The sequence below is a fragment of the Mesoplodon densirostris genome, chromosome 2 (genome assembly GCF_025265405.1).
Source record: "Mesoplodon densirostris isolate mMesDen1 chromosome 2, mMesDen1 primary haplotype, whole genome shotgun sequence".
NCBI classification, from domain to species: Eukaryota; Metazoa; Chordata; class Mammalia; order Artiodactyla; family Ziphiidae; genus Mesoplodon; species Mesoplodon densirostris.
The window spans coordinates 171,135,934-171,424,291 of record NC_082662.1 but is presented as its reverse complement, the minus strand read 5'-3'; the positions used below and the strand labels follow the sequence as shown (position 1 = coordinate 171,424,291).

The following is a 288,358-nucleotide window of genomic DNA, read 5'->3' as shown; positions in this document are numbered from 1 at the left end:
ATAACACAGTCTGAACTTCAGACTCACCCCCATCCCTGTCTTTTATCAAAGGGTGTCTGCAAAAGCAGCTACCTGGTATCTTGCTTCCCAGTTGGATTCTTGTTGAACTGCAGAAACCTCATAGGCTTACCAGTACGAGAGACCAATTTAAATTTATACCTTGAGTCGAGACTTCTCCTTCAACTGGTTATATATACATTCACATTTAGAGGTGTTTGCTATGTGCCTGCACTGTGGAGATATGAAGTTGAACAAGGCTTGGTCCCTGATGGACCAGGAATGCTGTTTATAGTCCATGTACACGTTTGATGCCTGTGCACGAGGGGTTAAGCATTTCTGCACATCCTGGACAGCTCTTCATTGTTTTGTAGCCTTTTCTCTCTGAAAGCAAAGTCCATTTCCCTGAATATCAGGAGCGGGCCATCTGCTGTACCCGAGTAACAAATGAGAGGTATTTCCACTTTAGCCCCTATTTTCTGTTACATGTAAGCATTGTGAGACTCCAGGCCTGAAATGTGTTTGGTGATGGGGAGTCTTAAAAAATAGAAGCTGGACGGTTTGACATAAAACCTATCCTTCCCATTTACCACCAAACACAAGCTTTCCCCTCCTTTCCAATTCTCTGTGTTTCTTTTTAGACAGTGGCCATTAAAGCCAGATGTGGCCTCTTCAAACTCCCAAGGTGGCACAGGCTCAGACTTGGGAGAGTTGTAAATGCTTTTGGCATTTGAAGGAGCAGGCTTTCCCAGCAAATACAGATATTCAAACTAGCACAGTTGGATTTTATATTGTATTTGTGTCTGTCCTAATTGGAATTCCTGGGATGTGATTTTCAAGTTAATGGGCAGTGACTTGGCTTGCACTCTGTAGAATGGGGCCATAGGCCATGGGTGACACTCTCAGCAGGAGCTCTTTATGATAAAACATTGCTATAGGTTTCTGACTGCTCTCACTTCCAGTTCCTCCCTGCTCTAATCTCTTGCACACATCTTGGCCAGTTGGTTTTCCTAGGCATAGCTCTGATCAAATTACTGTCCTTCTCATATAACTTCCATGACTCCCCATTACTTACAGTATCAAATATACAACTATCCCTTTAATTCAACATTTTAAAATATGGTTTAACTCTACCTTCCAGCTTCTCTCATTAATTTTATATCTATATATGTTCTCTTATGCTGGTGAGACCTTATTGACTTTATTTATTAAACACTTATTATATTAAATGTGAGGTACAGTGTTAGACCCTGGGGTTCAGACATAAATACAGTAAGATTTTTTTTTTGAAAGGAAAGCGTTTTTTTTTTTTAATTAAAAAAATTTTTTTGGCTACACCGTGTGGCTTTTGGGATCTTAGTTCCCCGACCAGGGATTGAACCCCAGCCCCCAGCAGTGAAAGCGCCAAGTCCTAACTACTGGACCACCAGAGAATTCAATACAATAAGATTTTTATCATAAAGCAACTTACAGTTTAGTGGTGGAACTAGGCATCTGAGCAAAAACTGGTGGTAAAATGTGTCAGATAATAAAAGGGAAGAGTGCCCTTAGTTACTGCTGGGCAAATGTTGTGGTAAGTAAAACCCCCATCTCTGCTGGTTTATTGGCCATGGGTATTCATCTCAGTTCCCTCCATCTGTTCTGGTTCCGCCACGTCATGTATCATCACCCCGCCCTGGAGACCCAGCACCCTTCTCCCTGACTCCGGGGGCCCTGCCATGGTTCAGGCTCTTGCCATGTCCCCCAAGACTCCTGTTATCATCTCCCAGGTCGTCTCCCTGCACCCAAGCAACTGCCAGAGTGGTCTTTGCAAACCCCCCATCTGATCATGTTACTCCTCCGGGGGAGAATCTTCCATGGCTCTCTCTTGGTCACAAGGTGAATCTAAAGCTGTGCATGTGAGGTGCCCAAGGGATGAGGCAGGTGCTCAGGCTCTGGGCGCCTCTGGGAGCCTTTGGGCTTCCCTCACCCAGGAGTCTCAGTGCTGGAGTCCTGGCAGTGCCTAAGCCTGGCCTTCCCAGGGCAGCATCCGGGCCTGAGGAGCATCCTGAGGCCTCGTTGCATGCTCAGCGCTTCAGTGGACTGTGCCAGTATCTCCCGGGGCCAATCCAGGAAGCCGTGGCCACCCTCCCTAGGGGCAGGAGACCTGAGAAGGCAGTGGTGTCTGCAGTTTGGAACTCCATTGGCTTTCTGCTGTTTGCCCACCCCCTTCCTCCTGCCTTGCTTGAACTTGATCACTGAACCCTGCATTCCTCCCTCTTGACTAATACATGGATGAAGTGTCTGGATGCTCCACGGGGAATTTCTCCGTGGGGGCTCTGCTTCTGGGAAGGGGGAGCAGAGACAGGCGAGGCTGGAGGGCTACGTGGGAGCCAGGTGCTGCCTGCCCCGGACTGTGGATTCCCTCCTCCACTGGTGGGGTGGCATCAAGTTTTCAGTGGGGGCCCAACATGGTCAGATTTGTGCTTTAGAACTATTGCAGTCCCAGCCTGGAGCCACCGAGGCCAGTCAGGAGGCTAAGAATTGAGGCAATTGAGACGGCAAGGACCAGAACCTATAGTGTCCTGGCCAATCCCTTGCCCTTGGTGCTGTGGGAATCAGGTAGGCAGGAAAGAGGAACGCGTAAGAGGTGATGGGTTCCAGGATCAACACTGAGAGATGTTTCCTGTGGCTCCAAAGGGGATTCTGGAGCCCGTGATCTCTGTACTGGCTCTGCTCAGACTAGACCTCCCCTGGCAGTGGAGGCCTGAGGCTGAGGGCTTACCCTGTTCCTGCCACACCCAGTCTGCCGAGAGAAGGGGAAATGGGAAAGGAGGTGAGCTGCCTCATTCCACCCTAAGCCCAGCGCTTAAAAAAGCCTGGCTGGACACGTAAAATAAAAGCCAGAGGATGTGGTTTGGGTTGTCCCTGAAAAAGATCTCTATATATGTGTGGAAGGATATTTTCAGATGAGGCTTAATGTGAAGAAAGGGAGGCTGACCTCTCTGTAAGGGCTGTTCCTTCAAGGTGCAGTGCATTAGATTCTATCAGGAAGAGAACGGGAGCGGCCGGTGCTGTAGCCCGTTCATCTTTATCAGGGATACCATCACAGCTGGGGTGAGGCCAGAGGGCTGCTTGTCAAGTTTCTAAATCTCTAGACTCAGTGCAGTGTGCAACTCACAGTGTGATGTTAGACAAGACACTTCATTTTCCCCCGACTCTCTTTAACCATCTGTAAAATACTCCTCCATCTTTTAGGAGGTGACAGGAGGTGCAATTAATTTGTGTTTGTGAAGTGCTCAGAGGTCCCCAGATGAAAGCTGCTGTGTAAATAGCTGAATTTTTTCCACCAGGATTGAACCTGTGGTTTCAGTCAAGCTCAGATGTGATTGCTAAGTGGTTAGACTGGTTTTCATGATTTCATATTCTGATCCTTGGAGGACTTTTATTCCCTTCCAGTTTCTTTCCTTCTTCTTTAAAAATATTATCTAGGAGACCTAGAGTCTGTCATACAGAGTGAAGTAAGTCAGAAAGAGAAAGACAAATACCGTATGCTAACACATATATATGGAATTTAAGAAAAAAAAATGTCATGAAGAACCTAGGGGTAAAACAGGAATAAAGACACAGACCTACTTGAGAATGGACTTGAGGATATGGGGAGGGGGAAGGGTAAGCTGTGACAAAGCGAGAGAGAGGCATGGACATATATACACTACCAAACGTAAGGTAGATAGATAGTGGGAAGCAGCCGCATAGCACAGGGAGATCAGCTCAGTGCTTTGTGACCGCCTGGAGGGGTGGGATAGGGAGGGTGGGAGGGAGGGAGACGCAAGAGGGAAGGGATATGGGAACAGATGTATATGTATAACTGATTCACTTTGTTATAAAGCAGAAACTAAAAAAATATATATATATATTATCTAGGAAAATTCTTTAAAAATATGGAGCCACACGGATATCATGAACAGCCACGTACCCACTAACCAAATGAACAATTATTGACATTTTTTATAATTAGCAATTTTTATTAGCATTTAAAACTATTTTTATCTAACAACACACCATGAGTTATTTGTGAGTTTTAAACCTTGATTGTTTTTAAAAGAAGAGAAATAAAACATTTGTATATTTCCCATCTCACTCATTGACCTTCCTCTAACTCCCGAGGTGACCCTGTCATGGATATGCACCCTCATGGATATGCGAGTGTGTGCCTGTGTGCACCAGCGTTGGTGGCTGTAGTCCCCCCCACCCCTTGTGTGACAGAATGAAGCCATAGAGGATGTGAGTGCAGAGCATGGAGTTTGGAGTTAGGCAGCCAGGGATTGAGACCTGCCTCTTCCACTTCTGGCCTGTGTCCTTTGGCCTTTTTGAGCCTCAGTTTCCCCATCTGTAACCTGGGCAATGATTAGTTCACAGCATTGTTAACATGGGGGATAATGGTAAATGGCTGGCAATAAATGGTGACTAATATTATTTAGCCATTTATGTTTTTATCTTTTTTTTTTCCTAGATGGAAAACCTTTGAGAGCAGGACCCTTGCCCCTAGTCTGTATTAAATACCCTTTGTATTATTTACAGTGCCTCCTAGCTCAGTGTAGAACCTTATTAATTTCTTGAAGAGATGATTCTTCAAGGCACACAGGGGCTGGCACGACAGTAATTGTGTTCTTGGGACACCCAGGTGACACTGGGGCTGCCTAGCTGAGGACATTCACCAGGTTCTGCTGTGGTCTCAAATCACACAGCAGTTCACTATAGTGGTGAGGGATGGAGATGCAGAGCTACCCCACTGCACTCGATTTTCTTAACAGTCATGGATTTTAAGTCGTTGATGTTTCAGATGCGTTTTTCCAAGACTGTGCCCTCATTCTACTGTTAAATGCTCATTTTGCAGTGACTTTTCCTGCCCACCATAGTTGGGATGTCTGTTTCTGGCAGAACATGGGATACACAAGACACAGGACAGAGGAAACACAGGACACAGGACACAGGGAACACAGGACACAGACACAGGCAGGAAGGGGACAGCAGGGGGCACCAAACCTGCACAGTTCTGCTGGGAGATGGAGCCTGGTTGAGCGACAGGGGCTCCAGCTCACGTTCTTATTAGTCTGTTTGCTTGTCTTCTCTTTCCCGGGATTTGGTCATTTCTTTCTATAATAGATTCCACAGCAGAACAGCAGAGAATGTTCTTTGTTAAAAGAACAAACAAACCACCCCTTCCCCTTTTCTGGAAAAAGAAGCAAAGAGCTGCCCAGCGATATTAGGAATTCCCAGGAGGGTCCTGTGAGGGTCTTGGGCTCAGCGATCAGGGGCCCTGCCTCCAAGCTACAGAAGCTGTCACCACAAAGAGCCATGTCATTCATCATCCTTTGATTTGCATTTTTTTCATCTTAAATCGAGAGCCAGGGTTCTTTGGGTCCAAGTGCTATGAACTGAATGTTTGTGTCCTCAAAATTTGTACGCTGAACTGCAACCCCCAATATGATGGTATTATTGGGGCCTTTGGGAGGTGATTAGGTCATGAGGGTGGAGCCCTCATGAATGGAATTAGTGCCCTTATAAAAGAGGCTCCAGCCCTTTCCACCATGTGAGGACTCAGCCAGAAGAACCTGGAAGCCCTCACCAATTACTGGATCTGCTGGCACCTTGGTTTTGGAGGTCTCAGCCTCTAGAACTGTAAGAAATAAATGTTTGTTGTTTAAGCCACTCAGTCTGTGGTATTTTTCTTATAGCAGCCTGAAAGGACTAAGACATGGGTAAAACCTGAGCTGAACTATACATGTCTAAGTCCTATTATTTGCTATAAAAGCTTTACAGTATTTGAGTTTATCTGTATGAGATAAGGATAGTCAGAGTTTCAGACCTGGGCACTGGATAGAGGTTATCTAGTCCAGTGTTTCCTAATCTACAGTCATTTCCATCCCACCTCTCCAATTTTTGACGTATGAATCTGCACTCCAGCTAAATTATTTGCTTAGTATTCTAACACCCACTCATAGAAAACGTACATGAATTGATTTTAAAAGAAAACCATGACCATAAATAGAAAGTTAATATTCCTCAAATACATGTTAAGATAAAGAATTAACGTTAAAATAATAGCACCCAGTACATGGCCTTTATTCTGCATGCGTGGAATTGGTGTGAATTGCCGCAAATCTCTGTGAGTTGCAGAGCTGAATTTAGCTGGGTCTGTTTCCTCTTTGGCACATAGCCATGGCGGAAACAGTCTGGTTAAACCGGTAGGTCTTATGCTTCGGGATGGTCTTTGACAAAGTTGTGAACATGGCAGTGCCGAGCTTCCCTTCTTAACAATTTTCCTTCTGTTGCTGAGTATGAAAGCCAAAGAAGTCCTCGGGAAGTACAGGGGGGTTTGGATGGGGATCTAGGCTAGCTCTGGGTTGTATCTTTTAGAGCAACGGCTTCCAAGACGTTTTGAATGCCCACTGTTGGCAGTGAAACGTGTTGAGTATGCACTCCCAGCAGATGTATACTCATTTACTTGTAATTTTATACATGTATTACAGTACCAATACATTATGCATAAAAATTCAGAAAAGACATATTAAAGATAATGTAAACAGTATTTTGAAATGCTTTGTTAATTGCAACAGTTTCTCTACAGTCATTCGCTAATATCTCGGACACCATTTACGCTTAAGATTGGGTTCATTACCAACAGTAAATGTAAAGCTACATTTCAGATCATCTTCTGGGTAACTTAAAAACTTTCTGGCTGACATGTGAGATCTGATTATACTGTCGTTGTTTTCCCTTGTAATGTGGCTGACTAACAATGCGTCAGGGCTGCCTTTTTCTTGGCGTTCGTTTTTCTCGGTCTTGCATTGTTACTTCAATCCATGTTTTCTTTTTAGAAAAACAATGTAAGCCTTTTGCCCCTTTTTGCAATGGTTAGTTTAGTTAAAAATTGGATCCGCTTTGTAAGTCCACTGACCTAGGCTCATCTGGAGTAGGTCATGTGGTGCTGAAAGAGAACCTAGAAACGAAGCTGCCACTGTCAGCCAATGTCCACACGTCCCCAAGATCCCTAGAGACCCTCAGTGGTGTGTGATCATCACCGAGGAGTGGACTGAGGGAAGGTGTGAAAGTCGTTGCTTATAGTGAATATTAATGAATCTTAGTTTTGTATTTAATTATATAGAAATAAGTATATGGAAAAGTTAATATTTTCTTCCTTCACCCTCTGGATCATCTTTTGCAACCTACAAAATCTAGAGATCACAAGTGAACCTATATAATCCAGGCGCTTTGGCTTAACACATGAAACCCTTCACAGTGTAGCCTCAGTTTATATTCACCTACAAACCCTACCATTTGGCCCCATCTGTGGTTTTTACACGAGAAGGTGAACTTTGAGGGTGGGCGTGGCATCCTATTCATCCTTGTATTTTCAGAGCCCAGCTCAAGGCCACAGACCACAGACGGCAAATTCTTAGATCTCAAAGCAAAAGTGCTGCTGTGAAGAGTCATGGGCTGCTGGCCTTTTGGGCTGGGCCTGCGTGAACCCTCTGCATCTCCCCAGACAGTGCGGCCTGGCCCTCCCGGGAGAGGTCTCCACAGACTTCTCCAGGTGCCTGGGCCCTGGCGCTGGCCTGCACGGCAGGAGCTGATGGGCCGTTTGGCGCCTGTGGACAGAACAGCGCTGAACAGATGGGGCAGCCTACAAACTCGGCAGCACATTTCCTTACCCTCTGCCATCCTGGCATCGTCCCCACTAGATGATCTGTCCCCAGGCAGCGCTAGGGTGACACCCTCTCTCCTTCGAGGCCTTCCTGGGCCCCCTAGGGGTGTTTTAGGAGACAGAGGTAGAAAGCCCGATGGCCCCACCCACTCCTCCCAGCCCGGCTTCTATTTTAGGGCCTGGGAAGTGAGGCGCTACTTTTAGAGTGGGGTGGGGCAGATTTCACCTGGATCCTGGAGATGGGGCGTCCCATGTACTGTGGTGGGCAAAGATGAGTGTTCTGGCTATGGGATATATTTGGGTTTTGTGTGTTCATCTCAGTCTCTTGTGTTCCCTGCTCCCCTGCCCCGATCCTCTCAGCGCTCCTGATCTGATGGAGGCTGATGGGCTGAGGGTGACCCCTGTGCACCCTGAAGACCTGGGTTCCTGGGGTGCTGAACAGACCTCAGAGGGAGGCTTGTTCTCAGGGCATTAGCCTGTGAAGTGTGCAGAAATGACAGGCCGGGAACATATTTATCTGAGTTGTCTTGTAAACCAAGATGCATAAACTCACACTACACACAGTGTTTTTGTCAGGCTGGGGCGGGGCTTGTCTCAGCCTCACAGGGTTGAAGTACCTCCGTGGATGGGCATTTGGTACCTCAGCATCTAGGGCATTTCTCTCTGAGGAGAAATGTGTTCTTGTTTTTCTTTCTCGGAGCATATCTGAGGAGAGTTACTGGGATGTCGTTACTGGCAATCCAGTGAAAATGTTATGACTCTGCTGGGCCCTAGGGATGATGGGTCCATTTAGAAGGGGCTAAGGAATCTGGACCACACCTGGGGCCATCCTCTAGGAAGTCAGCAGGATGATGATTCCCTGTTGTAATTTGTAGACTGGAGAGGGTGTCCATTTGTAATGTTTGGAGGCCTGAGGTTTGGCCATGAATCCACAAACCCTCCGGGGAGGCTGTAATAGCGGAGCCGGCCGTCACCAAAGGGCCCCACAGACTCTAGTGCTTCAGGAATCTCATACGTTTGTACTTTATGATGTTCTACAGCTTTTTAAGTGCTTTTGGATGCATTATTACTGCAATAAACATTTATTGAGTGCAAAACACTGGGGATGCAAGAAGACTTGGTACCTGCCCTCAGAGCTGTTCTTTTTCACTCAGTCACTGCAATAACTGTGACACAGGCAGGGTAGAAGGACTGGCCTCATTTTACCATGAGGAAATGGAGGTTTGGAGACACAAAGCAGCCTGCGCAGGGTCAGAAGCCAGCCTTTGGGTTCCAAATTCAGTCCTCTCTAGGCTTTCCACGTTGATGTCTCTTGAGATCCAGATGTGGCAGATCTGGGTCTAACCGCTCCATGTTACCAAATATGACATGTGTGTGACCTTGGTAAGTTATTTTAACCCTTTCAGCCTCAGTTCCATCATTTATTTACCTATTTATTTATTTATTTTGGCTGCATCAGGTCTTAGTTGTGACACGCGGGGTCTTCGTTGAGGCATGAGGGGTCTTTCGTTATGGTGCCAGCTCTTCATCATGGCATGCGGGCTTTGGCCCGCAGACTTCTCTCTAGTTGTGGTGTGTGCATTTTCTTTCTCTAGTTGTGGTGCGCGGGCACCAGGGCGTGTGGACTCTGTAGTTTGTGGCACACGAGCTCAGTAGTTGTGGCATGCAGGCTTAGTTGCCCCGCGGCATGGGGGATCTTATTTCCCTGACCAGGGATCGAACCCGTGTCCCCTGCATTGGAAGGTGGATTCTTTACCACTGGACGATCAGGGAGGTCTCAGTTCCATCATTTATAAAAGGAGTTAATAATAATAATACCTACCCCCTTGGGTTGCTTTGCAGATGAGATAAGGTTTGTAACCCTTTAACTTAACATTTGAATACCGTAAGCACTTAATAAATGGCAGTTATTACTATGATTATTATTGTACGACTTGCTGACTCCGGATGTGGAGATACCAGAGATGAGCCCAGGAGACTTTACAGCTGTAATGCATATATTGAATACTATACCATTAAACAAGTTTCCAATGTTCAACACCCACTTCAGTGAAACCCTTCAAAACTTGTAGGATGTGCCCATTTACTAAAGCGGATGACTTACTTTGTTGACTGCGGTTTATGTGAGGAAGGCAAAGCAGTCTTCTTATTAGTATTAGTGTTATTATTGATTATGACAATGATGATAACAGCTATACTACTACTAATTGGTGTTAATATGATTATTAAAGTTTCCCTAGGTGGGGCTTCCCTGGTGGTGCAGTGGTTGAGAGTCCGCCTACTGATGCAGGGGACACAGGTTCGTGCCCCGGTCCGGGAGGATCCCACATGCCGCGGAGCGGCTGGGCCCGTGAGCCATGGCCGCTGAGCCTGCGCGTCCGGAGCCTGTGCTCCACAACGGGAGAGGCCACAACAGTGAGAGGCCCGCGTACCGCAAAAAAAAAAAAAAAAAAAAAAAAAAAAGTTTCCCTAGGTATCACGCATACCTCCCAGGGCAGGAGAACACTGCAATTCATAAGGACCAGATTGGGTTTATCTAATGTTTTATTCAGGGTCTTTGACTCTGAATTTATATCACCCATGGGGCATCTTTATTCTCTGATAGGAAGAGAGCCTCTCTTTACTCCTGTCCTGCAAAAAAAAATCCTCTGACGCAGACGACAAACCCTAGGAAGGTAAGGTTAACAACAAAAGAATTGAGGAGCCCTAGTGCAGGATTTAGGATGGGGAAACAGGTCCTTAATAACCAAGGATTCTCGCTAAGAAGAAAAGTTATCAAATGAACACCCCAAAGACAAGTATTCTTCATTGGGTGTACTCAGTTTGAGGCAGGTACAGAAAGAAGAAGATCAGGATGTAAATATTAAAGCTGTACATTAAAGAGAGCCAAAGATTGTTAGGAGACCCATTAGCACCTTTGTATGGGGGCTGGCCAAGTAGGGGACTGATACCCTGCCTGGGAAAGAGCAGGACATCAGTTACCTGCTTGGCCAGGGGGTCTGGGAGGGGCTAGCTCTTCTTGCAGCCCACACAGTTCACTCCCATCGAATTGTCTCGCTCTTTTTCTTTGGCACTCTAGCCATGGGCCCTCGCTGCAGGAACCGTGATTTCAAACAACATAATCCATGGGCTGATCCCGGCTGGCAAATTCTATTTTTGTAAAGGTACATAACACAAAATAGAAAGAGGAATATGCTGGGTTACATGCAGAATCAAAAAAAAAATTGAGCCTCTTATTGTACTTTATGTCCTCCTCTTCATTCCTTCCCCAATTTTCCTTCTTTCAGACTCTAGGTGTTTAGTTTGGTTGCATTTGAGTATAAGTTTTCTCAGTGGGGTAGAGAATGTGGGACTTGGGGTGTATACAGATAGGCCAGGACTTCTGTTTCTTTCCCTGGTTTTGTGCTGCCTTGATTTTAAGGCTTAGATCAGGGTTAAGTTCGAAGTACATTTAATCTGTAAAGCATCTCCTCCAGACTAAGGGGTTCAAGTTTTTCCAGAACCATTTAATTTCAGCCATAATTTTTGTCCACATAAACCATCCATTGCTGAATTGTTCTTGTGTCTTGGTCTTGCCAATGCAAGGGCCTATTTTTGGGGTGTGAAGCAATTGTTTGCTTCTGCTGTGCTAGTTCATTGCAAGGAATGTGAACTACAGTTTTGTTTGTTTGTTTAGTTTTAATTCTGTGTTGGTTTCACACTAACCTGAGAAGGTCAACAGAGAGAAGGCATCACTTGCTTGTCACTCTAGTTCCAAGAATAGTGGGTCTCAACCCTGGCTGCACATTAGAATCCTCTGGTTGTCCATTTTATTGGCATAGAGTTGCTTGTAGTAATCTCTCATGATCCTCTGTATTTCTGCAGTGTCAGTTGTTACTTCTCCTCTTTCATTTCTAATTTTATTGATTTGAGTCTTCTCCCTTTTTTTCTTGAAGAGTCTGGCCAATGTTTTATCACGTTTGTATATCTTCTCAAAGAACCAGCTTTTAGTTTCATTGATCTTTGCTATGGTTTCCTTCATTTCTTTTTCATTTATTTCTGATCTGATCTTTATGATTTCTTTCCTTTTGTGAACTTCGGGTTTTTTTGGTTCTTCTTTCTCTAATTGCTTTAGGTGTAAGGTTAAGTTGTTTATTTGAGAAGTTTCTTGTTTCTTGAGGTAGGATTATATTGCTATAAACTTCCCTCTTAGAACTGCTTTTGCTTCATCCCATAGATTTTGGGTCATCGTGTTTTTATTGTCTTTTGTTTCTATGTATTTTTTGATTTCCTCTTTGATTTCTTCAGTGATCTCTTGGTTATTTAGTCGTGTATTGTTTAGCCTCCATGTGTTTGTATTTTTTACAGATTTTTTTCCTGTAATTGGTATGTAGTCTCATAGCATTGTGGTCAGAAAAGATACTTGATACAATATCAATTTTCTTAAATGTACCAAGGCTTGATTTGTGATCCAAGATATGATCTATCCTGGAGAATGTTCCATGAGCACTTGAGAAGAAAGTGTATTCTGTTGTTTTTGTCCTATAAATATCAATTAAGTCCATCTTGTTTAATGTATCATTTAAAGCTTGTGTGTCCTTATTTATTTTCATTTTGGATGATCTGTCCATTGGTGAAAGTGTGGTGTTAAAGTCCCCTACTATAATTGTGTTACTGTCGATTTCCCCTTTTATGGCTCTAAGCATTTGCCTTATGTATTGAGGTGCTCCTATGTTGCATGCAAAAATATTTACAATTGTTATATCTTCTTCTTGGATTGATCCCTCAATCATTATGTAGTGTCCTCCTTTGTCTCTTGTAATAGTCTTTATTTTAAAGTCCATTTTGTCTGATATGAGAATTGCTACTCCAGCTTTCTTTTGATTTCCATTTGCATGGAATATCTTTTTCCATCCCTTCAGTTTCAGTGTGTATGTGTCCCCAAGTCTGAAGTGGGTCTCTTGTAGACAGCATATATATGGGTCTCGTTTTTGTATCCATTCAGCCAGTCTATATCTTTTGGTGGGAGCATTTAATCCATTTACATTTAAGGTAATTATCTATATGTATGTTCCTATTACCATTTTCTTAATTGTTTTGGGTTTGTTATTGTAGGTCTTTTCCTTCTCTTGTGTTTCCTGCCGAGAGGAGTTCCTTTAGCATTTGCTGTAAAGCTGGTTTGGTGGTGCTGAACTCTCTCAGCTTTTACTTGTCTGTAAAGGTTTTAATTTCTCCATCGAATCTGAATGAGATCCTTGCTGGGTAGAGTAATCTTGGTTGTAGGTTTCTCCCTTTCATCACTTTAAATATGTCCTGCCACTCCCTTCTGGCTTGTAGAGTTTCTGCTGAAAGATCAGCTGTTAACCTTATGGGGATTCCCTTGTATGTTATTTGTTGCTTTTCTCTTGCTGCTTTTAATATTTTTCCTTTGTGTTTAATTTTTGATAGTTTGATTAATATGTGTCTTGATGTGTTTCTCCTTGGATTTACCCTGTGTGGTACTCTCTGTACTTCCTGGACTTGATTGACTATTTCCTTTCCCATATTAGGGAAGTTTTCAACTAAAATCTCTTCAAATATTTTCTCAGTCCCTTTCTTTTTCTCTTCTTCTTCTGGGACCCCTATAATTCAAATGTTGGTGCATTTAATGTTGTCCCAGATGTCTCTGAGACTGTCCTCAATTCTTTTCATTCCTTTTTCTTTATTCTGCTCTGCAGTAGTTATTTCCACTATTTCTTCTTCCAGGTCACTTATCCGTTCTTCTGCCTCAGTTATTCTGCTATTGATTCCTTCTAGAGAATTTTTAATTTCATTTGTTTTGTTGTTCATCATTGTTTGTTTGCTATTTTGTTCTTCTATGTCCTTGTTGATTGCTTGTTGTATTTTGTCCAATCTATTTCCAAGATTTTGGATCAACTTTACTATCAGTACTCTGAATTCTTTTTCAGGGAGAATGCCTATTTCCTCTTCATTTGTTTGGTCTGGTGGGTTTTTACCTTGCTCCTTCATCTACTGTGTGCTTCTCTGTCTTCTCATTTTGCTTAGCTTACTGTGTTTGGGGTCTCCTTTTTGCAGGCTGCTGGTTCGTAGTTACCGTTGTTTTTGGTGTCTGCCCCCAGTAGCTAAGTTTGGTTCCGTGGGTTGTGTAGGCTTCCTGGTGGAGGGGACTGATGTCTGTGTTCTGGTGGATGAGGCTGGATCTTGTCTTTCTGTTGGGCAGGAACGCATCTGGTGGTGTGTTTTGGGGTGTCTGTGACCTTATTATGATTTTAGGCAGCCTCTGTGCTAATGGGTGGGTCGTGTTCCTGTCTTGCTAGTTGTTTGGCATAGTGTGTACAGCCCTGTAGCTTGCTGGTCGTTGTGTGGAGCTGTGTCTTAGCGCTGAGATGGAGATCTCTGGGAGAGCTTTTGCTGTTTGATATTATGTGGAGCCAGGAGGTCTCTGGTAGACCAATGTCCTGAACTTGGCTCTCACACCTCAGAGGCACAGGCCTGACACCTGGCCAGAGCACAGAGACCCTGTCAGCCACATGGCTCAAAAGAAAAGGGAGAAGAAGGAAAGAAAGGAAGAAAGAGAGAGAGAGAGAGAGAGAGAAGGAGGGAGGGAGGGAGGAAGGAAGGAAGAAAGGAAGAAAAGAAAGAAAGAAAGGGATGGAGGGAGGAAGAAAGGAAGAAAGAAAGAAAGGAAGGAAGGTAGAAAGAATAAAATAAAGTTATTAAAATAAACAATAAAAAAGTTAAAAATTAAAAATAAAAGGGAAAAAAAAGAAAGAAGAGAAGCAGCAAACCAAAAAACAAATCCACCAATGATAAAAAGTGCTAAAAACTATACAAAAATAACCCCCCCAAAACCCCACAACGGACAGACAGAACCCTAGGACAAATGGTAAAAGCAAATCTATACAGACAAAATCACACAAAGAAGCATACACATACACACTGACAAAGAGAGAAAAAGGAAAAAGAAATCTATCTATCTATCTATCTATCTATCTATCTATATATATATATATAAAAGAGGAATAGAGCAAGCAAATCAATAAACAAATCTACCAATGATAATAAACTCTAAATACTAAACTAAGATAAACATAAAACCAGAAACAAATTAGATGCAGAAAGCAAACCCCAAGTCTACAGTTGCTCCCAAAGTCCACCTCCTCAATTTGGGATGATTCGTTGTCTATTCATGTATTCCACAGATGCAGCGTACATCAAGTTGGCTGTGGAGATTTAATCCGCGGCTCCTGAGGCTGCTGGGAGAGATTTCCCTTTCTCTTCTTTGTTTGCACAGCTCCCGGGGTTCAGCTTTGGATTTGGCCCTGCCTCTGCGTGTAGGTCGCCTGAGGGCGTCTATTCTTCGCTCAGACAGGACGGGGTTAAAGGAGCAGCTGATTAGGGGACTCTGGCTCACTCAGGCCGAGGGCAGGGAGGGGTACGGATGCGGGGTGAGCCTGCGGCAGCAGAGGCCGCCGTGACGTTGCACCAGCCTGAGGCGCGCCGTGCGTTCTCCCGGGGAAGCTGTCCCTGGATCCCGGGACCCTGGCAGTGGCGGGCTGCACAGGCTCCCAGGAGGGGAGGCGTGGATAGTGACCTGTGCTCGCACACAGGCTTCTTGGTGGCGGCAGCAGCAGCCTTAGCGTCTCATGCCCGTCTCTGGGGTCTGCGCTGATAGCCGCGGCTCACGCCCATCTCTGGAGTTTGTTTAGGCAGTGCTCTTAATCCCCTCTCCTTGCGCACCCCCAGAACAATGGTCTCCTGCCTCTTAGGCAGGTCCAGACCTTTTCCCGGACTCCCTCCCGGCCAGCTGTGGCACACTAGCTCCCTTCAGGCTGTGTTCACGCAGCCAACCCCAGTCGTCTCCCTGGGTTCTGACCTCCGAAACCCAAGCCTCAGCTCCCAGCCCCCACTCGCCCTGGCGGGTGAGCAGACAAGCCTCTCGGGCTGGTGAGTGCCGGTCGACACTGATCCTCTGTGCGGGAATCTCTCCGCTTTGCCCTCCGCACCCCTGTTGCTGCGCTCTCCTCCGTGGCTCTGAAGCTTCCCCCCTGCCAACCCCCGTCTCCGCCAGTGAAGGGGCTTCCTAGTGTGTGGAAACCTTTCCTCCTTCACGGCTCCCTCGCAGAGGTGCAGGTCCCGTCCCTATTCTTTTGTTTCCGTTTTTTCTTTTTTCTTTTGCCCTATCCAGGTACGTGGGGAGTTTCTTGCCTTTGGGGAAGTCTGAGGTCTTCTGCCAGCGTTCTGTAGGTGTTCTGTAGGAGTTGTTCCACATGTAGTTGTATTTCTGATGTATTTGTGGGGAGGAAGGCGATCTCCATGTCTTACTCCTCTGCCATCTTGAAGGTCTCTCTCCTGCTTTTTCTATTAAGAATGACTGTATCTTTAAATGAACTTATTTACAAAACAGAAATAGACGCACAGACATAGAAAACAAACATACGGTTACTAAAGGGGAAAGGGGGGGGCAGGGATGGATTAGGATGGGATTATATACATATATATATAATAGATAACCAACAAGGACCTATTGTATATAGCACAGGGAACTATACTTAATATTTTGTAATAACCTATAAGGGAAAAGAATCTGAAAAAGAGTATATATATATATATAACTGAATCACTGTGCTGTACAGCTGAAACTAACACAACATTGTACATCAACTATACTTCAATTTAAAAAATTATGGCAAAAAAGAAGAATGTTTGCATCTTCTCATCCCACCAAATTTGAAGTCACAACTCCTCCCCAGCATCTGGCACCATGTAGACCAAAAGTAGGTGCTGAAAAAAGCTTGATGAGTCTGACTGCTCACTCCATGTTGGTGCCTGTGAGGTATGTGCCTGGGGGGAAATGAAGCCGAATCTGGCACAGACCTGCCCACTGGGGGCTTGGCTGACTTGGGGAAGTGTGGGGAGGGGACTCCAGCCTGCGGCCAATCCTAGGGCCAATGGACGTTGCCAACAGTGGCTTCTACTTACCACCCATCTGTTCAAGGAATCTTGTGAGCTCCTAAGATAATTTTTTGCTCCTGACAGAGAGAGAGAAAGTACTGTTTCTTACTGCAGGAGACTTGACTTCTTCATTTCACAAAAGCAGCAGCGAAATGGCTGTTGACTAAAATTGTGAACTTTGCCTGATGGTTGTTGGTAAGGCAGCAGGCCCTAAAACAGGGGCTGGTGCTGATAAATACTGAGTAAGATAGGGGCTGGTGCTGGTCCAAGAAGTGCTGATAGCAGGTTCTCTTTGATGAACACTTCGTTACCAGCAACTCCACTCTGTATTTATAGCACAATATGATTTCACAAAAGGTCTCTGATGGAATGTTATATGGATTTCAGGCAAAGTGATTTCTAAAAAGACTTTTAAAGTCATAGAAAATTAACCTTGATATAATGTTAAGCAATAAAAACAAGTTCAAATACATAAAGTTTGTATGTACAAAATTATATATATGTATGTACACACACATATATACATTTTCCTATATCTGCATCTACGTACTTAACACACACACAAATTAATAGGAAATGCCCAGTGTTAATAGTGGTTTCCCTTAGGTAATGGAATGATGTGATTTGGGTTTTCTTCTTTTGTATTTCCAAATGCTTTATAAGGATTGTGTATTATTTTTCTACATGAATATATATTTTATGATCAGAATATGAAGACACAATTGTTTTTAAAAATAGGGCGTGGTGGTGGGATGAATTGGGAGATTGGGATTGATATACATACACTAATATGTATAAAATAGATAGCTAATAAGAACCTGCTCTATAAAAAATTAAATAATAAAAAAAATAATGAGCTGAAGCCTATACATGATAATAATGTATTTGTTAATGTCACATGGGGGTTGTATCACAAACATCCCATATTTTAGAGATTGCCCAACTTGGTTACGGTCATCCAGGAAGCTAATGGTAGGACTGAGAATTAAGTGTGGGGAATTTTGAGGAACTTGGCCGTCTTCTGGCAAGCCCTTGCCCACGTGCCTAAAGAAGACAGACTGATGACATCTCTTATTGCACAGCGTGCGTGTCGTTTGGGGGGACAGGAGATGGAAGCTGCAGGGGAGTATCTTCCAGGGAAGTATCTCCCAGGCGGCTCTCAGTGCACCCACCTGAGATGGAACGCAGGATGGGTCTGATTTGTCACAGGCTTCATGAATATTGGTCACCAGCTTTTTGTCGTTCAGAGTGACTGTTCAGCTTTGTTCTTTCTTTGTGTTACACTGGGATCCAGTTGTTCATTGGCACAGAGAAGCCGAGTGTTTTCACTTTGATCCATCAATCTGTCCATCTGCTGGTGTTATTTATTTATCAGCATATTTGCAGGGAAGACTGCATGCAGAAGATGGTGTGGCAGAAGAAGTGGATTCAGGTATGGGCAGTGGGTAGGTGTGCAGATGTATTATTCCATCTTCTCAGGCCAGGGATTTTTGATGTGAGGTGGGAATGCTATTAAGTGGTCAGCATTAGCAAGAAGAAAGTATTGTCTTGGAGATGTGCCCCTCTGAATAATCAGAAGGACCCGGGTCTCCATCAGATTCACTCAGTGACTTATGCTGCCCCTCAAGGTGAAGCTCAGATGCTACTGGGGGGACAGTTGGTGGAGGAGGACAGAGGGCACTCTGGGGTCCGTGACGTAGAGGGACAGGGAGGGAAGATTATTTTCCAACGCCCATCGAGGAGTTCTCTGGGGGGATTCCATGGTGAAAATAAAGAATCCTTTTGATACTGTAGATATGCCTAACCTGCTAAAAGTGAGACTTCTTTCTGATAATGGACTCTGCCTTCATGCCTTACCAGGTGTGATGGGCAAAGTGAGGGGTTAGAGATCCTAAATTTCTGCATGAGGATCCACGGAGGGGAGTCAGCTTGGCCTCGCTGAGTGCCTGCTGTGTGCTGTCCTCAAATCATGCTGTGGAGATGAGGAAAACTGTTTCTCTTCTGGGGCAGTGGAGTCTGCACTTCTGTGAAGCCTGGGACTCAGGCGAAGCTCCTGCCAAACGCCTCGTCTGCAGTCCTCTAGAGCATAGAGTTTCCAGGACGAAGGCTGGATGGAGCTAGAGAATATGATGCAAAGTCTAGTTTACATAAATAATTATTTATATGTCATTGTATTTTGTTTTTGAAGTTTATATGTGCCTCTATTCTTGAGCGATCGTCCAGTTATTTTAAGGAAATGGCGTAAATTAAGTTGCATAAATCAAGTCTCAAATTGCATTTGGTTGTTGCAACATAATTATTCACAAGTTACTGTTATCAGTATTAAAAACCTTCGTAGGTTAGAGGTTTTAGAGTTTATGAAAGATTTGTATAAACTGTATCTCATTTAATACAGCAAGCCTATGAAGTAGGGATTTTTATCCGTGCTTTACAGATGAAGAGAGTGAGGCTCAGAGGGTGAGATGCATTCAAGACCATACAGCTAATAAGAATCAGAACTGGGATTTTTAACCCTTCATTTCTTACTGTAAGCACAGCATTCTTTCCATCTTTCCATTCTTCTCCTCCTTTACCTTTTGGGCTTAAAATGAACTCTCCCCTGGCTAACTGGATAAGGCAGGCTTTCTAGCATGGAATTGGTGGCTCAGAGCTTAGGGCATCTTTCTCTCTTCCTATCATGTTGATTTGCAGATATCAAGGAGAGATTCAGGATGGTGGGAGAATGAGAGCATATTGTACTTCAGTTGTAACCGCACTAGTTTCTCCATTAATTTACTAAATATTTACTCTATGCCAAGCACTGATCTAGGCTCTGGGGGATACAGTGGGGAATGAGGCAGATGTGGATCCTGCCCTCAGGCAGCCTAGAGCCTCACAGGGAAGACAAGTATTAAAGAAGCCATTATTCACCCTACTGAATGCTATCAAGAGGTGCACCATGCACCTTTCTACAATACGGGGTCTGAGACAGGAAGATCCAAACTTGGCGTATCTGGTAAGGCTTCCAAGAGAGAGTGATGTTCAAGCCAAGCGTAGAATTAGCTAAACAGAGTTCTAGGTCATGTGGAATGAGACACTTTTGAAGAATTGAAAGAACGTCAGTCCAGCTGGAATGAGTAAAGAGAAGGGTATAGACCAGTGAAAGTGACCTGGGACCAGGTTATGAAGGGAATGTAAAAACTCCTATCTTTATCCTAAAAGTGATGGGAAACAATTGAAGGATTTTTAGCAGGAGTGTGACATGATCAGATTTGAATTTTCAAAGTATCATTGTAGCTGTACTGTGTGTGACAAATATGTGTATGAGTTTTGGACTTGGAGAGTTTGAGGTGGCTATGTGACACCCAAATGACTGGTGGGCAGGTGGGCAGCCGGAGCTTAGGAGAAAGTCTAGGGTACAGAGGCAGATGAGAGAGGGTTTGGCATAAGTGAAACCGAGAGAGTGGATGAAGTCTACCTGGGGCAGAGGTAGAGAGAGAAGAGAAGGTATCCTTTATCCTACAAACATTTATTGACCATGATGTGCCTAGGAATATTCTAGTACTTAGGCTGAAGAATAAAAAAGACGAAGATCCCTGCTCTGTGGGCCTATATTTTAGTTTGGGAGGTAAAACTGAAATACTTCAGCCAAGAAGAAGAAGAACAAGAATAAGAATAACACCACTGCCCTAACACATTCCCCAAAACTACATAGCTTAAAAGAACAGAAATTTATTCTCTCACAGTTTTGAATGCTAGAAGTCCAGAGTCAAGGTATCAATGGTGCCATTCTCTTTCTGAAGGATCCAGGGGAGAATCTGTTCCATGACTTTCTCTTAGCATTTTTCGTTACCAGCAATCCTTGACATTCCTTGCTTTGTAGGTGTATCACTCCAGTCTCTGCCTTGTCATCACATGTGTTCTCCCTGTTTTGTCTGTCTCAGTGTCTCTTCTCCTCTTCTTATAAGGACACCAGTCATATTGGATTAGGGTCCACACTAATTCAGGATGACCTCCTCATTTTTTTGAAATTTTTGTTGAAGTATAGTTGATTTACAATGTTTCAGGTGTAGAGCAAGGTGATTCAGTTATAAATATAAATATATATATATTTATTCTTTTTTAGATTCTTTTCCATTATAGTTTGTTACAAGGTATTGAATATAGTTCCCCTTGCTATACAGTAGGTCCTTGTTGTTTATCTATTTTATATATAGTAGTGTGTATTTGTTAATTCCAAATTCCTAATTTATCCCTCTCCCCACCTTCCCCTTTGGTAACCATGTTTGTTTTCGAGAGTATGACCTCATCTTAACTCTATTCCACCTGCAAAGATCCTATTTCCTAATAAGGTCACATTTACAGGTACTGGGTACAGTTACCTTACAGGTATTGGTACAATTAGAACCTCAACGTATCTTTCTGGACAACACAGTTCAACCCATAACACCTGCTAAGCAAATAGTAGCTGACTAATTATTATTTGCTGAATAAGTAAATGAAATGAATGACATGTGATTGGATATAAGATGTGTACCTAGTTTCATGAGACTACTGTTGATCTGAAATGGAGGAGTTTGGACAATGCTTTATCAAGGGTGATGAAGCTTGTTGATTGAAATGCTGATTTGATTTTATAGGGCCAGGCAATGGAGAATTATAGCTTATAGTTTGAGATTTAAGAATTTTAGATTTTCAGTTTATCTAAAGATGTCACCATATTTTTGTCCCTTGATACTGTTAAAAATACCATTTGCCAACTTGGAACACCCAAGAAGCAAGTCTGTGGTCTCCAAACAGAGATTATTTTTCTCGAGTTAATGTCTTTGAAGGTGGCAGTAATGGACTCAGGAAAGCAAACATGGAAAAAGCTAGTGTTAAGACGAGCATCATTTTCTATAATCAAAGAGTCTAAACATAGCCTCTATGATTATATATCAACGCCATAGACAGCATCTTCCCCCTGAGCTTCCTCAAGTCTATCAGAAACATGATCCATTACATTTCTCACCTTTTCACAGCTTCATCAGAGGAGCTGTCATTTTGGCTCACCAGTAGGACTGAATCTGCAATGAAGAAATCTAGGCGGCTGGTTTCTTCTTAAATCCCCCATGCTGGGCCCTGTAGGCGGGCACAAGTGCTGTGCTGGCAGGTACTAATTGGCTATAGGCAGCGTGCTTTGCAGGTTCAGCCTCTTTAGAAATGCGAGACATTCATAGACACCTAGCAGCCTGTGCTTCTGAACCCCATCTGTTATAGGTTAAATTGTGTCCCCTAAAAAGAGACATTGAAATCCTAACTCCCAGGACCTCAGAATGGGACCTTATTTAGAAATAGGGTCTTTGCAGATGTAATCAAGTTAAAATGAGGCCGTTAGGGTGGGCCATAATTCAGTATGACTGGCATCCTTATAGAAGAGGGAAATTTGGACAGGGACTAAAAGAGAAGGCCACGTGAAGACAGAGACACACAGGGAGAAGGCCATGTGAAGACAGATGCAGAGACTAAAGGACTCCAGCTCAAGCCAAGGAAAGTCAGGGGTTATCAGTTCCAGAAGCTGGAAGAGGCAAGGAAGTATTCTCCCCTTCCTTTAGAGGAAGCATGGTCCTGCTGACACCTTGATTTCAGACTTCTAGCTTCCAGAACGGTGAGAGAATAAATTTCTATTGGTCTAAGCCACCTAGTTTGTATTCCTTTATTATGGCAACCCTAGGAAATGAATACATTATTTCTTTCACCAACGTTTATCTGTCTTAAGTTTCCTTTCTCTAGGTCCTTGTACCCTGTTGGGTTAATTATTACTAAGGTATTTTCAGTTGTTGATGGCATTGTGGGGTGTGTGGGGAGTTGCTGAGAACCGCATGCTCTGTAAAGGGACCTTGTCTGGCAGGTCACCCTCAAATGTGGTAATTGAGGAGAGTTTAATGAAGGGAAACACAGAGGTGGACAGGGGTAAGGGAACTAACAGGGATGGTGAGGGATGACTCCTACCAACTGGGGCTCGTAACAAAGGATGCCATTACCACCCCTTAGCCTGACAGAGGCAGGGGAGGGACAGTCACCAGAGCCAGGGACAGCAGTGCCTGTGGCCGTAGGAGGTGGCTGCCTAGCAGGATCTGCATGGCAGGGAGGGACCCAGGGGTATCAATTTTTGCTTGTCCTCTTCTCGCGTCCTCTGATATCTATTAGCTTCACCCAACCGGAAGCTGGCGGGCAAGAGAGCCTGGGGATGCAGCCTATAAATGTCGGTCTTCCTGGGCTACAAAGAAAGGTGAAGCAGGGTAGAGTGAGGTTTCCAGGAGGGGGTGGCGGTGGGGACTGTGCACTGACAATGCCAGATGGGGCAGGGAGCCAGCTGTCAGCAGCCGGCCCCTCCCCGGCTTCGATCCACTTGTCCAAGGATATGTCTGGTATGAAAGTCCCCCTTTCAAGCCTATTTGCCTTTTGGTGGCACCTATTTTTATGTGAGAAGTAGCTATCTCTGAATGCTAGGTTCTAATGCAGATTCTTTTAAAGCTCAAGGGTGATGGGGCAGAGATGGAGGGAGAGAAACCTAACAAAAATGGGACACATAATGGTGGATTGTTAGCTTGGAGGCAAGGATTGCCAGAAGGAAAATACTGACTAGGGATGAGGTTAGAAAGAAACAAATCATGTGCTAAGGGAAAGAAGGTGAGGTGGATTCCAGTTAATGGAGAGAACGAGCTAGAGAAAGATGTGGAAAGATGACCTGAATGCAATCCTGAGGGAAATCAGTGCAAGGGATTTCTGAGTGTGAGAAACGGAGAGAACAAAATAGTAAATTTCTTACCGGGTTGTGGTGAAAAGCAAGTGAGTCAATGGATGGAAAAGTCCTCTTTAGCTCTGAAGCACTGTATACATTTACAGTGTATAACAACAATCACTATAATAACCATCTAGTTGAGGGTACAGGGGGATGCCTGAACAAGTTCAGCTAACCTGATGGATTACATATGACTACTCATTGTCATTTTCACCTGTAATAAACAAAGGGGACTTCATTTCCTCAACTAAAGGTAGAGGACTTGGGTTATAAAGCAGGGCAGATCTAAGAACAGAAATCAGCCAATTGAGGTAGAAAAGTTTGCAACTTCAGCTTTTTCAAACTCCTAGATTTGTTCCCTGTTTAATTCATCCTACGAGAGTCTCACTGACTTGGTAGTTTTCAGTACCTAACTGACTGGCCAAGAGGAGATGCTTCTAATTATCTCATGAGCAGGTGTACAGAGGAGAGCCAGGGCCATACTTCCATTCCTAAGGAGAGACCTGTTTAATTTTTTTGGTGTGGCCATAGCAACAATAGGTAGCAATCTCAAAGAGCTTTCAACTGAGGGTATTTCAAATCCCATGCCTCCATCTTCCCCCTTCTTTAGCTCCCAAGAAGAACATTCTCTGGCTCTTTAACTGCATCTGGGATGATGCCTTCTCTGTGATTTTTCCTGGTTCCTTCTTTGCTTACTCTTTAAATGTAGCTTTCGTCAAAGTTTTATCTTCCCATCTTTTCTCTTCTTGCTCAGCTTCCCTTTCTGAGATGGTCTCACTTATATCCACTGCTGAATTTCTTACGGTGAATGCAAATTTCCAGTGGTCTTCTGGATATCTTCACATGCATTTCTCATCAGTAACTAAAAATGACCACATTTAATTTAACACCACACTTTCCGCCATACTGCTTCTCTTGCCATATTTACCTATCATGACTCTTGGGACTTCTACCCTTGTTGTCACTTGGGCAGACACCTCAGTCATCTTCCATTGCTTGTTCTTCCATTCTCTCTAGAATCCATTCTCTCTTGACACCCAAATAATCAATTGCCAAGTCCTGTCCTTTCTTCCCTTGAGCTTCCCTCCCAACCCAATATGCTGGTTCAGCTCTAATTTAAGTACTTACTAACCTTTCTCTGGATTATTTCAATCGCTTCTTGACATATCAAATTTCCAGCCCATTTTCTTCATTGTCACATGAGTCATCTTCCTGCAAACAGGGCAGATAGTTCTACCCCCTCAATATCTTCAGTGTCTCCTTCTTGCCCAAAGTATCTGGTTCAGTTCCTGGCTGTGGCTTTAAGGCCCTCCAGGATTGAGGCCCGACCTGTCTTTCCAGCTTCCTCACCCACTGTGCCTGTCTCTGCCCCTACACATGTCACACTGCACTCCTCACCCTTCCCTGAACTTGCCATGCAAACCTCTATGTTTTTACTTATACTGTCTGTGGACTCTTCCTGCTTCCATTCAAATCCAGGTCTCCCCATAGCTTTCCCTGAGCCCCCTAGTTGGAATTAATCATTCCTGACTTCATCTTTCCCCAGTATTTTGCTTACTTCTCTTCTATACTTCTTCTTTTTTTTTTTCCTTTAAATTTATTTATTTATTTATTTTTGGCTGAGTTGGGTCTTTGTCGCTGCACGCGGGCTTTCTCTAGTTGCCGCCATGGGGGTCTACTCTTTGTTGCAGTGTGCGGGCTTCTCATTGTGGTGGCTTCTCTTGTTGCGGAGCATGGGCTCTATGTGTGCAGGCTCAGTAGTTGTGGTGCACGGGCTTAGTTGCTCTGTGACATGTGGGAACTTCCCGGACCAGGGCTCGAACCTATGTCCCCTGCATTAGCAGGTGGATTCTTAACCACTGCGCCACCAGGGAAACCCCTATACTTTTTCTTTTCACATTGCTTTATATTATAGCTAGTTGCCTTCCCTCCAGATTTTATGCTTCTCAAGAGCAGCCACTGAATTTTATTCCATTCTGTATCCCTGTGACTCCATCCCACAGAGCTTCACACATAGTGGCCTCTCGATAAATGTTAGCAATTGAATGAATACTATTCAAATCCTACAATGTGGGTCATTGAGAGGCTGATTTTGAAGGCTGTATCATAGCTTCAGAATTCCTGATCTTTCTTCCCCCGAGCCAAAAGTTCAAAAGAAGATGGTTTAGTCACTGAAGAAGTAGCCTCTGGGAAGTCTGAAACGGAAACGCAGCTGTACTCCCATTTCATTTTGTTCCTGTGGTTTTTGTCTCACGGCCTTGACTTGAAATTTCAGTTGGAAACTTGAAATGCAATGAAAATAGTTTCTTCTGTGTCACCCAATAATAAGGCTATTGAAACCCTTCATTTTCACGTAAACATTTCTCTTGAAAATCAACTCCGCTACAAAGTGGGGCTAATTCAACTGCCACCCATGCGGATGTAGTTGTGAAGATGACTTTTTTTTTAATGGGACATTTTTAGACTCTCCAATATGTCAACAAGTTAAGAGTTTCATTCATTTAAAAAATGTAAATAAATGCAGCTGCATCTGGCTATACGGACAATAAAAGTGAGATAGTGATGGTGCTAAAGCAAGTGGGAAGATGCTCTGAATTGAGAGAGACACCCAGCTTTGAGGCTAATTTAAGGAGCATTAACGAATATATTTAGAAAACTCATGCAGCAAAACTCATACCTCCAGCTCATGTTCTTTTCACTCTGTGAGCTAGCGGAATTCACCATGACAGCTTAAGAACAACAAATAAAGAATGGGCTGCCTACCAAAACATCAAATGGTGAGAAAAGAAAGTCACGTTCACTAAACATGCATGTTGGAATTCTCCATTACTCTACTTAAAATAATTCTATAACTTCATATTTCCCATTAGAATCTTTTGTTGAGTTAAGCAGTGTTCAACTTTCAAAATCTAGATTTCCAGAAATCAACTTGAAATCTGTTTGTCTGAAGATATAATGCATTTTCTCCTAAAATGCCATTATAAATGCAACTAGGTACCCAGGCTGGCCCACTAAAGCCATTTAAGCTTAGAATATTGATGCCATATTGTATATTTGCAAGGAAAATTAGTAAAAAATGTTTACACTGCAATATTAGCATTTATGTAAGTAATTTAATCTCTCATCCTTGAAATTGATTAAGAAAGGCTTTCCTCTTTACTAAATGATAATGCCTGTGGAAAAATAGATTTCATTACAGGAGGATGAAAGTATAGATTGGTATTGTAGTGGGGAGTCTGAAGGGAAATTTGGGCTCTTTCCCAGGCTTTCTAATTTGATGCTATTGGTTCTTTTTTTTTTTTTTTTTTTTTTTTTTGCTCTTGGTTCTTGATGACATTACATTTCACTTCCAAATGTAGGGCCTTCCTTTTTCCTCATATGAATGTATCACTAGCACTACTTTAAACTTGTCATTCATGATGAGAGTCATTTTTCTTTGACTCACAGATGGAAGAAAAAGGGGACAAAAGGCAGGGACATTTTCCTGAGATAACTGAACAAAAAATTACATGAGAGGAAAGAAGGAGAAGAGGCTCTTAAAAAGAGTATGTGTGCATATGAAAAACAAATTTCCCATATCGGTAAATTGAGCTGAGTCAGCAAAAATGAAAGGTTTTTTTTTTTTTTTTTTTTCCCCCTTAAAGAAGAAAAGAGCTATTCATTAGATTTGATGGTTCCCTGCCATGGTATTACCTCCTGAAAGTCAGGGACAAGCACAGAAAGGACACAGCATGCCACTGGCTATTCTTTTTTATGGCGCGTTCATACATCGGTTGTTTGTAACTTTGAGATTTAGGGCTCTCTCTCACTAACAACTTTAGATTTTACAATTGTGACTTATTTCTCTTTCATTTTCCATAGAGTAAACTACTGTATTCTCTTTTTAAAAAATTGTATCTATCTCTCACTCTCCATAACCATTATCTCAGATCCAACCTGCTGCCACTGTTTAGATAATACTTTTATCAGACCTTTCTTCAGCCAAGAAGAATTCCGTGGCTTCCCATTTTCTTCACAAGTGGAAACTTTTCTGCCAGGTGTCCAGATTCTCCATAATAGGGCCTCCCCCTTCGTAGCCAAGTCCACGCCTCCTCCACTTCCCATCAGATCTTTCTGCTGTGATTTGGCCAGAATCTTTCCCGTTCTTTGAAAATGCCACAACCATTCCAGCTTCTATGCATCATCAGCTCATGTTTTCCTTCTTGTAATTCATACTTTTTCCTCCCCTGGCTATCTAAATTCCACCTACTTGTAGGAAACAATGTTTGGGGGATCTAATTCTACTTATAATAATTTTAGGCACATGAGACCTTAGCAATGATGTTTGAACTACATGACCCAGCCTTCCAAGTTACCCCTGATTGGACTAAGAGAGTATATCTGACCGCAGATGAAATGGTCAGATTCTCTCTCCCGGGAGTTTGGAAATGAAACTGAAAACCAGTATGAGTGTTTAGATCTGGAGCATGTAAACTTAGGAGCTGAGGGTCAACCACATCATCCTCTTTTGTGGAAGAGAAACCATGGAAACCTAATGGTAGAAAGAGAGAGTATGCAACACTTAGGGTTCTTGGTAGTAAACAACAGAAACCAACTCTAGTTAACTTAAGCAGAAAATATTTATTTCATGGATATTATGTAGCTCCTAGAATCAATGGGAAGGCTGGAGGGCCAGGTTTGGAAAATGGACAGGGATCAGGGGAGACTAGGCAGTCAGAGACAGCCAAGGTGACTGCACAGAGACCATCCGGTTGGAATGCCACCCTAGGCTCCATGTCCTGTCTTGTCTCTTACAGGACAATATAGCAGCTGCAATGATCTTTCTAAATTTTAACTCAGATTATGACACTCTCCTGCTGTTGTATAATGAAGGATATCTTTGATCTTTGTCCCAGGTTCCTGGCATGGAGCTTCTAAAAACCCTTAAAATTTCCCAAGTGATAGAAATGCTGTTATTCATGGTGGGTCTTGATCATTTATCCTAATGAATTGCCTCAGGTTGGGAGTCATTTGGACGGTGAAGCTCTGGACACCAAGGCTTAGATGAGCATCTCTGGTTGGTAAACACATCCAAGTGCTGGGAAGGTGACACATTCTGATTCCCTGGGGACGCTCCCAGACCACACTCTGTGTGTCTCTTCATTTGGCTGGTCCTGATTTGTGTGTTTTATAATAAAACTTCAAGTGTAAGTCTAGTGCTTTCCTGATTTCTGTCAGTTGTTCTAGTGAATTATTGAACCTGAGGGAGTCATAGAAGCCCCTGCATTTTTAGCCAGCTATTCAGAAGTGTGGGTGGCCTCGGGACCCTTGAACTTATGGCTGGCATCTGAAGTAATGCCAGTCTTCCTGGGGGCTATGGTGTCTCTGCTGACCCTGGGGGTTGGTGTCAGAATTGTATTGCTGTATTCTACCTGCTTAGCACTTCCACATGACTTTTACTAAAGCAGAATAACATAAATCTTCACTGTGGCCTTGCCAGCCTTGACCCCTGCTGCCTCTCCAGCCCCATCTCCTGCTACTTTCCTCCACATTCACTGCATTTCAGCCACAATGGTCTTTTTTCTGTCCCTCATACACCCCAAGCTGGCTCCATTTCAGGGCCTTGCACTTGCTGTTCCCTCTGCCTCGAATGCCTTTCCTCCAGATCTTTGCCTGGACTTCTCTGAGGGTGAAAGTGCTGTTGGTCTTGTTCACCTCTGTACCCAAGACCTAGAACAGTGACTTGACTGGTTGATTGATTATAGACTCATAGATCACAGAAGAGACCCGGTGAATCTGTTCATTGTGATTTTGCTACCTACAGGATCAAATCTGAGGTCTAATGTTGTAGCTAGATTGGCTCTGTGGCTATAAGACAAGAGGTTCTCTTTTGCTGTTACAGAAACTTTATGGTTCTCTAACCTTGACATTAGCTGAGATAGTAAAGCCCTGAGCTTGTCATTCTTTTTTTCTTCTGCGAACTCACCAGTGTGTTCAGAAGCAGCCAGCCCGTCCAGAGCCTTTACGTTCATCATTCCCACCCAAATGGTCAATTATAGCCACGGGTCTCCTCAAGCCTAGCCTCCTATAAGCACTTCATCCCAAGCAGCCAGTGGTGATATAATTTAAGTAACCGTTTGCCACTGTGTACCATGGAGACCAGTATTCCATTTCCCACTGGCGTTGAGGTAATCACTGCATTCAAGCCAAGTCAGCTCAGATAACCAATCCAGGTTCCTATCTTTGAGTCCGTTTCCTGGGGCTATTTTAGGGGCTGAGCGTGAGTTTAGCTGGGGAAGCAAAAACCACTCTTTGTTTTTTCAGTGGAGGGAATTTCACCTGGGAAACTGGTAACAAAGGCCTTGGAGCAGTGAAAGAGCACAAAGCGGGAGGCGGAGTTGCTCATTTGAGGAGGGCACTTCACCTCTAGGTCTGGGTGCACAAAGAGACCACGCTGTTACCCAAGCCCACGACTGCGTGCTGCTGCGGCTGCCGCTCTGGAACCGGCTGCCAGAGCAGCAACCCAAGAGCCCTCCCTCTCTCCTGCCGCTGCTGCCGCGGCTACCGCTACCGCTGTTGCTTCTGTCACTTGCCGTCACTGTTTCTGTTGCTCCTGCTGCCGCTGCCACCAGACCTTTCATCTACTTTCCAGTCTCCTCCCAGGGATTCCCACTGGCAGAAGCAGCTGGCAAGGGAGTCTGGAAAATGTAGCCTCAGGCTTCTGGCCCTGGAGGTGGAGAGGAAGTGGAACAGGGAAGCCTTAGCTGAGAGGCCACATCTTCCACATGGCACAAGCTCAAGGGTCACTCCCAGGCAAGCCTTCCTCGCCCACCCAGACCGGAGCAGACCAAGCTGTGCTCGCTTTCAAAACTTTCTGGACGTTAACCCTCATAGCATTTCCTATAGTTTGTTATTGTATATTATATTGCATATGTACATAGATGTGTATGTATATTTCATATTTGTATGTATTTATATCAGCTTCTGTTTTCCCTGATAGATGATTCTGGAAGGCAGGCCCTATGTAAGTTTTGCTCTCCAAGTGTCTGCAGCGCCTACATATAATAGACACTCATAAACGTTTATGGAATAAATGAAGAGCTCCAAACACCCACACTTTACTGCTCATACTTCATCATTCTCTCTCCTCTAGTCCTAATTCAGTTCCATCTATCATAATATTTCAAACCCCACAGTGAACTGTGAGACGATTAGTAAGGAAGTTTGCTGTTTAGAAGGGTTCTTATCACCTTTTTTTTTTTTTTTTTTTTTAAAAAAAGAACATTTCACAACAATGTGACATTCCAGAGCATTTCAGTCCCTCCAGACTCCCTGCCACTCAGGGTCAACTTTCAAGTCTGTGTGTCCTTCCACTTAGTCCAGCATCAGGCCTTGAAGATCTCAGGTGGCATTAAGTTTAGGGGCCAGGTTGGGAAACTAGGTGCTATCAGGGAGGGCATAACAGCAATAGATGTAAGAACAGACATCAGAAAGTCCCAGGCTGGGAGGAGAGGGGAACAGAGGAGGGTAAGGGCCCTGTGGCATTGGATGAAGGTGTGAAGCAGGGAGCAATTTCCCCTGAATCAGCTTGAATGATGGGCCTCTGTAAGGCTAATATTTGGCTTCTACAACATGCATTAGTCTGCTAAGGCTGCCATAACAAAGTACCATAGACTGAGTGGCTTAAACAATAGAAACTTATTTTCCTACAATTCTGGAGGCTGAAGTCCAAGACCAGGGTGCCAGCAGGGTTCGTTTCTTCTGAGGCCTCTCTTCTTGGCTTGCAGATGGCCCCCTTCTCACTGTGTCCCCACATGGTCACCCCTTGGTCCATGTGTGCATATATCTGTGTCCAGATTTCCTCTTCTTATAAGGATACCAGCCATACTGAGTTAGGGCTCACCCATATGACCTCTTTTTTTTTTTTTTTTTTTTTTTTTTTGCAGTACGCGGGCCTTTCACTGTTGTGGCCTCTCCCGTTGTGGAGCACAGGCTCCGGACGCGCAGGCTCAGCAGCCATGGCTCATGGGCCCATCCGCTCTGCGGCATGTGGGATCTTCCTGGACAGGGGCACGAACCCGTGTCCCCTGGATCGGCAGGCGGACTCTCAACCACTGCGCCACCAGGGAAGCCCCATATGACCTCTTTTTAACTTAATTACCTCTTTAAAGATCCTCACTCTAGATATAGTCACATTCTGAGGTACTAGAGGTTAGGATTTCAACACATGAATTTGGGGGGAACACAATTCAGCCTATGCCATCACACCACCAAGCTTTCCTAACTTCTTGCATATTTGGATATCTTTTTTATGGAAGTTTTTCTCAAACTGAAATCTCAATATATTCTTGTGCTTGGTATTCATTGAGTTTCTTGGATCTGTGGGGTTTATGAAGTTTTCAACAAATTTGGAAAACATTTTAAAAATACTTTTTCTGTCCCTCCCTCTCCTCTGTTTTTGGATTCTAGTTATTTGGCTGCTTGAAGTAGTACTACAGGTACTTCATGTTCATGAATCTTTTCTTCTGCAATTTCTAATTTACTGTAAATCCCATCCAGGGTATTTTTCTTCTTCCGGTTTTATTAAGATATAATTGCCATACAGTGCTTAAGTTTAAGGTGTCAACATAATGATATGATTTACATACATCATGAAGTGATTACCACAATAAGTTTAGTGAACATCCATCAACTCAAATAAAAACAAAATTAAAGAAATAGAAAAAAATTTTTTATTGTGATGAGGACTCCTAGGATTTACACTCTTAACAACTTTCATATATAATATACGACAGTGTTAATTATATTTATCATGTCGTATGTTAACTCCCTAGTACTTATTTATCTTATAACTGTAAGTGTGTCCCTTTTGACTGCGTTCACCTAATTCTTTCTCCCCCCAACCCCTACCTCTAGTAACCATAAATCTGATCACTTTTCCTATGAGTTTGTTTATTTGTTTGTTTTTAAAGTATAATTGACCTACAACACTATGTTAGTTCCTGTTACACAACATAGGGATTTGATATTTCTATATATTTCACAATAAGTCTGGTTATAATATGTCGCCATACAAAAATATTACATAGGGACTTCCCTGGTGGTGCAGTGGTTAAGAATCCACCTGCCAATGCAGGGGACAAGGGATCGATCCCTGGTCCGGGAAGATCCCACATGCCGCGGAGCAACTAAGCCTGTGCACCACAACTACTGAGCCCGTGAGCCACAACTACTGAGCCTGCCTGCCACAACTACTGAAGCCCGCATGCCTAGAGCCCGTGCTCCGCAACAAGAGAAGCCACTGCAATGAGAAGCCCACGTGCCGCGACGAAGAGTGGCCCCTGCTTGCCGCAACTAGAGAAAACCCGCGCACAGCAGTGAGGACCCAACCCAGCCATAAAAAAAAGAAAAAAAGAACCTGCTTATGCTTTAAAAAAAAAATTATATAGCTATTGACTGTATTCCCCACAATGTGTATTTCATACTCATGACTCATTTATTTTGTCATCTAGGGTATTTTTTTTTTTTTTTTTTTTTTTTGCGGTATGCGGGCCTCTCACTGTTGTGGCCTCCCCCGTTGCGGAGCACAGGCTCCGGACGCGCACGCTCCGGACGCGCAGGCTCAGCGGCCATGGCTCACGGGCCCAGCCGCTCCGCGGCATATGGGATCCTCCCAGACCGGGGCACGAACCCGTATCCCCTGCATCGGCAGGCGGACTCTCAACCACTTGCGCCACCAGGGAGGCCCTAGGGTATTTTTAATCTTAGACATTGTAATTTTCATTTATAGACATTCACTTATAATCTTTAATGTCTTCCATGTCTATATTTAACAAGCTTAAAATTCCCTTTAATTTTTTGATCATATAAAATACACTTATAGCAAGTGTTTTGATATCCATGTTCACTAATTCTATCATCTTTGTCATTTCTGGATCAGTTTCAGTTGATTTTTCTCCTTGTTATGGATTGTATTTTCCTGCTTCTTTGCATGCCTGGTAATTTTTTTCTTTTTACATCTTTATTGGAGTATAATTGCTTTACAATGGTGTGTTAGTTTCTGCTTTATAACAAAGTGAATCAGTTATACATATACATATGTTCCCATATCTCTTCCCTCTTGCATCTCCCTCCCTCCCACCCTCCCTATCCCACCCCTCCAGGCGGTCACAAAGCACCGAGCTGATCTCCCTGTGCTATGCGGCTGCTTCCCACTAGCTATCTACCTTACGTTTGGTAGTGTATATATGTCCATGCCTCTCTCTCGCTTTGTCACAGCTTACACTTCCCCCTCCCCATATCCTCCATGCCTGGTAATTTTTGATTGGATACCAGACGCTGAATTTTGCCTTGTTGGGTCCTGTATACTTCCGTGTTTCCTTTAAATGTTATTGAACTTTGTTTTGAGATGTGCTTTTAATATTTGTTAGGTGGGACCAGAGCAGCATTTAATCTAGGGATAATTCCCCCCTAGTACTGACACAAAACGCTTCTGTATACTGAGGCACTGTGAATCATGAGGGTTTTCACTCTGGCTGGTAAGAGCAGGAACTATTCCTGTCATTGTCTAGGGATTGTTCTTTCTAAGCCTTTTTTGTGATTCTTTTCCCAGTCTTAGTTTTTTCTCACACATGAGCTTATCAGTGCTCAGCTGAAGGTTGGAAGAGGACCCTCTGCAGGTCTCTTAAGCTCTCTTTTCTGTGCAGCTCTTTCATCTTCGGTACTTTGTCCTGTGGACACTAGCTACCTTGGCCTTCCTGTATGGCCATCTTTGTGTCCTCAACTCAGGGAGACCATGGGGCTCTGCCTGGTTTTCCCTTTCTCCTTTCTGAGCCACAGCCTGGATACTCTCTTAAGACAATAAGGTGGGCCAATGTAGGACTCACGTTTGTTTTCTGTCTCTCAGGGATCACTGTCCTTATTTGCCTGATGTCCAGTTTCTTGAAAACCATTTTATAAAATATATTTTGTCTGCTTTTTCTGGTTGGTTCAAGCAGAAAAAAATAAATAAATCTGGTCTCTTTTACTCCATCTTAGCTGGAACTGGAAGTTCAATTATCTCCAGTTACCTTTTTATCTTTAAGTAATATATTTAAACTTACATTCCTAGTCTGTCAACTCCAAAAATGAATCAGCATCTTAACTCTCCCAATGAAATGTGAAAACATTTGCACTCGCATAGCACCTCCCCTTTTTATCTCCTGTTTTTGGCACATTCTGAAATTTTTTCCCCCAATATGTTATCACCAAATGATTATTATTTTTAAATTGTGTAGCTCTTCTTCCAAGATTTATAATGATTTCATCGTGTTTTGTAACTGTATTTACCAGTTAAGATTCATTTCTATGTTTAACTGAATTTAGATCATCACTAGTTTTTTTTTAATACTTTGGCTTCTCCCTGCATAAGTTCATTAATTTTTTAAAAATTATTTATTTATGGCTATGTTGGGGCTTCGTTTCTTTGCGAGGGCTTTCTCTAGTTGTGGCAAGCAGGGACCACTCTTCATCGCGGTGCGCGGGCCTCTCACTATCGCGGCCTCTCTTGTTGCAGAGCACAAGCTCCAGACGCGCAGGCTCAGTAATTGTGGCTCACGGGCCCAGCTGCTCCGCAGCATGTGGGATCTTCCCAGACCAGGGCTCGAACCCATGTCCCCTGCATTGGCAGGCAGATTCTCAACCACTGCGCCACCAGGGAAGCCCATAAGTTCATTATTTTGACTGCGAAGCCACTGTCGAAGGCAGAGTACTTGGGCCATTTACCTTGGTGAATTTGCACTTGCTTATATTTTTAGCTTTTAGGCTAAGCACACCTAGAATATATCAGTCTCTCCAAGTGGACTCATATTGACCAATTTCATGAGAGATTCATAAGAAATCTAGTACGCTATTTTGTTCATTTATAGTGAAAAATTTAACTCCTTTCAAGACCAAGATACTTACATTCTCTGGTCAGTGTATTGTGTCTCAATAGGGAAGTTTACGCAGCAGGTCAAATTTTTTCCAAAGCTTCTAAGTTCTTGTGTAATCACAGCAAGATAGTTGTGGGTGTGAGTTGCGCTTTTAAAATATTTAAAGACATCAGGTTCAGAGCACCTATCTCCACTGTAAATTTGTCCCCATAGTGTGTACACAGGATCTGTGGGCCAAGGCATCTCCTTTCCTGGATATCTTGGGTGAGTGCCCACAGTTACCTCTGACTTTTGTTTAGTCTGTTTTCATTGCTAATTTGATGCCTTCCGTATTTATACCATTTTATCTGCTTCAACTTTGGATCTGTAACAATACCACAAGAATTTGCTTGTTTATACAGTGTTTGGTCCTAGCAATGCTTTATCTTTAAGATATTTTTTTGGTACATGTCAAATCTCATCCATTAAGAGCTGAGGGTTAGTTTTACTCTTTCAGTTTTGGAGGAACTTAGCAGTTGCCTCTCTGACAACGATCTCGTCTTTCTCAGAATGCCTGCCTGTTATTTGTTACTTGCTTCTGCCTTGTTCTGCTTGTTTCCTTTTGTAATAATGGTCTTATTGTTCCCAACTGTCCCTATCTTGAGAGATGTCCTATATGTATTTGAATTCTACTCAGTATTTAGCACAACATCTTATACAGAGAAGGTGTTCTATTGATACTTATCAATTGGAATAGAAAGATAGATTCCCTGATCTCCTCTGTTCTTTGTCATCTGAATGCCCAGATCTAGACTGATGCCCTTGTGTTCTTAGAAAAAGGGGATTTGGAAACCTATTTGAGTCCACTTAATATTACGAGGCATGGGCGACCGAAGCCACAGGGGAAGATAGACGTGAGCGAGTGGGAAGGAAAGGGAGCTAGTGGTTCAAGAAGGAAAATACACATGAAAATGCCAAGACATGTAAACTGAGCATAAACGTCCAAGTTTTCTGAGTAGACTAATTATGATGCCTGCTCAGAGTATATCTGAGTAGCATTACTTAGTTATTGCCCATCCTAAATGCAGCCTAGAACCCAATGATTACAGTTACAACTACAGTTTCTTGGTGGAGTGGAGTAACAGGCTTCTATTAGGGACTAATCAGTTCTGCCCACGTTCCTGTATGAAACAGCGTTCAGATGAAACTCAAAGGATTCCGATGCCAAAGAACAGTGAGATACTGCCCACTGTGTAGGCCAAAGAGACTGTAATCTCACCGACCGTCAGTGAGGTCTGGCCTCAGGAATGCTGGCAGAGGGGGATGTGGGAGCATGGACACGCATCCTCATTCATCCACATCAGCTCTGGCCCTTCCCCTTGTTCACCCCTTTTCAAGGCTCTGCCCAGGAGTAATCACCTCCTGACTTACCTCTTCCACTCCAGGTGTGCTGGGTCAGGTGTGCTTGTTACGCATTCCGACACTACCCTGTGCTTCCTGATATTGTAGCCCTAAAACCATGGAACCATAATTGCCCATTTACTGCTTTGTCCCTCTCAAGGGTGGGACTGTGTCTTATTCATCTCTGAATATAGTGCTGTTGGGCTGCACCCCACAGACCTGCAAGCCTTGTAATCGCCTAGCTGCAAGACCAAAGGAAGAGCCTAGAGACAGCAACAGAGACATCAGTGTTTTATTGGATAGGGAATCTTTAAATGTCTGAAGCAAGGTCCTGGAGCGACCGTGTATGCAGACAGCAGGCAGGACCTGGTAGCAGTCTTGGCTACTTGGGGGTGGGGGTGTGTGGTGGAGAAGGAGGCTACCAGTTATAGTGGGAACTGATGTTAGGTTGGCTCATCAGTTACTAGCAGAGGGGCACATCCCTCACTGTCCCTCGGGTTGATGACCTGGGCAGATGTTTTCCCCTTGATAAACTATTGTAGTGGAGCTGTTCTGATCTAAAGACTAGAACAATCACTAGCTGGGCTGGGGGGGCAAGCATGTGGGCAGTTACTGATTAAGCTTTATGATTAGGAGGGAAGGTCAATCATGTGAGTAGGGTGTAGGTGAAGCAGGGACTGGTCGGGCAGGGGATGTACAGAGACCAAGAGAACAGTCATCTTGAGTGGCCTGACCATACAAATGCTTAGCACCTAGTGACGTTGAATGAGTTGTTCAAGGTGTACCTGTAGGAAGACCATTAGGACTAGAGGAGGAGCGGGTGACTCTGAGACACCAGCTCACCCGCTGTTACAGGACAGACACATCCCTGATGCCAGAGATGCTGAGGCTTTTCCAGCCCACAAATATTACATGTCTGGAAGGCATCGGTAAGTGGAGTACAGATTGTCCTGGGATTTGTACCATCTTAGATACTCAGTTGGTCTTAGATACTCAGTTGGAGAGAGATGTGAAAAGTGTGCTTGCTTTATTGGGACTCTCACGAGCTTATTTGGCCCTTCTAGCCAGGGGGGGCCTCTAGCCAGTTGGCTTGTTTCCAGCCACCTTTGCCTGGTGATGCTTCTTAGCCTGTAAGATGCAGATTGGGTTTCTCCTCCCCTGGCAAGAATTCCTTGCTGTTCACTCCCACAGCCAAATATGGTTGGAAGACCTCCAGTGCAAGATGGCCACATTGTGAGTTAGTTCGAGGTTTGGGGGACCCACCACATTCACCAGCTTTTGCTCTCTTTAGATTGTGGGCGTCTCTCCAGGCTGTCAGTACCCTCTGCTCCCACGGTCCTCCCACCAGAACCCCTGCCAAAACTCTGCTCCCCTCTCAGAGGTAGCATTGCCGATGACTGGATGTGCATCCTTTTTGTTTTTTTTGTAGTACACGGGCCTCTCACTGTTGTGGCCTCTCCCGTTGCGGAGCACAGGCTCCGGACGCACAGGCTCAGCAGCCATGGCTCACGGGCCCAGCCACTCCGAGGCATGTGGGATCTTCCCAGACCGGGGCACAAACCCGTGTCCCCTGCATCGGCAGGCGGACTCTCAACCACTGCGCCACCAGGGAAGCCCTGGATGTGCATTCTTTCAGTCCTTTTCCTGTGCATTTACACATGTAACATACAAAAATGGGGTTTGGATTTCTTTTCTTTCTTCTTTTTACAAATGAGTTCATACTACAAATCCTTTGGTTCTAGGGTTTTTTTTCCCTTCCTCCATTTCTTCTTTCCTTCCTTCCATCTTTTTCTTCTTTTCTTCTTCCACTTCTTTCCCTCCCTCCCTCCCCTCCTGCCTTCCTTCCTTGCTTCCTCTCTCTCTCTCTTCCTTTCCCTCCTAATAAAATGGATGTTTATAAAGAATTATCTTGATCTTCTAAGGGTCTATAAAATACTTAATTTGCATTCAAATAATTGATACCTCTGTAGGAAGCATCCATTTGCCGCAGGTCAACTACGCAGTTTGTTGAGGATTAATTAATCATGTAGTTTTGCAAAATTTCTCTTTTTTCTCTCGTAAGCATAAATAATCCACTGCAAGGGGGTCAGAAAACCTTTTCAGAGACAACAGGGCAAAGGACTCCACTGTGAAAGTCCTGTTTGTGACCTGGATTTCTAGCTCTCTGCTCAATTCCTATCTGTCCCCTGACCCTGAACACCCACTAGTGTTCTGCGTGGAAACATGCCCTGACCTTATCTGGGAGAAACGTGGTTGAAGAAGTGTCTCTGCCTGCTTTTGTGCACATTCACCTTGGAACAACATGAAAATGATTAAACACTGGGATGGGGTTCTCATGGCAGATCCACATTTCTGTGAATAAATAACATTTAGTCAACATTTACTATATGCCAGGCACAGTTATAAGTGCTTTACACGTATTAACGCAGTTAATTCTCCCAATCTTTTAAAGTGGGTTCTATTAAAAATAAATAAATAAATAAATAAATAAAGTGGGTTCTATCATGCTCCTTGTTTTACAGATGGGGAAAATGAGGCTCAGAGAGATTGAGCCACTTCCCTCATGACACGCAGTGAAGTATGAAGCAAAGATTTGAACCAGAGCAGTCTGACTCCAGATCCTGTGCTCATAATCATGGAACGTGTTGCCTCCAAATGTAATTATGGTTTAACGAAGACTGACAACTTTTCAGTCATTGTGTGAAGAACTTGGATTCGGCGATGCCTTTAATGGTCCTTTGTGGATTCAAGACAACACTGGCCAAGGCTGTTTAAAGATCCTAGGAGCTCTTTCCTTTGGAGGCTCTATCCTATATCATTTAAAAAAAAATGCTACATGAAATGTAATTTTTTTTTGGCTGTAAATACTTGGAAGACCTTTAAGAAATAATTTTGCCTTTGAAGTAATCAGGCTATGAACAATTTACTTAATTCACAATTGGCTATGATTTCTCATTCATACTTGGAGTTCTTGTGAAGAAAGAAAGCCTAACCTATAGAACATTTTTAAGTGTAATGAAATTTTTATGAATATTAATTTAATAAATGAGGTTGACATATTACATTTTATAGGCATTTAATTAAATATTTATTGATTGTGGTCTTCCAGTGTTCTTTTCATAGTTTTGAGTGAGATGTGTGTGTGTGTGTGTGTGTGTGTGTGTGTGTGTGTGTGTGTATATATATATATATATAGTTTTTTGTTGTTTTGTTTTTTTTTACAGTCCTAAACCTTTCCCTTGCCCTTGAATGGACTTGTAGACCCAGCACTGTGGCTATGGGGGCCTAATGAACATTTTCATTCATTCGTGTTCCTGGCCATACTCCACGTCTGCTTGTTCCCTACAGCTGACCGTAAGTAGGCAGAATAACTGACCCCCAACTCCAGGTGGTTGGCTCTAAGGCCCCTCCTGCCCCAAATGCGTTACTCATTGGCCACTAGTGGTGTTTTACAGGGACTCAGCTGAGATTGATGAGTAAGAGTGGATGTACCTTACAGCAGGCACAGGATGTTGATGTTGTCACAAAGTGCTCCTTCATTCAATTCTTCCAGTTCGTTGCCTGCACTCATGGGGCATTCACTTTCTTTCCTGGAATCATGAAGGGAGAAACTGCCATTCCTATAGCTAGGTTTTTCTGTCTTTTTGTATCACTTGCTCTTAGCTTTGCAATGGTGCCTCTCTGCTTTACAATGTATTCTATCTGATAATCTGGAATAGCACAGTGGCTACGAACTGGCTTTGGGAATCAGACATCCTAATCATTATGGCCCACTTTGTAAATGGTCACAGGGGTGAGATGTTGGGGGGAGACTGTGAAAGGGGCTGAGGAAAGCCCAAGAACAACTTTTCTTACTTCACATTTTCATTTCAACCCAATGCTGCAATTTCTGAAAAATGGAAGTGTCATTTTCAGCTTTTAAAGTCAGTTAATTACACTGCTGTGAACTAGTAAAGTAATTAATAAATGTTAACATTTGCATGTCATTTTAATTAAGAAATAAATGTCTTTGAATGAACAAGTGCCTGCGAGCTTATCCATTAATTATCAGAGTACTGAAAGTACGCTTTGCAAGGTGGCCCCAAAAGTACCTTGGGAAAATGAGCCACATCAATCACTTTTTGCTTGAACGAGTCATGGTGTTGTCCTTCCTTGCAGTTCAAACTGCCAGCCAGGTGAACAGAGGGATCACTTGTCTGATAGGAGGAGAGGCAGAGTCACCTCGACTCTCTCTACATAGTTGGGGTGCTAGGCAGACGGTGTTCTATGCAGTTTTGCTTCCAAGGATGATTCTGTTAATAACAACTTCTGTTTTCTACTTCTTTTATTAAAAAAGGGTGGGGGGAACAATGCTTTGTCATTTCATGAAATTAACTTCTTTGTGATTGGTCTTCTATTTCTTATGCTTTTTTATGCTTCTTATGCTCTTAGGGTTTTCACACAGTCCCTGCCAGATAATCAGGTGTACGCTTTCAGGGCCAGGAGCTAGACCTATCTCTATTGCTCCTCTTTTGTAAAATTTTCTTATTTTTTACTATAAAGAAACATTTTTTAAAGCTATGAAATATAACACAATTAAGAAAAACGCATGAAAAATAATAATAAGGTTTAAAAAATTGTTATACAGCACATACTCAGGTCAAAAGTAGAGCATTGCTAGCATCTCAAAACCTCATGCATACCTCTTCCTATTACCCCCACCCCCAACCTCCCTGAAGGTAACCACCATCTTGACTTTATTTATTTATTATTATTATTTTTTACATCTGTATTGGAGTATAATTGCTTTACAATGGTGTGTCAGTTTCTGCGTTATAACAAAGTGAATCAGTTATACATATACATATGTTCCCATATCTCCTCCCTCTTGCGTCTCCCTCCCTCGCACCCTCCCTATCCCACCCATCCACGCGGTCACAAAGCACCGATCTCATCTCCCTGTGCTATGCAGCTGCTTTCCACTAGCTATCTATTTTACATTTGGTAGTGTATATATGTCCATGCCACTCTCTCGCTTTGTCACAGCTTGCCCATCCCCCTCCCCATATCCTCAAGTCCATTCTCTAGTAGGTCTGTGTCTTTATTCCCGTCTTACCATAGGTTCTTCATGACATTTTTTTTCTTAGATTCCATACATATGTGTTAGCATATGATATTTGTCTTTCTCTTTCTGACTTACTTCACTCTGTATCACAGACTCTGGATCCATCCACCTCACTACAAATAACTCAATTTCGTTTCCCTTTACGTCTGAGTAATATTTCATTGTATATATGTGCCATATCTTCTTTATCCATTCATCAGATGATGGACACTTAGGTTGTTTCCATGTCCTGGCTATTGTAAATAGAGCTGCAATGAACATTTTGGTACATGACTCTTTTTGAATTATGGTTTTCTCAGGGTATATGCCAAGTAGTGGGATTGCTGGGTCATATGGTAGTTCTATTTGTAGTTTTTTAAGGAACCTTCATACTGTTCTCCATAGTGGCTGTACCAATTCACATTCCCACCAGCAGTGCAAGAGTGTTCCCTTTTCTCCACACCCTCTCCAGCATTTATTGTTTCTAGATTTTTTGATGATGGCCATTCTGACCAGTGTGAGATGATATCTCATTGTAGTTTTGATTTGCATTTCTCTAATGATTGATAATGTTGAGCATTCTTCCATGTGTTTGTTGACAATCTGTATATCTTCTTTGGAGAAATGTCTATTTAGGTCTTCTGCCCATTTTTGGATTGGGTTGTTTGTTTTTTTGTTATTAGGCTGCATGAGCTGCTTGTAAATTTTGGAGATTAATCCTTTGTCAGTTGCGTCAGTTGCAAATATTTTCTCCCATTCTGATGGGTGTCTTTTGGTCTTGTTTATGGTTTCCTCTGCTGTGCAAAAGCTTTGAAGTTTCAATAGGTCCCATTTGTTTATTTTTGTTTTTATTTCCATTTCTCTAGAAGGTGGGTCAAAAAGGATCTTGCTGTGATTTATGTCATAGAGTGTTCTGCCTATGTTTTCCTCTAAGAGTTTGATAGTTTCTGGCCTTACATTTAGGCCTTCAATCCATTTTGAGCTTATTTTTGTGTATGGTGTTAGGGAGTGATCTAATCTCATACTTTTACATGCACCTATCCAGTTTTCCCAGTACCACTTATTGAAGAGGCTGTCCTTTCTCCACTGTACATTCCAGCCTCCTTTATGAAAGATAAGGTGACCATATGTGCGTGGGTTTATCTCTGGGCTTTCTCTCCTGTTCCATTGATCTATATTTCTGTTTTTGTGCCCGTACCATACTGTATTGATTACTGTGGCTTTGTAGTATAGCCTGAAGTCAGGGAGCCTGATTCCTCCAGCTCCGTTTTTCATTCTCAAGATTGCTTTAGCTATTCGGGGTCTTTTGTGTTTCCATACAAATTGTGAAATTTTTTGTTCTAGTTCTGTGAAAAATGCCAGTGGTAGTTTGATAGGGATTGCATTGAATCTGTAGATTGCTTTGGGTAGTAGAGTCATTTTCACAATGTTGATTCTTCCAATCCAAGAACATGGTATATCTCTCCATCTATTTGTATCATCTTTAATTTCTTTCATCAGTGTCTTATAATTTTCTGCATACAGGTCTTTTGTCTCCTTAGGTAGGTTTATTCCTAGATATTTTATTCTTTTTGTTGCAATGGTAAATGAGAGTGTTTTCTTGACTTCACTTTCAGATTTTTCATCATTAGTGTACAGGAATGCCAGAGATTTCTGTGCATTAATTTTGTATCCTGCTACTTTACCAAATTCATTGATTAGCTCTAGTAGTTTTCTGGTAGCATCTTTAGGATTCTCTATGTATAGTATCATGTCATCTGCAAACAGTGACAGCTTTACTTCTTCTTTTCCGATTTGGATTCCTTTTATTTCCTTTTCTTCTCTGATTGCTGTGGCTAAAACTTCCAAAACTATGTTGAATAAGAGTGGTGAGAGTGGGCAACCTTGTCTTGTTCCTGACCTTAGTGGAATTTCTTTCAGCTTTTAACCATTGAGGACGATGCTGGCTGTGGGTTTGTCATATATGGCCTTTATTATGTTGAGGAAAGTTCCCTCTATGCCTACTTTGTGGAGGGTTTTTATCATAAATGGGTGTTGAATTTTGTCAAAAGCTTTCTCTGCGTCTATTGAGATGATCATATGGTTTTTCTCCTTCAATTTGTTAATATGGTGTATCACATTGATTGATTTGCATATATTGAAGAATCCTTGCATTCCTGGAATAAACCCCACTTGATTATGGTGTATGAGCCTTTTAATGTGCTGTTGGATTCTGTTTGTTAGTATTTTGTTGAGGATTTTTGCATCTATGTTCATCAGTGATATTGACCTGTAGTTTTCTTTCTTTGTGACATCCTTGTCTGGTTTTGGTGTCAGGGTGATGGTGGCCTCGTAGAATGAGTTTGGGAGTGTTCCTCCCTCTGCTATATTTTGGAAGAGTTTGAGAAGGATAGGTGTTAGCTCTTCTCTAAATGTTTGATAGAATTCACCTGTGAAGCCATCTGGTCGTGGGCTTTTGTTTGTTGGAAGATTTTTTTTTTTTTTTTTTGTGGTACGCGGGCCTCTCACTGTTGTGGCCTCTCCCGTTGAGGAGCACAGGCTCCGGATGTGCAGGCTCAGTGGCCATGACTCACGGGCCTAGCTGCTCCGCAGCATGTGGGATCTTCCTGGACCGGGGCACGAACCCATGTCCCCTGCATCGGCAGGCGGACACTCAACCACTGCGCCACCAGGGAAGCCCCTGTTGGAAGATTTTTAATCACAGTTTCACTTTCAGTGCTTGTGATTGCTCTGTTCATATTTTCTATTTCTTTCTGATTCAGTCTTGGCAGGTTGTGCATTTCTAAGAATTTGTCCATTTCTTCCAGGTTGTCCATTTTATTGGCATAGAGTTGCTTGTAGTAATCTCTCATGATCTTTTGTATTTCTGCAGTGTCAGTTGTTACTTCTCCTTTTTCATTTGTAATTCTATTGATTTGAGTCTTCTCCCTTTTTTTCTTGATGAGTCTGGCTAATGGATTATCAATTTTGTTTATCTTCTCAAAGAACCAGCTTTTAGTTTTATTGATCTTTGCTATGGTTTCCTTCATTTCTTTTTCATTTATTTCTGATCTGATCTTTATGATTTCTTTCCTTCTGCTAACTTTGGGGGTTTTTTGCTCTTCTTTCTCTAATTGCTTTAGGTGCAAGTTTAGGTTGTTTATTCGAGATGTTTCTTGTTTCTTTAGGTGGGACTGTATTGCTATAAACTTCCCTCTTAGAACCTGCTTTTGCTGCATCCACTAGGTTTTGGGTCGTCATGTCTCCATTGTCATTTGTTTCTAGGTATTTTTTGATTTCCTCTTTGATTTCTTCAGTGATTACTTCATTATTAAGTAGTGTATTGTTTAGCCTCCATGTGTTTGTATTTTTTACAGATTTTTCCCTGTAATTGATATCTAGTCTCATAGCATTGTGGTCGGAAAAGATATTTGATACAATTTCAAATTTCTTAAATTTACCAAGGCGTGATTTGTGACCCAAGATATGATCTATTCTGGAGAATGTTCCATGAGCACTTGAGAAAAATGTGTATTCTGTTGTTTTTGCATGGAATGTCCTATAAATATCAATTAAGTCCATTTTGTTTAATGTATCATTTAAAGCTTGTGTTTCCTTATTTATTTTCATTTTGGATGATCTGACCATTGGTGAAAGTGGGGTGTTATAGTCCCCTACTATGAATGTGTTACTTTCGATTTCCCCTTTTATGGCTGTTAGTATTTGCCTTATGTATTGAGGTGCTCCTATGTTGGGTGCATAAATATTTACAATTGTTATATCTTCTTCTTGGATCGATCCCTTGATCATTATGTAGTGTCCTTCTTTGTCTCTTCTAGTGGTCTTTATTTTAAAGTCTATTTTGTCTGGTATGAGAATTGCTACTCCAGCTTTCTTTTGGTTTCCATTTGCATGGAATATCTTTTTCCATCCCCTTACTTTCAGTCTGTATGTGTCTCTCCGTCTGAAGTGGGTCTCTTGTAGACAGCATATATATTGGTCTTGTTTTTGTATCCATTCAGCCAGTCTGTGTCTTTTGGTGGGAGCATTTAATCCATTTACATTTAAGGTAATTATCGATCTATATGTTCCTATTCCCATTTTCTTAATTGTTTTGTGTTTGTTATTGTAGGTCTTTTCGTTCTCTTGTGTTTCTTTTTTTTTTCTTTTTGCGGTATGCGGGCCTCTCACTGTTGTGGCCTCTCCCGTTGCGGAGCACAGGCTCCAGATGCGCAGGCCCGGCGGCCATGGCTCACGGGCCCAGCCGCTCCGCGGCACATGGGATCCTCCCAGACCGGGGCACGAACCCGTATCCCCTGCATCGGCAGGCGGACTCTTAACCACTGCGCCACCAGGGAGGCCCCTCTTGTGTTTCTTGCCTAGAGAAGTTCCTTTAGCATTTGTCATAAAGCTGGTTTGGTGGTGCTGAAATCTCTCAGCTTTTGCTTGTCTGTTAAAGTTTTAATTTTTCCACCAAATCTGAATGAGATCCTTGCTGGGTAGAGTAATCTTGGTTGTAGGTTTTTCTCCTTCATCACTTTAAATATGTCCTGCCAGTCCTTTCTGGCTTGCAGAGTTTCTGCTGAAAGATCAGCTGTTAACCTTATCGGATTTCCTTGTGTGTTATTTGTTGTTTTCCCTTGCTGCTTTTAATATGTTTTCTTTGTATTTAATTTTTGATATGTGTCTTGGCATGTTTCTCCTTGGATTTATCCTGTATGGAACTCTCTGTGCTTCCTGGACTTGATTAACTATTTCCTTTCCCATGTTAGGGAAGTTTTCAACTATAATCTCCTCAAATATTTTCTCAGTCCCTTTCTTTTTCTCTTCTTCTGGAACCCCTATAATTCAAATGTTGGTGCATTTAATGTTGTCCCAGAGGTCTCTGAGGCTGTCCTCAGTTCTTTTCATTCTTTTCTATTTATTCTGCTCTGCAGTAGTTATTTCCGCTATTTTATCTTCCAGGTCACTTAACGTTTTTCTACCTCAGTTATTCTGCTATGGATCCCATCTAGAGTATTTTTAATTTCATTTAGTGTGTTGTTTATCATCGCTTGTTTCATATTTAGTTCTTCTCGTTCCTTGTTAAATGTTTCTTGCATTTTCTCTATTCTATTTCCAAGATTTTGGATCATCTTTACTAACATTTTTCTGAATTCTTTTTCAGGTAGACTGCCTATTTCCTCTTCATTTGTTAGGTCTGGTGGGTTTTTATCTTGCTCCTTCATCTGCTGTGTGTTTGTCAGCGTTCTCATTTTGCTTATCTTACTGTATTTGGGGTCTCCTTTTTGCAGGCTGCAGGTCCGTAGTTCCCGTTGTTTTTGGTGTCTGTCCCCAGTGGCTAAAGTTGGTTCAGTGGGTTGTGTAGGCTTCCTGGTGGAGGGGACTTGTGCCTATGTTCTGGTGGATGAGGCTGGATCTTGTCTTTCTGGTGGGCAGGTCCACATCTGGTGGTGTGTTTTGGGGTGTCTGTGACCTTATTATGATTTTAGGCAGCCTCTCTGCTAATGGGTGGTATTGTGTTCCTGTCTTGCTAGTTGTTTGGCATAGGATGTCCAGCACTGTAGCTTGCTGGTTGTGAGTGAAGCTGGGTGCTGGTGTTGAGATGGAGATCTCTGGGAGATTTTCGCCATTTGATATTATGTGGAGTTGGGAGGTCTCTTGTGGACCCGTGTCCTGAAGTTGGCTCTCCCACCTCAGAGGCACCGCACTGACTCTTGGCTGCAGCACCAAGAGCCTTTCATCCACACGGCTCAGAATAAAAAGGAGAAAAGGTGAAAGAAAGAAAGAAAGAATGAAAGAAAGAAAGAAAAAAGAAAGAATGAAAGAGTATGATAAAATTAAGTTATTAAAATAAAAAATAATTATTAAGAAAAAAAATTTTTTAAGTAAAACAAACAAACAAACAAACAAAACAGACGGATAGAACCCTAGGACAAATGGTGGCAGCAAAGCTATACAGACAAAATCTCACACAGAAGCATACACATACACACTCACAAAAAGAGGAAAAGGGGAAAAAATCATAAATCTTGCTCTCAAAATCCACCTCCTCAATTTGGGATGATTCGTTGTCTATTCATGTATTCCACAGGTGCAGGGTACATCAAGTTGATAGTGGAGCTTTAATCCGCTGCTTCTTAGGCTGCTGGGAGAGATTTCCCTTTCTCTTCTTTGTTCGTACAGCTCCCGGGGCTCAGCTTTGGATTTGGCCCCGCCTCTGCGTGTAGGTTGCCGGAGGGTGTCTGTCCTTTGCTCAGACAGGACGGGGTTAAAGGAGCAGCTGACTCGGGGACTCTGGCTCACTCACGCCGGGGGGGAGGGAGGGGCACGGAGTGCGGGGCGAGCCTGCAGAGGCCGGCGTGACGTTGCACCAGCCTGAGGCGCGCCGTGCGTTCTCCTGGAGAAGCCGTCCCTGGATCCCCGGACCCTGGCAGTGGCGGGCTGCACAGGCTCCCCGGTAGGGGGGCATGGACAGTGACCTGCGCTCGCACACAGAATTCTTGGCGGCGGCGGCAGCAGCCCCAGCGTCCCACGCCCGTCTCTGGGGTCCGCGCTTTTAGCCGCAGCTCGCACCCATCTCTGGAGCTCCTTTAAGCAGCGCTCTTAATCCCCTCTCCTCGCGCGCCAGGAAACAAAGTGGGAAGAAAAAGTCTCTTGCCTCTTCGGCAGGTCCAGACTTTTCCCCGGACTCCCTCCTGGCCAGCCGTGGCGCACTAGCCCCTTCAGGCTGTGTTCACGCCGCCGACCCCAGTCCTCTCCCTGCGATCCTACCAAAGCCCGAGCCTCAGCTCCCAGCCCCGCCCACCCCGGCGGGCGAGCAGACAAAGCTCTCGGCCTGGTGAGTGCCGGTCGGCCCCAATCTTCTGTGCGGGAATCTCTCCGCTTTGCCCTCCACACCTCTGTTGCTGTGCTCTCCTCGGCTACTCTGAAGCTTTCCCCCCTCCACCACCGGCAGTCTCCACCCGCGAAGGGGCTTCCTAGTGTGTGGAAACCTTTCCTCCTTCACGGCTCCCTCCCACTGGTGCAGGTCCCGTCTCTATTCTTTTGTCTCTGTTTTTTCTTTTTTCTTCTGCCCTACCCTGGTACGTGGGGAGTTTCTTGCCTTTTGGGAAGTCTGAGGTCTTCTGCCAGCGTTTAGTAGGTGTTCTGTAGGAGCTGTTCCACATGTAGATGTATTTCTGGTGTATTTGTGGGGAGGAAGGTGATCTCCGCGTCTTACTCTTCCGCCATCTTCCCCCTCTCTCCCACCATCTTGACTTTGATGGTTATCATGTCGTTGCTTTTTTTTTTTCCAGTAGTTTTACCACATAAGTATGAATCCCTAAACACCAAATTTTAGTTTCACTTGTTTTTGAATTTGTATAATCCTAGAGTAGGTTTCACTCTGCACTGTATTTGTGAAATTCATCCACATTGTCAGGTGTAACTTTGATCTATTAATTTTCACTATGGTATGCCGTGGAATGAGTAGACCACAATTTATTTATCCATTTTACTCATGGTGGACATTTGCCTCATGATAATGATGCTGCCATGAACATTCTTGTACATGTCTTTTGGTGTGCATTTTATGCATATGTAATGCCACTTCTAGGCACTTCCAGACCTACAAGTGGAATTTTTGGGTCACAGGGTGAGCTTAGTAGTCTATATTGCAAACAGTTTTCCAAAGTGACTGAACCATTTTATACACCCTTCAGTAACACCTGGGAACTTCTGATGTTCCACATTCTCTCCAGCACTTGGCGTTATTAGTCTTTTTAGTTTTAAGCATTCAGGTGAGTGTTTAGTGATATCTCATTGTGGTTTTAATGTATATTCCCCTCATGATTAATGGTGTTAGGAACCTTTTCATAAGTTTATTGGCTATTGAGATATCCTCTTTTGTGTAACACCTGTTCAAGTCTTTGGCCATTTTTTTCTACTGGGTTCTGTGTTGCTTTTTAAAAATTTTAATTGACTTCAGTAGTTTTATTTATAGCCTGGTTATGAGCCCCTTATCAGTTACACGTGTTAAAGCTACCTTCTCCTGCTTTGGTTTGTCTTTTCATTCTCTTCTGCCTTCCAAAACAGAAGTTCTTAATTTTGATAAATAAAGGTTCTTAATTTTAATGTATTCAAATTAATCCTTCTTTTCCTATATACTTTGTAGGTTTCCTTTCTTGGTCATAAATGCATTATCTTTTTTTTTTTTTTTTTTTTGCTGTACGCGGGCCTCTCACTGCTGTGGCCTCTCCCGTTGCGGAGCACAGGCTCCAGACACACAGGCTCCGCGGCCATGGCTCGCGGGCCCAGCCGCTCCGCGGCATGTGGGATCTTCCGGGATTGGGGCACGAACCCTAGTCCCCTGCATCGGCAGGCGGACTCTCAACCACTGCGCCACCAGGGAAGCCCTAAATGCATTATCTTGTATTATTTTTTAAAAGCTTAAATTTTTTTTGTCTTTCACATTTTTGGTCTTTTTTTTTCATTCATATTTAGGTCTAAAATCCACCCAGAACTAATTTTTGTGAATGGTGTCAGAGGAACTTTCGATTTTTTTCCTTATGTATATCCAGCTGACCCAGTACCTTTATTGAGAAGACTCTCTTTCCCCCTCTGCTATTTATGCTGAGGTCACGCTTCTCTTGAGCTGACTTCTGTCAGTGACTGAGCACAGAGAGGGTACTAAAGCCTCATTTCTGTCCCATGTGGGGTTCCGCTAATGGGGAACCTTTGCTTGGAGGCTACCCATTGGTCAACTGAGATTTTCTCAGGGCTGCACTGTGGTCAGAGGTTCTTGCTACCCCGTCTTCCTTCCACCTCTCACAGGTGTCAGACCCGCACAGTGGTCCAAAGGCTCTCCCTCCTGCGCCGCTCCCTCCCTCTTTATCCTTCACATGCAACTCCCCACTGGCCCTCTCTCCAGTCTATATCTTGCATGTCTAATCCTGTTTTGGCATCTGTTTCTTGGAGGACCTGAAATGACACAGAGTGAGCAGATCCTAGAGTAAGAGGGAGTCATACTTTTGTGTCAAGATGACAAAAAGCTGGGCTGAGTTCAGGGCAAAAGAGAGCAGATGAAGAGACTGGGTTGAAGGAGATTCTGAAAAAAGAGTGAATGGAAACTGTGCCGACAATGTGGAGGGCAAGGGAGGGGGTGGAGCTGAAGATGACTAAGACTGAGACTAAAGCATTGTGTCACGGAGGTGGAGCTTATTTGAGGGAACCATCCATGACATTAGCTCCATGCTAATGAAGGGATTTTTTTGTGATGAAAAAATTAATAGCAATGTTAAATTACACTTGTATTGAGTTTAACTGTGTTTACTGAGTGCATTTGCACTTTATCTCATTTACTTACTCTTTAACAATAGGGGAGAAGAGGGAAACAAGTAAGGGAGGTCCTATTTGTCTCCCGTTTCCTGTGGTCTTTACTGTCAGTCCTCCTGATGCAGACTCTTTCTTCACTTCTTTTTCCAAGGGCTGAAGATTCAGTTGAAGAAATTGATCAGGTTAGGCCATTTCTAGTCCAGGTAAAAGGTCCAGGTAGTGTTAGCTCATGGCTAACATGTATGGTGGGAGAGATCTTAAGGCCATGTGGTGGTGGGAGATGGGGGTGGAGGGTCTGAGATATACATTGATTTGGCCGGGAGACCCCATATTTCATAATACTCAGGGATGGTGACTTCACACGGGAAGGTGAAATGTTGGTTTTTAGGGGTCATTGTCAAGAAGGGAAGAGAGACATGATGGAAAGTGGAAAGTGTCAATGAAAAGGAAAGACCATTATGAGTGGACTGGCAGAAGGACAATAATGTATTAAAACATTTAGAGAGGGTTGCACAGTGTGTGTGTGTGTGTGTGTGTGTGTGTGTGTGTGTGTGTTCTAGCCTCAGGTAGGATAATGAAAAAAAGGATTAGGTGGAGAGAAGAGAAGCATGAAAGACGTGTGGAATCAGAAAGATTCCAAAAAACTTTAAGATCCTTAAGACTGGCAGTCATTGGTGTAGGCTCAGTCAGCTACTCCATCTTAAGCAACTCCTGTGGCTGCTAGGCACTTACTGGTAGTACAGAGGCTGTCTCTGGGAAGAAAGCTAGACTTTGAGTTTCCTTTCCATTCTAGGATTGGACAGACAGGTATTTATTTAAAAGCGCCAGATGGTTCAAGGGAGTTTCTAACTTTATACTGTTGGGTACCAGGTTTCAATCTAAATTTGAGCTCTGGTTTTCTGCTTTCCTGTTGGCCCCGGATTGAGAATAGCCTCTCATTTACCAGCCATCTGGTCCCTCCAGGTCTCTCCTGCTGAGTGGTGTCTCCAAATATCTTCCCAGAGAGAGGACAGAATCTCCAACAAAATCTAGAAGGTAAATACTTGTGTTTTCCACAAGGGGATCCTGGGGAGGAATAGGTCCCCACGTTGAAAGGGTCTTTGTGACGTGAATCATGTTGCTGTTTGATTCGATAGGGTGGGCTCCTTTGAGCAGTCACGTGTTGTGGTGTGCCCTATGTGGGTTCGTCCATTTCTGTGCTTCTAGATCTTCGGTTTCCTGCAAGTTCCTTTTCCAAACCAGCAGGCTCTGGTGCTAATTATCCATCATATAGCATCAATAAACATTTTTTATAACTGCCTGCTACGTGCAAGGCACTGGTGGCAAAAAGTGGTAGAAGAAACAGTCACACGGGTGTTTGGAACATATCATTTGTTTTCTAAGATGACAAAAATAGAAAGCCATTTAGCTTTAACCATAACAATAATTATTTTTAGGAAAATAATCCATTATTATCTCCATCAGGACCATGTCTGGATAGAAGAGGTAAGGCTGTCACCAGGGCTTGTAGAGACCTTGAGACAAATTACACAATTAATTTTCTCTGCTTTCCATTCTCAACCCCTGGCCCTAACAACCCAGCATTTTTATCCTGGTGAGATCAGGTCAAAATGAATGTCAAGGGCTAATTGGAAGAGGATGAGAAGTCAAAAAATGGACCCATGGGACTGGAGGGGCTGAATAGAATTGAATGGAGGCGTTAGCACTTGGTTCGCTATGGGCAGTCTGGACTTCAGAGGCTGTGGGTGGAGGTGTGAGCCTCAGGCCCTTTCTTCTATGCAGCTACCTCACTGCACTCTGCCTGCTGCCCGGTCCACGCACCTGGGTGGCGCTGGCCTGCACTGTCTCACACCTCTGTCTGCCAGGAGGAGTAATTCTAGTTGAAACAAATGTATTGCAATACCTGGATGGATACAGCTCAATTGACTCCTGACAGGCCTCTGGCTAAGAGAGCCTGCAGCAGCTGCGGTACTAGAAGAGCTGGTGGGGAGTGGGGATGGGGGGCGGGATAGTTTAGGACGAAACATGTGATGGGCAGACATCGCCCCACTTCCTAGTCCTCTTCAGTCTCACCTTACAAATGCCCCTAAGGCTGTGCGTGAGCAGATTTCGAAATGAAAAAAGTCCAGTTTCTTCAATGCAGCAGAGGTTTTCTCAATACCAGCAGGCAGGCTGTCAAACTCTTACCCATTTCCCAACATAGGCTTTGAGTGCTTGGAGGCTTCTCTTGAAATACAGCAGGGGAGTTGCCAGGAGTCGTAGACCTGAGTGTGTGTATGGGAAGGTCCACACTGCAAATGTCTTTTTCTTGCAAAAATTTTAAACCAGTCTTGTAATTGTGGTTTCAGTGTGTATTGTCCAGCTGCATTCCCTGAGTCACTGTCATGTCCCAGCCAGACCTCCCGACCTGCATCTTACCTGCAGCCAAGTGTGTTATTGTTGCCAGAGTGCCGTGGAGGTGAGGTGTATGGATCATGCCATCTACTCTTAAGGGCTAAGGCTGTACATTTCCTGGGCTTGTCCAGTGGGCCTTACCCCAGCGAGAGCGTGAACCTAGCTCTCTCCTTCTTGTATTCTTTGCTCCAGCCCCTCTAATCTATTCAGTGAGCCGTCTGGATACTCTCTTTGCCTCCGAAGTCTCCACACCCACAGCCCCCCAGCTTGGGGCTTTCTCCCCTTTCTTCTCACCTGGCCCCCACCCCCACTGTGTCAGGCTAACTCGTGCTCCTGTTTAGAGCCCAAGGTTAGTGTTGATCCCTCTGGGAAGGCCAAGCCTGCAAGCCTGGGACCGTGTGCTCCCATGGTAGCCCCTGCTTCTCCTCTTACGCCGTTTATTACTCATTTCTTCTCTCTTTCTCCTGCTAAGCTGTGTTCTCCGCGAGGCCGGGACTGTGCTGATGTTTCCGAGCACAAAGCCTGGCATGCACTAGGCTCTCAGGGATGAAGCGAAGGGACGGACCCCGTCTTGGTTGTCATCTGCTTCCCTCTCCCAGCTGACGTCTGGCCGTTTCCCCTTCCTTTCTTCCTCTCGCTGGTTCACTCACGCCCTCTTCCAGACCACCGGTGAAAACACAGTCCTGGCCTGGCTTGGTTTTTTTGTTCCTCCTGATTTTCATTAACTTAGAAGTCCTATTGCTTGTCTCTATGTCATACCTGGATACCATTTGTCTGAAATCTGTTTGGATGAAATAATGAAACCTTGTTTATATTGTTTGTTTGTTTGTCTTTCCAAGCTGCTTCAAGGTTACAGAAGGAGAAAAGCAAAACTGTGGGGAGAAGACCAATGTCAGAGGCTTTATTACTAAAATGTTGCTATTACCTGCAGCTCTCTTTGGTTTGGGGCTTTTCTGCATGACAGATATTTCCAAAATGACTTAGGGATTTAAAACATGTGAGCCGCGGTATAACCCAAGAGCAGGCATGGAGCAAGCCTTTAGCTTTTCTCCTTTCCTGCCTGTTGTATACCGTGTAGTGATGTGGAGGACCAGGTGAGACCGTCTCACTGATGTGAGACAGTGTGCTGGCTTGCAGGCACCCATTGTGCCTGGATTTTCATTTATTCCACCATTGGGCTGTGGCTTCTCTCATAATGATTTCACAAAAGGACTATTTTCTAGTCAGAAAGGGATCTAAAGAGATGGGAGAAAGGATGAAACACTTTTAGATGTTTATTTTTAGTAAAGTTGGAATAAATAACTAGATTGTAAGATGGGGGAGCGGGAGTGGGAAGACTTGTTTGTTCCTGTCTTTGAATAGATCTGGAATCTGATCCTGTAGTCTTCTTCAATCTACGAACAAGTACTGGAGTTGGGAGAAAGCTGCTCTTTAGTTTTGTTCAAATTTGTTCTCAAATATTTACAGTGAAACAAGAATTAGAAGAATGGGCACCTAGCATATGCCAGCCACTGTGCTGTGTATTTTACTGAGTCATCATCTCATTTAATTGTTCTGCTTAAATACTGAGTAGCTTCAAAGAGTATTCATAAAATGCATGTTATGTGTAAAGAACTATAGTAGAGCGAACACCTGTGTTCAGCTTTACCTTTGAAATCCCCTGTGTGCTTCCCCTGGAAGCATCCTCCTCCTTCCTCAGATGTAGCCATTCTCCTTTTAACTTTTGCCAGTCTGGTAGGTGTGAAATGGTATCTCATTGTGGTTTTAATTTTGTTTTTCCCTGATTACGAATGAGGTCGAGCACATTTTCATTTTATTTCTTCTTCTGCAAAGAACTAGTTCAGATCTTTTGCCAACCCTTTTCTATTGGGATCTGTATCTTTTTATTATAGATTTTGTAGGAATTCTTTGCATATTTTAGGTACTACCTGCTATAGACTGAATGTTTGTGTCCCTTCAAAATTCAGATGTTGCAACCTAATTCCCAGTGTGATGGTGATTAGAGGTGGGGCCTTTGGGAGGGGATTAGGTCATGAGGGTGGAACCCTCATGAACGGGATTAAAAAGAGGTCAGAGAGAGAGCCCCTGTCCTTTACATCATGTGAGGATACAGGGAGACAATGGCTGGCTAGGACTAGGAAGTGGACTCCTACCAGACACTGAGTCTACAGGGACCTCAGTCTTGGACTTTTCAGCCTCAAGAACTGTGAGAAATAAATTTCTATTTTTTATAAGCCACCCAGTCTGTGATATTTTGTTACACAGCCTGAATGGACCAAGACACTACCTCAACTATGTGTTGCAACTAATACCTTCTCTTTTCATTTTCTTTACATTGTCTTTTGGTGAACAGGCATTCTTTTTTTTTTTTTTTTGCGGTACGCGGACCCCTCACTGTTGTGGCCTCTCCCGCTGCGGAGCACAGGCTCAGCAGCCATGGCTCACGGGACCAGCCGCTCCGTGGCATGTGGAATCTTCCCGGACTGGGACACGAACCCGTGTCCCTTGCATCGGCAGGCAGACTCTCAACCACTGCGCCACCAGGGAAGCCCTGGAATTGTCTTCTTAATTAGCTTTTCGGGTGGTTGCATTGCTAATATATAAGATTGCAACTGACTTTCATGTGTTGATTTTGTATTCTGTAACTTTGCTGAATTCGTTGATTAGCTCTAACAGTGTATGTGTGTGTGTGTGTGTGTGTGTAATTTTAGGGTTTTCTACAAATAAGATTATGTCATCTATGAACAGAGATCATTTACTTCTTCCTTTTCATCCAAACTGAAAAGGCCTCTTATTTCTTTTCTTAACTAATTTTTCTGGCCAGACCTTCCAGTATTATGTTTAATAAAAGTGGCAAAGCAGGCATCCTTGTCTTCTTCCTGGTGAAAGTCTTTCACCATTGAGTATGATGTTAGATATGGGTCTTTCATATATGGTCTTTGCCATATTGAGGATGTTCCCTTCTATTCCTATTTTATTGAGTGTTTTTCTTCGTATTATGAAAGCGTGTTGAATTTTGTCAAATGCTTTTTCTGCAATAATTGACATGATTATGTGTTTTTTCACCCCTTTATTCTGATAATGTGGTGTATTATGTTGATAGATTTTCTTACAGTGAACCATCCTGGCATTCTAGGAATAAATTGCTCTTGGTCATGGTGTTAGTATGTTTCTGAATTCAATTTGTCAGTATTTTGTTGAGGAATTTTGCATCAATATTCATAAAGGAGATTGGTGTATAGTTTTCTTTTCTTGTAGTGCCTTTGTCTGACTTTGGTATCAGGGTAATGCTGGCCTCATAGAATGAGTTAGGGAGTGTTCCCTTATTTTCAGTTTTTGGGAAATGTTTGAGAAGGATTGGGATTAGTTCTTCTTTAAATGTTTGGTAGAATTCACTGGTGAAATCATCAGGTCCAGTGCTTTCTTTTTTGGGAGATTTTTTTATTACTGATTCAATCTCCTTACTAGTTATAGGACTATTCAGGTTTTCTATTTCTTCATGGTTTAGTCTTAGTAGGCTTTGTGACTCTAGGAATTTGTCCATTTTATCTAAGTTATCCAATTTATTGGAGTACAGTTGCTCATGTTACTCTCTTATAATCCTTTTTATTTCTGTAGAATCACTAGTAATGTAACCCACTTTCACTTTAGATTTTGGCAATTTGAGTCTTTTTGCTTTTTCCTTAATCTAGGTAAATGCTTGTTGATTTCATTGATTTTTTCGAAGAAACAACTTTTGGTTTAGTTGACTTTCTCAATTGTTTTTCTATCTTTATTTATCTCCACTCAGTCTAACTTGCTAATTACAGAAGTAATTAGCTGCAAGGAAGAGAGTATGCAGGGGTTGGGGGCTTAAGGCACAAGCTGTAAGGTACAGCCTTGGAGAAAGACTGAAGATCTGCCTGATTGGGAGTAGAGGAAAGTTTGAGTGAAGCCCTTGCCTGGGCTATGAGGTCTAAGCTGGAAATTAAGTAGTGTGTTACTGTGAGTTCTTCATAGGGCTGGAAGCTGTTGACACCTGGCTTATTAATGAGCTAGAGCACATGTAAAGTCCTTTCCTAAGACAGAATAAGGAAAACTAGAATGAGATTAAATGGAACTATATAATATTTTAGCAAATTAACCTAGGATTAAGCATTCAACAGGGCATTTTATGTGAGAATGTAACACTCCAGATCAGAACTCATTCACGGGAGACTAATTTTGGGGAAATGTTTATGTTTTTTCATTTGTGCTGTATAAAAGAAGTGGTGTCCCAGTCAGGGGTAGGAAATGTGTGATTAAAAAAAAGATGAAGAAGTAGCTACAAGTGAGGGCTTGTTAAACAGGAAGGTAATTCATTTGTATGTATGTGCTTGTATTTACTTAAAAAAATTTTTTTGTAAGTGGTATTTGCCTTTTTAATATGTTCTAATTAGAAAGTATATAGTTCACTTTACACATTTTAATAGTCTATTTGTACATAAAAAGCACATAGACTAGGCCATATGCTAATTTAGCTCTCTAGATATCTATAGTTGGGAAAAGCCAGGCTGGTGGGTCCCTGTAGCCACAACAAAAGGAACCACTGCTTCAGGTCAAGTACCTACTGGAAAATAAGCAACCTCTCACCTATTGGCTTTGCAAGTCCAAATTTATTAAATGGTCCACTGTCACTGTAATATCTTATTTTTTATTAGACCAGTGATTCCTTAAAAACAGAACTATTTTAATATTGTTAAGGTATTTAAAAGAGTCACTGAGGCAAAATTATGAAGAATCTAAGTTTGTAAGAATGTGGAATAGCCTTTGGATTAGTTTCAAATCTTGCCTCTGTCACTTACTAACTGTGCCACTTTGAGTTTTATGTACCTTCACTGTTTTCCTTAGGGCATGTTTGGGTACAACAATTAGACACCTCCTCAAACTAGTGCATATAAAAGGGACTTTATTAAAAAGATACGATCTCACAGAATTCAAGGAATAAGTTAACAACTAGGCCCATTCTTAACACCATTTATGGGAAACAGGAGATTAGAGAGGTTAAGTTTCTTTTCTTTTTCTTTTTTTAAAATTTTTATTGGAGTATAGTTGATTTATAATGTTGTGTTAATTTCAGGTGTATAGCAAAGTGAATCAGTTATACATATACATATATCCACTCTTTTTAGATTCTTTTCCCATATAGGTCATTACAGAGTATTGTGTAGTGTTCCCTGTGCTCTACATCAAGTTCTTATTAGTTATCTATTTTATATATAGTAGTGTGTGTATGTCAGTCCTGATCTCCCAATTTATCCCCCTCCCATTCCCTGGTAACCATAAGTTTGTTTTCTACATCTGTGACTCTACTTCTGTTTTGTAAGTAAGTTCACTTGTATACTTTTTTTTAGATTCCACATATAAGTGATATCATAAGATATTTGTCTTTCTGTGTCTGAATATTTCACTAAGTATGACAATCTCTAGGTCCATTCATGTTGCTGCAATACTGGATATTTTTAAAATTAATTTTTATTGCAGTATAGTTGCTTTACAATGTTGTGTTAGTTTCTTGCTGTACAGCAAAGTGATTCAGTCCTACATATACATATATCTACCCTTTTTTAGATTTCCTTTCCATTTAGGTCACCACAGAGCACTGAGTAGAGTTCTCTGTGCTATACAGGGTTCTCATCAGTTATCTATTTTATACATAGTAGGGTATATTTGTCAGTCCCAATCTCCCAATTCATCCCACCCCCCCCCTTCCCCTATTGGTAACTATAAGTTTGTTCTTTACCTCTGTGATTCTATTTTTTCCTTGCAAATAAGTTCATCTCTACCATTTTTCTAGATTCTACATATAAGCGATATTATACAATATTTGTTTTTCTCTTTCTGACTTACTTCACTCTGTATGACAGTCTCTAGGTCCATCCACGTAGAGAAGTTAAGTTTCTTAACTACTAAAACCTGGGGGTGAGTAAACCCCTCGTGCACTGAGGACTGCCTAGGGATGAATCAATTATGTGTTTTGCACTTACATAGAGCTACTGTTTTTCCAATGTATGTAAATGCTACTCTGATTAAGGAAGTTCAAATGTATTTTAAAACATTTCACTACTGATAGTAGCTTTTATCCTGTTCTTTCTCAGTCAGTAGACATTAAATGTACACAGGGGTTATATAAAATTTCTTTTTACTTTAACAATAGTTTTTTAAAAAAAGTTATGCATGTACATAATTTAGGGTCAAATCATAAAAGTGAAAAGCTCAACAGGTGTTCTCCTTCCACTCCCACTTCCTCCTCCCATTTCCTGCTCTTCAGAAGTAAGTACTTAACAGTCCTTTGGTATTTACCTCCGTATTTCTAAACAACATGCTTTTATTGTTCTTTCTTGATTTTTGGTGTTAGGAATAATCTACTTATTTCCCACCAAGGAAGAGAGGAATTTAGTTTTCTTCACATACTACCCTCTCTTTCCATCACATATGTGGTTAAATCAATAGTCATTGTTTGCATCCTTATGACTTAAGTAAATGCTATTCACAACTGAGCCATGTAGTATACTATGATTACCTTTTCTTTGCTGTAAAACTTTCTGCCTTGTCTAGTTGATTAGCTTTCCTTGTACTTACCACTAATTCATTCTTCCAACTTGCTCCTAGTGTATAAATCTGCTCTGAATATATAACAACATTAGGTATTTTTATCAATTTCATCTTCTTGATAATTCCAGAGCCTCCTGACCTTCTCCAGACTGGGCTAGTTATGCTCTATGCTTACTGAACAGCCACCATCTTGAGGACTCTTTTCATCATCATCCCAGAAATTTCCTTTGTCTTTCTTTTGTGTTTGATGCTGTTTCCTGGATCCAGTGTCTTTCTCTTTCTTAGTTTACTCCTTGTTTTGGTGGAACATGTCCTCCAGTATGACTATCTCCCTGAGAAAGTATGCATGGTAAGTGTTTTGAGAGCTTAAATATCTAAAAATATCTTTATTCTACCACACACTTAAGTATAGTCTGACTGTGTAAAATTTTGGATTGGAAAACATTTCCCCTGCTTTTTTATCTTCTAGTTTCCAGGATTGCTGTTGAGAAATCCAGTGTCTTTTTGATTACCTATACTTTTGCTGAAATTCCCCTGCTCCCCATTTTTCCTTTCTCTGAAAGCTTGTAGAATTTTCTCTTATCCCCAGTGGTCTAAAATTTCACAATTAATGTTTTTATTTTCATCTGTTTTGCTGGGTACTCGGTAGGCCCTTTCAGCCTGGACTCTCATGTCCTTCTATCCTGGAAAATCTCAATTATTTCTGTGCTAATATCTTCTTTTCCAAGTAGAAAGTAAAGAACATCAGTTTGTTTGAAATACTTTTGTTGAGGTGTTGGACCTGCCGAACTGGTGCTCTTTTTATTTATTTATTTATTTATTCTCTTTTCCTGTCTTCCGTCTCTTTGACTCTATTTCTGAGAGATTTCTTCAATTTTAACTTCTCACCCTTCTACTGGGACTTTCATTTCTGTCATCATGTTTCCAGTTTCTAAGAACATAGTGCTTTTTTAAAATATATTTATTTTTTGGCTGTATTGGGTCTTTGTTGCTGCGAGCAGGCTTTCTCTAGTTGTGGCGAGTGGGGGCTACTCTTCGTTGTGGTGTGCGGGCTTCTCATTGCAGTGGCTTCTCTTGTTGTGGAGCACAGGCTCTAGGCACATGGGCTTCAGTAGTTGTGGCATGTGGGCTCAGTAGTTGTGGCGCACGGGCTTAGTTGCTCTGTGGCATGTGGGATCTTCCCAGACCAGGGATCGAACCCGTGTCCCCTGCATTGGCAGGTGGATTCTTAACCACTGAGCCAAGAGGCAAGTCCACATAGTTTTTTTTTTGAATTTCTTTTAAATTTTCTTTTCATAGACTCTGTTTCCTCCAAATTGCCTTCTTCTGCTTGTTTGTTTTGGTCTCTCTTTCATCTTAGAGATTTTTCTCAAATGTCCCAGTGATCCGAGGCCCTCTGTTTATGTACATGAGTGGAGCCTCCACAAAGCACATTGGAAACTCTGTGTCATTGGGAGGGGCTTGTCAAGTGTGGGCTTCACTAGGTTATCTGGCTGGAGCATTTCTTTGGGGAGTCTCTTAATGTCAGTATATTTAGGTCATTTTTAATTAGGATCAAATTCTACAGAGAAGGCTCCCCCAGTCTCCTTTTTAAGAGGTGAAGTCTGGCCAACAGTGTCTAGGAACTGAGTAGAAGTTAGCTTGAGCTGGGGGAGGTAGTGGTCTCTCAAAATCAGTCTGTAAACCTTCAACTTACGCCCTTCGTATTTTTAATTTGCTGTCTCTTCTCTCAGCTGTGCCTAGTGTCCTGCCCTTTTGACCCTCCTGGAGAGTAAGCCTCTCATCTTCAGCCAAGGCAGGGCTGAGGGAATGAGGAGGTGGGGGTCTAACTGTATCTTAAATAGACTTTCAGTCAAACCCCTTGTGTTTAGCTTCTCCATTCCCAGAGGTACATGGAGATGATTTAGGATTCAGCTTTCTTAGGTCTTCAACATCAGTCACCACTCATCCATCTGCTTTCCAGTTTCCAGTATTGTGCTGCTATCATCTTTATCCCATTATCTTTGTTCCAGGATATTAACCTTCCTACAAGTCCCCTTTCCATTGTTTGTGGGGATTTTGATGGAGCAGAACCTAATGAGTGTGTATAGTCTGCTGTCTTAACCAGAGTCCTAAAATTTCTTGAAATAAAAAAGGCATCATCATAGGGAAAAGGTTGGAAATCATTGCTCCAGCTCTTTCTACCCCTCTTTCTACTCCTTTCTACCCCTTGTTTAAAAACCTTTTACTTTTGTGTCCCACTGTCACAGGTCTCCACTATCTGCTAGTTAATCTGACAATATATTTTGACTAACTGACTGGTGCAAATAATAATCAGACATGTAAATTGCTCATTGCTCTTGAGACTATAATATGAGGAACCCAAAGCATGTTGATTACCTCCTAATGTGAAGATGGAAGAGAAGTAAATTGTACTTCTCTTTTGAAACAGTCTACTGTATATGGTTTGCATCATGGGAAAAAATAATTATCATTCTTATGAGCCCATTATGTTGTTATTGAATGGCTGGCTTTTTAAAGGTGACATGCATCATTTTTCTTTTCTTAAAAGATGATTTAAGGTCACATTTATCTCATCGGCTTTGCTAAGCCTCTTTAGGGATAAAATTTGAGTCATTCTAAGCCTGGGATTTGAGAGACGGACTGTTCATATCCAAATTATAATGAGATAAGGAGGACTCTGGGAAGCCTGGTAAGGAGGTAGCTGGAGCTGCATGTCCTGGATGCCTTTTCAGATCTCTGGATTCAGATAGGACATGCCAAGATGTGACATTAAACATTTATCCATACAGAGGATTGGTTCAAGATGGCTGAGTAGAAGGATGTGCATTCACTCCTGGTGAGAGCACCAAAGTCACAACTAACTGCTGAACAATCATTGACAGGAAGACACTGGAACTCACCAAAAATGTACCCCACATCCAAAGACAAAGGAGAAGACTCAATGAGATGGTAGGAGGGGCGCAATCACAATAAAATCAAATCCCATAACTGCTGGGTGGGTGACTCACAAACTGGAGAACAATGATACCACAGAAGTCCACCCACTGGAGTGAAGGTTCTGAGCACCATGTCAGGCTTCCCAACCTGGGGGTCCAGCAATGGGAGGAGGAATTCCCAGAGAATCAGACTTTGAAGGCTAGTGGGATTTGATTGCAAGACTTCAACAGGACTTGGGGAAACAGAGACTCCACTCTTGGAGGGCACACACAAAGTAGTGTGTGTATCAGGACCCAGGGGGAAGGAGCAGTGACCCCCATAGGAGACTGAACCAGACCTACCTGCTAGTGTTGGAGGGTCTCCTGCAGAGGCGGGAGTTGGCTGTGGCTCACTGCGGGGACAAGGACACTGGCAGCAGAAGTTTTGGGAAGTACTCCTTGGCATGAGCCCTGCTGGAGTCTGCCATTAACCCCACCAAAGAGCTGTAGCCTCCAGTGCTGGGTTGCCTCAGGCCAAACAACCAACAGGGAGGGAACTCAGCCCCACCCATCGGCAGACAAGAGGATTAAAGTTTTACTGAGCTCTGCCCACCAGAGCAACACCCAGCTGTACCCACCAACAGTCCCTCCCATCAGGAAGCTTGCACAAGCTTTTTAGGTAGCCTCATCCACCAGAGGACAGACAATAGAGGCAAGAAGAACTGCAACCCTGCAGCCTGTGGAACAAAAACCACATTCACAGAATGATACACAAAATGAAAAGGCAGAGGACTGTGTACCAGATGAAGGAACAGGACAAAACCCCAGAAAAACAACTAAATGAAGTGGAGATAGGCAACCTTCCAGAAAAAGAATTCAGAATAATGATAGTGAGGATGATCCAGGACCTCAGAAAAAGAATGGAGGCAAAGATCAAGAAGATGCAAGAAATGTTTAAAGACCTAGAAGAGTTAAAGAACCAGCAAATAGAGGTGAACAGTACAATAACTGAAATGAAAAATACACTAGAAGTAATCAATAGCAGAATAACTGAGGCAGAAGAAAGGATAAGTGACCTGGAAGACAGAATGGTGGAATTCACTGCTGCAGAACAGAATAAAGAAAAGAGAATGATAAGAAATGAAGACAACCTAAGAGACCTCTGGGACAACATTAAATGCACCAACATTCGAATTATAGGGGTCCCAGAAGGAGAAGAAAGAGAGAAAGGGCCCAAGAAAATATTTGAAGAGATTATAGTTGAAAACTTCCCTAACATGGGAAAGGAAATAGCCACCGAAGTCCAGGAAGCGCAGAGAGTCCCAGGCAGGATACACCCAAGGAGAAACACACCAAGACACATAGTAATCAAATTGACAAGAATTAAAGACAAAGAAAAATTATTAAAAACAACAAGGGAAAAATGACAAATAACATACAAAGGAACTCCCATAAGGTTAACAGCTGATTTCTCAGCAGAAACTCTACAAGCCAGAAGGGAGTGGCACAATATATTTAAAGTGATGAAAGGGAAGAACCTACAACCAAGATTACTCTACCCAGCAAGGATCTCATTCAGATTTGATGGAGAAATCAAAAGCTTTACAGACAAGCAAAAGCTAAGAGAATTCAGCACCACCAAACCAGCTCTACAACAAATGCTAAAGGAACTTCTGTAAGTGGGAAACACAAGAAAAGAAAAAGACCTACAAAAACAAACGCAAAACAATTGAGAATACGGTAATAGGATAATATTGATAATTACCTTAAATGTGAATGGATTAACTGCTGCAACCAAAAAACACAGGCTTGCTGAATGGGTACAAAAACAAGACCCATATGTATGCTGTCTACAAGAGACCCACTTCAGACCTAGGGACACATACAGACTGAAAGTGAGGGGATGGAAGAAGATATTCCATGCAAATGGAAGTCAAAAGAAAGCTGGAGTAGCAATACTCATAACAAATAAAATAGACTTTAAAATAAAGAATGTTACAAGAGAAAAGGAAGGAGACTACATAATGATCAAGGGATCAATCCAAGAAGAAGGTATAATAATTTAAAATATATATGCACCCAACATAGCAGCACCTTAATACATAAGAGAAATGCTAACAGCTATAAAAGAGGAAATTGACAGTAACACAAAAATAGTGGGGGAGATTAACACCTCACTCACACCAATGGACAGACCATCCAGACAGAAAATTAATTTGGAAACACAAGCTTTAAATGACACAATAGATCAGATAGATTTGATATTTATAGGACATTCCATCTGAAGACAGCAGATTACACTTTCTTCTCAAGTGCACACAGAACATTCTCCAGGATAGAGCACATCTTGGGTCACAAATCAAGCCTCGGTGAATTTAAGAAAATTGAAATCACATCAAGCATCTTTTCTGACCACAACACTATGAGATTAGAAATAAATTACAGGGAAAAAAAGTAAAAAACACAAACACATTGAGGCTAAACAGTGCGTTACTAAGTAACCAAGAGATCACTGAAGAAATCAAAGAGGAAATCAAAAAATACCTAGAAACAAATGTCAATGAAATTACGATGATCCAAAACCTATGGGATGCAGCAAAAGCAGTTCTAAGAGGGAAGTTTACAACAACACAAGCCTACCTCAAGAAACAAGAAAAATCTCAAATAAACAATCTAACCTTACACCTAAAGGAGCTAGAGAAAGAAGAACAAACAAAACCCAAAGTTAGCAGAAGGAAAGAAATCATAAAGATCAGAGCAGAAATAAATGAAACAGAAACAAAGAAAACAATAGCAAAAATCAATAAAACTAAAAGCTGGTTCTTTGAGAAGATAAACAATATTGATAAAACATTAGCCAGACTCTTCAAGAAAAAGAGGGAGAGGACTCAAATCAATAAAATTAGAAATGAAAAAGGAGAAGTTACAACAAACACCGCAATATACAAAGCATCCTAAGAGACAACTACAAGCAACCCTATGCCAATAAAATGGACAACCTGGAAGAAATGGACAAATTCTTAGGAAGGTATAACCTTCCAAGACTGAACCAGGAAGAAATAGAAAATATGAACAGACCAATTACAAGTAATGAAACTGAAACTGTGTTTAAAAATCTTCCAGCAAACAAAAGTCCAGGACCAGATGGCTTCACAGGTGAATTCTATCAAACATTTAGAGAAGAGCTAACACCCATCCTTCTCAAACTCTTCCAAAAAATTGCAGAGGAAGGAACACTCCCAATCTCATTCTCTGAGTCCACCATCACCCTGATACCAAAACCAGACAAAGATACTACAAAAAAAGAAAATTACAGACCAATATCACTGATGAATATAGATGCAAAAATCCTCAACAAAATACTAGCAAACAGAATCCAACAATACATTAAAAGGATCATACACCATGATCAAGCGGGATTTATCCCAGGGATGCAAGGATTTTTCAGTATACACAAATCAATCAATGTGATACACCATATTAACAAATTGAAGAATTAAAACCATATGATCACCTCAATAGATGCAGAAAACCTTTTGACAAAATTCAACACCCATTTATGATAAAACTCTCCAGATTGTGGGCATAGAGGGAACCTAACTCAACATAATAAAGGCCATATACGACAAACCCATGGCAAACATCATTCTCAATGGTGAAAAACTGAAAGCATTTCCTCTAAGATCAGGAACAATACAAGGATGTCCACTCTCGCCACTACTATTCAACATAGGTTTCTAAGTCCTACCCACAGCAATCACAGAAGAAATAGAAATAAAAGAAATACAAATTGGAAAAGCAGAAGTAAATCTGTCACTTTCTGCCGGTGACATGATACCATACATAGATAATCCTAAAGATGCCACCAGGAAACTACTAGAGCTAATCAATGAATTTGGTAAAGTTGCAGGATACAAAATTAATGCACAGAAATCTCTTGCATTCCTATACACTAACAACAAAAGATCAGAAAGAGAAATTAAGGAAACAATCCCATTCACCATTGCAACAAGAACAAAAAAATAACTAGGAATAAACCTACCTAAGGAGGTAAAAGACCAGTACTCAGGAAAATATAAGACACTGATGAAAGAAATTAAAGATGACACAAACAGATGAAGAGATATACCACGTTCTTGAACTGGAAGAATCAATATTGTGAAAATGACTATACTACCCAAAGCAATCTACAGATTCAGTGCAATCCCTGTCAAATTACCAATGGCAATTTTTACAGAACTAGAACAAAAAAAATCTTAAAATTTGTTGTGAGGCACAAAAGACCCCAAATAACCAAAGCATTCTTCAGGGAAAAAATCAGAGCTGGAGGAATCAGACTCCTTAACTTCAGACTATACTACAAAGCTACAGTAATCAAGACAATATGGTGCTGGCACAAAAACAGAAATATAGGTCAATGGAACAGGATAGATATCCCAGAGGTAAACCCACACACCTATGATCAACTAATCTATGACAAAGGTGGCAAGAATATACAATGGAGAAAAGACAGTCTCTTCAATAAGTGGTGCTGGGAAAACTGGACAGCTACATGTAAAAGAATGAAATTAGAACACTCCCTGACACCATATCAAAAATAAACTCAAAATGGATTAAGACCTAAATGTAAGATGGGACACTATAAAACTCTCAGAGGAAAAAATAGGAAGAACACTGTTTGACATAAATCACAGCAAGATCTTTTTTGACTCATCTCCTAGAGTAATGGAAATAAACACAAAAATAAACAAATGGGACCTAATGAAACTTAAAAGCTTTTGCACAGCAAAGGAAACTATAAACAAGATGAAAAGATAACCCTCAGAATGGGAGAAAATATTTGCAAACTAATCAACGGACAAAGGATTAATCTCCAAAATATACAAGCAGCTCATGCAGCTCAATATCAAAAAAACAAACAACCCAATCCAAAAATGGGCAGAAGACCTAAATAGACATTTCTCCAAAGAAGACATACAGGGTGGCCAAATGGCGCATGAAAAGCTGCTCAACATCACTAATTATTAGAGAAATGGAAATCAAAACTACAATGAGGTATCACCTCACACCAGTTAGAATGGGCATCATCAGAAAATCTACAAACAACAAATGCTGGAGAGGGTGTGGAGAAAAGGGAACCCTCTTGCACTGTTGGTGGGAATGTAAGTTGGTACAGCCACTATGGAGAACAGTGTGGAGGTTCCTTAAAAAACTAAAAATAGAACTACCATATGACCCAGCAGTCACACTACTAGGGATATACCCACAGAAAACCATATTTCAAAAAGACACATGCACCCCCATGTTCATTGCAGCACTGTTTACAATAGCCAGGTCATGGAAGCAACCTAAATGCCCTTCGACAGATGAATGGATAAAGAAGATGTGGTACATATATTCAATGGCATACTACTCAGCCATAAAAGGAACAAAACTGGGTCGTTTGCAGAGACAAGGATGGATGTAGAGAGTCATACAGATTTAAGTAAATCAGAAAGAGAAAAACAAATATCGTATATTAATGCACATATGTGGAATCTAGAAAAATGGTACAGATGAATAGGTTTGCATGGCAGAAATAGAGACAGAGATGTAGAGAACAAATGCTTGGACACCAAGGGGGGAAAGCAGGAGGGGGTGGGTGTGGTGGGATGAATTGGGAGATTGAGATTGACATATATACAGTAATATGTATAAAATAGATAACTAATAAGAACCTGCTGTATAAAAAAATAAAATAAAATTCAAAAAATGCAATAAAAAAACCATTTATCCATACAGATGATGGGGTGGGCATGCACAAAAAAAGGTTGAAGACTGTGGACAAAAATTGGGCAAAGCGGATGTGGGAGGATTGTGGGAGCTGGTTCTTCTCCAAATGATCTTTGCATTTTCATTTGTAAAGTTAACATCCTGTTTGGCTTTGATATGCTGAGGGCCTGGGGTTTTTTTTTACCCTCTGTCTGTGCCTCCTCCAGCTGTGACTGAGTTTATTTCTTTTACCTGCTATTTATAGTTGATAGATAGCCATAGATAGCCAGGTCTAAAATGTGTTAGTATATTAACATAAAGTTTTAGAGGTAAGTATTTTCTTATTATGATAGTGACAGATGTAGCTGGGCTTTTCTTTCATAGGTTTGGCTGTGATAAGTATGTTACATAAAGATAGAAAAAAACAAAACATATATAGTTTTTCTCCCTAATGTAGCTACTGACTAGTTTTAATCTAAAATAGTGGTGGTGGATATTGAAATATCTGGGGTGGTGGCCTATGTACAACATACCTGGATGAATCACCACAGAATTTTCTTCTTACATATATACATAATGAAATGGAAGAAACTTGATTCACCCGAATTCCTCTTGGAGAGAAGGAGTATGTGTTTAGAAGAAATATGTTGTGAAGCCTGTTGAAGTCAGGGTAGGGGACACCAAATGGCCTGCTCAGAAATCAGGAGGTATTCCAAATGCCTTCTAAGCGGGGTGAGTCTTGCTAACCAGAAGCTTTGTTTTTTCTGATTACTGAGATGGTCAGGTCTGCAAGCTTAGACATTAGGAGCAGTTCTTAACAATAGAAGGGATAAGAATTGGACTTTACTTTTCATTTATCTATTTATTATTTCAAACCTCTTTATTAAATCTTTCTCCCTTTGTCACTCAGCCATGTGACTTCAACTGATATATTGCTGGGGTACATGGCATGTGTCCGGGGTAACAGAAGCTTCAGAATAAGTATAGCACATCTGCCTGAGGGATTAGTGGTCTCCATAAATAGATTGTGGAGAATTCAAAACTCACATACATTTTAAATTTTTTAATATTTATTTATTTGGCTGTGCTGGGTCTTAGTTTCTGCTTGTGAGATCTTTGTTGTGGCACGCAGGATCTTTTTTTTTTTTTTTTTTTTTTTAGTTGCGGCATGCGGGATCTAATTCCCTGACCAGGGATTGAACCCCGGGCCCCCTGCATTGGGAGCACAGAGTCTTAACCACTGGACCACAAGGGAAGTCCCAAAACTCACATACATTTTAAAAACATTAAATTTTAAAGAAATTGCTCTGTGTCCCTTGAGTCTGTGCACCTAGACACACCCTGCTCCATCACATCATGTACTTACCTTCCCCAGGCCCACACAAAGTGCTATAAGAATTCAGAGGACAGAGAGAACATTTCTGGCAGTGGACAGAGTCCTGAGTGAGCACAGAAGGCTTCATGGAATCTGGACATGAGGTGAGTCTCAAAGGACTGGGAATATTTGTTAGGGAGCAATTGATGGATGTGTGTTGGGGTGGGTGTCCTCACGGGGGGACATGCAGATGAGGGGATGGCAGGAGTCCCAGCTCAAGGGTTGAAATGCCAGCCAGAGAGTAGACCTATTTGGCCAAACTGTGAGAGAGTGAGAAGTAAGATCAGAAATGCATATGGGATCAGTGGGTGGGAGCCAAGTGTCAATGGTCCTGTTCATTATTGGGAATTTCTGATGATTTTGGACATTATCAAAGAGATGCTCTAGGGAGGTTAACAGAGAGATGGTATGCAATGGTAGAGGCTGAGTTGAGAGGCCAGGTTGTTTGGTTAGTGATTCCTAATCAGAGATTCCTAATTCAGAATCTGCTGTGGAGCATTTCCAGCTATCTATGCAGGGTCACCCACCATTGGAGTTTCTGATTCAGGAGGTCTGGTGTGGAGCCTAAGAAAGCTGTATTTGTAAAAAGCTTTCCAATGAATTTTGTTGCATTCCCCAGTTTAAAAACCCTGAAATGGGAGGTGATTATATCGGGGAGGAAGAAATTTTCCTCTACCCTTCTAGGTTCTTCTGGCTACTCTAAGAATTAAATTGACATGACACATATTAACAGAAGAAAATCAAACAAAGTTTAATAACATGTATACATGGGAGAGACCCAGGAGAACTGAATAACTGCCAGAATGGCTGAAGCCCTCACCTTAAACACTGTCTTCAGCTAAAGACAAAAGAGGGTGTTGAGCGTGGGGAGAGTCAGTTATTGGAAAGTCAGTTACCAGGAAAAGCACAATAAACAAGGAGAGAATATTCTGCAGATTTAAGTCTTCTCTGCTGATAAGTTTCTAGAAATTTGGTCATTCTCCTCTTCCTGGTACAGTGGTGCGTGATACCCTTACAAATGGAGTTTTCCCTTGAAAATGGAAATATTTCTTACAAAAGAGTAATTCCTACTTGGTTTTCAGAGTTATTCCCAAGTCTGCTGTTTCTTAGAAAATAACCAGCTTAAAATAATATTCCAAAGAAACACATTTTGGGCTGGCAAATTCTGCTCCTCTACGTTTGCCATGCCCTACTGTTAAAAAAATTTTTATTGGAGTACAGTTGATTTACAAAGTTGTGTTAGTTTCAGGTGTACAGCAAAGTGAATCAGTTACACATATACATATAGCCACTCTTTTAGATTCTTTTCCCATATAGGGCATTACAGAGTATTGAGAAGAGTTCCCTGTGCTATACAGTAGGTCCCTACTAGTTACCTATTTTATGTATAGTAGTGAGTCTATGTCAACCCCAATCTCCCAGCAATACCCTACTTTTAATGTAATGGAACTTGGATATAGGGTGATAGCAATGGCAATGGAAAAAGGTTCAATTTGAAAGACTTAGTAAAAGAATAAGGAGGACGTGAACTGGTATTAGACCACTCCCTGCTCCAATGTATGTGATGTTCTGAGCCATACCCCACTATGAAATAAAATTCATAGTTTATGGCAAGACAAAACAATTTAAACATAAATATATTTTCTTTGCCCTTTGGCCTCCTCTCTCCCCTCCACTGTGCATTGTGTATCTGCATTATGCATCAACCAAACCTACCCATTGGCCCAAATACCTGCTCAACCATAAAGAGCAACATTCTCCTAGCACCAAGAAGACAATTCCTTAAAAGGTAACATTTCTTCTTGATCTTGTAGTGAACCATGGTGACCCATGACCCACTACTTGCTTTGTACATTTAGATCTGGATGGTGTAAACTGTCAATAATACGTCATTGAATACACAGCCCTCTGTCTCAAAAAACTTATATAACTGTGCTCTGACCTCTGACAGGCAGAAAAGTTCTCAGAGCTTTCTGAGAGGCTGTGCCCATGTTATAATCCTCAATGTCTTGAATAAAATTTTCCATTTCTTTTTTGTTGTTGTTGTTGGTACTTAGCTCATTTATTTTGTTTTTTGTTTTTGTTTGAATAGGTAATCACAACAATTTAGTAATAAAAGTACTATAATAATTATAAACAAACCTAACATTTACCAAGGTTTTTTAAAAAATTTTTATCAGAGTATAGTTGATTTACAATGTTGTGTTAGCTCCTGCTATACAGCAAAGTGAATCAGTTGTACATATACATATATCCACTCTTTTTTAGATTCTTTTCCCATATAGGTCATTACAGAGTATTGAGAAGAGTTCCCTGTGCTATACAGTAGGTCCTTATTAGTTATCTATTTTATATATAGTAGTGTATATATGTCTATCCCAATCTCCCAGTTTATCCCTGCCCCCACATTTCCCCCCTGGAAACCATAAGTTTGTTTTCAAATTTTCCATTTCTTTCTTAGATCAACTGATTAATTTTTTCATCGACATCACTATCTATGTATCTTTCAGATTAGAACACGCTAGTTTTCCCAAATCACTTGTGACTGCATTAGCCTCACTTATAACTCTTTCCTTGGAAATAATTCCACAGAATACATATTTCTTTGAGATCTTTGTGGGCAACTTTTTAAAAGGATGTTTTTGCACACTGATATTGCTTACATCATTCTTAATGTTTCAAAAGCATTTTATTATAATTTCCAGCTTCTTTTTTGTCCCATTCTCTCCTTTATTTATTTCCTTGTTGGTTATCTATTTTATTTTATTTTATATTTTTAAAACTTTTTAATATGGGAATTTTCAAATACATATACAAAATTAGAGAGAATGATGAACCCACATACCCATCACCCAAATTTAACAGTTATCAACATTTTGCCATTCATCTTCATCTGTCCCTCACCTCAATTCTTTCTCTCTCCTGGAATTTTTGTTGTTGTTGTTGTTGTTAGTTTCTGCTTTATAACTAATGAATCAGCTATACATATACATGTATCCCCATATCCCCTCCCTCTTGCATCTCCCTCCCATCCTCCCTATCCCACCCCTCTAGGTGGTCACAAAGCACAGAGCTGATCTCCCTGTGCTATGCAGCTGCTTCCCACTAGCTATCTATTTCACATTTGGTAGTGTATATATGTCCATGCCACTCTCTCACTTTGTCCCAGCTTACCCTTCCCCCTCCCGTGTCCTCAAGTCCATTCTCTTTGTCTGCATCTTTATTCCTGTCCTGCCCCTAGGTTCTTCAGAACCATTTTTTTTAAAATTCCATATATATGTGTTAGCACACAGTATTTGTTTTTCTGTTTCTGACTTACTTCACTCTGTATGACAGACTCTAGGTCCATTCACCTCACTACAAATAACTCAATTTCGTTTCTTTTTATGGCTGAGTAATATTCCATTGTATATATGTGCCACATCTTCTTTATCCATTCATCTGTCGATGGACACCCATTGTCTCCTTTAAAAGAGAGTTATAGGGCTTCCCTCGTGGCGCAGTGGTTGGGGGTCCACCTGCCGATGCAGGGGACACGGGTTCGTGCCCCGGTCCTGGAGGATCCCACATGCTGTGGAGCGGCTGGGCCCATGAGCCACGGCCGCTGAGCCTGTGCGTCCGGGGCCTGTGCTCCACAACGGGAGAGGCCACAGCAGTGAGAAGCCCGCGTACCGCAAAAAAAAAAAAAAAAAAAAAAGCAAGGAAAGTCCTCCTCCCTCCACACGCTACACCCCCAGTGGTGGGGGTAGGGGAGAAATGGGGCAGTTGATATTATGACTTGTAATAAAAAATATATATTGGGTCTTTGTCCACACTTTCTGGCTCACAGCTCCTCAAACCCTTGAAATTTCCTAAGCAATATGAGCGATGAGAACATCTTTTGTTATAATACATACATACATACATACATACATACATACATACATATATATATTTTTTTCCTCAGTTCCTAAAATAGCTTCAGAGACAGAAGGGTGGAATGAACGTCTTTTTATTCATTACAAGCTCCTTTAAACCACACCTGACTTTAGGTAATACGGTGACTTTTTTGGAAAGCCCCTGGTAACCTTGGGATGGGGGCTGGTTGCCAGGGAGCCAACCATGTGATCGGAGGGTTGGAACTTTTAGCCCCACCCCCTACCTCAGGGAGGGGAGAGGGGCTGGAGGTTGACTTTGATCATCAGTGGCCGATGATTTAATCAACCATGCCTATGAATGATGCCTCCACAAAAATCCAAAAGGACAAGGTACAGAGAGCTTCCAAGTTGGTGAACCAGAACACATCCGCATGCACCCCAAACTCCATGGAGACAGAAGCTCCTGTGTTTAGGATCCTTCCAGACCTCACCCTATGTATCTCTTCATCTGTTCTTTCGTATCCTTTAGTATCCTTTGTAGTAAACCAGTAATCTAGTAAGTCAACTAGCTTCCTGAGTTCTATGAGCCAATTAATTGAACCCAAGGAGAGGGTCATGGGAACTTCCGATTTATATAGCCTGTTGATCAGAAGCACAGATAACAACCTGGACTTGTGTTTCGCATCTGAAATAGGGAAGGCTTGTGGGACTGAACCTTTAACATGTGGGATCTGACACTATCTTCAGGTAGCTAGTGTGAGAATTGAGTTGAATTGTAGGTCACCCAACTAGTGTCTGCAGAAGGATTATATGTTTTTTTATTTTAATACTTACGTATGTATGTATATTTGTATGTATGTATTTGGCTGTGCTGGGTCTTAGCTGCAGCATGAGGGATCTTTGTTGCAGCGTGTGGGATCTTTAGTTGCGGCACGTGGGATCTAGTTCCCTGACCAGGGATCAAACCCAGGCCCCCTGCATTGGGAGCGTGGAGTCTTAACCACTGGACCACCAGGGAAGTCCCTCTGCAGAAGGATTAAACTCACACGATCATCTCAATAGCTGCAGAAAAATCATTTGACAATATCTGCATAACTGCTTGATTTGTGGAAATCCTCCCATCCTCCCCGTCCTTGGCCGTGCATTTGGTGATCAGAAGTAGCAGTGGTATTCAGAGGATAGTGTATAATGTAAATGAAAACAATAGGCAGAGAGAGAAGTTTACATGTGAATGATCCAGTTCTCCCATGTGGGATCAGGATCTGAACCTCAAACCTCTAAAGGGAATCTAGGAACAACCAGATGACCTAGGCACTATGGGAACTTTAGGGCAAATACTCTGCTTCCCCGGGAGACTGCAAACATCTTCGGAGCCCTGTATCTGATGACTGCTGTCCTTATAAGAAGAAGAGAGGACAGGGAGAGACACAGGGAGGAAGGCCATGTAAAGGTGGAAGCAGAGATTGGAGTTAGGCTGCCACAAGCCAAGGGACACCAAGATATACTAGAAACTGGAAGAGGCATGGAAGACTTCTGCAGGGACTTAGGAGGGCCATGGCCTTGCTCTCACACTTCTAGCTCCCAGAACTGTGAGGGAATACATTTCTGTTGTTCTAAGCTCCCCCAGTTGGTGGTACTTTGCTACGGCAGCCCTAGGAAATGAATACTGTGCACAGCAGCGGGGTAGTGCAGGCGTGTGGGCTTGTGCTCTGGCTGCCTGTGCCAAGGCGTGTGCCCTATGGGATTTGGCATTTACACGGGCCTGCGTGGGAATATAGACAGGCTGAAGGAGCCAGAAATAAGGAAGAGTCAGGGATTGGGACAAGGGAGGCTATGGAGGAGGGCCAGAGACCCAGGACGCCAGCCCTCGCGGGGAGCATAGCACCCCAGAACACCGAGAGGGATCAGCCACAGCAGTGGACACTGGGGTAGGAAATTGGTGTCCAGAGGAGACCAGAAACACCTCAGTAGAGGACAGGGGACAGCATGTGGGCTGGATGCCAACAGGATAGGAAGTTTCCCCCGCACCCTGGGGCCATCTTGAGAAGGAAGTGGGTGTGTGGCCAGAGTTCCTTTGGAAAGGGGAAGAGAGCTGATAGGGAATTTGAACTTGGAAAGTGAGTGAATCTTTACATGAAAGAAATGTTTCTAATCTAGAAGAGCCTTAGTTATTTTTTATTGGAAAATTTAAGATTTGTGTATGTGTGTTGTCATTGGGGATTGAGCACAAGGTAAGACTGTAAGAAATATTTAGAGAAAATGTTTCTGGTTTCTGCATACTTGAGTTTTATGTAAATGTCAACTTCAATCCCAATCCACCCCTAAACACATATTCTATTGTGTTTTTCTCCCAGGGTTTGTTTCCTCCACTGAACGGTGAACTCCTCCTAGGTAGAGATGATGTGATACATCTTTGGATGTCTGTGTCTCCAAGACCTAATGGTACAATTATGACACAAAGTATGTCCTCATTAAATATTTGTTGAATGAATGAAAAACTTCAAAATGATTAAGTAATATTTTCTTTTATTTTTCCTCAATATACTTTTGTCAAGTTTTAGTTTTTCATTATTTTTCCAGTTTTATGGAGATACAACTGATATATGACATTGTATTCGTTTTTTAAAAATTTTATTTACTTATTTGGCTGAGTTGGATCTTCATTGCTGCGTGCAGGCTTCTTCTAGTAGTGGTGAGAAGGGACTATTCATTGTGGCACATGGGCTTCTCATTGTTGTGGCTTCTTCTTGTGGAGCACGGGCTCTAGGTGTGTGGGCTTCAGTAGTTGTGGCACACGGGCTCAGTAGTTGTGGCTCGCAGGCTCTAGAGCACAGGCTCAGTAGTTGTGGCGCATGGACTTAGTTGTTCTGCGACATGTGGGATCTTCCCAGACCAGGACTCAAACCCGTGTCCCCTGCATTGGCAGGTGGATTCTTAGCCACTGCTCCACCAGGGAAGTCCCTGACATAATACAAAAAGTATTAGTTTTAGATGTGCACCATAATGATTTGCTATCTGTATATATTGTGAAATGATCACCACAATAAGTCTAGTTAACATCAATCAACCTCACAGTTACAAATTTTTTTTATTGTGATGAGAACTTTTCAGATCTATTCTCTTAGCAAATTTCATATATACAATACAGTACTGTTAACTACATATGATCACCATGCTGTACATTACGTCCCCAGACTGATTTGTCTTATAACTGTAAGTTTTAACCTCTTGACCACCTTCACCCATTTTTTTCAGGTTTTAATGAGTGTCCAGATTTTCTTAGAGCCCTTGCCTTGGAACTGCCCACTGCAAGAGTATGAAGTCTGAGGAGTAGGCTCAGGGTCCAGGCGGAGCCAGGAGGATGGCAGTGGCTCTAGGTATGATGTCTGAGTGTGAATTCCCATTTAGGATCTCTCTAAGCACAAGAGTCATGGCTCTGTGGCAGGGTATCCTACACCTGTGAATAAATCAGGGATGGAAGAGAGGAATTTTTCCAAAACAGCAAAGTTTCTGGTAAGAGCTTTGCTGCTACTTAAGAAATATTTAAAACTTCCACAAGTGTAAATTAATGCAGATGTAAATAACCATTCAGACAACCAGGAATTTGACAAGCAGAGGTGTCTGCCAACATGTCCTGAGTAATTAACTAGATGTTTGCACTTTCTTTATTTTGCTGGCAGCACTAGGCAACACTTACTTATTTCTTAGCTCTGACTTGATGCTGCTGATTCTAGGAGTTAAGAAAAGATATTGGATTTTATTGTCCAACTTCTCAGACTATGGAACCTACTGTGAAAGTAATGGCTGACCCTAGAAACTTCTGTTCTCGATTCTGAAGCTGGTTTAGCATTAAGGCTTGGGCCAAGCCACTAGCTTCTCCCTGACCCATTTTTTTTTTTTTTTGGAGCCATTTCACAGGGGATCATTCTGTCTATCAAGTTTCCAGATCTCTGTGGGAACTGATTAAAGAGGGTGAGCTCTGGTGATGAAAGTGGCTGAGTGAGCACAATCATTGCTGTTCAGAAAACTTGAAAATGCCGCAACTTCCTTTTCTAAGTTTGGATCTGCTTTTGCCTCACCTTTGCCTGGACATTAGAACAACTGAATAAGTCTCAGGGGCAGAAGCTCAGTGCGTTGCTATTCACAGGCTCTGCCACAGAAGGTCACTGAATTCCCAGCATCTCTGTGCTCATTTCTTGTCCAAGGGCACTTTGAAGGTATAACTGGTCATTGTTTAGTCTCCTCAGATGAGATGGACTATCTGGGGTTAAAGGAAAAATAAGTTACATCCTTTCTATGTGCAGGCAAAGCTGATTTTTGTCCTGTGAACTGCAGGCTGCAGCTTCTTTTTGAAGCTGACACTTGGAGGGTTTCTCCAAGGGCTGTTTTTTTGGATTTTTTTTTTTTTTTCCAACAGTTGGGCACTTATCTCTGATGGCTGCTCTGTAGCTTAAAGTGATATTTCTGCCCCAAACTCAAGTTTCAGGGATGAGAAAAGATTTTTAACCCAGAATACACACACAGCTGGCCAGCTCCAGGGAAGGACTCCTTGGTCAGAACGAGAGAGCTCCTTTGGGTGTTCTTTGAGTCTCTTCGGCCCTCACCTCCGTTCGTCAGTGTGGCACTGAGAGAGGAGAGTGAGGGCCCTGAGGGCGGGGCTGGGGCTTTCCAGCAACACCCAAATGGGGGCTTGGTGGGGACCAAGTGAGACTTTATTGTTTTGCTTGGAGTTTTGCGAATTACCAGTGTATCAGCATGTTTGCTTTTAAATGTGAGCACAGGGCTTCCCTGGTGGCGCAGTGGTTGGGAGTCCGCCTGCCGATGCAGGGGACGTGGGTTCGTGCCCCGGTCCGGGAAGATCCCACATGCCGCGGAGCGGCTGGACCCGTGAGCCATGGCCACTGAGCCTGCGCGTCCGGAGCCTGTGCTCCGCAACAGGAGAGGCCACAGCAGTGAGAGGCCCGCGTACTGCAAAAAAAAAAAAAAAAAGAAAAAAAGAAAAATGTAAAGCAGCCCGTTTTTACTCCCAGACGTATAGCTGCCAGGTTTCCTCAGTCTCTCTCCAGGAAGCCAGCATCCCTCCGCCTCCACCTTTGACGTACAGTGAGGGGGCTTTAGAGTCAGAGGTGGACATGGATCCTAGCAGACTCTGCTACTTACTGTGTGACCTTAGGCAAGGACCTGACCTCTCTGAGTCTCAGTTTTCTCATTGGTAAAATGGAGATGATAAATCTCCACAGTGCAGAGTGCGGGAATGAGAGGAGAGAGTGCATGGCAAGTGCTTGCCCAGGATCTGGCACCCAGTAAGCACCCAGCATTAGGATTCATTTCTTTTCTATTTATTTATTTATTTTTAATATCTTTATTGGAGTATAATTCCTTTACAATCGTATCATATTTTCTGCTGTATAACACACTGAATCAGCTATGGAAATACATATATCCCCATTTCTCCTCCCTCTAGCGTCTCCCTCCCACCCTCCCTATCCCACCCCTCTAGGTGGTCACAAAGCAACTAGCTGATCTCCCTGTGCTATGTGGCTGCTTCCCACTAGCTATCTATTTTACATTTGGTAGTGTATATATGTCCATGCCAATCTCTCACTTCGTCCCAGCTTACCCTTCCCCCTCCCCGTGTCCTCAAGTCCATTCTCTATGTCTGTGTCTTTATTCCTGTCCTGCCCCTAGGTTCTTCAGAACCTTTTTTTTTTTCAGATTCCATATATATGTGTTTTAGCATATGGTATTTGTTCTTCTCTTTCTGACTGACTTCACTCTGTATGACAGTCTCTAAGTCCATCCACCTCACGATAAATAACTCCATTTCGTTTCTTTTTATGGCTGAGTAATATTCCATTGTATATATGTGCCACATCTTCTTTTTTTTTTTTGCTTTATAACAAATTTAATCAGTTATACATATACATATGTTCCCATATCCCCTCCCTTTTGCGTCTCCCTCCCACCCTCCCTATCCCACCCCTCCAGGCAGTCACAAAGCACCGAGCTGATCTCCCTGTGCTATGTGGCTGCTTCCCACTAGCTATCTACCTTACGTTTGGTAGTGTATATATGTCCATGCCACTCTTTCACTTTGTCACAGTTTACCCTTCCCCCTCCCCATATCCTCAAGTCCATTCTCTAGTAGGTCTGTGTCTTTATTCCTGTCTTACCCCTATGTTCTTCATGACATTTTTTTTCTTAAATTCCATATATATGTGTCAGCATACAGTATTTGTCTTTCTCTTTCTGACTTACTTCACTCTGTATGACAGGCTCTAGGTCCATCCACCTCATTACAAATAGCTCAATTTAATTTCTTTTTATGGCTGAGTAATATTCCATTGTATATATGTGCCACATCTTCTTTATCCATTCATCCGATGATGGACACTTAGGTTGTTTCCATCTCCGGGCTATTGTAAATAGGGCTGCTATGAACATTTTGGTACATGTCTCTTTTTGAATTATGGTTTTCTCAGGGTATATGCCCAGTAGTGGGATTGCTGGGTCATATGGTAGTTCTATTTGTAGTTTTTTAAGGAACCTCCATACCGTTCTCCATAGTGGCTGTACCAATTCACATTCCCACCAGCAGTGCAAGAGTGTTCCCTTTTTTCCACACCCTCTCCAGCATTTATTGTTTCTAGATTTTTTGATGATGGCCATTCTGACCGGTGTGAGATGATATCTCATTGTAGTTTTGATTTGCATTTCTCTAATGAGTAGAGATGTTGAGCATTCTTTCATGTGTTTGTTGGCAGTCTGTATATCTTCTGTGGAGAAATGTCTATTTAGGTCTTCTGCCCATTTTTGGATTGGGTTGTTTGTTTTTTTGTTATTGAGCTGCATGAGCTGCTTATAAATTTTGGAGATTAATCCTTTGTCAGTTGCTTCATTTGCAAATATTTTCTCCCATTCTGAGGGTTGTCTTTTGGTCTTGTTTATGGTTTCCTCTGCTGTGCAAAAGCTTTTAAGTTTCATTAGGTCCCATTTGTTTATTTTTGTTTTTATTTCCATTTCTCTAAAAGGTGGGTCAAAAAGGATCTTGCTGTGACTTATGTCATAGAGTGTTCTGCCTATGTTTTCCTCTAAGAGTTTGACAGTTTCTGGCCTTACATTTAGGTCTTCAATCCATTTTGAGCTTATTTTTGTGTATGGTGTTAGGGAGTGATCTAATCTCATACTTTTACATGCACCTATCCAGTTTTCCCAGCACCACTTATTGAAGAGGCTGTCCTTTCTCCACTGTACATTCCAGCCTCCTTTATGGAAGATAAGGTGACCATATGTGCGTGGGTTTATCTCTGGGCTTTCTATCCCGTTCCATTGATCTATCTTTCTGTTTTTGTGCCTGTACCATACTGTATTGATTACTGTAGCTTTGTAGTATAGCCTGAAGTCAGGGAGCCTGATTCCTCCAGCTCCGTTTTTCATTCTCAAGATTGCTTTAGCTATTCGGGGTCTTTTGTGTTTCCATACAAATTGTGAAATTTTTTGTTCTAGTTCTGTGAAAAATGCCAGTGGTAGTTTGATAGGGATTGCATTGAATCTGTAGATTGCTTTGGGTAGTAGAGTCATTTTCACAATGTTGATTCTTCCAATCCAAGAACATGGTACATCTCTCCATCTATTTGTATCATCTTTAATTTCTTTCATCAGTGTCTTATAATTTTCTGCATACAGGTCTTTTGTCTCCTTAGGTAGGTTTATTCCTAGATATTTTATTCTTTTTGTTGCAATGGTAAATGAGAGTATTTTCTTGATTTCACTTTCAGATTTTTCATCATTAGTGTACAGGAATGCCAGAGATTTCTGTGCATTAATTTTGTATCCTGCAACTTTACCAAATTCATTGATTAGCTCTAGTAGTTTTCTGGTAACATCTTTAGGATTCTCTATGTATAGTATCATGTCATCTGCAAACAGTGACAGCTTTACTTCTTCTTTTCCGATTTGGATTCCTTTTTTTTCCTTTTCTTCTCTGATTGCTGTGGCTAAAACTTCCAAAACTATGTTGAATAAGAGTGGTGAGAGTGGGCAACCTTGTCTTGTTCCTGATCTTAGTGGAAATGCTTTCAGTTTTTCACCATTGAGGACGATGCTGGCTGTGGGTTTGTCATATATGGCCTTTATTATGTTGACGAAAGTTCCCTCTATGCCTACTTTGTGCAGGGCTTTTGTCATAAATGGGTGTTGAATTTTGTCGAAAGCTTTCTCTGCATCTATTGAGATGATCATATGGTTTTTCTCCTTCAATTTGTTAATATGGTGTATCACGTTGATTGATTTGCATATATTGAAGAATCCTTGCATTCCCGGAATAAACCCCACTTGATCATGGTGTATGATCCTTTTAATGTGCTGTTGGATTCTGTTTGCTAGTATTTTGTTGAGGATTTTTGCATCTATGTTCATCACTGATATTGGCCTGTAGCTTTCTTTCTTTGTGACATCCTTGTCTGGTTTTGGTATCAAGGTGATGGTGGCCTCGTAGAATGAGTTTGGGAGTGTTCCCCCCCCTGCTATATTTTGGAAGAGTTTCAGAAGGATAGGTGTTAGCTCTTCTCTAAATGCTTGATAGAATTCGCCTGTGAAGCCATCTGGTCCTGGGCTTTTGTTTGTTGGAAGATTTTTTATCACAGTTTCAATTTCAGTGCTTGTGATTGGTCTGTTCATATTTTCTATTTCTTCCTGATTCAGTCTTGGCAGGTTGTGCATTTCTAAGAATTTGTCCATTTCTTCCAGGTTGTCCATTTTATTGGCATAGAGTTGCTTGTAGTAATCTCTCATGATCTTTTGTATTTCTGCAGTGTCAGTTGTTACTTCTCCTTTTTCATTTCTAATTCTATTGATTTGAGTCTTCTCCCTTTTTTCTTGATGAGTCTGGCTAATGGTTTATCATTTTTGTTTATCTTCTCAAAGAACCAGCTTTTAGTTTTATTGATCTTTGCTATCATTTCCTTCATTTCTTTTTCATTTATTTCTGATCTGATTTTTATGATTTCTTTCCTTCTGCTAACTTTGGGATGTTTTTGTTCTTCTTTCTCTAATTGCTTTAGGTTCAAGGTTAGGTTGTTTATTTGAGATGTTTCCTGTTTCTTAAGGTGGGATTGTATTGCTATAAACTTCCCTCTTAGAACTGCTTTTGCTGCATCCCATAGGTTTTGGGTCGTCATGTCTCCATTGTCATTTGTTTCTAGGTATTTTTTAATTTCCTCTTTGATGTCTTCAGTGATCACTTCGTTATTAAGTAGTGTATTGTTTAGCCTCCATGTGTTTGTATTTTTTACAGCTCTTTTCCTGTAATTGATATCTAGTCTCATAGCATTGTGATCGGAAAAGATACTTGATACAATTTCAATTTTCTTAAATTTACCAAGGCTTGATTTGTGACCCAAGATATGATCTATCCTGGAGAACGTTCCATGAGCACTTGAGAAAAATGTGTATTCTGTTGTTTTTGGATGGAATGTCCTATAAATATCAATTAAGTCCATCGTGTTTAATGTATCATTTAAAGCTTGTGTTTCCTTATTTATTTTCATTTTGGATGATCTGTCCATTGGTGAAAGTGGGGTGTTAAAGTCCCCTACTATGATTGTGTTACTGTCGATTTCTCCTTTTATGGCTGTTAGTATTTGCCTTATGTATTGAGGTGCTCCTATGTTGGGTGCATAAATATTTACAATTGTTATATCTTCTTCTTGGATCGATCCCTTGATCATTATGTAGTGTCCTTTGTCTCTTCTAGTGGTCTTTATTTTAAAGTCTATTTTGTCTGATATGAGAATTGCTACTCCAGCTTTCTTTTGGTTTCCATTTGCATGGAATATCTTTTTCCATCCCCTTACTTTCAGTCTGTATGTGTCTCTAGGTCTGAAGTGGGTCTCTTGTAGACAGCATATATATGGGTTTTGTTTTTGTATCCATTCAGCAAGTCTGTGTCTTTTGGTGGGAGCATTTAGTCCATTTACATTTAAGGTAATTATCGATATGTATGTTCCTATTCCCATTTTCTTAATTGTTTTGGGTTCGTTATTTTAGGTATTTTCCTTCTGTTGTGTTTCTTGCCTAGAGAAGTTCCTTTAGCATTTGTTGTAAAGCTGGTTTGGTGGTGCTGAACTCTCTCAGCTTTTGCTTGTCTGTAAAGGTTTTAATTTCTCCATCAAATCTGAATGAGATCCTTGCTGGGTAGAGTAATCTTGGTTGCAGGTTTTTCTCCTTCATCACTGTAATTATGTCCTGCCACTCCCTTCTGGCTTGTAGAGTTTCGCTGAGAGATCAGCTGTTATCCTGATGGGGATTCCCTTGTGTGTTATTTGTTGTTTTTGCCTTGCTGCTTTTAATATGATTTCTTTGTGTTTAATTTTTGACAGTTTGATTAATATGTGTCTTGGCGTATTGTTCCTTGCATTTATTCTGTATGGGACTCTCTGTGCCTCCTGGACTTGATTAACTATTTCCTTTCCCATATTAGGGAAGTTTTCAACTATAATCTCTTCAAATATTTTCTCAGTCCCTTTCTTTTTCTCTTCTTCTTCTGGAACCCCTATAATTCGAATGTTGGTGCGTTTAATGTTGTCCCAGAGGTCTCTGAGACTGTCCTCTGTTCTTTTCATTCTTTTTTCTTTATTTTGCTCTGCAGCAGTTATTTCCACTATTTTATCTTCCACCTCACTTATCCGTTCTTCTGCCTCAGTTATTCTGCTATTGATCCCATCTAGAGTATTTTTTATTACATTTATTGTGTTTTTAATCGATGCTTGATTCATCTTTAGTTCTTCTAGGTCCTTGTTAACTGTTTCTTGCATTTTGTCTATTCTGTTTCCAAGATTTTGGATCTTGGAAATAGAATCTTGGATCATCTTTACCATCATTATTCTGAATTCTTTTTCAGGTAGACTGCCTATTACCTCTTCATTTGTTAGGTCTGGTAGGTTTTTATCTTGCTCCTTCTCCTGCTGTGTGTTTTTCTGTCTTCTCATTTTGCTTCCGTTACTGTGTTTGGGGTCTCCTTTTTGCAGGCTGCAGGTTCATAGTTCCCGTTGTTTTTGGTGTCTGTCCCCAGTGGCTAAGGTTGGTTTAGTGGGTTGTGTAGGCTTTCTGGTGGAGAGGACTAGTGCCTGTGTTCTGGTGGGTGAGACTGGATCTTGTCTTTCTGGTGGGCAGGTCCACGTCTGGTGGTGTGTTTTGGGGTGTCTGTGGACTTTTTATGATTTTAGGCCACCTCTCTGCTAATGGGTGGCGTTTTGTTCCTGTCTTGCTAGTTGTTTGGCATAGGGTGTCCAGTACTGTAGCTTGCTGGTCGTTGAGTGAAGCTGGGTGCTGGTGTTGAGATGGAGATCTCTGGAAGATTTTCGCCGTTTGATATTATGTGGAGCTGGGAGGTCTCTTGTGGACCAGTGTCCTGAAGTTGGCTCTCCCACCTCAGAGGCACAGCACTGACTCCTGGCTCCTCAATTTGGGATGATTTGTTGTCTATTCAGGTATTCCACAGATGCAGGGTACATCAAGTTGATTGTGGAGCTTTAATCCGCTGCTTCTGAGGCTGCTGGGAGAGGTTTCCCTTTCTCTTCTTTGTTCTCACAGCTCCTGGGTCTCAGCTTTGGATTTGGCCCCGCCTCTGCATGTAGGTCGCCGGAGGGCATCTGTTCTTCGCTCAGACAGGACAGGGTTAAAGGAGTAGCCTCTTCGGGGACTCTGGCTCACTCAGGCCGGGCGGGAGGGAGGGGCACGGAGTGCGGGGCGAGCCTGCAGTGGCAGAGTTCGGCGTGACGTTGCACCAGTCCGAGGCGTGCCATGCGTTCTCCCAGGGAAGCCGCCCCTGGATCCCGGGACCCCGGCAGTGGTGGGCTGCACAGGCTCCCGGAAGGGCGGTGTGGACAGTGACCTGTGCTCACACACAGGCTTCTTGGCGACGGCAGCAGCAGCCCCAGCGTCCCATGCCCGTCACTGGGCTCCGCGCTTTCAGCCGTGCCTCGCGCCCACCTGTGGAGCTCCTTTAAGCAGCGCTCTTAATCCCCTCTCCTCGCGCACCAGGAAACCAAGAGGGAAGAAAAAGTCTCTTGCCTCTTCGGCAGCTCCAGAGTTTTCCCGGACTCCCTCCTGGCTAGCTGTGGCACATTAGCCCCCTTCAGGCTGAGTTCTCGCCACCAGCCCCAGTCCTCTCCCTGCGCTCTGACCGAAGCCCGAGCCTCAGCTTCCAGCGCCGCCCGCCCCGGCGGGCAAGCAGACAAGCCTCTCGGGCTGGTGAGTGCCGCTCGGCACCGATCCTCTGTGCGGGAATCTCTCCGCTTTGCCCTACCCAGGTATGTGGGGAGTTTCTTGCCTTTTGTGAGGTCTGGGGTCTTCTGCCAGTGTTCAGTAGGTGTTCTGTAGGAGTTGTTCCACGTGTAGCTGTATTTCTGGTGTATCCGTCGCCACATCTTCTTAATCCATTCATCTGTCAATGGACACTTAGGTTGCTTCCATGTCCTGGCTATAGTAAATAGTGCTGCAATGAACATTGTGGTACATGAGTCTTCTTGAATTATGGTTTTCTCGGGGTATATGCCCAGTAGTGGGATTGCTGGGTCATATGGTAGTTCTATTTGTAGTTTTTTAAGGAACCTCCACACTGTTCTCCATAGTGGCTGTATCAACTTACATTCCCACCAACAGTACAAGAGGGTTCCCTTTTCTCCACACCCTCTCCAGCATTTATTGTCTGTAGATTTTTTGATGATGGCCATTCTGACGGGTGTGAAGTGATACCTCATTGCACTTTTGATTTGCATTTCTCTATTGATTAGTGATGTTGAGTATCCTTTCATGTGTTTGTTGGCAACCTGTACATCTTCTCTGGAGAAATGTCTGTTGAGGTCTTCTGCCCATTTTTGGATTGGGTTGTTTGCTTTTTAAAATTGAGCTGCATGAGCTGCTTGTAAATCTTGGAGATTAATCCTTTGTCAGTTGCTTCATTTGCAAATATTTTCTCCCATTCTGAGGGTTGTCTTTTTGTCTTGTTTATGGCTTCCTTTGCTGTGCAACAGCTTTTAAGTTTCATTAGGTCCCATGTGTTTATTTTTGTTTTTATTTCCATTTCTCTAGGAGGTGGGTCAAAAAGGATCTTGCTGTGATTTATGTCATAGAGTGTTCTGCCTATGTTTTCCTCTAAGGGTTTGATAGTGTCTGGCCTTACATTTAGGTCTCCAATCCATCTTGAGTTTATTTTTGTATATGGTGTTAGGGAGTGTTCTAATTTCATTCTTTTACATGTAGCTGTCCAGTTTTCCCAGCAGCACTTATTGAAGAGGTTGTCTTTTCTCCATTGTATATTCTTGCCTCCTTTATCAAAGATAAGGTGACCATATGTGCATGGGTTTATCTCTGGGTTTCTATCCTGTTCCAGTGATCTATATTTCTGTTTTTGTGCTAGTACCATACTCTCTTGATTACTGTAGCTTTGTAGTATAGTCTGAAGTCCAGGAGCCTGATTCCTCCAGCTCCGTTTTTCTTTCTCAAGGTTGCTTTGGCTATTTGGGGTCTTTTGTGTTTCCATACAAATTGTGAACTTTTTTGTTCTAGTTCTGTGAAAAGTGCCATAGGTAGTTAGACAGGGATTGCATTGAATCTGCAGATTGTTTTGGGTAGTACAGTCATTTTCACAATGTTGATTCTTCCAATCCAAGAACATGGTATATCTCTCCATCTGTTTGTATCATCTTTAATTTCTTTCATCAGTGTCTTATAGTTTTGTGCACACAGGTCTTTTGTCTCCTTAGGTAGGTTTATTTCTAGGTATTTTATTATTTTTGTTGCAAAGGTAAGTGTGAATGTTTCCTTAATTTCTCCTTCAGATTTTTCATCATTGGTGTATAGGAATGCAAGAGATTTTTGTGCATTAATTTTGTATTCTGCTACTTTACCAAATTCATTGATTAGCTCTAGTAGTTTTCTGGTAGCATCTTTAGGATCCTCTATGTATAGTATCATGTCATCTGCAAACAGTGACAGCTTTACTTCTTGTTTTCCGATTTGGACTCCTTTTATTTCTTTTCCTCCTCTGCTTACTGTAGCTAAAACTTCCAAAACTATGTTGAATAAGAGTGGTGAGAGTGGGCAACCTTGTCTTGTTCCTGATCTTAGTGGAAATGGTGTCAGTTTTTCATCTTTAAGAACGATGTTGGCTGTGGGTTTGTCATATATGGCATTTATTATGTTGAGGTAAGTTCCCTCTATGTACTTTCTGGAAGGTTTTAATCATAAATAGGTATTGAATTTTGTTGAAAGCTTCTTCTGCATCTATGGAGATGATCATATGGTTTTTATCCTTCAATTTGTTAATGTGGTGTATCACATTGATTGATTTGCATATATTAAAGAATCCTTGCATTCCTGGTATAAACCCCACTTGATCGTGGTGTATGATCCTTTTTTTTTTTTTTTTTTTTTTTGCGGTAAGGGGGCCTCTCACTGTTGTGGCCTCTCCCGTTGCGGAGCACAGGCTCCGGATGCGCAGGCTCAGCGGCCATGGCTCACGGGCCCAGCTGCTCCGCGGCATATGGGATCCTCCCGGACCGGGGCATGAACCTGTATCCCCTGCATCAGCAGGCGGACTCCCAACCACTGCGCCACCAGGGAGGCCCTGTATGATCCTTTTAATGTGCTGTTGGATTCTGTTTGCTAGTATTTTGTTGAGGATTTTTGCATCTATGTTCATTGGTTATATTGGCCTATAGTTTTATTTTTTTGTGGCATCTTTTTCTGGTTTTGGTATCAGGGTGATGGTGGCCTCGTTGAATGAGTTTGGGAGTGTTCCTCCCTCTGCTCTATTTTGGAAGTGTTTGAGAAGGATGGATGTTAGCTCTTCTCTAAATGTTTGATAGAATTTGCCTGTGAAGCCATCTGGTCCTGGGCTTTTGTTTGTTGGAAGATTTTTAATCACAGTTTCAATTTCCGTGCTTGTGATTGGTCTGTTCATATTTTCTATTTCTTCCTGGTTCAGTCTTGGAAGGTTTGCTTTTCTAAGAATTTGTCCATTTCTTCCAGATTGTCCATTTTATTGGCATAGAGTTGCTTGTAGTAAGCTCTCATGATCCTTTGTATTTCTGCAGTGTCAGTTGTTACTTCTCCTCTTTCATTTCTAATTTTATTGATTTGAGTCTTCTCCCTTTTTTTTGTGAAGAGTCTGGCTAATGTTTTATCAAGTTTGTATATCTTCTCAAAGAACCAGCTTTTAGTTTTATTGATCTTTGCTATCGTTTCCTTCATTTATTTCTGATCTGATCTTTATGATTTCTTTCCTTTTGTGAACTTCGGGTTTTTTTTTGGTTCTCCTTCTCTAATTGCTGTTGGTGTAAGGTTAGGTTGTTTATTTGAGATGTTTCTTGTTTCCTGAGGTAGGATTGTATTGCTATAAACTTCCCTCTTAGAACTGCTTTTGCTTCATCCCATAGATTTTGGGTCATCGTGTTTTTATTGTCTTTTGTTTCTATGTATTTTTTGATTTCCTCTTTGATTTCTTCAGTGATCTCTTGGTTATTTAGTGTATTGTTTAGCCTCCATGTGTTTGTATTTTTTACAGATTTTTTTCCTGTAATTGGTATGTAGTCTCATAGCATTGTGGTCAGAAAAGATATTGATACGATATCAATTTTCTTAAACTTACCAAGGCTTGATTTGTGTCCCAGGGTATGGTCTATCCTGGAGAATGTTCCATTAGCACTTGAGAAGAAAGTGTATTCTGTTGTTTTGGACAGAATGTCCTATAAATATCAATTAAGTCCATCTTGTTTAATGTATCATTTAAAGCTTGTGTTTCCTTATTTATTTTCATTTTGGATGATTTGTCCATAGGTTAAAGGGTGTGTTAAAGTCCTCTACTGTTATTGTGTTACTGTTGATTTCCCCTTTTAGGGCTGTTAGCATTTGCCTTATGTATTGAGGTGCTCCTATGTTGAGTTCATAAATATTTACAATTGTTATATCTTCTTCTTAGGTTGATCCTTTGATCGTTAGGTAGTGTCCTTCTTTGTCTCTTATAATAGTCTTTATTTTAAAGTCTATTTTGTCTGATATGAGAATTGCTACTCCAGGTTTCTTTTGATTTCCATTTGCATGGAATATCTTTTTCCATCCCTTCACTTTCAGTCTGTATGTGTCCCTAGATCTGAAGTGGGTCTCTCATAGACAGCATATATACAGGTCTTGTTTCTGTATCCATTCACCAGTCTATGTCTTTTGGTGGGAGCATTTAATCCACTTATATTTAAGGTAATTATCTATATGTATGTTCCTATTACCATTTTCTTAATTGTTTTGGGTTTGTTATTGTAGGTCTTTTCCTTCTCTTGTGTTTCCTGCCTAGAGAAGTTCCTTTAGCGTTTGTTGTAAAGCTGGTTTGGTGGTGCTGAATTCTCTTAGCTTTTACTTGTCTGTAAAGGTTTTAATTTCTCCGTCGATTCTGAATGAGATCCTTGCTGGGTTAAGTAATCTTGGTTATAGGTTTTTCCCTTTCATCACTTTCAATATGTCCTGCCACTCCCTTCCAGCTTATAGAGTTTCCACTGAAAGATCAGCTGTTGACCTTATGGGGATTCCCTTGTATGTTATTTGTTGCTTTCCTCTTGCTGCTTTTAATATTTTTCCTTTGTATTTAATTTTTGATAGTTTGATTAATATGTGTCTTGGCGTGTTTCTCCTTGGATTTATCCTGTATTGAACTCTCTGTGCTTCCTGGACCCGACTGACTATTTCCTTTCCCATATTAGGGAAGTTTTCAATTATAATCTCTTCAAATATTTTCTCAGTCTCTTTTTTTTTTCTCTTCTTCTTCTGGGACCCCTATAATTTGAATGTTGGTGTGTTTAATGTCCCCAGGGGTCTCTGAGACTATTCTCAATTCTTTTCATTCTTTTTTCTTTATTCTGTTCTGCAGTAGTTACTTCCACTATTTTATCTCCCAGGTTACTTGTCTGTTCTTCTTCCTCAGTTATTCTGCTACTGATTCCTTCTAGAGAAATTTTAATTTCATTTATTGTGTTGTTCATCATTGTTTGTTTTCCGTTTAGTTCTTCTAGGTCCTTTTGAACGTTTCTTGTATTCTATATCCAAGATTTTGGATCATCTTCACTATGATTACTCTGAATTCTTTTTCAGGTAGACTGCCTATTTCCTCTTCCTTTCTTTGATCTGGTGGGTTTTTACCTTCTCCTTCATCTGCTGTGTGTTTCTCTGTCTTCTCTTTTTGCTTAACTTACTGTGTTTGGTGTCTCCTTTTTGCAGAATGCAAGTTCATAGTTGCTGTTGTTTTTGGTGTCTGCCCCCAGTGGCTAAGGTTGGTTCAGTGGGCTGTGTAGGTTTCCTGGTGGAGGGTACTGGTGCCTGTGTTCTGGTGGATGAGGTTGGATCTTGTCTTTCTGGTGGGCAGGACCGCATCTGGTGGTGTGTTTTGTGGTGTCTGTGAACTTATTATGATTTTACGCAGCCTCTCTGCTAATGGGTGCAGCTGTGTTCCTGTCTTGCTTGTTGTTTGGCATAGTGTGTCCAGCACTGTTGCTCGCTTGTCGTTGAATGGAGCTGGGTCTTAGCGTTGAGATGGAGATCTCTGGGAGAGCTTTGGCCATTTGATATTACATGGGGCTGGGAGGTCTCTGGTGAACCAATGTCCTGAACTCAGCTCTCCCACCTCAGAGATTCAGGCCTCACACCCAGCCGGAGCACCAAGACTCTGTCAGTCACTCGTCTCAGAAGAAAAGGGAGAAAAACCAAGAAAGACAGAAAGAAAAAAATAATAAAGTTATTAGAATAGAAAATAAAAAATATTATTAAAAATAAAAATGTAATTAATAAAAAAGAAAGAGAAGAGCTAAAAAACAAATCCACCAATGATAATAAGTGCTAAAAACTGTACAAAAGAAAACAAAACAATAAAACGGACAGAACCCTAAGACAAATGGTAAAAGCAATGGTATACAGACAAAATCACACAAAGAAGCATACACAGAGACACTCACAAAAAGAGAAAAAGGAAAAAATATATATATATTAAAAGGAAGAGAGCAACCAAATTAATAAACAAATCTACCAATGATAATAAGCTCTAAATACTAAACTAAGATAAACATAAAACCAGAAACAAATTAGATGCAGAAAGCGAACCCCAAGTCTACAGTTGCTCCCAAAGTCCACTGCCTCAATTTGGGATGATTTGTTGTCTATTCAGGTATTCCACAGATGCAGCGTACATCAAGTTGACTGTGGAGATATAATCCGCTGCTCCTGAGGCTGCTGGGGGAGAGATTTCCCTTTCTCTTCTTTGTTCATACAGCTCCCGAGGTTCAGCTTTGGATTTGGCCCTGCCTCTGCGTGTAGGTCGCCTGAGGGCATCTATTCTTCGCTTAGACAAGACGGGGTTAAAGGAGCAGCTGATTAGGGGGCTCTGGCTCACTCAGGCCGGGGGAAGGGAGGGAGGGGTACTGAATGCAGGGTGAGTCTGCAGCGGCAGAGGCCAACATGATGTTGCAATAGCCTGAGGCACGCCGTGTGTCCTCCCGGGGAAGCTGTCCCTGGATCACAGGACCCTGGCAGTGGCGGGCTGCACAGGCTCCCAGGAGGGGAGGTGTGGATAGTGACCTGTGCTTGCACACAGGCTTCTTGGTGGCGGCAGCAGGAGCCTTAGCGTCTCATGCCCGTCTCTGGGGTCCGCGCTGATAGCCGCGGCTCGCGCCCGTCTCTGGAGCTCCTTTAAGCAGTGCTCTTAATCCCCTCTCCTCGCGCACCAGGAAACAAAGAGGGAAGAAAAAGTCTCTTGTCTCTTCGGCAGGTCCAGACTTTTTCCCGGACTCCCTCCCGGCTAGCCGTGGTGCACTAACCCCCTTCAGGCTGTGTTCATGTAGCCAACCCCAGTCCTCTCCCTGCGCTCCGACCGAAGCCCGAGCCTCAGCTCCCAGCCCCGCCCACCCCGGCGGGTGAGCAGACAAGCCTCCCGGGCTGGTGAGTGCTGGTCGGCACTGATCCTCTGTGTGGCAATCTCTCTGCTTTGCCCTCCGCACCCCTGTTGCTGCGCTCTTCTCTTTGGCGCTGAAGCTTCCCCCCCTCCCCACCCGCAGTCCGCCCGCGAAGGGACTTCCTAGTGTGTGGAAACTTTTACTTCTTCACAGCTCCCTCCCACTGGTGCAGGTCCCGTCCCTATCCTTTTGTCTCTGTTTTTTCTTTTTTCTTTTGCCCTACTCAGATATGTGGGGAGTTTCTTGCATTTTGGGAAGTCTGAGGTCTTCTGCCAGCGTTCAGTAGGTGTTCTGTAGGAGTTGTTCCACATGTAGATGTATTTTTGGTGTATTTGTGGGGAGGAGGGTGATCTCCATGTCTTACTCCTCCACCGTCTTGAAGGTCCCTTTCCAGGATTCTTAATAACCACTATTTATCCATACTTTCGCAGAACACATATACGGTTGCTGTTGTTAAACAGTGGGCCCATCGTGACCTCTGGTGCTCATTCAGATGACGCTTCAAGAACTTGTTTTGTCCAGATGTGACAGAACTTCCTTCATTCCAAATGCGTGTGTGTGTGTGTGCATGTATGTATACAGACACTCTGATCTTTATAATGATTTCAGATAATCTTTACAAAAACTGAGAAAATGGAATAATTGACGCACAGCTTTTTTGTTCCCAATGAAATTATTTTATTTAATTTATTTGTGTGTGTGTATTTTATGTTAGTTTTTTAAACTTTTTATTTAATATTGGAGTATAGCCGATTAACAATGTTGTGATAGTTTCAGATGCACAGCAAAGCGACTCAGCCATACATATACATGTATTCATTCTCCCCCAAACTTCCCTCCCATCCAGGCTGCCACATAACATTGAACAGAGTTTCCTGTGCTATACAGTAGGTCCTTGTTGGTTATCAATTTTATTTTATTTTTATTTTTAAAAAGTTTTGGCGTCATTGGGTCTTTGTTGCTGCACGTGGGGTTTCTCTAGTTGCAGTGAGCGGGGGCTACTCTTTGTTGCAGTGCGTGCTCTTCTCACTGTGGTGGCTTCTCTTGTTGCAGAGCATGGGCTCTAGGCATGCGGGCTTCAGTAGTTGCAGCACGTGGGCTCAGTAGTTGTGGCTCGTGGGCTCTAGGGCACGTGGGTTTCCATAGTTTTGGTGCACGGGCTTAGTTGCTCCACGGCATGTGGGAATCTTCCCAGACCAGGGATTGAACCTGTGTCCCCTGCTTTGGCAGGCGGATTCTTAACCACTGGTACCACCAGGGACGTCCCTATCCATTTTAAAATATGTAGTTTGTACATGTCAATCCCAAACTCCCTAACTATCCCTTCCCCCACCCTTTCCCCCTGCTAACCATAAGTTTGTTCTCTAAGTCTGTGGTGACTCACAGCTTTTTTTTTTTTTTTTTTTTTTTTTTTGCTGTATGCAGGCCTCTCAGTGTTGTGGCCTCTCCCGTTGTGGAGCACAGGCTCCGGACGTGCAGGCTCAGTGGCCATGGCTCACAGGCCCAGCCGCTCCGCGGCATGTGGGATCCTCCTGGACTGGGGCAAGAACCCGTGTCCCCTGCATCGGCAGGCAGACTCTCAACCACTGCGCCACCAGGGAAGCCCTATACTTCATTATTAATATTGCTTGTTCTTTGCAGGCTCAGAAGATTGAGTTGTATGATATTTAAATGGAACATGAATAAATGTATCCATGTTGGTTTTCTCTTTATTCTGTGAGTTTGTTTTTAATATTTTATTTATAAATTCTTAAGTTTATAAATATTGAAACACTGCCTTTACCACTTACACAAGCATTACAATGCACAAATACAACCAAAGTAACAACTATTTAGAATCAGTGGCAACCACATGATTTCAATATAGTGATAAACCAGGATGTCAATAGCACGGTGTGCTCTGTGATAAATAAGCATCCGAGAGGCCCGTTTATCAATGATCCTTGTGACATCCTATGACAACTGGCCCAAATGAATGAGTTTAATTTAGAATTTTTAATTATTTATTAATTTTCCTGTTTGCTCCAGCAACTGTAATACTACTTACCAATTGGAACAGAAATCTTTCAAGAGTATCACACTCATTGCAGTTATACCAGTGAGGGAATAGGAAGTTCAGGGCTGGTGGGGTGGCCCTGTTATGATGTCAATGGTATTTCCTCCCTCTGTCTTTTTGGCTTCTCCATTCTTAATGTGTTGATTTCCTTCTCATGATCACAAGATGGCTGGTGTGCCTCTAGGCATCAGGTTTACATTCCAGGTAAAAAGAAGTATATATCTCACAGGTTCAAGCTGTGTCACATGGCCACTCCTACCTTCACAGTGGCTAGGAAAAAAATCAAGGAATTGGCTTTTCAATGTCTACAGTAGCTGAAACAATGTAGGTTGGCAGGATATTATGATTTATAAGAAATATATCAATATATTTGGTCATTCAAATGTCCACCATCTTAGCTCACTGCTCCCAAAACCCCTGAAAAGTCCTGAGTGATAAGAGCAGTGGGAGCATCTTTTGTGATAATATTTGGTCCCTTGTCCTCAGTTCCTGAAATCACTTCAGAGCCAGAAAGGTGAAATGGTGTCTCGTTATTCATAACAAGCCCCTTTCCACCACAACTGGGTTTATGTTAATGGTGTGACTTCTGGAAGGCACATAAGGATGGGGGCTAGTTGTGCAGGGAATCAACCATGAATAGAGGGTTGGAACTTTTAGTCCCACTCTCTGATTTCTGGGAAGGGGAGAGGGGACAGAGGTTGACTCTGTTACCAATGATTTAATCCATCGTGCTTGTGTAATGAAGCCTCCACAACAGTCTAAGAGGACAAGATTTGGAGAGCTTCCATGTTGCTGAACCAGAACCCATTGCTGTAGGTGGTGCATCCCAAACTCCATGGGGACAGATGTTCCTGTGTTCAGGACCCTTTCAGATTTTGTCCTGTGTATCTCTTGATCTGGCTGTTCATTCGTATCCTTTAATATCCTTTGTAATAAACTGGTAATCTACTATGTAAACTAGATTGCTAAATACTGTGAACCACTCTAGCAAATTAATCAAACCCAAGGAAGGGGTCCTTGGAACCTCCAAATCAATAGCCAGCCAGCAGAAGCACAGGTAACAACCTGGTCTTGTGATTGGCATCTGAATTAGGGGACTGGCTTATGAGACTGAGCCCTTAACTTGTAGAATCTGAAACTATCTCCAGGTAGACAGTGTCAGAATTGAGTTGAATTGTAGGTCACCAGCTGGTTTCTGAGGGTTGCTTAGTGATGTGGGAAAATCCTCCACATTGGAATTGGGTGAAGAACACTTTAGTTGGTCACTCAACATCTATTTCTAATCACTTTATTCCTTGTCTTCCTACACTGTGTCATAGCCACTTTTTTTTTTTGAAAAAAATTTTTTTTCAATTTTTATTTTTTTAATGTTGGTTCATTGGTTTGTTTATTTATTTATTTTTGGCTGTGTTGGGTCTTCGTTTCTGTGCGAGGGCTTTCTCCAGTTGCGGGAAGTGGGGGCCACTCTTCATTGTGGTGCACGGGCCTCTCACTATCGTGGCCTGTCTTGTTGCGGAGCACAGGCTCCAGACGCGCAGGCTCCAGACTCGCAGGCTCAGTAGTTGTGGCTCACGGCCCTAGTTGCTCCGTGGCATGTGGGATCCTCCCAGACCAGGGCTCGAACCCGTGTCCCCTGCATCGGCAGGCAGATTCTCAACCACTGCGCCACCAGGGAAGCCCCATAGCCACTTTTTTTTTTTTTTTTTTTTTAAAGACACTGCCTTGTGAAAGAGTTATTAATTACCTCAGTAGTTAGACTGGGAACCTTGTGGATCCCTAACAATGCCCACAACATATGGGTACTAAACAACAGTTGTTGAATAAACAGTAACCACCTGGGGATCTTATTTTCTGAAATTCTACCACTGCAGTCACCTTTACTGAGATACCATTCTATAACCAATAAAACTAAATAAAGCATGGCCGGGGAAAGGGCAAGAAAAATAGAGGCTGTGATATGGATGGAGACTTGAAAGTCAGAGTGGTAGCGTAATGAACATTTCTTCTGATGTAGAGACTTCTGATGCTGGTAATGCTGGGCTAGATAATTCAGACCAATCCTCCGACTGAACACAATTTTAAAAGCTGGATGAAATATAAAAACAGCTTCTTTAAAGCACCAAAGACTCAACAAGGGAGTAAGAAATTACTGGGGTCAAGTTCTGACAGTGGTTGGGAATCTAGAGACATCAGCCTAGCACTTGGGGTCAATTTTGCCCTAGAGGCATTTGCTAATCTAGAAGAGGTGGCTGAGAGGGTGCTTTTAGTGCTTTGCAGGGTGGGAGCAAAAGTCAGAGTCCAAGGACCACCAAGACTTGGGACTTGAAAACCCACTCGCTTTGGCTTGGGATCCAAAAGGACTGTTGCATGTGAATAAGAGTGAACCAGAAAAAAACCAGCCCTTACACAGACCACAGTCAATGAGTAGCCCACGAATCTCAGTCCCTGAAATTGGACTGAGGTAATTCTAGAGTGTTCATTTCCCCTAGGCACTTGGTAAATGAAGTAGAAAATTTTCTTTGGAGAAAGATATCATCTCAGACCTCAAATTTCCACAAGAACTTTTAAAAACAATGTTTGACATACAATAAAAAAATTACTAGACAGATGAGGTGCTAGGACTCCGGAAGCAAGAACCAGCAGAAACAAATGACAACAGATTAGCCTTAAAGGGATTCCAAATATTGAATGGTCAGATTTCCCTTTGAGATTATCGTATCGTTTTGGTGTTACAAAAATTTATGCAGTATAATTACAACAATTAAAAGAAATAATTGATATCAAGTAAAAATCAAAAATAGAGCTAGAAAGAAATATACCAACCACTTTTGTGTTAGTGGCGTCTGAGGGTGGTAAATTATAGCGTTTGCTTCATCTTTTCCCATCTCTGATTTCCAAATTTTCCTTAATGAAACTTTATACTTGGTGAAAGATAAAGTGGCAAAAAATATAACACAGAGCAGGGCTGAAATCACAGGTGTGCAACCTCTACAGTTGCGGGGCGTGGGGCGGGGGAAATCCTGTACTCAGAAAGGGCCTCACCCCTGGTTTAAAACTGCCGAAAAAACAAAAAACAAAAAACAAACAAACAAAACCTCTGCCGGTTGCTATCTTGAAATTCTTAATATATATATCAATACATTTAAACAAGAAGCCCCACACTTTCATTTTGCGCTTGGCGGTGCAAAGTATGTAGACCCAGAGGCAATTACATGTTGACCCTTATGCAGATAAGGAAACCGAGATTTAAAGAGGTTTAGAAAGTTGCACTTAGAACGGAGTCTGCAAAAGCACATGCTCTTGACACTTTAGACCAACACCAATACACACAGAGTCACTGCTGCTGCCTTTCCGGCCCCCAATAGTCCGCAAAGTCTAGTTTCCTCATTCCCAAGGTCAGACGGCGGGGGAGGGTGGAGGCGGCGAGTGAAAGACGCTCATGGAGAATTTTTCAGGGATGCGTTGCAAACGCAGCCCGGAGCATTAAATCCACAGCTCGGGAAAACCCACCCGAACAACCCTGGGTTCCAAGAGCTTGTCCTGTGTCCAACCAACACGCTTACAGCTCCCTCGGCGCCACATTTCCCACTCCCGGGAAAGTGGCGAGATCCGGAGCGGCTCCTGCAGTCTTTAGGTACGAGGTACACACATACCCTTCCGCAGCTTCCCGCCTCCTCCAGACGCACGTGTTTAAAGAGTCCCTGCTCCTCCCCTCCCCGCCCCACCTCGGCGCAGCCGTCCTGCCCCGCCTACGCCGCTGGCTTCAAGTTTCCTCGGAGAGGCCGGCTGGCGCAACTGCAGCTGCGGCGGCGCCCGGGATCCTTCCTGCGCTTGGCCGCCCACCTTTCCCCAGCCCGGCCGCCTCAGTCTCCGCCCGCCGGGGAGGGCGTGCTCGGCGGAGCCGGAGCCGAGGGTGGGGCGCCGAGAGGGAGGAGATCCCCGGCTGCGCGTCTTCACTTCTCGCAGTGGCACAGGCGGCGGCAGCAGCAGGTGGAGCGAGCTTCCGCGGCGAGCAGCTCTTGGCCCGAGATCCACTCCAGCTGCCCGGGCGGGAGCAGGCCCGCTGGGCTGGAGCCCGTTGCCCGGCCCGGTCCAACCCCTCGTTTCCGGGGAACTTGTATTACCTAGGCCGGTGGGCCGGGGCCCGCAGCAGGGGCCGGGGCCGGGGCCGGGCGCGCCCAAGAGCGCAGGGCAGCCCTGGAAGCCGCGTCTGGGGCGCAGGACCAAGAGGACCTGGCTCTTCCCGGCTACCTGAAGACCTGTTCTCTGGGGACTTGGGAGCAGCTCGGGGTCCGCCCGGGCACCTCGCTGGACGCTCTCGGTTGGCTCCTGGCTGGCGCGGGAGAGTCCCGAGCGGCGCTCTCGGCTCTCCTGTGTGGCTTAGGCGCGGAAGGCAGGGGGCTCTTCCCTGGGATTCCGGGGCCACGGGAGCCGTTCACGCGGTCCTCCGTGGAGTCCTCGCAGCCCTCGCCGTGTTGTCTCGAGAAGCTCGCTGGTTGACGCGAATCTGCAGGAGTTCTCTACTGATTTGCTTTCTTCCTCGATTTGGGGACAGTTCCCGCCAACGACGCCCGACGCATCTATTTTCGCAAACAAGCTGGAGTCCCGGGTCTCCAGAGCCTGCGGGAATCCTGTCCCTGTTCGCGGACCCTCAAGGCTCTTTCCGCTTGGCGTACCTCCTCCCAGCCACTGGCCTTGAGGAGAGAGTGCAGACCTGACTCTTTTTTGCCCCCCGTTTGAGGGAGTGCGGTCCTTGAGGGGGACAACGGCTTCCTAGGCGCTGCTTTGTGTGTGGTGGGGTTGGAGTGCGGGCGGCCCCCGGCCGGCCATGGCCTTCACTTTCGCTGCTTTCTGCTACATGCTGTCGCTGGTGCTGTGCGCTGCGCTCATCTTTTTCGCCATCTGGCACGTGAGTAACCGGCAGCGGCTTCTAACTCTTGCCTTTCGCCCCCAAACGCGCCCCTGGCCACTTCCTTCCCCAGGTTCCCGAAGATGCCACCTCACTTTATCCACATTGCGAGTGTGGACGGATGGGAGGCCGACTGCGGCGCACCCGAGGTTAGACCCTCTGCCGCTCTGTTGTCCCGGGGCGGGAGACGGTTCGCGGCAATCCTGAGGCCGGGCGCGCCTTCGGTGCCCTGGCTGCTGGCTGTAGGCGGAGGGACCGCCGGTTTCCGGGGCAGAGCACCCTTGCCAGGGCCTGGCCTTGTGTCCCAGACCCCGGGGATTAGCGTCTACAGCCCCATCTACCCCCTTACTTCCCCGGCGGCCTCCTCTGACGCCCGCGGGAGGCGAAGGAGACGCGCCCCCGTCGGCCCGGCAATTAGTCAAGTAACTATAACAACTAAACATTTAAAATGTCAGCATCTGTGGTGGGTTGCATTGAGACATAATTGGAGACAAAGTGGAAACACGACGGGAGCGCCTTGTAAGAGGAAGTAGGGAGAGGCCGGCCCCGGAGAGCGGAGTGGACGGGAACCGGGTGATGGGGGTCGGCAAGGAAGGCGGCGGGCGGCGAGGACGAGAGAAAAGCGAGGAGGAGGCAAGGGAGACGGGGAAAGACGGGCGTGAATGAGGCTGCGCAGGTTGGTCACGTAGAGAGCGGCGGAGGAGGGCGAGTTTCCTCCTTTGCCTTCCTGGGGTCCGAGACAACCAAGGCCCGAAAGACTTTGCAGGTGGCACATCTCCGCTTGGCCAGGTGTGCAGCGTCTCCAGCGGGCACGAACTTGTGTGCTGCCTCTCCTGGGGTTCCACCAGGTTGAGGGCAGTCGTGGTGAGTCCTGGTTCTGCAGGGGTGGTGTGGGAATAGTGGACAGAGTGCTTCTGAAGAGAGGGAGAGAGGAGTGAGGAATGCTGATTCTCTCATCAAGACAGCACAACATTGGCCAAGTCAGTTGAACTCCCAGAACTGGGTCCTCTGAGGTTGTTGAAGCTCCCTGGCCTCAGCCTCAGAAATTTGGTGGGAAGAATGGTTAAGGTCACACGTTTTAGAAGGAGCAGCACCTCAGTGCATCTTCCTGCCCAGCAAGTCAGGCAGCAGGGAAGGATCCCAAGATGAATTCCTGGAGGCACGGTTCTGGTGAGCCTCGGAGAGCACACATGCAGTGGGCGATGACCCTGAGTGAAGACCGGAATAAAATTGCGTGGTGGGTGAGATGCCGGTGTTTTGTACAGATGGTTTCTAGAGTGAGAGGGTTTATCTTAAAACAGAACTAAGCAGCTAGAGCAGCTCCTGTTACAAGGCTCTCGGGCAGGGAGGAGGGGGAACCCCAGGAGGAGGAAGACTTCTAATTGTGTCACCTTAGGGAAGACATCTCAAAAGTGAGAAAGTTGACCTGGATGATCTCCAGGCCTCCCCTGATGTCTAAGATGGTGTAAGTCTGTGAATCAGTTGCCTTAGGAATCTGGGGGTGAGAGAGAAGGAATTCAGACATGGGAATTTTGGGACTGATCAAAAATCCTGCGAGTGAGAAGTGACGGGATTTTGCACCATCTCTTCCTCTGCACGGGAAGGCTGAGTCTGATCTACAGTGGAGAACTGAGCCTTGAAGTTGTTGACAGTTGTTAAGGGAAAACAAACCTTTACCTAACTTAGAATGAACAGGGGGTGCAGAACAGATCATGCCCACACAGTGCAGTGGACCTCTACTAATGTGTTTGAAAGGAGCTTTCTGTGCTTCTTTGGATTTGGTGAGGTGTTTGCAATGTAGAAGGCGAACTACCTCTCTTTTTCAGAAATACATTATTTGCTGTTTCTTTATGTTTTTGCCTTGGCCAGAGAGTGGCAGGTACCAGAGAGCTCCATCAGACTGTCAGGCTTGGAGTTCTCTGATTTAGCCCTTGAAGCCAAGCAGGTAACCAGAAAGAATACTTTTCTCTCACTCGGGAAGATAATAAATAATTCAAGAGCAGGTTAATTAAATGGGTGGTTTGTGCACCTGGTTGACAAACAGACATTTGACTCAAAATCAGGCATTGCTGTGATCCCATGTTGGCCTCTACTCTTCAGGTTTCCAACGCTTACCCCCTTGTCTAGGGGTAGCTGAGTGCAGTCAGATTCCAAGTCTGGGTCAGGTCCTGACCGCATCCCTGACCTGGCAAGATTCCAGTTTCTAATGATGAAAAGAATTTGTGCTCTTTGAATTCAAATTACGGTAACAACTCCTAAGTCTCAGCCCCTTTTCCTTTCCTAGTCTTTTCCTTCTCCCTCTGGCCACATCAAACATCCCAAAGCCCTACTGCGTTGCTTTGGTTGCTGAACATTGAAAGGGGAAATCTGAGACACATTGACACAATCTGTGTACGCATTGTATGTGTGGGTGTTGGTTATAGGCGGGTAATTATTTCAACCCAAATTTATGTTAGTCTGTGTTAGACTCTGTGTTTGCTTTCTTTTCAGCTTATATTCCTTGTATATTTCTCGATCTGACGAACCATATTGATTGCTTACGCTATATTGACATCCCAAATAGTGAATTGGGCACTTAACAGTATATAGCAGTTAAAAGACCCACCCCACTGCCATGTCTGGGTTGTAAGATAAGAGGTTAACACTTTTTCTTATTTAATGGTACACACCTACTTAGGGATAGTAAGAGTGGTTACTATTTATTGAATGTCTGTAGTAGGCCAGTCTTAGGCATTTACAGAGGACCCCTCAGATGTACCTCCAACTGTTTACCTGCCTCTTCTTCCCACTGGAGGTCTGGAAACAAAGATGGATGTGGCTGGCTGTAGCACAACATTTCTTTCCAGTCTTGTTTTTTCCTTTGAAAATTTATCTGCATTTGTTTTCAAATGAGAAGATTTCAAATTACCAATTTATTTTATATGAGCCACTGTCTTTGAGTACATTTGTCACCTTTGGAAGATGCAGAATAAAACCGAGGGTTTTGGTTTTTTGTTGTGTGTGTGTGTAGCTTTTCATACCATCAGGCACATGGCCCCTTACTGCCCAGGCAGCCTTTTCATCCTCACAACTGACATTTTACAGATGAAGAAACTGTATCAGAGAGGTTATGAAACTTTCCCAAGGTTGCACAGCTGGTATGTATTAGATCTGAGATTTTAGCTGAGACTCTTAGGCCAGTGTCCTTTTTTTTTTAACCCTAGTTACTGCCTTTGGATTGTTTAACTTTGATAATAGTGAATAATGTTTCTATCCAAAGGATTACCTTTCTCTGTATAAATGAAATACTTGGAGTTGGAATTTCTGATTGGAGTTGAAACAAGAAGAAGATGACACCAAACATACTATGTATCCTTTTTAAAAAGCGGAAATTCTATTTCATTTTTTAAAAAATTATTTTTCTGCTTATAAAATTCTACAGGTTCATTGCCCCAAATTTTGAAAGTATAGGGACATAATAAAGGAACAAAATCACTACTAATCTTATCATCCAGAAGAGATTTGGGTGTCTCTTTTTCCAAATATTGTGTATACGTGTATCTTAAAAAATTGCATACTGGATGTTTAGAAGAAAAAAAAAAGTGTTCTAAAGGATTTCAGATGTGAAGTGATGTCTGCTTCCAGCCAATATAAAATGAACAGTGTTTATTAGTAAGAGCCCTCTCAGCTCCAGCTTGGTTGAACCTGTTTGCAGACTGTCTCTTTTATATAAAGACAGATGAAACCATTCTTTAGAAAGATCAAAGATTCATACCAGTTATTTCAGGTTAAAAAAATTTTTTTTTTATATCTAGAGTCACTTTTTAAAACTCTGAGTTTTGACAACATACAAATAAAAGTAATTCCCAATAATATTTCATTGGATTCCCGGCAGCATTTGCTACTGGAGAGTTTTAACGGGGCCCTGACAGATGATAACCAGTAGTACGTACTGAGGGACAGTTTTGCTAGGTGAAATGTCTTTATGGTTGATCCTTTCAGCCAGTTCCAGCCTGTCAGAGATTCAGTCATAGGGAACTGAGTAAGCCTCTCAGTTTCTCAGATTATCCATCTGGAAACAAAAAATGGGTTTACATAAATGATAGGATGCCTGGGGTTGACGATAGCCTGTCCCTTGAGGCCCCTAGTTTGGCCTATTCACATGATGCTGAGCTCTTAGCCATGTCTTACCTGGTCTCCACTTTGTGTTCTGTCTGAGGCATCCCCATACCCTCCCCACCCCCCCACCCCCCGGTATCTCACTTTGACATGTGATGTTTGCACCTCCTGCCTTCCCGATTCCCCTCCTCTCGGGTGCCTCCACCTCATTCTCCACGGCCTCATAGCTAGCACGGGAGGATGCACCACGACAGCAGGGACCCTTTCTGCTCACCATGGTTTCTCCAGAGGCTGGAACTGCGCCTGCTATGTAGAAGGGGCTTGGTAAATCCTCATACAACTTAATGATGAGGCTGGCAAATATTCTTAATTTGGCATAGAAAGAGAGGCAAACAGGAGACATTCTTACATATGCTAAAATACAGCCAAACTATAAAACACTAAAAGAGATATCTAAACCAAGATTAAGCTTTTAGACTCATACAGCCCCCAGCATTTCTGTGCGAAGCGTCGGAGGCATTAAGCGACTTGGTTGGGACAGTCCCTGCTACAGGGCACAGGGATTGCAGACTGAGGGTGGGATCTCAGGATATCTCGTGGGACAATGTGCACATCAGTTTGGCGTTGGGGGGGCCTGTCACGGAGCGGCGTCTACCTACCCCTGCCGCCAATCTCCCACTGTTGACGTCTCGCAGCCCCAACTCCATAGGTAGATTCTGTTGCCTCCTGGAAATGTGCATTGTATTCCTCTTGGCAGAAGGAAAGACTTCTACCCTCTTGGATCTAAATCCTGCACCGTTTTTTCACTGTCTCGCTCACATCTCACCATCGTCAACCCTGCTCACTCCAGCCTCCCACAGACTCCCGAGACAGCTCACATGGCGCACTTGCTCTTGTGCACAGATGAACTTGCATGAGGACACACTTTCATATGTGTGTGCCTGGGCTCTCTACGTGCAGGAGAAGCAGGTGGAGGGCAGGGCCCTTACCTGTCCACGTTATGCATTTGCAGAACTTAGGAGGACACAGTGACCACGTGGGGAGCGTGTGGCTGGTGGTTCTCAGACTGGCCGTGAAAGGAGGAGTGAGCGTCCCATCTTCGGTAGCCTCGTTTGGCTTGGGAACTCAGAACTCACCCTTCAAAGAAAAGAGGGAGCCTGTGGCTCTGGGCTGTGGTGGATGGCTGTGGGAGCAGTGCCTGGGAACTGGCCCGGCTGGGTGGCTGTCCGGCTGGGCGCCGTGGGTGCTGGGTGCACTGGCAGCTGCTCCTTCCATCTGCTCTGAGACTTGACTCGGAAGGGAGCGTCAGCGCGGTACAGCCTCCGGGAGGCAGCGGCCAGGGTCAGGGCCGAGTGCCACTGTCAGAGACAACGGCTTCGCCCTCCGGGGCTGGCCACCACCACAGGCCTCGGCACTCCTGTCTGTGACGGGGCGCTGAGAACAGAACCTTCATCACCACCTGACTCCGAGGCCATTGTCATAAATGAACAAGTCCATTGCTCTAGCTAAAGGGTTTGTAAGGGCCTCAGTTACATACAGGCCTGGAGAGACAGAGGTTGTGCAGATGCTAATTCAGCGTGTGTTGAATTGGACTGGGTGTTCCTGTCCAGTCTCCATAAGTTAATTACTCTAGCCCAGGTCGAGACTCAGGCTGCCTGGTCAAGCGGTCTGTTTTCTCTAGTTCTATCCTATTGCTACCTTTTGCTCAACCTTCTCTGTGTTTCCCTGGTTACCTGAGAGAGAAAGGGATTTCACCTAGCCCTGCAGTTTCTACTTTGGGCTCTCTCTGGCTCCTCTAGTTTTTCAAATTGATTAAAAAAATTTTTTTTAATTGGGTAAAGTAGACATAACATAAAATTGACCATTTTAACTCAGTTTTAAGCGTATGGGTCAGTGGCATTAAGTACATTCACATCGTCATGCAGCCATCACTACCATCCACCTCCAGAACTTTCTCACCATCCTAAACTAAAACTCCATATCCATTAAACAATAACTTCTCATTCCCCCTTCCCCTGAGCCCCTGGCAACCACCTTTCTACCTTCCGTCTTTAGGAATTTGACTATTCTATGTACCTTATATAAGTGGATTTATACAGTATTTGTCCTTTACGTCTGGCTTATTTCACTTAGCATAACGTCTTCATTGTTCATCCATGTTGTAGCATGTGACAGCCATTCATACTTTTTAAGGTTGAAAATATTCTGCTGTATGTATGTACCACATTTTGTTTATCCATTCATCTGTTGGTTCCACCTTTTGACTGTTTTTGTGAATAGTGCTGCTGTGAACATGGGTGTGCAAATATCTCTTTGATACCCTGTTTTTCATCTTTTTTTGGTGTATATACCCACAAGTGGAAATGCAGGATCAAATAGTAATTCTGTGTTTAATTTTTTGTGGCTCCTCTGATTTTACAAGCAGGAACTCTCTTGGTCCCTGGTCTTTGCTGCACCAACTTTGCCCTTTCTTGACCCTCTGGCCCCTGTGCGTTGCTTCTCTCTGTGTTCCTCTAGGATGGACCAACAGCAGGGTCCCAAACATCCCGTGTTTATCTGCTTGCTTAAATATCTGGTCTGTTTTGCTACATCACTCTGGAATCCTCAGGTCTTTTAGGTGAATAAAATAGTTACAGAATCTTTCTTCAAGCCTTAGCATTGGGTCCTAGCTGTCAGAAGTTATAAATGCTCCTTAAACAGATTTTACTGGAGACGAATCTTGGGGTTTGCTATCATCCCTTGACCACAGTCATTTCTTCCAAGGGATTTCATCAGGAAGAGCTCGCAGTGTTTTCCAAGATTTTAGGCCTGAGAGTGTTTTGGGTATGTGAGAACTGAGAAATGCACCTGACATTGAGAACGAAGGGATCTTGTGCAAAAATTTGTTGTTGTTCATTTAAACCATTGCATTTCAGCTCTTGAATCAATGGGAGGCCCAAAGGCCCAGCACTTCATTGGGTGGCTGCCAGGGAGGTGGACCAGGCAACCTTACCTAGGCCTCAGAGGAGTCAAAGACTCAAGTTCGGGCTTCCCTGGTGGCGCAGTGGTTGAGAGTCCGCCTGCTGATGCAGGGGACACGGGTTCGTGCCCCGGTCCGGGAAGATCCTACATGCCACGGAGCGGCTAGGCCCGTGAGCCATGGCCACTGGACCTGCGCGTCCGGAGCCTGTGCTCCACAACGGGAGAGGCCACAACAGTGAGAGGCCCGCACATCGCAAAAAAAAAAAAAAAAAGACTCAAGTTCATTTCTGCCTCTAAGCTGGGGACTGCTGGGGCTTGGAAATGAAGCAGGTTTCAGCTCACTGGGAGACAGTTTGGAGGATGGCTTCATTTCCTAGTCTCTTTAAGCTGCCTTGGGTCACAAAAGTGGTTTTAAAAGACAAACCAGATTTGTAAAAATGTCATTCACACACACACATGCACACAATTAACACCACAACGAAAAATACGCCCCAGCAATGCAAATCCCACACTTTCCTGGCCATAAATTTTGGGAGGATGGAATTTGCTTTTCTCTGTCTCTCTGGGGTCAGGGTGGGTGTAGGAGGTGGGGCATCCCTGTGTGTCCATTTGCCGTCCACACGGTTGGGGTTGAATGCCTTAGTGGGGGCAGTTAACTGTGCACATGTACCCAACCAGTGTCTGGTTGTCACCACCCAGAGGCTCGGGGCCAAGGGCCCCCACCTGTGTCTGCATAGTCTGCCCTTGAGTGCAACCAACACCTGGGACTACTGGTGAGCTGAGGTTGTATTTCTGTGATGCCGTCTGGCCAGATGGAGCCATGACCTCTTGTCCTTTGCAGTGTCTGTAAAAACTGTAGGTATGTACTCAGGACATGTTTCCATGACACACTGATTACTTTTCTCTGGATGCCTTTCCTTTCTAGCGAGGAAGAAACTGCAGGCCAGGCCACTGTGAATCCAAGGTTCATCCCCCTCTCTCCGTTCCTCAGCTTTCCCATTCACGTTCTTTTCCGGTTTTGGCTTCCCATTTGTATTGTTTCCTTCCCTGGCCAGCGGCCTGCACCCAGAGCTCCGCTCCCGGGCTGCCCGGCAGGTGCTCCGGGCTGGCTGGCATCTGTGGTTGCTGGTGCGTCCCTGGCGTTAGGGATCCCAGGCCTTGACTGCTCCCTCTCCTCCCTTCCTTCTTCTCTTTTTCTACTGCTTCCTTTTTTTCCTTTTCCTCTGCATATATCTTAGCTCTGCCAGAGGCCACACAATATTACTTAGCCCAGCTGGAGGGCCTGAGCGCTGGGAAGTTAGCTGACACCACCTCCCTCCCCCAAGGCATCTAGAACTGTGGGCTGATATTTCCAGAACATTAGTTTTAGGTATATTTTCTGTTTTTGTGTTCACATGGTCCATTTTGATGATGGAATAAAGCTCTCCTGCTGAGGAAAAATGCAGGGGAGGAGAGCGGAGTCTTGGAGCTGACTTCCTTTTTTTTTTTTTTTCCTTATTGGCAACTGATTCATGAACCCTAAAAAAAGAGTTGATAGCAACATAGCCAGCTAGCGATAGCAGCCCAGATGGTCCCCTATATAATAGAGACATTTGTATCTTGGATAAAAAAGTATTTAAATGTGTTCTGTGAACCTTATTGAGAAAAGGAATTAGCAACAACTGCATTCAGGGGCTGTGGGTATGGAAATAGCCAAAGGATTCTAGTCCCCCTGAATGCAAAAATGAAGAAATGGGAACTGGGAGGTGTAAGGCTGAGATATGGGGGACTCCAGTGCGGGGAAGATGGGTTTTGCACACATGGTAGTGCTCTTGTCTGTTGGCCTGAGGTAACCCACCCTCGGGTGTGTCAGGGGAGAGGGGTCCAATCTGGTCGTGTGTGTGCGGAGATGGAGCTACGTGTCCGGTCTGTGTCCACCCAGGCATACTGCCAGCTGGGGAGGCTTCACAGCAGCTGTAGGCAGACCAGGGCCAAAGAGAACAAATCTGTGCCAACGGTCTCTAAATTTTACATTGAACAGATATACAGATGCTGCTTCGCTTCTTCCTTTCTCTGTTCACTGGGAGATGGTACAGGCCCAGTGAATCCCATGGGCCTGCCTGAAATCTTCATAGAACTTTTATTCTCATTGTCCTATATCCTAAGCGGGCCATTGAGTTGGGGCTTGGAGATTCTTTTTTTTTTTTTTTTTTTTTTTTTTTTTGCGGTATGTGGGCCTCTCACTGTTGTGGCCTCCCCCGTTGCGGAGCACAGGCTCCGGACGCGCAGGCTCCGGACGCGCAGGCTCAGCGGCCATGGCTCACGGGCCCAGCCGCTCCGCGGCATATGGGATCCTCCCAGACCGGGGCACGAACCCGTATCCCCTGCATCGGCAGGCGGACTCTCAACCACTTGCGCCACCAGGGAGGCCCAGGGGCTTGGAGATTCTTGAGAGGCGTTCTGAATTGCGGTGGCATCAAGCTTACGTTGGCCACTTTGGAGGATGGAGGGGGAGGTGATTAGTAACAGTCACTGAACTGGAGTGTGTGAGGGGCAGTGCGTGGGGAAAGCCGGCCTCTTAGAGCACGTGGAGTCACTGTCTGGAGTTGGGAGTAGGGACCAGATGCTGAGAGCGTAAAGCCACTTCATCATTACTGGACTGTGACTTATCCCGGGATAATTTTGCTTGGAGGTTCTGGAGAGTGATGAGGAAATTGAGCTGAGACCAACCAAGCATATGTGCTGACTGCAGAAAAATGACTGGAGAAAAATGTGTTTGGGCTTGACATCCTTTTCTCTTACTGGTTGGCAGTTTTAGAACCAAAAGGCCTGCCCTAGAAAGGGGCTGGCAGCTAATGAGGCCGATGTTGCTGCTGCTGCAGCAGCTCTCAGCAAGCTGCTCTGGGCTTTAGACAAGTCCCTGCATCTCCCTGGGCCTTTTGTTTTCGTGTATGTAAAATGAAGATGCTGAGCAAAGTGACCCCTAAGCTCCTGTCCAGCTCCAGAATTCTGTGGTTCTTGCATTGCCTGCTATCCGCCTCTCATCCAGTGCTTGCTACGTGCATCTTGTATTTCTCTTCCTTTTCTCTTGTCATAGTTTTTCTTTTCCAATGGCCTCCCTGGGCATTCGGTGTCAGATTTCTGTGTAGGGAATGTACTGATTAAGGTTCTTAGAAATCAGGGCAGGCCACCTTAATCAAAGAAGGAATTACGGAAATGGAATTGGAGTGCTCCTAGAAGGATGGAAAGCCTGGGAAACAAGACTTGCAGCAACAGGATAACCTTGATTTTGATCGCTGCCCACTCTGTCTTCTGTCCCTGATTCTCCTTCTAAGGATGGAGAGTCTTACGGGCTGAGCCTGGGTCAGTCCTCCCTGTGGGTAGAAGTAAGACAGGGAGCTCCAGGCCTCCCCGCTGGAAAGACAGGCCCCTGGGTTTACCCTCCCACCAGGACTGTGCTCAAAGGGAGAGAGGTAATTCTCCAGAGGAAATCAGACCGGTGTAGGAAGGGGCATGGATGTTAAGTGACCAAAAAAATGACAGATGTTCACTACTTGAGCTCTTCAGTTTAACTGTCACCTCCCCTGTAATCAGAGAAAACAGAATTTTCTCTAAAGCGAAGATTAACTTGTTACCACAGGCCCTGTGATGTGTTTTCCCAAGGGAGTTGCCAAAAAAGATCTTATTTATCTTCATCCTCAGCTTGATGAGGAGAAGCTGTGCTCTGGCCAGGAGGATGGACATTACTGGACTCCTGGTCCTGAGTGTGTTTCCCCCACTTGAGTGATGACTGCCCACTGCCCTTTGTAAAGTCTCCATCTTCTCATCCTTAAAACGTTCCATGGAGGCAAGGTGATGGAGCCTGCAGCTTTTACAGAGGCCACTTGGATGACAGCTTTGCAGGAATTTAGCAAAGTGCATGCTAACCTAGAAGGTGGAACAGCAGTTGTGTGAATGAAGAATAAGAAAAATGGTGTCTTGCCTGTTTGGTGTCCTCCAGGCTATTTAACCCCAAATTCTAGAGCATACATGGTAAAGTGAAACCTAGCTCTTCCTTTTCCTCTTGGAAAAGCAAACCCTTACCCTCCAATTCCCTCCTCTTTCTGAGAAAGTCCCCCACTGCCCCTCATCTAGACTGTGCTGAGCAGATCTGCTCCGTTTCCATTCCCTGCTTCATACAGAGCCTGGGGCAGGGGGCTCCCTCCCAAGCCCTGTCTGAACCACTTAATATGGCCCCCTTTGCATTCCTACCAGGAGTCACTCCTATAATTAGCAAAATTGGCAACTTCCACCACTGTACAGAGTAAGTTATTTTGCTTACTTTGACAACTAAGGCAGCATCAGTTGTCTCCCGAGGGGAGAGGTGATGTTATGGCTCAGAACTATGCCGTGTGCTGGCACCTCTGTTAAAATTAGCTCCTCTTGTCGTTCCGGGGTTGTCATGAAGGAACCAAAATGAAGTTTGGTGTGGCAGGATTATTAAAGCCAAGGGAGAAATGACTCCAGGACCAGCATGGTGTTTTCAAGAGGTCAGTCCCACTGAGCCACAGGGAGGCAGTCGAAGTGCCGGGCCTGAGACATTGACCTTGGAGAGAGAACTCCGGCAGCACCACCCAGAGAATTGGTTGCTGGAGCTGCTTCTTAGTCCGTGTAGTCCCTTAGTTTTTCAGCTTTTCCTTTCTTATATCAAAACACCAAGTGGAATATCTTTTTCAAGAAAAAAAAATCGATAAAACAAATGAAAACCCAAGCTAGTAGAGGGTCTGGGGTCCAGGCTCAGTCAGCTGTTAGGGAGCGTGGGTTGCTGTGCACTGGCCCACGGCACCCTGCACTCTACTACTTCTGGAAATGAGGCCGAGTTGGGTGGGTTAGCTTTACGGTTTGCTGATTTGTTTTCTTTTTATTGACTTACATTGCTGACAGAGGACAGAGTCATATAATCGTATAGTCCTGGAATCCCAACACGTAAGGCGACTTAAGATCGTCTGGTCTGTCTTCACGTCTGGAATGAGGTACTTGAACTCAGAGAGGCGAGGTCATGGCCAAGCCCAGAGCAAACCTCTAGGTTTCCAAATTCCCCTGCCAGTTGCTTCCTCCATTCCAGAGGGGTTTCATCAGGCAACTTGTCCGTGTTTTACAGCTACTGAAATAAAGAATAAAAATGTATCGCAACTTGTCCGTGTTTTACAGCTACTGAAATAAAGAATAAAAATGTATCTCCTTGACCGTCACAGCTGTGCAGACTAAATCTTCATACTTCCCCAACAACTCACTATCGGATTTTGTGACATTTGGTGGTTTTCTAGATGGAGCTAAAGAGAACAATGTTGATTGAATTAAGAAAAGAGGGACACGTAATATTCCGGCAAGCCCCATATTTAAGATATTGCATAGCTCTGAGGAAGATGTGCGTTAGAGGGTTGTTTTAAAATTTTCGTTTATTTAAAATGCTTTATCTTTGAGAGGTGCCTTCTCCCCTTGTGGACAGAGGTTTCCGTTTGCGAGGCCCAGACACGTGGGTAGTCCAGATTCAGGGTGCTGATTCAGAACGTGTGCAGCACCTGGTGCCCGTCCCCAAACCACGTGACATGTCAGTTCACCTCTCTTTGGGTTGCAGTGTCTTTAATCTTCAAACAAGTGGGTCTTTTCTTCTTCCTGGTGTCCTGACTTGGGGGTCACCTTCTTTCCTGCAGCGTTGGTGCAAGATGATTTGGTCACACATCTCCAGGGTCAGGTTTTGCACTGCCCCCGCCCCGCCCCATTTCCGGTTTAGTATAGTGACTCCAAGATAGAAACCCTGCTTTGGAGTGAGATGCGAAGAATGCTTCTCAGCCATGTCTGGGGAGAAGGTGCCAACCTGCTGGTGGACGAGGCAGGGTTAACCTGCGCCTTGGACCCGGGACCCGGGACCCGCGAGCGTTGGCCCCACTTCATGAGCTTTACGGTCACTCTGGGTGATGCTGAACCGCCTGGGAGACAGTGGGCAGTGTCTTCAGAGGATGCAGGTGAAGGTTGAAAGCCACAGGGAGATGCTGGAGGGACACAGGATGGTGATGGGGCTTCAGCCCAGCCCCTGCCTCCAGGCTGGACAGGGTCCGCCTTTCGTGGAACCTCTGCACTCTGCCCACCAGGGTGCTCGTCCCAGCGGTCAGGTGGATTCTCTTCGCCTGTTGTGGACCCTTCTTCCCTGTGTCACGTCAGGCCTGACGTTCTGAATCTGGGCTCTAGAACTCTCCTCCCGTTTGCCTTTCCTGACTTTACCAGCCTCATTCCACTGCTCTGGGCCTCACCTTCCTGCTCTGTGAAAGGAGGTGGCCGGGCTAGTGTCACCCCGAGATGTTATTTCTCAGAAGGGTAGGGGCCAGGACTCTGTATTTTCAGAAAGCTCCCAGGTGATTGGGACATGCAGGCAGTGTTAGGAAGCGGGGGCACTGGACCGGGGATCTCCCTGACGGTCCATGGCTCTTCTGAATCTTATTCATGAATGATTCCTTTCCAGGACACCACATTACATAAAGTTAATCACCTTGTCATTCCTTTACTCCCAGTTTGGTTCCACATGTGTACCTCTAGTGTGTGATCCTTTTATTTGCAGTTCTATTTTCTATTTATCCATACAGTATTTCCATTTTTTCCTCCTCCAGGAAGTTTCCTATGATTTGCTCCTTGCTCACTGGTTTCTCTTTTGACTCAGGGCTCCCGTACGCCCTCAAGGAGGTGTATCTATCTCACAACAGAGAGCAGTCCTTACTGTTTTGATGAGGAAGTGTGTTCTCTTGGTTGTTTGGTCTGTGAATTTTCGTTCCCCCCCTAACTAGGTGGACTCCTGACTGTTCTCCCTTCCCAGCAAGGAGCCTGGTTGTCAGTAATCAGAGGCCCAGTAAACACGATTGATCTTTGACCTCTGTCTTCTACGGCAGCGGTCCCTAACCATTTTGGCACCAGGGACCGGTTTCGTGGAAGACAGTTTTTCCACGGACGTGGGGGGTGGGGGTGGGGGAAGGGCACGGTGCAAGCGGTAATGCGAGCGCTGGGGAGCGCTGGGGAGCGGCAGATGAAGCTTCCTTCACCTGCCCGCCGCTCCCCTCCTGCTGTGAGGCCCGGTTCCTAACAGGCCCGTGGCCTGGGGGTTGGGGACCCCTGTTCTATGGGACATTGACGGCGCTGCTTCACTCTCTCCTTGAAGTGGACTTTCAAATACAAGAAGCCCCTTTATCTGATGCTTTTGTGCTTCAGATCTCGGTCAGGTCCACTTGTCCCCTCCTCCGCCAACACCGCCCCAGCTTCAGGCCCAGCTGGCTCGAGTAGGAGGGGGACAGGGGGGAAAAGGAGTGACATCGGCTGCCTGCCTTGTGGCCTGCAGTTTCCTTTGGCTGTCCGTCGTGTGCGGGAGTGCAGGCTGGAACACCTCTGCTTGGTGACAACGGTCTTTCTACCTCACAGCCTCAGCCCACCTCTCTGGGCCGTGGTTTTCCCATCTGTAAAGTGAGGGTGTGGGCATGGTGATAGCTGAAGCCCCTTTCTGTTCTCAAGAGAGGCCCCACTCGCTGCCCGGCACCCTTAACAACAGGTGCCTGCAGAAGCGGCTGATGAGAGCTGCTTAGAAAAGTCCTTTCTTTGCAGAGGCTGTTGGTATCAAGTCTGTCTGGGGAAGCCACGTGTGCGCTCTGGTGATTCAGACTCTCGGGGCCCTTTGTGTCTTTTGGTTCCTGAGATCATCTGAATAATTTATTTCCCCTCAGCATCCCCACGGCCTTTTCCAGCTCTTCTCTGCTCATTAGTATCTGTGCCCTGAGTGCGCAGGGCCCAGAGGGGCAAGGGAAGTGAGGATGAGTTGGTGGAGCGGGAGCAGCACTGGGCCCAGGGACAAGAGGTTCGGGTGATGAGGCAGGACTTCTGCCACCATCTGCTGAGATGCCCTGTGCGTCATCACTCGAGGGATGGTGAGTGGTCGTTAAGGGGCAGGGCTGTTAGGGGTGGGCCGAAGACCCCTGCTTGTCGCTTCCTAAGCAGCGGATCCAAAGGTGAAGGAAAAAGGAACACTCGACTGTGAAGAGGAGTTGGAGGTGACACGTTTCCCTTGAAATAGTTGACGTTCCACAACGATTACACTGAATTATTTTACTTCGCATTTGCTATATTTGCTTCCTTGAGCAGGCAAGTGCAATTCCCCAGGGCCTCCGAGGCTTCTCTTCAGTGCAATTGGGATACGAAGATGCTGCAATTAGAGTCTTGGAGGCGTGGTGTGGTGGTGACAGCTGCTGAGGGGAGCGGCCTGGGCTCAGCCTCCCCTGCAGACCCAGGCATCACCCCGGGCTGACTTGAAGGGCGGCACCTGCTGCGTGGAAGGCGGTTTAGCCCCACCTGCAGGGCAGGCCTGCAGCGCCTTCGGGAAGAAGACAGAGGGGGCGAGAAGGGTCCCTTGCCAGGGAATGCGCCTCCCTGCTCACCAGTCATTTCCCGGGGATGTGCCCAACATGACCATATATGACCCAGCCGGGAATCCCCCCTCCATCCATCCCCCGCTGGCCTCTCTGGAGTCCTGCTTTTATTCAGCGATGCTGTCCTTTCCCAGGCGCGCTGGAGACCATGAGAGAGCTCTTCCTTGCCTCTCCATCCCCCAACCCCGTGTGCGGAGAAGCAGGGCCTTGCGGTACCTTCCAGTCTTTGCTTCCCCTTGCAGCCACCAGCCCAGCCCAGGACCCCAGTTTCTCCGGCCCCGAAGGAAGCCAGGAACCACCAGCTCTGTGACTAATCAGTATCATGATTAATCAAAACTGAGAACATGGTTTCCACAGGCGTGACCTCTGCTCCTGCAGATTGAACTGGATTCCAGGGTCCGTCTCAGCAGTGGTGCGTTTCTCAAATGAAGGACAGCCAGCTCTCAGAGGCTGTGGGCCTCTTGCCACAACCACACTTCCTTTTTCCTCTGTCATGTTCTCTTTGTCGTGTTCTAGCATCTCTCTCACAGGATGGGGATATTGGCCTCTCCCCACCTCCAACAATTCCTGAAGCTGCCAGGCCCCCACTTCCCTTCTGCATCAATAGTTAATGGAAAATAAATGGGCTGTCATTTGTGAGACTCCTGGGGCAGTGGTTTTTGATTTGTCAAGAAAGTTGAAGAAGCGGTCGCATCTAAATCACTTGCACGTCACCTGAGATGAGGACCGTGAACCGTCCCGTCTTGTGTGCTCTCTTCCCCCTGCTCTCTCTCCTCCTCTGATGATGGTTAATGGATGAGAATGGAACACTGACTTGTCTTTGTAAAACTGGTGAAAGCTGTAGGTTCCGTTCCTCCTGCATCTTGCTGTAGTTTAGGGTATCCCCTACAGGTATGCTTAAACTTGAGTATGCGTGTGAATCACCGGAAAACTTTCACAAAGTTCAGATTAATTCCTGCCCTTGGGGATTCTGGCTTGGGTGGGAGGGCTGGTCATGCTCAGTTTGGGCATAGAGATTGGTTAGAGAATGATCTTTTACATGGATTGCTATTTTGTGCATGGATGGGCAGGATATTAGCTACGATGATAGCTAATATTGATTGAATACTTAGTCCACCAGGCACTGTCCTAACTGTAGTGACTCATTTAATCCTTACAGTGTTCTCTTATGCAGATCCTGTTGTTAGCTCTAGTTTGCAGAGGAGGAGATGGAAGCACAGAAAAAGTGCCGGTGGTCACACAGGTAGTACATGGCCAAGCCAGGAGTGATTCCAGGTGGTCCGAACCCAGAGTATGGCTCCTTTCCATGTGTTACCCCACCTCTTTGCTCTGCTGTAGCTTTTGAGTAACTGTTTCAAGCTCTCTGTGCTCTGTAGGTAGAGATTTTTTTTTTTTAAAGAGAATGATTGGTATTTCTGATTTCTCATAGTCCTGGAACTGCACGTACATGTGAGTAGCTCTGATGAAAGAAAACCCAAAGATGGTTGGGTCCTCCATCTCGAAATAGAAAGCCTGACCCCTACTCAGTACTCTGTAATGACCTATACGGGGAAAGAAAAAAGAGTAGATTTATGTATATGTATAACAGAGTCACTTTGCTGTGCACCTGAAACTAACACAACATTGTAAATCAACTGTACTCCAATAAAAACTAAAAGAAAAAGAAGGAAGCCTGACCCTATGAGGTTGAAGATAGGGGGTTAGGCAGAAGAAGAAGTTGGGACCTTGTTAACAGATGCTGCTGTGAGTCATAAACTCTCCTAAGAGAGTTCTTGGAAATGCATCTGGACATAAAAGTCAAGATGCAGCCCTTCTCCAAGACCCCCAAAGGGTCCCTATTTCTGCTTGTGTCAGCCGGCTACGACCTGGCAGCTTGGATACATCTGCAGGCCTTCTGTGGTCCTGGTGGCTCTAGGCAGGTGTTTGGAGAGTGTGCGTTTTGGTTTTAGCTCTTATATTCCTGTCCTCAAATGCATATAGTCATTCCACAATTATCAAATACCTACCAAGGATCCTGGGCCTCAGGAATAAGGGAGGAACAAAACACGGCCGGCCCTGAAGGAGATAGTCTACAGGAGAAAATGCACACGGTATGAGCAATTGCACTCTGGTGTGCTGGTTGCTGTCTCCACAGAGCATCTTATTTGCAGTACCTTTTGGATATTGGTTCCAGCCGCATCTACGTGGAGGCTCATTCACACTTAAGGAAACTGGAGAAGATGCAATAGATGTTAAATAGAACCACACTGGTCCTGCTTTGACCCCTGCAGGCCCGTCACCTTGATGGGAGTGACCGAGGCAGGACAGTGGGTCCAGGAGGCCGGACCAGGTGAGGCAGGAGGCCAGGCAGCCTCCTTGCTGTGGCCCCGATGTTCGGGGCACCTGGGGTGAGAATCCAGCCCAGGCGAGGCAGGTCCAGTGTCTCCAAAGCTGGGAGGTGGCTACTGGTGCAACCCTGCTGAATCTGGTGGGGCGTTTGAACTGGGGTAGAGGCTGAGTGACCTTGGGGGCCTCTTAGACTGGACATTCTCCATGAAGGCGGGGCCGAGTCTGCCTTGCTTTAACCATCACCCCAGCGCCTGCACGTACCAGGCACTCAACATGTGCTTGGTGACTGAATGTGTAGAAGAGACCGTAAGTATCTCTACTGGATAATTTCACATCCAAGGTGGTCGCTATGGAGCTAGATTACGGCATATCGGAGAGAGTGGGTTTGGACTAGATGGTGTCTGAGGGACCTTTCAGCTCTAACATGCTGCCTGGCATACAGCAGCATGCATTTGTTGAAACCAATTCTACAATTCTCTGGAGGAAAAAAGCATCCACATAACCCTTCCCCGTTTATCTTTGTTCTCATCCATCCTTCGTTAAGTTTCTCCTGGCTGCTGCAAGGGGACGACCGTCCTTCATCCCGCAGACACCTGACCGTTCCAAACAGCTCCGTCTTCAATTTGAGACCCAGTTTTTTTCTCTAATTCGCTGTAATGCTCATCCCCTGCCACTAGGGGGCTGAGGTCTTCCAGATGAGCCTCCAGTTCAAAGGTCCGGGAAACTGGACAGTAGACAAAGGCCAGTCCTGAAGACTCAGCAATAGATGCATAAGCGGCCAGGCGCCTGCACAGCTGAGCTGGGGGCGCAGGGGGATGGCGATGGCTCCTGTGCCAGCAGCCCCAGTGCATTGGTGGCTGAGGTCTCTGTGTGGCTAAGGGAGGCGGGACTGTGTTAGACCCTGTGTGGGCTGTGCCCACGGGGGCGACAGAGGCTGCCTCGCCGCTTTGAGCCTTGAGCAGTATGAAACTGCTCTCTTTCTCTGGCAGTGCGGGGCTTCTTTTATTTTAAAGGTTCAGAAATTCTCAGAAGGAATATTTCTTTCCTTTACGGAGGAAGGTTGTATGCTTGCTCTCTGTGCCTCCCTACCGTGTTTGAACCTTCTTGCTTTCTCGTCTCTTCCCCCCTCCCGCCCTACCCCGCCTCTCCTTTGCTGTTTTGGTTCCCCCCTCTCCTCCTCTCTCCTGCATTACTCTCTTGGGTTTTGCCTTCTTTGGTGTCTGGCCATTGCTGGGTGCTGCTCTGGGTACTCAAGCCCAGCTCTAGAAGGGAAATCCAAAAAGGAGTGACCAAGAGACTTGGCGTGGCCTCCCATCCCTGGCTCCGTGCCTGTTATGGAACTTGCCATGGAGGATGCAAAGCCAGCAATGCCGAGAATTTTCAACTTGCTCTGCAGTCAGGGCTGCGCAGCTCACCCAGGAACATGTGTGTGACACGGCCTCTGTGCTCCTGACGTGTCCGTTTCCAGAGCACGGAGGGTAGTGAGGTTTAGGCCCTGGTCCAATTTGGGATGTTGACACATGGAGTGGTCCTAGTCTGGAAGGCTCTGCTATGGCAGCATGTACAGCAACCATTATGGCCACCGAATGTTTACATCTATCTTAGCTTGAAAATCTAAGGAAAAGCAGATCCAAAAGCCAGCCATTTCCACCACGCCCCACCCCCCATGCCCACCCCCAAATGGAGGAGTTTATGTTGTAGCGTATATATCCTCTTTCCCCAGCCATCCCTTCCCTGAAAGAGTTAATAAGGACTGAAATGACCAACCGGCAGGAAGCAGCCGGGAGATGCGAGGAAAGGATGGACCATGTTTAATTCATGGATCAGATAATCTCTTGCCCCTGGCAATGTGCAGGATATTTTCAGCCCTGAGCTGGGCAGCCCTTTAGGGAAACGAGTTGTATTTAATTCTATTCATACTTATTAAGCACTCGGTTGTCAGTCACTTGTGTTTGGACTTACAAGAGACAAAGTGTAAGATAAAGGCCCAGTCCTCAGAGATCTTGGAGTCTAAGATAGTAAGTATAAGGTAAAGCCGCTGAGGTCTATGATGGAGGTTCAAAGTGAGGTCACCTCTGATTGGGGGCATCACGGAGAGGTGACATTTATATGGGCCTGAGCACTTTGGCAGATGGAGAGGAGGAGAAAGATGGAGGGATTAGTCCACGTGGTTGGGACGCATTTGGGGAGCTCTTATGTAGTCTGGCCTGGCGTGTCCATGGAGTATGAACTTCAAGGAGGGAATGTTGAGGTGAGACAGGAGTGCCTGGGCCCGGGGACCAGGAGCAGGCAGAAGCTGGCTAAGCATTTGCTGGCAGAGACTTGGTTCTATGTGGTCAAGGCTGTGGCAGGAAGTTCTCACCCAAGACTGAGGTGATGATAAGAACCAAAGCAGTGAGCTGGGTCAGAAACCCTAGGAGAAACTGAAGCTCAAAAACTTGGGAGACCCTGAAAGAAATGCACCATCAAGCCATCGACTGCGTATTACTGTGTGGAAGAAGCTAATCTGAAAAGGCCATGTACTGTGTGATTCCAACTCTATGACATTCTGGAAAAGACAAAACTACGGAGACATAAAAACATCGGTCGTTGCTAGGGGTTGAGGGAGGGATGAATAGGCAGGGCACAGAGGATTTTTAGGGCAGAGAAGCTCTGTGTGATACTGTAACGTGGATATACGCCATTATACATTTGTCCACACCCGTAGAATGTACACCACCAAGCGTGACCCTTAATGTCACTGTGGGCTTTGGGTGATTATGATGTGTCAGTGTAGGTTGTCAACTGCGACAAATGCACCACTCTGGTGGAGGATGTTGTTAATGGGGGAAGCTGTGCGTATGTAGGGATGGGGGTAGAGGGGGAAACCTCTGCGTTTTCCACTCAGTTTTGCCGTGAACCTAAAGCTGCTCTAACAGATCAAGTCTTAAACGACTTGGGAGAATATGTGTTAACCTCAATTCTGGAGAAGACAAAGGCTGGCATGGGGCTGAGACTCCGTGAGCCGAGAGTTTGTGGCTTGGTGGTAGAGTGGTCAACAAGAAAGCAGGTTGGATGCAAGTAGGGTGGTGGAGAGAAGAGGAGACGTCCTAGGAGGTGGTCAGATCATCAGCCGGTGGACCCAGATCAGTGTAATGAGCAGGTAGAGGGTCTGGGTGGGTTAGGCTGGCTTAAGTGACCAGTGGCAGGTGGATGAGAAAAGAGTGAAAAATAGATGGAGTCTCTGAGCCCCTCTTAGGGGTGCCACTTACAGAAGTGGGAGGAGCTTTTGGAGAGGTGCGTTGATGAGTTCTTTTCTGCGCTTGTTGTGTTGGAGGTTTTGGAGGACGCTGGGGTGGAAACTTCAGGTCTGGAGCTGGGGAGAGAGTGAAGCTGTCCAGCTAGGAGTTATCAGTCTAGCCATGGTAGTGGAACTTGTGGGACGGGATGAGTTCACCAAAGGAAAGAGCATGGAGAGAGAATGTTTTCCATTCTTTTACTCATTCATCTAATGTTTGTGTAGCACCAGGAACTGTAATAGGCGATCGTCATTATTCAGAGTCATCTAGGAGCTGAGAGCACTGTTTGGGCTTTGGGAGAAGTTTGCTTATTAAGGTGATGTTGGAGCCAGCGATTCAGGAATATCTGAATTTTTTGTCACTTCTACCTTGGGATGTTTCTGAATGAGATGTGGATATAAGGAACCATAAAGCACTCTGGGAAACGAGGATTCACTTCATCACGGCTCAGGCCAGTGCTCAGGACTCTCCCCAGTGCAGAGAGCTCCAGCAAAGCTGCATGGGGGCCCACGGCTCATATTTAATGCCGAACTGGGAATCTCTACCTCCTCTTAGCTCAAATCCAAATTTGATCACCAGCTAGCGACCACACCCACAGGGTGTGATGGAGAGCTAAGCTGACAGGGCATTTGGCTCAGGAGAGAGGAACGTCTTGTGAGGGCTTAGTGAGCTTTTCATGCACAGGGACCTTGCCCGCCAGTAAGCAGGGCCTTCTCAGGTTCTGCAGTCGGGCTGGCAATTGTTCCTTCCTCGGTGGGAGGAGCAAGGAGGTTCTCAGCCCTTCTACATGCATGGGCTCCAACCACTACTACAAAACGCTCTACAAAATGTCAGAGCAGGAAATAGCAGGCCCAGAACTGCGATTTGTCCTGAGTTGTGAATAACCCACTGTCCCTTGTTCCTTGAGTTTCTTCCTTTTGGAATCCCTGCCCTCTTCAGCCAACCTGTAAGTGGTGGGGCTTCCCTTAATTATTGTGCTCACAGATTGTGGTAGAAAGATGCCCCGAAGATGTCCACTCCCCATCCTTGGAAACTGTGACTGTGTTACCTCACGTAGCAAGAGGGACTTTGCAGATGTGATTAAATTAAGGAGGCCGAGGTGGGGGAATATCTGGGTGGACCCAGTGTAATCACAAAGGTCCTTTTAAGAGGGAGGCGGGAGGGTCAGAGCCAGAGAAAGAGATGTGATGATAGAAGCAGAGGTCAGAGGGATGCCATCGCTGGCTGAGGCCCACAGCCAGGGAATGCGGGTGGCTCTAGAAGCTGGGAGAGAGAAGGAAACAGATTTTCCCCTAGAGCCTGCAGGACTGTTGACGCTTGATTTTAGCCCCTTGTGACCCACTTTAGAATTCTGACCTGCAGGACTGTAAAATAATAAATATGTGTTGTTTTAAACCACTATGCTTGTGGTAATATGATACAGCAGCTATAGGAAACCAATACACCAGTATATACCTGATTTCCAATATATACCTACATATAGGTGCTCAATTTAATTTATTGGAGGAATAATTTAACTCTAAAGCCCAAGGTAGTGCCCTTGACAGTATCTTCCCGAATCCACTTGACTTCATTTGGGTAGGTAGAAACTTGGGGGAAACTGCCCAAGCCAGGAAATCCCCAGGGGCTGCTCCTTTGTTAATTGCAAAATGATCAGTTCTCTAATCCAGGCCACCCAAGGGAGCGGAGCGTCTGCTGCGCGGCCCTGCGAGGGCTGACTTGATCGCCTCGGCTCTGTCTGACCCTTCACTGCTTCCACACTCTCTCCATCGCAAATCCAAATCCAGGAGATTCCCCGTGAGTTCAGAGAGCCAGGTGGAGTGACAGCTGCATGTGGATGTTGTCCTTGACGAAATCTTAGAGGTCTTGGAATTGGCAGGAATTTAGAGTGAGCAAGGTGTGACAGAGAGTGGAGTCAGGTGGGCGTTTGTCTCAGGAGAGAGGAACAGTGTGTAAGGGCTTGTTGAACGCGTGTGCTTCCTACTCTCAAGGTGCTCATACAGGCCAGTGGCTGTTGTCTGTAATGATCTACAGAAGGGCTCTTGTGTCGGGGCGACAGCTGAAGCTCTGCTTTGCACACAACCTAAGTATCCTGGAAGAGGTGAATTCCCCAACACTGGGCCTGGGGCCGTGCTGGCCACACCCTCAACCAGCTTCTGAGGCCAAGGAGCCATTCTGGGCTGGTTTGGGGGGCTGGGGCTGGGGAGGGGCGATGGGGAGCTGGGAAGTGGGGGGAGCCTCCCCCGGAGGACTTTTTGGAGTGTGGAACAGGTACTCCTTGCTTAAGTAGCGCTTTTCAGTGCGATAGCTGCGTCTCAGGACCCAGACCAAGCAGGGAGGCTAATTGGACACATACTTCCAAGAAGTTGCAGAAACTAAGCAATTTGATTTTTAAAACTTGGAATTAGGCCTCTTGAGACCCACGTGTAAATTTGCACAAATAAGCGCCAGCGCCGTGTGGCCTGGCCCGGCTCCCTCGCTCTGGACAGCGCCCCTGACCCTGCTGCCCTGTGTGTAGCTCTGTTTTTGGCTCTGGGACTCTGGGCTGTCGTGTTGGCAAAATGTGGGCAGGGGTGGGCGGTTCCAGTGAAGGACTGTTCCAACAGCCACAGCAAGGAAAATTCATTCAGTGCATTGGTGTGCTGTTCCTAAACAGCTTTCTGTTCACGAGGTTTTAGAGGCCTTATAAACTCTCTGCTTGGAAGTAAGAAGTTAGGAGAACATTTGTCAGAACCCAACTCCTGAGATGGTGATGGAAGAGAAGCCTCCTTGGCTGTCTGGTGGAGCCGCCATTGCTGCTGCCAGAACTCAGTCAGGGCTCCCCCAAGCTTGGTTTAAGACCTGGGCTCCCTCCTCCCGCAAAGGTGAGGAGGTAGGTATGACCCGCCTGCCTGTGTTCAGTATAGACACTGGCCTGATGGGGTCTAGAGAGAGAGAAGAGGGTGGTATATATCTCTCTCTCTCTCACACACACACACACACACACACACACACACACACACACACACACACACACACACACACACACACACACACACACGTCAACACTGAGTCCAGTGCAGTGGGCAGCTGCCTCTCTGATGCGGTTTATTTGGTTGGAAGGAAGGACTTTGGAGTGACAATACAGTTAGAAAAGCAGGGGAATAAAAACAATTAACAGTAAAATAGCTTTGAAGAGTATTTTTCTGATTATATGAATCATTCATAGTTATTATAAAAATGCAAATAATACAGGAATGGTATAAGGCAACCACCTAGTGATAACCTCTGGTGACTATACTTTCATCTATCTTTTTATGGATAAGCATAGCATAATTTTACATAGATGAAATTACATGGAATTATGTCATAAATTCTATTTTTTTACCACCACTTTACTTATTTTTAATATTTATTTTTATTTATTTATTTATTTTTGGCTGTGTCGGGTCTTCATTGTGGCACACGGGCTCCTCTCTAGTTGTGGCACGCAGGTTTCTCTCTATTCGTGGTGCCCAGGCTCCAGTAGTTGTGGCGCGCGGGCTTAGTTGCTCCACGGCATGTGGGATCTTAGTTCCCCAACCAGGGATTGAACCCACATCCCCTGCATTAGAAGGCAGATACTCAACCACTGGACCACCAGGGAAGTCCCTTTACCACCCCTTTAAAAAGTTCTGTTTTTTGTTGCTGTTCTTGCTCAACTGTTCCCTCCACCTGTGGGCACTTGTCTTCCCCTCCCATATTCAAGGTCACCAGTGTTGGCAGCCTGGTGTACATCCTTCATATATTTCTTCATGGTCATGTAATCATATACAAGCACAAATACTCTTTAAGGGTGTGTCTTGGTCTTGGTTTTAAATTTTTCTGCACCTTGCCTGTCTCACTGAGTAACAGCTCAGTGAAGACCCTCTCAGTACACCAGTATAGATGCAGCTCAGGGCTGCATCAGAAGCCATGGATTGGATGCATCACTGCTTAGGCAGTAATTCTCTTATTGATGAGCATTTACTGTGTCTCCAGTTTTTTTTTTTGCCGTGTCAAACAGTGCTTGGACATCTAGTCTTACTTAGTGGTGCCTTTATTTCAATAAGCCAGAACCCCAGAAGCAAGACTTCTGGGTGAAAGGTGTGTATATTTTCCTTAACAAGAGGTGTTATCACATTGCCTTCCAAGGGCTGTGTCTGTTCACATTCTCACCAGTAGTGGTGGGGCTTTGTTTTTCTCTGCTTTCCCGATATCAACTGACTTATCGCAATTAAATTTCTTTTCCATCTGATAGGTATCAAGTAATATCTCGTTGTTACCTTCATTTGCATTCCTTCGCCTATCAGTGAGGTTGAGAAACTTCCATAACGTTATTGACCCGTTGGCTATTCCTGCAAAGAAGTACTGCGTGGAAGTGTGACCTGTAATTTCTGGGTTTTGGGGGGATGGAAGGTAATTGGCCTGTGACCTCACCCAGACTTTTCTTCCCTGTGTTCTGCCTAAAGCTAAAGGCTTGGTCAAAAGGGAGCAGGCAGATGGTGTCTGTGTTGAAGCAGATCAACAACGGGGAATGGGGTAACTTTAATGCCTGGACTGGGACTCCACATAGGGTGGCGGGAAATAATGCGGCCCCAGTCCCCGAGGGGATGCTGTGTGGTCTGTGCACAAGAGCCAACAGGTTTGATGAGTTTAGCAGCGGTAGGGAGGCTGCTGAAAGTCAGGTTGGCACGAGTGTCCATTCTAGGTAATCAGTCCTTTTGCAGTCAGCTGGACTCTAGCCAGTTGCTTGGTATAGGAGGAAAGGGGGTGGGGTAAGGGGAGCAGACTCAAGGCCCCTAGGAGAGGGGTAGACAAGGGCTAAGCAGTGCTGGGGCCCTGACAAGTACATTCCTTATTCAGCAAGCAAGTCCTATACTGGGCAGGGTGGCTGAGGAAGGATCCTGGTTGTACAAACCACATCCACATAGAAAGAGCATGAAAGACAGCAGAGATGCCCCACAGGGTTACCTCTGGACTTCCTTTAGAAACCAAACCCAGGGAAGCAAAACTAAGTCTAGGCTGCAGCAACTGGTGGGCCTGGGGCTGCTAATGTGCTTCCTGTTCCTGGTGAGGATGGCCCAGGTCATGGGCTTCTGTTCTGCACCCAGACCTATCCAGGCAGGTCTCAGCAGCTCTGGCTGTGCAGGAGTAGAGAGGGCAGAGGTACTGGAAATGAGGCAGAAGCAGGAGGCATCAGAAATGTCCTTCACTAATGGTGAGGGCCGACACAAGGAAAGGGAAACATTTTGTACCAACCCAGTTGAGTGGCCACGTTTTAACAGCTAAAATAAATTGTTGATTAGGTTACATTTTCCTTCTAAACCATTTTTTGGCTGATCATGTTTCAAACTGGGAAGACCTCATCATTCGTTTTTCACTTTATTTATTTGTTTTTGGCTGTGTTGGGTCTTCGTTTCTGTGCGAGGGCTTTCTCTAGTTGTGGCAAGCGGGGACCACTCTTCATCGTGGTGCGCGGGCCTCTCACTATCGCGGCCTCTCTTGTTGCGGAGCACAGGCTCCAGATGCGTAGGCTCAGTAGTTGTGGCTCACGGGCCTAGTTGCTCCGCGGCATGTGGGATCTTTCCAGACCAGGGCTCGAACCCGTGTCCCCTGCATTAGCAGGCAGATTCTCAACCACTGCACCACCAGGGAAGCCCCAAGACCTCATCATTAGAAGCGACCGTAGTTTATTACACATTGCATCTGCAGTTCATGTTTTTCTTCCTTAAGTTGTGGGTCTGCATTTCTCAGACCAGTATTTTACATGAGGAGCAATTGGGTTTCAGGAATTTCTACCTTTATATTGATCACTTGTACACACTTCTCTCAGGAAGGAATCTGTTAAAGAAAATATAAGACTGTCTTAGGCTTTCACTCTGTGGATGGTGAAGCTGTATGAACGCAACATAAACTCTGTTACTGTTGCTTTTTAACACTGTTGCAAGTCAGTGTAGACTCCAGAGGCCTCCTACTAGGTCAGCTATCTGTTTTGAACAAAGTAAGGCAGCTGTGTTCCAGCCCCTCTTCCTTTTTTAACCTAAGCTTAAAGATTAGAAGTTGCTTTTAGATAATTTAGGTGCATGTCTCTTTGCTATGGAGCTTGTCTTTTTTTCTTTTTTTTAAATAGGATTTTCTATATGCCGATCATACCGTTTTTTTTCTTTTTTAACTTTAGTCATAAGCTAAGAATGACTGCAATAAACACTTATTTTAGCCATTGTATGAAGCCTAGTTCTAAAACCAGCATCAGCAGATGTCCTGCAAAATTTAATTGGTTACATCCAATATCTCCATATAGCAGGTCACTTCCTTTAGTTACTTTGAGGCACACTTTGCATGTAACTCATCCTGAAGAATTCATTAGGAAGCTGTGTTGTTCAAAGCCAACTATTTCCAAGAAAGGAGGCTGCCAATCCATTCCGTATGTGTCCAGCCAACTGTGAAAAAGCACCTCTAAATTACCCCCTGCTCACTTGACTGAGGAAGTAGCATTTGTTTTTATTTTCTAGGACAGTCAATCAGTCGTATGTGATGGAAATAAAGATAAATACCAACCCCCCCCCCCCCAAAAAAAGCCAGCTGTTTCACAGGAGTGTTACTGAGATCAAACAAACAAACACACCCCTCTCTCTGCTGAGCAAATGGTAACTAGTAGTACTTGCTTTGAAATTTCTCCAGGCCAAAATGGTTCCATTCTGTGCACTATATAGAATGTTGAGGACTTGTTCAATCATCTATTCACATACTGGAATGTATCCAGAGTATTTACTTATTTGTTTGTTTTGGTACCAAATTACTTTATTTGAAGGAATGGTACTAAGGAAAGATCTTAAGTAGTTGTTTTGGTATTAGAGTATTTATTTGTTTAATTTTTCATTAGACCTGGCCTAACCTTCATGCCTCTGTTTGGCTCTGTATTGGTCAGGGTCCCAGTAGAAGACATATGACACATTCAGAGGAGGGTTTAATGAAAGAACTATTTACAGAGGAGGGGCTGGGATAAGAAACCAACAGGGATGGTGAAGCACCCAGGGTCTAGCAGAAGGGGAAGCTGTTACTCCCCTAGGTCTGGAGAGGCAAGAGGGCGGCAGTTACCAGAACTTCATGAGAGTTATGGGGTTGGGGCTGCCTCCTGATGGGCCTATGGCCTCAGGTGGAGGAGCAGAGACACTGCCAAGCCAAGGTCCAGCAGGAAGGGACCCGGGGGATAAGTACCCAGCTGGTGGCTCCTAGTGGCCTGACATAATGAGAAGCCAGAGGGCAAGGAAGGCCAGGTGGTACATTTCTCAGAGACTGAGCATAGGGTGGAGGAGGGTGGAACGGGATCTGGAGGGGCAGATGGAGACTTTTCAGCATAGCTCACCTTCAGGTGGAAGGAAAATGGACATCCAGGCAGGAGAGAGGAGGCTGGTTAGACTCCTCAATTTTCACAAATCATTGTCAGTGTCACTGGTGGCCATTGGAGCTCCATGTGGTAGGAGAAGCACAGATCACCCGCAGCTGAGGTCTCTGCTGGGAAACCCAACCTCTTTTTGCGTGTTCTCCAACTGTTCAGATGCCTTGTTGGGAGATAGATTAGTAGAAGACTATTTGCAGCACATTCAAAATCTGGATGCTATTGTCCTGCCTGCATAAAATGTTTTTCCTGAGTCACATTTTGTGTTGACTTCTCGGCCATCATTGAGGGTGGCGCCAATGAAAAGTCTAATACCTATTGCTGTGTTGCTTGTGTGTGTCCTCTACTGTGGTTAAAATAGTGCGGTAAATAATTTTCAGATGTGAGTGTTGGGGATAGTTTGTTTCCTCCGAGGAACCTTTTTCTTTCTGGACATTGAGAACTACATATCTGAGTTCTCTTCCTACTTTAGCTTCTGGGAAGCTTAGATCCAAATTTTCAAACCACCTAATTTGGCTTCCTTTGGGATCCTAGAGTGTGTGTGTGTGTGTGTGTGTGTGTGTGTATTTCCTTCTCTCAACTATGGGTAAATTCAGTTAATCACTTGGGGGTCTGGAGGAGAACGGTCTGGATGGAGGTTCTGAATCCTGGGACCTGCCTCATGACGGATGGACATGTGACTGCCCTCAGGGAACTGCCCTCCTGAATGCTTGAGTGCCCCAGGGCTCCATCTTTGGTGCGGAGATAATTTGTCCTTAAGCACAAACAAATCCACCTAGGAAGACAAGCGTGGGGTAGGAGAAGGACGTCTCCCACTTGGTCTGCAAGAAGCATTGGGTGGGTGGTGTGATCAACTAATGAAATATTTATACAGATATTTTGAGAAGTTTAAAATGTTTCATGCTTGTTCATGCACTCATTTAATTTATTGCAAACACTGGGCCAAGGATACAAAGATGGGCAAACTGGTTCATTCATCTTTTTAATAGATATTTATTGAGTAACTACTGTGTGCCTGGTCCTGATCCAAGAGCTGAGGATGCAGCCACATAAGGAAAAACTGAGGGTTTTTCCTTTCTGTTGTGTTTCCTTTACTGCTTCACTTCTGGTCACCAAGTGTGTGGAGGTTTTTTCCCCACACCAAGAAATCAGCTGGGTGTCCTATAATTTAACTCAACTCTAACACCGTCTGCATGGAGGTAGTGTCAAATCCCACAGTTGAAGGGCTCAGTCCCACAAGACGGCTGCCCATTTCAGATATCAACTGTAAGTGGTAGGTCCCCACTTTCCATGCAACTTCTGGCTACCAACGGGAGGTTCCCACGACCCCCTCCTCATTTTCGATTAATTTGCCTCAGCGGCTCACAGAACTCAGGGAAACACTTCTTACGTTTACCAGGTTATTAAAGGATATGATAAAGGATACAGATGAACAGCCAGCTGAAGAGATACATAAGGCAAGGTCTGGGAGGGTCCTGAGCACAGGCACTTCTGTCCTCATGGAGTTGGGGTGCATCACCCTCCCAGTGTGGATGTCTTCATGAACCTGTGAGCTCTCCAAACCCTATACTCTTGGGATCTTATGGAAGCTTCCTCTTATGGGCATCATCAATCATTTACTCATTTCCAGCCCCTCACCCCTCTCTGGAGAATGGGGAGCTGAAAGTTCCAAACTTCTAAGCATGACTTGGTCTTTCTGGTGACCAGCCCCCATCCAGGAGACCACCCAGAGTTGCCTCAATAGGATGAAAGATGTTCCTAGTCCCTTAGGAATTTGTAACAGTTTTAGAAACTCTGTGCCAAGAACAGGGGCAGAGAACAATATATTTATTTTCTATTATCTCACAGTAGTGATGAACAAAACTGTGTCTCCTCTCACAGAGCATTGCATCCTGAAATCCCACTCATAACCCAATGGGATCCTTTGCATATATTCTTTGCATATGTGGTATGTGCCAGGACTCACTTTTGAGATCAAAGCTGTGTTTCCAGTTAGGGCTTATAGATCTAAATTACTATGTTAAAGATGTTTGTATTTGCAAAGGGATTTATAGCTTTTTTCCCATTCTCCCGACACCATGGAATGGTATCTACAGGTAAGAGTTAAAGGCTTAGTGATAAACCTGAGGACTGTGTCTGTAGTTCCTGAGAAGGCTAATGTGCTGGGCTTTTATTGTCTGAAGGGTGCTGCAGGTGATGTGACGTGATAACACTCTCCAAGTCTCACACAGCACATTAGAGCTGGAGCAATGCTCAGGTAGGTCTCCACTGGCCCTGGCAATGCTGTCCTCCAGTTTTGATTTAACAGATCCAGGGCAGGGCCCGTGCCCCCTTGTGTTTTGACAACTTCCCTAAGAAAGCTGAAATGCTTACCATTCCTGTCCCATGTTCAGAAATGCTGATCTGCCCCCATGTGCTGATTTGGCACACAAGGAAACTGAGGCACAAGAGGGCAAAGAGATTGCCCAACATCACACAGTCAAGAGCAAAGCCAGGACCCAAACTCAAGTTCCTGACTCCCGTGCAGGAAAGTGCCCTTTCCGTGAGCCCAGGCTGTTTACCTTATATAAGCGTGCAGGTAGCGAGGGTAGGGAGGTGGGGTATTGACACACCCTTGCTGTGAAGTTATCCATCCCGCTTTCTCCCCTGCTCTGGAAGGAGTACCAGCAGGAGCATGACCTGGGCATTTTGGTTTCATTCTCACTTGATACTGTAGTTGCTGTTCTTCCATTGAAGTATTTCAAGTATTAAAGTTATAGTGCCTGGCTCTTAAGGCTTCTCAAAGCAGATGGTGCTCCTTTAAAAACCTTAATAAACAAATTGTTTAGGTATTCCCCTGGTGGTGGGAGAGTCTCTTGGCAGGAGATCATTCCAGCGGGCATTTGCTACCAGAAATGGCATAGCAGCCCATGTAGGTTTCCACAGAGAGTTATGGCTCAGCCTTCCTTCACCAAACTCATTCGTGGGCGTGTGTGGGTTTGGAGGAAATGACTCCCAGAAAATGGCTTTACAAGGAAGGAGTCTGCCCATTAGGTGCACCATGGAGGCTGAGTTGAGAGCATTTGATCCATTTTTTCTTAGTGATTGATTCCGCATTTGGATTTGAGGCCTTGAATGTAAAGCCTTACATTCTAGTCCTGGTACAAATCCTTCTAGATTGGGAAAAGAATTCGTTTTTTTTTTTTAATTGAAGTATAGTTGATTTAGAATGTTGTGTTAGTTTCAGGTGTATAGCAAAGTGATTCAGTTATATATCAATATATACATATATATGTGTGTGTGTATATATATATATATATATATTCTTTTTCAAATTCTTTTCCCTTATAGGTATTACAAAATATTGAGTATAGTTCCCCGTGCTATACAGTAGATTCTTGTTGGTTATCTATTTTATATATAGTGGTGTGTATATGTTAATCCCAATTTATCCCTTCCGCCTCCTTTCCCCTTTGGTAACCATAAGTTTGTTTTCTGCGTCTGTGGGTCTATTTCTGTTTTGTAAATAAGTTCATTTGTATCTTTTTTTTTTTTAAGATTCCACATATAAGCAATATCATATGGTATTTGTCTTTGACTTACTTCACTTAGTATGATAATCTCTAGGTCCATCCATATTGCTGCAAATGGCAATATTTCATTCCTTTTTTATGGCTGAGTCATATTCCATTGTATATATATACAGCACATCTTCTTTATCCATTCATCTGTCAATGGACATTTAGGTTGCTTCCATGTCTTAGCTATTGTAAATAGTGCTACAATGAACATTGGGGTGCATATATCTTTTCAAATTATGGTTTTCTCTGGATATGTGCCCAGGAGTGGGATTGCAGGATCATATGGTGGCTCTATTTTTAGCTGTTGTGTTTTTTTTTTGACAAAGTTTTTTGTTGTTGTTTTTTTTAAATTTTTGCTCGTGTTGGGTCTTCATTGTTGTGTGCGGGCTTCCTCTAGTTGCAGCGAGTGGGGGCTACTCTTTGTTGTGGTACGCGAGCTTCTCATTGCAGTGGCTTCTCTTGTTGCGGAGCACGGGCTCTAGACGTGTGGGCTTTAGTAGTTGTGGCACACGGGCTCAGTAGTTGTGGCGCACAGGCTCTAGAGCGCAGGCTCAGTAGTTGTGGTACACGGGCTTAGTTGCTCCGTGGCATGTGGGATCTCCCCGGACCAGGGCTCGAACCTGTGCCCCCTGCATTGGCAGGCAGATTCTTAACCACTGCACCACAAGGGAAGCCCTATTTTTAGTTAGTTTTTTTTTTTTTTGCTGCGGTACGCGGGCCTCTCACTGTTGTGGCCTCTCCCGTTGTGGAGCATAGGCTCCGGACGCGCAGGCTCAGTGGCTATGGCTCGTGGGCCTAGTCGCTCCACAGCATGTGGGATCTTCCTGGACCGGGGCACGAACCCGTGTCCCCTGCATCAGCAGGCGGACTCTCAACCACTGCGCCACCAGGGAAGCCCCTATTTTTAGTTTTTTAAGGAATCTCCATACTGTTCTCCATAGCGGGCTGTACCAATTTACATTAGACTGGGAAAGGAATTCAAAAGCCCCAAGGATGTTCCTCTCTGGGCTATTCTTGGGATATACAAATATTTGCATAGTCATTTTCATCTGACCTGCATATGATTTACATATGCCTACTGAGACAAGTCTCTTCCAGGCAGTTTGCAAGTGGAAATTTCATTCCTTCAACTTAGGGTTGCCCTTTCCTGACTCCTCTCATCTCCTGTCACTTCACATGTTCTTACTCCACTCCTGTCATTGAGTCCAAGGACCATGTCCTGTCTTCTGTCTGCAGCTCCAAGCCCAATGCCTCTCATAGTAGGTGCTCATTAAATAGTCAGTGACTGAAATAATTCTGATCCCTTGAGTTGACTCACCATAGCCAAGTCACTGGTGTTGGAGGACAGGAAAGGACTAACTAGGGTTCTATAATCTCATAAAGAAAACGGAAAATAACATAAGCTTCTATCTTTCTGTCTTAGGGGCAAGGAAGGACTTCTTAAAAAAAACTATTAAAAATGTAAAACATAAGAAATGGATTTCCACTCAATGAAGGATACCACAGTTAATTAACAGGTGACAGATGAGAAAAAGTATTCAAAATGTCTAAAACTGAAAGAGGATTCACATCTACAACATACCAGCAACAAGTGCAAATCAAAAAGAAAAATGGCAGCAACCACATAGAAAAATGGGCCAAGCAGCTAAGGCGGCAATTTACAGAAAAAGAAATCTAAAAGGCTCTCCATTATATGGAGAGAGGCTCTTTCTGGAGAAATGCAAGTTAAAACAACAGAAAGATCAAACCTTAAAACCTATTAGACTTCAAAAGCTGGAAAGCTGGATGCTGCCAAGTGTTGGCTGGGATGTGGGATGCAGAGCCCTCAGCACTGCTGGGGGAGTACAGCCACTTAGGAGGGTAGTAGGGGAGTAGTTAGTTCAATTTAGAAAAAAACATAAACCACATGGCCCAGCAATTCCACTCCTAGGTATAAATCCCCATAAAATTGCCAGATCAATCCTTAAGGGAACATGCACGGGGATTTTGGAGCATTATTTGATGTGCAAAGGTCAAATCAGTGTCTCTCACTGGGAGCATTGGTAGGCAAACCGTAGTGGCTACACCTATGGAGCCCTGTAGCTACGCTGCTGAGTGCAAAAGGTAAGAAAGAGAATGAAATACAGTTAGGTAAATTATTGATAAAAATATATGCACACATTGGACTTCCCTGGTGGCGCAGTGGTTAAGAACCTGCCTGCCAATTCAGGGGACGTGGGTTCAAGCCCTGGTCCGGGAAGATCCCACATGCCACGGAGCAAGCCCATGTGCCACAACTACTAAGCCTGCGCTCCAGAGCCCGTGAGCCACAACTACTGAGCCCACGAGCCACAACTACTGAGCTCGTGTGCCTAGAGCCTGTGCTCCACAACGAGAGAGAGAGAAGCCACCGCAATGAGAAGCTCGTGCACCACAACGAAGAGTAGCCCTCACTCACCGCAACTAGAGAAAGCCCACGTGCAGCAATGAAGACCCAATGCAGCCAAATAAATAAGTAAATAAATAAATAAATAAATAAATAAGTTTATTTAAAAAATATATGCACACAAACACGCACGTTTTGGAAGAATACAACAAAGAGAAAGATGCACATTAAACATAAACCAATAGTCACCTATGATGGAGGGAAAGGGCTAATGGGAGAAAAGGAAATGAATAGATGAGTAAATAAAGTAAGAGAGGGCCTTTCTCAGAGCCATGGTGATAATGTGTCATGAACCAAGGAGTACAGTTAAGTCACCCTCTGCTCCTGAGGATCTCAAACCAACAGAAGCAACTCACTGCCAACAACTTTAAAAAAACTTAAGTTCTGGCCCAGAGCTTGGAGTTCTGCCTCCCTTTATACACATTCCACCTTCAATTTGATTAAAGAGTTAACACTCACATTTGGAAAAATCAATGTCTTGCTTAATAGGCTGCTGCTCCCAGAGGCTGTTGCTTTTTCAGAGTTAACACAAGAGAATAAATAGAAGTTGGCGTTAAAAAAAAAATTGTTCTGTCACTTGTTAAAGTGGTAAGGAAGACTTTATTCAGGGCTATTGCAATAGGGGAGAGAGATTGGGCTTAATTCTGAATACAAGGACAACAGGGATTTGTAGCCAAGGAGCAGGGTGAAGGGGTTGGTGATGGAAGATCAGTAAGAGGTGATATCAAGGGTGGGGGGACTTTTACTACACTGACCTAATAGGATTCATGCTGAAGACAGCCCAGGATGATCAGATATCAAGAGTGGGAATTCTCTCCAAACCAACTTAGCAGGATTCTTGCTAAAACTAGACTCTGCAAGGATGGACATGGAGCCCAGGGCTGAAGCCTAGTTGAGAAGAGGGCTCAGAGGAGCCTGGGCAAGGAGAGAGCCTTGGTCCCTGGTAGAGCCCAGTGCCTGTCTGCCTTTCTTTTTGTAGTATCTGTAGTTCTTACCACAGTGCCTGGCAAATGGTAGGTCCTAGTAAGTATTTTTTAAGAATGACTAATGATGGCTCTTCCTGGGAGATTCTTTGGGGTGTGGGGACCTCACTGATGCATGTTCACACTCACCCTTGGGTGTGCACTCCCCCCAGAGCTTGGACCCGCTGGCTGTGGAGTGCTCCAGGCCTGGGGGCTGGAGGAGGCATTTGCTTGCCCCAAGGAGCAGAAGACGCTGGAACCATCAAGAGGAGCAATTCCAAGACCCCTGTGGGAGAAGCTGATGTCCAAGACCCCAAAGGGTTTCTGGAGGGTCCCCGAACCCTTCAAGCCAGACATTCCTCCTGAAATCTCACGTCTGAGAACCAAGGATGGCAGCGCAAACACAAACTTGGTAGGAGGAGGGGGGAACTGGGGCTGGTACTAGTTGCTTAGAACACTCTGTGGTTTGCGACTTGCTTCATGGGGTGGGCTGTGGTGCTGCGGGTGCTGGCTGAGCTGGGGGCTGGGAGAAGCAGACGGCTGGGACCTGATTGAGTGGGACCGGGAAGACCCCAGAATGCTGCCTGCTGCTGCCCTCCTCCTGTCAGCGAGTCCACCCTCGTCCAAGCTCGTACTGCTCACTGCAAGACAGGTCAATAAGTCGAGAGGCGAATTGTCGGGACAAGGAATAGTGACTTTATTTGGAAAGCCAGCCGACTGAGAAGATGGTGGACTAGTGTCCCAAAGAACCATCTTACCCACGTTAGAATTCAGGCTTCTTTTATACCAGAAGTTGTTGGTTGGTGCAGACTTCTTGGTGTCAGAATCCTTTGTTCTTGCAGCTGTCCCTATAGGTGTCTGTAGGTCGTGACGGTCCTGTAAACCTCCAAGACAAGTTAGGGCTTCCCTGGTGGCGCAGTGGTTGAGAGTCCGCCTGCCGATGCAGGGGACACGGGTTTGTGCCCCGGTCCGGGAAGATCCCACATGCCGCGGAGCGTCTGGGCCCGTGAGCCATGGCTGCTGAGCCTGCGCGTCCGGAGCCTGTGCTCCGCAATGGGAGAGACCACAACAGTGAGAGGCCCATGTACCGCAAAAAAAAAAAAGAAAAAAAGACAAATGTTATTCTCTGTTCTGCAACTTTTTATCTCTCTGTGAGTGGAAAAGTGTTATACCTTTAAAATTCAGAGCCTTGAGAATGAGCTCTCCTGTATATTTCAGGCTATAGGCAATATTCTTGCAGAAAAAGCAATAGAATACAAAGGTTAAAGTAGAAGAATCAGATCCAATATGGAGTTAGATTTGTTCTTCCCTATGACACTCCCACCCCTGCCTCACTGCATGTGTTCCTGAGAGGGGCTGCCTTGCTCACCACAAGTCAGCAGAAGGTGGAGGGCCTTCTCATCTCCTCCTGCCCTCTGGATTTCACCCTGACCGGGATGGCTGCTGGCTGGAGCTGGGGACTGCCCTGCTGAGTGTCGGCAGGAGAAAGTCGGCTGGGCCTGCCTGGTCTCCTGCTCTCTTGCTTCCCATCCCAGATGTGCCTGGCTCTGGGGGGTTCTTTGTTTTCTGTTAACTAGACGGGGACCAGGGAAGCAGTATCAGAACCACCTGTGTCTGCAAATTCTGGCACAGGCAATGGCAAATAAGCCGTGTCCTGTGTTCCCAAATTTGTACTCATCATTCGGGTCTGGGGGCTAGTCTGGGGGCAGCTGATGCCTCCTTTCCCAGCTCACCTGCTGATCCCAGCCTCCTTCCCAGCATCCCAGTGCTCAGTCTCCCACCCGTGACAGGATGGGCCCTAGCGCTTTCTCGCCCACGCGTGTCGTCAGAGCAGCTCTGCCCTTGGCTCCTACCTACATCCTCCTTCCCTAAAGTGCCTGGGTTCTCCTGGATCCAGACTGTGTGAAGCTAATGACTGGGCTCAAAATCAGGGAGGTGGGGCCCAAACATCTGTACGGTGGTAACAACTACAGCGATACAAGTAGTCATTACTATGTATTGTTGCTATGCACTAGGCATTGCGCCCAGTGCTTTATGGACATTATTTCGTTTGATCCTCACAGCCACAGTAGGAGGTAGGAACCCTTACTGTGTCCTCTTTGTATCTGAGGACGCTGAGGTTGGAGAGGTTAAACAGTTTGCCCGCAGTCACTCAGATAGATGAGGTGGAGTCTGGATTTGAACTGAGAGTTTCTGACTCACAGGCACATGCTAACCATTCTGCCATGTGGAGCCTTTTATATAATGGCCGTTCATTCCTCATCCGACACCGTCTTTATTTCTCCTGCTCTGACACTGTGGTCTCTGGCACCTCATTTCACATGGCAACCAGTTGACGTAGGGAGAGTTATTATTTCCATTTTGTGGATAAGGAAACCACAGCCTGGAAAAGTGACAAGACGAGCCCAAGGTTACACAGCTAGTCCCTGCAGGGTAAAGACCCCACCGAGCCCTCCTCCGGGTGCAGGGCTCTTCCCTCTACAGAGGAAGCACCTGTCGTGAGGCAGGGAGGCATGGAGCCAACGGTGGCTCCCCCTGTGACGGTGAGGGAAGGGGACATGGGGCCTGCGTGCGTGGTACCCATGAGTGTGGAGTCCGTGCTGCTTTCTTCTGGGGGGTTCAGGTGTGGCTTAGCAAACAGTTGCCTGTAGCAGTTTAGAATCCGTGGACAGAACCTTTAGGACTCTTCAGCTGCTCCAGCGTCAGACATAAAAGCGACACTAAACCTAAGCCACGTGTGTTACAGCCAATAAAGCTGTTCCCGTGCCCCGTCTCTCTCCCATCTGGTGGAGCTCCTGACTCTCAAAAACGGCCCCAAGGCTTGGGCAGTGGTTTGAAGGAATTGCTCTTGTTGGGACAAGACACGGAGAGGAAGTAAAAAACTGACTTCTTTCTAAATTAGAAGTCTATTCTTAGTGTGGCTTTAGGGAACTTAGAGGAAGGCTTGTAGTGAGTATAAAAGCCTGCTTCCCCGGGGAAGTATTTATTGTGGGTCGGAAACGCTCCTGTCTGTTTCTTTCACTAACTTTCACTAACTAACATTTTTTTGTGTGTGTGGTACGCGAGCCCCCCACTGCTGGGGCCCCTCCCACCGCGGAGCACAGGCTCCGGACTCGCAGGCCCAGCGGCCATGGCCCACGGGCCCAGCCGCCCCGCGGCACATGGGATCCTCCCGGACCGGGGCACGAACCCGCGTCCCCTGCATCGGCAGGCAGACCCCCAACCACTGCGCCACCAGGGAAGCCCCTATTTTTTTTTCTTTTGATATTGAGCTATATCAGCTCTTTGTATAATTTTGGTGGCACCAAAATCCATTTTTTCCTGATAACATCTTAGGTCACAGCAGCAACGGTTTCAGCTATTTTGAGAGTGGACTCTATACGTTTCCCAGGGTTGCCTTAACTAATTACCGCAAACTAGGTGACTTAATTGGAATTAATTCTCTCATATTCTGGAAGCTGGAAGTGTGAAGTCAAGGCAGGGCCCTACTCCCTCTGACGGCTCTAGGGGAGATCCTTCCCTGTGTCTTCCAGCTTCTGGTGGCCCCTGACAACTCTCAGTGCTCCTTGGTTTGTAGTTGCATCACTCCCCATTTCTGTGTGTCCTTTTCTGTGTCTTATAAGGATGCTGGATTTGGGGCCTCTAGTCTAGTATGATCTCATTTTAACTGATTGTGTCTGTAGAGACCCTATTTCCAAATAAGGCCACATTCTGAGGTTTTAGGTGACTTTGGTGGGGGGGGGACACTATTCAACTTATAACGTGGAGAAATCAAGAAGTTCTGCCCAGGTGGCCCTACTGCTAGGAGTCTGAATGCACAGCTGGGTGACAGAGCTGTCCCTGTTGATCGATGGATCGGGAGGCGGAAATTCTGGGGGGCTCAGGCCCCATGTGTCCTCTCGTTAGAAGACTTTGGACAGCTTTCCCCAGTGTCCCATTGCTCTCCGGGGTGGGTTAGCCCCAGATCATTCTCTGGCTTCCTGGGTCTGACTAGCCAGGATTCCTGGTCTTTTCTCATACTGCCTCTGACCACTGACTTTTCTTTTGGGTGAATTAGCGGCCTTGCAGAAAGGACCCAAAGACCGTCATCCCACCACCTATGGGATGTAACTCTGCGTGGACTATGGACAGTCAACAATATGCACTTAAAAGCTGCACTATTGCAAAACGGGTGTTTTATCCAGGTACTCGTACACTATTTTTTTGTACTGCTGGTCCTGTACCAGAACATTTTCTTTTATTGTTACTTGCTTTTTAAACTTTGTTTTAGCCACTTAAAGAAAATCTGCTTATGGCACAATTTGCCGCAAATCCATTCCAAGTTGTATATTTGTTTTCCAATTAAAAATTACAATTTACCCCCCCCAAAAAAGTGTCAGGTATGCACCTCCTCAGTGTGCATACCTGACACTGCTTTCACACACACTGACCTGTCTCATCATCGTCCCCCTTGGTCACACCCCTTTGTTGGATTGTGAGACCACAAGCAGCAAACGCACTCAGTTCTGTGAGTAACGTAGAGGCTGTATCACCAACAGAGCAGTTGGGCTGAGCGGGGTCTCAGCTCACAGGTCTGCTTCGCGGAGCCAGTTAGATGAGTCCCACACCAGGTGGGATTCTTGGGATTCTTGACCAGTCCTGCTCTTGGCCTCATCCCCTCCCAGTGTCTCTTTCTGTCACTGCGCTTCAGCTGCCGTGGCCTTTCGGCACCTCATCCCTGCCGACCTTGTTTCCCACTAGGGCCTCTGCAGGCCCTAGTAACTTCCTTCTGGAAATTTCCATGTCTGGCTCCTGGTCATTCAGCCTCTCACCTGAAACGGCACCTCCTCCAAGAAGCCTTCCTTGACCACCCTCCAATTCTAGGTCTTCATATCACCCTGTTGTATTATACTTTCTTCAGGCAGCCTATCATTTTAAGATATTTTTCTTGTTTATTTATTGATTCTGTCCCCTGCCCCTGTCTGTAAGCACAGGGACCTTATCGTCTGGCTCACCGCTGTATTCCAGAGCCAAGAACAGCACCAGGGACATGGTGGGTGCCTAGGAAAGAGTCTTTTGGGCATCTTTAATAACTCAGCACTTTCTTTTAACGATTTCAAGTCACAGAGAGACAACGCACTGTGCTACATGGAGCATCAGCTGATCAGGATCCAGAAACCCGGTTCCTGGTGTGGGCTGTTACTCGCCCACTGTGCCATGGCCTGTACTTCATTCAAATGCTCTGCCTGGGGCTTGGTTTCCCGAACTGTACACTAGGGGGACATCCAGTGCACGGAGTCCTTGTGCAGATGGAATGTTTCAGTGAGATAATGTGATACACATCCAAGATTGTGAGGCTTCAACCGGTGTAGATCTTTCAGAAACCAGGGGACACTGTGGAACGAACACAGGGGAGAGAATGTTCCAGACAAAAGAGGCTTCTCCGAATGCTAAACTCTGTGATGGGGCAGCCCTGGGGACTTATTAGCTAATGGAGGTTGAATTTTCTCTCATTTTTACTCTTCCAGGAAGGTTTTTTCATAGTAGAGCATAGTTATTTTTAGCAGAATAACTGTTTCAGACAAGCAAGGTGACTTTTAATCTCCTAATTATAAACGCTGTGGGCCTAAAGAAAGAAGCCTTCTTGAGATGCTTTGTAGAGGATTTCTGTAATTCCCTGCCTCTTGAAGTGGGTCCAGGCTGCTCCCCACCTCGGGATGAGGCCCGATGGGATGGAGGCTGTCTAGAGTTGGGGCTGACCCACACCCAGCTGACATTGCACAGGAGGGTCTCTAATTCCTGGTGAGGCCCCTCACAGGGCCTTCATTTAACCAGTGAATTTTTATTGAAGTATAGTTGGTTTACAATGTTGTGTTAGTTTCTGGTATACAGCAAGGTGATTCAGTTTTATATATATACCTTTTTAGATTCTCTTCCATTATAGATTATTACAAGATATTGAATATAGTTCCCTGTGCTAAACAGTAGGTCCTTGTTGTTTATCTATTTTATATATAGTAGTGCGTATCTGTTAATCCCAAGCTCCTAGTTTATCCTCCCCCCTTTCCCCTTTAGTAACCATAAATTTGTTTCTATGTCTGTGAGTCTATTTCAGTTTTGTATAAAAGCCCATTTGTATCATTCTTTTAGATTCCACATATAAGTGATGTCATATGATATTTGTCTTTCTCTGTCTGACTTACTTCACTTAGTATGATAATCTCTAGTTCCATCTATGTTGCTGCAAATGACATTATTTCATTCTTTTTTAAGGCTGAGTAATATTCCATTATATATATATATATATATATATATATACCACATCTTCTTTATCTATTCATCTGTCAATGGACAGTTAGGTTGCTTCTATGTCTTGGCTACTGTAAATAGTGGTGCCATGAACACTGGGGCCCATGCATCTTTTCAAATTTGAGTTTTCAACTTTTCCAGATATATGCATATGAGTGGGATTGCTGGATTGTATGGTAGCTCTATTTTTATTTTTTTATTTTTATTTTTTTGCGGTACACGGGCCTCTCACTGTTGTGGCCTCTCCCATTGTGGAGCACAGGCTCTGGACGCGCAGGCTCGGTGGCCATGGCTCATGGACCTAGCTGCTCCATGGCATGTGGGATCTTCCCGGACCGGGGCACGAACCCGTGTCCCCTGCATTGGCAGGCAGACTCTCAACCACTGCACCACCAGGGAAGCCCCTATTTTTATTTTTTTAAGGAAACTCCATACTGTTTTCCATAGTAGCTGCACCAGTTTACATTCCCACCAGCAGTGTAGGAGGGTCATCTTTTCTCCACACCCTCTCCAGCATTTATTATTTGTAGACTTTCTAATGATGGCCATTCTGACTGGTGTGAGGTAATACCTCATTTTAGTTTTGATTTGCATTTCTCTAGTATTAGTGATGTTGAGCATCTTTTCATGTGCTTATTTGCCATCTGTATGTCTTCTTTGGAGGAATGTCTATTTAGGTCTCCTGCCCAGTTTTTGATTTTTGTTTTTGATATTGAGCTATATCAGTTCTTTGTATAATTTGGAGATTAATCCCTTGTCAGTCATATCACTTGCAAATATTTCTCCCATTCTGTAGCTTGTCTTTTCGTTTGGTTTATGGTTTCCTTTGCTGTGAAAAAGCTTATAAGTTTGATTTGATTAAGTCTCTTTCTCTATCTCTCTTTTTTGTTTGTTTGTTTTTTTGCTTTTATTTCTTTTGCCTTAGGAGACTGACCTAAGAAAACATTGCTATGGTTTACATCAGAGAATGTTTGGCCTGTGTTCTCTTCTAGGAATTTTATGGTGTCATGTCTTATATTTAAGTCTTTAAGCCATTTTGAGTTTATTTTTGTGTGTGGTGTGAGACAGTGTTCTAACTTCATTGATTTACATGCCGCTGTCCAGCTTCCCCAGCACGACTTGCTGAAGAGACTGTCTTCTCTCCGTTGTATATCCTTGCCTCCTTTGTCAAAGATTAATTGACTGTAGGTGTGAGGACTTATTTCTGGGCTCTCTATTCTGTTCCATTGATACATATGTCTGTTTTTGTGCCAATACCATGCTGTTTTGATGACTGTAGCTTTGTAGTATTGTCTGAAGTTGGGAGGGTTATGCCTCCTGCTTCATTCTTTTTCCCCAGGATTGCTTTGGCAATTCTGGGTCTTTTGTGCTTCCATATAAATTTTAGGATTATTTGTTCTAGTTCTGTGAAAAATGTCATGGGTACTTTGATAGGGATCACATAAAATCTGTAGATTGCTTTGGGTAGTAAGGCCATTTTAACAATATTAAGTCTTCCAAAGGACAGTGAATTGTTGATTCATGATCCTGGGGCTGGGAGTGCTGGGGAGCAGCTGGAGGGTTTGGGTCAGGACTTTTGGGGATGAGTTAGCCCAAGACTAGTGGTGGCAGGGTCAGGGCTCAAGGTTCACAGAAACAGCTTCTCATCGAGTGTGTTTCTCTGCTTGGAGCTCCCTTCCTTTCAGGACTTCTCTGTGGACTCCCCAGCCCCTGGCTCTGCCTCTCTTGGAGCCTCCAGCTCTGTACACACCTAGGTCCTGGCATCTGACCTTCTCTCCCTCTTGAGCATCATCTCCTGCACAGCCCAGCCCCAGGCAAGGTCATAGACAACCTGATTAGCTGGAACCTCTGTTATGCAGCTTGTGGAAGAACTATTTCTCTTGCTTTGTTTCCACTGTTCGGCTGCTGCCTTTTCTAGCCTTTTCTGTGCTCACTCAAGCCTCCATCTCAAAAGTTTAGCAAGAAAACCAAGAGGGGAGATACCCTATGAGGGAAAATGAAACAAGCAGTGAGGGTGGCTCTGAATATAAATTTGACCTATAAATTTGACAACTTTGGTGAAATTAGCCAGTTCCTTAAGGTCACAAATGCTCCAAGCTCATGTAATAAGAAATAAATAAACAGATAGTCCTAAATCTATTAAAGAAATCGAATTTTTAGTTTAAACCATAAAGAAACCCCTAGGTTTTAGAAGAAAAACCTAGGAGAAAATCTCTGTGGCCTTACGAGTTCTTAGATCCAAAAGAGTTCTTAGATCCAACACTAAAAGTAAGATCAATATAAGAAAAACTGATAAATTGGATAAACTGATAAATGTTAAAATGAAAAAGTTTTGCTCTGAGAAACATCCTGTTAAGAATGAAGACAAGACACAGAATAGAAGAAAATGTTTGCATACGATACAAATGAACTTATTTACAAAACAGAAATAGACTCACAGACATAGAAAACAAACTTGTGGTTACCAAAGGGGAAAGTGGGGTGGGGGGGATAAATTAGGAGTTTGGGATTAGCAGATACACACGACTATATATAAAATAGATAAACAACAAGGGCCTACTGTATAGCACAATATCTTGTACTATACTCAATATCTTGTAACAAACCATAATGGAAAAGAATATGAAAAATAATATATCTATATACATACAGCTGAATCACTTTGCTATATGCCAGAAACTAACACAATATTATAAATCAACTATTCTTCAATTTAAAAAATTTTTTAAATTTGCAATTTGCATAACTGACAAAGGACTTGTATCCAGAATGTATAAAGAATTCTCAAAAATCATCAATAAGAAAACAGCTAAATTAAAAAAAATAAAATAGGCAAATGATTTAAACACACACTTCACCAAAGAAGACACACAGATGGCCATTAAGCCCATGAAAAGATGCTCAATATCATTAGTCATTGAGAAATGCAAATTAAAATTATAATGAGATACCTCTACACACCCACTGAAATGGCTAAAATAAAAGAAACCCAAAGTGACAATACTAAGTTTTGGTGAGGAAGTGGAGTGACTGGAACTCTCATATGTTGCTGGTGGGGATACAGAATGGTACAGCCACTTTGGAAAAGAGTTTCTCCATTTCTTTTATAAACATACACTTACCACATGAGCCAGCGATCCATTTCCTCTTTGCTCAAGAAAATTGAAAACTTACATTTAGATGAAAACTGTTATGCAGATGTTTCTAGCAGCTTTATTCATAACTGTAAAAAACTGGAAACAACCCACATGTTCTTTAACAGGTGAATGAATAAACTGTGGTTCACCTCTGTCATGGAATACTACTCAGCAACAAAAAGGAACAAACGGATGATACAGGCAACAACGTGGCTGAATCTTAAACGCATTACCTTAAGTGAATGAAACCGGACTCAAAAGCCAAAATACTGCGTGATGGCACTTAAATGACTTTCTGGAAAAGACAAAACTATAGGGATGGAGAAGAGGTTCATGGTTGCCGGGTTGGGGTAGGGGGTGGGGGTGAGGTTAGGGTTAGGGATGGGGGAAGGGTTGGCTCCAAAGGAGCAACAGGAGAGAATTTTGGGGGGTGATCGAGCCGTTCTGTGTTTTGACTGTGGAGGTTCTGGACATAGTGTGCATGCACTAAATGTTAGATATTATTATAGTCGTCTTGTTTATATAGCACTTATCACACTGTAGCAGAATGATTTGTTTACATGCTTGTCTTCCTTTCTAGCCCAGGAACTTGGTGAGGACAGGAACTGTATCTTGTTGATTTTTGTACCTGCAGGGGCTAGCCCAGTCAGTGCCTGCGTGTAAAAGATGCTCACTGAATGCTTGTCAAGTGAATGGAAGGATCATTTAGTGAGTAGTTACCGGGAGTAGGGATGCTGAAATCCTTTATCCTTACGGTGCACATCGCCATCACCATCATCAGCAAACAGCCACAAAGTACCCGTTATCTCATGGAGCTCAGAGGCATAAGCTGCACTCTGGCCTTCCTTTCTTCACACCCTCCTCCAAGTTGGGACCTGAGTTGGGCAGTGGTTGCCTGCTCTCAGATGCACTTAGCAACTCGGAATCCCCGTGGCTCCTCTCCTGCTGCTTTAAGCACCGGCAGCCTTTGCTCCCTTCAGCCCAGACCCACGTCCCGGCACTTATAGACAGGGACATGGGCCCAGGTCAGGGCTGGAGGCGGGAATTACACAAATGTGTCTTCAGTCATGGCCACGACGTAGGGCTTGACTCCTTCCGTCCATGAGCTCCCGGCCTCTTTGGGGAGCTTATATATGCTGCACCAACAGTTATGGGGTTCTAATGCTATCCAGAGATTTACTTTCAATTGACTGGATCAAAATATGATGAATTGTCTTTATAATTAGGTAAATAATGAGCCAAAAGATTGCTTACGTCAGCCTCCTGGGAGCTTGGAGTGGCGAGCTTTGGGTTCTGCCCTCGGTCCTGCTCTGTTTGTATTTAGATCTCGGTGAATGTGGATGTTGAGCACGTTATGTTCATTAGGATTTGTAGTTGGGAGATAGATCATATCTCAACAGATTAGACCCATAGGGAGGAATTTAAAGGGATAAATGTCCGTTTCTGCTCTTAGGTGCCCAAATCCAATAATGGGCATGTTGGAATGAGGTGGGCTTAGTTCAACTGAAGCACATGAAAAAGACCTGGGCTTTTAGGCAATGCAAGCTCGGTATGAAACCAGGAATGTGATGTGGCTACCAATAGGCTAATGCTATCAGGTTACATTAACAGAGGCATAGTTTACAGGACAGAGGAGGGGAGTGATACTTTTACTCTCTGAGCCAGCTGACCTCACCTTGAGTATGGTGTTCAGTTCTGACAGTCATGTTTTAGTAAAGACATTTACAACCTGTAATGTCAGTGAAGGGCAATCAGAATGATGAGGTAACTTAGTGCCAGTTAATCTAAGTAAAGGTTGGAGAGATTTCTCCTGAAGAAGAAAGATTTGCTGCATTCACCATAACTGGCAATGCTTAAAGGCGTTTCTTGTGGAAGAGTGATTCAACGATTCTCTGTGCCTCTAAAGCAGTGCTGTACCATAGAACTTTCTGCGATGATGGGAATGTTTTATACCTGTGCTGTTGAACAGCTACTAGACAGATGTGATTTTGAGCAATTAAAGTGTAGTAACAATTTTACATTTAATTTTAACTAATTAAAATTAAAATAGCCAAATGTGACTACCATATTGGACACTGCCACTCTAGAGGAGAAATAAAAGAATAGAATAGGGGTTGGCAAATTTTTTTTTTTTGTAACGGGTGAGATACTAACTATTTTGGGCTTTGCTGGCCATATGGTGTCTGTGCAGCTACTCAGCTCTGCCATCATAGTGTAAGAATATAGACCATATATAAAAGAATCATTGTGTCTATGTTCCAATGAAACTTTACTGATGGAAACTGAAATTTGAATATGATATAGTTTTTACATGCCACAAAATAGTATTCTTTTGATTTTTTCCTACTATTTTAAAGGTATAAAAACCATTGTCAGCTCATAGGTTGTACAGAAATGGGTGGCAGGCTAGATTTGGCCTGCAGGCTGTAGTTTGCTGACCCTGGCCTAGCGTGTGGGTGGAAACCTTAGGGAGTTATATGTAAGTTCAGTAAAGGAAAATTATGATTACTTAGAGGTAGCCAGGGACGGAAGGAGCATCTTCAGTAAGTGGTGAGTTTCTTGTTACTACAGGGTTCAGGTATAGGCTGGATAATGAACTATCTGGCGAGGGATGATATAGAAATGTGTCTGTTTAATACAACTTGTACTAGAATTTCCCCCTAATTCCGCAGGAGTATTGAAATCAGGATGACATGTGATTGCTCTAAAAGCATACTTGCTTTTTCGAGGGAAGCGTGTTGTTTTCCCTCACTTGGTACTTACTTTCACCTCCATGCTGCAGGAACAGGGACTGTTGAGGGTGGGGTGGCAGCTTCATTGCTTCAGCAATTCTGCCAAGTGTTCAGGGACCCCTGAGATGTGCCTTCCTGGGGGAGTTGGTTTGTCCATTTGTGTGCAGCCCAGGAGAGGACCTAAGACGTCCACACCCTAAGAGAGGACACTCTCCTGTCTGAATACCACCTTGTTCTGTCCCTGAGTCTCCCTGGGGACAGCGGGGGGACAAGGTGGCCAGGGTTAGGAAGCTTCACCTCTAGTTAGTTCTTTCCGTGCCTGGGTCACGCCTCATTCTGTGACCAGAGAAGGTCACTTCCAACATTCTCCCCTCCAGACAAAGGGGGAAACCGGTGCTCTCTGGGGACCTCTGAGTCTCTGTCCAGAATGACCTTGAGAACCCAAGTCCAGTGGACCAAGGTGTGACGCCTTGACTGTCCAGGAGCTGATCGTCCAGGCTGTGGACGGCTAGAGACTGGGTTTTTTCTATTCCTGTGAACTCTGCTTTCTTGATTTTTCTCTTCTCCCGTTTGCCTGACTTCTATTCATTTAACTTCTAATCAGCATCTCTGCCAGAATAAACAAAAATAAAAAGTAAACAGCTTTTTCCTGAAGGAGAAAATGGAAAGTGCTGGTTTGAAGTTTTAGGTTTTTGTGTGCCTTTATCCAAACCCCAAACTACTCTCATCGAAACAGAGTTTTCTCTACATTTTTGTGAAGCACAGGAAACTTAAAAAACTTTATTTGGGGGATTTAAAAAATTGAGATATATTTGACATACAGCACTGAGTACATTTAAGGTGTACAGCATAGAGATTTGCTACATTTATGTTGCAACATGGTTGCCACTGTAGCGTTAGCTAACACCTCTATCCCATCACATAGTTATCATTTCTTCAAGTACTGGGAACAATGAAGATCTAGTCTCTTAGCAAGTTTAGTGTTTATAATACGATTTTGTTGTCTATAATCACTGTACTGTGTTAGGTCTCCAGGACTTATTTATCTGCTAGTTTTAAGTATCTACCCTTAAACAACATCCCTCCCGTTCCCTCTTTTGGGGATTTTTAAGCATACACAGACATAGACAGGAGAGTACAATCAACCCCAGGTGCCCATTACCAGCTTTGACAGTGATTGACTCCTGGCCAGTGTTGTGTCATTGATACACTTCGCCCGCCTCCTGAGTTATTTTGGACCAAATCAGAGGAAGCTTTTGATGTGGTGCCTTGACACTAACATCTTGATTCTGTGTTTTCTGTTTCAGATAATTGCCTTTGATGAGTTAAGGACAGATTTTAAGAACCCCATCGACCAGTGCAACCCTGTTCATGCGGTAAGTGGTGGGTGCTGGTGGCCGGAAGGGTGGTGTCACCCCAGGCCACCCAGGGCCTGTGAAGGAGGGCGAGGTCTTGATGAGCAGGATGAGTGAAGCGCAGGCTCGGCCTGGGCTGCACCTCCATGCCTGGCTCAGGGCGGTCCTTCCTCAGGTGGCTGAGGTCTCCATTTATCATACAAAGTCAAGTGTAGCAGTCCCACTACCCGGGTGGGAGAGGTCTGTGTGCTGTGGCTGCGGAGTCCTCAAGGCCCCATGTTAGTGGGTTTCGGCTACGCCTCCTTGAACAAGGAGAGAAGCTCAGGCTGGCCACCATGTTGGCAGGTGTAGGAGCATCACCATGGTTGTCCCCGCTCCGCACTTTGCCAGGTTTCTCCGAGGGAGGCTTGCAGGGAGGTTGATGTATGCAGCTCCTTACCCCATATCCGTCACCCAGGAAGCATTCATCTTGGGAGGCTCTGCAGGCCTGAGGTCAGCTCGCCTCCCCCTGCGGAACCTGATGCCATCTGGTTGTCCGGTCCGGGTTCAGCATGTGAGAGACCTCCTGCCCCAGCACCTGCTCTTCCCAGAGTCCTGCTGCGCCATCTGGCTTGTCAGGCCGTGCCTGCTGCCCTCCCACGTGCCCTGGAATGGATGCGGAAAGAGGCCTCGACGTGGGGAGAGGAGGAGGACCTCATGTCTGTTGAGTGGGGGTGGGTGTTGGCTGTCCGCCCCTCTGCTCAGTGCAGCCCACATCCCAGAGCCAGGCACCAGCCCGCCTGTGGACAGAGTCTTTTCCAGACGCTTTCCAGACCAGGACCACTGGGCCCAAAGGATGGAGCTCACAGTTCATGCTCGAGTCCGTCTCTCAGTCTAAGCTCGCTGGGCCTGCATGGAGTTGAACTTCCTTCCAGGCCCTGGTTTCCAGCACTAAGGCACACTTTTGTTTGAATAGTTCTGTTGATAGTTTGATAGTTTCAGTCAAAAGTTTTAGAGAGAATGCCAGGATTTTCTAGTGTGAATATATATATATATATATGAAAAATATATATTAGTATGAATATTAACCTGGAAGGCTTATGACATCATTCTTTAGTGACAGGGACAAAGAGGTCTGTTCTCCTTAACTGCAGGCCCCCTGAAGAGGGCTGTGCTCTTAGGGAGGCACCAAAAGACTAGGGGAGCAAACGTTGGTGTCACCCTCTGTAAAGTACAGGGTTATTATTGGAGTTGTTTTTTTGAGTTTTTACTACATGCTAGGAACTATATATATGTAACCTCTAATCCTCACAGCTCTGCTAGACAGGCATTATTTACCCAGTTTATATATAGACTCTTATCAAAGGACTCAAAGCTCAAGAGCGGTGAAGTCAGGATTGGAACCCAAGTCTACCTGTGTTCTTACCACCTACTCTACATTGTGCCTTTAAGAGCCTGATTTTATAATCCCTTTGGCATCAAATTCTTTGATTCTTTGAAAGAGAGCCTAACCCTTTCCAAGTCAACCGTGTGAAGCGGAATTTTGTGACAAGTTGGAAGAATCCCTAAGATCCACCTGAAAACTTACTCTATCGTATGAAACTTGTCATTATTAAAATCCATTTTGTTTCCAGCTGCCAGCCTCACCACCACCAGTGATAACTCGGCTCCTGCAGGTCTGAAAGCATTGCACCTTGGGTCTCCTTTCTTTGTGGATGCTTTTGTGTTTGGCCCCAGCATCACACACTTGGCTCGTCAACATCGACCAGGTGCACAGAGCTGCCCTAGTCCAAGTGGGTGCTTCTGTTTGGAATGCCAGGGAGTCAAGAGCCTGCTTTCCTTCCTCCCGGTGGCTTGGGCTCAAATTAGAAAGCGGCTCACTTAGAACACCCAGAGTTTCTTGTGTGATCTCAGGGTAAATACTAGTGAAGAAATAGTGCCCTGCCCCTCAATTCCATCATGCAAATTCAACACTGGGGTGCAGGAGGTTGGCAAAACCATGAGACAGGTTTGTGGAGCCCGTTTCCATCTCACCTTGGCAGGGTCCTTAGTTCAGGCAGAACAAAGAAAATTAGGACCAGTGTGTGTCCCACTGGGAGCTTCTGTGCAAGGTCAGTGCAAGGACAGAAACTGCACACAGTAGGCGCTCAAATAACTATTTGTTGATGAAAGAATGAATGACTGAAGGGTGAGGTTGCATAGCAGAGAAGCTGGATCCCAACTCTTTATTCCTGTTATTAAAGCCACACTTCTTCACAGATGAAGGAAACAGACTTATGGTTACCAGGGGAAAGTGGAGGATGAATTGGGAGATTGGGATTGGCATATACACACCACCATATGTAAAATAGCTAACTAATAAGGACCTACTGTATAGTACAGGGAACTCTACTCAGTACTCTGTAATGGCCTGTATGGGAAAAGAATCTTACAAAGAGTGGATATCTGTATATGTATAACTGATTCACTTTACTGTACACCCAAAACTAACACAACTTTGTAAATCAACTATACTCCAATAAAAATAAAAAAAATAAAGCCACACTTTTAATTAGTTAATGAATTAATTAAGGAGTCTGGGCCAGACATCTCATGGATAGACTCAAGCCCCTTAAGTAAAGGACTCTTGTCTGAGATTTAAAAAAAAAAAATCCATAAAAACCCTAAATGGAAGTGTATTAGACACATTTCCCCCAGTTTTTATGATGTTACTCCCTGGCAGGATCTTAAATGCTTTGAAAGCCTCATTTAACTCATCTTTAAGCTCTTTGGGCCCCTGTAGATCCTCTGAAGCCGCATCTCAGGCTCAGGTGGCTTGACAAAGCTGCTTCACTGCTCGGTAACTCCAGCCCTGGATGGACTTGTGTTACAAACAATTGCTGATTGGTGTGATGCATTTCTAAATGAATGTGCATGAGGCCCACTGGTTCTTTGGATTTAAGCTCCAAATATTGTTGGACCCTCTGGGTGGACCCCTCTTCCATGTGGTAGGAAGAGGAGGAATGTTTGTTTTTACTCCTAGTTTCTCATGTTAACCCTTTCCCCTTCCTTTTGTCAGCTGGACATTTAATATCACTGTAAAGTAATGAGAAATGTCCTTTAGAGGATCTGACTTGCTGGGGAAGGAGCTAGCTTGTGTCCTGAACCTCCCTCTTACATGCCTGTTGTCTCACACCTTTTCCCACTATTCTCCATTTAGGCAGTCTCAATGCCCAGCTGTGTTTGTGCTTGTGTGTGCACACGTGCACACACACATGTGTTGAGGAGGATGTGGTCTGTCTTCCTAGCCATGTGGATGCTAATTTGTCCTGATGTGGGCTCTTTCCTCTGGGCTTAAAGGGTGCACAGGAGTCACTATATTTATGATTTAATTAGGGAAATGGAAGTATCCCAGCCACCTGTCTTCTCGTGATCCACGAGGAATCTCATTATCATCACATCCACCACAACCAAACTGCCTCAGTAATGAAGCACTGGGAGATGCCACAGCTGTGTTCAGAGTGGCTTCAGAAATCGCAGAAGTCCCTGCGGGAAAGGGGAGGCAGCACTTAGTGTGTTAGGCGAGCGTCACCACCCGTCCAGCCCCGGAGCGTCTTCCTTTGGCAGCGAGCCAGACTCTGGAGCTAGACTTGGGCATCTTGAAAAGTCTTAGCCCGGGGACGCTGCTGGTGTCTAATTGAGTGGGAAGATTGCTTCCTCTAAATACAGCCACTTTAGACAAATAAAACCAATGGGCAGAGAACTTCCCGACCTCACACACTAATCAGGCACACATGCTCTTCATGGCTTGAATGGGAAGCCCTCCTGGGGACCCGACCGCAGGTTTTGGATTCATGAGCATGTGGTGCCCGTTCTGCAGTTTGACTGTCTTATAGGGACACAGAGGCTTCAGGAAAAAGTACAGAAACCTGAGCTGGGCTGAGAGGGAAGCTGAGCCCATGCTGTTTGCTGAGAAAGTTCAGTTAAGAGCAAATAACTATGACAAGGTAGATGGAGAAAAGCTCAAAGCTCTTTTTTTCTTTCAATTTTATTGAAATATAACTGACATACAGCAGTGTATTTAGTTCAAGGTGTATAGCATAATGACTTGACTTACATATATTGCTTAATTGCTTAATTGGTTAACATCCATCATTTCATACAGATACAAAAGAAAAAAGAAAAAAAGTGATGAAAATTTTGGGATTTATTCACTTAGCAGCTTTCAAATATGCCACACAGCAGTGTTAGCTATAGTCATCACGTTGTACATTACATCCCCAGGAATTACATCTTATGCCTGGAAGACTGTACCTTTTTTTTTTTTTTTTTTTTTTGCGGTACGCGGGCCTCTCACTGCTGTGGCCTCTCCCGTTGCGGAGCACAGGCTCCGGACGCACAGGCTCAGCGGCCATGGCTCACAGGCCCAGCTGCTCCGAAGACTTTTGATTGCCTTTATCCAATTCCCTCTCCAGCTCTGAGAACCACAAATATGAGTTGGTTTTGTTGTTCTTGTTTTGTTTTGTTTTTAGATTCCACATGTAAGTGAGATCATACAGTATTTGTCTTTCTCTGACTTATTTCACTCAACACAGTGCCCTTGAGGTCCATCCATGTTGCTGCAAAAGGCAAGATTTACTTCTTTCTTATGGCTGAATAATATTCCATTATATATGTGTATACCACGACTGCTTTATCCATTCATTTGTCAATGGACACTTAGGTTGTTTCCATGCCTTGGCTGTCGTAAAAACTGTTGTTATGCACATGGGGGTGTAGATATCTCTTCAACATAGTGATTTTGTTTCCTTTGGATATAACCGGAAGTGGCGTGATGGATCATGTGGTACTTCTATTTTTAACTTTTTGAGGAACCTCCATGCTGCTTTCCACAGTGGCTGTATCAATTCACATTCCCACCAACAGTGCACCAGGGTTCCCTTTTTTCCCACAGCCTTATCAGCCCTTGTTACCTCTTTTCTTTTTGACTAGTCATTCTAACAGGTGTGAGGTGATATCTCATTGTGGTTTTAATTTGCATTTCCCTGGTGATTAGTGATACTGAGCACCTTTTCATGTACCTGGGGGCCATCTGTACGTCTTCTTTGGAAGAATGTCTATTTTCCTCTGCCCATTTTTAATTGGATCATTTGGTTTTTTGCTGTTGAGTTGTATGAGCAGAAACTCTTGTTAGGGAAAGCCACTTGAGTGGGAGCATGAAGGCCATGACTGGGAAGGGATCTGTGGTGGGTTCTGCCTCCTCTACTAGGGGCTGAATGTGGGGCTTCTCATGTTCTTTCAGCAGAAAATCTAACCTCCCCTCTCTTTTCCTTCTCATGCATCCTGATAGAGGGAACGGCTGAGGAACATCGAGCGCATCTGCTTCCTTCTACGAAAGGTCAGTGCAAGCACCCGGTGACGGAATTTGGATGGTCACGTGGTCACGGTGGTCCTACAGTGAGAGGGGCTGGTGAGGCTCAGTGCCTGCTTCAGTCCTGTCTCCCCACAAAGGCAAAGGGTGGCGGGGGAGGAGGAGGTGGGAGCACGTGATCACTTCTTTGGAAACCTCCAGAGACAGGAGGAGCTAATTAAAAGGGATGGCCATCAATCAGTGTAAGGACAGCACTGGATATTTGCAAGTGCCCTCTGGTTGGATTTAGAGGTTCTTTATCTTTGCGTGATGATGGATGGTATTTACAGCTGATGTTGCCTCACAGGCTTTGTTCCTGTCTGATGCGGGGCTCAGAAACGCTCCCACCTTGGCTCAGCCAAGTTTTTAACTGGTTGTTTGGTTTCCTTTGAGGTTTCAACCTGCCACTCAGCTTTGCAGTTTGATTGACAGCATCATCAGGAGTGTCGGAGGGGTGGGAAGGGAGATGTTATTAAACGGGGAGCCAAGCATTCAGAGAGCTGCTCTGAATGGATGGGCAGTAGGTCCCAGCTGCCCTCAATGCATTCAGGAAGCACACGTGTGCACGCATATTCACGTGGGCATGTGCAGCTCAAGTTTAGTATTTAGCAGGACTCTGTGATGTAGCTGGGGTACCCCTGTGGCAGAGAGACCAGCCTGCCACTCTCCAGTAAGGAAAGCGAGTACTTTTTTGCAGCAAAGTATGGAGAACAGCAACTTGCATGTGAAACTAACAGTGTCCATTGTCTTGAGCCGAAGGACATCCCCGATCTCTGTTCAGAGCAGATGCGCTACAGGCCATAGGAAAGCCACCTGGCAACCCAAAAGAAGTTTTTGAGCCTTATGTGAATAGGAGAGAAACCAAATGCCATGCCAAAAATTGATAGAAGGGAAACAATTTTGCAAGCTTTTGAAATCTTTTCTATATTTCAATTAATGATACCTTTCCATGGGAGAGAGAGCTTAATCAAGAAGTCAATTACTTTTCTAGCTAATTACTTGTCTTTTAATGTTTTCCAAGAGACTCAGTATGTCACAGTTCCACATCTGTGTCACAGTGGGGAAGTAAGCTCAGATAATGAAAGTACCAGTGATCCGAGGCATAAAAAATGATTAAGAAAATAGCATATGACATTTGGTATTCAGGGTACTTCATGAATTTGTAAATTATTTTCCCAGATAATGTCTCGGACACCAATAACCTGCTCCAGCTGTCACTATAGACTCTAGTTTGTTCCTTAAGACTGACACCCAAGTGTCTTTCACAGTGCAAATTGCCCTTTTTTCCCCATTTTGAATGTACCATCCTGAATTCTCTGGCAGAGCAATAACCTGCATCCATCACATTTGAGCCTTGCTCATTTTTCTGTGTTGCTTGACCACTGACTCTAGCCAGACAGCAGGCAATGGCCTGTGGCTGCCTCTGCCGAGGTCCTATCTTACCGTCCTGTGCTACACGGTAAATCCTGTTACTTAACCTCTTTTGTGTAAAGGAGTTTGTATCTGCTAATCCCATGCTGCTCATTTGTCCTTCCCCTCCTCCCTCTCCCCTTTGGAAACCATACGTCTGTTTCCTATGTCTGTGAGTCTGTTTCTTCTGTTGTGTATATAGATTCATTTGTCTTATTTTTTAGATTCCACATAGAAGTGATTTCATTTAGTATGTCTTTCTCTGTCTGACTTACTCAACTAAGCATAATATTCTCTAGGTCCATCCATGTTGCTGCAAATGGCAATATTTCATTCCTCTTTTTATGGCTGAGTCATATTCCATTGTATATATACATACCACATCTTCTTTATCCATTCATCTGTTGATGGACATTTAGGTTGCTTTCGTGTCTTGGCTACTGTAAATAGTGCTGCAACTAACATTGGGGTGCATGTATCTTGTGGAATTATAGTTTTGTCCGGGTATATGCCCAGGACTGGGATTGCTGGATCATATGGTAGTTCTATTTTTAGTGTTTTAAGGAACCTCCATACTGTTCTCCATAGTGGCTGTATCAATTTACATTCCCACCAATAGTGCAAGAGGGTTCCCTTTTCTCTACACCCTCTCCAGCATTTATTTTTTTGTAGATTTTTTGATGATGCCCATTCTGACCAGTGTGAGGTGATACCTCATTGTAGTTTTGATTTGCATTTCTCCAGTGATGTTGAGCATCTTTTCATGTGCCTATTGGCCATCTGTATGTCTTCTTTGGAGAAATGTCTATTTAGGTCTTCTGCCCATTTTTTGATTGGGTTTTTTTTTGATATTGAGTTGTATGAACTGTTTGTATATTTTGGAGATTAACTCCCTGTTAGTTGCATCATTTGCACATATTTCCTCGCATTCCATAGGTTGTCTTTTTGTTTTGTTGATGGTTTCCTTTGCTGTGCAAAAGCTTTTAAGTTTGACTAGGTCCCATAATAGTCTTTTCACTTCTTCATTTCAACAGTGTCCACGACATAGCACAAAACTTATATTTTACCACATGTACTCCTTACATCATATTTGTATTTTTAAATCAAATTTAACTCTTTATTGTATTCATTATGACACAGAAGGTCTCTAGCCTACAGTTTCCATCCCATTCCTTTCCTCTGTGTTTATGCCCTCTCCCCTCTTTGTAGTCTGTATTTTAACCTTACAAATAAGTTCTCAAGCCAGTTCTGGTTCCTCGCACTGGAAAAGTGGTGGAGGGTGGTGGTGACGCATACAGGCTTCTGCTGCTTCCTGCCTGTGCCCTGATTATCTGTGTAACCCTCAGTGTGACTCTGAAATGGGGGTGATAAGTACAGCACCCTCCTCATGGAGCTGTGAGAATTAAATGAGATAATACATGTGCATCTAGCTCATCAATGCTTGGCACGTACTAAATGTTATCGTTATTATTGTATGACCCTTAGCTGATACCTAAAACTTCCTGTAACATCCCCGAGCACACCCGTGGTGCTGAAGGAAGCTGAGGTAATCCTCGGCTGGCGGCAGCCCCCTTAGCACCTCCTCCCATTTTCTTGGGTAACTGTCATTTGACGCTTGAGCAGAGTCACAGGGCAGGAAGGCCTGGGCCTCCTCTCTCCGGTCTCATTTTAAATGGGCTTCTGAGTTCAGATTCCCAAGCTGTGAGCACGCGCTGGGGGCGATGGCGAGGGTTGATGGACTTCCTTAGCATCACCACCTTCTGGGAACTGTACCTTCCAAGAAATTTCTTGGAACTCATCTCCTAAACACCCCAGAATGTGATGCATCTCAGCAGCTGATTGTTGTTAAACCACCTCCTCAGCTTTCTGGGGAGAAAGGAAGGGATTTTCAAAGTGGATCCATTTTTAGCTCTATAATTATCAGAAAATGTGTTCTTTGGGTGATTGTCTGAACTGCAGGATTCTTGTGTCGATGTGTGCTTATGATTCATTTTTCTCATGGCGAGAGCCACTTGCCTCTTGCGCTGTGCTCCCCACCGCGCATGCTGTCACTCTGAGGGTCGCTGTCAAGTGCGGGTTTGGGAGCGTGGGGAGCGTGGGGAGCAGACGTTGGTTAGATGGCTGCTCTTGGGCACGGAAAGGTCCTTGTGGGGAGGACACTGACTAGGGGCTTCCTGTTGCGTCTCCAAGTTCAGGCAATGGTGAGAGGAAGTGAACTTAAGTGTGAGCCGCAGATTGGCATGAGAATAAAGAAAAACTTTCTTCATAAGCAGCTGTCCTCTAACCTTGAGGTTGGTCGTCCCGGGGGCTAAGAAATGTTCACCTCCCTTAGGCGGAGTTGGACATCCTGATGTCTGCGATGGTTTTGAGTTAGACGGAGCCCGCCTGAGAGGGGCGACTTAGTTGCATAGTTTGGGATGTCCCTTTGGTTTGACAAATCTGTGATTCTCCATTTCACCCCCTGATTTCCCCGAGAGTGTGTCCAGTCTCACTGCAGGTTTTCTGACAGTGGTGGATGTAAAAAGCTCTAGTGTGTGGATAATTTTCACTCTCTTCATTGAGCAGTTGCAGTGGGACAAGAAAGAGGACGATGAGTGGGTTGGGGGTAAGGGTGAGGGTGACGTGTTGAGTCCCTTGGGGAGGTATAACCAGTTTGGTGACGGGGGGTGGGCAGGTGCTCCAAGTTTAATTTTGGAGAGAACAAGGCAGTGGTAAGGCCACGAGTGTAATCACTGATGGCCACCAATGCCCCTCCCCGTTTCACGCTTATTAGAACCACACGTCTGTCTTAGGGGAGGCATCGCAGTGTGAAGTGAAGCTGAATTGTGTGAACCTGGTTCCAGTGCAGAAATTCCGTGATGTGCTTCTGAAAGCAGGGGCTGGGGGAGCTGGGGAATGGATATGACACTTCTATAGTGTAAAGTCAGTTTGTTAAGTAGGAAGATTGCATTATTGTTCCCAATTCTTCACCCTCCCCCGTATCCAGGACTGGCTATGTAATTTGCAGGGCCCAGTAAAAAATGAAAGTGTGGGGCTCCATGACAAAAAGTTATTAGGAATCTTATGAAGCTGACAGCAGAGGATTCAGCCAAAGGTGGGACCCTTCTGAGCGTGGGACCCAGGTGCATCTGCACGGGTGACATGTCCCTGAAGCCGGCCCTGCCTGTATCCATGACCTTTGCGTATGATTTTGCAGTTCCTCCTGAGAGAAGCAGAGTACATTTCCCCTCCCTGCTGATGGAGGGCTCTGCCATGTGACGGGATGTGTCCACTGGAATGTGGCTGGGCTTGTGTGTACTGAGGCCTTAAGAGTTACTGGGTGTTTCTGCTCCTTTTCTTGCACTTCTGACATCACCAAGGCCAGCCCTCTGGTGCAAGGAGCATGAGAGGCAGGGGATACAGACCTGAGCCCACCTGTAGCTCAGAGCCAAGCGCACTAGATCAGGTGACCCCCTGTCAACCTCTAGATGCATGAGCAAGTATAAATGATTATTGTTTTAGGGCACTGAATTTTGGAGTGATTTGTTATGCAGCATTATTATGGCAATAGCTAACTGATACTATAAGCATCTGCCACTTTTATAAGGGGGAAAATCTTTTTTTTTTTAAAGATTTTATTCTGTGCCACAGATCAGCCATTTGCTGACTCTACAAGTTTACAAAGTAGACAGTTTCAAAGTCTGTTCCAATTTCTTTGACCTAAGAGGAAGCTACTAAATACATTTATGTACCAGAACCTAGAGAAAGACTCATGTCACTTTGGAGCACACAGTTTGTCATGCATTAACTGCTTGGGAGAATGGTGACGACGGTGCCCTTTCTCTAATTACTGGCACTCCCTGCCACAAAGGATTGTCTTGATTTCTGGTCTTTTTAGCCGTTAACGCAGTTCTTCCTGCAGGGCTCTGGAGGGAATGGTCTGTTTTCATGGAGAGACATAATACAGGGAAAAGGGACACAAAAACTCAGAGGCATTTGTGTGGAATGCCTTTGAGAGGCCATCCTAGACTCAGAAGTTTTCCAGATCAGAATTCTCTGTGGCTTGGGGAATTTCTAAGGCGTGACAATGCTGCTTACTTTTCCTGAGTGACTATTGTATGCCTTTGAAAGGATTAACTCTTTTAATCTTCACAACATTTCTATGAAGTAGTCATGATTAATAGCGCCACTTAAAAGATGAGGAAATCAAGGTTTAGAGAGGTTAAGTATATATCCCGGAGTGTCATATTTCATAAGCTGGTAGAGCTGGGATTTGAAGGCAAGTCTGTTTGAACAGAGTCCACATTTTCAATCACCACATTAAAGGGGAAATTGTTGGTTCGCTTTGAAACATGCTCCTTAAGGACCACTACTACAGCAATATTGCTCAGCTATTTTAGAGGGAAGATACAAATACCAAAGCTACAGAGGGCTTCAGGGACCCTATAATATTCTTGGCTCACCATCATGGGGCCAAGTGGATTCCTTTAAGGCTCTTTTCTAATTCTATTTAATTTCTTGGTGGGATCGTTCACCCCTAGAGGGAATGTTTGAAGAAAAGTAAAAATATCCTGGAGGGCTTCCCTGGTGGCGCAGTGGTTGAGAGTCCGCCTGCCGATGCAGGGGACACGGGTTCGTGTCCCAGTCTGGGAGGATCCCACATGCCGTGGAGCGGCTGGGCCCGTGAGCCATGGCCGCTGAGCCTGCGCGTCCGGAGCCTGTGCTCCGCAACGGGAGAGGCCACAACAGTGAGGGGCCCGCGTACCGCAAAAAAAAAAAAAAAAAAAAAAAATCCTGGAATAAAACTTGCATAGTTCAGAAACCATGTCTCACGTATAATTTATTTACAGATGCTTTCTGTGGCAAACTCCTTGTTAGTCAGAGGGAAAGATGGGACATTTTACTCGCTGTGTAAATAGTGATGTCACGGGGTTGCTGAACCAGAAGCCGGAGGAGGAGCCCTGTCCTCGCTTCACTCCACTCCCAAGGCTGCAGCAGGAGAAGCTGAGGACTTCACAGCTGCCTTACATATGGGCTCTGGCTTCTCACTCAAATCTGGGGAGCTGGTTGGCCCTATCCTTATTAGTTCTCCATTGCCATGATATTAGCAACTCAGGACAACTACGATTTATATTTCTTATGAGTCCATGGGTCATCTGGTGGTCCCACTGATCTTGGCTGGGCTTATAGGGAGAAGGGGGTGTTCTTCTGGTCTTGGCTGGGGCTCATTCATGTGTCTGGCAGGCAGCAGACCGTAAGCTAATCTAGGATGGCCTCAGCTGGGATGGGCCATCTCATTCTCCAAAGACTAATCTAGACTTGTTCTCATGGTGTCATAGAGAAGCAAGAGAAGAAGTGGAAATACACAAGCACTTTTTCAAGCTTTGGTTTGCATCAGATCTATTCGTGTCCTATTATTGGCCGAAGTGAGTCACATGGCCAAGCCCAGGGTCACAGTGGGAGGGACTACAGATTTACAGGGCAAAGGGTGTGGATACAGGGAGACCTTAATTGGTACCATGAATGCCATCAATCTACCATATATTTGTAGGAAAGGGATGAGTTATCACCTTACTCCTGTTAGAATGGGGATAAGATAGCAGATGCTGGTGAGGATGTGAAGAAAAGGGATTCCTTGTGAACTGTTGGTGGGATTGTAAATTGGTGCAGCCCACTGTGAAAAACAGTATGGAGGTTCTTCAAAATGTTAAAAATAGAACTTCCATGTGATTCAGAAATTCCACTTCTGGGTATATATCCAAAGGAAATAAAAACACTATGTTGAAGCGATACCTGTACCCCCATGTTCATAGCAGCATGTTTTTTTACAATAGCAAAGACATGGAAACAACCTAAGTGTCCACTGACAGATGAATGGCTAAAGCACTTGTGATATATATATTTCAGACATAGAAAAGAAGGAAATCCTGCCATTTGTGACAACATGGCATTGTGCTAAGTGAAATAAGTCAGACAAAGACAAATACTGTATGATCTCACGTATGGGTAGAACCTAAAAATAAAATAATAAGAATAAAAAAACAAACTCATAAAAAATAGATCAGATTTTTGGTTATCAGAGGGGGAGAGGGAATTTGAAGGAGGTGATCAAAAGGTACAAACTTCCAGTTTATAAGATAATTAAGCACTAGGGATGTAATGTACAGCATGATGATGGCAGTTAACTGGTATATGCTGTATTTGAAAGTTAGGGAAGTAAATCCTAAGAGTTCTCATCACAAGGGAAAAAACATTTTTCTTCTTCTTTGTATCTATATGAAATGATGGATGTTAACTAAACTTATTGTGGTAATCATTTCACAGTACATGTAAGTCAAATCATTATGCTATATGCCTTAAACTTACACAGTGCTGTATGTCAATTATATCTCAATGAAACTGGGGGGAAAAGGCTCAGAGGTTGAAATTTTGCAGATTTCCTCTAGGATGGTGACATAGACTCTTGGATGTGTGGGTCTACACCTCTCTGGTGGTACTTGCAACACTGCAACCTTGTCTCCTTGGATGCCTGCCTCTCCCATTAGTTTGTGAGTTCCACGAAGGAGGAACCCGATGTCTTACTCATCTTTGAATTCCCAGCACATAGTGGGACATAAGGTTGATGTTCACTCTATGATTAGGAGATGAAACGCTAGAACTGGAACAGACCTTGGAGGTCATCTAGCCAGATCCCTCCTTTTCAGAGGGGAAATTGAGACCAGAGGGCTAATGGTGAGGTGACACCAGAACCAGTGTGTCCTGGGCTGCTTGTCCAGCTCGGCCACAGTGCCCTTCTCAGAGACTGGGGTCACTGAAGCTGAACAGAGCTCAACTCAACAGCAAGCTCTCTGGAGGCAGGGGCCATCCCTTCCTTGCTCACTAGTGTGTCTATAGGACCAAGCGCGGTGTCTTTCAGTGAGTAACATTTCCCCCATCCCTACCCCCTATCAGTGGCCGTTTCACTGTGAGTAGCATTTACTATGCATGAATTCTGTCTTTCCTCCCTGGGAACTGATCTCAGAGGGACAGCAGCAAGCGGTCTTGAAGAGACGTCTTAGTTTCCTGCCCAGGAATTGAACCTGGGGAGCCTGGGTGAAAACCAGGAATCCTAGCTGCTAGCCCACTAGGGGCTAGAGGCTAGAAGCAAAGTTCCCTGGCCCTTGCACCGTTTTTGTTTTTGTTTTTGTTTTTGTTTTTGTTTTTGTTTTTGCGGTACGCGGGCCTCTCACTGTTGTGGCCTCTCCCGTTGCGGAGCACAGGCTCTGGACGCGCAGGCTCAGCGGCCATGGCTCACAGGCCCAGCCGCTCCGCGGCATGTGGGATCTTCCCGGGCCGGGGCACGAACCCGTGTCCCCTGTATCGGCAGGCGGACTCTCAAGCACTGCACCACCAGGGAAGCCCTCTTGCCCCGTTTGAAAGCAAAAATGTTTCAAGGAGGCAAAAACTGCAAAATTTATTATTAGAGACACAGCACAATAAGTGGGAGAGCACACAGAGAAGGTTTGTTTATTTAATACAGAAGCAAGGCAGAAATACACACCTGGAGAGAAGGGCTTTGGGCGCCCTCTCTAACGAGGAGGAGCACTGTAAAGAGGTGATGTAAATCACTTACGTAGGACAGTCCTTCTGGGTCTTTGTTTACCTTTGGCCAATTATCTCATTTCTTTTCCCACATCTGACCTGTTCTAAGACGCTCCCCAACATGCGCGCACAACTTTTTGCTAAGGTGGATTCCACGGAAGAGGCCTGTAGGGATATGTCCACACTTATTGTGGGGTGGTGCCTCTTCCCTTTTTCCCTTCCCCAAGGAACCTTCCTGCGCATGTGCAGACAGGGAAGTTTTCCTTGACCTCAGGAGTGGTCATCTTACCTCTTTACTCCAGCAGAGCTCAGCTTCTGCCACCAGCTTTGTCTCTGGAGTGTCTGGGGAAAACAAAGCTTCAGTTTTACTCCGCTTAACAAACACCAGCAGTCCAGCCCAGGGGTCCATCTATCTCCTACCTCAGTACAACCCCACACCAAGTTGGCATCTGATAGGCCTGGGAATAAGGCTGCACACCTTTCTATTGTGGAGTTCCAGGCAAAAATTCTGGAAAAGATCAACAGAGAAAGACCAAGCATTATATGATATCCCTTTCATAGAGAATCTTTTAAAAATGATACAAATGAACTTATTTATAAAACAGAAACAGACTCAAAGACGTATACAGTAAAATTATGGTTACCAGGGGGGAAGTGGGGAATAGATTGGGAGTTTGGAATTGACATGTACACACTGCTATATTTAAAATAGTTAACCAGGACTTCCCTGGTGGCACAGTGATTAAGAATCCACCTGCCAGTGCAGGGGACACAGGTTCGATCCCTGGTCCGGGAAGATCCCACATCTTCCCAGACCAGGAAGGCAACTAAGCCCGTGCGCCACAACTACTGAGCCACGAGCCACAACTACTGAGCCCGCACGCCCCAACTACTGAAGCCTGTGCGCCTAGAGCCCGTGTTCCGCAACAAGAGAAGCCACTGCAATGAGAAGCCCGCACACTGCAATGAAGAGAAGCCCCCGCTCACCGCAACTAGAGAAAGCCCATGTGCAGCAAGAAAGACCTAACACAGCCAACAGTAAATAAATATATAAATAATTTTTTTTAAAGGTGCTTTAAAAAATAACTAAATAAAAAAAATAAAATAGATAACAAACAAGGACCAACTGTATAGCACAGGGAACTCTGCTCAATATTCCGTAATAACCTAAATGGGAAGAGAATTTGAAAAAGAATAGGTACGTGTATATGTATCACTGAATCTCTTTGCTGTACACCTGAAACTAACACAACATTGTTACATAACTACTCCCATATAAAATAAAAATTAAAAAAAAACAAAATAAGCAGTTCTCTAGTGCAGAGTGGTCTCTTTTAGGTGGATTCACGGGGGCAGGCCCTGCTTGGGCAATATTATCGTCTGCAGCAGAATTCCAGGTGTGAGGAGAGTTCCATAAACATTCCTCCAGTGACTACTCTACATATCCTCCTGTCATGACAACTATACAGAAATCTTAGTTCCTTCCCATCATAAGAGGTGGTCTCATTAGTACTGTAAGTATTCAGGGCTTTATTTTCATAATTCTGACTATCTGTGAGCAGCTCTGAAGGTCAGCCACATGTAGTAATCTGCAGTAAATCGGCATCATGACTTTGGACCCTGCATATTTTGAGGCGAGTGGCATGAACGCGCCTAGTCAGCTGCCTAGCACCCTCATCTTAACATGCTTCGTTGTTCTCCACTCGTTATTGTACACCCAGGAATTCTCATCAATAGCTCAGAGAGAGCACTTAGAATTTACTGTGAAACTTTTCTGCCTTTATTGTGAAAAATCATATGCTAGGATAGCGTCAGGAAGTGGCGAATGGTAGAGTTCACTGTTCTGTCGTGATTGCCATTAGTGGTACTGGTGGTTTCTAGTCGTTATGCATCTCAAAATCCCCTATGGAGGGCCTCCCTGGTGGCGCAGTGGTTGAGAGTCCGCCTGCCGATGCAGGGGATACGGGTTCGTGCCCCGGTCCGGGAGGATCCCACATGCCGCGGAGCGGCTGGGCCCGTGAGCCATGGCCGCTGAGCCTGCGCATCCGGAGCCTGTGCTCCACAACGGGAGAGGCCACAACAGTGAGAGGCCCGCTTACGGCAAAAAAAAAAAAAAAAAAAAAAAAATCCCCTATGGAGATATCCCAGCATACATCTGCTTAAGAACCACTTCCAGAAATTCTGCTCTAGTAGGGAGGGTCCAGTCATCTGTGTTTAGACAATGCCCGTATGTGCTTCTCATGGGTGGCCAAGGTGGGGGAACACTGTGGGAAATATTTGGTGAGCTGGGTGGTTGGCGAATGTGCTGGTGATTCATAAGCAGCTCCCCAAAAGACTCCCCAGGATCTGGAGAATTGAGTCTGCTGAGGGAGAGGGGAAAGGGAGAAGAGCTTCAACCCATAGAGGCTGGCCGTGGGCAGGCAAATAGGGCCAGCTGCCAACTCCTTTGTGGATTGCCCAGGAGTGCTGAGCCCTGGGCTTGAGGAACATCTCCCCAGCCTGCTCCGTCCTGGCTGTGTGTGGAGGGAGCATCTTCCTGACTCATGGCATGATGGAAGCTTGTGCCGGTCAGCTTCACAAAGGAAGTCCAGAGGCCCTTGTAGTGGTGGAGGAAGAAATGCTGAAACCATGATTGACCTTAGGGTGCATCACGGAGAGTGGTCCCCAAATTTGTCTCTGCCTCACGTCACATCTGGACAGGTTATTAAAAATATAGATTCACGGGACTTCCCTGGTGCCGCAGTGGTTAAGAATCTGCCTGCCAATGCAGGGGACACGGGTTTGAGCCCTGGTCCCGGAAGATCCCACATGCCACGGAGCAACTAAGACCATGCGCCACAACTGCTGAGCCTGTGCTCTAGAGCCCGTGAACCACAACTACTGAGCCCACTGGCCACAACTACTGAAGCCCGTGTGCCTAGAGCCTGAGCTCTGCAACAAGAGAAGCCACCACAATAAGAAGCCCACACACCACAATGAAGAGTAGCCCCCGCTCGCTGCAACTAGAGAAAGCCCACGTGCAGCAATGAAGACCCAATGCAGCCAAAAATAAATAAATAAATAAAGTAGTTAAAAAACAAACAAACAAAAAAACCAACTTAAAAAAAAATACAGATTCATGAATGCCCATCCTCTGTGATGCTTAATTTTATATGTCAAATTGGCTGGGCCACAGTGCCCAAGTATGTGGTTGGACATTATTCTAGATGTTTCTTTGAGGGTGTTTTTTGGATGCGATTAATGTTTAAATTGGTGGACTTTGAATAAGGCAGATTACCCTCCATAAGGTGGATGGGCCTCATCCAATCAGTTGAAGGCCTCGATGGAACAAAGACTGGCCTCCCCAAATAAGAGGGAATTCTGCAGGAAATGGCCTTCAGACTTCAACTGCAAGGTTGGCTCTTCCTGGATCTCCAGACTGTTAGCCCCCCTGCAAAATGTGGCCTTCCAAACCACTACAATTGCCTGAGCTGATTCCTAAAATCTCTTTCTCTCTATATATATATATGTCTATATCTCTCTGTATCTATAAACACACACATACATGCATCCTGTTCGTTCTGTTTCTCTGGAGAATCCTAACATATCCCCATCAATCCTGGGAGGTTCAGGTTCAGTAGGTCTGTGGAGGGGCCCTGGGCCTGCCATGTAACTGAATCTCCTGTGAGTTGGATAAATGATCTGCCTTCACCAAATGGTAAATATTTGCTCCAGGTCCCTCAGCTCCTGGGTCTGGTTCCAGAGCCCATGCTTACTCCCCTTCTCTCTTGCTGCTTCCGTCCATAGGAGCTGGTAACTTTGCACACCTTTTGTAGAGCTTCTGTTGACCCTAGCGGTCAGTCTCTACAGGCCGCTAACCAAGAGAGTGACGACACTCAGTTTCCCCTGTAGTCTTCACACACTGTGTGGGCCAGAAGAAGGAGGCTGGTTAACTTAACCGCATTCATCGGCAAAGCAGATTCTCACAGCGGGACCTGAGCAGATTTATGGACGCTCAGTAGTTTTGCTATGAGAAGTCACCAAGTCATTGACCGTTCTGACAGAAATCGTTTGCTTTTCTGTCACACCTTTTTCCTCTCCTTAATATACAAAGGAACTCCAGGTATTGTAGGACGTGATGGAGGCAGGAAAGCGTATTGGGTTGTGGGTTCCACTGTGAGTAAAAGATACAAGGGAACCTGCTCTGTCTAGGGGGGAGCCCGTCCAGGCTGAGGGTGGGATGGGAGGGGGACCCTGCCTGCCAGGGTTGTCTGGGAACCCAGGCTCCTCCTGCCCTCAGAGCTCTGTCATCGTTAGGGCATTTTCTTGTCCATGTGGTCCATGAGGGCGTCACACCACGATGTCCTTTCAAGCAGCAGGGTGGAGGGGGAAGAGGAAAAGGGCCGCTTCCATGAAGGATGTGACCCAGAAGCTGCACACATCACTTCCGCTTTACTCATCAGCCAGATCGTAGGCAAATGGCCACATCTGGTCTTTTGGGGGGGTCTCTATGCTCAGCTCCAAATTGAGGATTTTATTCCATAGAGAAAGCGGGGTGGACGCTGGATGACAGCTGCAGGCCTTGGTCTCAGGGAGGAATTCAGTCAGCAGAGTGGCCAGGGCAGGTCACCCAGCCACCGACGTGCACCCCAGAACTCCAAGGGCAGTGTGAGGTGGCCAGTGGGGATGGCGGGCAGAGAGACTAGGCGCTAGAGGTTGAGGTGACGTCTGATGGTATCTGGAGGAGCCTGGGCATGGTCGAGGGTGGAGAAAGGAGCTGGGGAGTCCTGGGTGGTGGTCTTGGCTTCTGATGGGAGCCAATCTGAATTTCTTCATTCATTCAACTGGAGTTCCTTTAGACCTGCTATGTACGTAGTCCTGTATTATGTGCTGATGGGTGTGTGTGTGTGTGTGTGTGTGTGTGAGTGATGTGTCAGTTGTGAAGACCTCCATTCAGCTAAAAGGGTCTCGTTTTTCTCTCTGATTTTCTTCCCGAGAATTTCAAAGCTCTGATCACACGATATCTTGTATTACAGTCACTTGCACACATTATCTTCCACAGCTGTATTCTTGAAGGTGGGGATCATGTCCTCCTAATTTTGGTGTCTGCTGCGTTGCCTAACGTGGTATCTGATTCATGTTAATTAGCTAAATGTATTGGTGAACATGAGACCGGCAACCGCACAATGGCTTCGATTATTAGTTTCATAATGTGTGTGGCAGAATTATCACTGCTGAGCATGGGATTAAGGCAAGTGAAGGAAACCAAAGAAAGGGCCATGGCAGGTGTGATGTGCTTTGTCTTATCAGAGCACCTTCACTGCCCAGAGGGTGAGCATGGGAATGGATGTAGTTAGAGGGCTGGTCCTCAAGCTTGGCTGCACCTTGGAATCACCCGGGGAGCTTAAAAAGAACTGTTCCTGGATCCCACCCCCAGAGTTTCTGTTTTGTTGGTCTGGAATGCAGCCTGGGCATTGGTGAGGGTGGAGGGGAGGTTTGAAAAACTCCCTAGGTGATTCTAATGTGTAGCGAGGCTGCAAATCACTGAGTTGGAGGGTAGGGCAGGCTTCGGCAGTGCAGGTGGGGAGGCATTTTTCTTTTCTCAGTCCCCCAGAGTATGATTTAGAGAGCCGTAATTTTCTAAATGGTACCAGAATCAAAGCAATAATTTACCAACGGGTGCCCAGGTGAACTGAAGGATTGAACGCCTGACTTCCTGCTTCCCAGGAGATGGTCAACCCAGCAGGTGACTCATTACAAGTAATCGGCAGACAACTTGTTTTCTCGGTGGGAGGTTTGCTTCTAGATGCTCCCTTTTCCAGAATGTGATGAGAAGTAAAAACTCTGTTTTTCGACCCCCCAAATGCTCACCCTTTCAGATACTCATTCTTGCCCTTTCTAAATTGCTGAAAAAGCAAGAAACATTTCTGGGTCACGTTTCTAGGCCACAAAATGTGCCAGTATTACCAAATCCTGATGGCCTCTTATTCCCTGTAGCACTGGCCAGTCTCTGTCTCTCCCTACAATTGGAACCGGGTACCAGCCTCTACCCAGGCAGGGCCAACAGGAGAGCCCTGCAACTCAGATGAGAACTCCTGTGGGCTCCCGGCTTGCGCTGAATTGATTCCGATGCCCCAGATATATCTTCTCCCCACGGCATAGCTGTATTGCTGCATTACCATGCTGGTTCCATTCGCAACTTGTATGGGGTTTGTTATTCTTGAAGCAGTTTGGGGCATCGGGCCTCCTGCAGCACAGAGTTTCACTGGCTCTGATTCCTAAGCTGTCTCTATGGCACAGACAATTACGAAACACATGGGGTTTTGTTTCATTAGGATAAAACCCGGCCATAGACAAGAAAATGCACTGAATACTTTAAATGTGCTATACAAATGCAAAATGCCATTATTATAAAGGGACAGAAAAAGCCATACTGTTCCCTTTCTGCGTCTGCTAAATGGTCAAAGCAGTGATGAAATTCTGGAAGACAATGATCACCGATTATAGTACAGGGAGGTGGGCGGGCAACACATAGCAAGAGCAGCTCTGCTACTGTGGCCTTTTTACTGGTGATATCACTGCTGTTACCGCTCAGTACATCAGCATAAAGTGGCGCCAGGGCCACTGGTGTCCCGGTAGAAACTTATTTAGTTTAAACTCCCTTAGTTAGGGAGCCACTTAGGCAAGGTTCCTGCCTTCAGGAATGTGTACGCTGTTCAGATGACGTCAGCAGGACGGACTGATAAAACGACCGACGGTGCATTTTCTGCGAGGGTCTGTGTGATCCTCTTTGTATAAACTAGACTTTAGTACACACACGACTGTGGTACTTCAAATGCTTTCTGGTAGCAGTGATGCCAGCTGTTAATAGAGACCAAAAGCGATGGACGTTGGGTTGTTTTCAAACACTTGACATTTGTGTTATTCGAGTTATTGATAAAGTACTTCAAGCCCCAATATTCTGGACTTTAAAAGGAAGGAGGTGTGGGAGGGGAAAGTCAGAGGTATGATTCTTTGTAAAATGTTTGTTTTCCTTAGTCGACGATAAAGTCGGTGAGGGCAGGGTCTGGGTATCTTGTTCACCGCTTATCATTTTACCTAGAAAATGGCACCTATTCAGTAACTCTTTGCTGGCAGAGTGGCTGAATGTGCTCTGCACTTTACCCACAGCCTTTGATTTATTCCTACACCAACTCTGTGAGGTGAAGATGGGGAACTGAGACCCGAGGGCTTGCATCACTTGCCCAGGTCACTCAGGTAGTGAGTGCTGGGTCTGGATTCAAATCACTCTGACTCCCAAACTCCTGCCCTTTCTAGCAGTCCTTATGTCTCCAGGCACTAGGGTTTAAAAGCACGTTTCTTTGCATTTCCCAGGACAGTTCCATACTCTGAGTTTTGCAGAGCACGCTTGGACACAACCCTCTGACACACGGGCGTCAGACGATCCACTGTCAGCCACGTGCATGTGCGTGCCTTGCCCTTCTCCAGTCTGACTATCAGAAAGGGGTGAAGAGGTTTTGATTAAAGGCCTCTTCTCAATTTTAAGAGACTGTTGGGAAACGGAGACTTGGGAGAAAGAACCTACAGAAGACACTGTACCCTCTAGTGCTGGTGCCCTTGGGATCTGTGTTAGTCTGCTAGGGCTGCTGTAACATAGTAGCCACGAGTTGGGCGGTTTAGACAACAGAAATTTATTTCCCCACAGTCTGGAGGCTGGAAGTCCAAGATTAAGGTGTCAGGAGGGTGGGCTTCTTCTGAGGCCTCTCTCCTTGGCTGGCAGATGGCCACCTTCTTTTTGTGTCCTCCCATGGTCACCCCTCTGTATGTCTGTGCCATAATGTCCTCCTCTTATAAGGACACCAGTCATATTGGATCAGGGCCCATTCTAATGACCTGATTTTTTTTTTTTTTTTTTTTTTTTTTGCTGTACCCGGGCCTCTCACTGTTGCAGCCTCTCCCGTTGCGGAGCACAGGCTCCAGATGCGCAGGCCCAGCAGCCATGGCTCACGGGCCCAGCTGCTCCGCGGCATGTGGGATCCTCCCGGACCGGGGCACGAACCCGTGTCCTCTGCATCGGCAGGCGGACTCTCAACCACTGCGCCACCAGGGAAGCCCCTAATGACCTGATTTAACCTTAATTACTGCTTTAAAGACCCCCTCTCCAAATACAGTCACTTTCTGATTTACTGGGGGCTAGGGCTTCAACATATGAATTTTGGAAGGCAGGGGCAGGGGGGACACAATTCAGCCCATCACAGGATCCACGCACCAGGGAAGAGTTTTTATGGAAATGACATCCCCTTAGTTAGGAGCAGGGATTGGCCTTACCTTGGATTCTGCTCCTTGGCAAATAGCAAACAAGAGTGAAAAGTGAGCCCCTGGGTTTAGATTTCAGCAACATTTTCTTATCACCCACAGGTGGAATCTGGTGAAAGGGAAGGCAAGACTCTGATTCCTTCTGTTGGATTTTATTGCATGTTTATCAGAGTAAAGAGAGAACATATGCTGAGCAAAGCCTGTGAAGACTTGCTCCCATCATTCTCCAGGAGAGATGGTCTGAACAAAAGGGACAGAGCCTGGCCTCTTCATGCTGTCACACCCCTTGCAGGGAGCAGCGTGTGACGCCAGTCACCCAAGCGTAGACAGTTGACCCAGCGCACGTGGGACGAGCCTGGGTCATTCATCATTCTAATTAGCTCTGGCTCCTCTCTCCCCAGCAGGCCCAGGGTCAGGACCAAATCAAGGTATGTGTTGTGAGCTTGTGCAGAAGGGCCAATTGCTAAGGCGGACTGAAGTTATATAATTATCGTAACTATTTGTGTTTATAGGACATCCTTTCCCAGGAGAGAAGCACTTCCCTTTCCAGGCACTTCCCTGCCCAGAAGTTGTCACTTCATAGCAGGACAGCATGACCCATTCTGGGGCTGGAGGAAGTAATAATAAAGAACATCGCCCACCCATAGGGCCATGCAGGCTGCACAAAAAGTCATTGTATGCATGGCTCCAGGGAAGGTTGACACGAGGCTCCTTCTGCAATGCAGACAGAGACAAGGGGGCTTGGGTTCTTTTTCTTTGCTGGGAGAGGTGAGCTTACCTAGACGTGGAAGGTTGGTCCTTAGTGGCCTAGGAAAAGTTTTTTCTACGACAACAATGTTTATTAAGTTACTGCATGTGACCTAGAATATGCCAGATGTTGTGCCAAGAGCTTGAATGGGTCATCTCACTTAATGCTCATCTCTGACGTGGATGCCATTAGGATGTGGGCATTACTGTGGTCCCCTTTCACTGATGAGCATGCTGAGGGCAGAGGGGTTAAGGAACTGAGGCTAGTACATGCAAAGCCAGTATTTGAATCTAGGTTGTCTTACCCTAGAGCTTGCTCTTTTGGTTTTCTTCATTAATTATTTTAATTGTAGAAGTAGGATATCCTTATTTTAACTAGAAAGTGATGCTCAGTTAATATGAAGAAAATACTAATAAGCTCCCAACCCCTCTCTATTCCTGACTCTCTGACATAACTCATGTTAAAAGCCTGGGTCTCTGCCCTGCTCCTATCTCCATGCACAAACACAGACAAATGTACACACACGTGTGTATGTACATACACTCAGAGTTGGCCTTTTGTTTTTTTCCCAATAATTGAAAAAAATTTTCCTATAACTTTTCCCACCACATACCATTTCGTTATGGACACCCCTCTAGATCAACATAGTACTGATCTAACTCTTTTAAAAATAACCACACAAACTCTCATAAGATTCCGTAGTACACACAATTGAGTCAGTCATGTCCATATTTATGGACATTCTGTCTGTCTTCAGTTTTATTTGGCCCCTATCAGTAACCCTGCAATAAACACCTTTGTGTGTTTATATCCTAGGAGTGGGGTCATCGGGTTAAACAGTATATGAAATTTGTACTTCTTAAAAATTTGCCGGATTACTTTCCCAAAAATGTTGCAGCAATTTGTATTCCCCCTGGTGGTGTAAGAGGGTGTCTGTTTCTGACATCATCGTCACCATGGTGGGGCGTTATTGGGGAGCCCTCCCCCCGTCGCTGTCTGCAGGTACAGCCCCGGGAAAAATGCAGAGCTCAGCGGTCGGGGAGTTGTTCTCCTAGACCCGAGTCTCTCTGTCTTGGAAGCACACTTGAATCTCCTGGGGAGATTTTAAAATCTCGGTGCAGGGGCCCCATCCACAGAGAGCCTCTCTTAATTGGTCAAGGGGGCACAGGCAGCGGTGTTTGCCAAAGCTGCCCAGGGGATTCTAATGGTCCGCCAGGGTGGAGGGCTTTTGAGAGCGATCCTGCAGACACCAGGGTCCTTCCTCACTTCCCTTTCTCTTTCCCTCACTCCCTCACCACTCACCCTAACCCTAGCCCTAGCCCTAACCCCCTCATTGCCCTTTCTCTTCCCCTCATCCCTTCCTCCCTCCTCGGGGCCCTCTCTTCACAGGTCAGTGTAGTTTTTTTTTTTTTAAACATATTTATTGGAATATAATTGCTTTACAATGGTGTGTTAGTTTCTGCTTTATAACAAAGTGGATCAGCTATACGTATACATGCATACCCATAGTGTAGTTTTTACTGGAAGCTGCAGGTACTGTCCTTCGCCAGCAGCCTCTCACTCACTGTCCTGGTCCCACAGAAGCACACGGGTTGGAAGGGCTGACTGTAGCCCTTGCAGCATGTGCCCTGCTGGAGAGCCTTCAGGACCTTGTACGGCTGATGCTCTTGTGAGCGCCTTCTGGCTCATGCCGGTTTGGAGCACTGTCTCTGGGAGAGAAGGGGCTGTGCATCACTCCTCTTTCAGGACCAGAGAAGCATGGAAATGCTCCCCTCCTGCTGCGTTGGTGATGTCATTTTCATCCCACGGTCTACAGACCTTCCGTTCTTCCACCTGGCACCCCACCCCTGGTCCCCTGCAGTGAGTGCACTGGTGTGACCCACACAACTGCCTCCAGAATAGCAGCCCCAAAGCCCTCACTCTACTGTAGGTATACAGACCACCTGCAAAGTCTAATGCACCGAACGTCAGCCTCTTTCATGGCCTGATTGGTGCACAGCTCTTCACTGCCATCCAATGCTTATCCTGAGTCAGAACATTTAGAGTGCCCCACGGGCTGCTGTGGGGAGCCTGCAGACCAGCAGCGACTCAGGTGTTTTATACACAGGGCGTGTGTGTGTTTGTTTGGTGGCGGGGGTGTGTCTGTGCCGGTGCTTACCTTGTTCTGCCTAAATGCCCGCTGGGTGTTGACCCAGCCCATGGCTGGATGGGACCGGCAGAGTCCTGCAGAGCTGGGAGATAGGTCACATGTATGAAAGTACTAGGAACAGTTTTGCTTCATGAAAGAGGTTGAGCTTCTGGACTTCCCTGGTGGTGCAGTGGTTAAGAATCGGCCTGCCAATGCAGGGGACATGGGTTCCATCCCTGGTCTGGGAAGATCCCACATGCCGTGGAGCAACTAAGCCCACGCACCACAACTACTGAGCCTGTGCTCTAGAGCCCACGAGCCATAACTACTGATCCCACGTGCTGCAGCTACTGAAACCCGCGCGCCTAGAGCCCGTGCTCCGTAAGAAGAGAAGCCACTGCAATGAGAAGCCCGCGCACCGCAATGAAGGGTAGCCCCTGCTCGCTGCAACTAGAGAAAGCCTGCACGCAGCGATGAAGACCCAACGCAGCCAAAAATAAATTTAAAAAATAAAATAAAAATTTAAAAAGTGAGATATCTTTAAAAAAAAAAAGAGGACAAGCTTCTTTCAGGAAACAAATTCCTTCAGAAACTCTATTCTTAGCTCCAGAACTGGTTAGGATACTTGAAAGAGGCAAGCAGGCAGGTGAAGACACCTGTGATAATGGAAAATCTGTAGCTGGCCATCACCGTTGTCAGGCCCACATAATTATTAACCACAGTATCTACCATTTGTAAAACGCTCTTTAAGGCACTGTTTTTCAAACTTGGCTGCACATTGGAATCACTTGGGAAATTTTAAGAAATTTTGATGCCTGAGTCCCATCTCCAGAGATTCTGACTTAATTCGTTTGGAATAAATCCTGGGCGTCAGGATTTTTAAAACTTCCACTGGGTGATTGTAATACACAGCCAAGTTTGAGACCCTTAGCCAAGCAGGGTTCAGCATTCAGGTTCATTACTGCATGTTAAGTTCCCTGTGTGGCCTGACTGCTGAGGTCAGCGGGCCGGGGGATTGAATCCCACCTTGGCCCTGCCCCTCCCCTCCCTAGTCAGAGCCGGGCACAGACACCTGGTCATTAGCTCCCCCCAAATCTCCTGGCACCCCCAACTGTTGAAAAAGCCTTTGAGCAGCTGGGATGCGTAGGCTTTTAGAGATCAGAGGTATTTCCAGCTCCAGCAAGAAACAGGGCAGTGGTTTTCATTCCTGCCTGAACCAAGTGCCCTCTTGACAGTGTTCATAAAATGCTGGGGTGTAGTCCCCACCCTCTGAGGTTTGCACATGGGAACTTAAAAAAATTGGGGGGGGGAGGGAGAAATGTCAAATGTAAGGGGATTTTGTTTGTTTGTTTGCTTTGCTGTACACAGGCCTCTCATTGTTGTGGCCTCAACCGTTGCAGAGCACAGGCTCCGGATGCACAGGCTCAGCAGCCATGGCTCACAGGCCCAGCCGCTCCACGGCATGTGGGATCTTCCCAGACCGGGGCACGAACCCACGTCCCCTGCATCGGCAGGCGGACTCCCAACCACTGCGCCACCAGGGAAGCCCAGGGGATGTTTTAAGAGTAGTATAATGAATACCTAAATAGCTTTCACCAAGATCCATCCCTCGCCACATTTGCTGTGTCTGTTCTCCCCTCCCCTCCCAGGTATGGAGCACACACTCTTTGTTTGGCTGGACCATTTAGTTGTACATATTGTGATTCTTCACCCCTAAAGTACACTTTCCAATATCACCACACTGCCATGATCACACTCAAGGACATTGTCATAATAATGTTATCTGAATGTCGTTCGTAGTCACCTTTCCCCTATTTCCCCAATAATGTTCTTTATGGTTTTAAAAAAAACATCCAGGACCCAATCAAGTATCATACACTGCATTTAGTTGCCATGTTTCCCACTTTCTCCTTTAATCTAGAACAGTCTCTCCCCTTTTTTTTTCATGACACTGGCGTTTTGAAAGTGTCTCTGAATGTGGGTAGTTTTCTAAAGTTCCCCAGGTATTTCCCATGGGCAGCAGCAGGGTTGAGAAGCCCTGCATCGGAGGACTGTGCATGGTGGTTTCCCCACAGGAATATTTCTGTGGGGAAACCCTGGGGGCCGCCCCTTCCTGCTTCTCAGTCCTCAGAGAGTCACAAGCCCCTCTGGTCATTACCTCCTCTGGTTGCGCATCACCTTCACCTCCTCCTTTCCTCTCCCTGCCAGCATCTCCTGTGCCCATTCTGGTTTTTGTGCTGGATCTTCGGGATTTTGAGCCCTCCATACTAATCGCTTGAGGCAGCCTCACAGAGGTGGGCAGGGCAGGGGTGGTGCAGAAGGCTCTGTGGAGGGGGGGATCCTCCTGAGGCTGCCCCCCTTCCCCTGCTCTAGCCACACCCAGTTAAGCTCCATTCACTCTCCCGTTCCTGCTCATTCCTCCTTGACTTTTTTTTTTTTTTTTGGCTGAACCTACCGATTCTTTAAAACTCAGCTCATGTCACCACTTCTGGGAAGCCTTTTGCTTCCTTCCTTGGTTGGGGTCGGGGCCCTCCTATGGGCTCCCCTAGCTCCTGGGCTGACGTCCATCCTGGCACGTACCAGGCAGCATTGCATTTTCTTCTCCCCAGCTAGACCATGAGCTGCTGAAAGACAGGGACTGAGTCTGGTGTAAGTCGAATTCCCCAGACGTTAGCGTGGTGCCTGCACCCTGTGGGTGCTGAGTCAGTGTTCCGTGAGTGAATGGAAGGAAGTGGGAGGGGAGTTGGGTCCATTTCTGAGAATCCTATAGTCACAGTCTTCAAGGTTAGAATCCCAGAATATTAGAGCTGGGAAGGGCCTTCGTGAATTCTGGTCCAGCTCCTTCACTGAAGATAAATGAAAAGTGCAGAAAGACAGAGATTCAGTGCCCCCAGATGGCAGAGTGAAATCTAACTGGGTCTCCTCTTTACTCTAAGTCCTTTCCCCCCAACTCACCTTTACTGCATTGGGCTATTTACTTATTTCATATTTCTAAATCCTGTTGACTTTCCATCATTCACAGATGGATAATCTTTCATATTGTCTACTGCAATATCCAGCCTCTGGTTGGCTATCTCTCCTTTCTGACCATGGGAAAGAGAAGTCCACTTTAATGAGAGTGTAAACAAGATGTGGTCAGGAGATTTGTTGGATGAAAAGTAACAATCACAAAACCACTCCTTAACCTTGAATAAAGGCTTCTGTACTGCTTTGGAACATCACAGGGACCCCCTCCATTGGTATGGACAGCTGAGAGTTTACCATCAAGTTCACGGAAGCAGTTTTTCTATTCTCCCTCCTCTATGTGGAATTGGCCAACTAGCAATGAGAGTCCAACAGCAGTGGCATCACCTGGGAGCTTGTGATAAATGCAGACACTCAGGCCCCACCCAGACCTATGGGATCTTACTCTGCATTTTTTTTTTTTTTTGCGGTACTCGGTCCTCTTACTGTTGTGGCCTCTCCCGTTGCGGAGCACAGGCTCCAGACGCGCAGGCTCAGCGGCCATGGCTCACGGGCCCAGCCGCTCCGCGGCATGTGGGATCCTCCCGGACCGGGGCACGAACCCCTGTCCCCTGCATCGGCAGGTGGACTCTCAACCACTGTGCCACCAAGGAAGCCCCTAGTCTGCATTTTAACACGATCTCCAGGAGATCCGTATGCACATTATTCTGAGCAGCATGGCTGAGGCCCCTCACTGTCAAATACAGAGCTGACTGGCTACACTGTTCTTCAGTATTTACCGAGTGCCCACCATGTAGAAAGGGACAGCAGGAGTGAACACCTTGTCCTGTTGACCTGCCTTTCCCACCTCGTCAGTTCCACTCTGCTGAGTCAGAATCAGGCACTGTCCCCCCGATTCCTGCCCTCTCCCAGCAGCGGGGTCCTGACTGCTTGCAGCTGGCCTCTGACTCATCCCCACACCACTCCTGTCACACTGCCTCATTGGTTGCTGCAGAGTTTCTTGGCAGTGTCCAAACCGCACTGCTGTTCCTCAACAGTGACCCTCTTCTGCTTGTAAGTGGAGGCTATTGACACTGGGTTCCTGTCTCTTTCCTGCTCTGCTTTACATCCTCATCTCTCGGAGCCTTCTCTCCTACCTCTGGGCCCTTCTCTGCCCCTTCCATGAGTTCCCTTGATTCAGTCTCCTTCTGACTCAGTCTGGAGCATATCCAAACTAGCTCCCTCTTTCCGGAGTACCTTCTCTCTCGCATTGCTATCCAGCTCTTTTTTCCCCCATCTTTCAACACATCTAGTCTTCCTCGTTCTAAAAAATTTAGTTGACCTTGGTAACCCTTCATACGACCAACCCACACATTTCTTCCTTCTTATTTTGCCAAATTCTGGGAAGAGTGATCAACACCCCTTACCTGCACTTCCTCCCTCCTACTCATCTCAGAATCCCTTGCAATGTGCCAGATGCTTCTTTCATTTTATTGAAACGGATATCTTGAAGGTCACCAATGATGTCCCAGTTCCTGAGTCCAGTAGATCGACTTCTTCATTCCTACCCCCTTGACCTTTCTGTAGTGTGACATTACTAGTCACCTCCTTTTTTTGAACTTCCTGGCACAAGACCGTTTTACTCTTCCTCCTGTCTTGTACCCACTCATTTCTATCTCCTTTTTGATTCCTCTTCTCTCACATCCCAAATGCAGGTGTTCATTGATGTTCTGCCCTTGGCCTTGTTATCTTCTTGTTCTATACTAGGAGTTGCAAGCAGCAGCCTGTGGGTCATATATGGCCTGCAAATTTGTTTTGTTTGTCCCATTCAAATATTTTGAGAATCTGAAAATTTCGTACAAAAATCTGGATTTTCAGCTTCTTTGGGGGAAAAATTGCAAGGGATCTGGCAATATTGGAACCATATCCCTCAAGGCAGCCATCCGCTGGAGTTAGGTACTGGATGACCCCTTTAGATGGGAACTACGTTCTTCAGATCACCTCCACTCCGACCACTCCCCCACCTGTCTAGTACTGTATGCATTTGAGTGTAAGAGTCTGCTTTCTCTGAGCTCGTCCCCTCCAATGCTGGAGCTTCTATCATCATCCATCTTATTATTATTATTATTATTATTATTTTGTGGTACGTGGGCCTCTCACTGTTGTGGCCTCTCCCGTTGCGGAGCACAGGCTCCGGACCCGCAGGCTCAGCGGCCATGGCTTACGGGCCCAGCCGCTCTGCGGCATGTGGGATCTTCCCGGACCGGGTCACGAACCCACGTTCCCTGCATCGGCAGGCGGACTCTCAACCACTGCGCCACCAGGGAAGCCCTTATCATCATCCACCTTAGAGTGGGCCCCAAACGTATACCTTCTCTCCTACTTTCTCCTCCTTTTGAATTCCAGGCAAGCATTTGAAGCCTTCTATTGAGTATCTTTACCTGGTCTGCTCCTTGTACTTCAAACTCAGTATTGGCGGTAGGAGTGCTGATGAATCACACTTCTCTGCCTCTTTGGATTGCACCAATTGAGAACAGACATGAGTCCAGATGAGGCTTGAAATGCCGTGTCATATCCATCCAGCTCTATGGATGGTCATGGTAGGACTGCAGCACCCTCAAGAGTGAGTGCCAGAGAGGGGTGGAAGGGCTCAGGGTTCTCCCTTCATTCATCTGTCATAAACTTATTATAGATTTACAGCCTGCTCTTTTAGTTAACCCATCTTGGTTAACTGAGACACTGTCTTTCATGCCACTCAGGTTTAACACCACATCTGTTGGTGTGTGGATTCTGTTTCCAAAGCGCTTCATGAATTGCACCTCTCTTCCCCCAAGCCACTTCCTCGAGGGCTCAGACTCTCATTTCTTTTGCCTGGACTATTGCAGTAGCTTCCTAGGTGTTTTTTTTTTTTCCCTCTGGCTTTTGGTCTGCTCCCTGGTCTTCCTCCTCGATTCACCCTGCACATCATGGTTGGAGTGATCTAAGCAAACCTTTATCGTATAGAGCTTCCTTATCGGGAAGCCTTCTCGGGATCCCAATTTTGGAGAGTAAATGACCGATACTTAGCATTGCTTCTAAGGTCCTCTTCGATTTCCTAACCTCTCTTTTAACCTTACTGAAATCTACTTCCTTTCAAACACTCATTTGCTCTCCCAACGTTTAGCGAATACCTACTATGTGCCAGGAATTGTGCCAAGTACTGTGGATGGAGACTTAAGACTGTGATTTTCTTTCTTGGTGCCTTTTCTTACACTATTTCATCACTTGGAATGTTCTTCTCTGTGGGCTAAAGTGTTATCTTTTAGTTTCAGCTCAAATGTAACCTCTTCCATGAAATCTTTTTTAATCCACTGAACAAGAAATAGTATCTGGCTTCTCTGCCTTGTTGGCTTTTTAAGTGGTCCTCCTACATAGTGACATCTTATTTGCATATTTGATTCCTTACCTGGCTGCAGTCTCCCCGAAGGGCCAATGCTATGTCTTCTTCAACCTTGCGTTCTCTGTGGTGCCTGTACTGTCCTAGCACGTGGGAGGCACTCTATTGATGAGTTTATAAAATTGCATTTTCTCCAAAGCTGGAAATAGAACAAACCCAGAGAAAAGTGTTTAAGAACACAAATAGATTAAGCATGATCCTAGGTATTACTAAATATAGCTGTACAGAGACAAATATGTCATGACTAATTAACAACACATTTGTGAGCCACCTATAATTCGTTTTGAAATAAAGCAGTATGTTAAGACGTTAAATAATGTTCCTTTACCTCTTCCTTTTCATTCCTACTGTAACCAACTTCAGTTTTTATTTCTTTACTCAAGAGCCAGAGGTTTCCTTATAAACTTCTTTAAAACCAGATGCCAACTTTTGCCGGTCCATCCACTGTAACTCTGCCAAATTATTTCTGCTAAAACTGCTGTACACACAGTCCTTCCTGTGCTTAGAGGCCTTTCATTGTTTCTCATTGTCTGTTGTATCGGGTCCCAATTTCCCCTGACCTTCCTGGCCCTCCCAGTAGCCTTTCCCAGGCTGTTGTCCTGCTTCTCCCCAGCTTGAACTCAGGCCAGCCAGGTAACACCCCCTCCACTTGGGTACCATTATCTTCCCTAGACTCTAAAGGCTCACCTAAAGCCCATCCACTTCCATGAAATCTTTATCATTTCAGCTGAGGGTAAGTTCTTCTTCCTCTCACTGTTAGCAGCTGTTTCCAAACCTGGTTGCTCATCAGAGTCAGATGCACAGCATTTCAAATCCAGATCCAAATTCTGCAGTAAGGTTTGGAATTCTGCATTTCTGTAAAGCTCTACCAAAGGATTCTGATGTGCAACAGTTTTGGGAACCAGTGACTTTCAGGACCGTACAATTTCATGATAGGATCTCACATTGTCTTGTGTGGTATTTATGGATCTATCTCATCTCTCCTTCCTGAAGGACTCTTCCTAAAGTCGGGACCATGTCATTGAGTTATCTTGCCTTTGGCAGGGTATCTGGCTCACGGTAATATGATAAATTACTCAACAAGTGTTGGTTGAATGATCGAATGATGGCATGCATGTATGAGAGGCTTTTTTGAAGAGATGAGATGATGGGTAGAAGGAACTTTTAATGCAGCCTGAAATTGAGAGGAAATTCAAGTGGAGAGAGGAGCTTTAAATTTCAATATTTTGTGCAAAAGGCAGGTGATAAAACTTTGGGGAGTCACTTTGAAATCTGTTTGCTTCCAAGGTCAAGATATTGCTCATAGATGGAATTATTTCCAGTTTTGAGAAAATGCTTATCTTTATAAGAATTTCCAATGTGTATCCAATTATTTGGTTGATTCATTTCTGGCTTTCTGATGATCAACTGGGTGTTTTTAAAATAGAATGTTTCAGCTCTTCCAGGATCTGGTCCCTGAGGTTGCTCTGGTAACCACCTTGAAAACTCCGGAAAGCTTTATCTGAAGTTTCCAAACTTCTCAGATTTTCCAGCTGCCACATCGTGTTTTAGCAGTTGCCTTGACTGAAAGATTAACATTAAATCTTAATTCATTGAACTAAATTTCCCAAAACTCCTTCAACCAACCCCCCCTCCCCCCCCCCCGCCCCGCCCAGCATTCCGAGCAGCACTGTTGTATATGCCCCTCTTGACGGTACTGGTATTAAACCCTGGATCTTCAGGGAAGTATGATCTTCAGCAGCGTGTTAACCAGGCACCAGACACACACCGCCCGGGAGACCTTCCTCTGCAGCCTGATAGTTTATTTAAAACATAATCACTGCACCTATGGCTTCCAGGCATGTCTCTGGTTTTACTGAAAAGCCAAATAGAGGAAAGAAACAGGTCACTGCTGAGAAGCACGTGTGGTTTTTGATTGTCATGATGAAGTCTTTGCACAGTTCCAAGCAGTATGGTGGACATCACAGCTCTCACCTTGTTTTGCTTGTTCATTGTGTGTTGGTTCATACACTGTCCCCTGTATATGGAGGGCAGGGAGAGACCGAAGAAAAAGGCAGACCACTCCAGACTGGTAGGTGGCAGGTTTAATAAGCAAGGGCGCTTAGCTACAAAGTTTTTTTGGGTGCCAGCAAAATGAGCAAATCTCCACACCCGCCCCCCCAGAATCTTAAAAGTTTATATAGAGGCCTTAACTGGGTTAGTCATGTATTCAGGCCACAGGGTCTCAGTAACACCCCACTCTCAAGGATATGTCCTTGGAACAGGTCCCACTGTGAGAACAGTAGACAGAGTGTATATTCCAAGGACAGGGGAGGGGGTGAGGAGCCTTTGATTCCCTGGGCCCCCCATCAAGGATCAGCCAGCAATCGCGTCCTCTGGATGACCTCCTCCAACACTTCATCCTTCATGACCGGCCATTACAATCTTATATGTCTCCCTTCCATAATGTGCCCTGAGTGGTCAGCAAGGGGTTTCCTCAGCACGGAAGTGCTCGTTTGGAGGCTGGCTGGCTGCATTGAAAACGGATGCCACAGTCTAGACACATGCAAGAGAAAACACAGATTAAGGTAATGATTCCTAAAGTAAGTAACAATTATTTTTTCATCAAGAGCCCTGTTGGAGCTTAGGGCAGGCCACCCCAAACTATGCCTCAATGGCATATTGATTATGTTGAATTAAAGTTATTTAAGAAATGGTTGATGCAAAAGGGACAATGTCACCCTTCTCTCTGTTTCCCTGAAAAGCAGTAAATAGTCTCTCATGTGAAAGGTGTACTCCCTGCATCAGGATGTAGAAGGTCACCCTTATCACCAGAGATAGGGAATTGGGGGCTGAGAAGCCAGGTAAGCATACCTTGTTACTACTTTCATTTACTACCCCAAGACCAGACTGTTTAGATTCTTCACTAATTAAGCGCCCAAAGCTTAATTTCTTTGTCCTGTCAATGCCTCACAAATCTATTGTTTCTTTGTCTAAAAAGTATAAAAACTGCCTGCCCCTGGCCACGTCTTAGGTCCCATTTCTGTAAGACCTCCATGCAGATGAATTAAAATTTGTTTCTTTTTCTCCTGTTAATCTGTTTTGTGTCAATTTTATTATTAGTCCAGCCACAAGAACTCAAGAAGGGTAGAGGCGGAAATTTTCCCCCTCCCTGACGGCCCTATGATCTGAATCATTGATTTAGGAAGTCCCCTAGGCTGGGGGTCGGGTCACTCGGAGCATTCATCTGTGCCTTTATGGGATTTAATAAAGATGACACATTGGCAGACTCATCAGGTATGAACATACTACATTCTGTTTGGAAAATGGCACGGGTGCCTCCTTAAGACATAACGTCCAAGGCCATACTCTTCTGGAGGACAGCTTTTCTCATTAGAGACGTTTCAGTGTTCAGTAAGGGTAGGCTTTGTTGGCTTAAATCATTTGAAGCTTGCTGGGTGAATTTTGTAAGGGCTTCTGTGTTTGTGAAAATGTCCTCCAGGCCAATGGAGAGGACAAAGATGGCGGCCAAATGATTGTACCAGTGGAGAGCAGAATGTGTCCATCTGGCCTTGAGGAGAGGGGGGCTGGCAGTTTTAGGACTTGAGCTGGTCGAACGTACCATCCATGTCAGCTGGAGGAGGGAGGACAGCACTGCCAGGCCCGAGAGATGGATTGGGGGCCGGGGTGTGCCAGGCTAGGACCCCCACCTTCTCCCTCTTCCAATGGTACATGTTCCACTCCAGCTACAGTGTGTTTTAACAGACCCAGCTTGCAGCAGGACAATAGGGTCCCACCAGAGACTGAGTCGTTTTCCCTTACCCCGGGGGAGGGGGCCAGGTAACTCACCCATCCTGGTGGTATATCCCACTGCAAATTCCAGTAGGCGCGATGGGGCTTGGGGTTCTGAGCAGCACAGCAGGTTGATACATGGTCAGAGTTGGGACAATGGCTGTTTCTTATCATTTCCACACCTTTATAGTGTTGGGTGCATTGGGAGGTGCCCCCAGTCTGGTGTAGGTGGTAACAGGCTCTACTGGTTGATCATTCAAATCCATTAAATCCTGGAACAGTACTTTAGTCTGCCTGGCCAAGATCATTTTACTTGTTAGGAATTTTATCTGCTGCTTTACTATTTCATATTATCTTTCTCTTAATCCTGCTGCTTGTGGATTATAGGGGAGATGGAACCTCCGTTTAATGTCATGTTCTTCTGTCCAGTCTTGCATATCATGACCTTTGAAGTGTGACCCCTGATCACTGTCTGAGTGATGAGGGTATCCATACATGGTACTCAGTTTCTTTAATCCCTTAATGGTGGTAGCCTGGTTGGCATGGCAACAGGGAAAAGCTTGGGTTAAGCCAGATGCAATGTCTACACAAACCAAGGCCTGCTTAAAATGTTTGCTCAGAGGGAGGTGGCCAATATAATCAATGTGCCAGTCCCTCACTGGTTGGGAACTTTGTGGATGGTCCCAGACTCCTTGGGCAGTTGCCTTGGGTATAGTTTTGAATACACAGGGCCTGCTGTTACTGCATTAACCAAGTCACTGTATTTCAAGGGCAGCCTAGCATTCTTGGTAATGTGTCATCCCACCCAGGTGCTGTGGTAGCTGCTCTTTCTATGTATCCTATCTTCTGTATATACTGGAGAGTCAGTTGCTAGGGCCCGTACCTGAGCTAGGGCATCAGCTTCCTGGTTGCCGGGGGTATCAGCACCTTCTGAGCTGAGGCATGGATGAGTGAAGACTGCCTCAGGCTCTAGCAGATGAACCCACATGTCTTTCCATGTACCCTGACCCCACAAGGGTTTATTTATGATCACCCATCCCCTGACTTCCCATTGTCTAAGCCACAGGATTAATTCCTTTAGAACAGCCCAACTGTCAGTGTAAAGGGTTAACAGCCTGGGCTCATGAGTTATCACCAGCCAAACGGCTCTGAGTTCAGCCCATTGGCTGGTGTGGTTTGTTCCTGTTTCCAGGCATCTGTATACCAAGCATCAGCGGGAAACTCCCCCATTCCCTCTCTGTAGGCCATAGGGACTGCTATGGGAATAGAAATCGGGTCATTTGGAGGATATACATACTTTACAGGGTCTAGTAACACCTGCATTTTTAGAGACAGTGGGCTGGTGGACAGGAGCTTCTCTGCAGCAAATGAACATGCCATTGAGTCAAAGTGGGAGCCAGGGCAGAGGTGGGTCAATGGAACATATTCCAATCCATCCCTTGACAGGAAGGGATGTTCTTACCATGATATGCTGCTCCTTTGTGAGACATTCTACCTGGAGGAGTACTGTGTACATTGCTAGGAGCTGTTGCTCTATGGGGGTGTGTCAAGTTTTTGCCCCCTTTTAGAGCTGGGACCAAAATCCTCGGGGTAGTCTCTCCTTCTCTTGTCTCTGCCATAGTGACAAATACCTAACTTCCAGAGTCATAGATTCATGTAACTCAAATGGTAGACCTGCTGGGGAGATGCCCAGAGCTTTAATCTGCTTCACTAGGATTTTTGCCTTCTCAAAGGCGGCTTGGTGCTGTGATCTCCACTCCCACATGTACCTTCTCTTTCCCAGGCAGAGAGGGGATGGAGGCACCCTGCCAGGTGGGGAATAAAAGTCCTCCAAATCCCAAATCCCTGCAAAGGCTTGCATGTGTCCAGGGGTTTACTTCTGTGAGTCCACACTCAGTAGTCCTGGTTGAGTCAGGGCCAAATGACCTTGGGCAAGTTACTATGACTTCTCTGAGTTTCAGTTTCCTGCTCTGTAAAATGAGGATCATGAAAGCACCTACTTTAGAGCTTGTTGCAAGGAAGACATGAGATAAGGCAGTAAACACTTAACAGAGTGGTTAGGGCTGAATAAACATTAGCTGTTATTATTATCAACCAACATATATGCATATAGTTGGCTTTATTGGGAGAAAGGAGAAAAGCATGTGCTATTTATTACCCAGTATTAAATCTGTCTGTTTTAGTACTTTGATCTGACTTTTGATCCTCCTGTTTCAGTGTAATTTTTAATTTTTCTGAAACACATAGCATTAATGTATATTCTAAGCAGCCTCTACAAGGCCTCAGCTCCCTGAAATTAAAGCAGCCTTCAGAAACCAGCTTGGGAGTCACAGACAGGATGACACCAGTAGCCCTTATATTTCAGTCAAACATTTCCAGAGTTCTCTGTCTGAACAGCTTCACAGAAATATCCACATTCATAAGACCCCCTCACTCCTTAAACTCACTGAGAATAATCTTATTGAGACAGACTTCTTACATGGCACCAGGGAAAATGTGAAAGATACTGAGGGATCAAGAGGAGATGTGTACTGGCCCATCTCCTTTGCTCTTTGCACGGAGGTAAACACACACTGTGGACCCTCACTTTGCAAGGAGTGTGAAGAGCTGCATGCTTTGCACTTCTCCGGTGGCAGGAAGACATGTTCTGAAGGACTTGCTGTGTCTCCCGCATCTTTACTCTGTGAAGTGGTATAAGGCTGCCTAGCCCAGGCCCTGGTACATGCTAGGCCCTGAATCATATCTGTTGAATGGGTGGATGGAATGAACGAGCGGACCACGATTAAAATTCCAGGGAGAGGGCTTCCCTGGTGGCGCAGTGGTTGAGAGTCCACCTGCCGATGCAGGGGACATGGGTTCGTGCCCCGGTCTGGGAAGATCCCACATGCCGCTGGGCCCGTGAGCCGTGGCCGCTGAGCCTGCGTGTCTGGAGCCTGTGCTCCGCAACGGGAGAGGCCACAACAGTGAGAGGCCCACATACCGTGAAAAAAAAATGAAAAAAGGTCCACATCAAAATTCCAGGGAGAAGTGATTAATGGGACCTACAGGTCATTCCATTCATGCACTCATTGATGAGTTATCATTGAACACCTAACTCTAGGACACCTGCCAACACTGTCCCCGAGAGCTGCGGGGGCACAGGAGAAGCACGGGCTGTCCCCAACTTATAAATGGATTGTTTGCCTTCCAGAAATACACCTGAAAGTTGATTGTTTGATTTAAAAACCCCTTTTCCACCTGTTGTTCAGTCTTTAGGCCAATCCAGAGATTCATGTCACCTATATGGTGAGGGATAGGACCACTATTCCTGTAGAACTTTGTCTCCACATAAAGTTGTGTTTATCTCATGTACCTTCCCAAAGACAAACAAAAAAAGCCCTTATTCCCATAGGCCTGTCCAGCTACTGCCCTTTACCAGCCTCCTTTTCACAGCCACACTTCTCCCAAAAGTGAACGAAGTGGCAGTCACTTCCCTGTCCCCGAATCCGATGGGCGTCTTTCCCTCCTGTGATGTTCATCTCCCCCAGCAGTGTTTGGCTGTCCATTTCTCTTTCCATCTTTAACCACCAAGATCCCCTGGCTTTCCTGACCCTGTGTCCTCTTGTCCTGCCTGTCTGGTTGCCCTTTCTTAGCCTTCTCCATCTGCTCTTCTTTCTGTGCTCACCCCTTGAATATTGGTGAACCCAAGGACTTCATCCTGGACTTTGTTCTTGATCTCATCTCACTCTGCTTTCTCCTACCAGGCAATCTGAATTTCATTTACCATCAATGTTTCTATAACCTCTAAATCCCTCTTCTGAGGACCAGTTCTCTACACCCAACTCTCCTACAGACACCTCAAATCCTGGCCAATCCTGAGCCCTTATCTTCCACCCACCCCCCCACAAAACACTTCCTCTTCCAATGCCACTCATCTCCATGAATCCACGATCTAGCTGTTGAAGATTTCTGAGAGTGATCCTTGATTCCGCCTCTCCCTCATACTCACCTCTCATCTCATCAATTACTAAGTTCTACAGATCGAGCCTCCTAAGTATTTTTCAAATCTATCAATGTGACTCCATCCCCTCTGCACCCATCCTGACCTAACCACCACTCTCTCTTGCCTGGACCACTGCAAAGAAAGGATGAGGCCAGAGGATGACTCTTCCTCTTCAGGGCAGCCTTCCCAGAATTCCAGACCCCCAGACCTTCAACCATCTGTTTTGCCACCCATTTTATCACATTCTTCTTCATAACAGTACGTGTTTTCCTCACTAGGACATAAGCTCCATACAGACAGGGGTGATGTCTTATCCCCTTTTTCTATAACCCTCACAGCGTATAGGACCTGGTATATAATGAATGTTGGGTGAATGAGTGAGTGAATAAATACAATGAATATGTGTCTGAGTGTTTGCTTGGGAATCACAGAAGCCAACTCTCCCTACTGTAGCCTTGGCTTCTCAAAGGACAAGTTAGCTCTGGGAGTGGATGTTGGGGGCAGATGCATAGAGTACAAGATTTTGGGGATTAGAAGCAGGGATGGAGATTTGGGGAAAGAATGGAGTACAGTATGTAGACTTGTGGGTTTATAAAGTAGACTGAGAACTTTGGAAGGAGGTTTCAAGGAGCCTAGAAGGGAACTGAGAGGCACTCCATGGAGCAGAAGGAGCTGTGGGGCAAGGAGTGAGGTCCTCAAGTGGGATCTGTCTTTCCATCCTCTCCTGCCCTTCTCTGCTATTTCTTGGCTGCCCAGAGGTGAGAATGATGAGAAATGGAGATGAGAAAGGTGGGGAAATGTTGTGTTCTTGCAACAATCTAGTGCAGCTTCTTGTTGGGCCCCATTGGAGCTCCTACATCTATCGAAAGGACTGATGGGAGCCCCTGATGGGAGCCTGGAGTGGGGACCTCAGGAACAGCAGAGGGTTCTGGACAATAGCTGGGGACAGGTGACAGGTGGCCTTTTGTCGCTTTCTCATAACACTGGCCAGCCCATTCTGCTGCTTCACACCTGTGCCCTGACAGAGGGGAAAAGTAGGAGGAGGCCACCCTGAGGCACTCACTGTGCATGTGTGTGCATCTTAATATGCTCGGGCTGCTATAACAAAACTTCCATAGACTGGGTGGCTGAAACAACAGAGATTTATTGCTAACTGGGAAGTCTGAGATGAAGGTGGCAGTGTTGTAGCGGTCTAGTGAGGGCTTTCTTCTTGGTTTGCAGATGGCCATCTTCTTGCTATATCCTCACATGGCAGAGAGAGAGAGATCATCTCTCTCATGTCTCTTCTTATAAAGGCACTAATCCCGTTCATGGGGGCTCCACCCTCATGACCTAATTACCTCCCATAGACCCCACCTCCAAATATCATCACATTAGAGACTAGGCTTCAACATCTGAATTTTGGGGGGCACGTTCATTCCATAGCACTGCTTATCCTAGCAAGGGCCGGTGTTGGCAAATCTATTTCCTTCCTCCTTTGAACCTACTATGCTTATACTTCCATTTTGCTTGTCCCCACCTTCTGCTTTGGAGTTTATAGTCACTTAGGTGTTCAACGTATCTCTCCTTGTCTATTGTAAGCTCTTTGGGTCTTACTCATTGCTGGGCCTCCTGCCATATTTAACCCAGCACCTTGGGTGCTTAGAGCTCAGAGAGTTGAACCAAGTTTGAATTTGCACTGATTCTCCTTTGCTCAAGCCCTTCATGACCAGTTGTACACATCTGTAAGGGACCAGCCAGGGCTGGGGCTACAGTCTGTGGATATGCGACAAACAAATACTAAACTGGCGCCAGACCCACTGAACCTGAGGCTTGCTAAATTAGTGTTGAACTGACACTATTTTTTAGTCTACTGAGATGGCTCTTACGGTTTTTCGTACTCAAAAATTAACTTGATGTTGGTGATAGCTTTGTTTGTGTGGGGAAAAGAGTAGTTTATTTATAAACTCAACAAAAAATTGCCCTGTGTGCCAGCCATTGTTCTAGGCATTGTGAATAAAGTTGTGAACAAGACAGGCTGCCCTCATGGAACAGTCTAGTGTGGAAAACAGACAACAAACAAGTAAACAAGTGCATAATTGGTGTATTTTCAGGAAATGATGATAAGTGCCATGAAGAAACTAAAGCAAATAAGGAGAGAACCATGTCGGATGGAGAGGGAGGGCTCATGTGAGGAGGTGACCTAGAGTAGATTCCTGAATGATGAGGTGGAGACAGATGTGAGAATGTCTGGGGAGGGCCTCTCCAGTCAGAGGTAACAGCACACACGAAGGCCCTGAGGTGGGAACAGACAGGCAGGGCATCAGGAACAACAAAGGGGCAGATGCCACTGGAGTAGGGTGAGCAAGGGAGCCATGGTGGGTGTGAGGTCAGAAGGGCACAGAGGCCAGATCATGTAGGCCCTTAGAGGTCATTGTAAGGAGTTTGGGTTTTATTCTAGGAGCAATGGGAGGGTTGAGCAAAGAACTGACATGATTTTACATTTCCAAAAGATCAAAAGAATTTACATTTCAAAAAGATCTTTTTGGCTACTAATAATTTTCTTATTTCTGGTTGTGCCCCCTTTTTTTTCCCACTTAGAGAAGTCCCTTTAACATTCTTGTAAGGCTGGGTTGGTGTGATGAATGCTTTTAGCTTTGCTTATCTATAAAACTCCTTATCTCTCTTTTAAATCCAAATGAACGCCTTGCCTGGTAGAGTATTCTTAGTTGTAGGTTTTTCCCTTACATCACTTTGAACATATTGTGCCACTCCCTTCTGGCTTGCCAAGTTTCTGCTGAAAAGTCAGCTGATAGTCTTATGGGAGTTTCCTTGTATGTAGCTAGTTGCGTTTCTCTTGTTGCCTTTAAGATTCTATCTTTATCTTTAATTTTTGCCATTTTAATTACAATGTTTCTTGGTGTAGACCTTTTGGGTTTCATCTTGTTTGGGACTCTCTGTGTTTCCTGTACCTGGATGTCTGTTTCCTTTCTCAGGTTTGGAAGTTTTCTGCTATTATTTCTTTAAATAGGTTTTTCTGCCCCTCCCTCTCTCTCTCTTCTTCTTCTGGGACCCCTATAATGTGAATGTTAGTATGCTTGATATTGTCCCAGAGGTCTCTTAAGCTATCCTCATGTTTTTAAATCCTCTTTTCTTTTTTTCTGTTCAGCTTGTGGGATTTCAACTAATCTGTCCTCCTGATCAATGATCTGTTCCTTTGTGTTTTCTAATCTACTTTTGGTTCCTTCTAATGTATTTTTCATTTCATTTATTGTATTCTTCAGATCTGATTGGTTATTTTTCTAATAACTCTTTGTTGAAATTCTCACTGTCTTCATCCATTCTTCTCCCAAGTTCAGTGAGCATCTTTATAATCATTACCTTGAACTCTTTACTGGATAGGTTCCTTATCTCCACTTTATTTAATTCTTTTTCTGAGGTTTTGTCTTATTCCTTCATTTGGAACATACTCTTTTGTCTCCTCATTTTACCTAATTCTCTGTGTGTATTTCTATGTATTCTTATGTCTCCCAATCTTGGAGATGTTGCCTTATGTAGGAGATGTCCTATGGGGCCTATCACATGCTCCCCTCTGGCCACCAGATCTAGGTGCTCCAGGGGTATTGCCCTATGTAGGCTGCATGCACCCTTCTGTTGTGGCAGGCTGACTGCCGTGGGCACGCTGATAGGTGGGAGTGGCTCCCGACCTGGCTGGCTGTGTAGCCAGGTTGTGCATGACTGCTCAGGCCCACTAGTAGGTAGGACAAGGCCCCAGAGCTAATAAGCTAGAGAGAGGATTCCAGAATGGTACTTGCCAGTGCTGGCACCAATGTGGTAGAACAAGATCCCCAAAATAGCTGCCGCCAGTTTCTCCATCCTCAGGGGGAATCCCAGTTACCTCCTGCCTTTCTAGGAGACTCTCTAAGATCAGCAAGTGGGTCTGACCCAGGTGTCTGTCAAATTACTGCCTCTGTTCTGGAACTTGGAGCATGAGAGGTTTTGCACATGCCCTTTAAGAGTGGAGTTTCTGTTTCCTATAGCCCTCTGGCTTTTCTGAACACACGCCTGGCTTACTTTCAAAGCCAGGTGTTCTAGGGACTTGTCTTCCCAGTGTGGGACTCCTGGGCTGGGAAGCAGGCTTGGACCTCTCGCTCCTTGGGGACAAGCTTTTTGGTTGTGATATTCGTCTTGTTTGTGGGTTTCCAACCTGAGGGTGTGGGTCCTGGGTCCTGCCTGTATCATGTCTGCGCTCCTCCTACCCATCTTGTTATGGCTCCTTCTTTATATCTTTGGTTGTGGAAAATCTTTTCTGCTCGTCCTCAGGTTGTTCTCACAGAGAGTTGCTCTTTAAGGAGTTGAAATTTTGGCATGCCCATGGGAGGAGGTGAGCTCAAGGTCTTTCTACTCCGCCATCTTGATGCCACTCCCTCAGTTAATATTAATTGATGGTGATGATGACAGTTTGCTCTCCTTCCCCGGATGCCAATACTTGTTTTCTCATTCAATTTACCCTTTTTTGCTTGTTTTGAGTAAATTTTCTCTAACTTGCTGAAAGTAACAGGTAACTAACACCACTTAATAGCTGTTAAGTAGGATAATCATCTGTTTTTATCCTGGTATGGTGATGCTCAAGACCCAGGCTCCTGCTCAGTTTGCTCTAATAAGGGAAGATCTGTGGGGCAATGAGAAAAACTCCCTTTGCTGCAAACAGCAGGTGCCTGTTACATAAATGATGTGGCAACAGAAGCCTTACATGGAAAACACCACTCTAGGAGGGCAGGGAGTTAGGAAGGTGTGGCCCTGGGGTTTGGGGACCCTTTGTTCCCTACAAGAGTTGAACTCCTTCCCTTCAAGTTGGGCCGGGACGGTGGTGTGGGTGGGATGGGCTGGAGAGGGGAGGGCAGAGCCAGCAGCTGTGCCTAAGTTCACTGGTGAACTCTATGAATGTGAGTCCAATGTCGAGACTAACTGTCATCCACTGTGCAGAGAGCTTTCCACTTGGGCAGGAGATGACTTGTTTCTGGCCTTGGCCTCCTTCCTGTCACTGTGGTCTTCCCTGGTCGGGTAAAATCGTCATGACTAAAAAAAAAAAAAAAAACAGATTGTCATGACTGTTCTCTGGAAATCTTACAGGCTTAAGAAGGGGCTGGTAGAAGGGATTTTTGATCTCAAGGTCATTTCTGTGGAAGATTTGGAAGCGGTGTTTTTCTAGGACACAAGGAAAAAAGTGACTATCTCAGACACCTCCATGAAGGATGATGCCGAGTGTCCTTGGGGAGGCCCCCAGCTTGGGTATTCTGCTTTCCCCCATACAGCTTATCCTCTAAATCTCAACTCAGAGGTCATTCTCCTCCAAGGAACCCTCCTTCATTTCCTCATTCAGAGTGGATGGTTTCTTCTTTCCTTTCTCCCTGCCTCGTGTCGCTTGAATCTAGCTCTTTACGTCGGCTCCCATTTTGTTGTGCTGTAGAAGCCATGGTTTCCGTGGTCATTTACATGGCCGTCTCCCCCGGCTAGGCTGCTTTGCATTCACTGCCTAGTAAGGGCTTATAATAAATATTTGCTGACTGAGTGCATAAGTGGGGCTCTTCGGCACTGGAAAGCTTGTTAATCACTTATCCTTCTGCTCTTCGCATTCTAGAACTTTCCCTTCTGTTAGTCTTTCTCCTCTCAAACAATCTGAACTTTTGCCTAATCACTTCCTGTATTCTGAACATGACAATTCCTACTTCCCTCATCCCTGGCTTAGAGAAAGGAAGAAAGGAGTGGGTAGCTCCAAGTGTTAACTTAAGATGTCTTTGAAGTGCCCGCTAGTTGTAGGAGAATTTTGTCCCTTTAAAAATATGGCATTGCTTGAGAGAGTGCTTTTATTCTCACCTCCTCCCTGAGTGGGCTCTCAGTTCAGTAATTTTACAAGTATGTGAGGAAACTGGCAGAGAGGCTTTTGAAATTCAAGTGTGTCTTGAAGCTGCATGAAAATGGTGATAAAGGCAGACTGGGAGGTATGGGCAGGACAGGGCAGGGCTGGAACCCCAAAGATTTGGTCCTAAAATGAACCAGTCACCTTCCAGGTTTAGAAGGTCCACTGAGACACAGGGAAGGCCAGAGACAGGCAGAAGGAGCCTGTGACAGTGAAGGGGAGAGGTGACCTGCCGAGGACGGGCAGGAGATGACAGAAACTAGAGGCTGCGAGGTTCTGGAGGTGGAAGGGTGCTGGAGAGATGACCTCCATCCCTGGAAGATGCCAAGGCCAGCCCTTCAAGATCAGAGACCATGGCCATGGGTTCTAAGGGAGCTTCATGGGTGTTCTTCCACATGGTGGTGGCTTGGAGAGCCAGGAGCCAAACATTACTGCCCTTATCTGCCTATGCTACCTGCCCAGACTCAAGTCCGTGAGCAGTAGTGAGTGAGCAGTGCTCTCTGAGTGCAAGACTGTCACAGCCCTGCTGGGGCACTGGGATCCTGGGTCTTCAGAATGGAAGCCTCTGCCCTGTGTGTTTGGTCTATGAATCTCAGCTCAAATATTTAACAAAATCACCTGGGATGCTTCTGAACAATGCATACTCCTCCTGGCTACAGAGTTTATCTGTAGCAGATGGGTATGGCACCCAGAAATCTGCATTTTAAACCAAGTGCCCCAGGCAGTTCTGCTACAGGGGGCTGGAGGATCCTCTTTGGGGATTCAGTGCTGAGCAGTCATTTCTCAAACTTTAAGGTGCATATAAATCACCTGGGGATTTTGTTAAAACCCACCAGGTTCTGATTCAGCGGTCTGGGATGGAGCCTAAATTCTGTATTTCCAACAAGCTCCTGGGTGATGCTAGCGATGCCGGTCCTGGGACCACACCTGGAGGCACAAGGTGCTCAGTACTTCACCTGGGAACTGGTTAGAAAGGCAGATTCTTAGGCCCCACCCAGACCTACTGAATCTGAAACTGGGTGAAGGGCCCAGCCATCTGTGTTTTAGCAAGACTCCCGGGTGATTCGGAAGTACCGTAACGATTGGGAATCACTGCTGGATGATGGTGAGGCTTAAAGACACGGGCTGGAGGAGGGGGGCCAGTGGGAGTGCCAGGGCGGTAGAGCAGCGAGCAAAACCCGTGCTGTTACTTCTTGTCCCAGTTTCCTTCTCCTCCAGAAGCGAAACTGAGACCCTTGTGAACTTGACTGGAGGGAGCCCCTTCCTCATGCTGTTGTGCATGCACGCTTTTCCTTCCGTGTCCCCGGCACCCAGCACAGCTGGTGGTGAGGGCCCACGGGAAATGGCAGGGGGACTAGGGGTGCTGGAGCCCATGAGAGTCGGTCAGAGTGGAAGCTGGTCCCCGAGGAGCAGTTAGGACAGGAAGGGTCAGGCGGTTCCTGGGAGTCTGGACAGGGAGCCGGGGAGTCAGAGCGGTCCACGGTGGCTGGGCCGGGGTCTGCAGCACGTCAGTGCACAGCCAAGTCCCAACGGGGGCCTCTGGGCCGAGCTGAGAACTGGGCCCTCCTCGTTCTAGGTGGCCAGGAGCAGTGGGCAGCGGGGGTACGGCCTTGCCCTGCACCTTCTCTCCCTGGGCCTTTTCCTCTCTCCGTTGCCTTCTCCGCATGCAGAGTGAGCCCCTGTGTGTGTCAAGAAAGCTGCAGAAGCTTCCTCAGCGTGGATTAAACGTGCTCAGGGAGGATGGGTGGAGAGAGGGGGAAGAAGCCAGGGGTCCCCATGGGGTTGGACATGGGAGGCCTGCAGAGGAAGCCCCCTGGGGCTGGAAGCAGCACTCCATGGCTCCCCGCCCCACCTCTGTGCCCTCACCGAACTCCTGGCCTCTGCAGGCCGGAAGGAAAATGCTCCTGTTTCCACGTCCTGGGTCACTCAGGCAGGATCTCCTTCCCTTGCTGTCGCCCCCTCTTGCCCCTGTGTTTCTGGGTAACAGGCCTGTGGGGAACATGATCGGTGACTGATTTCCCCTGAGGCCTGGCTCAGTCTCCTGCGATCAGCCATGAGGCTCTGATCCTGACCAAGACAAGGTCGAAACAATACTTGGCCCAGGCATGTAGGAGAAGTGCTGGCAGTGAAGGTCACAGAACCAGGTCCGCAGTTCCTGGTGTGCATACAGTCAGCACACATCAGACTAATTTACGGTGACCTTTGTTTTCTTTTTTTTTTCTTACAGTGTTGTGTTAGTTTCCGGTGTACAGCAAAGTGATTCATATTTTTTTTTCCAGATTTTTTCCATTATAGATTATTACAAGATACTGAATATAGTTCCCTGTGCACTACAGTAGGTCCTTGTTGTTTATTTTATATAGAGTAGTGTGTATCTATTAATCTCAAACTCCTAATTTATCCTGCCCTCCCCTCCCCCAATTTTATGGTGACATTTTTTTTTACAACTTTATTGGAGTATAATTGCTTTACAATGGTGTGTCAGTTTCTGCTTTATAACAAAGTGAATCAGTTTTGCATACACATATGTTCCCATATCTCCTCCCTCTTGCGTCTCCCTCCCTCCCACCCTCCCTACCCCACCCCTCCAGGCGGTCACAAAGCATTATGGTGACTTTTTAAATTACAATTCTAGACTAGATGATTCTCTGTTGAGTATGTACCAGAGTCATCCGCTCTCCCCTTTAAAATATTGGATAAGCACTGTGCAAAATCCAGGAGGTCAAACAGTTTAACATACCAGCATCATCAAATAGGCAACACTCTAGTCGGCCCAACTGGTGTTCCCGCTTAGTCATGCCATCTGAGGTCGGGGTGCCAGCTCTTAGCCGGAGGGACCAGAGGCTGCAGGGAGCCTTGCCCCTGGAGGGCTGGCCTGCCCTCCCAACCCCCAGGCTGGTGCAGGCTCTTGCCTGCCTGCTGTGAGGCCGCGCCCTCTGTAGGAGAGCTTTACCCAGAGCAATTAAAGAGAAAGTGGCCTTCTAGCAAGGGACTCAGACAGAATAAGGTTTCCTGGTAGCGCTTGGATGCTTTTCTCACAGTCTTCCATTTAGCAAAATCCCAGGTTCCCAAGCTGCCATCCTGTCCTTCCTTCCCGCTGTCTCCTCCCGATGCGAGTCATGTGCACCGTTGTTCATTTGGGGACAAATAGAGAACGGCTGTCCATGCTGGACATTTCTGAGAAGATTGCCTCCGCCCTGCTCATCCCAGAAGGGTTCCTCTGTTTTAGGGCCAGTTTGGTGTGGGCTGGGAAATCAAATGAAAGAGACATTATCTTTTTCATCTTTTTCATATTCACCGGCTCCTGGGCAGATAAACCTTAGGACAGATACAACAATACAGGACAATACAACGAAGGGAACTGGGTTATTGTTGTTTGAAGACAGGCAGGGATTGGGGTTTTTATGGTTTGAGAGGCAGGCTGTTAAATGACCCTTGGTTTTTCTTTCCACTTGGAAAAGCTGGAAGCCTGGTTTAATCGGGGTGGGGGGGGGGCGGTCAGAGGAGACCGGATGGAGAATCGGGAAACCAGATTTGGTTCTGGGCCATTTCACTGACTTTCAGGGTAAGAGTGACAAGTCCTGAGAATGGTAACTAGCTCATATGTGATTGTTAACAGTTACAATGATCGCATTCATCGCGATAACCGCATCTTCCTTTCTTTGATGCTTCTTCCCCTTTGAGAGCACTGTCAGGGGACACCCTGTGTCCCTTCTAGCACCCTTGCTGGTAGGTTGTAAATGTTGGCATCTACAGATGAGATAAATAAGGCTCAACGTGGTTAGCTGCTTTTCTCAATATCACACAGTCGATCGTTATGTAACTGGTAAGAATTTATGTAACACTTTGAGATAGTGGGCTAATATTTTTAGCCCAATGTGATCACAGCAGAAAAGCTTGTTGTCTGAGTCAACAGGGTTCACGGAGAGATGGGTGGAATCTCTGGGTCTCACAGCTGCCACTCCCTTCAAGCTACACTCAGCCCCGGAACCTACCCCTAGGCTTCTGTGGCTTGACTTTTAGGGTGTTTGGTCCCAGCCATGCTTATACCAGCCCCTCAGAAATCCTGCCCGCCTCAGGCTGCATGGTGGGAGCCAGGAGCACATCTCCAGCACCAGGGTGCTGGCCACCACTTCTCCGCCTTCACCGCCCCCTCCTCCCCAGTCTTAGGGAATCCCCACTCTCCCCCAGGGAGCTTTATTCCTTTGCTTCCACTCCAAGCATCCCCTCTCTCTTTCCTCTCCCTCTGGGGGTTAGAAGAGCTTCTTCTCTTGCCTCCTGATACCCCTCTCCTCCACAGCAATGAAATAAGACATTGATACATTATTATAGTATTCTCCCATCATAGGAAAAGCTTACCAGTCAGCTGCAAATCACCTGGGGGCTAAAGCCGGAGAATGAATGGATACATGAATGAATGAGATGATGCATAAGTAGAAATAAAATATTTTTAATACAAATAAAATAAAATTTCTGGGAAAACAAGGCTGTGGATGAAAGCTTAGAGCGGAGCTGAATGTGGCACTTACAGAGGAGAAGAGGTAGCTGCTCTGTTGGACAGCGGGAGCAGTGTCCAGGGACAGAAACCTGCTAGAAGTTTCCTGCACCGCCTTGGGAGGATGTGCAGGGGCCCAGACCAGTAAGGGGCTGTAGAAATAAAAAAGGAAAAACAGATCCAGGTGGCTGTGAAGAAGAAATGACAAGATTTGGAAACAGACGGGTGAGGAAGTGGATGAGACAGAGAAACCAGAGATGGCTATTATTAGCAGAAATCGGAAATTTAGGAGATACAGGTTACAGGTGTTGGGAGGAGAGTGAGTTTTCAGCACATGGTGGTTGTGGACTATTGGGATGGAAATGACTGCCAGGAAATGAAAATTGAGGACGAGAATCTGGGCAGGAAGTCAGGACAGGCGATCCTTCCCAGATGCCACATCCATCCTCTTAGAAGTGATGGAAGAAGCGGGGGAGTGGGTGAAATCTTTGAAGTCTTCACTGACAAGTGTCTGAGCTTTGCTAGCGTGCGCTGAGAGCTTCACCTGACATTGGACTTCTGCGTACGTCAGGGCAGGGGATAGTGGGAGGAGGCTGTGTTGTCATCATACTCTCGTGACAGGCCCCCACCCCTCAGTTTATGATGGTGACACACAAAGGCTCCAGCACCAGGGGATGAGAAGGCTGGGTCCCAGCAGGAGGGGAATAAAATGAACATTTACCCAGAACTTGACCCACATCAGGCCTGGCGTTAATCCATTAAATGACGAGTAAGTGGCCATTTTAGATGGGCTTGTGCAGAACCCGCCCAGGTGGTGACTGTCACCTCTCTGCTTTTGTTCTCACGGTTCCTCTTCCTGGAATGCTGACCTCTGGCTTCCTCGCATGATTAGGTTTTACTCATCCTTTCAAGTTCCCTGGATTCCGCCTTGATCGCAAAACCTTCTGTGAGCCCCCCTGGTTGGAGTGAATTGCAGTCTTTTCAGCAACCCCACAATACCTGTATTGAGACCACTTATTTAGTATTTATAACTCTGTGAAGCAGGGCATAATAAGACACGGGAATTCAATAGACTGTGGCCTGCGTGAAACAGTCCCTCTGTTGTATGAGAGAATGAGATTGACACCATTCCAACAGCTTGTCTTATGAAGGAAACAGTGTTCCACAGTGTGAGGGGATGACTCAGGATGGAGGGCGGGCGGGCAGTGCTCCCCTCAGCCTTTCTGTGGTTGGCCGGGGAGATTCAGGGGCGGTCTTTGTATAACTGAGATGAGCAAGGTTGGGAGGGGACAGCTAGTCCAACTGCCCACACGAATGAATAAGCATTATGCCCGCCTGGTGGTCATGCAGCCCCTGCCTCAGCATGCCCAGTGCTTGTGAAAGGAAGGGCGGGCTGGCTGATCGGGGGAAGGAGAAAGAGGGATGATTACCACTTTGCTTTTCTCACTGATTACTCATTTTGTACCACACACGATGGGTTAAATCACGCTGTGGTTAAGAAACAACTCCCAAATCTCAGTAGCTTAGAACGCGGTCCAGTGGTCAGGGCTCCGCGCTTCCATGGCAGGGGGCACGGGTTCGATCCCTGGTCGGGGAACTAAGATCCCGCATGTCCCGTGGGGCAGCCAAAAAAAACCCCAAAAACACCCCACCAGTTTCTTTCTTGTTCATGTTTGGTGTCCATCACTGGCTGCCCCAGCGCGCTTCTCCTCACTTACGGCTTCAGGGTGCTGGAGGACCCTCCAGCCTAAGTGCGTTTTGCTGTGTCAGAGGGCAGAGAGAGAGAGAGCCTGGAGCACTTTGCATTGGCTGGTAAATGCTCCAGCCGTTTCTGCTCACAGCCCTTTGGCCCCACCTTCCCGACAACGGATACGGGAAGTGTGTGGAGGGCAGTGGTAATGCCCGCCGGTCAAGGCTGGTGCTCATGGCCTGGCCCATTCACTGGGTCCATAGATCTCCCCTGCCATTGCGACAGGGACTGCCTGGGGAAGCCATTGCGACAGGGACTGCCTGGGGAAGCGGGAGAGAAACACTGTGTGGACGTAAAGGGCACCCTCGCCCTCCCACCCGCAAGGATGCTGCTCAGTGACAGGAAGGGGCATCTGGGGAGAAGCCACCCCGAAGAGCAGCATGGATTCTGCAGCTTTGATCCCACCCCCAGTAGGTGGGGCACCTCTGGACCCAGCTGGCCTCCCTTAATCAGTTTTCCTCAGTGTGGTGACAGTGACAAATCCTCCCTGCTCAGCAGGCTACAGCTTCCGCTATAAATCAAGCCTCGAAGAGAGAAGAAACAGTGGTGCTGAATAGAGGGACCTGAGATCCAAACTGTAATCAGTCAGAGATTTGTGAGACGGGGATGATCCAGGCCTGGGGTGGCTGTGTCTTAACATGTTAATTACCTCGGCCTAAGTGGCTGAAATCAATGATTAAAAAATGTAGAGACATGCATAGTAGAGGTCACAGCCACTACCCCCTGGGGCTGGCAGGCTGAGAAAGGGGGCTTTCTCTTCGAACGGGAGGAGGTCAGGTGGTGTCTTGGCTGGCCGCAGATGGGGTTGGAAAGGATGGCTGCAAGGTCCTGTGAGGAGAAATGATGGGACGTACCCCCTCCCACCAGGTCGTTGAGGCTCACAGGGGCTAGCTGTGCCGGTTCACCCACTGAGGCCACTGCCTCTGGATCTCTGGCTCTTGTACGTTGATTCCAGGTTATTGCTCGAGAATTCTAAGAGGCGGGTCAATGCAATTCATTCTTCACTAGACTTGAGAATGAAGAAGATGCCACTTAGTTAGAAAATGTATTTCTTAACACCTGTGCCTCTGCATGTATTTATTCCAAATGTGTGTCCCCCACTGTATTTCCCATCTGGGGCGGTTAGCTCATCTGACTAAAGTGAGAGATGAATGAGACCAAAGTCATGTTCTTTCCCCAAATAGGAGAGTTCAAGGCAGTTTGTTTCCCATCCAGAGAAATCTTGGTTTGTGACCACAGGCTGCATCCCTAATGCCAGCCAACCATGCTCCAAACATAGGCACTTGGTCAGTTCAATTCATTTTATCAAATACTTGTTCAGTCTCTGCTAAGTACAAAAAAGCACTTTGCAAGTGGAGATGAGAAAAGAATAGAGCTTGGCCAAGACGGCTCATAGACTAGTGGGGTAGATCTGTGTGTGTCGAGGGGTAGGAAAGAAGGTAATGACTCCATCGTGGACACGTTATGGAAAGTCCCCCTGAGTGAGGGTCGGAAGGCATGCTGTGGGGCTGCAGGGTGGGGTGACGTGAGGTGGGGTAGTGTGGGCCGAGCTTCCATTAGAAAGTGCTGTTTGAGATGGTCCTTGAAGGATGGTTAGAATTTGCTAGACGGAGCGAAGCATTCATCGTGGTCTAAACCAGTACTGGTCCGCGGCCTGTTAGGAACCGGGCCACACAGCAGGAGGTGAGCAGCGGGCGAGTGAGCGGAAGCTTCATCTGCCACTCCCCAGCGTTCCCCAGCGCTCGCATTAGCGCCTGAACCATGCCCCCATGGAAAATTGTCTTCCATGAAACTGGTCCCTGGTGCCAAAAAGGTTGAGGACCGCTGGTCTAAATGACACACAGAGGCTATCCCCCCATATATATATGAATATGTATATACACATAATGAATATATATATTAACTGGCTCCGGTACCTTAAAGAGGAGAACTTACCAGAAACGGGTCACGGTCCAGGGGCAGTGACTCTGGGATGCTGCAGGGAGGACCTCTGTGTCACCAGCATGTCAGAGGAAGTGTCCAGGCAGGCGGACGTCAGCCGCTATAGATGCAGGAGTGACTTTTCCTCCCTCTAACGCAGGCCTGTGTCTCTGCTCCCTCTTCAGCTGGTGCTGCCAGAATACTCCATCCACAGCCTCTTCTGCATCATGTTCCTGTGTGCTCAGGAGTGGCTCACCCTGGGGCTGAATGTCCCTCTACTTTTCTATCACTTCTGGAGGTAAGTCTGCTTGGGACTGCCCTGTCCTTTCCCTTTTCTGCTTGGTCAGCCTGCCCTCCAGAGACGATGTCCCCCCAGATGGACCAGCCACTTAGTGCCCTCCTCTCATCCCTTCCCTTGGTGACCCTTTCCTCAAAGCCTTCTTTGCAAGCTGTTCTCAGACAATAATTCAGTAAGGGAAGGCCCTTCCTGTAGGTTCCACTAACCACAGCCTCAACTCTCACAGATCAGCGTTAAAGGCAGCTAGAGCATTATTCACAATAGCCGTAGAGTAGAAACAACCCAAATGTTCGTCAGAAGATGAATGGATAAACACAATGTGGTATATCCTTTCGATGGAGTCTTATCGGGTAACAAAAAGCAATAAAGTATTGATACACACTACAACATGGGTGAAGCCTGAACAAATTACAAGTGAAAGAAGCCAGTCACAAAAGGCCATTTATATGCAATGTCCAGAATAGGCAAATCTATAGAGACAGAAAGTAGATTGGTGATTGCTAGGGGCTGGAAGGGAGAGGGAGTGAGGTGCGACTACACTGTTTTCTTTTGAAAGGGATGAAAATGTTCTGAGATTAGATACTGGTGGTGGTTGTACAACTCTTATGAATATACGAAAAACTGCTGAATTGTATACTTTTAAAAGGTGAATTTTTTTGACAGATGAATTATATCTTAATAAAAATAGCCCACCTACCATATGGGCTGGATTTTCTAGGACTGTTCTGATTTTAAATCTCTTCCCTGCTAAGACCGTGCATCAGATCACGTGATTTAGGTAAAAGAGAGTCACCGTGTGGGTGTATAGGAGGCAGGGAGGGGGAATACGAAAGTAGTCTAGAATGCAGATGTGCAGATAAGGTAACCACACTTTCCCCTCGACCCCCAAACATTTAATCATTGTCATTACAGCGTACAATGTAGCCTGTATTTAGTCACATCTAGAACATTCACCCCTTCATTTAGCAAACATATGGAACACATACTACATGCCAGACATTATGGGGGCTTCCAAGATGAATGTAAAATATAATCGTTACCCCCAAGGAACATATACCCTAGTGGTAGAGGGAAATAGATTCTTACCAGATATATAAGGAACATAGGTAGGAGTGTAGAGAAATGGAAGTGTGACCCTGGGGGATCTGGAAAAGCACATTCGAGGTTAAGGGACTAGCCTGCTCAGATGTAAGAAAGCACCTGGTGTGTCTGGGGAACAGTGATTGCTCAGTGTGCTTGGATGTGTGGTTCTCAGATAGAAGGGAGCAGAGATGGGGTTGACAGCTGGGGATCAGGGTCTGAAATGATTTGATAGAAAGTTGGAGTTAATTTATTCTGTAGGAGAGGGATACCTCTCAGAAGTTTTGAGGAGGAAAGTGGCAGCGCCTGATCCGATTTTTAGGAAGGTGACCCTGACAGCCGTGGGAAGGCTGGGTTGGAGGGTGAAATTTTGAGGACGAAATCCAGTTAGGAAGTTCTGATGAAATTCCAGGTGGAGAGACTGGAGGCTTGAAGTTGGAAGTTGGAATGCAGAGAGAAGGAGAGGGTTTGGAGCGGTAAACTGGACATGCCTTGGCCAGTAATTGGATGCAGGAGGTGAGGGAGAGGGAGTGTCTAGGCTGGGTGGCTGGGAGGTGACCAAGAGCAGGACGCAGGTTGGGGGAGGAAATAAGCCGATTCAGTTACATAACAAAGTCCTTCTATGTAAAGGTAACCTACTAAAATCTGAATTTAGAGAGAAGTCACATAGCAGCATAATGCTGCTGAAATGTATTGCCTACCCACTCAGAGACTTTCCATGCCTACCTCCTCTGGTATCCACAGCAAACGGATGCTTTGGGGTTGCCCCTCCCTGTTTTACACACAGGTTACGAAGGCTCACAGAGGTTACGTCATGGCCCAGAATCACTCAGCTGGGATATGGCAGGGCCACCTCTATGAATTGCAGGCCATGTCCTTGTCACCTAGGGGCTGGCTCTTCTCCTTCTAAAACAAATTTATCCCAGGTCCTTCAGATAGTGTGCTGTCAATCCAAGGTATCAGAAATGTGGTTAATTTACAAAACTTTGATTGGTACACTGCTTCTTAGGGCTATCACTCCTCCAAAAGGGAGGGCAGGAGAGCCAGCTGTGTCCTTAAACTTGGAACGTTTCCATGTAAAAGAAGGGAGTGACTGCAGTCTCCTTGCCAGTAGGAGCTTGTCTTCCTTTTTTGAATCCCTGACAGGGTCTAGCCTAGTTCTGGCAATTCGTTGAGTACTCAGAAAATGAAAGAAAAAGGAGTGAGGAGGGCAGGTGTCCTTTAAAAAATAAGAGTCCTGATTTCCCTGGGGGTCCAGTGGTTAAGACTCTGCGCTTCTACTGCAGGGGGCGCGGGTTCAATCCCTGGTCTGAATGCTGCGCGGTGTGGCCACAAAAAAAAAAAAAAAAGAAAAGAAAAAATAAAAATCAGAGTCCTTGAAACCCCTCTATTTCATTTCTGCTTCCCCCTCGTTTCCAAAGGTCCAGCCGAGCGATGTTTCTAGTGCAGATAAAGCCCCCTCTGCCCTAGCTCCCAGTTTGCTTAAATACAAGTAGAACCGCAGAACTTTTGTTCAGTACCTGTTCTTTGAGATTTTTTTGGACCCATCACCTCACACAATTGTCACAACAGCCCTTTGGAGTAGGCAGTTTCAGTCCCATATTGCAGATGAGAAAGTTGAGGCTTAGAGAGGTTAACAGTTGACCTGAGGAATCTCAGTCTGGTGACGGGTGGGCCTCAGGGCCCTGGCTCTGTCCACTGGGCCACTCAGCCACCCTGTCACCCCTTCCTCCACTTATTGAGGCCTCCTGGGAACAAGGCCGCAGCAAAAGCAAATAGGTTGTGAAATCTGCTCCTGGGCAGAAGAGAGATGAGTGGCCTGGAGGGCTGTGAGCTGGCAGATGTCATTGAATCTGGCTTGCGATTTCCTCTCTGCATAGCGTGGATGACAGATAATGTCAGTGCAGTCCTTTGAAGCAGATGAAGAGGGAACTGAAATACCAGCTCTGTGAGTGGCTACGTTACAGAGATGCTCTTCAAAGCCGATGTGATTAAGCCCGTCAGACCACTCGTCTGGTCCCCGCTGTCACTCGAGGACCACGGCCTGTCCCAGAACCTCACAGGAGCCACTCATTGGCACCCGGCCTCCTGATTCCATTACCAGACTGACAAAAAGAACAGCCCGCTGCGCGATTTCAGCTGCGCTTTGTTCTCCGGCTTTGAATGAGGCCCTGGCTGAGGCCCTGGGGGCAGCCATCTGGTGAGGGCCAGAGGGACAGCCTCAGGGACAGGACTTGCCTCCTGCCTGACCACTTCCCAAGGTCTCACACAGCGCAGTGGGAGAGTTTCTCTCCTTCCGGGAGCAAGGCCGGTTTGCGTTGAGCTGAGGTGATGTTTTGAAGAAGGCGAAGTCTGCGTTCACCTCTCTCCTCCCACTGCCCTTTGGTTTACCCAGTTTCCCTCGGGGGCCGCTCTCTCCCCGCGATGGCCAATATTCTGTTTGCTGTTCTGGGTCCTTCCATCAAGAAGAAAATTACCTGTAAATTACTCCACACTCAAGTGGGAATATAATGTCCCTCCCGGAGTATTCAGGATTCTAAAAGGGGGTCTGGGAGTAGGATAACCCAAAAGTAATTAATGTTTAATCCAAATAATTAATGTTCATGGTAGAGCTCCGGTACAGGGACACCAGGCAGCGGATATGCAACTGACATCAACCTGCTCCTGTGCCCTACTGGCAACCCAGATCCATACACATGGTGGACCTCCCTCCGCTACCCCCTCACCCCACCAGCCCACATCCCTGGAGAAAGGAGGCTCTTCCTGGTATCTCCCAGGTACCACCAGGGGACACGTTTTCCTTCTGTCAGAGCAGCTGTGTGTGAGGTGTACCTGATACTGGTGGATCTGAGTATTTGGGCGTTACTACCTGCTAGAAGACAGTGGCTGAGCCACTTTCTAGCAGTGCCTGGGCTGTAATTTGGGCAGTGATTCTGGCCGAAGGCAGACAGCTGCTTAGCAGAGGTTCCTCGGATTGGAAGTCTGGCATCAGGGGACTCAGCCCAGACGACTTCAGAGGTCCTGTCCAAGCCTCAGAGCCGATGATGCCGTGCACTCTTTCTCTGCAGGTACTTCCACTGTCCGGCAGATAGCTCCGAATTAGCCTACGACCCGCCGGTGGTCATGAACGCAGACACCTTGAGTTACTGTCAGAAGGAGGCCTGGTGTAAGCTGGCCTTCTATCTCCTCTCCTTCTTCTACTACCTTTACTGGTGAGTTTCTGCCCCTCCTGGTGGGTTTGACTCCTGCAGCAAATGGAGAAAATTTCCGGCTTTGGCAGGTGGGAGTCCCAGCCTGTCGAGGATGCTGCCAGCCACCTAACTGGTTCAGGAGAAAGAGCTTCTGTGTAAAGAAGTGGGAGGGGCGGAAGGTCCTGTTGGGGGCCTTGCTGGCTGGCAGGAACATCCTTTGGGCTACACGGTGAGCACACAGTGTGCCAACCCCTCTTAGGAGATTATTGGTGAGGTCCACTTGGTGACACCTTCCCCATGCATGGGGCGCCCTGCCCCCCAACAACTCCACAGCTCAGGCACTCAGGTCACCTGTGGCCCCAGATACATAGCCTCGTTGCCCCCTAGTCTGTGTGAAAGCAGTCTCGGGGACCACAACAGAGACCCCCCGTGGCAGTCAGTGCTTCACAAATGGGCATGTTGGGCCATTAAGCGCTTATGCTTACAATTCTCCTAATATTATGTAACACCATTCTAATGAAATAAAACATGCTGGGTTTGTAATTCTGTTTCAGGAATCTCCCCTCTTTTCACCTCTTTATTCAGGACATCCTAACTAAGCAGATAGCTATAAACAGACTGTCTCGTGGTTTGATACCCCAGACAGTGTCTTTTCTGAAAATGTCTCTCCTCCTTCCTGTTCCTCTTTGGGCTCATCTCTGGGGTGTCTCACCTGTCACCTTGCTCTCCTGTCGCTACCTGCACCAGACCATGCTATCTCCAGGTACCCCAGCACTGTCTCCAAAGTGGCCGGGTGGCCAGTAGCCGGGTGAGGAAGAGGAGGCTGGGGATGTTAGACTCCAAGGCTGCCTCAGGGTTCAGGTTAGGCTGGGGCAGCATGGGAAGCAGCTGCATTTATCCAGCATTTAAAAACGAGCCATTCTTCGAGCAAAGAGCTCGATATGTATTGCTCAGTGTATGAGCTAAAGGCTATCATTATCGGCATGTTAACAACGAGGAAACCTCGTCTGAGACATGAGATCATTTTCCCATGGTCACAGCTCAGAGTGACACAGTGAGAAGTCCCTCTCAGGTCCTATCCCAAAGATTGAGCTCTTAACTGCTGGCTGTCTTAGGAAACCTCTAGAAAAGTCTTTATCGAAGTGTGGTCTTTGGACCTCCTGCATCAGAATCAGGGGGTGAGGGGGGTGTGCTTCTTAACAGTGCAGATTCCTGGGCTTAGATCTGCTGATTCAGGATTTTGGGGCTAAGCATCACTCCGGAGTTGCTGCCTGGGTCCACCTCGTCTCCCCTCTGCATCCCCAGGGTCCAGAAGACTCAGACGCCCTGAGTCTTCTCCTATAACCCTCAGGGCTGTAACTGCCTCTGGAATAATTCAGCCCTGGAGGGGATTCGGAATATTCTACCACATTCTTTTTGGAGTCAAGGGTTGGTTCAGGCTCAGGGTGACCCCTTCCCTCCTCTTCCTGGATGGAGTGTCCTGGGACAATGCCTGCTTCAATTTGCAAGGAGCCTGAGGGTCTCTGAAGCCTCTCTGGAGCTTTCCGAGGTGCCCAGCAGATTGGCCCAGGCCTCCCTGATCTAAGTCTGAACTCTCTAGAAACTAAAGCTTGCTCAGGCTGCTTCCTGTCATGGGCAACTCTCATGGGCTTAGCGATTTGGCACCTTGGGCTAACAAGAAGGTTCACTTTCTTCCCTGGAGTGTGCCCAGCCTCTTTGCAGGGCTGCAGACAGCTCCTCTGCTGAGTCATAGGCTCAGGGGCCTGTCCCCAGAGACAGCATTGCCCCTCCTCAAAGCCAGCAGAATGAGGGCAGTGCTTTCCCTGGCTCCTGCCCCGTTAGCCTGGGATCCTCTTTAGTCTGGGTGGAGACTGAGGCAGATCAAGCTTCCTCATTTCAGTTTTGTTGAAGCGTCTGCTGGAGCCTAAGGCGCCGGAGGGAACAGGGCGTAGGAGTCATAGGAGTTTACAGATAGAGAGCTACTCTGCTGTCTGTCTGCTGGGCTGTGGTGGCCATACTGGGGCTCCTGCCCAGTTAGATGGCTGTGATCATCCTGTAACTGATTATGTTCCAGGCATTCTGTTCAGTTTGGTGCTGCCTTTATGTTACATGTGTTAATTACTTTGTTTCCAAAACAAAATGGGTATCAATTGCTCCTCCCGCCTCAACTGGGACCCTGGGTGGCAACCAGGGCTCTGCCTTCTTTGTTGAACCTGACCTCTTGGAGCTCTTCAGGGCTCCTCAAAGATCCTGTTTCTCCCACCTCAGGGGCTCCCAGCCCCTTAGGTCCAGGCTTGTGGAGAGCCAGGACTCTCAGCCCAGGCCACTCTTAAAGGGACGGAAGAGGACCCACATGCACGGAGAGCTGCCTCTGAGCTGAGCACAATGATAGAGACTCAAGTGACTGCAGCTGGGAACCCTATAAAGGTGGGGTGTGTTTTACAGTTTGAGGTTCCTGAGGGGTTCCTAAGGACCTCATGGAGATTAAGAAATGTGTCCGAGGTCCTAGCGGATAGTTAGCAAAGTACCTGGCCCCGGATTCTGGGCTCTCTTCCCACTGTGCTGTGCGAAGCATCCCAGCATCCAGCGCCACCCGCTTCTCAGGTTGCCTTGTGGACCAGGAGACGTTTGCGGGTTACATGGGATGGGGATTACTTAATACTAATACTGATGCTAATATTAAAACTAAAAATAATAGAAGCTGGTTAGTCTAGTGTGGATTCTGCCTGCTCAATATAAAGATCTTTTCAAATCAAGGGTGTAAACCAGGATGATATTATCGACCTACGTAGTACCACCCTCCTATCCATTTACTCTGGATCATGCCTGCGTCCCCTCATGTTCATTTCCGTCACTGAAATTAGGTTATTTATGGTTAACTTGATGGCAGAGGCCTCAACTGTTTCATTCCCCTCTGTACCTGCAGTGCCCTGGCCAGCGCCCGGCACATAGTAGGTGCTCACTAAACCCTTGTTTTCGCTGCAGCTTAGACGTACACTCCCTCGAGGCAGGGGCTGCACACTCGCCATTGTTTCCCAGCACCCAGAATGGCGCCTGGCCCGCAGGAGGCGCTCAATAAATATTGAATGAATGAGGGAAATGAACGTGAGTAGACAAATACAGTGAAGCTCCGTGTTACAACGGAAAAAGCACTGGCTTCGGTGTTGGGACGTGGCTCCTAGACTTGCTGTGTGACCCTGAGCAATCCACTTTTCAGCTGACCCCCGTACTTCCCCACGTTGGATAAGGCCCCTCCAGCGCCAGGCCTGGCCAGTGAGGCTCTGTGTACATGAGGTGCATCAAGTTCTCAAAGGCAGAACTTCAGCTACTCAGAGGGGCTTGTCCGGGCTTCGCAGCTGGAGAGGGTTAGAAATAGAACACTTTAGTTTCTCGCCTTTGGTTTTGTTTCTTAGATTATCCTTTCTTCTCTCTATGTTGTGAAAAGGTTGTTGTATTTCTTTCTGCCAAATGGATAGAGTGTATATTTTGGTGTGGAACATGCTTCATTGTTGCAGAATTAGCCTGCAGCCCTTTCTAAGAGCACAGGGATGCGTGACCCCCTCCTTGGGAGTGCCGGGGCTCCACCTTAGGACACAGGCTCTTCATGCATGTTTAATGCCTGGGCTCTGTTAGAAAAAGTAGGGCTAGGGAGTTACCCAATTAAGAATTCATCCAGTTTGTGTGCCCAGAGGGCCTGTGTTCACACAAAAGTCCTTACAATAGCGATGGTGATCATTTCCCTAGCACTGCCGTATCATCCACCATAATCTGGGAGCCCCTGGACACAGCCATCACATAGCATGTGGCAGCTGGTGGCATAAAGAATCCACTGCACCCCTCCCACCCCTGGGGACCTGCCCTGCAATTGCAGGAAAGAGGAATAATGGCCACGATAATCATCCTGATGAGAATAATGACAGGCAGTCAGAGCAATCACCTCTCTCATCCAAGGAACACAGTATGGTCTCCTAACAACGTTTAGTCCACCATTGTGGGAAGTAGTAGGGGGAAGAGTCCAGGGAGTAGATAAGACGCTCTCGTGACAGGAATGAGAAAGAAGCAAGGGGTCTGGCTTTTGGAAGGTGCCTCTTTTGAGGGCCGTCTGAGGTCTTTTGTGGGCTCCCACTAATGCCTTCTTTTCCTCTTCTTTCTGCATCCAGCATGATCTACACTTTAGTGAGCTCTTAACTCAAAGACCACGCACATCCTCAGAGACTGGGATGGGAGAGGCCCGAGGCTGCGCAGTCCACTTCTGCTGGTGATGGGAGAAGGGACCAGTGTGGGGATGTGACAGACAGAGCCGGGCAGACACTCTGAATCAGGAGCCGGAAGCATGCAGCAGCCAGCGGCCGAGTGCGCACGTGTTGTCACCCTGTGTATCAGTCTTTGGCGTTCACACCCCGCACTCGGGCCGTAGATCCCTTCTGAGCAGCGGGGGCACGAGGGGTGAGGAAACGCGAAACCTCTTCTGAGCGAGAATTGCTGCTTCCTGAATCCACTTTATTGAATGGCTCCCTGAAGTTCACACTGCGTTCCTGGGCCGCGGGCGTGGAGGCTGGATGGCTGGCAGGTGCCTGCTAAGGAACGGCGTGACCCAGGGTCAAGGCTGTATCTGTGGGACTGATTGAAGTCCTCAAGTCACCGGCTACCTGAGACTTTCGTGTTTCTTCCGAGCCCTGGCCACGCCCTTCTCTTCAATGGGAGGGGCCTGGAAGGTGTGCAGATTTGCCTGGGGCTATAACCAGCCCTGAGCCTGCAGGGGTGTCTGTTTTCCAGCTCTGCTTTGTAAGAGCCCAGCTTAGGATGTTAGTGACATCACAAGCTGAGTTTGGGACAGTATGTTGGTAAAGAGTTATGGCCAAAGTCAGGGCTGGGGGGTGGTGAGATGGGAAGCGGGGAAATCATAGGAAAAAATGATTTTTTAAACACTGATGACATGTTCAAGGTGTTATTTCTTCACCACCACAAACTGTATTCTTCTGTTGTCATCCCAAACTATCACAGAGTCGCTGAATGCAACTCCATTTGTCAACACCAGTCAAAGCTACTGACTTTTAAGGCTCCCAAAACAATTCTGAGGCCAGAAATAGCTGGAGTGGCAGCTCTGTACTGTGGGCATCCAGCAGCCGAGAAGTGAGACAACATAATTATAGCTTCATTTATGACGCTGCATCATTCGTGCTGTTCGGTTCAACACAAGGACATTAGCTCATTTAGAATTTTCCATTCGACATTCTCTCCTTTTTGGGTAGGAGTTGTACTCGGGGGTTGTAACTAATGACAAGGCTGAGATTTTTATTATGTTTAAATTGGGCACCATGATTTTGACCTTATTCCCCAAACTTCCCTTCTTTTCTTCTGTTTGACATACACAGGCTGTTTATACATATACCAGCTTCCACCTGAAGGCCGTGACTCAGCTTATGAATGGTGTTTGTGTAACGCATGTGCTGTGTTTAAAACGCAGCGACCGCCTGAGTGTCTCGCCTACCTGGCTGTCTCATTTAAACGCATTACAGGCTGGCTTCATCTCCATATGGATGGTAAAATGGTAGGTGGACAAAGAAGTTTCAAAAAAGCATTTTCCTTCTAAAACTTCTACCGAAAACAAAATGTAGACTTCTGCTCTGAGGTTGAAGGTATGGAACCGGAGGATTCAAGGCAATATTTTGGGAAGCAGGGTTCCCTTTGGCCAATACCCACTGTCCTGGCCGAGTAACTGTGGTTGCGGTGGAGAGTTTCCTTTAGGGCTGGTTGGCTCCGTCTCTAACTCCATTCCTGAGACAACCAGCCACCTTCATCCAGAGAAGCCAGCCCTGGGGTCCAGGCTGCAGGCAGCAAATCTAACCCCACCACCATCTTGCAAATGCAACTGAAGTCAGAGGGTAAATGGTCCATGTTACTTCTCACCACGGAGCTGTTGTTCGTTTATATACTTTGCCTCCTTCCAAAAAGATTTGAAGTGGCTTATAATAGCAGGCACAAGTATGCAAAGACTGTTAAAATGGAAATAGGAAATCCAGACTTAAAAAGGAGGAGGACACAGACATACTGACTTCCTGAAGTACTCTATTTACTGGGATTGAGCATTAAATTTGATATCATTTCTCTTAACAGTAAATAATAGCAATTCACATTTACACAGCGCTTTTCAGATTGCTTTTGCATCTCATTTGACTTTCCTCACCATCCTGTGAAGTTGATACTATTCTTTTTCTCATTTTCTAAGTGAGGAAGCTGAGGTTCAGAGAGGGTAAGTGACTTACCTATAGTCACACAGCAGTCCCAGACCTGCCTTTGAACCCAGATTGTCTGACCTTAAAAACCTCATGTTCTTCCATTTTAAACAGAGCACACGTGTTACACAAACACCATTCCTAGACCTGAGTCACAGACTTCATAAGCTGGTACACTGAAGAGCTGACAGAGTAGCTTAGGGTTCTGTTAAGGTTTGATTAGCATTAACTTTTCGAGAGAAAGAGAGTATTTTAAAAAGAGAGTTATAGAGAAAGTATATCTTCCTTCATGTGCTAGCCTCAGTCTTGCTTTATTGTGGGAGGTTCTTCTCTAAGGCGGTCCTCTAAAAGCTTTAAAGGTGTCAAGTGTCTCTTGGGCAGTTCTTATGTTTATGACAGAGAAACATCCAAATATTTCTCTCCCACGAGTTGTGACTGGGAGATAATTCCAGTGGTTGTTGGGAGTTTGAGCCAATTTTCAATTGCTGGGAGAAGCTAATTATAATGATAAGAATCAGAGTAATGTGCACAGTTGGTGGAGCCGTGTTGTGTACCAGGATTTATGCCAGGACCTCTTCCAACTCTCACAATGTTCCTACAAGGCAGGTTGCATATTCTCACCCCCAGTTTACAGGTCAGACAAACAGGGAGGCTCAGGATGGGTGAGTCTTCTCTGGGTGAATCAGCCAGACCAGAGCTCGAGGCTACCAAAAAGTGGCCAAATAATAACAATAGCTAAAATTGAGGTGTTGGGCATTTTTCTATATGTTTTGTGTGCTTTTGTCTGATCCTCATAACAGTACCATGACGTCGATATTATCTCTGCTTTATAGATGAAGAAAGTCCCAGAAGATGAGTTACTTGCAGAGACCCAGAGCTAGTAAGGGGTGCGTATATAGCTACAGCTGGGATTTAACCCCAGGTCTGCCTCTTCACACATAATTTTTCCTTCTTGGATATCTTTGTTGCTCATTGTTTGTCCCACAGAAATGACCGAAGGGAGGAAGGGGAGTGAAGCAGGAGAAACAGCACCCTGGATAAATCACAAAGTGAATATTACCCTTGGGTGATGGAGAGCTCGTCCTACCAGGCATGTATGTGGGCATCAAGGAGAGGGGGGGCACACACATTATGTGAGGGTGGCATTAGTGGCCTGGTTCCCATTGCCTTAGGGAGGCAGAGTGGATACGCTTGGCATGGCTGTGCCCAAAGGGTCAGAGCGGAATCGGAGGGGGCACTAAATTTACTTTTCACTTCACTAATGAAGTGAATGATGGTACCCACTGCTCTGACTTGCTATAAAGCTGAAATGAGTTCCCATTTGCAGGGAACTTAGAAGAGCGCCCTCCCACGGTAAGCACTAACTCTTTGTAGGAGGTGAATCTCCCTCGCCATCCTTATTCTGCCCGATGCCCTCCCAGGGCAAGGTCCTCTGTTGGGAGGGAAGTCACCTGGCCATGTGGGAAGGGGGTGGAGACCCTGGACCCTGCTACCCTCCTGATGTTTTCATCTGTAGTGTCCTGAGTGGAGGGCATGCTGGGACATGGCACCTCTTTTCAATGCCGTGTTCTCTGGCCAATCATGATAACAACTGCTGTTGAGTACTTGCCCTATGCCAGGTGCTGTACAAAGCACCTGACGTGCAAGGTCTCATTTAATCCCCAAAGCAATGCTTTGAGGTAGGCATTCTTCCTGTCTCCAATGTATAGCTGAAAAACTAAAGCTTATAGAGGTTAAACAAATGAGCAAATGTCACAATTCCTAGGAAGTCATGGAGCCTAGACTCCAGCCGAAGTCTAGCCTTGACTATTTGTTCATTCCTGTAAGGGAGGGCAATGGGATGTGAGAAAGAGTAGGAAAGGGGACGGAGAAGGGAGAACAGGAGACGCACTGCCAGGAAGTGTGGGTTTGCTCACCTCACAGGTTTCACAGCAAGCAAGTCCCCGTAAATGACTTTGTAATCAGAAGCATTTGCGCTATGGGATCTTGTACAAGCTTCTTAAACTCTCTGAGACTCAGCTTTCCCATCTGTAAAATGGGAGGTAATAATACCTCCGTTTGAGTGAGGTTGTGATAAAGTGATTATGTACATAGAGTTTGTACAGAGAGCCTGTCTCCTGCTGGATGCTCAGTAGATCTTGGTCCTTAGAGCTCCGCTCCACTCCCCCTCCCTTCACAGAGTTGAAGGGAGGGTTATGTCGCATAAAATGGTAAAACGCTTCTCATAGTAGCACATGGCAAGATTCAATGAATCTTAGCTTCCTTCCTCCCCTCCCTCCATCCTGGGGGCAGACATGGGTAACAGAGCTCAGCCCTCTCAAGCAAATCTCCCCTCTGCTTCCTATCTTTAGGCTTGGTAATTGCCCCAATGTTGAATAAAATTGTCACGGTTATGACAGTTTTGTTCTCCTACGTAAGAGAGAATGCAGCCAGCAAAATGCTTTGACAACAATTGACTGCACTCACGCTGTGTCACTGCACAGATCCGCTTCATAACCTTCTCTTTTCCTGGACTTGGGCTGCTTTATTCCAAACCGTGCTCTGGTGAATGAAGTTTAGATCTCCAGGCTGCCTCTGCTGCCGAGGCTTAGGCAGAAGGCTGTCATCACTGTAGGTGTTTGAGGAGGCATCTTGGAACGTGCCCCGTGACTTGCCTCATCCAGGCAGAGGGAAGCGTGAGCCGAGCAGAGAAGTGATTCTTCAGGACACAGCCAGGCGTTTCTAGGGAAAGATGGGAAAGGTTTTTGCTTCATCCTGCCGGCATTTTCTTCCTCCTCAGCTCGTAGTGTGCTCAGGCTGGCTCATACAGGCTTATAAGAGCCAATCATTAAATTTTGCTAAATGGGATTTTTGCACAATGGTTGTTAAACACAGCTATTATTAAAACCGGTTATGTAAGCTTACAATTATATTAATTAAATTAAAACAAAGATAACGTATAGTCGAAAGTCATCACCTCCTACTTATTTTATTACGTTTTGCTGTGATCTATGCTCGTGAGGTTATGTCTATTGTATCCACGGTGGAAACTCTGTATAACGGTGCCCTACTGCGCACCTCCTCCCATCTTTATGTTCAGTGATGTCCCATTAATAGCTTGAAATCAGCCATGCTGGGAGTATTTACACCACAGAAAACGGCAAATGCTACGGATGAGGCCCCTCCCTCCCCTTTACCCTCCCCTTCTGGTGCTAGTTGTTAAACATTTACCAGTACACCTTGTTCACATTTACCAGTAAACACTGTTCCCAGCTCTGGCACACTGTCGGGCTACACTGGAGCCAGTGACCAGAGTGGCACCTGGGACCAGTACCCCTGAAGGCTTGGGCACCAGAACCCGCCGTTCACCAGCCTGAAGGAGCCACTGCCGTCCTGGCCAACACTGCCACCCACCCACAGCAGTGACACCAGCAGTACTGCCACTTAAGCTCTTTTTGTCCCCTAGAGGTGACAGGAAAGGAGACTTTCAGTTTTAGGCCATGAGGGCTTGGGCTTGGAGATGATATACGTGCAGCACACTCTGCTGAGCATGAACCTGCTGTTGTACTTTGACCCTAGACTCACTACCCTTGAATTAACTTGGGGACTATCATTCTTCCTGTAGGATGGGTCTCTTCCCAGGAGGCTTCCAGGGTCCCCATGCAGCCAGGCCCATGCTTCTAGTCTGGATGCTGGGGGAATACAGACTGCACTCTGCTACGTTCCCACCTCCTAACCTGGTTTAAAGATGAGTAAGATAAGCCTGTATGGCGCCTGGTGCTGTGCTTTGCACACAATATAAACTCAGTAACCCTTGCTCTGCTCATCCTTTCTCTGCTCGGCTTTACAGGCTGTTCACAGTATGGGTGGCCTCTCCCAGCCAGCCTACAGGGACCATTCTTCTGCATGCGCTCTCTCCTCCAAAAGCCAGTCTCCTGGCTGGGTCCCTGGTACCTCGGGACAGACACACAGCTTTTGGTTTAGAGACCCAACAGTCGGAGGTTGTTTTGTTTCCTGGAATGACAACCTCATGGCCAGGGAGAGAGACTAAAATGCCATGGCAGTGTTTCTGTCCAGATGTTGTAACAGGGGTCTGAATAGTAAACCCCATCTGTCCTTTTCAGAAATGCTTAGCACATGAGAAAAACAACATCATCTTTCTGGTAGGAGTAACTTCTGACATTTTAGAGCAGGAGAAGTAGGGAAAAGGAGAAACCAGTTAAATACCAGTCCCCACATTAAATTATAAAGGAGCACATCCATCAAGCCCCCATGCCTGGGATAGTCTGTTTTGAATGCATCAATGAAAGCAGCAGGGCAGCACTAGAGGCTTCAGGGGAAATTTCGTTGCTTAGTGGCATCAGAGGACGGGTCTTTTGATGCTGTTCTTATTTTCCCAAATTGAGTGTGAGTTTGATGTTGAGGAAATGTTCTAGACTCTACAGGGTACAGAGATCCCTCTCAGTGGGGTGCAGACCACAGCATAATTTAAGGCCCGGCAGATGGGCCAGATCCCCAAGGGACGGCTCGGAACCCTGCACCCTGGGCAACCAGTCTTTAAAATTAGCAGTTCTTTGTATTAATATTTCATGATTAGATAAAAATAACTATTCCACAAGATCTAGCCCTTACCTAACATGATTACAAGTGCAGTGGAAAACTTAGCAGTAAAGACCCAAAAGCAGCTCTAGCTAAAATAAGAAAAATGAGGCCTGATCACATTCTTCATCTGAGACACAAGCCATCTGGGTCTGGGTTACTGGGGACCCCCACTGCACGTTTCAGCCTTACAGTCTGGGGGAGCCCAGCCCCAGCCAGACCCAAATGTTCAGCGCCAGTTGGATTATAATACTTTCTAGGGAGCTAAACAGAGGGAACCCAAGAGTGCTGGTTCATGGATCAACATCAGCCTGCAAAGTGGAAGGTTGTCCTGAAAGGGGTGCTGTCGGGCTTTGCACTTGACCCTGTCCTGTTTGACATTTATTATCAGTAACCTTCACATGAAGGCAACAGATCAACTCTGGGATGAGTGGGTCCAGAGCAGGGCATCTAGAACCCATTTCACAGGACTAGGCAGAGAAGCTTCAAGAAGACTGCTCAGGGTGCTTCTGCACATGGTCCTGAGCTCAGGGGTCGGCAGGGTGGCTCTGCACCAGGAGCTCTGGTCTGAAGGGCTGGTGTGAGGCCTCTACCCATGACTCCCTGTGAGCAAGTGAGACTAGACGAAGCACAAAGGAAAAGAAAAAAGGGGCTCTGAGAATCATGGGGACCTTGGGAAGCTAGAAATAAGAGAAGTCAGAAGAACTGCTATACATGAAAGAAGAGGTGAAGCAAATGCTTATCTGACTCAAGGGTTTATCCTGTATGGGACTCGCTGTGCTTCATGGACTTGGGTGACTGTTTCCTTTCCCATGTTAGCTGTGTGGCTGACAGGGTCTTGGTGCTCCGGCTGGGTGTCAGGCCTGTGCCTCTGAGGTGGGAGAGCCGAGTTCAGGACATTGGTCCACCAGAGACCACCTGGCTCCACATAATATCAAATGGCGAAAGCTCTCCCAGACATCTCCATCTCAATGCTAAGACCCAGCTCCACTCAACGACCAGCAAGCTACAGTGCTGGACACCCTATGCCAAACAACTAGCAAGACAGGAACACAACACCACACATTAGCAGAGAGGCTGCCTAAAATCATACTAAGGTCACAGACACCCCAAAACACAACACCGGATGTGGTCCTGCCACCAGAAAGAAAAGATCCAGCTTCATCCACCAGAACACAGGCACCAGTCCCCTCCACCAGGAAGCCTAGACAACACACTGAACCAACCTTAGCCACTGGGGGCAGACACCAAAAACAACAGCAATGATGAACCTGCATCCTGCAAAAAGGAGACCCCAAACACAGTAAGTTAAGCAAAATGAGAAGGCAGAGAAACACACAGCAGATGAAGGAACAAGGTAAAAACCCACCAGACCAAACAAATGAAGAGGAAATAGGCAGTCTACCAGAAAAAGGATTCAGAGTAACGATAGTAAAGATGATCCAAAATCTTGGAAATAGAATGGAGAAAATACAACAAATGTTTAACAAGGACCTAGAAGAACTAAAGAGCAAACAAACAATGATGAACAACACAAGAAATGAAATTAAAAATTCTCTAGAAGGAACCAATAGCAGAATAACTGAAGCAGAAGAACGGGTAAGTGACCTGGAAGATAAAATAGTGGAAATAACTACCGCAGAGCAGAATAAAGAAAAAAGAATGAAAAGAATTGAGGAAAATCTCAGAGGCCTCTGGAACAATATTAAACACACCAACATTCAAATTACAGTGGTCCCAGAGGAGAAGAGAATAAAGAAAGGGACTGAGAAAATATTTGAAGAGATTATAGCTGAAAATTTCCCTAATATGGGTAAGGAAATAGTCAATCAGGTCCAGGAAGCGCAGAGAGTCCCATACAAGATAAATCCAAGGAGAAACACACCAAGACACATATTAATCAAACTACTGAAAATTAAATGCAAAGGAAAAATATTAAAAACAGCAAGAGAAAAGCAACAAATAGCATACTATGGAATCCCCATAAGGTCAACAGCTAATCTTTCAACAGAAACTCTGCAAGCCAGAAGGGACTGGCAGGACATATTTAAAGTGATGAAAGGGAAAAACCTACAACCAAGATTACTCTACTCAGCAAGGATCTCATTCAGATTTGACGGAGGACTTAAAACTTTTACAGACAAGCAAAAGCTAAGAGAATTCAGCACCATGAAACCAGCTTTACAACTAATGCTAAAGGAACTTCTCTAGGCAGGAAACACAAGAGAAGGAAAAGACTTACAATAACAAACCCAAAACAATTAAGAAAATGGTAACAGGAACATACATATCGATAACTACCTTAAATGTAAATGGTTTAATTCTCCAATCAAAAGACATAGACTGGGGCTTCCCTGGTGGCGCAGTGGTTGAGAGTCCGCCTGCCGATGCAGGGGACACGGGTTCGTGCCCCGATCCCGGAAGATCCCACATGCCGCGGAGCGGCTGGGCCCGCGAGCCATGGCCGCGGAGCCTGTGTGTCCGGAGCCTGTGCTCCGCAACAGGAGAGGCCACAGCAGTGAGAGGCCCGCGTACAGCAAAAAAAAAAAAAAAAAAAAAAAAGACATAGACTGGCTGAATGGGTACAAAAACAAGACCTGTACATATGCTGTCCTCAAGAGACCCACTTTAGTCCTAGGGACACATGCAGACTGAAAGTGAAGGGATGGAAAAAGATATTCCATGCAAATGGAAATCAAAAGAAAGCTGGAGTAGCAATTCTCATATCAGACAAAATAGACTTTAAAATAAAGACTATTGTAAGAGACAAAGAAGGACAATACCTAACGATCAAAGGATCAATCTAAGAAGAAGATATAAGAATTGTAAATATTTATGCATTCAACATAGGAGCACCTCAATACATAAGGCAAATGCTAACAGCCATAAAAGGGGAAATCAACAGTAACACAATCATAGTAGGGGACTTTAACACCCCACTTTCAGCAATGGACAGATCATCCAAAATGAAAATAAATGAAACACAAGCTTTAAATGACACATTAAACAAGATGGACTTAACTGATATTTATTGGACATTCCATCCAAAAATAACAGAATACACTTTCTTCTCAAGTGCTCATGGAACATTCTCCAGGATAGATCATATCTTGGGTCACAAGTCAAACCTTGGTAAATTTAAGTAAATTGAAATCATATCAAATATCTTTTCTGACCACAACGCTATGAGACTAGATATCAATTACAGGAAAAAAAACCTGTAAAAAATACAAACACATGGAGGCTACACAATACACTACTAACAAACCAAGAGATCACTGAAGAACTCAAAGAGGAAATCAAAAAATACCTAGAAACAAATGACAATGAAAACACGATGACCCAAAAACTATGGGATACAGCAAAAGCAGTTCTAAGAGGGAAGTTTATAGCAATACAATCCTACCTCAAGAAACAAGAAACATCTCAAATAAACAACTTAATCTTACACCTAAAGCAATTAGGGAAAGAAGAACAAAAACCCCCAACGTTAGCAGAAGGAAAGAAATTGTAAGGATCGATCAGAAATAAATGAAAAAGAAATGAAGGAAACGATAGCAAAGATCAATAAAACTAAAAGCTGGTTCTTTGAGAAGATAAACAAAATTGATAAACCATTAGCCAGATTCATCAAGAAGAAAAGGGAGAAGACTCAAATCAATAGAATTAGAAATGAAAAAGGAGAAGTAACAACTGACACTGCAGAAATACAAAGGATCATGAGAGATTACTACAAGAAACTCTATACCAATAAAATGGGTAACTTGGAAGAAATGGACAAATTCTTAGAAAAGCACAACCTTCCAAGACTGAACCAGGAAGAAATAGAAAACATAAATAGACCAATCACAAGCACTGCAATGGAGACTGTGATTAAAAATCTTCCAACAAACAAAAAGTGCAGGACCAGATTGCTTCACAGGCAAATTCTATCAAACATTTAGAGAAGAGCTAACACCTATCCTTCTCAAACTCTTCTAAACTATAGCAGAGGGGGGAATGCTCCCCAACTCATTCTACGAGGCCACCATCACCCTGATACCAAAACCAGACAAAGATGCCACAAAAAAAGAAAACTACAGGCCAATATCACTGATGAACATAGATGCAAAAATCCTCAACAAAATACTAGCAAACAGAATCCAACAGCACATTAAAAGGATCATACACCACGATCAAGTGGGTTTTATCCCAGGGATACAAGGATTCTTCAATATACGCAAAATAAGCAATGTGATAAACCATATTAACAAATTGAAGGAGAAAAACGATATGATCATCTCAATACATACAAAAAAAGCTTTTGACAAAATTTGACACCCATTTATGATAAAAACCCTCCAGAAAGTAGGCATAGAGGGAACTTACCTCAACATAATAAAGGCCATATATGACAAACCCATAGTCAACATTGTTCTCAATGGTGAGAAACTGAAACCATTTCCTGTAAGATCAGGAACAAGACAAGGTCGTCCACTCTCACCTCTACTCTTCAATATAGTTTTGGAAGTTTTAGCCACAGCAATCAGAGAAGAAAAAGAAATAAACGGAATCCAAATCAGAAAAGAAGTAAAGCTGTCACTGTTTGCAGATGAATCCTATATATACAGAGAATCCTAAAGATGCTACCAGAAAACTACTAGAGCTAATCAATGAATTTGGTAAAGTAGCAGGATACAAAATTAATGCACAGAAATCTCTTGCATCCCTATTCACTAATGATGAAAAATCTAAAAGAGAAATTAAGGAAACACTCCCATTTACCATTGCAACAAAAAGAAAAAAATACCTAGGAATCAACCTACCTAAGGAGACAAAAGACCTGTATGCAGAGAACTATAAGACACTGATGAAAGAAATTAAAGATGGTGCAAACAGATGGAGAGATATATCATGTTCTTGGCTTGGAAGAATTAATATTGTGAAAATGACTATACTACCCAAAGCAATCTACAGATTCAATGTAATCCCTATCAAACTACCAGTAGGATTTTTCACAGAACTAGAAAAAGAAATTTCACAATGTGTATGGAAAAACAAAAGACCGCAAATAGCCAAAGCAATCTTGAGAAAGAAAAACAGAGCTGGAGGAATAAGTTTCCTGGACTTCAGATTATACTACAAACTGCAGTAATCAAGACAGTATGGTACTGGCACAAAAAAAGAAATATAGATCAGTGGAACAGGATAGAAAGCCCAGAGATAAATCCACACACATATGGTTACATTATTTTTTATAAAGGAGGCAAGCATATACAATGGAGAAAAGACAGCCTCTCGATAAGTGGTGCTGGGAAAACTGGACAGCTACACGTAAAAGAATGAAATTAGAACACTCCCTAACACCATACACAAAAATAAACTCAAAATGGATTAAAGATCTAAATGTAAGGCCAGACCTATAAAACTCTTAGAGGAAAACATAGGCAGAACACTCTGTGACATAAATCACAGCAAGATCCTTTTTGACCCACCTCCTAGAGAAATGGAAATAAAAACAAAAGTAAACAAATGGGACCTAATGAAACTTCAAAGCTTTTGCACAGCAAAGGAAACCATAAACAAGATGAAAAGACAACCCTCAGAATGGGAGAAAATATTTGCAAATGAAGCAACTGACAAAGGATTAATCTCCAAAATTTACAAGCCGCTCACGCTGCTCAGTATCATAAAACAAACAACCCAATCCAAAAATGGACAGAAGACCTAAATAGACATTTCTCCACGGAAGATATACAGATTATCAACAAACACATGAAAGAGTTCTCAAAATCATTAATCATTAGAGAAATGCAAATCAAAACTACAATGAGGTATCATCTCACACTGGTCATAATGGCCATCATCAAAAAATCTACAAACAGTAAATGCTGGAGAGGGTGTGGAGAAAAAGGAACCCTCTTGCACTGGGAATGCTGGTGGGAATATAAATTGATACAGGCACTATAGGGCACAGTATGGAGGCTCCTTAGAAAACTAAAAATAGAACTACCATACGACCCATCAATCCCACTACTGGGCATATACCCTGAGAAAACCATAATTCAAAAAGGGTCATGTACCACATGTTTATTGCAGCTCTATTTACAATAGCCAGGACAGGGAAGCAACCTAAATGTCCATTGACAGATGAATGGATAAAGAAGATGTGTCACATACATACAATGGACTATTACTCAGCCATAAAAAGAAACGAAATTGAATTATTTGTCGTGAGGTGCATGGACCTAGAGTCTGTCATACAGAGTGAAGTAAGTCAGAAAGAGAAAAACAAATACTGTATGCTAACATATATATGGAATCTTAAAAAAAAAAAAAGGTCTGAAAAACCTAGGGGCAGGACAGGAATAAAGACGCAGACATAGAGAATGGACTTGAGGACATGGGGAGTGGGAAGGGTAAGCTGGGACGAAGTGAGAGAGTGGCATGGACATATATACACTACCAAACGTAAAATAGATAGCTAGTGGGAAGCAGCCGCATAGCACAAGGAGATCAGCTCAGTGCTTTGTGACCACTTAGAGGGGTGGGATAGGGAGGGTGGGAGGGAGTCGCAAGAAGGTGGAGATATGGGGATATATATATATGTATAGCTGACTCACTTTGTTATAAAGCAGAAACTAACACACCATTGTAAAGCAATATACTCCAATAAAGATGTTAAGAAAAGAAAAGAAGACTCTTCAAAGAACCAAAGGCTCAAAAGAGACTTCCCTGCTTGTCAAGTGGTTAAGACTCCACGTTTCCACTCCACGGGGCACGGGGTTGATCCCTGGTTGTGAAACTACGATCCTGTATGCTGCGCAGCATGGCCAAAAACAAAACAAAACAAAAGCAAAACAAAACAAAACAAACCCCCCCAAAAAACCCCAAAGGCTCCAAGTGGGCAGAGGGCAGGATTTGGGTGGAAGCAACCTTCCCCCACCCTTTCCTCTTCATATGGAGCTGCAGCAGTTGTTTCCTAGGGAGGGTTCTGGAGAGGTGTCAGGTAGAAGGTGTGTTCTGTGGTCAAGTACCTGTGGGAACTGGGCTGAGCTCATCAGCAGACTTTCCCAAACCCTGCAGTCATGAGCATCACGAGGGATGACGGTCTCCGTGAAATGTAGCAGGAGAGACTCAGAGAGAGGCATGGGACGGATGGGCTCATGGTGACTGAGAGATGAGTATGTACTATGGGATGGAATAGGTTCCACATATGGAACTAAGCATTGCAAGTAATGTGAAAAAGTTGGGCTTGCTCCACATTGGGTAACACCACTAGTGATAATCCATATAACGTAAATGTAGGTTGAGTTCAGGATTTGATAGATTATAAGCTCTTTGAGGATAGGTATTTATTTCAATAGCTCTGGAGCTGGGCTTAGTTCTTAATAGACCACAGTAAATATATGTTGAAGTAAATTGAATTTTGGATGCTTTTGGAACCAGCAGGAGGCAGAGATAAGTGCTATACGGTCAGTAGGAATCAGTGCCCTATGAGGAATGTAGGAGGGAAGAGTGTTAAAACAATGGGGAGGCCTGCATCCTGGAGACATCTTTCTGGGTTCAATAGCAGGAAAACAGGCAAAGGCTTAGACAGAGTGCCTGCAGGTTGGTTCCCACTGCAAACCTCCCTGGGCTCATTCTCCTCCAAATCACTGAAACATAGACTCAAAGGAACAGAGACAGCTGGGTCTCCAGAGTCACATAGTGACTCACACTGAACTCCATCACCTTCTGCACCCGTAACAGTCGAGAAAACCTTGAGGAAAAAGAAGCCAGGTCTTTCTTTGACTGTTGTTCATTGTCTTGAGAGAGTCTGGCTCATGGAAGCAGCTGTGGGGAGGAACATACAGGAAGTCACGTGCTGTGCCCTGGGTATTGCTCATGTGTCTGAAGCCCATCATCAGCTTAGCCCTTGTGTGGTTCTTCTGGCAGAAACAGGGCCTTCATGGCTCCTGCTCTGCCCTCAACCCCTGGGAAGTTCTCCCACCTGGGGCTGTGGGGGGAAGGGAGAAGGTGAGAGCAGAGTAAGTGCTCAGGGAGAGTGACTTTAATGCCAATCACTTCTACAATGTTGCCCTTTTTTCATGTCCAACTTTTGAGTGGTTGGTCAGTCTGGTCCCAAGAGAAGCAAGGGAGAGGGCAGGACTATGCTGGGTAATGGATGGTAATGTGTTCAGTTTTGATGTTGTATAGATCAAGGTGATTCCAGCTATGGTGTGATAGAGACTGGCTCCATTTTTAATGTTTGACTGCTGACAGCTTTCAAGCCTCATCAGGCTCCCTTCCCCTTCCTCCCATATCTGGGCAAGCTGATAAGAAAGTCTTCATGCTCCCTCACTGGACACCAGAGGAAAGTTCCAGCCACACAAAACCTGGCTTGTTTGTGGGCCCTCCTTAGTCCCATCCACTAACCACAATAAAAGCCCTAGCCAGTCACCCCTCTTCCCTCTCTCAAGCCATCTTTAGACCTGATTGGGAGCCTGCCCTGCTTTCCCCTGAAAGACTCATTCTGTGAGTAATAGATCTCTTCATGCCCTCTTGTGCATGTGTGGCATCATCACTCTCAACATCCAAACCAAATTTTGGGTTGGGGGTTGGTCTGGCCCTCACGCCAGGGCAACCAAAACATATGGTAGCAGATGAACCCTGAATACAATAGAAGTCTATTTCGGGTTCATGTCCTAGTCCACTGCAGGAGTTCCTGGTCAGACAGGCTTCCATGAGCTCATTCAGAGACCCAGGCTCCTTCTATCTTGTGGCTCCTCCCATCTTGTGACTCCTCCACCTATTCCAGGTCTTTAGAATTCTCTCCATTCAGTCAACAGATGGGAGAAGAACAGGGAGAGTCACATGATAGGTTTTGGAAGGCGTCAGGCTTGGAACTGGTACACATCACTTCCCAACTTTCCTTTGCTTAGAACTCAGTCATAAAGCCACACCCACCCACATGGATCATTGGGAAATGTAGTCTTGGTGGGTTTTGGTGAATGTGTAGCAGTCCCCACCACAGATATGTTGGCTTTGAATATCAATTGGTCATTGAGGTGAAATATTTAAAAGGAAGTAAGATAGAGGGGTCGGAGGAGAAAGTTCTGGGCTAGAGCTATGCATTTATAAGTCTAATTTTTAGGCAATGAAGGGGAAAAGGGAAAGAAAAGGAAAAAGAGGATAATTCTATTCATAATTTCCTTTTTGTTTGATTTTCATCTTTGAGGATTGCCTCCTAAAACCTCACTAGCAGTGAGGGGTGTTGACAGGGGGAGAAAAAAAGCAGGAAGATGTGAAATGCCACCCCTTGAAATTAGAACCAGCAGCTTGTCTACACACACACGCGTGCGCACACACACACACATACACACACATCACGCACACTTTTTTCTTTTTTTTTTTTTTAATGATCTAGCCTCTCCAGTCTCCTGCCCTTCTAAGCCTCCAATGAGAAGAAGAAGGAAGTAGCAGGCTAATTGGAGAAAAGGGTGAAGGAATGGCAGACTTAGTAAAGGAGAGAGGAAATCAGTCTGCTATTTTAAGGCTTAGAATGTCTTTCCATAAGTCATTATGGTCTCCTTGCCAGTTAATTTCATTTCAAATGAAGTTGAAAGGTAATCTGATAGGTTTCATTATCTCCGCAAATAATTCATCAATTCAGATGAACTCAGAACCATGACATAGCATGTAGGAGGATTTCAAGGTCTGACAAGGTGATAATTACCAGGACTGCGCTGGAACTGACAGCTGTTATTGGAATGATCCACTTTTTATTGAAATTCTTTGTGTGATTAGAAAAAAAGATGCCTAAATCAAATTAATCTGCAGCAGTTGGCAGACCCATATTGCTCCAGTGCAGACCAACAGAGCTGTGTGTGGATGTGTGTAGAGAGAGCAGAGTCTGTGCCTGATTTAGAACTTCACAGTCAGAAGACTCTCACATCTAGCTAATGACAAGAGCTGTTCAGATATGCAGAGCCGAATGGTATGTTCAGTTCCAGAATCCTGGAGAAACCTGAGAAAGGGAATCAGACACATTTATCAGCCCAAGCCAGTTCCTTTGTAGTAGCTCCTGCCTTGCTCAGGCTGGCGATGTATTGCTGCATTAGCAGGTTACATCCATTCTACAATCTCCTCTCCCACTCTCCTGCCCCCAGATGGATGGCAGAAAGTGAAGATGGAACCTAATTGTTTGTCTGGTGGGCCAGAAGGAAAGATTATGTCTTCTGTAAGCACTAAATCATTGCTTTAATGTAAGTATACTTAAGCTGATGGAATATCTTCTTCAACCTTGAAATACATGTAAGCTTATGAAATAAACTCGTAAGGTTCAGGATAACCATAACAGTGAATGGATAGATAGAGTGCATATAAGAAGATCAGTACTTGCAAGTTAATTATCTATTTATTCATTTGTATATCACTCACTCATTCATTTATTCTATAAGAATTTATAAAATATCTGCCATGTACAGCCCTGAATATATAAAGATGAATAAAATGTAGCTGATGCTCTCAGCCTTCAAGGAGCTCACACATGTTTATTTCTCTACCTCTGTCTCCATCCATCCATCCATCCATCCATCCATGCAGCCAGCCAGCCATCCATCCATCCATCCATCCATCCATCCATCCTTCCATCCATCCATCTGAGATGCCCACTGAGTCCTTAGTGGCTCTCAGAGATTCAACTATGCCTCAACTCCCCAGTATTATAGCTCTCTGAAACTCTAAAAGCCCTTCCCAGAGTTGATTTGTGTGCTGGATGTTTACTCCTCCTTCTCTCTGTTTCTGTGCTTTTAGGCTGCCTGGACAGTCCTTATTCCAATACTTTAGTGTGAACACAAAGCCTTGCCCCATCACTGGTTTCTCTCTCTCCAATTCATATGTCTTAATTATTTTGTGAGTTTAGTAATTTTATATAAGATGGGGGAAAAGCAAAGGGAAGAGTCATATCATGGAACCTTTGACCTTTACATATTTCCTCTCCCTTTCTCTCACCCTTCTTGTGTTTCTTCTAAAGAGGTAAAAATATATGAAACTTCCAACCCTCCCTGCCCCAACACACACACACACACACACACACACACACACACACACCCTACAGTCTCCCACTGAATAAATCATTCCCTGGGGGCTCAACTTTTACCCCAAGTCAGTTGGTCAAACACAGTTTTCCAAAGAAAACTTCCCAAAAGGAGTTCTAGAAAGGAAATGGATTCTTTCCCCCTCTACTATGTATTATTTATCTATGTATATTTTATCTTAAAACCCCAGTCTTAAGACAGGGCATGGATAGCTGAATAAGTGATAGGAAATGATTGATAGGCAGATAGATAGGTAGGTAAGTAGTTTCCCTTAAAACTAGGGTCAGCTTTCATGTACCTCAGAAAAAGAAAATGAAAAACTTCAACAATTATAGTTCGGTTTGCACCTCTATTTCTTTTGTGTGTGTGTGTGTGTGTGTGTGTGTGTGTGGTATGCGGGCCTCTCACTGCTGTGGCCTCTCCGGTTGCAGAGCACAGGCTCCGGACGTGCAGGCCCAGCGGCCATGGCTCACGGGCCCAGCCGCTCCGCGGCATGTGGGATCCTCCCGGACCGGGGCACGAACCCGTGGCCCCTGCATCGGCAGGCGGACTCTCAACCACTGCGCCACCAGGGAAGCCCTGCACCTCTATTTCTTAAGCTGAATTTTTTAAAGTAGGTGTCTTGGCCTGAGATCTTGTACTGCAAGGTACAAAAAGCATTTAATCAAGTTTAAGCAATAAAGCATGTACTAAGTTATCTATTGTTGTGTAACAAATTACTCCAAAACTTAGTTTCATGAAACAATAAACATTCATTATCTCACCGTTTCTGAGGGCCAGGAGTCTGGGAGCAGCTTAGCTGAGTCGTTCTGGCTTAGGGTGTCTCTTGAGGTTGTAGTCCAGATGTTGGCCAGAGTTGTGGTCATGGGAAGACTTGACCAGGATGGAAGATCTGCTTTTGAAATCCTCCTCACATAGCTATTAGCAGGAAGCCTCAGTTCCTCATAACGTGGGTCCCTTCTCACAACGTAGTACATGGCTTTGGAGTAATCTAGAGGACAAGGGGAAATCACAATGTATTTTATGACCAAGACTCAGAGGTGGAGGGGAGTACGTGTGGGTGTGGCTAGTAGGGGTGAGGCTCATCAACGGCCATCTTGGAGGTGGCTTCCATAGCGCATGTACTTAAGGGCACCAGATTCAATTCCATGAACATCTGAGAGCAAGAAGTGGAAGCAGAAATAGGAAGGTAGGAAGCTGTGGTCTCTTTCAACCCTGCTTCTTTCTAGTTCCTTTCTGTCTACAAGTGTTTGTGGCCTAATATGGTCACTTCAGGCTCCAACCCCACATACTTTTCAGTACAACATGAGCAACAACAATAATAACAACAATGTATGCTTTCTTAATATATTTTATAGTTATCACTATTGCAATGGCTAACATTTCTTGAGCAGTTATAGTCTATGTTCAAGGTTAAGTGCATTGCATAAGATTACATTTAATTGCAAAGTCATATGCCTATTTTATAAATGAAGAGACTGAGAACAGTGATGTTGAAGGTTACCTAGCTAGAATTTCTGTGTCATTCATTTCACTTCTTTTGAAGGCAAAATCTCTCTGGTCACTGCCAGTTAGGTTACAGTACAGTTAGGTTACAGAACAGACTGTTCCTTTTGAGGCTGTGGGAACCACACACCAAACTAGATGGAAAAATTAAGCATGGCAGGAAAATTGATTCACATATCTGCTGGAGTAAGCAATCGTTTTGTTAAACTTAAGACTTTGCGTTAATTGCCACCATTAGTAAATAGAAATCTACTTGTGCAATGTTCAGACAGCAGCTAAAAGCATTAAAACTACTATAAAAGATTTTTTTCTCAGAATACCAGCAGTTTAAATGTATGCTATTATTTCTTCATATTAAATTTTGCCATCTCGTGGCTTGCCTTACAACTACTGAAGAAGCAGGAGGTTTTTGAAAGGCTACACAAGTAAAAATCCCAGAGGAAGGAGTGGATGTGTATTTCAAGTATACATTCAGCTCCCTTTGCCAATAAATGAGAGGATAAGGAGCCAGAATTTCCCCCATAAAAAGTAGAGAAATCATTTAACTACCAAGTGCTACATCCCACTGTATTATATTTTTGTCTCGTTCCATCTTTATATATTTGTATTGTTTCTGGTGAATTCTTATTCACCAAGACAGTGAATAGAGGAATGTGGATAAGTAGGATACATTTCCAAGATGGGAGTGTTCACTCATTCATTCAACAAAACACCTGTTGAGCTTTGGCATGTGAGGTGTCATGCTGGGCGATGGTGTATTCAGGATTCATTCATCATCCTCTGATTGTATTTACTGAGTGCTTTTTAGCTTCCTGAGACCTTGAGAGATGCTGTGAAGATTTAAAAAAAAAGAAGAAAAGGGAGTAAGGTAAATGAGATAAGCTTCTTGTTCCTAAAAGACTTTGAAATAGCATCGAGAAAACAAAATTAACATGAAACAATCAAGAAACAAAACAAGAAAGTCTTTTTTTCCCCCTAAATAATGGGACTTTATTTCTGTGCATTCTCTGTGCTCTGCATGTTCAGAGAAACTCCTGGTAACAAACTAGAGAAATGATCCCTGAGAATATAGTCTTAAGACAGTTATTGTGTGAATTTTTGTGGTACAATCTCTGAGAACACCAGGAGGTTATAGAAGGGTCTGAAGGGCTGAAGGGAGGGGCTGGGGAGGCTTCTCAGGGGAGGTGTCACGGGGGCAGGTGCCCTCACAGGGGGCTGCTAAGAGCCCTGGAGGGTGGGGTTGGGGGAGGGATGGTAAGGAAGAGAAGAAGGGGGTGCTCTGGAGAAAGTCCCCCCACTCTGACTTGGTTTCACCCTGGGTCAGACATTTTTCTGCCTTACATCTCACCCTCCCACACCCCTGAGAATGTCCAGAGCTAAATTGGATGCTGTGATGAACACTCAGATTTGGACGAGGCGGGTTTAGAATCTCATGGGCCCTGAAACTGCAGCCCATGCCACCCCCTGGATTCTAAAGATGAGAATTCGACCCAGAGGAGGAACCCAACTCCTGGAGCCTTTGGTCCTTCTCTGGTTCCAAACAGAAAGGCTGGGGGCCATCGTGGAGAGAGCTCAGAGGAGAGTGACAAGGGGATTATGACGTGAGTGCACAGCCTCAAGGGACAGGTATTATTCAATCTGGAGAAAATGGAAGGATGAAATAAACATGATCCTTAAGTACATCAAAGGTCTTACATAGCCAGAGGCTGGGGACTAGCACTGATTTCTCTGAAGGGCTATGACAACTCCATCGGAAAGTTTGGGGTCAGTGCTGTTGGGCTACTGCCTACCGTGACATGACCAATGCCTTTGGACAGGCACCACCTATGAGGGGAACTCCAGGATTCTCCTCGGGTGGCCAGCTGCCCCAGTTTGCCCAGGACTTTCAGTCCTAAAACTGGGACTTTCCTGGGCAAACTGGGGCCAAGAGTACCTCCTCTTGGTACTTGCGTTTTGACTCAACAGCTCACCTTGTCCAGGCTTAGGTGTGCTCCCCTCCAGTACTGCCCACGGGGGGCCAGAACCCCCAAGGTGACCCCCATGACCATCAGTTCAAGGGGCGAGTTGAGCTGAGATGGAGTTTACCCAAGACCACATGGTCTGGTTGCTCAGAGAATCCCGGGCACGGCAGGAACCTCGGTGCCCCTTACCAGGCCTGGAGGTCACTGTGAAGAACAAAAACAGGAGAGTGAGTGAGTGAAAATAATAAATGGATCGATTCTTCTGTCCAGTTGTCCAGTTTTCCCAGTTGGGAAAACAAATGGGTGACAAAATGGGTGGGGCCCCAACTTCCCCCTGTCTGAGGCTCACACAGTGAATTTATTTACAGTCTCTAGGCTTCTAAAAGACATGTCAGGCACAATTTCTGACAGTTCACAAGACTAACTCTCTGCTGAGAGCATTTTTAAAAGGGCCGAATCTCTCTGGAATAATTTCAATTGTATCTCAGACGGCGATGATTTTTCAAAAAGGGAATGGTTTTAATTACACTTAAGCATTTCGACATGCTTGGCAACGTGCTAAGTACTTCACTGGGATTATTTTACTAAACCCTCATCATAAGCCTACAGGCAAGGTGCCATCACACTCCCCATATTAGCAGGTGAGGAAACTGAGGTCAGGAAAGTGAGGTCACACGGTGGTAAGCTGGGCATCTGGCTGAGTTTGGCCCCAGAGCCCGTGTTCTGCCCTGTGTCAGGTTCCTGGGCTAACCTGGCAGCCGAAATGAGCTTTAGAGGCTGAATTTTATCTTGGTGTCCAGGAGACACCTGCCACTCCTAGTTGGCACAAGTAATCAAATGAATAACCAACACCTTTTATATTTAGCTGATTTCATCATAAACTATGGAAATACCTAAAAATAGCCTCTTGTTGGTGATGCTGGTTCTCATTTTTGAAGGTAAGGACATGGTGGCAGAGAAGCGAATCTACCATTCTATTTAAAGGATCATTACTCTGGTTTTGAATAATGTAAGACTATGCTGGGATGAGGGTTTACTAGTTTAAATGCTATTTTTCATGCATGAAATTGAAAGGAACTAAGCTTGGGCTGTCAGGGGAAATGAGAGAGAGACTCAGGCCTGAGCTGCTTTGCTTCAGGAAACTCACAGCTACATGCTCCTCACTGGGACTTCAAGTTCCCAGACAAGATGCGGGAGAATAAATTTGACCTAATCAAGACCTTTATCTTGAAAATTTTAAGTGGTTTGACCCAAACCAGGCACCTCAGAGCACATCCTGTCTTAGTCTGTTTGGGCTGTTATGACAAAGTACCATAGACTGAGTGTCTTATAAACAACAGACACTTATTTCTTACCACTCTGGAGGCTGGAAGTCTGAAATCAGGGTACCAGCAAGGCGGAGTCCCGGGGAGGGCCCTTTTCAGGGTTGCAGACTGCTGACTTGTTGTATCCTCACAGGGTGGAGAGCAGAGAGCCACAAGTTCTCTTAAAAGGACACTAATCCCATTCATGAGGGCCCCATCTTCATGACCTCATCTAACCCTAATTACCTCCCAAAGGCCCCACTGTCTAATACCATCACATTGAGGGACAGGGTTTCAACATATAAAATTGAGGGAACACAAACATTCAATCCACAGCATCCCCATCAATGAAATTTAACAACTGGATTTCCTAAACCAAACTAGATTGGAAGCATCTGAGCTGTATGATGTGGATTCCAGCTGTCAAACTCTTAATTCCTGGTTCACAGTGGCTGAGTTATCTCATGGGGCCCTTTGTGAGCATTAAAAAAAAAAAAGCCACCCCCTCTGGGTGGATGCAGCTCCAGGCAGGCTGAGTTTTGGTCCCATTTCATCCCACTTGCCTCCTCAAGCCTGCACCCCTCCAGAGCCTACGTGGTGGCTCCAGTCTCTGGGAAAACCTCAAAGCCTTTAGGTTCAGCACCTCTATGGGCCAGGTTCTACACAGGGTCCAAGGATATAAGAACAAGTAAGACATAGTCCTCGCTCTCAATGGCCATACAAGATCCTCACTCTGCTGAGGGAAGCAGACACAGCAGCACATGAAGCAGGGCAGCTGTGAGCAAGACGTGGCCTGGGAGTAGGGGAGCTGGAGGGTTGGGGGGGGGGGTGGGACTAAGGAGGGCTCTCTGGAGGGAGGGGCACTGGACCTGAAGTGCACACCAGGCTCCTCGTATTCAGAAGCATCTGGAGCTCCACACAGTTAAGTGTGGTTAAGAGCTTAGGGTCTGCAGTCGACTGGAACTGAGGGTGAACCTTGGCTCTGCCACTTACTAACTACACAACTTGGGCGAGTTATTTGTCCTTCACAAATCTTGGTTTCCTTATCTGTAAAATGGAAAAACAATAATACCTACGTTTATAGGGGTGTTGTGAGGATTAAATAAAATAATGGATGAGAAGCCCTTTGAGTCATGATGCTCAATTGATGGCATTATTATTATTATTGCCACAGGGAGTTTTGCCCAAGGACCCCATCTGATGCTTACACTGATGTAATCAGGAGGGAAAGGGCTACGAGGGCAGGGGAGGGGTCAGTCCCACGTGTGGATGGCCAGGGCTGTGATTGCAGGACAGTCAGAGTCACCAGAGCCCTCTGGAGCACCTGAGCCCCTCCCCATTCCCAGGGCATGGGAATACCTTCAACACAGGACAAAACCTTCCATTGTGCAGTCAGAGGAGCATTAACCAGTAGACCATCCCAGAGGATGAGATTTCAGAGAAGAAAATTCACTTCAAACTTCTTTTCTCAGAGCAGTTTCTTGGTAGAAGGTGGAGAGATGGTGAAAGGGTGATGAGAAAGGAAGCTGGGGACAGAGAATCAAAATTCAGGGGAATTTTGGATTTGTTCAGGTGAAAGCTTGGTGTGCAGTGTGCTCGAGAGAAAACCAGACCAGAGCAGATGGCAAGGCCACTCTCTGTGTGGTTGGATGGGTCTGTCCTTCCAGAGGCCAGTTGGGTCTGGTCTGAAGGCCCCACAGACTCACCAAGAAGTCAGCTCAGGTGGGGCTGGGGGTCCAGGATCCCTAGCAGGCTCCCTTGCTTGTCTTGCTCCCTCTCTTGGTCAGGCTCATTTTCTTATTTTTCCAAATCTGGAGCCAGTGGATGTGGGGAGACACTGGGTCTGCCAATGGGCTATCCAGTCAAGGATTCTGTTGTCAACAGAAGCCTGAAGGATATGGTACCAAAGAACTGGGCAGAGGGGTGAGTCTTCCCTGGTGGCAGCCTTGAACTTCAATTTATCTAATCCCTTTGATATTTTCTTCCGGCATATCCTCCTCCTGAGGTGAAGCATTTCCCTGTATTACTGGCATTGGTTTCTTTTAATGGACTCTGGGAAAATGACTCAAGAATTGCAGCTGAACCAAGGAGACTTCATTTCTAGGGTGGCACTGTCCCGGCAAAGATGCTAGTCCTGGCCATGTCACCATCTTGTCCATTCCAGCCCTGGCCTTCCGGTCTCCTGATCTCACATGCCCTTAAGTTGTGCTTCAACACCTCGTTTTGTTTGGAGCTGATTGCTTTCTGTCCTTTGAGATCATGTGGCATTATATAACTCACCCTTTGCAGGTGAGCAGGAAATATCATTTTACCGGAAGGGCCGACCTGTATCAAAATAGTGACGTCCAAAATGTAGACGTGGTGGTTAAAAATAAGCCGTGCTCATTAGATGTCTCCCTGCCCTACATAGCTGTCCAAAAACTCACATCTTGTTCTGCCCAAGTGTAAATAGTCTCCCTATTTAGAAATGGCACAGTGGGAGGTAAATGAATTGGCTAAGAGAGACCAGTCATAACTCATCACACTGAAATGCTTAAAAACTCTTTATGGAAAAATTCTAATGCCTGTCAGTTGTTGAAAGCCAGGCTCTGTGCTAGGAGCTTTACATACATTATCTTATTTAATCCTCCCACCAACTCTGCAAGGTTCTTCTTATTTTATTTAATAGATGAGGAAGGGAGGCTCAGCAAAGTTAAGCAGCTTATTTAGGGTCATGCAGATCATGACAGGGAAACCAGGAGTCAGACAGTGGTCACTCTTGTCCTAAGCCCATGTTATTTTCACTAGACCCCATTGCTAATGACTGGCCAGAGGATGAGGTTATCAGGTGCATTTGAAGACCTTGTCCTTCATTATTATTTTTAAGCAATTAATTTATTTTTGGCTGCGTTGAGTCTTCATTGTTGTTTGCGGGGACTTCTCTTCGTTGCGGTGTGTGGGCTTCAGTAGTTGTGGCTCGTGGTCTCTAGAGCGCAGGCTCGGTAGTTGTGGCGCACGGGCTTAGTTGCTCCGCGGCATGTGGGATCTTTCCAGACCAGGGCTCGAACCCGTGTCCCCTGCATTGGTAAGTGGATTCTTAACCACTGCACCACCAGGGAAGTCCCTGTCTTTCGTTATTGTCAGGAAATTCTTGGCCTGATACTTGGATGAAAGTTGCGCTACAGTGAGGCTGCTTATGAAGGATAAAGCCTGAAATTAAATTCCCTCTCACTGTGGTTGAGTCCATTCCTGCCTTCCCTGAACCCCGTGCTCTTGGCCTGGTTCTTGTTCTGTAAATGATGGTCCACATGACAGTGACAACGTTGGTGTCCTGCTTGCCTCTGTGCACTGGCCTTTCGTGGATTTTCTGATAATAATGGCTGTTAAGATTTTAAAGCAGTCCAGTAAATAGTGCCTACAATCCTGACCAGATTCTGAATCAGAAATAAGGCAAAGAGGACTTCCTTGGTGGTGCAGTGGTTCAGAATCTGACTGCCAGTGCAGGTCACACGGGTTCGCTCCCTGGTCTGGGAAGATCCCACATGCCATCGAGCAACTAAGCCCGTGCGCCACAACTACTGAGCCTGTGCTCTGGAGCCCACAAGCCACAACTACTGAGCCTGTGTGCCACAACTACTGAAGCCCGTGTGCCTAGAACTGGTGCTCCACAACAAGAGAAGCCACCACAATGAGAAGTCCATGCACCGCAAGGAAGAGTGGACCCACTCGCTGTAACTAGAGAAGCCCCGTGTGCAGCAACGAAGACCCAACGCAGCCAAAAACAAACAAACAAACAAAAGAAATAAGGTAAAGAGTAAGGTAGATGTAGGCCAGATATCATCGTAGTTGTGGATAAAGGCTAGATTGGAGAACATTGTTTAGTGAGAGCAAAATGGGTATCTGTTGCAGGATGGTGGGAAGCAACATCTGAGCTGGAGATTAGATTGCAGGAGGTCTATTAGGGAGTTCTTTCGGGATCTACAACCATAGGCGGAAGTGGAAAGAAAGCAGGGTGGGCAGAGAAAAGCAGCAATGATGTGGTCTTATCAGAGGCCTCAGCCAACTCCTTGGAACATGCTGGGTCTTTATACTTTTATATAGGCCAGTCACAGGGTTCAGGCTGCCTCTGGCAAAGGGCATGACTTTGGAAGACAGCAATATTCAGTCAAGGACAATTCCCAGAGAGGGCTATTGGTTGAGGGCTGTCAGCCAGCAGCACCCACAGCAGAGAGGGGAACAGTCGTTTGGTCCTCACAGTAAATCCTGGCAGCTCATGAGAGTGTCCACTGCATGAATCTACTTCTTCATTCAGTTTCTGGAAGCAGCTTCTCCAGGATGCTGGCAGGCCTCTTTTCCTGGCATAGACATATAAGAAAAGTGTTAGTGGGACAAACTATAGCTCCCATCACAGGAGCTGGTCTTGAGGCCACAACTGATGTTCAGTCTCCCACATCCTCAGAAAACACCTCTGCTGGTCTAAGTGGGTGGCCAGGTGATGTGACTAAGACTCTCATCCCTGATGACGTTTGTCCCTGGGCGCCATGCCTTCCTCAGGCTATGGTTGCTGAAGTTGTCGATTTAACATTAAAATTGGTTAAGGGGATGCCAAGAGATGCAAAACAGATGACCTGGGGCACCAGATTCCTCTGTACCGCCATGTGTACAGCAACCCTGCCTCCTCCTACTGGTCAGGGTCGGTTTCTCCTGCCAAGATGGTAATTCTACTTCTTGTCAAGTTCCCGGGCACAGCAAAACCCAAGTGTCCTGGCAGTAGCTATTACTTATAGTTCAACAGTTCTTTTGCTATATTCTCTAGTGGGAATGGACCCCAACCCGACACACCCCAAACTTGGACTTCTAAACCTGAAAGGCCCAGAGTGGAGGAGACAGGAAACACAAAGTCTCCAGTGGGTCACTGGCAGTGACAATAACTGGAGACATGCCACTACAGCTTCCTACTACTGAACTCCTGATTTAGCAGAGCTGGGGCTGGGAAAAGCAAATCAAGGTGGATCAGGGTTGCATAGGCTTCTTCCTCTACCCCCACCTCCTTCCTTGAGACCCCACTCCCATTCTCCTACAAGGACAGTCTGTCTCTGGAGGAACAAGAGAGAGTTTGTACTCTTTGGGGCTAGTTCATTCCTAAGAGGAAAAAGAAGCAATTGAGCCAGGCATGGTCATTTTGCTCTTGCCACATTGATCGCTGTGGTATCACTCCTCTCCACCCTGACTGATGGGGTGGAGGTGTGCCAGGAATGTTACGTTAATGGAGCTCCCTCCACATGGAAGGAAACATCGAGGATTGTAAAGAAGTACTTCCCTCATCAAAAGTGCTTGTTTACGAAATTGAGTTATTTGTAGTGAGGTGGATGGACCTAGAGTCTGTCATACAGAGTGAAGTAAGTCAGAAAGAGAAAAACAAATACCATATGCTAACACATATATATGGAACCTAACCAAAAAAAAGGTCATGAAGAACCTAGGGGTAAGACAGGAATAAAGACACAGACCTACTAGAGAATGGACTTGAGGGTATGGGGAGGGGCAAGGGTAAGCTGTGACAAAGTGAGAGAGTGGCATGGACATATATACACTACCAAACGTAAAATAGATAGCTAGTGGGAAGCAGCCGCATATGACAGGGAGATCAGCTGGGTGCTTTGTGACCACCTAGAGGGGTGGGATAGGGAGGGTGGGAGGGAGGGAGACGCAAGAGGGAAGAGATATGGGAACATATGTATATGTATAACTGATTCACTTTGTTATAAAGCAGAAACTAGCACACCATTGTAAAGCAATTATACTCCAATAAAGATGTAAAAAAAAAAAAGTAATTTCTGGGCTTCCCTGGTTTCACAGTGGTTAAGAATCTGCCTGACAGTGCATGGGACACTGGTTCAAGCCCTGGTCGGGGAAGATCTCACATGCCATGGAGCAACAAAGCCTGTGCGCCACAACTAATGAGCCTGCGCACCACAACTACTGAGCCTGTGCACCACAACTATCAAAGCCTGTGAGCCTAGAGCCCATGATCTGCAGTAAGAGAAGCCACCGCAGTGAGAAGCCTGTGCACCGCAACAAAGAGCAGCTCCCGCTCGCCGCAACTAGAGAAAGCTTGTGCCCAGCAGCGAAGACCCAACACAGCCAAAAATAAATTAATTAATTTAAAAAATATATAAATAAAAGTAATTTCTAAAATCTTATAACTTGAAATTTTAGAGTTCTGCTGAGTTAGGTTAAATAATGGGAACTCATTAAGTATCTAGATCATTTTAAAATAAGATAAAATACTGAAACATTAAGTACTGAACACAGGTTTATCCACTTTTGTCTTCCTTTTTCAGAGGAACTAAAGATACTTGTGTCCTTTACTAAACGTGTTTTGTGACACACTAAAAAATTTACTATGAGAAAGCATATGTTTCTAGAAATTATAAAAGGTATTTATAAATTTGCCAAGCCACAGAATGCTAGTATTTTTTTATTAGTTTCTGCTTCATAACAAAATGAATCAGTTATACATATACATATGTTCCCCCATCCCTTCCTTCTTGTGTCTCCCTCCCTCCCAACCTCCCTATCCCACCCCTCCAGGCGGTCAAAAAGCACCCAGCTGATCTCCCTGTGATATGTGGCTGCTTCCTACTAGCTATCTATTTTACATTTGGTAGTGTATATATGTCCATGCCTCTCTCTCGCTTTGTCACAGCTTACCCTTCCCCCTCCCCATATCCTCAAGTCCATTCTCAAGTAGGTCTGTGTCTTTATTCCTGTTTTATTCCTAGGTTCTTCATGACATTTTTTCCCTCAAATTCCATATATATGTGTTAGCATACGGTATTTGTCTTTCTCTTTCTGACTTACTTCACTCTGTATGACAGACTCTAGGTCTATCCACCTCATTACAAATAGCTCAATTTCGTTTCTTTTCATGGCTGAATAATATTCCATTGTATATATGTGCCACATCTTCTTTATCCATTCATCCGATGATGGACACTTAGGTTGTTTCCGTCTCTGGGCTATTGTAAATAGAGCTGCTATGAACATTTTGGTACATGTCTCTTTTTGAATTATGGTTTTCTCAGGGTATATGCCCAGTAGTGGGATTGCTGGGTCATATGGTAGTTCTATTTGTAGTTTTTTAAGGAACCTCCATACTGTTCTCCATAGTGGCTGTACCAATTCACATTCCCACCAGAAGTGCAAGAGTGTTCCCTTTTCTCCACACCCTCTCCAGCATTTATTGTTTCTAGATTTTTTGATGATGGCCATTCTGACTGGTGTGAGATGATATCTCATTGTAGTTTTGATTTGCATTTCTCTAATGATTAATGATGTTGAGCATTCTTTCATGTGTTTGTTGGCAGTCTGTATATCTTCTTTGGAGAAATGTCTATTTAGGTCTTCTGCCCATTTTTGAATTCGGTTGTTTGTTTTTTTGCTATTGAGCTGCATGAGCTGCTTATAAATTTTGGAGATTAATCCTTTGTCAGTTGCTTCATTTGCAAATATTTTCTCCCTTTCTAAGGGTTGTCTTTTGGTCTTGTATATGGTTTCCTTTGCTGTGCAAAAGCTTTGAAGTTTCATTAGGTCCCATTTGTTTACTTTTGTTTTTATTTCCATTTCGCTAGGAGGTGGGTCAAAAAGGATCTTGCTGTGATTTATGTCATAGAGTGTTCTGCCTATGTTTTCCTCTAAGAGTTTGATAGTTTCTGGCCTTACATTTAGGTCTTTAATCCATTTTGAGCTTATTTTTGTGTATGGTGTTAGGGAGTGATCTAATCTCATACTTTTACATGTCCCTGTCCAGTTTTCCCAGCACCACTTACTGAAGAGGCTGTCCTTTCTCCACTGTACATTCCTGCCTCCTTTATCAAAGGTAAGGTGACCATATGTGCGTGGGTTTATCTCTGGGCTTTCTATCCTATTCCATTGATCTATCTTCCTGTTTTTGTGCGAGTACCATACTGTCTTGATTACTGTAGCTTTGTAGTATAGTCTGAAGTCAGGGAGCCTGATTCCTCCAGCTCCATTTTTCATTCTCAAGATTGCTTTGGCTATTCGGGGTCTTTTGTGTTTCCATACAAATTGTGAAATTTTTTGTTCTAGTTCTGTGAAAAATGCCAGTGGTAGTTTGATAGGGATTGCATTGAATCTGTAGATTGCTTTGGGTAGTAGAGTCATTTTCACAATATTGATTCTTCCAATCCAAGAACATGGTATATCTCTCCATCTATTTGTATCATCTTTAATTTCTTTCATCAGTGTCTTATAATTTTCTGCATATAGGTCTTTTGTCTCCTTAGGTAGGTTTATTCCTAGATATTTTATTCTTTTTGTTGCAATGGTAAATGGGAGTGTTTTCTTGATTTCACTTTCAGATTTTTCATCATTAGTGTACAAGAATGCCAGAGATTTCTGTGCATTAATTTTGTATCCTGCTACTTTACCAAATTCATTGATTAGCTCTAGTAGTTTTCTGGTAGCATCTTTAGGATTCTCTATGTATAGTATCATGTCATCTGCAAACAGTGACAGCGTTAATTCTTCTTTTCCAATTTGGATTCCTTCTTTTTCTTTTTCTTCTCTGATTGCTGTGGCTAAAACTTCCAAAACTAAGTTGAATAAGAGTGGTGAGAGTGGGCAGCCTTGTCTTGTTCCTGATCTTAGTGGAAATGCTTTCAGTTTTTCACCATTGAGGACGATGCTGGCTGTGGGTTTGTCATATATGGCCTTTATTATGTTGACGAAAGTTCCCTCTATGCCTACTTTGTGCAGGGTTTTTGTCATAAATGGGTGTTGAATTTTGTCAAAAGCTTTCTCTGCTTCTATTGAGATGATCATATGGTTTTTCTCCTTCAATTTGTTAATATGGTGTATCACGTTGATTGATTTGCGTATATTGAAGAATCCTTGCATTCCTGGAATAAACCCCACTTGATCATGGTGTATGATCCTTTCAATGTGCTGTTGCATTCTGTTTGCTAGTATTGTGTTGAAGATTTTTGCATCTATGTTCATCAGTGATATTGGCCTGTAGCTTTCTTTCTTTGTGACATCCTTGTCTGGTTTTGGTATCAAGGTGATGGTGGCCTCGTAGAATGAGTTTGGGAGTGTTCCTCCCTCTGCTATATTTTGGAAGAGTTTCAGAAGGATAGGTGTTAGCTCTTCTCTAAATGTTTGATAGAATTCCCCTGTGAAGCCATCTGGTCCTGGGCTTTTGTTTGTTGGAAGATTTTTAATCACAGTTTCCATTTCAGTGCTTGTGATTGCTCTGTTCATATTTTCTGTTTCTTCCTGATTCAGTCTTGGCAGGTTGTGCATTTCTAAGAATTTGTCCATTTCTTCCAGGTTGTCCATTTTATTGGCATAGAGTTGCTTGTAGTAATCTCTCATGATCTTTTGTATTTCTGCAGTGTCAGTTGTTACTTCTCCTTTTTCATTTCTAAGTCTATTGATTTGAGTCTTCTCCCTTTTTTTCTTGATGAGTCTTGCTAATGGTTTATCAATTTTGTTTATCTTCTCAAAGAACCAGCTTTTAGTTTTATTGATCTTTGCTATGGTTTCCTTCATTTCTTTTTCATTTATTTCTGATCTGATTTTTATGATTTCTTTCCTTCTGCTAACTTTGGGATGTTTTTGTTCTTCTTTCTCTAATTGCTTTAGGTGCAAGGTCAGGTTCTTTACTCGAGATGTTTCTTGTTTCTTGAGGTGGGCTTGTATTGCAATAAACTTCCCTCTTAGAACTGCTGTTGCTGCATCCCATAGATTTTGGGTCGTCATGTCTCCATTGTCATTTGTTTCTAGGTATTTTTTGATTTCCTCTTTGATTTCTTCAGTGATTACTTCATTATTAAGTAGTGTATTGTGTAGCCTCCATGTGTTTGTATTTTTTACAGCTCTTTTCCTGTAATTGATATCTAGTCTCATAGCATTGTGGTCGGAAAAGATACTTGATACTATTTCAATTTTCTTAAATTTACCAAGGCTTGATTTGTGACCCAAGATATGATCTATCCTGGAGAATGTTCCATGAGCACTTGAGAAAAATGTGTATTCTGTTGTTTTTGGATGGAATGTCCCATAAATATCAATTAAGTCCATCTTGTTTAATGTATCATTTAAAGCTTGTGTTTCCTTATTTATTTTCATTTTGGATGATCTGTCCATTGGTGAAAGTGGGGTGAAGTCCCCTACTATGAGTGTGTTACTGTCAATTTCCCCTTTTATGGCTGTTAGTATTTGCCTTATTTATTGAGGTGCTCCTATGTTTGGTGCATAAATATTTACAATTGTTATATCTTCTTCTTGGATCGATCCCTTGATCATTATGTAGTGACCTTCTTTGTCTCTTCTAATAGTCTTTATTTTAAAGTCTATTTTGTCTGATATGAGAATTGCTACTCCAGCTTTCTTTTGATTTCCATTTGCATGGAATATCTTTTTCCATCCCCTTACTTTCAGTCTGTATGTGTCTCTAGGTCTGAAGTGGGTCTCTTGTAGACAACATATATATGGGTCTTGTTTTTGTATCCATTCAGCCAGTCTGTTTCTTTTGCTGGGAGCATTTAGTCCATTTACATTTAAGGTAATTATCGATATATATGTTCCTATTCCCATTTTCTTAATTGTTTTGGGTTCGTTATTGTAGGTCTTTTCCTTCTCTTGTGTTTCTTGCCTAGGGAAGTTCCTTTAGCATTTGTTGTAAAGCTGGTTTGGTGGTGCTGAACTCTCTCAGCTTTTGCTTGTCTGTAAAGGTTTTAATTTCTCCATCAAATCTGAATGAGATCCTTGCTGGGTAGAGTAATCTTGGTTGCAGGTTTTTCTCCTTCATCACTTTAAATATGTCCTGCCAGTCCCTCCTTGCTTGTAGAGTTTCTGCTGAAAGATCAGCTGTTAACCTTATGGGGATTCCCTTGTGTTATTTGTTGTTTTTCCCTTGCTGCTTTTAATATGTTTTCTTTGTGTTTAATTTTTGACAGTTTGATTAATATGTGTCTTGGCGTATTTCTTCTTGGATTTATTCTGTATGGGACTCTCTGTGCCTCCTGGACTTGATTAACTATTTCCTTTCCCATATTAGGGAAGTTTTCAACTATAATCTCTTCAAATATTTTCTCAGTCCCTTTCTTTTTCTCTTCTTCTTCTGGAACCCCTATAATTCATATGTTGGTGCATTTAATGTCCCAGAGGTCTCAGTCCTCAGTTCTTTTCATTCTTTTTTCTTTATTCTGCTCTGCAGCAGTTATTTCCACTATTTTATTTTCCACGTCACTTATCCGTTCTTCTGCCTCAGTTATTCTGCTATTGATCCCATCTAGAGTATATTTAATTTCATTTATTGTGTTGTTCATCATTGCTTGATTCATCTTTAGTTCTTCTAGGTCCTTGTTAACTGTTTCTTGCATTTTGTCTATTCTATTTCCAAGATTTTGGATCATCTTTACTATAATTATTCTAAATTCTTTTTCAGGTAGATTGCCTATTTCCTCTTCATTTGTTAGGTCTGGTGGGTTTTTATCTTGCTCCTTCATCTGCTGTGTGTTTGTCTGTCTTCTCATTTTGCTTATCTTACTGTGTTTGGGGTCTCCTTTTTGCAGGCTGCAGGTTCGTAGTTCCCATTGTTTTTGGTGTCTGTCCCCAATGGCTAAGGTTGTTTCAGTGGGTTGTGTAGGTTTCCTGGTGGAGGGGACTAGTGCCTGTGTTCTGGTGGATGAGGCTGGATCTTGTCTTTCTGGTGTACAGGTCCACGTCTGGTGGTGTGTTTTGGGGTGTCTGTGGCCCTATTATGATTTTAGGCAGCCTCTCTGCTAATGGGTGGGGTTGTGTTCCTGTCTTGCTAGTTGTTTGGCATAGGGTGTCCAGTACTGTAGATTGCTGGTCGTTGAGTGAAGCTGGGTGCTGGTGTTGAGATGGAGATATCTGGGAGATTTTTGCCGTTTGATATTATGTGGAGCTGGGAGGTCTCTTGTGGACCATTGTCCTGAAGATGGCTCTCCCACCTCAGAGGCACAGCACTGACTCCTGGCTGCAGCACCAAGAGCCTTTTATCCACACGGCTCAGAATAAAAGGGAGAAAATGTAGAAAGAAAGAATTAGTAGAAATAGAAAGAAAGGAAGAAGGAAAGAATGAAAGAAAGAAAGGAGGGAGGGAGGGAGGAAGGAGGGAAGGTAGGAAAAAAAGAAAGAGAGGAGATAAAGTAAAATAGAATAAAGTATGATAAAATATAATAAAGTTATTAAAATAAAAAATAATTATTAAAAAAACAAAAACGGACGGATAGAACCTTGGGACAAATGGTGGAAGCAAAGCTATACAGAGAAAATCTTACACAGAAGCATACACATACACATTCACAAACAGAGGAAAAGGGGAAAAAAACATAAATCTTGTTCTCAAAGTCCACCTCCTCAATTTGGGATGATTCGTTGTCTATTCGTGTATTCCACAGATGCAGGGTACATCAAGTTGATTGTGGAGCTTTAATCAGCTGCTTCTTAGGCTGCTGGGAGAGATTTCCCTTTCTCTTGTTTATTCTCACAGCTCCCAGGTCTCAGCTTTGGATTTGGCCCCGCCTCTGCGTGTAGATTGCCGGAGGGCGTCTATTCTTCGCTCAGACAGGACGGGGTTAAAGGAGCAGCCGCTTAGGGGACTCTGGTTCACTCAGGCCGGGGGGGGGGGGGGGGGGGGGGGGAGGGAGGGGCACGGAGGCGGGGCGAGCCTGCGGCATCAGAGGCAGGCGTGACGTTGCACCAGCCCGAGGCGCGCCGTGCGCTCTCCCGGGGAAGCCGTACGTGGATCCCGGGACCCTGGCAGTGACGGGCTGCACAGGCTACCCGGAAAGGGGGCATGGACAGTGACCTGCGCTCGCACACAGGCCTCTTGGTGACGGCAGCAGCAGCCCCAGCGTCCCACGCCCGTCTCTGGGGTCCGCGCTTTTAGCCGCGGCTCGCGCCTGTCTCTGGAGCTCCTTTAAGGAGCGCTCTTAATCCCCTCTCCTCACGCACCAGGAAACAAAGAGGGAAGAAAAAGTCTCTTGCCTCTTCGGCAGGTCCAGACTTTTTCCCGGACTCCCTCCCGGTCAGCCGTGGCGCACTAACCCCTTTAGGCTGTGTTCACGCAGCCAACCCCAGTCCTCTCCCTGAGCTCCGACCGAAGCCCGAGCCTCAGCTCCCAGCCCCGCCCACCCCCGCAGAATAGCAGACAAGCCTCTCGGGCTGGTGAGTGCTGGTCGGCACCGCTCCTCTGCGCGGGAATCTCTCCGCTTTGCCCTACCCAGGTACGTGGGGAGTTTCTTGCTTTTTGGGAGGTCTGAGGTCTTCTGCCAGCGTTCAGTAGGTGTTCTGTAGGAGTTGTTCCACGTGTAGATGAATTTCTGGTGTATCTGTGGGGAGGAAGGTGATCTCCGCGTCTTACTCTTCCGCCATCTTCCCCGATATACAGAATGCTAGTATTAAAGGCGGTTTACAATTGCTTACTTCTTAATTTTTAATAGAAATCAGATTTTTAAGGGTTTAGCATTCTAATATACGTAATTAAATCCACTAGAAATAATTAGGGAAACATCTTCATATGCAAGGAAAATAGAATGTGTGTTTGTGGTAAAAGACGGTATTAAGGCAGGAGATAGATGGGCCCCAGGCTGAGCAGCTGGAGTTTGTCCCCTGTCGGGGGACAGGAGCAAGAAAGAGCTGAGCCCTGCCCAGATAAAAGGTAAAGAGACCACATATTTCTCATTCTCAAGGTCAAGGAGACCTTCCCAACTACACATGCATAGAAAGGCTCCTCGGCATCCAAAAGGGGAGGGGGGACCACCTCACAGTAGGTGATGTCAACCTACCCATAGGCCTCTTCGCTAGAATCCATCTTGGCTAAGAGATGTGCATGCACACATGGGAGGACCCTGAGATAAACCAAATACGAACTCAGAGCCGGTCAAAGCAAGATGACTGGCCATAGGAAACCTGGAAGAAATGCCCCTTATAAGTGATTCAAACTACTGCAAGGGCACAGCTGTTTCTCTGAGCCTGCCATTGTGAGACTACCCACACGTACTCTTTTTCCTCCAAATAAACAGTTTACTTGTTTCACTACTTTCCGTCTTTTTGTGGAAATTCATTTCTACAAAGCCAACGGGCCAGGGCCTTGTCACTGGCTACTGGCCCTCGTGGTCTGTTGGCTAGGATTCAGCCCACTCACTGCCACAGCTTGACTTCAGTCTCTGGCCAGGGAACCAAAATCCTGCTTGAAGCCGCTGCAGGTGGAGGCCATCAGAGGTCAGTATGAAGAATGCAGATGCATTTTGTTGTTGTTGAGGGAAAAGAAAGTAATTCTGTCCCAAAGTGAGGCTGCTTCTTTCAGAATGGGAAAGAGGAAAAACAGGACAAAATCTGAATGTAAAAAAGAAAGTTGTAAAAGGTTTGTGGAAAAGGAAACTTTGGAAAGAAATTTTAATGTGCGGTCACGTTGGCTACGATTAGAATGAATTTAATTAATTTAAATACTTTTTAATATCAAAAGTAAGCTGGTGCAAAATTAGAATTTGAGTTTTTCTCTCAAGGATGACTAAGTATTGTTTCACAGTGACTTGCGATCCTATTTGACCAAGTGTGTTAAAACCTTTTGGTATTTTTGACAAACTTCCCCAAATCAAATTCTAAATGAAGTGTTTTGTTTTGGTTTTTTTCTTTTTAACCTTGATATAACTTTGGGATTTTTCGGAAGGCCCCTGGAACATCTCAAGAGATTTGTTTTCTCTCATTATAAAAAGAGAGATGTTAAACTAATTAGGCTTATTTGGTATGTTAAGTTGCATGGAAATCATTGTCAAGTAAGTTATAGTAAGTCTTCTTTATGTTGTATTTGTATAGGCATTTTCAAGGAGATTCACAGAAAAGATGTTGACAAGCACAGGTTTCTGAAAGCTTTAAGATCATAAAACCAAACTGGGTTAGAATTTCCAGAACTAATGGAAAAACTGGATTCAAGCAGAACAAGAATTAATAACATGGGACTGTATAAACTGTGGAGGATGCTTATAATTTTTATGACTTCTTGTTTGAAACATTGCTGGTTCTGTAATGCTTTGTTTTTCTAGATTTAAGGAAACTTTTTCTCTTAAGCTACCTATGACCTACAGCTATTTGGTAAAGTATACCTTTGTAAACGAAGATGAAACATTTGCTTTTACTCCTTACCTGATCACTCCAGAATTCAGAAACTCTTGTTTATTCTTTTCACGGCAACATAGATAGTTACTTGTGTAATTTCAGTAAGGATCTGTTCTCCTTGTAATAAGACACAATTGGAAACATTGGCTATACTACTAAGGCTTTGGCTGGAATGTCATCTTTGAGAGAGATGTGCATAGACTCAGATATGATCAGACAGTTTTAAGGAACTAAGATTGGCTTTACAGAGACAATAAAGCCCCTTGGAGAAATCGACCTGGTACTTTGCTTACAAGGCCCCAGCAAAGCAGTCTTAAAAGGATCTTACATGGTTGATCACTGTTCTTGCTGTACTTGTGTAGATAATCAGGCCAAATTTAGTGCAAACAATTTAGTTTTACTGTGATTATCTTTTGTAAAAAAAATAACAATAAGGTAATTGTAGAGAGAAAAAATTGTTTGCACCTCTGTCTGTGTGGGATTCTGGTCATGTTGATTGTCTTTGAAGTTTTGCCATATACCTATGGCTGAACTGGGCCCTGAATTCTTCTAGTTTCCTCAGATATCTGGCTATAGCTCTCCAAACTAACATTTCCATTTTTTTCCCACCCCTCTTGGGAATCACTGAAAACGAAGACTACCCTTGACTTTTCTTGGAAGGGACTATGCCAGGTCTTCCTCACTATCCAGATGGCAGCTAAACTTCAGGGACTTGAACCTTGGCTACACATATCATAGATAAAGGAAGCTCCACCTGACATCTGGTCTTATACCGAGGTTGGAGATTTTAATCAATTGATGAGGAAGAGAAGTAACTGACATTGATGTGGAATGCTTCTACCCAAGATGTTGGATCAAGACTTCCCATTTTAATTAAACATAAAATCCTTTCTTCTTTTCTTTCTTTCCTTTTCTCTGGCATTGGCCTGTAAAAATAATGCCATCTCCCTGGACATTGCTAGTGGCGGTAATCTTTCAGACTGCTGGATTTGTTATAAAAAAAACTCTGATATGTCCAAGATGCCAGAGACCCTGTGGTCCTCACTATGACCCATTTTTCTTCTATTCCCAATGTCACCATAATCTTGTAGTTCTGCCCATTACAAATTTCTCCCTGATTTCCAATGCCTCAGTTTATCTGGAATAAACACAGCCCCCTCTCTATTTTGTCAGACTTCCTGACCCTGGGGTCCATTTCCCTGTCTCTTGTTAACAACCCCAAACCTGGGGAACTTGTTTCCAGGCTCTATACAAAGAAAGGGACACAAGGCAAGGATAACAAGAATAAAATCACCTGTGCAGTCTACAGATCCTTTACTTTTACTGGCCTACATGGCTGTTACCTTTCCAGTCTTAAGCCACAGACTCAAAATGGTTATTAGCAAGAGGCATTCATGATTCAAAATTAGCTTTCCTGGGCAGATCCCTAGTGCCCTGGCTAGGAGAAAGTACAAATGAGTCTATGATCAGGAACTTTCCTTAACTCTTGAAGATATTGCAGAATCTGCTGCTAAAGCAATAGTTGCCCAACAAAAATCCTTAGACTCTCTGGCCAAAGTTGTTCCTGCTATTAGGATATTATCCTTGATTATCTGTTAGCTGAGCAAGGAGGTGTCTATGCTGTGGCCAACATCGCCTGCTGCTCCTGGTTTAACACTTCTGGGGAAATGGAGCTCAGTTACACAAGATCACTGAGCAAGCCACTGGCTTAAAAAGGTGACTCCTTCAAAATGGGGTCTTTCTTGGACTTATTTGATTTTGGCTGGTTTGGTTTTGGAGACGATGGCTCTGAAGTGCACTCCAAACATTGGGAATTATCCTGCTTATAATGATCGTAGGTGTCTCCCCCAGTGTGTCGTTATTCTCTCAAAATCTTTAAATGCATGTTTGCAGCTGCTAACCACCAAGCAAGTGATCTCCCTAAGGCTGAAATGTCAAAAAGGGAACAAAGAGCATAACCAACTTAAAAAATGTGAATCTGAAGTCCTGACCTGTGAAGACCACAGAGATTCAGCAAAAAATGTCAAGACCTGTGACTAACACACAGTGGATCAATAAAAGAAATGGGAACTGTAGACCAGTAGCTGGGAGTGATGCTAATGCGTTAAATTTTCATCTCTCATGTAAGCTGAGAGTCTGATCAAAAGGGAGGAATTATTTTAAAAAAAAGAAAAGAAAAGAAAGAAACAACAGGCGCACAATGGAGTCACCTGTGCTAAGTCCCAGGTCAGCGAACAAAGACTTAACACTAATCTAATTGCACGGTCAGCCTCTCCTAGGAATATGAACTTTAACCAGTCAATCTGGAATTTCGTGGTCAGCACTAATGAGGTAATCCACCTGATAGACTCCCTCCACCCCCCCATAGGAAGGTGACCTTGACTGAAACAATCCACTCTTTATTAGAAACGTCCTTTTCCTGCTGCCTTCTACCTATAGAATCCTTCCGTTTTGTACACCTCCTCAGAGCTCCATTCTGTTTGCTAGATGGGATGCTGCTTGATTCATGAATTATTGAATAAAGCCAGTTAGATCTTTAAATTTACTTAGCTGGGCCTCCCTGGTGGCGCAAGTGGTTGAGAGTCCGCCTGCCGATGCAGGGGATACGGGTTCGTGCCCCGGTCTGGGAGGATCCCATATGCCGCGGAGCGGCTGGGCCCGTGAGCCATGGCCGCTGAGCCTGCGCGTCCGGAGCCTGCGCGTCCGGAGCCTGTGCTCTGCAACGGGGGAGGCCACAGCAGTGAGAGGCCCGCATACCGCAAAAAAAAAAAAAAAAAAAAAAAAAATTTACTTAGCTGAATGTTGTTTTGAAGAACATGTATAACTCATGTATACATGAGAGATACCCAAGGGAAAATGAGTAACTCTCACAGGTGGCTTAAAACTCCATTTTATATAGCATCTTCTACTAAAGACAAAGGAAAGAAAGGTGCGTGTGTTGGGGCATAGATAGGAGGAGGTGACCAGGAAAAGTATAGGTAACAAGAGACCGTAATACAGATGTAGGTCCATGACTTCTCCATTGATAAGGGTTTAAATTTGTTCAGGGTGAGGGGTGATTAAACTTTTCTTTCCTGGTAGAGAGGGTAGGGGGCCATGCCTGTAAATTTATGTCCTGCTTTTAGGCAAATGGGGGGGGGCAGAGAGTTTTTCTTATATCTGCTTCTTCTCAGCTGCCTGCAGTATGAAATAATTCGTATGCCAAAGTGACATATTTTGGGGTGGAATATTCTGCCAGCCTTTGCTTTCATCTGTTTGTCAACTGAAAAAAACTTTACAACCTAAAAGTTGAGAATTGTGTTTTATTTGGCGGAAACTTGCTGAGGACTTAAGCCTGGGAGGCAGCCTCTCAGGTAGCTCTGAGGGACTGCTGTGAAGAGGTTAGGGAGGAGCAGGATATAGAGGGGGTATTGCAACAAAAACCAGGCCGTTGCAACCTCAAAAGATTACTGTTAGGGCTTCCCTGGTGGTGCAGGGTTGAGAGTCTGCCTGCCGATGCAGGGGACACGGGTTCGTGCCCTGGTCCGGGAAGATAACACATGCCGCGGAGCAGCTGGGCCCATGAGCCATGGCCGCTGAGCCTGTGCGTCCGGAGCCTGTGCTCCGCAACGGGAGAGGCCACAACAGTGAGAGGCCCGCGTACTGCAAAAAAAAAAAAAAAAAAAAAAAAAGATTACTGTTAATTAAAGAAAACCAGACATCTCAAGTTAATGAATTTAGTACTTTCCTATGTATGGGAAAATGCAAGAGTCTGGGCTCACTGAAATCATTCATTTGACATGTAACTTAACTACCTAGGGCCAGTATCCTGTTATTCTTCATCTTGAATCCCCTCAGGGTGTACAGTTGGGGGCGGCTGCAGTGGCTGAGGGCTTGTGGACATTTTTTGTCCACATATTTAATCAAGGTTTTTTTTTAGAGCACTCAAGGCTGACTTTGTTATTTTTTTTTAGTTGAAATACAGTTGATTACAATGATTCAGGTGTACAACAAAGTGACTCAGATATCTTATGTATATATTGTTTTTCAGATTCTTTTCCATTATAGGTTATTACAAGATATCACGTATAGTTCCTTGTGCTATACAGTAGGTCCCTGTTGCCTATCTGTTTTATGTATATAGTAGTGTGTGTCTGTTAATCCCAAAGTCCCAGTTTATCCCTCCCCGATTTTCCCCTTTAGTAAGTGTAAGACTGTTTTCTGTGTCTGTGAGTCTGTAAATAATTTAATCTGTATCATTTTTTTAAGATTCCACATGTAAGTGATATCATATGGTATTTGTCTTTCTCTGTCTGACTTACTTCGCTTAGTATGATAATATCTAGGTCCATCCATGTTGCTGCAAATGGCATTATTTCATTCTTTTTTTATGGCTGAGTAGTATTCCATTGTATATATATACCACATGTTCTTTATCCATTCATCTGTTGAAGGACATTTAGGTTGCTTCTATGTCTTGGCTATTGTAAATAGTGCTGCTGTGAACATAGGGGTGCGTGTATCATTTTGAATTAGACTTTTCTTCTTCTCCAGATACATGGCCAGGAGGGGGATTGCTGGATCATATGGTAGCTCTATTTTCAGTATTTTAGGGAACCTCCATACTATTCTCCATAGAAGGCAGACTTTATTAGCTTTGGAAATCTGTGCTGGGTAGGGACTGGGTAAGAAAACATGAAAAGAGAAATAGTCTTTTCCCCCTGGAGTTTATGCTTGAATGGGGAGAGTAAAACATGACACCACACAGAAACTGATTGCAGAGGAAGTGAAGGGGGCACAAGAAGAGTGTCAACCTGTTTAAGTTCCTAATTTTTTCTGAAGGAGCCTAACCACAATGAATGTCTTGTGACTTCATACCTTGCCTCCTCCCATAACAGAGTCCAGGTTTCTGCTGTGTTAGCACAAAGCATGGGAAAAGTGTCAGTCTTGGAAAAGGGTGGAGGTGCAGAATCTAGGGCTCCTGATTGATTGTCCTGCCTGTCCCTCTTTGAGATGGGCTGTGTCCCTGGCCTTTCAGACCTGAGCAGGGAAGAAATTTTAAGTCAGGTAGCACGTGTTGGTTCTAGGAGGTGGGCCTGCCCTGAAGCTCAGTTATGAGGTGTGGCGTTGATACCTCCTCTTTCTCTGGTCTCTGTCCACTTTCATGTCCCCCACCCCACATCCCAGAGTGTTCTCAGTGTTCGGTTCTGGGGGCCAGCCTGCTTCACCCCACCTTTCCTTTCCTGTCCTCAGCAAAACTGCCCTCTTCTTTCCTAGACACAGTCTCCACTCAGTAAAGAGCAGTCTGAGCATGAAGTCTAATCAAGGTATTATTAGCGTTCCATGGAAACTTAAGGTGCTATCCTTCCAAGGGCAGTACATTTGAACTCAGACCCCATGTCCCAACCAAATAGGGCATCTCTAATTTGGAACTTTGAACGTGGAGGCTGGTGGGTGGGCCAGCACCAGCTCTCAGGAGAAGGTATTTCCAGAAGATTTTAAGGTGCCCCAGTGAGGCAGTGTAGTTCCCCTAAGGAACTGCAGTCAGGAAGCGTCAGAGTCTGAGTTTTGCCTGGGGCAAGTCACTACAACTCCCGGAGCCTCATTTCTGCTATTTGTAAAATGGAGAGGATACCTCCTAAGTCAAATCACTGAATTGTTCCCAGTGCGAATGAGATGCGCAGGTGTTTGTGAACCAGAACGTGAGCTTTTCTTACAATATGGGGATGCTGGCGATGGCTGTGAAGTGCAAGGCCCTGGTGGGTGGGGAGTGGAAGTGGGTGCAGATTAATCCACAGCACTAAAACGGGCGGCTTCCCAGAAATCCTCACACCACTCGCCTAATTGCATACAGCTCCGGATTTAATGCAGCCGGCGCAGTCCCCTACCACCAGCCCTCCTTCAGTCACCCCTGCAGCTCAGTGAGAAGTTGAGTTAGACATGAAAAAGCTGGCTTTGTAGGAGTGAGAGGTTATTTCTGCTTCCATGTCCCTCATCATTCAAAAAAGAAGCGAATAAATGTTCAGAAACATTCTTGTGAAGAGAGGGGGTTTGGTTCACCTGCTGGCAAGGAGAGAGCCAGAGGAAGATGACAGGGGAGGCATCTCCACATACAGGGATCTGCGTGGGTCGTGCTGTGCCTGGGACCCTGTGTGACTGCCTCAGATGGGCTGAGCTTAGCAAAGAAGGGACCAGCTTGGTAATTATTCAGAGACTATTAAGCACATATTGCTTGTGGATTAATTAGTTTAGAAGAAGGAAGGAATTAAGTGGCCCCTTAACATGATGGGAAGCTTTAAGATATGAATGGCAATTAATCTAGCCCCTCTGGTAAATTTGTAAGCACACTTAGCAAATAATTACATCTAATTATAATGGCAATTATGGCTGGAGGTCACTGCAGATGGTCTTAACACAAGCAAGCCACAGTCCCAGGGATGTGTAATTCACATGAAACCTACATGGTGTTTGTCAGATCCTGTGAAAAGGAGGAGGGGAAGAGCCCGGAGGAACTGGGAGAAGAAAAGAGGAAAAACCAGAGAGGGCCTAATAACATTCCTGATTAAAATTCAGTAGAGAAGCGTAAAAAACTGAAAAAAGATTGAAATGCTGAGCAGACAGTAAAGCTTTAAGCCCCAAATGAAATTAGTAAGCAGATCTTCCATTACAGTGAACACAATGAACCTGTATCGACTTCAGAGTTAATTTTCATTTCAGTTGAAAAAGCACTTGGTCTTTACCAGCTCATTTGTGAGATGACACACGCATTTTGGTTCTGTTGATCCCAGGTTTCTGGAATGCTTGCCCTTACTGACTTTAAAGGATTATAGTTTCTCCTCTGACGCTCGAGGAGTAATCTGTTGGGCAGGAGGGAAGAAAGCCTCCCTAACTACAACCAGTTAATGTTAAAGGTCCTTCCAATAAGCCATCTCATTTAAGGCTGCATGAAACCCAGAGAAGAGGGCCGATAAAATTGGAACATGCGGTCTCTCCACTGTTTCCAGCCCAGGTAACAATGACGATATATTAATACCCTTCATTTATAAAGGGATTTCTCCTTAGGAAGGTTTTTGAAGCTAGTGGTTTTCCACCACCGGAATTGCCCAGGGCATTTTTAAAAAACAGCCGAAAGCCCCATGGCTCTGTGCTGCAAAGATTTTGATGCAATTGATGTAGGCTGGGTTGCTCAGGTGACTTTAGGGTGCAGCTAAAGGCAGAGAAATGCTGATTTTAAAAGTTTGTCTTACTGCAGTCCCTCATTGCAGATGCTGGGGTCCACCCTTAAGGTTTCATATTCAGCAGGTCTGGGGTGGGGGCTGAGCATTGCATTTCTAGCAAGTTCCTAGGTGATGCCGCTGCTGCTCGACCTCTGGCCCCCGTGTTGGGAACCAGTGACCTACATAGTATTGTTTACAGTATAGTTTATTAGCTTTCTGACGGTTAGACATGGCCATGGCCAGCAGCCCGTCAGGGTGCACTGTGGCTATTCCAGCATCCTTTTGAACAACCTCCCAGGATCCTCCTTGATTTGCTTCAAACTGGCTTCTTTTCTGCTCTGGTTCTACCAGGCTCCTGACTTGCAGCTTCCTCTCCTGCTCACCAGCAGCATTTGGATTTGGGTTTTGGCTCTGGCTCCCCTGGCCCTGACTCTTGGCATTTCTTCAGGTCTTGGCTTGGTCCCCCCTTCTGCCTCTTTATACTCCGGGCAGCTCTGAGCGTAGAACTGTCCCTAGAGACCACACAGCACTGGCTCATTGTCAGTCCTCCTGGCCCCGTACAAGGTGCAAATGGAAGCAGTGAGGATATGAGTGTTTCTCAACATCGTTCTCATGCTTCTAACAATAGCCTCATCTTAACAATAACAACTGTAATGATACCAACAGCTGATGCTCTTTGAATCCACATTATGTGCCAGGCATATGATACGTTAAATACTTATATGGATAATCTCCTGTTGTGTTTTTCTTGTTTCCCTAACTCTACTGTACGTTGCCTGGGGTTGGGGGTCAGGTCTTACATAGGCTGTCACTGTAACCAAATGAAGCTAATGGTCTTGTGTGGCTTTTGGTTATCCTCACCCCTGTATGATATGTAGTAACTTCTCTAATTGATTTAAGATGTTAAAACAGGAAAAATATTGAGCTACGTAACAGGGCAGTCCTATGCCACTGGTCATGGCTATGAATGTCCATGCCACTCTGACCGTCTGGGAGCATCGTGTTGACTGTCTTTCCTCTTGCATGGTTGATCCACCTCTGAGGCTGCGGTGCTGAATGCAGGGTCAGGGCGGGGGGGCGGGGACTGGAATGCTTCCCTTCACACTGTGGCAGGGATGCCCCACCCTCTGTAGCCAACACTGGAGAATGCATGGAAACAGTACGTGTAGCTAATTCTCTCCTAGTCTTGGGACATCTGAAACACAAGCAAGCCTGGGACTCACAGCCATGATGTGGTTTAGCGAATCAGCAAAGACCCTCGGCTTGTTTGGCAGTCAAGCCTTCCAGAACTGTTCCCATCAACTCTTCAGGGCTGCAAAGGCTTATTCTGAGATACGGAGTGAACTTGCAGTCTCAACTCTAAAATCATGTTTACGTATTTAACATGGGACTCCCTCTTGTAATGGGTTCAGGCTCCTCCTGAGAGCAGTTTCTGAAGGGCTTTCTTGTAGAGACGGATTGTAAAAACTGGCTGAAGCAATGTTCAGAAGAATAACAGGATGCAAACTCATCAGTAGCTTTTAATTAAAATAAAAGAGGCTTGTGGGGGAGAGGGGGATGACAATATTTGATTCTTTTATTAGACCGAAGTGGAAAATGACCTCCTGCCTAGAGATAGCTGTCTGCTGTAGACTGAATTATGTCCCCCAGATTCACATGCTCAAGCTCTAACCCACCATGTGATGGTATTAGGACTTGGGGCCTTTGACAGATAAATGGGTTTCAATGAGGTCATGAGGGATTAGCGTTCTTATAAGAAGATACCAGATAGCTTCTTCCTGTCTCTGCCACATGAGCAACAGCAAGAAGGCAGCAGTGATAGGCAAGGAAGGGTGCTCTCAACCAGAAATCAACCTTGCAGGCACCTTGATTTGGGGCTTCCTGACCTCTAAACCGTGATGAAGAAATGTCTGTTGTTAAGCCACCAACCTATGGTATATCATCGTAGCGGCCTGAACTGTCTTAACGTGTGTCGGGGGAATTAGAGCCAATTCCATATTCATTCTGGCCTGTCAGAGGGTGCATGTAGGGGACTCCTGGCGGGGGAAAGGACTGGTGCAGTGTTTCCCAGCCACTCCAGAGTCCTAGGAAGTGACTCCAGGCCTTCTCTTCAATTAACTCCCTCAGTCTAACCAGGGAGAACAGGCCGCCTGTGAAATGGTTCAGCTAACTGGTTAACAAGTGCGGGGCGTTTGGACACCGAGCCAGCTTAAAACTCTGGCAGTGTGAGGACCTCAGGATTTAGATTCTAAGATAGGGCTGGACATGGGTTAGAAAGGAGCACCGTAATCAAAGTTTTTCTGTTCTATTTGGGTTAGAATAAGTGGATAAACAGAATGGGAAGGACCCTGGAGAAAGGCAACAAACTACATGTATTTTTTAAAAGCTTGCTCTATGAGACTTGGTCACCTTACTACTTAATGTTTGTTATGCTTAATCATTTTAGGCTCTGTTAAATTAAAAAAAAATAAAAGGCATGGAATGTTTTCAGATTTTTAAGGAACATACAATTTCTGTGCTATTTCAGTTTCTCTGAGCTACAGAAGATGCATAGCCCTCCGTCTATTCTACAAAGCAAAACCAAAGGGAGAGAACACAGAAAGCGAAAGACCAACCTGAACACAGGCAAAGACATTCTAAATGAAACATGAGCACACAGAATGCAGTCCTACTCTCCTCAATGCAGTAGGATCGATGCCAGAAATGGTAGGAACGTTCAATATTAGCAAATATATTAATAGAGCTGATAAGAACCTTGGTGGTGTTGAAGGGTGTTGGGATTTTGAAGTGGGAGCAGGGCAAAGTGATGTGCTAAATAGCTTAATGGGATCACTCTGGCTGCTGGGTGGAGAACAGATTGAAGTGAGACAAAAGTGGAAGCTGTGAGATGAGTTAGAGATGTGGTAAGCAGAATAAGATCCTCCCAAATATGTCCACATTCTAATTCTGGAAGCTGTGGATATCTTATTTTACATGGCTAGGAGAATTAGGTTGCAGATAGAATTACGATGGCTAATCAGTGGCTCTTGAGATGGGGAGATCATCCTGGATTATCCAGGTTGGACCAGTGTCATCACAAGTGCCCTTATAAGTGAAAAAGGCAGGCAGGAGAGTAAGAGGATGATGCGGTGTGAGAAAGACTTGACCATGAGCCAAACAACGCAGGTGGTCTATAGGAGCTAGAAAAGGCAAGGATGCGGATTCTCCCCTAGAGCCTCCAGAAGGAAAGCAGCCTACTGACATCTTGATTTTAGACCACTGAGATCCATTTTGGACTTCTGACGTCCAGAACTGTAAGATAATAAATTTGTGTTGTTTTCAGTCACTGAGTTTGTGGTAATCTTTCACAGTGGCAATGGGAAATGAATACAGGTTTGCTCCTGCAATAATCAAGTGGGAGTTGGTCCTGGCTTAGACTAGAGTGGTGGCAGCAAAGGTGTTAAGAAGTGGTTAGATTCTGGACTTTTTCTGAAGTCAAGTCAACAAGATTTACTGATGAACTGAATGCAGGAGAAGTCAAGGTAATTCTTAGCTGAAAGGGCTCAGAATTTCCATGGAGATGTGTAATTTGAAAAAGTCCCCCTGGAAACTGACAGCTTTCCTCTCCCCTCTCCCAGCACCTTCTCCCATCACACCCAAGGGTCCCTGGTCTGGACTAAATGCATGACAGTTGGGTTCTGTGGGCCATTTTTTCTTGACCTACACCCTGAAGATACTACTACATTGGTCATAAGAGTCACAAAGAAAAAAACTAAATTGTAGGATTTACAGTATCTTTCCCATCCCCCTGACTGTGAAAGAAAGAGAATCATTGAATCTTCCTCCCTCTCTCCCTGTAAGGGGAAGTTTGAAGTTGTCAGCTCAATGCCTGGGCTGGAGCATCTAGTGGGAGAGGCCAAAGCTTTTCCATCAGAGAGGAAGCAAGTATATAGTGAGAGAGAGAAAAAATAGATCCAGGAGCCGGGGGAGGAGGGGAGCCAAAGGACTCAAGAGTCACTTGGATGGGTTATCAGGGAGGGTTGGCAGCGAGCGGGAAATGAAATGGAGAGAGAAGCTTTAATCAACAAGGTGTAGAAGCAAGATTGAGAGGGAAGAAAAATAAAGAGGATTTTAGGACACGTTGCTATGGTTTAGAACTATATCCTCTGGGATATTCTTTAAGAACATCAGTAAAAATTGGAATTGCTTTTAAGTGCATAGCTGAAAAACTTCTCATGCCCTGTAATATATTTGTTAATATTCCTAGGCTACCCTCTCCTTTCCATACTGTAAGTACTCAGATTCTCAATCTATTATTTTTTCCTATGTGCTGAAAAGTGGAATTATGTTGCTTAGTCTTGAAACTGTGCCCCCTTTCAACTGCTGATGAAAACAATCTCACAAGATAAAAAGTTCTCTGTTTTATTAATACTATTCTGCATCCTAAAACAATCCTTGCAAATGGCAAAGGAGACTTGTAAGGAAAAAACCCTGCAATTTTTTTAGGTTAATCATTTATTTAACCAATAAATGATTAACCATTATTTACTTAACCAATTCCCCATTCTGTTTTGTTTTTTTTTTGTGGTACGCGGGCCTCTCACCGTTGTGGCCTCTCCCGTTGCAGAGCACAGGCTCCGGACGCGCAGGCTCAGCGGCCATGGCTCACGGGCCCAGCCGCTCCACGGCATGTGGGATCTTCCCGGACCGGGGCACGAACCCGTGTCCCCTGCATCGGCAGGTGGACTCTCAACCACTGTGCCACCAGGGAAGCCTCCCCATTCTGTTTTTAAAATTTATTTTTTATTGAATTATAGTTGATTTACCATGTTGGGTTAGTTTTCGGTGTACAGCAAAGTGATTCAGTTATACATGTATATATATATATATATATATATATATATATATATATATATATACACACATATATATATGTATATACATATATATGTATATACATATATATACACATACACATTCTTTTTCATATTCTTTTCCATTGTGGTGTATTACAGGATATTGAATATAGTTCCCTATGCTCTACAATAGGACCTTGTTGTTTATCTCTTTTATATATAGTGGTGTGTATCTGTTAATCCCAAACTCCTAATTTATCCCTCCCCCCACCCCCCGTGGCAACCACAAGTCTGTTCTCCATGTCCATGAGTCTGTTTCCTGTTTTGTGATAAGTTCAGTTGTGTCATGTTTTAGATTCCACATATAAGTGATATCATCATATGATATTTGTCTTTCTCTGTCTGACTTCACTTAGTATGATAATTTCTAGGTCCATCTATGTTGCTACAAATGGCATAATTTCATTCCTTTTTTGTGGCTGAGTAATATTCCATTGTGTGTATGTATAGATATAGATATAGATATTCCATTTTATATATATATATATATATATATATACACACACACACACACACACACACACACACATACATGCCACATCTTCTTTATCCATTCATCTGTCAATGGACATTTAGGTTGCTTCCATGTCTTGGCTATAGTAAATAGTGCTGTTATGAGCATTGGGGTGCATGTATCTTCAAATCATACTTTTGTCCAGATATATGCCCAGGAGTGGGATTGCTGGATCATATGGCAACTGTATTTTTAGTTTTTTGAGGAAACTTCATACTGTTTTCCATAGTGGCTGCACCAATTTACATTCTCACCAACAGTATAGGAGAGTTCCCTTTTCTCCACACCCTCTCCAGCATTTGTTATTTGCAGATTTTTTTACTGATGGCCATTCTGACCAGTGTGAGGTGGTACCTCATTGTAGTTTTGATTTGCATTTCTCTAATAATTAATATTGTTGAGCATCTTTTCATGTGCCTGCTGGCCATCTGTATGTCTTCTTTGGAGAAATGTCTATTTAGGTCTTCTGCCCATATTTCGATTAGGGCTTTTTTGTTGTTGTTGTTGTTATTAAGTTGTATGAGCTGTTTGTATATCCCATGCTCTTGGATTGGAAGAATTAATATTGGTAAAATGGCCATACTACCCAAAGCAATCTACAGATTTAATGCAATCCCTATAAAAGTACCCATGACATTTTTGCACAGAACTAGAATGAATAATCCTAAAAGTTATATGGAACCATAAAAGACCCAGAATTGTCAAAGCAATCATGAGGAAAAAGAACAAAGTAGGACTCATAACCCTCCCAACTTCAGACAATACTACAAAGCTACAGTAATCAAAACAGCATGGTATTGGCACAAAAACGGATATATGGATCAATGGAACAAAATAGAGAGCCCAGAAATAAACCCACATACCTATGGTCAATTAATCTTTGACAAAGTAGGCAAGAATATACAATGGAGAAAAAAACAGTCTCTTCAGCAAGTGGTGTTGAGAAAGCTGGACAGCTGAACGTAAATTGATGAAGTTAGAACACACTCCCACACCATACACAAAAATAAACTCAAAATGGCTTCAAGACTTAAATATAAGGCATAACACCATAAAACTCCTAGAAGAGAACATAGGCAAATCATTCTCTGACATGAATCATACCAATGTTTCTTAGGTCAGTCTCCCAAGGCAGTAGAAATAAAAGCAAAAATAAACAAATAGGACCTAAACAAACTTACAGGCTTTTGCACAGCAAAGGAAACCATAAACAAAATGAAAAGACAATCTATGGACTAGGAGAAAATATTTGCAAACAACACAACCAACAAGGGCTTAATTTCCAAAATATACAAACATCCCTGCAATCCTTAATGGTTGTTACTGAATAATTAGTTGCCCTGGTAATGGAAGAATGTTTACTTTGATATTTCTGTTTTCTGAAAGATGTAAATGCTTGTGAATTTTCTTTGATTAACCAAAAGATCACTGACACTCTTCTTCCACATGAATGGATGTAAAAATGAATAAAACTTAAGATTTTGTTAGATTTCTTATTTTAAACCCCAAAATTGGGCATCTGGGTCCCATTCTTCACTAACAAACACTTTAGTTTACTGAACTGTGTTTTCTGGAATTTTGTGCTGAACTCTTCTGGTCTCTGTGATCAAATGATATAGCAAGAACAATTTTCTGTCAGCCCTAAAAGAGAATGGACCTAAACTGACTTCTTCAGACTCCAGAAATCATCCTGAGTAATAGATTCACACCCCATCACCCACCCCACCCTGAGTCACAAAGGAGACAAGAGATGGAGGGTCCCCAAAACCATCTGAAGAAGGGCCAGTCGTTAGGAGAGTACCTGTCCCATCCAGGCCTGTAGACGTGTCTCAACAAGAGTTCCTCCTCCAGCATGTGACAGATGTGGCTGTGAAGATATTGCTGCATTGATGAGAAGAGTCATAAAGAAAAAATTAAACTATGAGATTTACAGCATCTTTCTCATTCCCCTGTCTGTGAAAGAAGAAGTTTCCAGCTCTATCCCTGGATCCCTCTTTACTTTTGGCCCATTTCAGGGAAGAGTAAAATCAGAGGACTGAAAGATTTTCACTCCCCCCAGAGGTTAGAAGGTGTATCTACTGTTAGCCATATGATGTTTATTCTGTTAACTCAAGGACTCAACAGCCTTGCCTGTTGCTGTCCCTACTAAGAGATATTAATGAAATATCAGGAAGGGTTTCCCAGTATCTCCATGAAATTCTTTCTCTGACCCTTCTCATGGCTTACCATATCTCTCTTTCTCATTGTAACTTCTGTGCATTAATCATGTCTTTTTATTTTCTGTATTTTCTTATGTTCTTCTATTTTGAGAACTTGCTGATCCTGGAGAGACTGCCTCTCCCTGGGCTAACTAATTCCTAGAGATAGTAAAAGATTCACCTGCATGTTTCTAATGCCAACCAACCAATCTAAGCTCATATACCACAACCATTCGGGCTCTTACTGAACAATTAAACTCTGGGTCATACCCCTCTGCCCTAATCACCCAGGGCCAGGTACCAGACAACTAGAGATAGGCCCTACACCCCAGAGCCCACTGAAATGATTCAAATTAGCCAACCCTAAGCCTACTTACCATGCCTTACCTGTTCCTTCCTACAAAAAACACAATAAAGTCTCTCGTCCATGTTTTCTTCCCTCTCCCTCTGCCTGCTGACTGACCTTGGTGCTTCCTCTGTGGCCCTTTGTGGCGTGGCTGGTTCCCTCCTCTTGGGAACTGTGAAGTAACAGACTATCTTTTCAATGGCAGTCATCTCCTGATCTGTTGGCCTCACCATACCTGAGTAATAATAAAACCTATATTTTAAGACACTCTAGCTCAGTGCAGGACACATAAGGGTACTCAATAAATATTTATGAACGAATGGCCAATTAAATGGGCAACTCAGCAAGTCGAGGCTTTTGCAGGTAACTGCTAGACCCCAAGGTTATGGCCAAGAGTAATTTCACTTTTCAAATTATATTTGGCTATATCCTTCAACCAAACTTATCAGAACAAACTATACAAAAGTCCAGGAACGGGACTTCCCTAGTGGGTAAGACTCCACACTCCCAATGCAGGGGACCCAGGTTTGATCCCTGGTTGGGGAACTAGATCCCACATGCATGCCACAACTAAGAAGTCCTCATGCTGCAACTAAAGATCCCGCATGGGCCTCCCTGGTGGCGCAGTGGTTGAGAGTCCGCCTGCCGATGCAGGGGATACGGGTTCGTGCCCCCGTCTGGGAGGATCCCACATGCCGCGGAGCGGCTGGGCCCGTGAGCCATGGCCGCTGGGCCTGTGCATCCGGAGCCTGTGCTCCGCAACGGGAGAGGCCACAACAGTGAGAGGCCCGCATACCGCAAAAAGAAAAAAAAAAAAAAAAAAAAAAAAAAAGATCCCGCATGCCACAACTAAGATCTGGCGTTTAGTAAATCTGCTATCTTCTACGACTGTATCCCCAAGACCTGGTACAGTGTCTGGCACACAGCAAAATGAAAGGAGAAAGCAAAGAAACACAGTTTTTTTGTTTGTTTGTTTGTTTTTTGCTGCCTTGGGTCTTCGTTGCTGCGTGCGGGCTTTTCTCTAGTTGTGACGAGCGGGGGCTACACTTCATTGCAGTGCGTGGGCTTCTCATTTTGGTGGCTTCTCTTGTTGCAGAGCACAGGCTCTAGGCACACGGGCTTCAGTAGTTGCAGTAGGTGGGCTCAGTAGTTGCAGTAGGTGGGCTCAGTAGTTGCGGCACGTGGGCCCTAGAGTATTCAGGCTTCAGTAGTTGTGGTGTGCGGGCTCAGTAGCTGTGGCTTGCGGGCTCTAGAGCGCAGGCTCAGTAGTTGTGGCACATGGGCTTAGTTACTCCACGGTATGTGGGATCTTCCTGGACCAGAGGTTGAACCCTTGTTCCCTGCACTGGCAGGCAGATTCTTAACCACTGCGTCACCAGGGAAGTTCCAAGAAACACATTCTGTTACATACAAGAATCTAATCTCTTTTAACAGGAAAGAGAATACCTGCAATAAATGGAATTAATTTAAGTGGTTAGGAAATTGAGAGAAAATTCTTCTCATACCACATACTAAACTGAACTTTTGATGGAATAAGGCATTAAATATAAGAAATTTAAACTATACGAAAAATAGAAAAGATACTTACCAACTTGCCAAGCTTAGAATAGAGGGAAAGACTGACACAGTATAAACTTCTAAAACCATTCTAGGTCCAACAATCATGCAAACAAACATAAACAGATCCATGAAAATTAAAAATTTCCATGTTGGAGAAAAGATGGCAGAAGTAGTAGGACACAGTGTGTGTCAAGATCCTTAAAAATATTTACACTCTTTGATATACTAAAGTACCAGTATGTTTGGAGGGAAGGAAAGGGATTTTGAAACAAAAGGATCTAGGTTTAAGTTTACATCTTAGAATAAATTAATGTCTGAGATGGGGATATTATTATTTACCTGAAAAAGCCTTTGAGAATAGGAGTAATGCAAGTAAAATTTCTGGAGATAGTGCTCAATAAGTAATCATTTTTATTAGCCATTATTACTATTTTGTATCTAAAATATCTCAGAGCAAAGTTAACTATGAAATTAGCTTTATACACAAAAGTGTCTACATGGATTATTTATAGTCAGAAGTATCCTAAATGTCTTCCCACAGGAAATGGCGACATAAATTATGGTTCATGTTCTCACTGGAATACCTTGCATCCATTAAAATGAATGTTTATGTAGGTTATGTAATATCATGGCAAAATGCTCACGGCAATGTTTAGTGGAAAAAAGCTGAGTAAGATTACAATTTTATAAAAGGAAAAAATATGAATAACAGCCTGGCAGAAAAAATACTGAAATGTTAACAATGACTGTGCTTATGAAGACTATGGATTATCTATTTTCTAGTATTATTTTATTCATTTTCCAATTTTTTTAAAGTGAGTACGGAATATTTTTGAAATTAAAATCTACACATTTAGGGAAGGAAAAACAAAGACGCTCTGAAAACTTAATTTTGTAATCTGAATATTATTTAAAGAGTTAGTCTTGGGCAACATGACGGACGCTATGACACTTCTCTGCCCATGAAAATTTCTGAAAAGGGAGAGGAACCCTCTGAAATTCTAAAACTGAAGACTTGACTTGTCAGTGACCTCATCTATTATGAGAATCCTTGAGGACTCTGATGGGGACCACAGGGCAAGAATCCAGAAGCGCTGGTCAACCAGAGTCTATTCTTGGAACCATATTTGGGGAAATGGATCAGCGCCTTCACCTAGTGCACTTGGGGAGGGACAAGCTTCCAGATTTACAAACCTCTGACTGCTGTCTGCCTCAGAATCTGTCTTTTCCTGCATCCTTTTCCCTTTCCTCCTCCTCACACTTCTATCATCCGCCTCCCCTCAAAAGCTGAGAGTTTGACAAAACAATCTGGTGTAGAATGTAAAATAGCACAGTGTTTCCGGAGGGCAGTTCAGCAATAATGGGCACACCCTCTAATTTAATCATCTTACTCTTGGCCATCAATCCCAATGAAATAAACAGAGAGATGTGGGGAAAATGTATTTAAAAAGCTGCTGATCGGGACTTCCCTGGTGGTCCAGCTGTTAAGAATCCGCCTGCTAATGCAGGTGACGCAGCTTCGATCCCGGGTTGGGGAACTAAGATCCCACATGCCGCAGGGCAACTAAGCCCGGGCGCCACAACTGCTGAGCCCATGCACCTCAACTAGAGAGCCCATGTGCTGCAACTACTGAGCCCGGGTGCTCTGGAACCTGCGCACCACAACTAGAGAGAAGGCCATGCACTGCAGTGACAGATCCCACGTGCCGCAACTAAGACCCAACACAGCCAAATTAAAAAGAAAAAAAAAAAGCTGCTGATCATCAAGTTAGAAGATAAGGTACAACAGTGGGGGCGCTTGTTGAATAAATTAATGCTCATCTATATGATGAACTAATGTGTAGCTATTCAAATTGTTTTGGAAGAATATTATTGTAAGTGTTAAGTGAAAAAAAGGAGTAAACTAAAGTCTAGGACTCCAATTCAGGAAAAGAAAGACAAACAAAATCCCCGCAGATGTGTGGGTATGTGAATTTGAGTCAACTAGAAGAATACTACTCCAGTAAGTTGAAATAGTTTTATTTGGGTTGCATCATGTTGCATGATTACTCATTCCTTTACACTTTTTGCATGTTTTTAGTGGGTTTTTTTAAAACAATAAGCATACATTAATTTCAATACAACAAAAAATGGAATATTATCTAACAAACAAACAAACTAGTAATTATTATGGAAATTGAAGATTTTTTTTTTTTTCGGTACACGGGCCTCTCACTGCTGTGGCCTCTCCCATTGCGGAGCACAGGCTCCGGACGCGCAGGCTCAGTGGCCATGGCTCACGGGCCCAGCCGCTCCGTGGCATGTGGGATCCTCCCGGACCGAGGCACGAACCCGTGTCCCCCTACATCGGCAGGCGGACTCTCAACCACTGCACCACCAGGGAAGCCCTGAAGAATTTTTATGTCTAAGATTATCTATATTTTAAGAAGAAAATGATCTTGTCTTCTCGGTCCCCTGTACCTGGATCTCCTCACCATCAACAATGACACCATCTACTCGCTCATAAAACTTAGTGAATGTGTATTGGAACCTCAGTATGCCCTGACATTCAGTTCCTTGCCTTAGTGATGAGTCTATATGTAGGTACATTTAGCAGTTATGAAAAGATTTGTGAATTGTTGGACTGCCCATGCCTACTTTCAGAGACAACTGGATTTTCTGGGTCAGCCCATGTGGGCATCAGCTGACAAAGATTGCTGTGCAAACAGATCTAGGGCCAAAATCAAAATGTTGACCCCAAGAAGGTAAGGACTGCATTTGTCTTACTTATGATTTTATGCTCAGCAACCAGCATGCCTACCTGTACATATAGGAATCACTTAGTAATATGTGAATCAATTTTGAATGAGTGAATCAATGAGTTGTTATTTGTTTCATAAGTGAAGGAAAAAATCAAACAAAAAACAGTGGTGTGTTGACATCCCATTACTTTTTGGGGGGATGGGAGACAATTCTTTACAAATCTCTCACCGTCTTCACATCTAGGCATTAACAGCCAATTTACTCAGATTTATTTACATTCCAGGATAGTAAAGAGAGAGAGAATGTTTCCCTCCATGGAGAGGGTCCAAGACAGTAAAGATAAAGACCTGTCTCTCCCCTTCTCAGGGAAGATTTGTTTACATTGCAGGGTAACAAAGATCCTGTCTTGAGCGGATGGGGAGGTTGAGGCAGCTCAGGGTTCCTCAGCGTCAGACGCCCACTCTGTGCATAGTATTCACGTGTGCCCACCTCTGCATCGCCCCCATGGGACTTGGGGAGTAAGGAACCCATGCAAATAGGAAACTTACACTGTCTGCTGTGCTGTGAGTAGTAAAGCATCTAAGTCTATCTGGGCTCATTGTCTCCTTGTTGGCTAAATCTATGGGGCTGTGAGAAGACAACCTATCAGTTATCACTGAGCTCTTAGTGAATGCTTGGCCATTGGACACACCTATTACTGTTTTTGCTTGGTGTCGATGGTCTAAGTGAGCAAAAGTGGGTTGGTGGAAGTACCCTGAGTATGTGTGATAGTACTTTGTCAAATTAGCATTTGGTAAGTGGGGTGTGTGGTGCTGGAGAGTGAGCTGAGTTCCGTTGAAAACAGACCACAGGAGAAATTGAAATAGAGGTTTAGTCCTCGCAGGTTGAAGGAGGTACCAGCCACATTTCAAGGGACTACATGGGGGAGGTCAAGGCAGAGGTAGAGAGAAAGGCAGGACCTGGAGCCCCTGTCTTTATTAGGATCTGTGTGTACAGAGCTTTGGAGTTCCTGGGCTAGGGCCAGATTGGTCAATTCAGACCAAAAGAGCAGGGTCTTGGTAAGCTCCACTGGGGTGAGGGTGGAGTTATCTAAGGGGCACGTAAAGGGGAAGGAGCTGGGAGGCAGGGGAGACTGTTGGTCACAAGGGCTGCTGGGAAGTCACATCAGGAACTTACATTTGCTTGGGACCCTGCGGGCTGCGCTCTAGTGTTCCTTTAAGGCCCTGCTGAAGAAAATGGAGGCAGAGGCAGGAACACCATGGAGTAGCTCAGCTAAACTCTTGACGATGCGCGTCATATTCAGATGAACTTCTCTTTTGTGACTTTGGCTAAATTACTTAATGCCTCAGGTTCCTATATCTATGAGATGACTTTCTTATAGGGTTGTTATAAAGCTTAAATATAAAGCATCCAGCAGACTGGGGGGCACACAATAGTACTGTGCTTGCAACAGTTAATTTACCCTCTTCCCTGTAAGCCCAGAAATCATATTACAACTTACTTAATTAGCAACTATTGACTACTCTTAAAACTTTTAATCTACGATTTCCACCTAGAAGAAAAGCTCTTTTTTAAATAAATAATTTCATTTAAAATTCTTATTAATAGTAATTATAGATTCTTTTTCACAGCTATATTAAAAGATACTTTAATAACCCAGTTGTAAATATGTAAAGTCACACAAGAAATATACAAACTAGCTTACTGCACAAATGGAAATCTTATTTATCTTAATTCCCCAGAGGGAAGGGTGAAGGGGAATATTTATTCAGCGACACTCTCCAAGCCACTTTACATGCGTTATCTTATTTAAAGTGTTCAGCAATTTTCTGTTTCATTATTTTGCAAATGAAGAAACTTAGGCTCAGAGAGATTGTAACTTGCACAAGTTCAGAGAGTGGTGGAACCAAAACTTGAAGCTTGATTCTGTTTGACTCCAGAGCATGAAGTCTTTCCTTTACACGTTTGAGGAACTCATCTGTAGAAAGTGTCTACTCTAAGCCTCAAGGCCTCGGCCCCTCCTTCTCTGTGCCCTCCCTTGTCTTTCCTTGGTCTCCCATCCCTGTCCTCCTCAATGAATTATGACCAAGATCTCCATTATCCTCAGAATGGCGGGGTTTTCTGGCCTAACTAAAGCTGGAACTTTGAGTCCTCTGGTGTGTGGGATTCTACCTTCTCCCAAATATTGAACTGCATAACTTAATATGCAAAGAGGGTTTTTAAATTTTTGTTTGTTTGCTTGCTTGTTTTTGCCAAAGGAGTAAAGAGGATCTGGTGAAAGAGCCGGGAGTGAGAGGGATAGTGGAGGGGCTACATGGCATCCCAGTGGACGTTTGCCATTTTAATCTTTTGGACCTTCTAACTTCTGAATCCTCGTTGTATATTTAAGACTTTCACAGTGTGAGGGGAGAGGTCCAGACAATTGTCCTGGCCTCTTTGTAGCCTGAATCGGCACATGACTGAGGCCTAGGCAATCAGACAAATCTTTCAAGGGCTCTGAATTGGGAGCTAGTGAGCTAGAGGAGGTCTGGGCCAGAAGCTGAGAGATTAGTGTCACTGAAAGACTTTGTCAATGTCTGAGAACCATCAGCATCTCTTGGGGGCCGAGGAACAGTACAACCCACTCTCGGATAAGAGGCTGTCCTTCCACTCTGCTTCTGGTTGCCACTCGGCCACAGCCCTGGGCATGGCTGGTACCCTGAGGACTTCGGGTTCATCAGGGAAAGAGCCCTGAGTTCTATAGGGGTGTCTTTGTATCCTCCTGAGGGGCACCCTTAGTAGAGGGGCCAGGACCCTCAATGAGGAGCTGCGAGCAACTTTTTTCTGAGCACTCGTTAGATGCTCTCCCAGGGAGGGAGGGAGACTGGGAGGATTCAGAGGGGTGGTTTCTGTGTGAGCAGGTGGCAAAGGGCCATGATACTTTGGAACAGATGAGGTCTGAGATATTCAGGTGACCTATACATTCGAGAGATCTCTCATCAACAGCCCTGCCAAAGAGTGTGGGCTTGAAGCAGTAAAGATCGATTTCGTATCCCACCTCTGACACAAATAAGGTGTGTCAGTGACATGTCACAGAAATGGAGTCACAATGTTCACATCTGTGAAATGGCATAATAATGCACCTTTATCTACCATTTGTAGGGCAATCATGAATAAATGAGAGTCTGTTAGTTAAAGAGCAAGATGCCTTTGGGGGGAGCCAGGGCTTAGGTACCAGCCACACCTATACCTTAGAAAACACTTACTACCTTAGCCAGTGCTAGGAAAGTGAGAGGCAGCTAATGGAAAAGAGCTAACGTTTTGATCTCCTTACATTTGCCTGTAACACATATTTAGAGCATTCTGACTAGTAATTCTGTTCTTTTGGCTGAGAAGTCTTTGATTGGAAACACAGTGGAGAGGACATCCGTTTGTTTGATTTTGAGGGGGGCACAGCATCCCTTCTTTAGGATTTTCCACCCCAGACCTGAGTGGTTCTGATGGGGCTACTCATCTCAGTACTCAGGCTCCTGATCACAAGAATTGCATGTGGCCCAGACAACTAGAGCACATCATTCTTTCTGGAATCCAATCTGGAACAATGACACATGTGGTCAAAGCCCTCTGGTGCCACATTCAATGGCAGTGCATTAGAGAAATGGAGACCACAGGCTTGTGCCCACTGAGGCCCATGCTGCTATCTTGTCTGTCTTTCTGAAACCATTTCTTCAGCTTTTCCTTGACTTATGTCCAGTAACTCCCCTCTCCTATTTATGTTAGAGTTTAGTTCTGTTGCTCAAAGTAAAAAATATCTTTACAGAGTGATTTTTAATTTGTGTAAAGGATGGAGAATAGCACTTAAAACTAAAACAGTAAAGTAGCTTTTGATTTTAAGGGGGAGGGTGGTTTCAAGATGATGGTGATCTATTTCCAAGTCATCCCCTTCCTCTTGCAGAGGCTGGTGAGAGGGTGAGGAAGAGAAGATGGTGCATCTCCTAGCAGAGCCATGCCTAGTGGGACACAGAAAAGGGTTGAGATAGGGCTGAATTGCTCTGCCTAATAAAGCAGGAGAAGTTTCTGGAAGACGGTAAGCAAAAAGATAGCAGGAGGCTAGAAATTAAGGGCAAAGTAGCCAGAGGAATTTTGAGAATAAGAATAACACATCTGATGTGAAATAGTTTGAATTGTTTCACTGTAAATTCAATATCCATTTCCCCATGGAAAAAGTCAGCTATGCACAAATTTCTGTATGACTTAATGTGTGTGTGTGTGTGTGTGTGTGTGTGTGTGTTTATTAAGGAAAGGGCCTAGGATCTATGTCTAGCATGATATGGTATAGAATAGGGGTGGTAAAAATACGGGAAGGCAAGACGATCCATACACTAAACCACTTTAGCAAAATAGGGTGCGTTCATTCCTCCTGGAGAGATTGGGTGGCACACAGGCTCACCTCTGCAGGTGGTTTCATTTTAATCTCAGAGAGCAGAGTGCATCAGCTAACATCTGGTTTATAGGACTGTATTCACAATCCACACATGGATTTTTTTTTTTCGGTAGGCGGGCCTCTCACTGTTGTGGCCTCTCCCGTTGTGGAGCACAGGCTCCGGACGCGCAGGCTCAGCGGCCATGGCTCCCAGGCCCAGCCGCTCCACGGCATGTGGGATCTTCCCGGACTGGGGCACGAACCCGTGTCCCCTGCATCGGCAGGCGGACTCCCAACCACTGCGCCACCAGGGAAGCCCCCCACACATGGATTTTGATGGGACAGGGGAGAGCTTGGAAGACAAGTAGGAGAGAACCTTGCTTCTCTAGAGCAGGGTTTGGCAAACCACAGCTCTTGGTGTAAATGCTTTTACTGCTACACAGAGGGCTCATTCGTGTACATCATTTCTATGGCTGCTCTCACCTGTACGGGCAGAGGCGATTTGCCACAGAAACCATGTGGATCACAAGGCCTAAAATAGTTACTCTCTGGCCCTGTAAAAGAAAGTTTGCCTACTTCTGCTCTAGAGGCCAAAAAAAGCCTTATAGGAATAGGCAGCCTTTGGCTTAAGTTTTAAAGAAGGTCCTACATATTTGGCCCATAACCCTGAAGTGATGTGACATGGTTTATTTCAAGAGAAACCAGGTAAAATCTAAACCAAGTACTGGAATGCCTTTTTAAAAAATTTTGTCAGTGAATCTCTTAATTTTCCTCTTCTCTTGTCTACTGTTAGAAGCAATCTGGTAGAGGGTAGAGGGCATGGGTTTGGGATTAAATGGTTATAGACCTGCATCCTGGCTCTTCAACATACTGGTTGTGTGATCTGGAACAATTTGCTTCACTGAGAAATCTGTTTTCTTATTGGTAAATAGGTAGAATAAAGCCCATTACATGAGGCTGTTGTGAAAACTAAACGATGTAACACTCAGGGTGCCTAGATTTTTGAAAACTCTCAATAGCTATCACCCACACCCTTCTCTCCCTACCCTCAACTCTTTGCTGTACTTTGTGCATATGAAGGAGAGCTTCATAATTAGCCAAGTGTCCCCAAGGTCACCTTTTTTGCTACTAAACAGTAGCAACTGTCATTTGCTTGGCTCCATGCCAGCCAGGAGATTAAGACAGGCTGACGGAGTAATAATGTTTAGATCCACCTGGAGTCTTCACATTATTCCAAAGAAAGACGAGAAATCAGATCTGCTGGGTTCCCTAGGAGTTCCCCAACCTTCTGAGCCCAAATTCTTGAGTCTGGGCTTCAGTGCATGTATGGAGAGGAGGAGGCCAAGGCCAAGAAGGGTTTTAGGCCAGGCCTGTAGAGGTGCCAGTGGCCCAGCAGCAGAAAAACCCAGACAGAATATTTAAGATAATTTAGGACAAACATCTTCTCTTTGGATTGTGGACCAGGTTTAAGATCCCATAGACCTGACATGGGAACTGGATTCTGTGAATAGAGGGTTCCTGCTTGAACAAGGCAATACACCAAATTATACCCCACAGAGAAATTACCTGCCTACCTGCCTTCTGGGCAAATACCCTACATACTAAAGTGCCCACAAAGTCTGGCCTCTTGGACTTGAGTGTATCGTGGCACTCCCATGGCTGCTGTGTTGTTTCAGTGTGAGAGGAGGAAAAGCCTCTCTCCTACCTGGCTGCCAAGCCAGCTCCCAGTGGCGCTGAAGTTAGGAGAGCTCTAGTCTGGGTGAAGGTTTAAGTCCTCTTCATCGTTGAATGCAAATTAAGACCTCTTCAGGTTCATAAAATGCATTGTCACCATAAGAATGCTGGTAGCCACCATCATCTGAGCTCTTGCTAAGCGTCAGCTGTTTCACATGGATCTTATTTCTAATCTTCACCATAAGCCGGATAGGCTGGACTTGTTACCCCCATTTTAGAGATGATGAAATTGAGGGTTAAAAAGTTAAATCACTTGCCCGAGACAAAGGTGGTGAAGTCTAACTCTAAAACCACACTCCAAAGCTCCCTTGCCATATCTATGTTGCTTTTGCTCACAGAGATCTAAATCAGTGTTTCCCTACCTGCCCAAGCTCTCCCCTGGAGATTCTGATCTGGTTGAGTCCGAGGTGGGTTGGGAGAATTTAGGATTTGATAGGTGATTCTTGTCATCCGGGAAATTGGGAAACACAAGTAGTCATCAGACTCCTCCCTCCTTAGCTTCAAACTGTGACTCTTACAGGGAGACTGAAGTCAGGCATGTGTACGAGACACCAGTCTCTATAAAATCCAAGCATAAGGAGATGAAAAAGCTCAAGTTCGATAACAGCTCTGTTTCTTAAGAGCCTGACATGATTTCTTGGGGATCCGAGATATATGACATGGACTAGTAACCATGACTGGAATAATTGTGCTGAATTCGCTTAATTAGCTGTTGTAGACTGGCTTTAGCAGATGCCAGCTGTGAAAATGGTCAAAATAAACTAGACAGGCCTCAGAGTGACTGAGAGTAGATTTCTTGGGCTGTGAGACCATCGTGGGCTCAGTGACATGGGGGGTGGAAGATGGTTGCAATGACAAAGCTGCAGGGAAGATGCTGAGTCACAATTGCTGAACAGTCATGGCTGGGCCTGAGCAGGTGTGAGGGTCTTTTCTACAGGGTGTCCTTCTTTGCAGGCTGCTAGAGGCATGCTACAGGATGCAAGTACATCAACGTAAAGGACAGGGAGAAAAGATTTAGAAAAGCCTTTAATTTAAATTCAAACGTATGACAAATCTTTCATGTGGTGGCAACTTGAGGATAAAAACAAAATCATAGGGGCTTCCCTAGTGGCGCAGTGGTTGAGAATCTGCCTGCCAATGCAGGGGACGTGGGTTCGAGCCCTGGTCTGGGAAGATCCCACGTGCCGCGGAGCAACTGGGCCCGTGAGCCACAACGACTGAGCCTGCGCGTCTGGAGCCTGTGCTCTGCAACAAGAGAGGCTGCGATAGTGAGAGGCCTGTGCACCGCGATGAAGAGTGGCCCCCGCTCACCACAACTAGAGAAAGCCCTTGCACAGAAATGAAGACCCAACATAGCTAAAAATAAATAAATAAATATTTTTTAAAAGCCAAAATCATAAAACATTTATCTCCAGGCAAAAAACTGGCCTTTCAGAAATAAAATAGAAAATAAAGGAATGTGGAGCCAAGGGAAATTTTGTTTAATGTTCTGAATAAGCATGCAAAAAATCTCCCCCCCCAAAAAAAAACAAGAAGAAAGGAAGACGAAAAAAGAGGGAAAATAAATAACAAAAACAATAACAAGGAAACAATAACAAAGTAATTTAAAAACAGAAAAAAGTTTTTTTGATTGTCTAGAATGAAAACCTTTTGGTCCTACTACCATTCAAATAGTCTTCCCTGTTGGTGTGTGATGCTGTAATTCTGAGTAAGAAGATGTATCTGGTAGGATTAGGTCCAAACATGTACAACAAAAATAAATATGTAAGTAAAAGTGGCTTCAGCAACATAGCTTAGTTCTTGCCATCATGAAAGAAGTCCAGACGGAGACAGTCCAGAACTAATGCGGCCATTTATAGTCTCAAAGACTCAGGCTCCCAGGCTCCTTCTATCCATCTGTTCTTCCATATGCATTTGGCTTCTTCCCCCAAAAAGTCTGCTTAAACTCCAGCCTTCATATCCACATTTTAGTCCTCAAGAATAAGAAAGAAAGAGAAAGTGGCAAAGGGCATGCATTAGCTGTCTTTCAAGGAAGTTTCCTGTAAGTTGCTCCATAGCACTTCTCATACCATCTGACTGGACAGCACTTAGGCACAGGGCCATTTTTTTTTTTTTTTTTTTTTGCAGTACGTGGGCCTCTCACTGTTGTGGCCTCTCCCGTTGCGGAGCACAGGCTCCGGACACGCAGGCTCAACGGCCATGGCTCACGGGCCCAGCCGCTCTGTGGCATGTGTTATCTTCCCGGACCGGGGCACGAACCCGTGTCCCCTGCATCGGCAGGCAGACTCTCAACCACTGCGCCACCAGGGAAGCCCACAGGGCCATCTTTAACTGCAAGGGAAAATGGAAACTGGTCTTCAGTCACACATGTGCACGGCTGAAGATTAGGGATTTATTCACAAAGGCAGAAGGGGTGAATGGATAGGAGAGTGGGCAAATGGTTTTTGCCACAAAATGTAATGTTCTAGCCACAAAGAAACAGCTGTGGAAACTCTGGGCTAGGTAACCAAGAGGATCTGAGAATAAGCCTTTCCTTCCTGGTCCTGTCCCCTCACCCAGAGAGGGGAGGCTTAAGGACAAAATGCTCTTCCCTGATACCCTGCCCACCCCAACAGTGCCTCCAATCAGGTGCCCCCCAAAAAAACACTTGCCATGAGCTCTGGGAGGCTGTGAAGGCTACTAAGCTTCACCTATATCATGGGAGCAAGTCACTGACTCAGAAAGGAAGGGCCCACCTGTGCACTGCCAGGTGTGTTCCAGAAGGCGGGTGCTGCCCTGGGGCACTGCCCTTTGGTGATTCCACTGCTGAAACTTCTTGCCATACCAGCTGGCCTGAGACCTGGAACTAGCACTGCTGCTGTAGCAGATGTTGTCCCACCTTGTCTTCTGTGGCCCACAGTGCAAGGACTGATCATTTAGCTGCTCTCGGTGGGGCTGAGAAGGCAGTAATGATGGAATGGTTGTCTGGGGGAGGGCTGCAGAGCTCAAAGGGTTAGGTATGCAGGTTAATAAGAACATTCGATGAGCCTTTACTCTATGCCAGGCACCATTCAGTTTTTTAATATTCAGGCCTCACAATAAACTTGGGGAGAAGATGGGCTCATTATACCTATTTTGCAGATGAGAAAACAAAGGCATCAAGAGGCTACTTCCCCAAAGTGAACTCAGCTAATAAATGATACGGTCAGGTTTTAAGCCCCAGGCCCTTCTGACCCCAGGGAGTGCCCTTTAACCCCTACACTATGCCCTTTAGCCTTTGAAAGGTGCTGCTCAGAAATAATCAGCCCTTCCTGATGCTTTCACACTGAGATGTAGCCAGAGCAGCAGTACATGGCTACGACTGGGGTAGGGGTGGCAGGCTACATTTTGTGTTGTCATATAGGAAACCAGGGGGTGAGGAGAATATTTGAATAAAACTGATGCTAATTACTCTAAATAAGAATCTGCCCAGTGTAAGCTTGAAAGTGGCAACTTTTTTTTCTCCCTACGTCATTCCCACCTCTCTTGCTCTACTGCTTTTGAGCAGTTGTCAGTGATGCTAACAAGCTGGCAGGGGATGTCAGGAAAGAGATAATTTATTCTTCTTCTCTAGCAGCTGAGGATGTCACCTCCCCAATGACAGATACTCTCTTTCTACAGAGAGAAACCAGCAAAACCTGGCATCTAATGAGTGGCCAGCTGGGGTTTCATGCCTAATGCTCACATGGTGAAAAGGGAAGGGAAAGATTTTATTCCCAGATACATTTTTGTGCTGTCTGAAAGATATTGGCTTATGAAGCCCAAAGGCTGGCCCCTGGGACCACCATGTGAGCACAGACCCAACTGTCCAGCCAGCTGGTGCTGAAGAAGGCTCTGGTCCAGACAGCCCTGGAACTTCTTTGAAGCCATCAAAAAGGAATTGACTTAGAAAATCAGAGAGCTTGCTTTTTTGTTTGTTTGTTTATTTAGTTTTTGTTCTTTTTTATAATAAAGTTTTTCTCTTTTGTTTATGTAGACATTTTCCTTATTGCTAAGAGTCAGGCAATACTACCAAATTTGTGGGTGGGTCTGTCAGCTTTAGACCAATGAGTAGACTTCATCAGAATGACAACTTTTTGATAACAAATCTCTAGTCCAGATCAATTTTTCTACATGGTTCCTGGTGTCCAGAAGTAAAAACAATAAATTCATTTTGCTCAGGAGTTCTTTCTGGAACTGAGACCTTAAAGAAATCTCTTCTGTGGTTCTTTATAAAGTGGCCTCTGATATAATGAACAAGATATCTAGTATTAGGATATTCTCATGATTAGGGTTGCCAGATGGAGCAAATAAAAATATAGAGCACCAGTTAAATTTGAATTTTAAATAAGCAGTGAGTAATTTTTTAGTGTATGTCCCATGAAATATTTGCAACATAACTTCTAGTAAAAAATTATTGGGTACTACATGATCTCACTTATTTGTGGAATCTAAAAAAGTTGAACTCATAAAAGCAGAGAGTAGGGCTTCCCTGGTGGCACAGTGGTTGAGAGTCCACCTGCCGATGCAAGGGACGCGGGTTCGTGCCCCGGTCCGGGAAGATCCCACATGCCGCAGAGCGGCTGGGCCCGTGAGCCATGGCTGCTGAGCCTGCGCGTCCGGAGCCTGTGCTCCGCAAGGGGAGAGGCCACAACAGTGACAGGCCCGCGTACCGCAAAAAAAAAAAAAAAAAAAAAAAAACCAGAGTAAAATGGTGGTTGGCAGGGGCTGGGGAGTAGGGAAAATGGGGAGATGTTGGTCGAAGGGTACAAAGTTTCTTTTATGCAGGATGAACAAGTTTTGGAGATTTAATATGTGGTTTGGTGGCTGTAGTTAATAATACTATATTGTATAACTGAAATTTGCTAAGCAAGTAGATTTTAAGTGTTCTGACCACACACACACACACACACACACACACACACACACACAGTAACCGCGTGAGGTTCTGGACATTTTAATTATTTTGACTGTGGTAATCATTTCACAAAGTATACATATATCAAAAATCACATTGTATACCTTAAATATATACAACTTTTATTGCCAAAAGTAAATTAGATTTAAAAGTTTTTGATGTTTATTTGAAATTCAAATTCAATTGGGATTTCCATATTTCATTTAGCAACCTGACTTGATATATACAACATGGAGACTCATAAAGCTGCTTTTATCTTGTTTGTTTAACATTTTATTTACATCCACGTTATATGCCCACCAAGTTCAGGGAGTCAGACAGTTCAACGTGGCTTGCTACAAATACATGGTTCTTCCACTATTCCCTCTCTTCATTTCCCACAGTCCAGAAACAAGCATTTTCAGCTCCTCCAGCTGATTTTTTCTGGCGAGGGCGGTGTAGCTCCGTTTCTCTAACCACCATGCTTGTATCGCTACATCTTGATTTCTCCATTTTAAACATTCTCTATTGACTTCCTTCTATGCAAGATGAGAATTTAAGCTTTCACCCCCCTCCCCAAGCCAACTGCCCTTCTCCACAGTCTCCAGTGTAGTTATATGGTCATTTTGATCCAATCAATAGTCAGGGTTTACATTATTATGACCATGTAAATACTAATCACAGCTGAGCCATATACATTTCTTTTGTGGCATAACTTTTAGAATCTGTTTGGGGGGGTTATAGTAATGGTCTTTGCTGGGTTTTTAAGGTACTTATCATTGACTTGTCTTAAAATTCTCTCCCAGTTGTGTAAATCCCTCAATATATTCGAAACACATTAGGTGTCCTCTCAACTTCGTCTTCTCAGAAAAAGTCCTCCCCGTTCTTACCTCTGACTTGAATTGATTGATCTCTTGGCCAGCTGCACAGCTTCGTCCTGGGATCCCCCCTTATTCGTGGTACTCCCTTTGCCTCTTGTACTAGTTCACCTATTCCCTGGAGGCAGTGTCTCCTATTTCTCGGGTTACTCCCTCATCTGATATGGTACAACTTCTGATAGGCCCTCAGTAACTACTTGTTGAAGAAAGAGTGGATGAATCCATGAAAACCACTGTATAGGATGAAGACTCTGGCCTCTTGGAGGGTTGCCAGAGGGACCTTCACCTTGCTTAGCACATGCTGTGGTACCTAAGACAACACTTTGGATCCCGCCTTCCTACTCCCATCTCCAGCCCCCCTCAGCTGGCCTTCTGGTCTCCCCAGAAGTCAGGATGTCTTCCTTCTCCATAGGAAATGTCAGGGCCAACAGCACTAATGAGTTAATTGGTGAGCAGCCTGTGGGTGGCAGGCAGGATGCCTGAATGTCCTGCTGGGTTGGGCACTGCTGAGGGTTATCCAGCCTCTTACTTCCTCCTGAGCCTGGGTGGACTCTCACCTCATTACTGAAATCTTGACTCTCTCCCACTGTTCCAGACAAAACTGTCTGAGTGAACAGCCATTAAAATGTCATTAGAAGCAGCAGGTACTGGGTGCTGAAATTTATGAAACTGCAAGTGAGAGTGATGAGTAATGAAGGTAATAGGACACTTGCTCTATTTATTTGGTTTTTTTTTCTTCTTCACTAGTGCTTAATTAAATAAAGTGCCTAGCGATTTAATGGTTTGCCTCTCTCCTAACTGGATGTGGATGGTTATAAAAGGGATAGATTCATTTTTTATTTCCAAACTGTAGCCTGACAGAGAATGCTTCTGTTTTCTGATCCACACTCTCATTTTTCTCTTTCATCCACTTTTCCTCATCTGATAGAATAAACATCATGCAGAATGAAATCTTAAGCACTTTCCTCTTTCGACATACCAGAGACGTGACCCTGATGTCACCTGGTCTGACTAAACGTTCATTTATTCTAGATTCTCATAGCGAGAGCAAGAGCTGGGTGAGGCAATTTTCTCCAGTGGGTAGAGAGACTGAGGCAGAGAATTCACATCTAGGTAAGAGAAACACAGAGAAATTCCTCTGGAACAACATAGTTGGAATGAAAACTGGAGACTTGCTCATGGCTGAGATTGTGCAATTAGAAACCATGTTCAATGAGCAGTTATGATAAACACTGTCAATTTCCACCTATTCAGGGGAAAGTAACTATTTAATATATTTGCTTGTGTGGGATATCGCTCTGCCCTACTTGGAGGAAGTATCTGCATGAAATTAATTTCTTTTACTAAAAAAACACAATCAGGACAGTTTTAACTGCCACTGGCTGTTAATAATAGTCCCAAACTTAAAGGTTTAAGTAATTGTTGGGGAAAGTACCTTTTAGTTCTGTAGCCAGTTTGAAAAGTTGGGTCTTTCCCTTAAAGCAGGTTAGACAAAATGGTTTTAGATACTTTCTGAGGACAGAGGAAGGACAAATTTACAAAACAGAATGAAGGATTTAAAGAGTGAAAGGTGGATGACAGCAAATATTAGATTATGCTGAAAGGAAAAAATTTCCCTTTTTCCCTTCTAGGTTCTGTGGCTGGTCTAATAATTGAATTGACGTAAGGCAGATTAGCAGGAGAAAGACAAATTTAATTTCATATATATGGGAGGCCTACAAGGATATGAGACTCAAATAAGGAAGCTTTTATACCTTTTAAATAAAGAAACAATAAATTTTTAAAGACTTGACAAGGCAGAGGGATTTGGGCTAAGGGTAGTAAATGATGAAGTAACAAGGCTTGTTTATACAGCCTTTTCGGCCCTGAATCAACCTGTCTCTGGTGATAAGGGTATCTTCCTTCCTCCTTGTACAGGCAGGGTACCTTTCACATGGGAGATTTATCTCCTGCTTTTATGAAAGAAGGGCAGGAGGGTGGGGGGAGGTCAGAGCAACCTTCCTGCTTCTGCCGTTTTCCCTGACTCCTTCAGCTTAAGATATTCAATAGGCGAGGGTACCATATTTTGGGGTAGCATGTCCTGAACCCCATCAGTGACAAAGAATATTTAGCCATGGTATTATTTAAAATAGTGGCAAACCCAATAAAGACCAGGAAGCTGAGAATGATGGGTGTACCTAGGTATAGATAAGCCAGAAAACCGCCAGGAGGTCTTGGACAAATCTCTACCTGGCATGAGCTTGGCCACCTTCTGTCTTTACTCAGACTGTGTCTTGGGGCAGAAACATTCTCCTTCCCCTACTTCAGCTGGCAGGATGGCACTCACACTTGGATGCTTCTTTCAAATGCCCTCTCTTTCGGGGTTATCCCCCCAAGGTGACTTGGGTACGCTTGTTCCTGTGCACCTACATCTGTACCCACCTCACATCCCACTGTACTGGAATTACTTCTTCACATGTTTGCTCCCTGCTAGACAGTGTGCTACCTCTGAGACTGTCTTATTCATTTTCTTTTCTCTTTTTTTTTTTAATTTTTGAATTTTATTTTATTTATTTTTTTATACAACAGGTTCTTATTAGTTATCCATTTTATACATATTAGTGTATATATGTCAATCCCAATATATGTCTTATTCATTTTCATAGCCCTAGAAAATGCCATGATGCTTGAAAACAGTAAATATTTAGAAAATAAATGTTGAATGATTTAATAAATAACTGTTTAATTGCTATTTAATAATATTAAGAAGAAAAACTTGCTTTTGAATTGTACTCTAGAATCTTCAAAGTATATCCACACACATTATCTCATTTGCTACTTGGAGCCTACTGTGAAGTAGGCAGGGCAATTGTTACTTTTTTTTTTTTTTTTTTTAAACATTTATTTATTTATTTATTTTCGGCTGCATTGGGTCTTCATTGCTGCGCGAGGGCTTTCTCTAGTTGCGACGAGCGGGGGCTACTCTTCGTTGCAGTGTGCATGCTTCTCATTGCGGTGGCTTCTCTTGTTGTGGAACACCGGCTCTAGGCGCCTGGGCTTCCATAGTTGCGGCTCACAGGCTCTAGAGCGCAGACTCAGTAGTTGTGTTGCACGAGCTTAGTTGCTCCGCGGCGTGTGGGATCTTCCCGGACCAGGGATCGAACCCATGTCCCCTGCATTGGCAGGCAGATTCTTAACCACTGTGCCACCAGGGAAGTCCCAAGTATTAGTATTAAATAGGGCTTAGAAAGCAAATTCAATCACTTCTTAGGCTTTAGAGAAGAGATGATATAGCCCAAGTTACATTGGTTATTGCATAATGAGAAAAACACTGGGGAACATTGTATGCTTGATCAGAACCCCTTTTTTTGAGATTCTAGAAAAAATTCTGTGTCATCCCTATATTCCTTCTAATTATCTTTAGTTATAAGCAGATGGTCTTGTTTCCTGAGTCATAAATTGTGAATCCTGGGCACATATATAGAATTACTCTTGAGGTTATAAATCTAGCAGTAATGACTTAAGACTGAAAAAGAAATCTAGGTTCTTGCTTAGGGTGTGAGCTGTGGAGAGTATGAGGTTATGCTCCCATTCCATCATTCATCTCTCTGGGTTCCCAGGAGTTAGGGGGTCCACCATCTTGAGTCATACTTGATATTAGAGAAGGACCGTATTGGAGTAGAAAGATCCTCAAAGTGGGTGCTGAACTTTAATGTAGCTCTCTTTGTTCTGAGGTGTAAAAAGATGCTATAAAACTAAGATTCCAAGAAGAGAATGGAAGAAAAAGAATATGGCAATTTAATAAGGTAATGGGTCCTTGTGCTTTTTCCCTACCTACTATTTATCCTTTCTTCTCTGATAATAGCTCTGATTTTCCCTTAAAGAACCGCTTCACTCCATAAGGTTTTGGTGAGGTCAACCCAATGGTAGTTGGTTCCAGGGATAACCATGCAAACTTGGCCTGGTCAATTGGTGTCTGCCGTCTCCCTAGCCACAGTGATTGTTGGCTCAGGAATGTGCACATGATTCAGGTTTCCCCAAGGAGACTCCGTTTTGGGGCTCTGTTGAAACTATTGGAAGGGAGAGGCTGTCCCTCTCCTGGAATGCTAGCTAAAAGGAGAATATAAATCAGGAGCTGGCAGGGGTTCACGGTGGATAGGTCCTGTCTGAGGTGAAGCCAACAAAGAAGAAAGCAGAACTAAGAGATGAGAAAAGAGCTATATGGGCTTGGTCTGGATGACCTTCTTTAGTCCCGGGATACAGTTGTACATAGTGTCAGTTCTACTTACTTTGGATTTTTCAGTTACATGACCTAATACTTACGTAATAAGCTAATAATTTGGGCTTCCCTGGTGGCGCAGTGGTTGAGAGTCCGCCTGCCGACGCAGGGGACACGGGTTCGTGCCCCGGTCCGGGAGGATCCCACATGCTGCGGAGCAGCTGGGCCCGTGAGCCATGGCCGCTGGGCCTGTGCGTCCGGAGCCTGTGCTCTGCAATGGGAGAGAGGCCGCGAAAGTGAGAAGCCCGCATACCACAAAAAAAAAAAAAAAGCTAATAATTTCTCTCTCTCTCAAATCAGTTGTAGTTATATTTCTGGTATTTTTTTGTTTGTTTTTGCAAATCCTGATCAAATCAAATCCTGACAGAAGCACACAACTTGGGGTAGTACGGTGGGAAGGGCACATGAAACCGATGAGGAAGCTTGGCTGGGACGTTGTTCGTATGAGACAAGGTTCGGTATCTCACAGTACCCAGGTGGAAAAAAGGAACGGAAAGGAGATTAGAATTCACACACACCTTCAGGGGACAGCGTGGGTGTGTGTAAGTGTTGGGGCCGCAGCAAGTGATACGGCCAAACAGTCACATGGAAATGTTACTTGCTGGTGCTCCAGGTGGCTGCTGCGCTAAAGGGCGTGTATGGGAATGGTTTGTAAAGACATGTGGTTGTCATAGTCAATTAGAAATTAGAAGTAAAATATAATTGCTATTGCTGTGTTTGTATCCAGGCAGCATTTGTTATGACCAGGTTATAAGAAGTGCCTCTGGAATATGGGCGTTTACCTTACGCAAATTATATTAATGACTCACTTCGTTCACATACGAAAGAGGTAAAGAGAAAGTGAGTTTTGTTAATAAAACTCTGCTGACCAGGGATTCTTCACCTGGGGTTCATGCCTCGTGGTTTTGCCTCAGAGCATCTGTGAATCCCTTGAAATTATGTGTACAAATTGCATGTATGTACACTTTTCTCAGGAGAGGCTCCAATTCTCCAAAAGGCAGATGAACGAAAGAGTTGATTTCACCCAGAGTAGACACTTGACCCACGTTGGCCAATCAGCAGCCACTTCCTCCTGTGAATTAAGATTTGAGAGTGAGCAACTTCCAGTCAGTCTCTGAGAGAGGCTGGCACTGAGGAGAGTAAACTCAGGAACTGAGGGGCTGACCTAAGGAGGGAAAGCAAACACTGTCTAGCTGCAGGGGGAGAAGGGTGGAACCAATGTCAAGGAGTATGAAGGAATGAAGACATGTGGCCCCAGAGACAGACCGTGAGAGCTGTGCTGAGTCATGACAGCTTGCTGGTTCTTGCTTCAGGTGTCACGTGATGCCTTGAAGCCTGGCTCTGCCTCTGCTTTGCCATGTGTGAGATGCTCCTGTGTCTTTCCAGGACATTTGCTTCTTTTTTTTTTTTTTTTTTTTTTTTTGCCTTGGTTAAGCTGGTTCCAGTTATTTGCAAATAAAAGGCTCTCAGGCCCGCGCACCGCTATGAGGAGTGGCCACAACTAGAGAAAGCCCTCGCACAGAAACGAAGACCCAACACAGCCATAAATAAAAAAAATAAAAATAAAAATAAAAGGCTCTCAAATAAAACAAGGAGTTACAATAAAAAGACGTGAGAAGATCCTTGCTGGAGAGGAAGTGGAACAAGTGGGGGCTCTTACATACATTGTCTCATTTAATCTTAACTGAATTCCTGCCGTTTTCCAGCTGAGGAAATGGAGTCTCAGAAGGCTTAAAAGCCCTTCCCAAGTCACAGAGCTAAGAAAATTTTAATTATGTTATGGTAAAATTTAATGAATACAGTTTTATTTATGGCAATATGAATAACTCTCTAGTGATTCGGGTATTCATGTTGCCTTCTTTCTGGGCAATACGAATGAAAATTGACAAATGAAAACTTCATGGATCTTCCATTCCTGGAGCCCTTGGCTCTTCCAAAGAATTTTCGACTCTCTTTTCAATCAGGAATCATTTATTCTCTTTATTTTAAAAAAGAGTGCTGTCTTTTTTGCTATATTTAATAAATGTTTATTTTGTCATTATAAGATATATTTATATGTTCATTATACAAAAGTTAAATCCAGGAATATACAAATTGGAAGAAAAGCTACCATCCCAACCGTTGCTAACATTTAGATGTATTTCCTTCTAATATATTTTATTATACATAGTTTAGTTATTTTGGATTTGTTTTGTCTCTTGTAGTTAAGACCATACTGTATTAAAATTGTTTTTTACCAAGTTTCTGATGTTCCTAGAACTTTAAACTTGGAGGAAGCTTGGCTAGTTGTGCTTCTATTTTTTCTACTATCACTACTACTATTTTTACTAATGCTACTGCTATTATCTAAATGTGGAAACTTGCCTTATATTTACAAAATGCTTTCACTTGTATGGTCTTTATTTAAAATTAAATCTTTACTTTAAAATTAAAATGAGATATAGCTTCTCAACAAAGTTTTAAGTGTACCTCTGGTGTTGTTGGCTATGTGTATAATGTACAGCAGATCTCTAGAACTTACTCATCTTGCTTGCCTGAAATTTTATGCTCATTGATTTATAGTTCTCCGTTCCCCCCCGACCCCAGCCCCTGGCAACCATAATTCCACTCTTTGATTCTGTGAATGTGACTATATTAGATACCTCACATAAGTGAAATCATTCAGTATTTATCTTTCTATGACTGGCTTATTTCACTTAGCCTAATGTCCTGAAGTTTCATCCACATTGTCACATATTGCAGAATATCCTTCTTTTTAAAGGCTGAATACTATTCCATTATATGTGTATATGACATTTTCTTTATCCATTCATCTGTTGATGGGTATTTAGGTTGTTTCCACATCTTGACTATTACGAATAATGTGCTGTGATAAACATAAGGGTGCTAATAATATCTGTCCAAGCTTCTGATTTCAATTCTTTTGGATAAATAGCCGGAAGTGGGATTGCTCACTTCTGTGTAGTTCATATGGCAGTTCTATTTTTAATTTTTTGAGGAACCTCCACATTGTTTTTCATAGCAGCTGCGCCATTTTACATTCCCACCAACAATGTACAAGAGTGCAATTTCTCCACATTCCTCACCGACACTTGTTGTCTTTTGTTTTTGGATAATAGCCACCCTGTCATGTGCAGGGTGATATCCCATTGTGGTTTTGATTTGTATTTCCCTGATGATTAGTGATGTTGAACATTCTTCATATGCCTATTGGCCATTTGTATGTCTTAGTTGGAGAAATGTCTACTCAAGTCCTTAGCCCATTTTAAAAATCGTGTTATTTGGGCCTCCCTGGTGGCGCAGTGGTTAAGAGTCCGCCTGCCGATGCAGGGGATACGGGTTCGTGCCCCGGTCTGGGAGGATCCCATATGCCACGGGGCGGCTGGGCCCGTGAGCCATGGCCGCTGGGCCTGCGCATCCGGAGCCTGTGCTCCGCAACGGGAGAGGCCACAACAGTGAGAGGCCCGCATACCGCAAAAAGAAAAAAAAAAAAAAAAAAAAATCGTGTTATTTGTATTTTTTGCTAATGAGTTGTATGAGTTCTTTAGATATTCTATCGATTAACCTCTTATCAGATCTATTATTTGCAAATATTTTCTCCCAATACGTAGGTTGCCTTTTTACTCTGTTGATTGTTTACTTTGCTGTGCAACAACTTTTTAGTCTGGTGTAACCCCACTTGTCTATTTTTGCTTTTATTGCCTGTGCTTTTGGTGTCATATCCATGAAATCTTTGCCAAGGCCATTGTCATGAAGCTTTCCCCCTATCTTTTCTTCTGGGAGATTTATAGTTTCAGGTGTTACATTTAAGTTTTTAAACCATTTTGAGGTAATTTTTGTATCAGGTGAAAGATAAGGGTCCAATTTCA

At 44.7% G+C, this 288,358-nt stretch overlaps 1 protein-coding gene across 2 annotated transcripts; it reads left to right on the top strand.

Annotated features, from left to right (window-relative positions):
* The first annotated feature begins 99,776 nt into the window (after positions 1 to 99,776).
* CNIH3 (cornichon family AMPA receptor auxiliary protein 3) lies at positions 99,777 to 211,262 on the top strand. 2 transcript variants are annotated; one of them, XM_060088637.1, is made up of 6 exons: positions 99,777 to 99,857; positions 148,753 to 148,821; positions 154,109 to 154,156; positions 202,691 to 202,803; positions 206,952 to 207,095; positions 211,235 to 211,262. In XM_060088637.1, exons 1-6 carry the CDS (start codon positions 99,777 to 99,779, stop codon positions 211,260 to 211,262), a joined length of 483 nt encoding a protein of 160 aa, XP_059944620.1. The 2 variants fall into 2 exon arrangements, with proteins under 2 accessions (XP_059944620.1, XP_059944621.1); XM_060088638.1 differs by lacking the exon at positions 154,109 to 154,156.
* The last annotated feature ends 77,096 nt before the right edge of the window (positions 211,263 to 288,358 follow it).

Coding starts and splice junctions, on each gene's coding strand:
- CNIH3 (XM_060088637.1), top strand. CDS start 99,777: ATGGCCTTCACTTTCGCTGCTTTCTGCTACATGCTGTCGCTGGTGCTG. Junction 99,858..148,752: donor TCTTTTTCGCCATCTGGCAC/GTGAGTAACCGG, acceptor TTTCTGTTTCAG/ATAATTGCCTTTGATGAGTT. Junction 154,157..202,690: donor TCTGCTTCCTTCTACGAAAG/GTCAGTGCAAGC, acceptor CTCCCTCTTCAG/CTGGTGCTGCCAGAATACTC.